At 27.4% G+C, this 243,793-nt stretch overlaps 5 protein-coding genes across 7 annotated transcripts; 2 read left to right on the forward strand and 3 right to left on the reverse strand.

The window, feature by feature from the left end:
• Positions 1–12,594: 12,594 nt before the first annotated feature.
• Positions 12,595–17,975, reverse strand: LOC125385979 (40S ribosomal protein S6-like). The gene is made up of 5 exons (XM_048410266.1): positions 17,834–17,975; positions 14,844–15,048; positions 14,633–14,778; positions 13,018–13,218; positions 12,595–12,916 (listed from the first exon to the last, which is right to left on the reverse strand). Exons 1-5 carry the CDS (start codon positions 17,837–17,839, stop codon positions 12,719–12,721), a joined length of 756 nt encoding a protein of 251 aa, XP_048266223.1. The 5' UTR covers positions 17,840–17,975; the 3' UTR covers positions 12,595–12,718.
• A 508-nt stretch (positions 17,976–18,483) lies between these two features.
• On the forward strand, positions 18,484–56,261 carry LOC125385983. The gene is made up of 28 exons (XM_048410273.1): positions 18,484–18,614; positions 18,706–18,832; positions 19,036–19,136; positions 19,227–19,340; positions 19,422–19,828; positions 19,912–20,175; positions 20,250–20,405; positions 20,524–20,564; positions 20,669–20,851; positions 20,925–21,036; positions 21,109–21,329; positions 21,409–21,573; positions 21,718–21,910; positions 21,984–22,221; positions 52,546–52,672; positions 52,876–52,976; positions 53,067–53,180; positions 53,262–53,668; positions 53,752–54,015; positions 54,090–54,245; positions 54,364–54,404; positions 54,509–54,692; positions 54,782–54,892; positions 54,965–55,185; positions 55,265–55,429; positions 55,574–55,766; positions 55,840–56,077; positions 56,145–56,261. The coding sequence occupies exons 2-28, from the start codon at positions 18,710–18,712 to the stop codon at positions 56,239–56,241; spliced, it is 4,737 nt and encodes a 1,578-aa protein (XP_048266230.1). The 5' UTR covers positions 18,484–18,614; positions 18,706–18,709; the 3' UTR covers positions 56,242–56,261.
• On the reverse strand, positions 46,435–51,815 carry LOC125385980 (40S ribosomal protein S6-like). Of its 2 annotated transcripts, none has more exons than XM_048410267.1 (5): positions 51,674–51,815; positions 48,684–48,888; positions 48,473–48,618; positions 46,858–47,058; positions 46,435–46,756 (listed from the first exon to the last, which is right to left on the reverse strand). In XM_048410267.1, exons 1-5 carry the CDS (start codon positions 51,677–51,679, stop codon positions 46,559–46,561), a joined length of 756 nt encoding a protein of 251 aa, XP_048266224.1. In that variant the 5' UTR covers positions 51,680–51,815; the 3' UTR covers positions 46,435–46,558. The 2 variants fall into 2 exon arrangements, with proteins under 2 accessions (XP_048266224.1, XP_048266225.1); XM_048410268.1 differs by lacking the exon at positions 51,674–51,815 and adding an exon at positions 51,381–51,631.
• A 69,173-nt stretch (positions 56,262–125,434) lies between the features above and the next one.
• Positions 125,435–130,807, reverse strand: LOC125385982 (40S ribosomal protein S6-like). Of its 2 annotated transcripts, none has more exons than XM_048410271.1 (5): positions 130,666–130,807; positions 127,684–127,888; positions 127,473–127,618; positions 125,858–126,058; positions 125,435–125,756 (listed from the first exon to the last, which is right to left on the reverse strand). In XM_048410271.1, the coding sequence occupies exons 1-5, from the start codon at positions 130,669–130,671 to the stop codon at positions 125,559–125,561; spliced, it is 756 nt and encodes a 251-aa protein (XP_048266228.1). In that variant the 5' UTR covers positions 130,672–130,807; the 3' UTR covers positions 125,435–125,558. The 2 variants fall into 2 exon arrangements, with proteins under 2 accessions (XP_048266228.1, XP_048266229.1); XM_048410272.1 differs by lacking the exon at positions 130,666–130,807 and adding an exon at positions 130,373–130,621.
• Positions 130,808–131,245: 438 nt separating this feature from the next.
• On the forward strand, positions 131,246–235,293 carry LOC125385926 (importin-11-like). Its single transcript, XM_048409956.1, has 16 exons — positions 131,246–131,446; positions 131,538–131,664; positions 131,868–131,968; positions 132,059–132,172; positions 132,254–132,660; positions 132,744–133,007; positions 133,082–133,237; positions 133,356–133,396; positions 133,501–133,683; positions 133,757–133,868; positions 133,941–134,161; positions 134,241–134,405; positions 134,550–134,742; positions 134,816–135,053; positions 135,121–135,175; positions 235,264–235,293. The coding sequence occupies exons 2-16, from the start codon at positions 131,542–131,544 to the stop codon at positions 235,291–235,293; spliced, it is 2,403 nt and encodes an 800-aa protein (XP_048265913.1). The 5' UTR covers positions 131,246–131,446; positions 131,538–131,541.
• The last annotated feature ends 8,500 nt before the right edge of the window (positions 235,294–243,793 follow it).

Here is a 243,793-nt window from a genome sequence, read left to right on the forward strand (position 1 = left end):
TTATACGTAGTAACTGCATACTACATAACGTTATACGTTATATCGTAATGTGATATAACGTTATACGTTATATTGTAATACTATATAACGTTATACGTTGTAACTGTATACTACATAACGTTATACGTTATATCATAATATTATATAACGTTATACGTTATATCGTAATACTATGTAACGTTATACGTTGTAACGGTATACTACATAACGTTATACGTTATATCGTAATACTATATAGCTCTATACGTTATATCGTAATACTATATAGCTCTATACGTTATATCGTAATACTATATAACGTTATACGTTATATCGTAATAATATAGAACGTTATGCGTAGTAACTGCATACTACATAACGTTATACGTTATATTGTAATACTATATAACGTTATACGTTGTAACGGTATACTACATAACGTTATACGTTATATCGTAATAGTATATAACGTTATACGTTATATCGTAATAGTATATAACGTTATACGTTCTAACGTAATACTATATAGCATTATAAGTTATATCGTAATAGTATAGCGTTATACGTTATGTCGTAATACTATATAATTTTATACGTTGTAACGGTATACTACATAACGTTTTACGTTTTATTGTAATGGTATATGACGTTATACGTTATATCGCAATGATATATAACGTTCTAAGTTATATCGAAATACTATACAACGTTATACGTTATATCGTAATGTGATATAACGTTATACGTTATATCTTAATACTATGTAATGTTATAAGTTGTAACGGTATACTATATAACGTTATACTTTATATCGTAATACTATACAACGTTATACGTTATATCGTAATACTATATAGCGTTATACGTTATGTGGTAATACTATATAAAGTTATACGTTATATGGTAATACTGTAGAACGTTATACGTTATATCGTAATACTATATACCGTTATACGTTGTAGCGGTATACTGCATAACGTTATACGTTACGTCGTAATACTATATAACGTTATACGTTGTTACGGTATACTACATAACATTATATTTTATATCGTGGTACTATACAACGTTATACGTTATATCGTAATACTATAGAACGTTATAAGTTATATCGTAATATTATATAATGTTATTAGTTATATCGTAATGCTATGCAGCGTTATACAATATATCGTAATACTATATAACGTTATACGTTATATCGTAATATTATATAATGTTTTTAGTTATATCGTAATGCTATGCAGCGTTATACAATGTATCGTAATACTATATAATGTTATACGTTGTAACGGTATACTACATAACGTTATACTTTATATTGTAATACTATATAACGTTATACATTCTATCGTAATACTATATAACGTTATACGTTATATCTAAATACTATACAACGTTATACGTTATATCGTAATACTATGTAACGTTATACGTAGTAACTGCATACTACAAAGCGTTACACGTTATATCGTAATACTATATAACGTTATACATTATATCGTAATACTATATAACGTTATACGTTATATCGAAATACTATACAACGTTATACGTTATATCGTAATACTATGTAACGTTATACGTTATGTCGTAACAGTATATAACGTTATACGTTATATCGTAATATTATATAATGTTATTAGTTATATTGTCATGCTATGCAGCGTCATACAATATATCGTAACAGTATATAATGTTATACGTTCTAACGGTATACTACATAACGTTATACTTTATATTGTAATACTATATAACGTTATACATTCTATCGTAATACTATATAACGTTATACGTTATATCTAAATACTATACAACGTTATACGTTATATCGTAATACTATGTAACGTTATACGTAGTAACTGCATACTACAAAGCGTTACACGTTATATCGTAATACTATATAACGTTATACATTATATCGTAATACTATATAACGTTATACGTTATATCGAAATACTATACAACGTTATACGTTATATCGTAATACTATGTAACGTTATACGTTGTAACGGTATACTACATAACGTTATACGTTATATCGTAATGTTATGTAACGTTATACGTTATATCGTAATACTATATAACGTTATACGTTGTAACTGTATACTACATAACGTTATACGTTATATCGTAATATTATATGACGTTATATGTTATATCGTAATACTATATAGCAGTATACGTTATATCGTAATAGTATAGCGTTATACGTTATATCGTAATACTATATAACGTTAAACGTTATATCGTAATGTTATATAACTTTATACGTTGTAACGGATTACTACATAACGTTATACGTTATATCGTAATGTGATATAACGTTATACGTTATATTGTAATAGTATAGCGTTATACGTTCTATCGTAATACTATACAACGTTATACGTTATATCGTAATACTATGTAACGTTATACGTAGTAACTGCATACTACATAACGTTATACATTATATCGTAATACTATATAACGTTCTAAGTTATATCGAAATACTATACAACGTTATACGTTACATCGTAGTACTATAGAACGTTATACGTTATATCGCAATGATATATAACCTTCTAAGTTATATCGAAATACTTTACACCGTTATACGTTATATCGTAATACTATGTAACGTTATACGTAGTAACTGCATACTACAAAACGTTACACGTTATATCGTAATACTATATAGCATTATACGTTATATCGTAATAGTATAGCGTTATACGTTATATCGTAATACTATATAGCATTATACGTTATATCGTAATAGTATAGCGTTATACGTTATGTCGTAGTACTATATAACATTATACGTTATATCGAAATACTATACAACGTTATACGTTATATCGTAATACTATGTAGCGTTATACGTAGTAACTGCATACTACAAAACGTTACACGTTATATCGTAATGTTATATAACGTTATACGTTATATCGTAATACTATGTAACGTTATACGTTGTAACGGTATACTACATAACGTTATACGTTATATCGTAATGTTATTTAACGTTATACGTTATATCGTAATACTATATAGCGTTATACGTTGTACCGGTATACAACATAACGTTATACTTTATATCGGAATATTATATAACGTTATACGTTATATCGTAATGCTATACAGCGTTATACGTTATATCGTAATACTATGTAACGTTATACGTAGTAACTGCATACTACATATCGTTATACGTTATATCGTAATGTTATATAACGTTATACGTTATATCGTAATGTTATATAACGTTATACGTTATATCGTATTACTATGTAACGTTATACGTTGTAACTGCATACTACATAACGGTATACGTTATATCGTAATGTGATATAACGTTATATGTTATATTGTAATACTATATAACGTTGTACGTTTTAACTGTATACTACATAACGTTATACGTTATATCGTAATATTATTTGACGTTATACGTTATATCGTAATACTATACAACGTTATACGTTATATCGTAATACTATGTAACGTTATACGTAGTAACTGCATACTACAAAACGTTACACGTTATATCGTAATGTTATTTAACGTTATACGTTATATCGTAATACTATATAGCGTTATACGTTGTAACGGTATACAACATAACGTTATACTTTATATCGGAATATTATATAACGTTATACGTTATATCGTAATGCTATAGAGCGTTATACGTTGTAACGGTATACAACATAACGTTATACTTTATATCGGAATATTATATAACGTTATACGTTATATCGTAATGCTATACAGCGTTATACGTTATATCGTAATGCTATATAACGTTATACGTTGTATCGGTATACTACATAACGTTATGCTTTATATAGTAATGCTATACAACGTTATGCGTTATATTCTAATACTATACAACGTTATACGTTACATCGTAATACTATAGAACGTTATACGTTTTATCGTAATATTATATAACATTATACGTTATATCGCAATGATATATAACGTTCTAAGTTATATCGAAATACTATACGTTATACGTTATATCGTAATACTATATAACGTTATACGTTGTGACTGTATACTACATAACGTGATACGTTATATCGTAATATTTTTTAACGTTATACGTTATATCGTAATACTATACAACGTTATACGTTATATCGTAATACTATATAGCATTATACGTTATATCGTAATAATATAGCGTTATACGTTATGTCGTAATACTATAGCGTTATACGTTATGTCGTAATACTATATAACGTTATACATTATATCGTAATACTATATAACGTTATACGTTATATCTTAATACTATGTAACGTTATACGTTGTAACGGTATACTACATAACGTTATACGTTATACCGTAATGTTATATAACGTTATACGTTATATTGTAATGGTATATGACGTTATACGTTATATCGCAAAGATATATAACGTTCTAAGTTATATCGAAATACTATATGACGTTATACGTTATATCGTAATGTGATATAACGTTATACGTTATATTGTAAAACTATATAACGTTATGCGTTGTAACGGTATACTACATAACGTTATACGTTATATCATAATATTATATAACGTTATACGTTATATCGTAATACTATGTAACGTTATACGTTGTAACGGTATACTACATAACGTTATACGTTATATAGTAATAGTAAGTTACGTTATACGTTATATCGTAATACTATATAACGTTATGCGTTGTAACGTTATACTACATAACGTTATACGTTGTAACGGTATACTACCTAACGTTATACGTTATATAGTAATATTATATAACGTTATATCGTGATATTATAATAACATTATATCGTAATAGTATATAACGCTATACGCTATATCGTAATGCTATACAGCGTTATACGTTATATCGTAATTCTATACAGCGTTATACGTTATATCGTAATAGTATATAACGTTATAAGATGTATCCTAATACTATATAACGTTAATCGTTATTACGTAATAGTATACAACTTTATACGTTATATCATAGTACTATATAACGTCATACGTTATTACGTAATAGTATATATCGCGATACGTTATATGGTAATAATATACAACGTTATACGTGATATGGTAATACTACATAACGCTATACGTTATTACGTAATAGTATATAACGTGATATGTTATTACGTAATAGTTTATAATGTGATACGTTATTACGTAATAGTATATACCGTTATACGTTATATGGCAATAATATACAACGTTATACGTAATATAGTGATACTATATAAATTTATAGGTTATTACGTAATAGTATATAACATTATGCGTTATTACGTAGTAGTATATAACGTGATACGTTATTTCGTAATAGTATATAACGTGATACGTTATTACGTAATAGTATATATCGCTATACGTTATATGGTATTAATATACAACGTTATACGTTATATCGTAATACTATATAGCGTTATACGTTGTAACGGTATACAACATAACGTTATACTTTATATCGGTATATTATATAACGTTATACGTTATATCGTAATGCTATAGAGCGTTATACGTTGTAACGGTATACAACATAACGTTATACTTTATATCGGAATATTATATAACGTTATACGTTATATCGTAATGCTATACAGCGTTATACGTTATATCGTAATGCTATATAACGTTATACGTTGTATCGGTATACTACATAACGTTATGCTTTATATAGTAATGCTATACAACGTTATGCGTTATATTCTAATACTATACAACGTTATACGTTACATCGTAATACTATAGAACGTTATACGTTTTATCGTAATATTATATAACATTATACGTTATATCGCAATGATATATAACGTTCTAAGTTATATCGAAATACTATACAACGTTATACGTTATATCGTTATACTATATAACGTTATACGTTGTGACTGTATACTACATAACGTGATACGTTATATCGTAATATTTTTTAACGTTATACGTTATATCGTAATACTATACAACGTTATACGTTATATCGTAATACTATATAGCATTATACGTTATATCGTAATAATATAGCGTTATACGTTATGTCGTAATACTATAGCGTTATACGTTATGTCGTAATACTATATAACGTTATACATTATATCGTAATACTATATAACGTTAAACGTTATATCTTAATACTATGTAACGTTATACGTTGTAACGGTATACTACATAACGTTATACGTTATACCGTAATGTTATATAACGTTATACGTTATATTGTAATGGTATATGACGTTATACGTTATATCGCAAAGATATATAACGTTCTAAGTTATATCGAAATACTATATGACGTTATACGTTATATCGTAATGTGATATAACGTTATACGTTATATTGTAAAACTATATAACGTTATGCGTTGTAACGGTATACTACATAACGTTATACGTTATATCATAATATTATATAACGTTATACGTTATATCGTAATACTATGTAACGTTATACGTTGTAACGGTATACTACATAACGTTATACGTTATATAGTAATAGTAAGTTACGTTATACGTTATATCGTAATACTATATAACGTTATGCGTTGTAACGTTATACTACATAACGTTATACGTTGTAACGGTATACTACCTAACGTTATACGTTATATAGTAATATTATATAACGTTATATCGTGATATTATAATAACATTATATCGTAATAGTATATAACGCTATACGCTATATCGTAATGCTATACAGCGTTATACGTTATATCGTAATTCTATACAGCGTTATACGTTATATCGTAATAGTATATAACGTTATAAGATGTATCCTAATACTATATATCGTTAATCGTTATTACGTAATAGTATACAACTTTATACGTTATATCATAGTACTATATAACGTCATACGTTATTACGTAATAGTATATATCGCGATACGTTATATGGTAATAATATACAACGTTATACGTGATATGGTAATACTACATAACGCTATACGTTATTACGTAATAGTATATAACGTGATATGTTATTACGTAATAGTTTATAATGTGATACGTTATTACGTAATAGTATATACCGTTATACGTTATATGGCAATAATATACAACGTTATACGTAATATAGTGATACTATATAAATTTATAGGTTATTACGTAATAGTATATAACATTATGCGTTATTACGTAGTAATATATAACGTGATACGTTATTTCGTAATAGTATATAACGTGATACGTTATTACGTAATAGTATATATCGCTATACGTTATATGGTATTAATATACAACGTTATACGTTATGTCGTAATACTATATAACGTTATACGTTGTAACCGTATACTACGTAACGTTATACTTTATATAGTAGTACTATATAACGTTATGCGTTATATCCTAATACTATACAACGTTATACGTTATATCGTAATACTATTTAGCATTATACGTTATATCGTAATAGTTTAGCGTTATACGTTATGTCGTAATACTATACAACGTTATACGTTATATCGTAATACTATATAGCATTATACGTTATATCGTAATACTATATAGCATTATACGTTATATCCTAATAGTATAGCGTTATACGTTATGTCGTAATAGTATATAACGTTATACGTTATATCGCAATGATATATAACGTTATACGTTATATCTTAATACTATGTAACGTTATACGTTGTAACGGTATACTACATAACGTTATACGTTATATCGTAATGTTATATAACGTTATACGTTATATCGTAATACTATACAACGTTATACGTTATATCGAAATACTATACAACGTTATACGTTATATCGTAATACTATGTAACGTTATACGTATTAACTGCATACTACATAGCGTTATACGTTATGTCGTAATAGTATATAACGTTATACTTTATATTGTAATAGTATATAACGTTATAAGTTATATCCTAATACTATATAACGTTATACGTTTAATCGTAATATTATATAATGTTATACGTTGTAACGGTATACTACATAACGTTATACGTTATATCGTAATCATATATAACGTTATACGTTATATCGTAATCATATATAACGTTATACGTTATATCGTAATACTATGTAACGTTATAGGTTGTAACGGTATACTACATAACGTTATACGTTATATCGTAATACTATATAGCATTATACGTTATATCGTAATAGTATAGCGTTATACGTTACGCCGTAATACTATATAACGTTATGCGGTGTAACTGTATTCTACATAACGTTATACGTTATATAGTAATGTGATATAACGTTATACGTTATATTGTAATACTATATATCGTTATACGTTGTAACTGTATACTACATAACGTTATACGTTATATCGTAATATTATTTAACGTTATACGTTATATCGTAATACTATATAACGTTATACGTTATATCGTAATACTATATAACGTTATACGTTATATCGTAATACTATACAACGTTATACGTTATATCGTAATACTATGTAACGTTATGCGTTATATCGTAATGTGATATAACGTTATACGTTATATTGTAATACTATATAACGTTATACGTTGTAACTGTATACCACATAACGTTATACTATATATCGTAATACTATACAACGTTCTACGTTATATCTTAATGCTATACAACGTTATACGTTACATCGTAATACTATAGAACGTCATACATAATATTGAAATATTATATAACGGCATACCTTATAACATAATGCTATATAACGTTATATGTTATATCGTAATACTACATAACGTTATACGTTATATCGTAATAGTATATAACGTTATACGTTATATCGTAATACTACATAACGTTATACGTTATACCGTAATGTTATATAACGTTATACGTTATATTGTAATGGTATATGACGTTATACGTTATATCGCAATGATATATAACGTTCTAAGTTGTATCGAAATACTATACAACGTTATACGTTATATCGTAATGTGATATAACGTTATACGTTATATCGTAATACTATGTAACGTTATACGTTGTAACTGTATACTACATAACGTTTTACGTTATATCGTAATACTATGTAACGTTATACGTTGTAACTGTATACTACATAACGTTGTACGTTATATCGTAATGTGATATAACGTTATACGTTATATTGTAATACTATATAACGTTATACGTTGTAACGGTATACTACATAACGTTATACGTTATATAGTAATAGTATATTACGTTATACGTTATATCGTAATACTATATAACGTTATGCGTTGTAACGTTATACTACATAACGTTATACGTTGTAACGGTATACTACATAACGTTATACGTTATATAGTAATATTATATAACGTTATATCGTAATATTATAATAACATTATATCGTAATAGTATATAACGCTATACGCTATATCGTAATGCTATACAGCGTTATACGTTATATCGTAATACTATATAACATTATACGTTGTATCGGTATACTACATAACGTTATACTTTATATAGTAATGCTATACAACGTTATGCGTTATATTCTAATACTATACAACGTTATACGTTACATCGTAATACTATAGAACGTTATACGTTAGATCTTAATATTATATAACGTTACACGTTATATCGTAATTCTATATAGCGTTATACGTTATATCGTAATACTATATAACGTTATACGTTATATCGTAATGCTATACAGCGTTATACTTTATATCGTAATAGTATATAACGTTATAAGATGTATCCTAATACTATATAACGTTAAACGTTATTACGTAATGGTATACAACTTTATACGTTATATGATAGTACTATATAACGTCATACGTTATTACGTACTAGTATATATCGCGATACGTTATATGGTAATAATATACAACGTTATACGTGATATGGTAATACTACATAACGCTATACGTTATTACGTAATAGTATATAACGTTATGTGTTATTACGTAATAGTATATAACGTTATACGTTATTACGTAATAGTATATCGTTATGCGTTATTACGCAATAGTATATAACGTTATACGTTATCACGTAATAGTTTATAACGTGATACGTTATTACGTAATATTATATATCGTTATACGTTATATGGTAGTAATACACAACGTTATACGTTATGTGGCAATACCATATAACGTTATACGTTATTACGTAATATTATATATCGTTATACGTTATATGGTAATGATACACAACGTTATACGTTATGTGGCAATACCGTATAACGTTATACGTTATTACGTAATAGGATATACCGTTATACGTTATATGGTAATAATATACAACGTTATACGTGATATAGTGATACTATATAACGTTATACGTTATTACGTAATAGTATATAACGTGATACGTTATTACGTAACAGTATACAACGTTATACGTGATATGGTAATACTATATAACGTTATACGCTATTACGTAACAGTATACAACGTTATACGTGATATGGTAATACTATATAACGTGATACGTTATTACGTAACAGTATACAACGTTATACGTTATATGATAGTACTATATAACGTCATACGTTATTACGTAATATTATATATCGTTATACGTTATATGGTAATAATACACAACGTTATACGTTATGTGGCAATACCATATAACGTTATACGTTATTACGTAATATTATATATCGTTATACGTTATATGGTAATAATACACAACGTTATACATTATGTGGCAATACCATATAACGTTATACGTTATTACGTAATAGGATATACCGTTTTACGTTATATGGTAATAATATACAACGTTATACGTGATATGGTAATACCATATAACGTTATACGTTATTACGTAATAGTATATAACGTTATACGTTTTTACGTAATAGTATATAACGTGATACGTTATTACGAAACAGTATACAACGTTATACGTGATATGGTAATACTATATAACGTTATACGCTATTACGTAACAGTATACAACGTTATACGTGATATGGTAATACTATATAACGTGATACGTTATTACGTAACAGTATACAACTTTATACGTTATATGATAGTACTATATAACGTCATACGTTATTATTATTACGAAAAAGCTGAAACGAGCACAACGAACGGCCCTGTGCATAACAACGACGGCATACCGTACCGTCTCCCACGCGGCACTTTGCGTGTTGACCGGGAATCTCCCGATTTACGTAAAGATAAAGATGCTCGGAGAGACCTACGAAAGGAACAAGATCCATGAGTCTAGGATTGGCGCTGATGACGGCTGCAAGCTGAAGGAGGAACTGGAGGCGATTCGCAAGAAGGCCCAAGAGGAGTGGCAGAAGGAATGGAACAGCTACAAAATGGAGAATGTCACGAAGAAATTAATACCGAGTGCGCTGCTATTTACCAAAAAGAAGATGGACATCGATCACCACACCATGCAGCTTCTAACCGGGCATGGAAGCTTCGGTGTCTATAGGAAGAGGATTGGCAAGGACAGCGACAGCAACTGTCTCGACTGTGGAGACCCTAACGACGATGCAGAGCACGCCCTCTTCGCGTGCCCGAAGTGAAAGGACAGAAGGATCGAGCTGGAGAACGCTCTTGGCGAGAAGATAGGCGTGGACAATCTGATCGCCACGGTGACCGCCAAGAACGAGAGCTGGAATAAATTCAGGCAATTCTGCAAGACCGTCATGTGTCACAGGAGGGTGACAGCGAGGGCCTGGGAAGAGGCAAGGAGGAGAACGAGTGAAACAACAACTACGCGGAGCAATGAAGGCAAGAATACAAAAGAACGAAAAACCGCAGAAGGAGATCAGCCCAGTATCCTGAACTGGCTGAGAAGATGACATGAGCAGTAACTGCCCGAAGAGGTAGATACAACGGGGCACGAAAGGACAACCCTGATGACTGCCGACAGGTTTTACCGGGGTTGTCTGCCCTCAAAGCGGAGGAAGAAGGAGGAGGGGTTTTTAGTGGGTATGGCAACGACATCCGACCGACTCCCACATAACCCAGTGACGCGGGTTACGGGGCATGCGTAATAGCATTTTCCCCTCCTCACGCAAAAAAAAAAGAGTGATGTAGCCATCGCAAAGTTCATGGGCATCACCACCAGCACGTCATACTAAAGAGAGGAACAGAGTCCTACGACCGTACACGGAACGCCCTGCACCGTACCGAGAGGTATCCATGACCATATCGAAGACATCGCACAACATCTGCAAGGATAGGACAACAATCGGCTGACGCTTTACCACGTTAAGATCTATAATGTTATCTCTGGTAAGGGGGTATTGTAGCGGCACTCGACAACAAATACCGCTACTCGACACTAACTAAGCAACCAACTCTAGGTTTCGAACGTTCGGGACCCGGGTTCGATTCCCGGCGCCCGTGATCCTATTTTTCTTCCACGCATCAAAATGGAAGAATAATTAGCAGTATCCCAGCAGCGACATCTACAGCCGGCAATTACTACTATCACGGACAACATATACCACCTCTACAATACTAATTAAGAATAATATTAAAATAACCATTGATGTTGATGATGAACTCTATAATTCCACCTTAATCATTTCAGAAACTTTAAAAATTACTAATTGCTTAAAATGATAAGCTTCTACCTTACGTATATGCTGTATAAATTTAGACGAGTATAATAGTGTATATATGAACATTACGAATATGGAACATGTAAGTGATATTACAAAAAGACAAGATATTACAAAAAAAATATAAATATTTATTAGGCTTATATACAGCTAATATTTAATAGGTTTATATACAACATATTTGTACACAATTTGTTAGTTTCATATTGTATTGGACGGTATCATTGCAGTCTTTTACTTTTGAATGGCGGGTGCAGACTGACTGCCCGATTTGGAATCTCGTATAGAAGCACTACGTCTTCGCTTTAGTTCTTCTTGATGTCTATTCTTAGCTTCCTTTTGCCGTTGTGCTAACAGCTTCGCATATTCTGCTGCTTGTTGCTTGCGAGCCAAGCAACGCTTCGTCTTTAGAGCCAGTCTATGCCTCTTTCTCTATATAAACATATTTTTATTTTACTATAAACTCCATACTTTTGGAAAATTTTAACTGAAACAAAACAACAATATAAATATAGATACATATATGTACAAACCTGGAGTGTAAGTGGGGTAATAAGACGTTGAATTTTAGGGGCTTTCGACCGCTGTGGTTTGCCCTCTTTTTGAATTGGTCGTTTCACAACGAATCGACGGACATCATCTTCCTTCGATAAGTTAAATAGTTTGCGAATTTTGCTCGCTCTCTTGGGTCCTAAACGGCGTGGGACTTCCCTGTCAGTTAAATCCGGGATATCCTGTAAGAATTTAATCAACTTATACATTAAATGCTTCTTAGCATTAAAAATGTTCTTTAACACGTTCACGTGGGCGTTGCAATTTGTATTTCTCGCCGTGGGGCAGCACTCGTATGGATTATTATTTGAAGGCCACATGCAATTCATAGATAGCTGTTATACGAGTGTGCCCTTGGTTGAAGAAAAAAACTTTGGCAGAAAAAAACATTTATTTGTGGTACTGTAAAAATAAACAAAAAATGTTTACCGCCACAAACGATACAAAAACAAAAACGGGGCCACATTGTGAGTTTTGAAAATCGTAGCAGAGTTAAATTTTTTAAATGGATTGACAAAAGACCAGTTTATATGTTTACTACTTCCAAGAATCACATGTGTACAATTATTCAAGGAAAAAATGATGAAGTAAAGTCTGATATTTTTTTATAACGATGCAAAAAGGGGTGATGACTTATCCTATCAAATGACATCGTACTGTAGTTATTTACGGAAAACCGTTAAATGGTACAAAAAAATTATTATACAATTAATATGAGGGACTTGACTCATAATTCCGTGGTACATATATCAAAGATAATGTAATAAAGATATTAATATTTTGCAATTTAGAGAAAAAATTATTGTTCATCTTTGACCAATAATCACCACATTGCAGAAATGGCTATTGAAAAGCAAATACCTTCACAAAATGTTCACATTTTCTCCATTCACATAAAGGATCTGTAAGAAAGTCAAGAAAAAGAAGTAAGGAACGTTATAAATGCTTATATAAAAAAAATTAGAGATTATGCCATGAAAAAAAACTAAAAAAATTACGATATACTGCAATCATTGTGAGAGCCAGCCAGCACTTTGTTTCAAGTGCGTTTAAAAATTGCAAATAGAAATAAATAAACAATTAAGGTAAGGTAATTATAATATTGAATTGCTGTGTTTACTATCGAATTTTTGTTTTGTATGTTTATAATATTGAGATGAAATAAAATAAATCCTACTTCTTTTTCATTTAATAGACGTCAAATTTCCATTTAAATTTTCAAATATTTCAAATGGCGATTTTTTCTAGTTACTAAACGAACTACATTTTTGATGGTACGCACCATCTGATAGAACATTCAAGTGTGAGTCAAGTGTACGCTGCCTGATGCGAGACTCAAGCGCGAGCCACCGGTGATACGCGCCGGCGTGAACGTGTTAATAACTTAACTCACTGATCATTACATCCACAGATATGTTGACTTTTAGTGTATCGCTTATACACTGAGAAAAAGTGTAAATTACATAACACAGTCTCCCAAATCAAAACACTATAGTTAATCTTCCATGTTTACGATAGTATCATAAGATAATAAGACAATTCTAAGATACACCCTGAAACATGGATAATAGATAGAAAGTACAGTCAAATTAATACCTTTTCTCCTTTTTTGACAATGACGAGAGCGAGTACTGAAAGGTTGGAATCGACTATGCATCCATGGACAGATTTACGTTTACGCTCACCATCACGTCTAGGTCTGTAGCATGAATGTCCTTTTGAGAGCAATAAACGTACGCGCCCTAGTTACAGGAATTTTTAAAAAATTAAAATCAAACGAAATTAGAATAAAAAATGCTTGTGTTACCATTAGTCAGAACGCCCTGTTTCATAGGAAATCCTTGTTTATCATTGCCGCCGGAGATACGAACGACATATCCCTTCCATTCGTTACCGAGAGCATCAGCCTCTACTTCTGCGCCCATACGCTTTTCATAAAAAATTCTCAGCTTATGTTCATCGGAGATTTCAAACAGTTTTTGACATCCTGTTGCAGGATACGATACGTTCAACTAAAAAACACAAATATTATACAGCATATGCAAAGATTTATCAGCTTTTGCCAGTTTATTTAATGTACGTAATCAAACAAAAATGTTATATATACATAGCCATATAAAGCTTTATTAAAAAGTTAAAACAAAAATTCAAAATACAAGGGGACTAGTAAGAAACTCGTTATCACTATGCTATAAAATAACAGTAGATACAGCACCTTGTAATAAGGCTTCAATTGATTTATACTTATGAAGCATTTTTTGCTTGATAATAGCCATAAAATATATTCACAAAGGTCGGCTGTTTATACTTGTAGAGTGAAATATAGGTTAAACGTCTAAGACATTTTAATGAGGTTATGCTTACTTTCGTAGTATAATAATGAAAATTGTAAATCTTAATGCTCTATATGAAGAAAATTTAGCCTCTTGCCTTATGATTTAAGTTCCAATAGTGTGTGCCATAAACAACAAGATCAGTCACATGTCAAACCAATTTATGATTTGGCTGAGTGTTCGTGTCTTTTTGTAAATGCATGTGTACAGGCACAATTAATTTTACTTTGCAGGATGTTTGATAAATAAATACTACCAACTGATCATTGAACAAGTAAGATTTATTATCTTGAAGTCAATAATAAATCTAATAAATCAATAACATTTTTATTACAATTTCTAAAAAAACATATTTTAAATTATGAACGTCTTGAAAAAATTTACAAAAATTTAATAATCTTCAATCGTGTGATATCTTTCAAAGCGTATTGGTACATGTAATGCAACTTTACATCTTTTGCACTCCCACGTTGTTTCACTACGTTTTTTATGTTTTGTGCATGCTTTACAAGCTCTTGGTGGCTTTGATTTCGATGGTGTTGGATCTATATGCTTGGGAAAATGACCCCAATGTTTTCCATGCAGTTTCTTTGGTAAATCTCCATTCGATAATCGTCCTTTTCGTATATATTCTGGTAATGGTACATTTTTTAGTAATGATTGGGCTATTTCAATTCTATATTCAGCATAAGTCTGTTTTTTGTGAGTATTTATTTTGTTGAATAAAATGTACGAGTTAAACAGAGCAATATCAAAGCGGTAAAAGAAAACTTTTCGGTATCCTTTCATACATTTCCTCATCACAGGGAAGCATGCTAGCATTTGGTCTTGCCGGTCAATTCCTATCATTCTGCTATTTTGTGTTTTGAAGAAAGAATATAAATGTCTCGTATATCCTTCCATTTTAATGCCATTATTCCATTGCAGCTTCTCATTATATATTCACCCTTTTTTAATTTTACTTTATAAAAATCTTTTGGCATATTATTTCTGTTCCAGTGCACTGTTCCAACAACATTAGTTTTATTGTTAATTAAAGTTTTAAACAGTTTTGGAGAACAATTGTTTAAATATAAAGTATGTCCTTTATGTAATATTGACTGTGATAGCTCTTTGACAACACTTTCAAATGCACTGTTACCAGAATTTATTTTATCACTACCAGTGTATATTTTAAGGTCATAGCAATAACCTGATTTTGACTCACATAATTTATAAAATTTTATACCAAATCTTACCCCTTCTGATGGATTAAATTGTTTATAGGATAAGCGTCCCTTATATTTCATCAATGATTCATTGATAGTAATGTTCTCTTGCATTGTATATACTTCTTTAAATCTTTGATTCAAAAAGTTTATCACAGGTTTTATTTTACATAATTTATCTGTATTGTTAGCCAAATTGTTATCTGCAAAATGCAAACATTTAGTTATTTGCAGAAATCTTTTGAACGGCATTGTTTTTCAGAAAATTGGAGTTTTTATAACTGCTTTCTTAGACCAATTCATTTGAATTGTTGGTTTTTTAACTTCAGCCATTATTGTACATAGTGCAAAATATATTTTGATTTCACCACAGTCTATAGGAAACCAAGTTTTATCTATTTTTAGTCTTTTATTTTCATTGTTCATTATTTGGTTTGCGTATCGATTCGTCTCCATGACAATATTTTCCCAAAATATATTATCAAATATTATATTAAAAAAGTCTAATTCTTTTTTGTTTTCACCTAACTGACTCAAAATTGCCACTTTTATGCCAGGAATTTCTGTATAATTCCAGATTTTTGGATCATTAGTTTCTTCTTTCCAAATCCACAGCTCTGATTGTTGATGATTACTGTGGTCTTCATCGTCGGTATCATCTTCAATAATCAGTCGCTTACAACGTTTTCGTACAGGAAGTGAAATATCACTACTGTCACTATCATTATTTAAAATATCTATCAAATCACTTTTTGCAATGTTAGCTGAATTTACAATGTTCCCAACAACGCTTAATATTCTTTTTGAAGTCATTTTTGAGAATAAATTTCTAATATTTTTCAAGAAAATATATTTGCATATCCGAATGCGGCCAAGAAAATTGGTAAGTATTTGTCGCGTGTAGCCCCAAGAACGTACCACGTCTCTCACACGTATTATTTACTTTTGGTCCGAATGACTTACCATGTCTCTCACACGTGTTATTTATATTTGGCCCGATCGACGTACCATATCTCTCGCACGATATTGTAGGATAAGGGGTTAAGTATTCTACATTTGGATATGACTTGCTTCATGCTACTTATGCCGAAGATAAATGAAATAAGTCTTATTTTAACATTGGTTAGGTATACAGATAAACGAATGTTTCATAAATTATATATATCTAAAATTACTTATAGCATTTCAATATATAAATTTTTATAGTAACTGTTTGTAATATTTGTTAGATTTTGAAATTATTATTGGATACGTACCTTCATTGTGAGAAGTATCAAGCAATGCAGCGAGCTATAAACAGAAAGACCGTATATCGCACAAGCGGACACTGAATGCGTAGTAGAGTGCGTGCACCGGATATCCGGTTTAAGTCCAATGAAATTTTAAAGCGAAAATAGCAATAAACAAACTCCTTATAAATCTGTAAACAAATCATATTGATACTTATGTTTTCATAGAAATTATAGCTTAAATTTTTAGTAGTAAATTAATTCATCAACGAATTACATTTCTCTGACAAACAGATGTGAAGAAAATTAATAACATTTCTTTCAAATATTTCAAATCACTAATGTATATGTACATATTTTATTATATAGAAAATATATAAATGCAAGAAGAAACATTATTGTTTCTTTATCTTTAAAAGATAAGTAAATATTGAAACATATTCTATCAACAGTATTATTTATACTGTTGTCTATTAGAAAGAACTAGTTTTTAGTTCTGGGATAGCTCTTTGGAAATATTAGAATTTTTGCTTAAATACATGAGTAAATAACATTATCATAATAGGTTGATCATACCTTATACGATATATGAATAATGGATAAATAAATCTAGACTAGAATCGCGTTTTACGAGTAATAAGGTGGTTTACACTATAACAATAACTGTCATTTTGTAGAAAGAGACGAAAGCAGGAGGGGGGCAGCGTTCTGAAATGCCGACTTGCGGGCGTGTGTGACATTTTGATGTAGAGTGTCTTTGATGATTTTCGTCATGTATTGATTTAATACATAGATATTTCCGAAAAAAGTTAAGTTTAGTCGATCTTTTCAGAGGAAAACAAATAACAATGAGCTATTTGAATTTAATGTAAAACATTGAATATATTAATTTTTTGTAGGAAGATGGATGTCGCAGTGATAGAAGTCCTTCAACAAGCGGGTAGTCAGGATCCCACTATTTTGAAACCAGCTGAACAAACTCTAAAACAATGGGAAACTGAAAGGGGATTCTACACTGCGTTATATGTAAGTTGCATGAATAAATGTAAAATAAATTTGATTAGATTGTAAGGAGGTAAAAATTTATTCCTGATCATTTTTATTTTAACTAGCATATATAAGCATATACTATTTGCTTATGTACGTAAGATTATTTTAGGTTATTTATTTTCATTACTAACGAAAGTCTAATTATTATATTGTGAGTAAAATATTAATAATTATTTCAGAATGTGTTTTCTAATCATTCCTTGAGTATCAATATTAGATGGATGGCTATTTTATGTTTCAAAAATGGTGTTGATAAATATTGGAGAAAAAATGCTCCAAAGTAAGTATTCTTTAACGCAATCAAATTTGGCTAATAGTATTAACATCTTAATGTAAATTAATTAATAAATAACATGCATTATTACTACAGTGGAATTGCAGATGACGAAAAGGAATTTCTTAGACAACGTTTAATAGTAAACTTTGAAGAACCTGTAAATCAGTTAGCTATCCAATTGGCAGCTCTCATTGCTAAAATTGCAAGGTAATTGATATTGATTAAATAATTTGCGTTTATTTTTCTCTCTGATTCATAAAATAAGTTAAACGAAATAATGTTGTGCAGATATGATTGGCCTAGAGAATGGCGGTCATTAATTCCAACCTTATTGGATGTTATAAGAGGACAAAATCCTTTGGCCCAGCATCGGGCACTGTTAATATTACATCATGTTGTTAAGTGTTTAGCCTCTAAACGTTTAGTTCCTGACAGACGACTCTTCCAAGAATTAACCAGTAGTGTGTTCAGTTTTATTCTGAATGTGTGGAATACTTACACAGAATCTTTTCTTATAATGGCATCAAATGGGGCAGACACAAATCAGATACAGGAAGCTTTGGAAAAAGCGTTACTTCTATTGAGAATTCTTAGAACACTTATTGTAAATGGGTTTAATAAACCTTCAGAATCCCATGATGCTATGTCATTCTTGGAAATTGTTTTTGAACGTGCAAGAACTTGTCTTGAATGTCGTTAGTATATTTCTCCTCTGATACTACCCTTAATATCAGTTATATATTTGTCTCTCTTAATAATGATTTTTATATAATTCTAGGAAAGACATTAATTTCAAGAGGTATACAGATGGAAGTATGCGATAAATTTATAATTCATTTAACTAAAGTATTAATAGGAGTATTAGAAATGCATCCATTTTGCTATGTAGAACTAATACCAACATCATTAGAATTTTCTGTTTTTTATTGTTTCACTGAAGCTGGTCAAGCCCTAGCTTTTGAAAGATTTGTTATACAGTGTTTAAATTTAATGAAAGGCATTTTATTATCTACATACTATAAACCAGCTAAAGTTCTCAAAGGTATATATGATGGATAATGGTATTTTGTAAATTTATGGGTGTGATTTATTAAGCTTGAAAATTTGTTAATACAGATACGAAAAATCCTTTAACGTTGAGAGCAAATCAATTGAGACAAGAATTTTTCACACCTGAAACATTAGCAGAAATTTGTTCAAGGCTGGTAACACATTATTTTCTTTTAACACCTGCTGAATTGGAATTATGGGATACAGATCCAGAAAGTTTTGGTAAATATTTGTATACATACATACATATATATATATATTATGTATATATATAAACATTGTACGTACATATATATATGTATGTAGAATGTTTTATATTTCTTATTTATACTGTTTTCAGTTGTCGATGATGGCGGTGAATCATGGAAATATAGCTTAAGGGTAAATATTTTATAGCCAACTATTTACAAATATTTATAAATGTATTATAATTGTAAAATTATACATTTTTATTTACTTTATAATTAATATTTTATTTTCTTTAGCCTTGTACGGAGTGTCTGTTTGTAGTAATTTTCCATCATTTTGGAGAAGTTCTTGTACCAGTTTTAGTTGAATTAATGCAAAGACATCATCAACCAGTTGACCCGAATAATTTGCATGCTATTCTAGTAAAAGATGCAGTATATAATGCAGTTGGTTTGGCTGCATTTGATTTATACGATGAGGTAAGAACAAAATATCACAAAAAAATCAGTGTAAATAGTCAGTCATCCAGTTTATCACGCTTCTATTTACTAGGTAAATTTTGATCAATGGTTTTCAACTACCTTAAAAGAAGAGTTGAAAATTCGAAGTAACAATTATAGAATTATTAGAAGACGAGTATGTTGGCTTATTGGGCGCTGGACAAGTAAGTAAAGTGCAGCTTTTTAAACAAGTAAGATTTATTATGTAATAATCTTGTATTGTAATAAAATTGCAGCTGTTAAGTTAAGTACAGAGTTAAGACCAGAATTATACAAACTTATGGTTGAAGTTTTGAGTCCTGAAGAAGATCTGGGTGTTCGCTTAGCAGCAAGCGATGCTTTAAAACTTGCGATAGATGATTTTCAATTTAATCCGGAAGAATTCTCGCCATATTTAGAACCAGCATTCTCTTTATTATTTTCGCTCCTAAAAGAAGTAAAAGAATGTGATACCAAGGTATGTATGTATATACTGTTATATGTTACTTTTAAAATATTGTTGTAGTTCGCAAAAACATATTTTAAATAATTTTCAGATGTATGTGTTATACGTGTTATCATTTATGATTGAACATGCTGGTAGTGAAATAAACCCACTTGTTGGAGCCCTCAGTTCATATTTGCCAGCACTTTGGCAAGAATGTGAAGAACATAATATGCTAAGATGTGCTATAATTTCAACACTTGTACATCTGGAAAAGGTACATATTTTTTATAGTGTTTAATGAATTAAACTATATTAATATAAATCAAATTATTAATTTTGATATTGATAAATCAAATATATAACTCAATGATTTTATTAAAAATTTTAAATAATAGATAATATTTGAATTATTTTTTAGGCTTTAGGTTCTGAAAGCGTCCTTATAGAACCACTAGTAGTATGTGTTATTGCATTAAGTTGTGACGTCAATCAAAATTGTCACGTTTATTTGTTAGAAGATGGCTTGCGATTACGGTTAGCTTTACTGCAAAATGCAGCTGCGCCAACATTGGCTATAACGGAACTGACTAAAAATTTGCCTGCTGTATTAGGTTAGTAAATAATTCTATTTGACTATGATTCTTATAAACATGCGGAAAACTTGATGATCTTTATATTTTTCAGAAAAATCATTTGAACATTTAAAATTATGTTTGTATATAGTTCAAGCATATGTAATATTAAGTCCCCAAGAATTTTTAAGTCAAAGAGGAGCGATTATAATCGAAGCACTTAGGCCACTTTTAGGAGATTTGAACTCGGAAGGAGTTGTAATGATAATGACAGTGTTTGAAATGTGTTTATGTGCTTCACCTCGGCAAAGTGCAAAACTTATTAAACCTGTTTTGATAACTATATTTGAGTGAGTATAGTTGCTTCAGTATGTTATAACAAGTTATGCACATTAATATTTCTTTGAATTTTGATAGAAATATGTATAAGGAAGAAGAAGTTACGATGACGATGACTATGTATTTATCTATCGTGGCAACAGAACGTTATACGTTATGTCGTAACAGTATATAACGTTATACGTTGTATCGTAATACTATATAACATTATACGTTATATCGAAATAGTATAGGGTCATACGTTATGTCTTAATACTATGTAACGTTATACGTTATATCGTAATGTGATATAACGTTATACGTTATATTGTAATACTATATAACGTTACACGTTGTAACTGTATACTACATAACGTTATGCGTTATATCGTAATGTTATATAACGTTATACGTTATATTGTAATACTTCGTAACGTTATACGTTGTAACTGTATACTACATAACGTTATACGTTATATCGTAATGTGATATAACGTTATACGTTATATTGTAATACTATATAACGTTATACGTTGTAACTGTATACTACATAACGTTATACGTTATATCGTAATACTACATAACGTTATATGATATATCGTAATAGTATGTAATGTTATAAGTTGTAACGGTATACTACATAACGTTATACTTTATATCGTAATACTATACAACATTATATGTTATATCGTAATACTATATAGCGTTATACGTTATGTGGTAATACTATATAAAGTTATACGTTATATCGTAATACTGTAGAACGTTATACGTTATATCGTAATACTATATACCGTTATACGTTATGTCGTAACAGTATATAACGTTATACGTTATATCGTAATATTATATAATGTTATTGGTTATATTGTCATGCTATGCAGCGTTATACAATATATCGTAATACTATATAATGTTATACGTTCTAACGGTATACTACATAACGTTATACTTTATATTGTAATACTATATAACGTTATACATTATATCGTAATACTATATAACGTTATACGTTATATCGAAATACTATACAACGTTATACGTTATATCGTAATACTATGTAACGTTATACGTAGTAACTGCATACTACATAACGTTATACGTTATATCGTAATGTTATATAACGTTATACGTTATATCGTAATACTATGTAACGTTATACGTTGTAACGGTATACTACATAACGTTATACGTTATATCGTAATGTTATATAACGTTATACGTTATATCGTAATACTATGTAACGTTATACGTTGTAACTGTATACTACATAACGTTATACGTTATATCGTAATATTATATGACGTTATATCGTAATGTCGTAATGTGTTATATCGTAATACTATATAACGTTATACGTTATGTCGTAATACTATACAACGTTATACGTTATATCGTAATACTATATAGCAGTATACTTTATATCGTAATAGTATAGCGTTATACGTTATATCGTAATACTATATAACGTTAAACGTTATATCGTAACAGTATATAACATTATACGTTGTAACTGTATACTACATAACGTTATGCGTTATATCGTAGTGTTATATAACGTTATACGTTATATTGTAATACTTTGTAACGTTATACGTTATATTGTAATACTTTGTAACGTTATACGTTGTAACTGTATACTACATAACGTTATACGTTATATCGTAATGTGATATAATGTTATACGTTATATTGTAATACTATATAACGTTATACGTTGTAACTGTATACTACATAGCGTTATGCGTTATATCGTAATGTTATATAACGTTATACGTTATATTGTAATACTTTGTAACGTTATACGTTGTAACTGTATACTACACAACGTTACACGTTATATCGTAATGTTATATAACTTTATACGTTGTAACGGAATACTACATAACGTTATACGTTATATCGTAATACTATATAGCATTATACGTTATATCGTAATAGTATAGCGTTATACGTTATGTCGTAATACTATATAGCGTTATACGTTGTAACTGTATACTACATAACGTTATACGATATATCGAAATACTATACAACGTTATACGTTATATCGTAATACTATACAACATTATATGTTATATCGTAATACTATATAGCGTTATACGTTATATGGTAATACTATATAAAGTTATACGTTATATCGTAATACTGTAGAACGTTATACGTTATATCGTAATACTATATACCGTTATACGTTATGTCGTAACAGTATATAACGTTATACGTTATATCGTAATATTATATAATGTTATTGGTTATATTGTCATGCTATGCAGCGTTATACAATATATCGTAATACTATATAATCTTATACGTTCTAACGGTATACTACATAACGTTATACTTTATATTGTAATACTATATAACGTTATACATTATATCGTAATACTATATAACGTTATACGTTATATCGAAATACTATACAACGTTATACGTTATATCGTAATACTATGTAACGTTATACGTAGTAACTGCATACTACATAACGTTATACGTTATATCGTAATGTTATATAACGTTATACGTTATATCGTAATACTATGTAACGTTATACGTTGTAACGGTATACTACATAACGTTATACGTTATATCGTAATGTTATATAACGTTATACGTTATATTGTAATACTTTGTAATGTTATACGTTATATTGTAATACTTTGTAACGTTATACGTTGTAACTGTATACTACATAACGTTATACGTTATATCGTAATGTGATATAATGTTATACGTTATATTGTAATACTATATAACGTTATACGTTGTAACTGTATACTACATAGCGTTATGCGTTATATCGTAATGTTATATAACGTTATACGTTATATTGTAATACTTTGTAACGTTATACGTTGTAACTGTATACTACACAACGTTACACGTTATATCGTAATGTTATATAACTTTATACGTTGTAACGGAATACTACATAACGTTATACGTTATATCGTAATACTATATAGCATTATACGTTATATCGTAATAGTATAGCGTTATACGTTATGTCGTAATACTATATAGCGTTATACGTTGTAACTGTATACTACATAACGTTATACGATATATCGAAATACTATACAACGTTATACGTTATATCGTAATACTATGTAACGTTATACGTTGTAACTGTATACTACATAACGTTATACGTTATATCGTAGTGTTATATAACGTTATACGTTATATTGTAATACTTTGTAACGTTATACGTTGTAACTGTATACTACACAACGTTACACGTTATATCGTAATGTTATATAACTTTATACGTTGTAACGGAATACTACATAACGTTATACGTTATATCGTAATACTATATAGCATTATACGTTATATCGTAATAGTATAGCGTTATACGTTATGTCGTAATACTATATAGCGTTATACGTTGTAACTGTATACTACATAACGTTATACGATATATCGAAATACTATACAACGTTATACGTTATATCGTAATACTATACAACATTATATGTTATATCGTAATACTATATAGCGTTATACGTTATATGGTAATACTATATAAAGTTATACGTTATATCGTAATACTGTAGAACGTTATACGTTATATCGTAATACTATATACCGTTATACGTTATGTCGTAACAGTATATAACGTTATACGTTATATCGTAATATTATATAATGTTATTGGTTATATTGTCATGCTATGCAGCGTTATACAATATATCGTAATACTATATAATGTTATACGTTCTAACGGTATACTACATAACGTTATACTTTATATTGTAATACTATATAACGTTATACATTATATCGTAATACTATATAACGTTATACGTTATATCGAAATACTATACAACGTTATACGTTATATCGTAATACTATGTAACGTTATACGTAGTAACTGCATACTACATAACGTTATACGTTATATCGTAATGTTATATAACGTTATACGTTATATCGTAATACTATGTAACGTTATACGTTGTAACGGTATACTACATAACGTTATACGTTATATCGTAATGTTATATAACGTTATACGTTATATCGTAATACTATATAACGTTATACGTTGTAACTGTATACTACATAACGTTATACGTTATATCGTAATATTATATGACGTTATATCGTAATGTCGTAATCTGTTATATCGTAATACTATATAACGTTATACGTTATGTCGTAATACTATACAACGTTATACGTTATATCGTAATACTATATAGCAGTATACGTTATATCGTAATAGTATAGCGTTATACGTTATATCGTAATACTATATAACGTTAAACGTTATATCGTAACAGTATATAACATTATACGTTGTAACTGTATACTACATAACGTTATGCGTTATATCGTAGTGTTATATAACGTTATACGTTATATTGTAATACTTTGTAACGTTATACGTTATATTGTAATACTTTGTAACGTTATACGTTGTAACTGTATACTACATAACGTTATACGTTATATCGTAATGTGATATAATGTTATACGTTATATTGTAATACTATATAACGTTATACGTTGTAACTGTATACTACATAGCGTTATGCGTTATATCGTAATGTTATATAACGTTATACGTTATATTGTAATACTTTGTAACGTTATACGTTGTAACTGTATACTACACAACGTTACACGTTATATCGTAATGTTATATAACTTTATACGTTGTAACGGAATACTACATAACGTTATACGTTATATCGTAATACTATATAGCATTATACGTTATATCGTAATAGTATAGCGTTATACGTTATGTCGTAATACTATATAGCGTTATACGTTGTAACTGTATACTACATAACGTTATACGATATATCGAAATACTATACAACGTTATACGTTATATCGTAATACTATGTAACGTTATACGTTGTAACTGTATACTACATAACGTTATACGTTATATCGTAATGTGATATAACGTTATACGTTATATTGTAATACTATATAACGTTATACGTTGTAACTGTATACTACATAACATTATACGTTATATCGCAATATTTTTTAACGTTATACGTTATATCGTAATACTATACAACGTTATACGTTATATCGTAATACTATATAGCAATATACGTTATATCGTAATACTATATAGCTCTATACGTTATATCTTAATACTATATAGCTCTATACGTTATATCGTAATACTATATAACGTTATACGTTGTAACTGTATACTACATAACGTTATACGTTATATCGTAATATTATTTAACGTTATACGTTATATCGTAATACTATATAACGTTATACGTTATGTTGTAATACTACAGAACGTTATACGTTATATCGTAATAGTATATAACGTTATACGTTATATAGTAATACTATATAACGTTGAACGTTATATCGTAATATTATATAATGTTATACGTTATATCGCAATACTATATAACGTAATACGTTCTAACGGTATACTACATAACGTTATACTTTATATTGTAATAGTATATAACGCTATACGCTATATCGTAATGCTATACAGCGTTATACGTAATACCGTAATACTATATAACGTTATACGTTATCTCTTAATATTGTATAACGCTATACGTTATAACATAATACTATATAACGTTATACGTTATATCGTAATTCTATACAGCGTTATACGTTCTATCGTAATATTGTCTGACGTTATACGTTATATCTTAATAGTGTATAACGTGGCACGTTGTAACATATTACTATATAAAGTTATACGTTATATCGTATTACTATATAACGTTATGCGTTCTATCCTAATACTATACAACGTTACACGTTACATCGTAATACTATAGGACGTTATACGTTGTATCGTAATATTATATAACGTTATACGTTATAACACAATGCTATATAACGTTATGTGTTATATCGTAATACTACATAACGTTATACGATATATCGTAATAGTATGTAACGTTATACGTTATATCGTAATATTATATAGCGTTATACGTTATATCGTAATACTATATAACGTTATACGTTGTAACCGTCTACTACGTAACGTTATACTTTATATAGTAATACTATATAACGTTATGCGTTATATCCTAATACTATACAACGTTATTCGTTATATCGTAATACTATAGAACGTTATACGTTGTATCGTAATATTATATAACGTTATACGTTGTAACCGTCTACCACGTAACGTTATACTTTATATAGTAATACTATATAACGTTATGCGTTATATCCTAATACTATACAACGTTATACGTTGTAACCGTCTACCACGTAACGTTATACTTTATATAGTAATACTATATAACGTTATGCGTTATATCCTAATACTATACAACGTTATACGTTACATCGTAATACTATAGAACGTTATACGTTATATCGTAATATTATATAGCGTTATGCGTTATATCCTAATACTATACAACGATATACGTTACATCGTAATACTATAGAACGTTATACGTTACATCGTAATATTATATAACGTTATACGTTATATCGTAATACTATATAACGTTATACGTTATATCGTAATACTATATAGCTCTATACGTTATATCGTAATACTATATAGCTCTATACGTTATATCGTAATACTATATAACGTTATACGTTATATCGTAATAATATAGAACGTTATACGTAGTAACTGCATACTGCATAACGTTATACGTTATATCGTAATGTTATATAACGTTATACGTTATATCGTAATACTATATAACGTTATGCGTTGTAACGGTATACTACATAACGTTATACGTTATGTCATAATATTATATAACGTTATACGTTATATCGTAATACTATGTAACGTTATACGTTGTAACGGTATACTACATAACGTTATACGTTATATAGTAATAGTATATTACGTTATACGTTATATCGTAATACTATATAACGTTAGACGTTATATCGTAATACTATATAACGTTATGCGTTGTAACGTTATACTACATAACGTTACACGTTGTAACGGTATACTACATAACGTTATACGTTACATAGTAATATTATATAACGTTATATCGTAATATTATAATAACATTATATCGTAATAGTATATAACGCTATACGCTATATCGTAATACTATATAACGTTATACGTTGTAACGGTATACTACATAACGTTATACGTTATATCGTACTACTATACAACGTTATGCGTTCTATCCTAATACTATACAACGTTATACGTTACATCGTAATACTATAGGACGTTATACGTTGTATCGTAATACTATATAACGTTATACGTTGTAACCGTATACTACGTAACGTTATACTTTATATAGTAATACTATATAACGTTGTGTGTTATATCCTAATACTATACAACGTTATACGTTACATCGTAATAATATAGAACGTTATACGTTATATCCTAATATTATATAACGATATATGTTATATCGTATTGCTATACAGTGTTATACGTTACATCGTAATACTATATAACGTTATACGTTATATCGTAATGCTATACAGCGTTATACGTTATATCGTAATACTATATAACGTTATACTTAACATAGTAATACTATATAACGTTATGTGTTATATCCTAATACTATACAACGTTATACGTTACATCCTAATACTATAGAACGTTATACGTTACATCGTAATATTATATAACGTTATACGTTATATCGTAATGCTATATAGCGTTATACATTATATCGTAATACTATATAACGTTATACGTTATATCGTAATACTATATAACGTTATACCTTGTAACCGTATACTACGTAACGTTATACTTTATATAGTAATACTATATAACGTTATGCGTTATATCCTAATACTATACAATGTTATACGTTATATCGTAATACTATAGAACGTTATACGTTAATTCCTAATATTATATAACGTTATACGTTATATTGTAATGCTATATGACGTTATACGTTATATCATCATACTATGTAGCGTTATACGTTATGTCGTAATACTATACAATGTTATACGTTATATCGTAATACTATAGAACGTTATACGTTATATCGTGATACTATATAACGTTATACGTTATATTGTAATACTATATAACGTTATACGTTGTAACTGTATACTACATAACGTCATACGTTATATCGTAATACTGTATAGCATTATACGTTATATCGTAATAGTATAGCGTTATACGTTATATCGTAATACTATATAACGTTATACGTTATATCGAAATACTATACAACGTTATACGTTATATCGTAATACTATGTAACGTTATACGTAGTAACTGCATACTACATAACGTTATACATTATACCGTAATATTATATACCGTTATACGTTATATCTTAATACTATGTAACGTTATACGTTGTAACGGTATACTACATAACGTTATACGTTATACCGTAATGTTATATAACGTTATACGTTATATTGTAATACTATATAACGTTATACGTTGTAACTGTATACTACATAACGTTATACGTTATATTGTAATGGTATATGACGTTATACGTTATACCGCAGTGATATATAACGTTTTAAGTTATATCGAAATACTATACAACGTTATACGTTATGTCGTAATGTGATATAACGTTATACGTTATATTGTAATACTATATAACGTTATACGTTGCAACTGTATACTACATAACGTTATACGATATATCGTAATAGTATGTAACGTTATACGTTGTAACGGTATACTACATAACGTTATACGTTATATCGTAATATTATTTAACATTATACGTTATATCGCAATACTGTATAATGTTATACTTTATGTCGTAATACTATATAACGTTATAAGTTATATCGTAATATTATTTAACATTATACGTTATATCGCAATACTGTGTAACGTTATACTTTATGTCGTAATACTATATAACGTTATAAGTTATATCCTAATACTATATAACGTTATACGTTATATCGTAATACTATATAACGTTATACGTTGTAACGGTATACTACATAACGTTATACGTTATATCGTAATACTATACAACGTTCTACGTTATATCTTAATGCTATACAACGTTATACGTTACATCGTAATACTATATAACGTTATGCGTTGTAACGGTATACTGCATAACGTTATACGTTATATCATAATATTATATAACGTTATACGTTATATCGTAATACTATGTAACGTTATACGTTGTAACGGTATAGTACATAACGTTATACGTTATATAGTAATAGTATATTACGTTATACGTTATATCGTAATACTATATAACGTTAGACGTTATATCGTAATACTATATAACGTTATACGTTAATTCCTAATATTATATAACGTTATACGTTATATTGTAATGCTATATGACGTTATACGTTATATCATCATACTATGTAGCGTTATACGTTATGTCGTAATACTATACAATGTTATACGTTATATCGTAATACTATAGAACGTTATACGTTATATCGTAATACTATAGAACGTTATACGTTATATTGTAATACTATATAACGTTATACGTTGTAACTGTATACTACATAACGTCATACGTTATATCGTAATACTGTATAGCATTATACGTTATATCGTAATAGTATAGCGTTATACGTTATATCGTAATACTATATAACGTTATACGTTATATCGAAATACTATACAACGTTATACGTTATATCGTAATACTATGTAACGTTATACGTAGTAACTGCATACTACATAACGTTATACATTATACCGTAATGTTATATACCGTTATACGTTATATCTTAATACTATGTAACGTTATACGTTGTAACGGTATACTACATAACATTATACGTTATACCGTAATGTTATATAACGTTATACGTTATATTGTAATACTATATAACGTTATACGTTGTAGCTGTATACTACATAACGTTATACGTTATATTGTAATGGTATATGACGTTATACGTTATACCGCAATGATATATAACGTTCTAAGTTATATCGAAATACTATACAACGTTATACGTTATGTCGTAATGTGATATAACGTTATACGTTATATTGTAATACTATATAACGTTATACGTTGCAACTGTATACTACATAACGTTATACGATATATCGTAATAGTATGTAACGTTATACGTTGTAACGGTATACTACATAACGTTATACGTTATATCGTAATATTATTTAACATTATACGTTATATCGCAATACTGTATAACGTTATACTTTATGTCGTAATACTATATAACGTTATAAGTTATATCGTAATATTATTTAACATTATACGTTATATCGCAATACTGTGTAACGTTATACTTTATGTCGTAATACTATATAACGTTATAAGTTATATCCTAATACTATATAACGTTATACGTTATATCGTAATACTATATAACGTTATACGTTGTAACGGTATACTACATAACGTTATACGTTATATCGTAATACTATACAACGTTCTACGTTATATCTTAATGCTATACAACGTTATACGTTACATCGTAATACTATATAACGTTATGCGTTGTAACGGTATACTGCATAACGTTATACGTTATATCATAATATTATATAACGTTATACGTTATATCGTAATACTATGTAACGTTATACGTTGTAACGGTATAGTACATAACGTTATACGTTATATAGTAATAGTATATTACGTTATACGTTATATCGTAATACTATATAACGTTATACGTTGTATCGAAATACTATACAACGTTATACGTTATATGGTAATACTATGTAACGTTATACGTAGTAACTGCATACTACATAACGTTATACATTATGTCGTAATGTTATACACCGTTATACGTTATATCTTAATACTATGTAACGTTATACGTTGTAACGGTATACTACATAACGTTATACGTTATACGGTAATGTTATATAACGTTATACGTTATATTGTAATACTATATTACGTTATACGTTGTAACTGTATACTACATAACGTTATACGTTATATTGTAATGGTATATGACGTTATACGTTATATCGCAATGATATATAACGTTCTAAGTTATATCGAAATACTATACAACGTTATACGTTATATCGTAATGTGATATAACGTTATACGTTATATTGTAATACTATATAACGTCATACGTTGCAACTGTATACTACATAACGTTATACGATATATCGTAATAGTATGTAACGTTATACGTTGTAACGGTATACTACATAACGTTATACGTTATATAGTAATAGTATATTACGTTATACGTTATATCGTAATACTATATAACGTTAGACGTTATATCGTAATACTATATAACGTTATGCGTTGTAACGTTATACTACATAACGTTATACGTTGTAACGGTATACTACATAACGTTATACGTTACATAGTAATATTATATAACGTTATATCGTAATATTATAATAACATTATATCGTAATAGTATATAACGCTATACGCTATATCGTAATGCTATACAGCGTCATACGTTATATCCTAATACTATATAACGTTATACGTTATATCTTAATATTGTATTACGTTATACGTTATAACATAATACTATATAACGTTATACGTTATATCGTAATACTATATAGCGCTATAAGTTATATCGTAATACTATATAACGTTATACGTTATATCGTAATGCTATACAGCGTTATACGTTCTATCGCAATATTGTCTAACGTTATACGTTATATCGTAATACTACATATCGTTATACGTTATATCGTAATACTATATAGCCCTATACGTTATATCGTAATACTATATAGCTCTATACGTTATATCGTAATACTATATAGCTCTATACGTTATATCGTAATACTATATAACGTTATACGTTATATCGTAATAATATAGAACGTTATACGTAGTAACTGCATACTACATAACGTTATACGTTATATCGTAATGTGATATAACGTTATACGTTATATTGTAATACTATATAACGTTATACGTTGTAACTGTATACTACATAACGTTATACGTTATATCATAATATTATATAACGTTATACGTTATATCGTAATACTATGTAACGTTATACGTTGTAACGGTATACTACATAACGTTATACGTTATATCGTAATACTATATAGCTCTATACGTTATATCGTAATACTATATAGCTCTATACGTTATATCGTAATACTATATAACGTTATACGTTATATCGTAATAATATAGAACGTTATGCGTAGTAACTGCATACTACATAACGTTATACGTTATATTGTAATACTATATAACGTTATACGTTGTAACGGTATACTACATAACGTTATACGTTGTAACGGTATACTACATAACGTTATACGTTATATCGTAATAGTATATAACGTTATACGTTATATCGTAATAGTATATAACGTTATACGTTCTAACGTAATACTATATAGCATTATAAGTTATATCGTAATAGTATAGCGTTATACGTTATGTCGTAATACTATATAATTTTATACGTTGTAACGGTATACTACATAACGTTTTACGTTTTATTGTAATGGTATATGACGTTATACGTTATATCGCAATGATATATAACGTTCTAAGTTATATCGAAATACTATACAACGTTATACGTTATATCGTAATGTGATATAACGTTATACGTTATATCTTAATACTATGTAATGTTATAAGTTGTAACGGTATACTATATAACGTTATACTTTATATCGTAATACTATACAACGTTATACGTTATATCGTAATACTATATAGCGTTATACGTTATGTGGTAATACTATATAAAGTTATACGTTATATGGTAATACTGTAGAACGTTATACGTTATATCGTAATACTATATACCGTTATACGTTGTAGCGGTATACTGCATAACGTTATACGTTACGTCGTAATACTATATAACGTTATACGTTGTTACGGTATACTACATAACATTATATTTTATATCGTGGTACTATACAACGTTATACGTTATATCGTAATACTATAGAACGTTATACGTTATATCGTAATATTATATAATGTTATTAGTTATATCGTAATGCTATGCAGCGTTATACAATATATCGTAATACTATATAACGTTATACGTTATATCGTAATATTATATAATGTTTTTAGTTATATCGTAATGCTATGCAGCGTTATACAATGTATCGTAATACTATATAATGTTATACGTTGTAACGGTATACTACATAACGTTATACTTTATATTGTAATACTATATAACGTTATACATTCTATCGTAATACTATATAACGTTATACGTTATATCTAAATACTATACAACGTTATACGTTATATCGTAATACTATGTAACGTTATACGTAGTAACTGCATACTACAAAGCGTTACACGTTATATCGTAATACTATATAACGTTATACATTATATCGTAATACTATATAACGTTATACGTTATATCGAAATACTATACAACGTTATACGTTATATCGTAATACTATGTAACGTTATACGTTATGTCGTAACAGTATATAACGTTATACGTTATATCGTAATATTATATAATGTTATTAGTTATATTGTCATGCTATGCAGCGTCATACAATATATCGTAACAGTATATAATGTTATACGTTCTAACGGTATACTACATAACGTTATACTTTATATTGTAATACTATATAACGTTATACATTCTATCGTAATACTATATAACGTTATACGTTATATCTAAATACTATACAACGTTATACGTTATATCGTAATACTATGTAACGTTATACGTAGTAACTGCATACTACAAAGCGTTACACGTTATATCGTAATACTATATAACGTTATACATTATATCGTAATACTATATAACGTTATACGTTATATCGAAATACTATACAACGTTATACGTTATATCGTAATACTATGTAACGTTATACGTTGTAACGGTATACTACATAACGTTATACGTTATATCGTAATGTTATGTAACGTTATACGTTATATCGTAATACTATATAACGTTATACGTTGTAACTGTATACTACATAACGTTATACGTTATATCGTAATATTATATGACGTTATATGTTATATCGTAATACTATATAGCAGTATACGTTATATCGTAATAGTATAGCGTTATACGTTATATCGTAATACTATATAACGTTAAACGTTATATCGTAATGTTATATAACTTTATACGTTGTAACGGATTACTACATAACGTTATACGTTATATCGTAATGTGATATAACGTTATACGTTATATTGTAATAGTATAGCGTTATACGTTCTATCGTAATACTATACAACGTTATACGTTATATCGTAATACTATGTAACGTTATACGTAGTAACTGCATACTACATAACGTTATACATTATATCGTAATACTATATAACGTTCTAAGTTATATCGAAATACTATACAACGTTATACGTTACATCGTAGTACTATAGAACGTTATACGTTATATCGCAATGATATATAACCTTCTAAGTTATATCGAAATACTTTACACCGTTATACGTTATATCGTAATACTATGTAACGTTATACGTAGTAACTGCATACTACAAAACGTTACACGTTATATCGTAATACTATATAGCATTATACGTTATATCGTAATAGTATAGCGTTATACGTTATATCGTAATACTATATAGCAATATACGTTATATCGTAATAGTATAGCGTTATACGTTATGTCGTAGTACTATATAACATTATACGTTATATCGAAATACTATACAACGTTATACGTTATATCGTAATACTATGTAGCGTTATACGTAGTAACTGCATACTACAAAACGTTACACGTTATATCGTAATGTTATATAACGTTATACGTTATATCGTAATACTATGTAACGTTATACGTTGTAACGGTATACTACATAACGTTATACGTTATATCGTAATGTTATTTAACGTTATACGTTATATCGTAATACTATATAGCGTTATACGTTGTACCTGTATACAACATAACGTTATACTTTATATCGGAATATTATATAACGTTATACGTTATATCGTAATGCTATACAGCGTTATACGTTATATCGTAATACTATGTAACGTTATACGTAGTAACTGCATACTACATAACGTTATACGTTATATCGTAATGTTATATAACGTTATACGTTATATCGTAATGTTATATAACGTTATACGTTATATCGTATTACTATGTAACGTTATACGTTGTAACTGCATACTACATAACGGTATACGTTATATCGTAATGTGATATAACGTTATATGTTATATTGTAATACTATATAACGTTGTACGTTTTAACTGTATACTACATAACGTTATACGTTATATCGTAATATTATTTGACGTTATACGTTATATCGTAATACTATACAACGTTATACGTTATATCGTAATACTATGTAACGTTATACGTAGTAACTGCATACTACAAAACGTTACACGTTATATCGTAATGTTATTTAACGTTATACGTTATATCGTAATACTATATAGCGTTATACGTTGTAACGGTATACAACATAACGTTATACTTTATATCGGAATATTATATAACGTTATACGTTATATCGTAATGCTATAGAGCGTTATACGTTGTAACGGTATACAACATAACGTTATACTTTATATCGGAATATTATATAACGTTATACGTTATATCGTAATGCTATACAGCGTTATACGTTATATCGTAATGCTATATAACGTTATACGTTGTATCGGTATACTACATAACGTTATGCTTTATATAGTAATGCTATACAACGTTATGCGTTATATTCTAATACTATACAACGTTATACGTTACATCGTAATACTATAGAACGTTATACGTTTTATCGTAATATTATATAACATTATACGTTATATCGCAATGATATATAACGTTCTAAGTTATATCGAAATACTATACAACGTTATACGTTATATCGTAATACTATATAACGTTATACGTTGTGACTGTATACTACATAACGTGATACGTTATATCGTAATATTTTTTAACGTTATACGTTATATCGTAATACTATACAACGTTATACGTTATATCGTAATACTATATAGCATTATACGTTATATCGTAATAATATAGCGTTATACGTTATGTCGTAATACTATAGCGTTATACGTTATGTCGTAATACTATATAACGTTATACATTATATCGTAATACTATATAACGTTATACGTTATATCTTAATACTATGTAACGTTATACGTTGTAACGGTATACTACATAACGTTATACGTTATACCGTAATGTTATATAACGTTATACGTTATATTGTAATGGTATATGACGTTATACGTTATATCGCAAAGATATATAACGTTCTAAGTTATATCGAAATACTATATGACGTTATACGTTATATCGTAATGTGATATAACGTTATACGTTATATTGTAAAACTATATAACGTTATGCGTTGTAACGGTATACTACATAACGTTATACGTTATATCATAATATTATATAACGTTATACGTTATATCGTAATACTATGTAACGTTATACGTTGTAACGGTATACTACATAACGTTATACGTTATATAGTAATAGTAAGTTACGTTATACGTTATATCGTAATACTATATAACGTTATGCGTTGTAACGTTATACTACATAACGTTATACGTTGTAACGGTATACTACCTAACGTTATACGTTATATAGTAATATTATATAACGTTATATCGTGATATTATAATAACATTATATCGTAATAGTATATAACGCTATACGCTATATCGTAATGCTATACAGCGTTATACGTTATATCGTAATTCTATACAGCGTTATACGTTATATCGTAATAGTATATAACGTTATAAGATGTATCCTAATACTATATAACGTTAATCGTTATTACGTAATAGTATACAACTTTATACGTTATATCATAGTACTATATAACGTCATACGTTATTACGTAATAGTATATATCGCGATACGTTATATGGTAATAATATACAACGTTATACGTGATATGGTAATACTACATAACGCTATACGTTATTACGTAATAGTATATAACGTGATATGTTATTACGTAATAGTTTATAATGTGATACGTTATTACGTAATAGTATATACCGTTATACGTTATATGGCAATAATATACAACGTTATACGTAATATAGTGATACTATATAAATTTATAGGTTATTACGTAATAGTATATAACATTATGCGTTATTACGTAGTAGTATATAACGTGATACGTTATTTCGTAATAGTATATAACGTGATACGTTATTACGTAATAGTATATATCGCTATACGTTATATGGTATTAATATACAACGTTATACGTTATATCGTAATACTATATAGCGTTATACGTTGTAACGGTATACAACATAACGTTATACTTTATATCGGAATATTATATAACGTTATACGTTATATCGTAATGCTATAGAGCGTTATACGTTGTAACGGTATACAACATAACGTTATACTTTATATCGGAATATTATATAACGTTATACGTTATATCGTAATGCTATACAGCGTTATACGTTATATCGTAATGCTATATAACGTTATACGTTGTATCGGTATACTACATAACGTTATGCTTTATATAGTAATGCTATACAACGTTATGCGTTATATTCTAATACTATACAACGTTATACGTTACATCGTAATACTATAGAACGTTATACGTTTTATCGTAATATTATATAACATTATACGTTATATCGCAATGATATATAACGTTCTAAGTTATATCGAAATACTATACAACGTTATACGTTATATCGTTATACTATATAACGTTATACGTTGTGACTGTATACTACATAACGTGATACGTTATATCGTAATATTTTTTAACGTTATACGTTATATCGTAATACTATACAACGTTATACGTTATATCGTAATACTATATAGCATTATACGTTATATCGTAATAATATAGCGTTATACGTTATGTCGTAATACTATAGCGTTATACGTTATGTCGTAATACTATATAACGTTATACATTATATCGTAATACTATATAACGTTATACGTTATATCTTAATACTATGTAACGTTATACGTTGTAACGGTATACTACATAACGTTATACGTTATACCGTAATGTTATATAACGTTATACGTTATATTGTAATGGTATATGACGTTATACGTTATATCGCAAAGATATATAACGTTCTAAGTTATATCGAAATACTATATGACGTTATACGTTATATCGTAATGTGATATAACGTTATACGTTATATTGTAAAACTATATAACGTTATGCGTTGTAACGGTATACTACATAACGTTATACGTTATATCATAATATTATATAACGTTATACGTTATATCGTAATACTATGTAACGTTATGCGTTGTAACGTTATACTACATAACGTTATACGTTGTAACGGTATACTACCTAACGTTATACGTTATATAGTAATATTATATAACGTTATATCGTGATATTATAATAACATTATATCGTAATAGTATATAACGCTATACGCTATATCGTAATGCTATACAGCGTTATACGTTATATCGTAATTCTATACAGCGTTATACGTTATATCGTAATAGTATATAACGTTATAAGATGTATCCTAATACTATATATCGTTAATCGTTATTACGTAATAGTATACAACTTTATACGTTATATCATAGTACTATATAACGTCATACGTTATTACGTAATAGTATATATCGCGATACGTTATATGGTAATAATATACAACGTTATACGTGATATGGTAATACTACATAACGCTATACGTTATTACGTAATAGTATATAACGTGATATGTTATTACGTAATAGTTTATAATGTGATACGTTATTACGTAATAGTATATACCGTTATACGTTATATGGCAATAATATACAACGTTATACGTAATATAGTGATACTATATAAATTTATAGGTTATTACGTAATAGTATATAACATTATGCGTTATTACGTAGTAATATATAACGTGATACGTTATTTCGTAATAGTATATAACGTGATACGTTATTACGTAATAGTATATATCGCTATACGTTATATGGTATTAATATACAACGTTATACGTTATGTCGTAATACTATATAACGTTATACGTTGTAACCGTATACTACGTAACGTTATACTTTATATAGTGGTACTATATAACGTTATGCGTTATATCCTAATACTATACAACGTTATACGTTATATCGTAATACTATTTAGCATTATACGTTATATCGTAATAGTTTAGCGTTATACGTTATGTCGTAATACTATACAACGTTATACGTTATATCGTAATACTATATAGCATTATACGTTATATCGTAATACTATATAGCATTATACGTTATATCCTAATAGTATAGCGTTATACGTTATGTCGTAATAGTATATAACGTTATACGTTATATCGCAATGATATATAACGTTATACGTTATATCTTAATACTATGTAACGTTATACGTTGTAACGGTATACTACATAACGTTATACGTTATATCGTAATGTTATATAACGTTATACGTTATATCGTAATACTATGTAACGTTATACGTTATGTCGTAATAGTATATAACGTTATACGTTATATCGTAATACTGTATAACGTTATACTTTATGTCGTAATACTATACAACGTTATACGTTATATCGAAATACTATACAACGTTATACGTTATATCGTAATACTATGTAACGTTATACGTATTAACTGCATACTACATAGCGTTATACGTTATGTCGTAATAGTATATAACGTTATACTTTATATTGTAATAGTATATAACGTTATAAGTTATATCCTAATACTATATAACGTTATACGTTTAATCGTAATATTATATAATGTTATACGTTGTAACGGTATACTACATAACGTTATACGTTATATCGTAATCATATATAACGTTATACGTTATATCGTAATCATATATAACGTTATACGTTATATCGTAATACTATGTAACGTTATAGGTTGTAACGGTATACTACATAACGTTATACGTTATATCGTAATACTATATAGCATTATACGTTATATCGTAATAGTATAGCGTTATACGTTACGCCGTAATACTATATAACGTTATGCGGTGTAACTGTATTCTACATAACGTTATACGTTATATAGTAATGTGATATAACGTTATACGTTATATTGTAATACTATATATCGTTATACGTTGTAACTGTATACTACATAACGTTATACGTTATATCGTAATATTATTTAACGTTATACGTTATATCGTAATACTATATAACGTTATACGTTATATCGTAATACTATATAACGTTATACGTTATATCGTAATAATATAGAACTTTATACGTTATATCGTAATACTATGTAACGTTATGCGTTATATCGTAATGTGATATAACGTTACACGTTATATTGTAATACTATATAACGTTATACGTTGTAACTGTATACCACATAACGTTATACTATATATCGTAATACTATACAACGTTCTACGTTATATCTTAATGCTATACAACGTTATACGTTACATCGTAATACTATAGAACGTTATACATAATATGGAAATATTATATAACGGCATACCTTATAACATAATGCTATATAACGTTATATGTTACGTCGTAATACTATATAGCGTTATACGTTATATCGTAATAGTATATAACGTTATACGTTATATCGTAATACTACAGAACGTTATACGTTATACCGTAATGTTATATAACGTTATACGTTATATTGTAATGGTATATGACGTTATACGTTATATCGCAATGATATATAACGTTCTAAGTTATATCGAAATACTATACAACGTTATACGTTATATCGTAATGTGATATAACGTTATACGTTATATTGTAATACTATATAACGTTATACGTTGTAACGGTATACTACATAACGTTATACGTTATATAGTAATAGTATATTACGTTATACGTTATATCGTAATACTATATAACGTTATGCGTTGTAACGTTATACTACATAACGTTATACGTTGTAACGGTATACTACATAACGTTATACGTTATATAGTAATATTATATAACGTTATATCGTAATATTATAATAACATTATATCGTAATAGTATATAACGCTATACGCTATATCGTAATGCTATACAGCGTTGTACGTTATATCGTAATACTATATAACATTATACGTTATATCGTAATGCTATACAGCGTTATACTTTATATCGTAATAGTATATAACGTTATAAGATGTATCCTAATACTATATAACGTTAAACGTTATTACGTAATAGTATACAACTTTATACGTTATATGATAGTACTATATAACGTCATACGTTATTACGTACTAGTATATATCGCGATACGTTATATGGTAATAATATACAACGTTATACGTGATATGGTAATACTACATAACGCTATACGTTATTACGTAATAGTATATAACGTTATGTGTTATTACGTAATAGTATATAACGTTATACGTTATTACGTAATAGTATATCGTTATGCGTTATTACGCAATAGTATATAACGTTATACGTTATCACGTAATAGTTTATAACGTGATACGTTATTACGTAATATTATATATCGTTATACGTTATATGGTAGTAATACACAACGTTATACGTTATGTGGCAATACCATATAACGTTATACGTTATTACGTAATATTATATATCGTTATACGTTATATGGTAATGATACACAACGTTATACGTTATGTGGCAATACCGTATAACGTTATACGTTATTACGTAATAGGATATACCGTTATACGTTATATGGTAATAATATACAACGTTATACGTGATATAGTGATACTATATAACGTTATACGTTATTACGTAATAGTATATAACGTGATACGTTATTACGTAACAGTATACAACGTTATACGTGATATGGTAATACTATATAACGTTATACGCTATTACGTAACAGTATACAACGTTATACGTTATATGGTAATACTATATAACGTGATACGTTATTACGTAACAGTATACAACGTTATACGTTATATGATAGTACTATATAACGTCATACGTTATTACGTAATATTATATATCGTTATACGTTATATGGTAATAATACACAACGTTATACGTTATGTGGCAATACCATATAACGTTATACGTTATTACGTAATATTATATATCGTTATACGTTATATGGTAATAATACACAACGTTATACGTTATGTGGCAATACCATATAACGTTATACGTTATTACGTAATAGGATATACCGTTTTACGTTATATGGTAATAATATACAACGTTATACGTGATATAGTGATACTATATAACGTTATACGCTATTACGTAACAGTATACAACGTTATACGTTATATGGTAATACTATATAACGTGATACGTTATTACGTAACAGTATACAACGTTATACGTTATATGATAGTACTATATAACGTCATACGTTATTACGTAATATTATATATCGTTATACGTTATATGGTAATAATACACAACGTTATACGTTATGTGGCAATACCATATAACGTTATACGTTATTACGTAATAGTATATAACGTTATACGTTTTTACGTAATAGTATATAACGTGATACGTTATTACGAAACAGTATACAACGTTATACGTGATATGGTAATACTATATAACGTTATACGCTATTACGTAACAGTATACAACGTTATACGTGATATGGTAATACTATATAACGTGATACGTTATTACGTAACAGTATACAACTTTATACGTTATATGATTGTACTATATAACGTCATACGTTATTATTATTACGAAAAAGCTGAAACGAGCACAACGAACGGCCCTGTGCATAACAACGACGGCATACCGTACCGTCTCCCACGCGGCACTTTGCGTGTTGACCGGGAATCTCCCGATTTACGTAAAGATAAAGATGCTCGGAGAGACCTACGAAAGGAACAAGATCCATGAGTCTAGGATTGGCGCTGATGACGGCTGCAAGCTGAAGGAGGAACTGGAGGCGATTCGCAAGAAGGCCCAAGAGGAGTGGCAGAAGGAATGGAACAGCTACAAAAAGGAGAATGTCACGAAGAAATTAATACCGAGTGCGCTGCTATTTACCAAAAAGAAGATGGACATCGATCACCACACCATGCAGCTTCTAACCGGGCATGGAAGCTTCGGTGTCTATAGGAAGAGGATTGGCAAGGACAGCGACAGCAACTGTCTCGACTGTGGAGACCCTAACGACGATGCAGAGCACGCCCTCTTCGCGTGCCCGAAGTGAAAGGACAGAACGATCGAGCTGGAGAACGCTCTTGGCGAGAAGATAGGCGTGGACAATCTGATCGCCACGGTGACCGCCAAGAACGAGAGCTGGAATAAATTCAGGCAATTCTGCAAGACCGTCATGTGTCACAGGAGGGTGACAGCGAGGGCCTGGGAAGAGGCAAGGAGGAGAACGAGTGAAACAACAACTACGCGGAGCAATGAAGGCAAGAATACAAAAGAACGAAAAACCGCAGAAGGAGATCAGCCCAGTATCCTGAACTGGCTGAGAAGATGACATGAGCAGTAACTGCCCGAAGAGGTAGATACAACGGGGCACGAAAGGACAACCCTGATGACTGCCGACAGGTTTTACCGGGGTTGTCTGCCCTCAAAGCGGAGGAAGAAGGAGGAGGGGTTTTTAGTGGGTATGGCAACGACATCCGACCGACTCCCACATAACCCAGTGACGCGGGTTACGGGGCATGCGTAATAGCATTTTCCCCTCCTCACGCAAAAAAAAAAAAGAGTGATGTAGCCATCGCAAAGTTCATGGGCATCACCACTAGCACGTCATACTAAAGAGAGGAACAGAGTCCTACGACCGTACACGGAACGCCCTGCACCGTACCGAGAGGTATCCATGACCATATCGAAGACATCGCACAACATCTGCAAGGATAGGACAACAATCGGCTGACGCTTTACCACGTTAAGATCTATAATGTTATCTCTGGTAAGGGGGTATTGTAGCGGCACTCGACAACAAATACCGCTACTCGACACTAACTAAGCAACCAACTCTAGGTTTCGAACGTTCGGGACCCGGGTTCGATTCCCGGCGCCCGTGATCCTATTTTTCTTCCACGCATCAAAATGGAAGAATAATTAGCAGTATCCCAGCAGCGACATCTACAGCCGGCAATTACTACTATCACGGACAACATATACCACCTCTACAATACTAATTAAGAATAATATTAAAATAACCATTGATGTTGATGATGAACTCTATAATTCCACCTTAATCATTTCAGAAACTTTAAAAATTACTAATTGCTTAAAATGATAAGCTTCTACCTTACGTATATGCTGTATAAATTTAGACGAGTATAATAGTGTATATATGAACATTACGAATATGGAACATGTAAGTGATATTACAAAAAGACAAGATATTACAAAAAAAATATAAATATTTATTAGGCTTATATACAGCTAATATTTAATAGGTTTATATACAACATATTTGTACACAATTTGTTAGTTTCATATTGTATTGGACGGTATCATTGCAGTCTTTTACTTTTGAATGGCGGGTGCAGACTGACTGCCCGATTTGGAATCTCGTATAGAAGCACTACGTCTTCGCTTTAGTTCTTCTTGATGTCTATTCTTAGCTTCCTTTTGCCGTTGTGCTAACAGCTTCGCATATTCTGCTGCTTGTTGCTTGCGAGCCAAGCAACGCTTCGTCTTTAGAGCCAGTCTATGCCTCTTTCTCTATATAAACATATTTTTATTTTACTATAAACTCCATACTTTTGGAAAATTTTAACTGAAACAAAACAACAATATAAATATAGATACATATATGTACAAACCTGGAGTGTAAGTGGGGTAATAAGACGTTGAATTTTAGGGGCTTTCGACCGCTGTGGTTTGCCCTCTTTTTGAATTGGTCGTTTCACAACGAATCGACGGACATCATCTTCCTTCGATAAGTTAAATAGTTTGCGAATTTTGCTCGCTCTCTTGGGTCCTAAACGGCGTGGGACTTCCCTGTCAGTTAAATCCGGGATATCCTGTAAGAATTTAATCAACTTATACATTAAATGCTTCTTAGCATTAAAAATGTTCTTTAACACGTTCACGTGGGCGTTGCTATTTGTATTTCTCGCCGTGGGGCAGCACTCGTATGGATTATTATTTGAAGGCCACATGCAATTCATAGATAGCTATTATACGAGTGTGCCCTTGGTTGAAGAAAAAAACTTTGGCAGAAAAAAACATTTATTTGTGGTACTGTAAAAATAAACAAAAAATGTTTACCGCCACAAACGATACAAAAACAAAAACGGGGCCACATTGTGAGTTTTGAAAATCGTAGCAGAGTTAAATTTTTTAAATGGATTGACAAAAGACCAGTTTATATGTTTACTACTTCCAAGAATCACATGTGTACAATTATTCAAGGAAAAAATGATGAAGTAAAGTCTGATATTTTTTTATAACGATGCAAAAAGGGGTGATGACTTATCCTATCAAATGACATCGTACTGTAGTTATTTACGGAAAACCGTTAAATGGTACAAAAAAATTATTATACAATTAATATGAGGGACTTGACTCATAATTCCGTGGTACATATATCAAAGATAATGTAATAAAGATATTAATATTTTGCAATTTAGAGAAAAAATTATTGTTCATCTTTGACCAATAATCACCACATTGCAGAAATGGCTATTGAAAAGCAAATACCTTCACAAAATGTTCACATTTTCTCCATTCACATAAAGGATCTGTAAGAAAGTCAAGAAAAAGAAGTAAGGAACGTTATAAATGCTTATATAAAAAAAATTAGAGATTATGCCATGAAAAAAAACTAAAAAAATTACGATATACTGCAATCATTGTGAGAGCCAGCCAGCACTTTGTTTCAAGTGCGTTTAAAAATTGCAAATAGAAATAAATAAACAATTAAGGTAAGGTAATTATAATATTGAATTGCTGTGTTTACTATCGAATTTTTGTTTTGTATGTTTATAATATTGAGATGAAATAAAATAAATCCTACTTCTTTTTCATTTAATAGACGTCAAATTTCCATTTAAATTTTCAAATATTTCAAATGGCGATTTTTTCTAGTTACTAAACGAACTACATTTTTGATGGTACGCACCATCTGATAGAACATTCAAGTGTGAGTCAAGTGTACGCTGCCTGATGCGAGACTCAAGCGCGAGCCACCGGTGATACGCGCCGGCGTGAACGTGTTAATAACTTAACTCACTGATCATTACATCCACAGATATGTTGACTTTTAGTGTATCGCTTGTACACTGAGAAAAAGTGTAAATTACATAACACAGTCTCCCAAATCAAAACACTATAGTTAATCTTCCATGTTTACGATAGTATCATAAGATAATAAGACAATTCTAAGATACACCCTGAAACATGGATAATAGATAGAAAGTACAGTCAAATTAATACCTTTTCTCCTTTTTTGACAATGACGAGAGCGAGTACTGAAAGGTTGGAATCGACTATGCATCCATGGACAGATTTACGTTTACGCTCACCATCACGTCTAGGTCTGTAGCATGAATGTCCTTTTGAGAGCAATAAACGTACGCGCCCTAGTTACAGGAATTTTTAAAAAATTAAAATCAAACGAAATTAGAATAAAAAATGCTTGTGTTACCATTAGTCAGAACGCCCTGTTTCATAGGAAATCCTTGTTTATCATTGCCGCCGGAGATACGAACGACATATCCCTTCCATTCGTTACCGAGAGCATCAGCCTCTACTTCTGCGCCCATACGCTTTTCATAAAAAATTCTCAGCTTATGTTCATCGGAGATTTCAAACAGTTTTTGACATCCTGTTGCAGGATACGATACGTTCAACTAAAAAACACAAATATTATACAGCATATGCAAAGATTTATCAGCTTTTGCCAGTTTATTTAATGTACGTAATCAAACAAAAATGTTATATATACATAGCCATATAAAGCTTTATTAAAAAGTTAAAACAAAAATTCAAAATACAAGGGGACTAGTAAGAAACTCGTTATCACTATGCTATAAAATAACAGTAGATACAGCACCTTGTAATAAGGCTTCAATTGATTTATACTTATGAAGCATTTTTTGCTTGATAATAGCCATAAAATATATTCACAAAGGTCGGCTGTTTATACTTGTAGAGTGAAATATAGGTTAAACGTCTAAGACATTTTAATGAGGTTATGCTTACTTTCGTAGTATAATAATGAAAATTGTAAATCTTAATGCTCTATATGAAGAAAATTTAGCCTCTTGCCTTATGATTTAAGTTCCAATAGTGTGTGCCATAAACAACAAGATCAGTCACATGTCAAACCAATTTATGATTTGGCTGAGTGTTCGTGTCTTTTTGTAAATGCATGTGTACAGGCACAATTAATTTTACTTTGCAGGATGTTTGATAAATAAATACTACCAACTGATCATTGAACAAGTAAGATTTATTATCTTGAAGTCAATAATAAATCTAATAAATCAATAACATTTTTATTACAATTTCTAAAAAAACATATTTTAAATTATGAACGTCTTGAAAAAATTTACAAAAATTTAATAATCTTCAATCGTGTGATATCTTTCAAAGCGTATTGGTACATGTAATGCAACTTTACATCTTTTGCACTCCCACGTTGTTTCACTACGTTTTTTATGTTTTGTGCATGCTTTACAAGCTCTTGGTGGCTTTGATTTCGATGGTGTTGGATCTATATGCTTGGGGAAATGACCCCAATGTTTTCCATGCAGTTTCTTTGGTAAATCTCCATTCGATAATCGTCCTTTTCGTATATATTCTGGTAATGGTACATTTTTTAATAATGATTGGGCTATTTCAATTCTATATTCAGCATAAGTCTGTTTTTTGTGAGTATTTATTTTGTTGAATAAAATGTACGAGTTAAACAGAGCAATATCAAAGCGGTAAAAGAAAACTTTTCGGTATCCTTTCATACAATTCCTCGTCACAGGGAAGCATGCTAGCATTCGGTCTTGCCGGTCAATTCCTATCATTCTGCTATTTTGTGTTTTGAAGAAAGAATATAAATGTCTCGTATATCCTTCCATTTTAATGCCATTATTCCATTGCAGCTTCTCATTATATATTCACCCTTTTTTAATTTTACTTTATAAAAATCTTTTGGCATATTATTTCTGTTCCAGTGCACTGTTCCAACAACATTAGTTTTATTGTTAATTAAAGTTTTAAACAGTTTTGGAGAACAATTGTTTAAATATAAAGTATGTCCTTTATGTAATATTGACTGTGATAGCTCTTTGACAACACTTTCAAATGCACTGTTACCAGAATTTATTTTATCACTACCAGTGTATATTTTAAGGTCATAGCAATAACCTGATTTTGACTCACATAATTTATAAAATTTTATACCAAATCTTACCCCTTCTGATGGATTAAATTGTTTATAGGATAAGCGTCCCTTATATTTCATCAATGATTCATTGATAGTAATGTTCTCTTGCATTGTATATACTTCTTTAAATCTTTGATTCAAAAAGTTTATCACAGGTTTTATTTTACATAATTTATCTGTATTGTTAGCCAAATTGTTATCTGCAAAATGCAAACATTTAGTTATTTGCAGAAATCTTTTGAACGGCATTGTTTTTCAGAAAATTGGAGTTTTTATAACTGCTTTCTTAGACCAATTCATTTGAATTGTTGGTTTTTTAACTTCAGCCATTATTGTACATAGTGCAAAATATATTTTGATTTCACCACAGTCTATAGGAAACCAAGTTTTATCTATTTTTAGTCTTTTATTTTCATTGTTCATTATTTGGTTTGCGTATCGATTCGTCTCCATGACAATATTTTCCCAAAATATATTATCAAATATTATATTAAAAAAGTCTAATTCTTTTTTGTTTTCACCTAACTGACTCAAAATTGCCACTTTTATGCCAGGAATTTCTGTATAATTCCAGATTTTTGGATCATTAGTTTCTTCTTTCCAAATCCATAGCTCTGATTGTTGATGATTACTGTGGTCTTCATCGTCGGTATCATCTTCAATAATCAGTCGCTTACAACGTTTTCGTACAGGAAGTGAAATATCACTACTGTCACTATCATTATTTAAAATATCTATCAAATCACTTTTTGCAATGTTAGCTGAATTTACAATGTTCCCAACAACGCTTAATATTCTTTTTGAAGTCATTTTTGAGAATAAATTTCTAATATTTTTCAAGAAAATATATTTGCATATCCGAATGCGGCCAAGAAAATTAGTAAGTATTTGTCGCGTGTAGCCCCAAGAACGTACCACGTCTTTCACACGTATTATTTACTTTTGGTCCGAATGACTTACCATGTCTCTCACACGTGTTATTTATATTTGGCCCGATCGACGTACCATATCTCTCGCACGATATTGTAGGATAAGGGGTTAAGTATTCTACATTTGGATATGACTTGCTTCATGCTACTTATGCCGAAGATAAATGAAATAAGTCTTATTTTAACATTGGTTAGGTATACAGATAAACGAATGTTTCATAAATTATATATATCTAAAATTACTTATAGCATTTCAATATATAAATTTTTATAGTAACTGTTTGTAATATTTGTTAGATTTTGAAATTATTATTGGATACGTACCTTCATTGTGAGAAGTATCAAGCAATGCAGCGAGCTATAAACAGAAAGACCGTATATCGCACAAGCGGACACTGAATGCGTAGTAGAGTGCGTGCACCGGATATCCGGTTTAAGTCCAATGAAATTTTAAAGCGAAAATAGCAATAAACAAACTCCTTATAAATCTGTAAACAAATCATATTGATACTTATGTTTTCATAGAAATTATAGCTTAAATTTTTAGTAGTAAATTAATTCATCAACGAATTACATTTCTCTGACAAACAGATGTGAAGAAAATTAATAACATTTCTTTCAAATATTTCAAATCACTAATGTATATGTACATATTTTATTATATAGAAAATATATAAACGCAAGAAGAAACATTATTGTTTCTTTATCTTTAAAAGATAAGTAAATATTGAAACATATTCTATCAACAGTATTATTTATACTGTTGTCTATTAGAAAGAACTAGTTTTTAGTTCTGGGATAGCTCTTTGGAAATATTAGAATTTTTGCTTAAATACATGAGTAAATAACATTATCATAATAGGTTGATCATACCTTATACGATATATGAATAATGGATAAATAAATCTAGACTAGAATCGCGTTTTACGAGTAATAAGGTGGTTTACACTATAACAATAACTGTCATTTTGTAGAAAGAGACGAAAGCAGGAGGGGGGCAGCGTTCTGAAATGCCGACTTGCGGGCGTGTGTGACATTTTGATGTAGAGTGTCTTTGATGATTTTCGTCATGTATTGATTTAATACATAGATATTTCCGAAAAAAGTTAAGTTTAGTCGATCTTTTCAGAGGAAAACAAATAACAATGAGCTATTTGAATTTAATGTAAAACATTGAATATATTAATTTTTTGTAGGAAGATGGATGTCGCAGTGATAGAAGTCCTTCAACAAGCGGGTAGTCAGGATCCCACTATTTTGAAACCAGCTGAACAAACTCTAAAACAATGGGAAACTGAAAGGGGATTCTACACTGCGTTATATGTAAGTTGCATGAATAAATGTAAAATAAATTTGATTAGATTGTAAGGAGGTAAAAATTTATTCCTGATCATTTTTATTTTAACTAGCATATATAAGCATATACTATTTGCTTATGTACGTAAGATTATTTTAGGTTATTTATTTTCATTACTAACGAAAGTCTAATTATTATATTGTGAGTAAAATATTAATAATTATTTCAGAATGTGTTTTCTAATCATTCCTTGAGTATCAATATTAGATGGATGGCTATTTTATGTTTCAAAAATGGTGTTGATAAATATTGGAGAAAAAATGCTCCAAAGTAAGTATTCTTTAACGCAATCAAATTTGGCTAATAGTATTAACATCTTAATGTAAATTAATTAATAAATAACATGCATTATTACTACAGTGGAATTGCAGATGACGAAAAGGAATTTCTTAGACAACGTTTAATAGTAAACTTTGAAGAACCTGTAAATCAGTTAGCTATCCAATTGGCAGCTCTCATTGCTAAAATTGCAAGGTAATTGATATTGATTAAATAATTTGCGTTTATTTTTCTCTCTGATTCATAAAATAAGTTAAACGAAATAATGTTGTGCAGATATGATTGGCCTAGAGAATGGCGCTCATTAATTCCAACCTTATTGGATGTTATAAGAGGACAAAATCCTTTGGCCCAGCATCGGGCACTGTTAATATTACATCATGTTGTTAAGTGTTTAGCCTCTAAACGTTTAGTTCCTGACAGACGACTCTTCCAAGAATTAACCAGTAGTGTGTTCAGTTTTATTCTGAATGTGTGGAATACTTACACAGAATCTTTTCTTATAATGGCATCAAATGGGGCAGACACAAATCAGATACAGGAAGCTTTGGAAAAAGCGTTACTTCTATTGAGAATTCTTAGAACACTTATTGTAAATGGGTTTAATAAACCTTCAGAATCCCATGATGCTATGTCATTCTTGGAAATTGTTTTTGAACGTGCAAGAACTTGTCTTGAATGTCGTTAGTATATTTCTCCTCTGATACTACCCTTAATATCAGTTATATATTTGTCTCTCTTAATAATGATTTTTATATAATTCTAGGAAAGACATTAATTTCAAGAGGTATACAGATGGAAGTATGCGATAAATTTATAATTCATTTAACTAAAGTATTAATAGGAGTATTAGAAATGCATCCATTTTGCTATGTAGAACTAATACCAACATCATTAGAATTTTCTGTTTTTTATTGTTTCACTGAAGCTGGTCAAGCCCTAGCTTTTGAAAGATTTGTTATACAGTGTTTAAATTTAATGAAAGGCATTTTATTATCTACATACTATAAACCAGCTAAAGTTCTCAAAGGTATATATGATGGATAATGGTATTTTGTAAATTTATGGGTGTGATTTATTAAGCTTGAAAATTTGTTAATACAGATACGAAAAATCCTTTAACGTTGAGAGCAAATCAATTGAGACAAGAATTTTTCACACCTGAAACATTAGCAGAAATTTGTTCAAGGCTGGTAACACATTATTTTCTTTTAACACCTGCTGAATTGGAATTATGGGATACAGATCCAGAAAGTTTTGGTAAATATTTGTATACATACATACATATATATATATATTATGTATATATATAAACATTGTACGTACATATATATATGTATGTAGAATGTTTTATATTTCTTATTTATACTGTTTTCAGTTGTCGATGATGGCGGTGAATCATGGAAATATAGCTTAAGGGTAAATATTTTATAGCCAACTATTTACAAATATTTATAAATGTATTATAATTGTAAAATTATACATTTTTATTTACTTTATAATTAATATTTTATTTTCTTTAGCCTTGTACGGAGTGTCTGTTTGTAGTAATTTTCCATCATTTTGGAGAAGTTCTTGTACCAGTTTTAGTTGAATTAATGCAAAGACATCATCAACCAGTTGACCCGAATAATTTGCATGCTATTCTAGTAAAAGATGCAGTATATAATGCAGTTGGTTTGGCTGCATTTGATTTATACGATGAGGTAAGAACAAAATATCACAAAAAAATCAGTGTAAATAGTCAGTCATCCAGTTTATCACGCTTCTATTTACTATTTACTCTATAAATTTACTAAATTTTGATCAATGGTTTTCAACTACCTTAAAAGAAGAGTTGAAAATTCGAAGTAACAATTATAGAATTATTAGAAGACGAGTATGTTGGCTTATTGGGCGCTGGACAAGTAAGTAAAGTGCAGCTTTTTAAACAAGTAAGATTTATTATGTAATAATCTTGTATTGTAATAAAATTGCAGCTGTTAAGTTAAGTACAGAGTTAAGACCAGAATTATACAAACTTATGGTTGAAGTTTTGAGTCCTGAAGAAGATCTGGGTGTTCGCTTAGCAGCAAGCGATGCTTTAAAACTTGCGATAGATGATTTTCAATTTAATCCGGAAGAATTCTCGCCATATTTAGAACCAGCATTCTCTTTATTATTTTCGCTCCTAAAAGAAGTAAAAGAATGTGATACCAAGGTATGTATGTATATACTGTTATATGTTACTTTTAAAATATTGTTGTAGTTCGCAAAAACATATTTTAAATAATTTTCAGATGTATGTGTTATACGTGTTATCATTTATGATTGAACGTGCTGGTAGTGAAATAAACCCACTTGTTGGAGCCCTCAGTTCATATTTGCCAGCACTTTGGCAAGAATGTGAAGAACATAATATGCTAAGATGTGCTATAATTTCAACACTTGTACATCTGGAAAAGGTACATATTTTTTATATTGTTTAATGAATTAAACTATATTAATATAAATCAAATTATTAATTTTGATATTGATAAATCAAATATATAACTCAATGATTTTATTAAAAATTTTAAATAATAGATAATATTTGAATTATTTTTTAGGCTTTAGGTTCTGAAAGCGTCCTTATAGAACCACTAGTAGTAGGTGTTATTGCATTAAGTTGTGACGTCAATCAAAATTGTCACGTTTATTTGTTAGAAGATGGCTTGCGATTACGGTTAGCTTTACTGCAAAATGCAGCTGCGCCAACATTGGCTATAACGGAACTGACTAAAAATTTGCCTGCTGTATTAGGTTAGTAAATAATTCTATTTGACTATGATTCTTATAAACATGCAGAAAATTTGATGATCTTTATATTTTTCAGAAAAATCATTTGAACATTTAAAATTATGTTTGTATATAGTTCAAGCATATGTAATATTAAGTCCCCAAGAATTTTTAAGTCAAAGAGGAGCGATTATAATCGAAACACTTAGGCCACTTTTAGGAGATTTGAACTCGGAAGGAGTTGTAATGATAATGACAGTGTTTGAAATGTGTTTATGTGCTTCACCTCGGCAAAGTGCAAAACTTATTAAACCTGTTTTGATAACTATATTTGAGTGAGTATTGTTGCTTCAGTATGTTATAACAAGTTATGCACATTAATATTTCTTTGAATTTTGATAGAAATATGTATAAGGAAGAAGAAGTTACGATGACAATGACTATGTATTTATCTATCGTGGCAACAGAACGTTATACGTTATGTCGTAACAGTATATAACGTTATACGTTATATCGTAATACTATATAGCTCTATACGTTATATCTTAATACTATATAGCTCTATACGTTATATCGTAATACTATATAACGTTATACGTTGTAACTGTATACTACATAACGTTATACGTTATATCGTAATATTATTTAACGTTATACGTTATATCGTAATACTATATAACGTTATACGTTATGTTGTAATACTACAGAACGTTATACGTTATATCGTAATAGTATATAACGTTATACGTTATATAGTAATACTATATAACGTTGAACGTTATATCGTAATATTATATAATGTTATACGTTATATCGCAATACTATATAACGTAATACGTTCTAACGGTATACTACATAACGTTATACTTTATATTGTAATAGTATATAACGCTATACGCTATATCGTAATGCTATACAGCGTTATACGTATTACCGTAATACTATATAACGTTATACGTTATCTCTTAATATTGTATAACGCTATACGTTATAACATAATACTATATAACGTTATACGTTATATCGTAATACTATATAGCGCTATACGTTATATCGTAACAGTACATAACGTTATACGTTATATAGAAGTACTATACAACGTTATACGTTATATCGTAATTCTATACAGCGTTATACGTTCTATCGTAATATTGTCTGACGTTATACGTTATATCTTAATAGTGTATAACGTGGCACGTTGTAACATATTACTATATAAAGTTATACGTTATATCGTATTACTATATAACGTTATGCGTTCTATCCTAATACTATACAACGTTACACGTTACATCGTAATACTATAGGACGTTATACGTTGTATCGTAATATTATATAACGTTATACGTTATAACACAATGCTATATAACGTTATGTGTTATATCGTAATACTACATAACGTTATACGATATATCGTAATAGTATGTAACGTTATACGTTATATCGTAATACTATATAGCGTTATACGTTATATCGTAATACTATATAACGTTATACGTTGTAACCGTCTACTACGTAACGTTATACTTTATATAGTAATACTATATAACGTTATGCGTTATATCCTAATACTATACAACGTTATACGTTATATCGTAATACTATAGAACGTTATACGTTGTATCGTAATATTATATAACGTTATACGTTGTAACCGTCTACCACGTAACGTTATACTTTATATAGTAATACTATATAACGTTATGCGTTATATCCTAATACTATACAATGTTATACGTTGTAACCGTCTACCACGTAACGTTATACTTTATATAGTAATACTATATAACGTTATGCGTTATATCCTAATACTATACAACGTTATACGTTACATCGTAATACTATAGAACGTTATACGTTATATCGTAATATTATATAGCGTTATGCGTTATATCCTAATACTATACAACGATATACGTTACATCGTAATACTATAGAACGTTATACGTTACATCGTAATATTATATAACGTTATACGTTATATCGTAATACTATATAACGTTATACGTTATATCGTAATACTATATAGCTCTATACGTTATATCGTAATACTATATAGCTCTATACGTTATATCGTAATACTATATAACGTTATACGTTATATCGTAATAATATAGAACGTTATACGTAGTAACTGCATACTGCATAACGTTATACGTTATATCGTAATGTTATATAACGTTATACGTTATATCGTAATACTATATAACGTTATGCGTTGTAACGGTATACTACATAACGTTATACGTTATATCATAATATTATATAACGTTATACGTTATATCGTAATACTATGTAACGTTATACGTTGTAACGGTATACTACATAACGTTATACGTTATATAGTAATAGTATATTACGTTATACGTTATATCGTAATACTATATAACGTTAGACGTTATATCGTAATACTATATAACGTTATGCGTTGTAACGTTATACTACATAACGTTACACGTTGTAACGGTATACTACATAACGTTATACGTTACATAGTAATATTATATAACGTTATATCGTAATATTATAATAACATTATATCGTAATAGTATATAACGCTATACGCTATATCGTAATACTATATAACGTTATACGTTGTAACGGTATACTACATAACGTTATACGTTATATCGTACTACTATACAACGTTATGCGTTCTATCCTAATACTATACAACGTTATACGTTACATCGTAATACTATAGGACGTTATACGTTGTATCGTAATACTATATAACGTTATACGTTGTAACCGTATACTACGTAACGTTATACTTTATATAGTAATACTATATAACGTTATGTGTTATATCCTAATACTATACAACGTTATACGTTACATCGTAATAATATAGAACGTTATACGTTATATCCTAATATTATATAACGATATATGTTATATCGTATTGCTATACAGTGTTATACGTTACATCGTAATACTATATAACGTTATACGTTATATCGTAATGCTATACAGCGTTATACGTTATATCGTAATACTATATAACGTTATACTTAACATAGTAATACTATATAACGTTATGTGTTATATCCTAATACTATACAACGTTATACGTTACATCCTAATACTATAGAACGTTATACGTTACATCGTAATATTATATAACGTTATACGTTATATCGTAATGCTATATAGCGTTATACATTATATCGTAATACTATATAACGTTATACGTTATATCGTAATACTATATAACGTTATACCTTGTAACCGTATACTACGTAACGTTATACTTTATATAGTAATACTATATAACGTTATGCGTTATATCCTAATACTATACAACGTTATACGTTATATCGTAATACTATAGAACGTTATACGTTAATTCCTAATATTATATAACGTTATACGTTATATTGTAATGCTATATGACGTTATACGTTATATCATCATACTATGTAGCGTTATACGTTATGTCGTAATACTATACAATGTTATACGTTATATCGTAATACTATAGAACGTTATACGTTATATCGTAATACTATATAACGTTATACGTTATATTGTAATACTATATAACGTTATACGTTGTAACTGTATACTACATAACGTCATACGTTATATCGTAATACTGTATAGCATTATACGTTATATCGTAATAGTAGAGCGTTATACGTTATATCGTAATACTATATAACGTTATACGTTATATCGAAATACTATACAACGTTATACGTTATATCGTAATACTATGTAACGTTATACGTAGTAACTGCATACTACATAACGTTATACATTATACCGTAATGTTATATACCGTTATACGTTATATCTTAATACTATGTAACGTTATACGTTGTAACGGTATACTACATAACGTTATACGTTATACCGTAATGTTATATAACGTTATACGTTATATTGTAATACTATATAACGTTATACGTTGTAACTGTATACTACATAACGTTATACGTTATATTGTAATGGTATATGACGTTATACGTTATACCGCAATGATATATAACGTTCTAAGTTATATCGAAATACTATACAACGTTATACGTTATGTCGTAATGTGATATAACGTTATACGTTATATTGTAATACTATATAACGTTATACGTTGCAACTGTATACTACATAACGTTATACGATATATCGTAATAGTATGTAACGTTATACGTTGTAACGGTATACTACATAACGTTATACGTTATATCGTAATATTATTTAACATTATACGTTATATCGCAATACTGTATAACGTTATACTTTATGTCGTAATACTATATAACGTTATAAGTTATATCGTAATATTATTTAACATTATACGTTATATCGCAATACTGTGTAACGTTATACTTTATGTCGTAATACTATATAACGTTATAAGTTATATCCTAATACTATATAACGTTATACGTTATATCGTAATACTATATAACGTTATACGTTGTAACGGTATACTACATAACGTTATACGTTATATCGTAATACTATACAACGTTCTACGTTATATCTTAATGCTATACAACGTTATACGTTACATCGTAATACTATATAACGTTATGCGTTGTAACGGTATACTGCATAACGTTATACGTTATATCATAATATTATATAACGTTATACGTTATATCGTAATACTATGTAACGTTATACGTTGTAACGGTATAGTACATAACGTTATACGTTATATAGTAATAGTATATTACGTTATACGTTATATCGTAATACTATATAACGTTAGACGTTATATCGTAATACTATATAACGTTATACGTTGTAACTGTATACTACATAACGTCATACGTTATATCGTAATACTGTATAGCATTATACGTTATATCGTAATAGTATAGCGTTATACGTTATGTCCTAATAGTATATAACGTTATACGTTATATCGTAATACTATATAACGTTATACGTTATATCGAAATACTATACAACGTTATACGTTATATGGTAATACTATGTAACGTTATACGTAGTAACTGCATACTACATAACGTTATACATTATGTCGTAATGTTATACACCGTTATACGTTATATCTTAATACTATGTAACGTTATACGTTGTAACGGTATACTACATAACGTTATACGTTATACGGTAATGTTATATAACGTTATACGTTATATTGTAATACTATATTACGTTATACGTTGTAACTGTATACTACATAACGTTATACGTTATATTGTAATGGTATATGACGTTATACGTTATATCGCAATGATATATAACGTTCTAATTTATATCGAAATACTATACAACGTTATACGTTATATCGTAATGTGATATAACGTTATACGTTATATTGTAATACTATATAACGTCATACGTTGCAACTGTATACTACATAACGTTATACGATATATCGTAATAGTATGTAACGTTATACGTTGTAACGGTATACTACATAACGTTATACGTTATATAGTAATAGTATATTACGTTATACGTTATATCGTAATACTATATAACGTTATGCGTTGTAACGTTATACTACATAACGTTATACGTTGTAACGGTATACTACATAACGTTATACGTTACATAGTAATATTATATAACGTTATATCGTAATATTATAATAACATTATATCGTAATAGTATATAACGCTATACGCTGTATCGTAATGCTATACAGCGTCATACGTTATATCCTAATACTATATAACGTTATACGTTATATCTTAATATTGTATTACATTATACGTTATAACATAATACTATATAACGTTATACGTTATATCGTAATACTATATAGCGCTATAAGTTATATCGTAATACTATATAACGTTATACGTTATATCGTAATGCTATACAGCGTTATACGTTCTATCGCAATATTGTCTAACGTTATACGTTATATCGTAATACTACATATCGTTATACGTTATATCGTAATACTATATAGCCCTATACGTTATATCGTAATACTATATAGCTCTATACGTTATATCGTAATACTATATAGCTCTATACGTTATATCGTAATACTATATAACGTTATACGTTATATCGTAATAATATAGAACGTTATACGTAGTAACTGCATACTACATAACGTTATACGTTATATCGTAATGTGATATAACGTTATACGTTATATTGTAATACTATATAACGTTATACGTTGTAACTGTATACTACATAACGTTATACGTTATATCATAATATTATATAACGTTATACGTTATATCGTAATACTATGTAACGTTATACGTTGTAACGGTATACTACATAACGTTATACGTTATATCGTAATACTATATAGCTCTATACGTTATATCGTAATACTATATAGCTCTATACGTTATATCGTAATACTATATAACGTTATACGTTATATCGTAATAATATAGAACGTTATGCGTAGTAACTGCATACTACATAACGTTATACGTTATATTGTAATACTATATAACGTTATACGTTGTAACGGTATACTACATAACGTTATACGTTGTAACGGTATACTACATAACGTTATACGTTATATCGTAATAGTATATAACGTTATACGTTATATCGTAATAGTATATAACGTTATACGTTCTAACGTAATACTATATAGCATTATAAGTTATATCGTAATAGTATAGCGTTATACGTTATGTCGTAGTACTATATAATTTTATACGTTATAACGGTATACTACATAACGTTTTACGTTTTATTGTAATGGTATATGACGTTATACGTTATATCGCAATGATATATAACGTTCTAAGTTATATCGAAATACTATACAACGTTATACGTTATATCGTAATGTGATATAACGTTATACGTTATATTGTAATACTATATAACGTTGTACGTTGTAACTGTATACTACAAAACGTTATACGTTATATCGTAATACTATATAGCATTATACGTTATATCGTAATAGTATAGCGTTATACGTTATGTCGTAATACTGTATAACGTTATACGTTTTAAAGGTATACTACATATCGTTATACTTTATATCGCAATACTATACAACGTTATGCGTTATATCGTAATACTATAGAACGTTATACGTTATATCTTAATACTATGTAACGTTATACGTTGTAACCGTATACTACGTAACGTTATACTTTATATAGTACTACTATATAACGCTATGCGTTATATCCTAATACTATACAAACGTTATACGCTACATCGTAATGCTATAGAACGTTATACGTTATATCCTAATATTATATAACGTTATATGTTATATCGTAATGCTATACAGCGTTATACGTTACATCGTAATACTATATAACGTTATACTTTATATCGTAATGCTATACAGCGTTATACGTTCTATCGTAATATTGTCTAACGTTATACGTTATATCTTAATAGTGTATAACGTTATACGTTGTAACATTATACTATATAACGTTATACGTTATATCGTACTACTATACAACGTTATGCGTGCTATCCTAATACTATACAACGTTATACGTTACATCGTAATACTATAGGACGTTATACGTTGTATCGTAATATTATATAACGTTATACGTTATAACATAATGCTATATAACGTTATGTGTTATATCGTAATACTACATAACGTTATACGATATATCATAATCATATGTAACGTTATACGTTATATCGTAATACTATATAACGCTATACGTTATATCGTAATGCTATACAGCGTTATACGTTATATCGTAATACTATATAACGTTATGCGTTGTAACCATATACTACGTAACGTTATACTTTATATAGTAATACTATATAACGTTATGCGTTATATCCTAATACTATACAACGCTATACGTTACATCGTAATACTATGGAACGTTATACGTTATTTCCTAATATTATATAACGTTATACGTTATATCGTAATACTATATAACGTCATACGTTATATTGTAATACTATATAACGTTATACGTTGTAACTGTATACTACATAACGTCATACGTTATATCGTAATACTGTATAGCATTATACGTTATATCGTAATAGTATAGCGTTATACGTTATGTCCTAATAGTATATAACGTTATACGTTATATCGTAATACTATATAACGTTATACGTTATATCGAAATACTATACAACGTTATACGTTATATGGTAATACTATGTAACGTTATACGTAGTAACTGCATACTACATAACGTTATACATTATGTCGTAATGTTATATACCGTTATACGTTATATCTTAATACTATGTAACGTTATACGTTGTATACTACATAACGTTATACGTTATACGGTAATGTTATATAACGTTATACGTTATATTGTAATACTATATTACGTTATACGTTGTAACTGTATACTACATAACGTTATACGTTATATTGTAATGGTATATGACGTTATACGTTATATCGCAATGATATATAACGTTCTAAGTTATATCGAAATACTATACAACGTTATACGTTATATCGTAATGTGATATAACGTTATACGTTATATTGTAATACTATATAACGTCATACGTTGCAACTGTATACTACATAACGTTATACGATATATCGTAATAGTATGTAACGTTATACGTTGTAACGGGATACTACATAACGTTATACGTTATATCGTGATACTATATAGCTCTATACGTTATATCGTAATACTATATAGCTCTATACGTTATATCGTAATACTATATAGCTCTATACGTTATGTCGTAATACTATATAACGTTATACGTTATTTCGTAATAATATAGAACGTTATACGTAGTAACTGCATACTGCATAACGTTATACGTTATATCGTAATGTGATATAACATTATACGTTATATCGTAATGTGATATAACGTTATACGTTATATTGTAATACTATATAACGTTATACGTTGTAACGGTATACTACATAACGTTATACGTTATATCGTAATAGTATATAACGTTATACGTTATATCGTAATAGTATATAACGTTATACGTTATATCGTAATACTATATAACATTAAACGTTATATCGTAATACTATATAAGGTTATGCGTTGTAACTATATACTGCATAACGTTATCCGTTCTATCGTAATACTATATAGCATTATACGTTATATCGTAATAGTATAGCGTTATACGTTATGTCGTAATACTATATAACGTTATACGTTGTAACGGTGTACTACATAACGTTTTACGTTATATTGTAATGGTATATGACGTTATACGTTATATCGTAATAATATAAAACGTTATACGTTATATCGTAATACTATGTAACGTTATACGTTATATCGTAATGTGATATAACGTTATACGTTATATTGTAATACTATATAACGTTATACGTTGTAACTGTATTCTACATAACGTTATACGTTATATCGTAATATTATTTAACGTTATACGTTATATCGTAATACTATATAACGTTATACGTTATATTGTAATACTATATAGCTCTATACGTTATATCGTAATACTATATCTGTATACGTTATATCGTAATACTATATAACGTTATACGTTATATCGTAATAATATAGAACGTTATGCGTAGTAACTGCATACTACATAACGTTATACGTTATATCGTAATGTGATATAACGTTATACGTTATATTGTCATACTATATAACGTTATACGTTATATCGTAATACTATATCTGTATACGTTATATCGTAATAATATAGAACGTTATGCGTAGTAACTGCATACTACATAACGTTATACGTTATATCGTAATGTGATATAACGTTATACGTTATATTGTCATACTATATAACGTTATACGTTGTAACGGTATACTGCATAACGTTATACGTTATATCGTAATAGTATATAACGTTATACGTTATATCGTAATACTATATAACATTAAGCGTTATATCGTTACTACTATATAAGGTTATGCGTTGTAACTGTATACTGCATAACGTTATACGTTATATTGTAATGGTATATGACGTTATACGTTATATCGCAATGATATATAACGTTCGAAGTTATATCGAAATACTATACAACGTTATACGTTATATCGTAATGTGATATAACGTTATACGTTATATTGTAATACTATATAACGTTGTACGTTGTAACTGTATACTACAAAGCGTTATACGTTATATCGTAATATTATTTAACATTATACGTTATATCGTAATATTATTTAACATTATACGTTATATCGTAATACTGTATAACGTTATACGATATGTCGTAATACTATAAAACGTTATACGTTATATCGTAATACTATATAGCATTATACGTTATATCGTAATAGTATGGCGTTATACGTTATGTCGTAATACTGTATAACGTTATACGTCTTAAAGGTATACTACATATCGTTATGCTTTATATCGCAATACTATACAACGTTATGCGTTATATCGTAATACTATAGAACGTTATATGTTATATCTTAATACTATGTAATGTTATACGTTGTAACCGTATACTACGTAACGTTATACTTTATATAGTAATACTATATAACGTTATGCGTTATATCCTAATACTATACATCGTTATACGTTACATCGTAATACTATAGAACGTTATACGTTATATCGTAATATCATATAACGTTATACGTTATATCGTAATACTATATAACGTTATACGTTATATCGTAATACTATATAGCTCTATACGTTATATCGTAATACTATATAGCTCTATACGTTATATCGTAATACTATATAGCTCTATACGTTATATCGTAATACTACATAGCTCTATACGTTATATCGTAATACCATATAACGTTATACGTTATATCGTAATAATATAGAACGTTATACGTTGTAACTGCATACTACATAACGTTATACGTTATATCGTAATGTGATATAACGTTATACGTTATATTGTCATACTATATAACGTTATACGTTGTAACGGTATTCTGCATAACGTTATACGTTATATCGTAATAGTATATAACGTTATACGTTATATCGTAATACTATATAACATTAAACGTTATATCGTTACTACTATATAAGGTTATGCGTTGTAACTGTATACTGCATAACGTTATACGTTATATTGTAATGGTATATGACGTTATACGTTATATCGCAATGATATATAACGTTCGAAGTTATATCGAAATACTATACAACGTTATACGTTATATCGTAATGTGATATAACGTTATACGTTATATTGTAATACTATATAACGTTGTACGTTGTAACTGTATACTACAAAACGTTATACGTTATATCGTAATATTATTTAACATTATACGTTATATCGTAATATTATTTAACATTATACGTTATATCGTAATACTGTATAACGTTATACGATATGTCGTAATACTATAAAACGTTATACGTTATATCGTAATACTATATAGCATTATACGTTATATCGTAATAGTATGGCGTTATACGTTATGTCGTAATACTGTATAACGTTATACGTCTTAAAGGTATACTACATATCGTTATGCTTTATATCGCAATACTAGACAACGTTATGCGTTATATCGTAATACTATAGAACGTTATATGTTATATCTTAATACTATGTAACGTTATACGTTGTAACCGTATACTACGTAACGTTATACTTTATATAGTAATACTATATAACGTTATGCGTTATATCCTAATACTATACAACGTTATACGTTACATCGTAATACTATAGAACGTTATACGTTATATCCTATTATTATATAACGTTATATGTTATATCGTAATGCTATACAGCGTTATACGTTACATCGTAATACTATATAACGTTATACTTTATATCGTAATGCTATACAGCGTTATACGTTCTATCGTAATATTGTCTAACGTTATACGTTATATCTTAATAGTGTATAACGTTATACGTTGTAACATTATACTATATAACGTTATACGTTATATCGTACTACTATACAACGTTATGCGTTCTATCCTAATACTATACAACGTTATACGTTACATCGTAATACTATAGGACGTTATACGTTGTATCGTAATACTATATAACGTTATACGTTGTAACCGTATACTACGTAACGTTATACTTTATATAGTAATACTATATAACGTTATGTGTTATATCCTAATACTATACAACGTTATACGTTACATCGTAATAATATAGAACGTTATACGTTATATCCTAATATTATATAACGTTATATGTTATATCGTATTGCTATACAGTGTTATACGTTACATCGTAATACTATATAACGTTATACGTTATATCGTAATGCTATACAGCGTTATACGTTATATCGTAATACTATATAACGTTATACTTAACATAGTAATACTATATAACGTTATGTGTTATATCCTAATACTATACAACGTTATACGTTATATCGTAATACTATAGAACGTTATACGTTAATTCCTAATATTATATAACGTTATACGTTATATTGTAATACTATATAACGTTATACGTTGTAACTGTATACTACATAACGTCATACGTTATATCGTAATACTGTATAGCACTATACGTTATATCGTAATAGTATAGCGTTATACGTTATATCGTAATACTATATAACGTTATACGTTATATCGAAATACTATAGAACGTTATACGTTATATCGTAATACTATGTAACGTTATACGTAGTAACTGCATACTACATAACGTTATACATTATACCGTAATGTTATATACCGTTATACGTTATATCTTAATACTATGTGACGTTATACGTTGTAACGGTATACTACATAACATTATACGTTATACCGTAATGTTATATAACGTTATACGTTATATTGTAATACTATATAACGTTATACGTTGTAACTGTATACTACATAACGTTATACGTTATATTGTAATGGTATATGACGTTATACGTTATACCGCAATGATATATAACGTTCTAAGTTATATCGAAATACTATACAACGTTATACGTTATGTCGTAATGTGATATAACGTTATACGTTATATTGTAATACTGTATAACGTTATACGTTGCAACTGTATACTACATAACGTTATACGATATATCGTAATAGTATGTAACGTTATACGTTGTAACGGTATACTACATAACGTTATACGTTATATAGTAATATTATATAACGTTATATCGTAATATTATAATAACATTATATCGTAATACTATATAACGTTATACGTTATATCGTAATGCTATACAGCGTTATACGTTCTATCGTAATATTGTCTAACGTTATACGTTATATCTTAATAGTGTATAACGTGGCACGTTGTAACATATTACTATATAAAGTTATACGTTATATCGTATTACTATATAACGTTATGCGTTCTATCCTAATACTATACAACGTTACACGTAACATCGTAATATTATAGGACGTTGTACGTTGTATCGTAATATTATATAACGTTATACGTTATAACATAATGCTATATAACGTTATGTGTTATATCGTAATACTACATAACGTTATACGATATATCGTAATAGTATGTAACGTTATACATTATATCGTAACACTATATAGCGTTATACGTTATATCGTAATACTATATAACGTTATACGTTGTAACGGTATACTACATAACGTTATACGTTATATCGTAATGTGATATAACGTTATACGTTATATTGTAATACTATATAACGTTATACGTTGTAACTGTATTCTACATAACGTTATACGTTATATCGTAATATTATTTAACGTTATACGTTATATCGTAATACTATATAACGTTATACGTTGTAACTGTATTCTACATAACGTTATACGTTATATCGTAATACTATACAACGTTCTACGTTATATCTTAATGCTATACAACGTTATACGTTACATCGTAATACTATATAACGTTATGCGTTGTAACGGTATACTGCATATCGTTATACGTTATATCATAATATTATATAACGTTATACGTTATATCGTAATACTATGTAACGTTATACGTTGTAACGGTATAGTACATAACGTTATACGTTATATAGTAATAGTATATTACGTTATACGTTATATCGTAATACTATATAACGTTAGACGTTATATCGTAATACTATATAACGTTATGCGTTGTAACGTTATACTACATAACGTTATACGTTGTAACGGTATACTACATAACGTTATACGTTATATAGTAATATTATATAACGTTATATCGTAATATTATAATAACATTATATCGTTATAGTATTTAACGCTATACGCTATATCGTAATGCTATACAGCGTTATACGTTATATCCTAATACTATATAACGTTATACGTTATATCTTAATATTGTATTACGGTGTACGTTATAACATAATACTATATAGCGTTATACGTTATATCGTAATACTATATAGCGCTTTAAGTTATATCGTAATACTATATAACGTTATACGTTATATCGTAAAGCTATACAGCGTTATACGTTCTATCGTAATATTGTCTAACGTTATACGTTATATCTTAATAGTGTATAACGTGGCACGTTGTAACATATTACTATATAAAGTTATACGTTATATCGTATTACTATATAACGTTATGCGTTCTATCCTAATACTATACAACGTTACACGTAACATCGTAATATTATAGGACGTTGTACGTTGTATCGTAATATTATATAACGTTATACGTTATATCGTAATACTATATAGCTCTATGCGTTATATCGTAATACTATATAGCTCTATACGTTATATCGTAATGCTATATAACGTTATACGTTATATCGTAATAATATAGAACGTTATACGTTGTGACTGCATACTACATAACGTTATACGTTATATCGTAATACTATATAGCATTATACGTTATATCGTAATAGTATAGCGTTATACGTTGTGTCGTAATACTATATAACGTTATACGTTGTAACGGTGTACTACATAACGTTTTACGTTATATTGTAATGGTATATGACGTTACACGTTATATCGTAATAATATAGAAAGTTATACGTTATATCGTAATACTATGTAACGTTATACGTTATATCGCAATACTATATAGCATTATACGTTATATCGTAATAGTATAGCGTTATACGTTATGTCGTAATACTATATAACGTTATACGTTGTAACGGTGTACTACATAACGTTTTACGTTATATTGTAATGGTATATGACGTTATACGTTATATCGTAATAATATAGAACGTTATACGTTATATCGTAATACTACATAACGTTATACGATATATCGTAATAGTATGTAACGTTATACGTTGTAACGGTATACTACATAACGTTATACGTTATATCGTAATATTATTTAACATTATACGTTATATCGTAATACTGTATAACGTTATACTTTATGTCGTAATACTATATAACGTCATAAGTTATATCTTAATAGTGTATAACGTTATACGTTGTAACATAATACTATATAACGTTACACGTTACATCGTAATACTATAGAACGTTATACGTTATATCGTAATATTATTTAACATTATACGTTATATCGTAATACTGTATAACGTTATACTTTATGTCGTAATACTATATAACGTTATAAGTTATATCCTAATACTATATAACGTTATACGTTATATCGTAATACTATATAACGTTATACGTTGTAACGGTATACTACATAACGTTATACGTTATATCGTAATACTATATAGCTCTATACGTTAAATCGTAATACTATATAGCTCTATACGTTATATCGTAATACTATATAACGTTATACGTTATATCGTAATAATATAGAACGCTATACGTTGTAACTGCATACTACATAACGTTACACGTTACATAGTAATACTACAGAACGTTATACGTTATATCGTAATATTATTTAACATTATACGTTATATCGTAATACTGTATAACGTTATACTTTATGTCGTAATACTATATAACGTTATATGTTATATCCTAATACTATATAACGTTATACGTTATATCGTAATACTATATAGCTCTATACGTTATATCGTAATACTATGTAACGTTATACGTTATATCGTAATAATATAGAACGTTATACGTTGTAACTGCATACTACATAACGTTATACGTTATATCGTAATGTGATATAACGTTATACGTTATATTGTAATACTATATAACGTTATACGTTGTAACGGTATACTACATAACGTTATACGTTATATCGTAATAGTATATAACGTTATAGGTTATATCGTAATAGTATATAACGTTATACGTTATATCGTAATACTATATAACATTAAACGTTATATCGTAATACTATATAAGGTTATGCGTTGTAACTGTATACTGCATAACGTTATACGTTATATCGTAATGTTATATAACGTTATACGATATATCGTAATACTATATAACGTTATGCGTTGTAACGGTATACTACATAACGTTATACGTTATATCATAATATTATATAACGTTATACGTTATATCGTAATACTATGTAACGTTATGAGTTGTAACGTTATACTACATAACGTTATACGTGGTAACGGTATACTACATAACGTTATACGTTATATAGTAATATTATATAACGTTATATCGTAATATTATAATAACATTATATCGTAATAGCATATAACGCTATACGCTATATCGTAATGCTATACAGCGTTATACGTTATATCCTAATACTATATAACGTTATACGTTATATCTTAATATTGTATTACGTTATACGTTATAACATAATACTATATAACGTTATACGTTATATCGTAATACTATATAGCGCTATAAGTTATATCGTAATACTATATAACGTTATACGTTATATCGTAATGCTATACAGCGTTATACGTTCTATCGTAATATTGTCTAACGTTATACGTTATATCTTAATAGTGTATAACGTGGCACGTTGTAACATATTACTATATAAAGTTATACGTTATATCGTATTACTATATAACGTTATGCGTTCTATCCTAATACTATACAACGTTACACGTAACATCGTAATATTATAGGACGTTGTACGTTGTATCGTAATATTATATAACGTTATACGTTATAACATAATGCTATATAACGTTATGTGTTATATCGTAATACTACATAACGTTATACGATATATCGTAATAGTATGTAACGTTATACATTATATCGTAACACTATATAGCGTTATACGTTATATCGTAATACTATATAACGTTATACGTTGTAACGGTATACTACATAACGTTATACGTTATATCGTAATGTGATATAACGTTATACGTTATATTGTAATACTATATAACGTTATACGTTGTAACTGTATTCTACATAACGTTATACGTTATATCGTAATATTATTTAACGTTATACGTTATATCGTAATACTATATAACGTTATACGTTGTAACTGTATTCTACATAACGTTATACGTTATATCGTAATACTATACAACGTTCTACGTTATATCTTAATGCTATACAACGTTATACGTTACATCGTAATACTATATAACGTTATGCGTTGTAACGGTATACTGCATAACGTTATACGTTATATCATAATATTATATAACGTTATACGTTATATCGTAATACTATGTAACGTTATACGTTGTAACGGTATAGTACATAACGTTATACGTTATATAGTAATAGTATATTACGTTATACGTTATATCGTAATACTATATAACGTTAGACGTTATATCGTAATACTATATAACGTTATGCGTTGTAACGTTATACTACATAACGTTATACGTTGTAACGGTATACTACATAACGTTATACGTTGTATAGTAATATTATATAACGTTATATCGTAATATTATAATAACATCATATCGTAATAGTATATAACGCTATACGCTATATCGTAATGCTATACAGCGTTATACGTTATATCCTAATACTATATAACGTTATACGTTATATCGTAATACTATATAGCGTTATACGTTATATCGTAATGCTATACAGCGTTATACGTTATATCGTAATACTATATAACGTTATACGTTGTAACCGTCTACCACGTAACGTTATACTTTATATAGTAATACTATATAACGTTATGCGTTATATCCTAATACTATACAACGTTACACGTTACATCGTAATACTATAGAACGTTATACGTTATATCGTAATATTATATAGCGTTATGCGTTATATCCTAATACTATACAACGATATACGTTACATCGTAATACTATAGAACGTTATACGTTACATCGTAATATTATATAACGTTATACGTTATATCGTAATACTATATAACGTTATACGTTATATCGTAATACTATATAGCTCTATACGTTATATCGTAATACTATATAGCTCTATACGTTATATCGTAATACTGTATAACATTATACGTTATATCGTAATAATATAGAACGTTATAAGTTGTAACTGCATACTACATAACGTTATACGTTATATCGTAATGTGATATTTCGTTATACGTTATATTGTAATACTATATAACGTTATACGTTGTAACGGTATACTACATAACGTTATACGTTATATCGTAATAGTATATAACGTTATACGTTATATCGTAATAGTATATAACGTTATACGTTATATCGTAATACTATATAACATTAAACGTTATATCGTAATACTATATAAGGTTATGTGTTGTAACTGTATACTGCATAACGTTATACGTTATATCGTAATGTTATATAACGTTATACGTTATATCGTAATACTATATAACGTTATGCGTTGTAACGGTATACTACATAACGTTATACGTTATATCATAATATTATATAACGTTATAAGTTATATCGTAACACTATGTAACGTTATGAGTTGTAACGTTATACTACATAACGTTATACGTTGTAACGGTATACTACATAACGTTATACGTTATATAGTAATATTATATAACGTTATATCGTAATATTATAATAACATTATATCGTAATATTATATAACGCTATACGCTATATCGTAATGCTATACAGCGTTATACGTTATATCCTAATACTATATAACGTTATACGTTATATCTTAATATTGTATTACTTTATACGTTATAACATAATACTATATAACGTTATACGTTATATCGTAATACTATATAGCGCTATAAGTTGTATCGTAATACTATATAACGTTATACGTTATATCGTAATGCTATACAGCGTTATACGTTCTATCGTAATATTGTCTAACGTTATACGTTATATCTTAATAGTGTATAACGTGGCACGTTGTAACATATTACTATATAAAGTTATACGTTATATCGTATTACTATATAACGTTATGCGTTCTATCCTAATACTATACAACGTTACACGTAACATCGTAATATTATAGGACGTTGTACGTTGTATCGTAATATTATATAACGTTATACGTTATAACATAATGCTATATAACGTTATGTGTTACATCGTAATACTACATAACGTTATACGATATATCGTAATAGTATGTAACGTTATACATTATATCGTAACACTATATAGCGTTATACGTTATATCGTAATACTATATAACGTTACACGTTGTAACCGTCTACTACGTAACGTTATACTTTATATAGTAATACTATATAACGTTATGCGTTATATCCTAATACTATACATCGTTATGCGTTACATCGTAATACTATAGAACGTTATACGTTATATCGTAATATCATATAACGTTATACGTTATATCGTAATACTATATAACGTTATACGTTATATCGTAATACTATATAGCTCTATACGTTATATCGTAATACTATATAGCTCTATACGTTATATCGTAATACTATATAGCTCTATACGTTATATCGTAATACTACATAGCTCTATACGTTATATCGTAATACTATATAACGTTATACGTTATATCGTAATAATATAGAACGTTATACGTTGTAACTGCATACTACATAACGTTATACGTTATATCGTAATGTGATATAACGTTATACGTTATATTGTAATACTATATAACGTTATACGTTGTAACGGTATACTATATAACGTTATACGTTATATCGTAATAGTATATAACGTTATACGTTGTAACTGTATTCTACATAACGTTATACGTTATATCGTAATATTATTTAACGTTATACGTTATATCGTAATACTATATAACGTTATACGTTATATCGTAATACTATATAACGTTATACGTTATATCGTAATACTATATAGCTCTATACGTTATATCGTAATACCATATAGCTCTATACGTTATATCGTAATACTATATAGCTCTATACGTTATATCGTAATACTATATAACGTTATACGTTATATCGTAATAATATAGAACGTTATACGTTGTAACTGCATACTACATAACGTTATACGTTATATCGTAATGTGATATAACGTTATACGTTATATTGTAATACTATATAACGTTATACGTTGTAACGGTATACTACATAACGTTATACGTTATATCGTAATAGTATATAACGTTATACGTTATATCGTAATAGTATATAACGTTATACGTTATATCGTAATACTATATAACATTAAACGTTATATCGTAATACTATATAAGGTTATGCGTTGTAACTGTATACTGCATAACGTTATACGTTATATCGTAATGTTATATAACGTTATACGTTATATCGTAATACTATATAACGTTATGCGTTGTAACGGTATACTACATAACGTTATACGTTATATAGTAATATTATATAACATTATATCGTAATATTATAATAACATTATATCGTAATAGTATATAACGCTATACGCTATATCGTAATGCTATACAGCGCTATAAGTTATATCGTAATACTATATAACGTTATACGTTATATCGTAATGCTATAAGGCGTTATACGTTCTATCGTAATATTGTCTAACGTTATACGTTATATCTTAATAGTGTATAACGTGGCACGTTGTAACATATTACTATATAAAGTTATACGTTATATCGTATTACTATATAACGTTATGCGTTTTAAAGGTATACTACATATCGTTATACTTTATATCGCAATACTATACAACGTTATGCGTTATATCGTAATACTATAGAACGTTATACGTTATATCTTAATACTATGTAACGTTATACGTTGTAACCGTATACTACGTAACGTTATACTTTATATAGTAATACTATATAACGTTATGTGTTATATCCTAATACTATAGAACGTTATACGCTACATCGTAATACTATAGAACGTTATACGTTATATCCTAATATTATATAACGTTATATGTTATAACGTAATGCTATACAGCGTTATACGTTACATCGTAATACTATATAACGTTATACTTTATATCGTAATGCTATACAGCGTTATACGTTCTATCGTAATATTGTCTAACGTTATACGTTATATCTTAATAGTGTATAACGTTATACGTTGTAACATTATACTATATAACGTTATACGTTATATCGTACTACTATACAACGTTATGCGTGCTATCCTAATACTATACAACGTTATACGTTACATCGTAATACTATAGGACGTTATACGTTGTATCGTAATATTATATAACGTTATACGTTATAACATAATGCTATATAACGTTATGTGTTATATCGTAATACTCCATAACGTTATACGATATATCATAATCATATGTAACGTTATACGTTATATCGTAATACTATATAACGTTATACGTTATATCGTAATACTATATAACGTTATACGTTATATCGTAATGCTATACAGCGTTATACGTTATATTGTAATACTATAGAACGTTATACGTTCTATCCTAATACTATACAACGTTACACGTAACATCGTAATATTATAGGACGTTGTACGTTGTATCGTAATATTATATAACGTTATACGTTATAACATAATGCTATATAACGTTATGTGTTATATCGTAATACTCCATAACGTTATACGATATATCGTAATAGTATGTAACGTTATACATTATATCGTAACACTATATAGCGTTATACGTTATATCGTAATACTATACAACGTTATACGTTGTAACGGTATACTACATAACGTTATACGTTATATCGTAATGTGATATAACGTTATACGTTATATCGTAATACTATATAACGTTATACGTTGTAACTGTATTCTACATAACGTTATACGTTATATCGTAATATTATATAACGTTATATCTTAATATTATAATAACATTATATCGTAATAGTATATAACGTTATACGTTATATCGTAATACTATATAACGTTATACGTTATATCGTAATAATATAGAACGTTATGCGTAGTAACTGCATACTACATAACGTTATACGTTATACCGTAATGTGATATAACGTTATACGTTATATTGTAATACTATATAACGTTATACGTTGTAACTGTATTCTACATAACGTTATACGTTATATCGTAATATTATATAACGTTATATCGTAATATTATAATAACATTATATCGTAATAGTATATAACGTTATACGTTATATCGTAATACTATATAGCTCTATACGTTATATCGTAATACTATATAGCTCTATACGTTATGTCGTAATACTATATAACGTTATACGTTATATCGTAATAATATAGAACGTTATACGTAGTAACTGTATACTGCATAACGTTATACGTTCTATCGTAATACTATATAGCATTATACGTTATATCGTAATAGTATAGCGTTATACGTTATGTCGTAATACTATATAACGTTATACGTTGTAACGGTGTACTACATAACGTTTTACGTTATATTGTAATGGTATATGACGTTATACGTTATATCGTAATAATATAGAACGTTATACGTTATATCGTAATATTATTTAACATTATACGTTATATCGTAATACTGTATAACGTTATACTTTATGTCGTAATACTATATAACGTTATAAGTTATATCTTAATAGTGTATAACGTTATACGTTGTAACATAATACTATATAACGTTACACGTTACATCGTAATACTATAGAACGTTATACGTTATATCGTAATATTATTTAACATTATACGTTATATCGTAATACTGTATAACGTTATACTTTATGTCGTAATACAATATAACGTTATAAGTTATATCCTAATACTATATAACGTTATACGTTATATCGTAATACTACATAACGTTATACGTTGTAACGGTATACTACATAACGTTATACGTTATATCGTAATACTATATAGCTCTATACGTTATATCGTAATACTATATAGCTCTATACGTTATATCGTAATACTATATAACGTTATACGTTATATCGTAATAATATAGAACGTTATACGTTGTAACTGCATACTACATAACGTTACACGTTACATCGTAATACTATAGAACGTTATACGTTATATCGTAATATTATTTAACATTATACGTTATAGCGTAATACTGTATAACGTTATACTTTATGTCGTAATACTATATAACGTTATAAGTTATATCCTAATACTATATAACGTTATACGTTATATCGTAATACTATATAACGTTATACGTTGTAACGGTATACTACATAACGCTATACGTTATATCGTAATACTATATAGCTCTATACGTTATATCGTAATACTATATAGCTCTATACGTTATATCGTAATACTATATAACGTTATACGTTATATCGTAATAATATAGAACGTTATACGTTGTAACTGCATACTACATAACGTTATACGTTATATCGTAATGTGATATAACGTTATACGTTATATTGTAATACTATATAACGTTATACGTTGTAACGGTATACTACATAACGTTATACGTTATATCGTAATACTATATAACATTAAACGTTATATCGTAATACTATATAAGGTTATGCGTTGTAACTGTATACTGCATAACGTTATACGTTATATCGTAATGTTATATAACGTTATACGTTATATCGTAATACTATATAACGTTATGCGTTGTAACGGTATACTACATAACGTTATACGTTATATCATAATATTATATAACGTTATACGTTATATCGTAATACTATGTAACGTTATGAGTTGTAACGTTATACTACATAACGTTATGAGTTGTAACGTTATACTACATAACGTTATACGTTGTAACGGTATACTACATAACGTTATACGTTATATCGTAATGTGATATTTCGTTATACGTTATATTGTAATACTATATAACGTTATACGTTGTAACAGTATACTACATAACGTTATACGTTATATCGTAATAGTGTATAACGTTATACGTTATATCGTAATAGTATATAACGTTATACGTTATATCGTAATACTATATAACATTAAACGTTATATCGTAATACTATATAAGGTTATGCGTTGTAACTGTATACTGCATAACGTTATACGTTATATCGTAATGTTATATAACGTTATACGTTATATCGTAATACTATATAACGTTATGCGTTGTAACGGTATACTACATAACGTTATACGTTATATCATAATATTATATAACGTTATAAGTTATATCGTAACACTATGTAACGTTATGAGTTGTAACGTTATACTACATAACGTTATACGTTGTAACGGTATACTACATAACGTTATACGTTATATAGTAATATTATATAACGTTATATCGTAATATTATAATAACATTATATCGTAATAGTATATAACGCTATACGCTATATCGTAATGCTATACAGCGTTATACGTTATATCCTAATACTATATAACGTTATACGTTATATCTTAATATTGTATTACGTTATACGTTATAACATAATACTATATAACGTTATACGTTATATCGTAATACTATATAGCGCTATAAGTTATATCGTAATACTATATAACGTTATACGTTATATCGTAATGCTATACAGCGTTATACGTTCTATCGTAATATTGTCTAACGTTATACGTTATATCTTAATAGTGTATAACGTGGCACGTTGTAACATATTACTATTTAAAGTTATACGTTATATCGTATTACTATATAACGTAATGCGTTATATCCTAATACTATACATCGTTATGCGTTACATCGTAATACTATAGAACGTTATACGTTATATCGTAATATCATATAACGTTATACGTTATATCGTAATACTATATAACGTTATACGTTATATCGTAATACTATATAGCTCTATACGTTATATCGTAATACTATATAGCTCTATACGTTATATCGTAATACTATATAGCTCTATACGTTATATCGTAATACTACATAGCTCTATACGTTATATCGTAATACTATATAACGTTATACGTTATATCGTAATAATATAGAACGTTATACGTTGTAACTGCATACTACATAACGTTATACGTTATATCGTAATGTGATATAACGTTATACGTTATATTGTAATACTCTATAACGTTATACGTTGTAACGGTATACTATATAGCGTTATACGTTATATCGTAATAGTATATAACGTTATACGTTGTAACTGTATTCTACATAACGTTATACGTTATATCGTAATATTATTTAACGTTATACGTTATACCGTAATACTATATAACGTTATACGTTATATCGTAATACTATATAGCTCTATACGTTATATCGTAATACCATATAGCTCTATACGTTATATCGTAATACTATATAGCTCTATACGTTATATCGTAATACTATATAACGTTATACGTTATATCGTAATAATATAGAACGTTATACGTTGTAACTGCATACTACATAACGTTATACGTTATATCGTAATGTGATATAACGTTATACGTTATATTGTAATACTATATAACGTTATACGTTGTAACGGTATACTACATAACGTTATACGTTATATCGTAATAGTATATAACGTTATACGTTATATCGTAATAGTATATAACGTTATACGTTATATCGTAATACTATATAACATTAAACGTTATATCGTAATACTATATAAGGTTATGCGTTGTAACTGTATACTGCATAACGTTATACGTTATATCGTAATGTTATATAACGTTATACGTTATATCGTAATACTATATAACGTTATGCGTTGTAACGGTATACTACATAACGTTATACGTTATATAGTAATATTATATAACATTATATCGTAATATTATAATAACATTATATCGTAATAGTATATAACGCTATACGCTATATCGTAATGCTATACAGCGTTATACGTTATATCCTAATACTATATAACGTTATACGTTATATCTTAATATTGTATTACGTTATACGTTATAACATAATACTATATAACGTTATACGTTATATCGTAATACTATATAGCGCTATAAGTTATATCGTAATACTATATAACGTTATACGTTATATCGTAATGCTATAAGGCGTTATACGTTCTATCGTAATATTTTCTAACGTTATACGTTATATCTTAATAGTGTATAACGTGGCACGTTGTAACATATTACTATATAAAGTTATACGTTATATCGTATTACTATATAACGTTATGCGTTTTAAAGGTATACTACATATCGTTATACTTTATATCGCAATACTATACAACGTTATGCGTTATATCGTAATACTATAGAACGTTATACGTTATATCTTAATACTATGTAACGTTATACGTTGTAACCGTATACTACGTAACGTTATACTTTATATAGTAATACTATATAACGTTATGCGTTATATCCTAATACTATAGAACGTTATACGCTACATCGTAATACTATAGAACGTTATACGTTATATCCTAATATTATATAACGTTATATGTTATAACGTAATGCTATACAGCGTTATACGTTACATCGTAATACTATATAACGTTATACTTTATATCGTAATGCTATACAGCGTTATACGTTCTATCGTAATATTGTCTAACGTTATACGTTATATCTTAATAGTGTATAACGTTATACGTTGTAACATTATACTATATAACGTTATACGTTATATCGTACTACTATACAACGTTATGCGTGCTATCCTAATACTATACAACGTTATACGTTACATCGTAATACTATAGGACGTTATACGTTGTATCGTAATATTATATAACGTTATACGTTATAACATAATGCTATATAACGTTATGTGTTATATCGTAATACTCCATAACGTTATACGATATATCATAATCATATGTAACGTTATACGTGATATCGTAATACTATATAACGTTATACGTTATATCGTATTACTATATAACGTTATGCGTTTTAAAGGTATACTACATATCGTTATACTTTATATCGCAATACTATACAACGTTATGCGTTATATCGTAATACTATAGAACGTTATACGTTATATCTTAATACTATGTAACGTTATACGTTGTAACCGTATACTACGTAACGTTATACTTTATATAGTAATACTATATAACGTTATGTGTTATATCCTAATACTATAGAACGTTATACGCTACATCGTAATACTATAGAACGTTATACGTTATATCCTAATATTATATAACGTTATATGTTATAACGTAATGCTATACAGCGTTATACGTTACATCGTAATACTATATAACGTTATACTTTATATCGTAATGCTATACAGCGTTATACGTTCTATCGTAATATTGTCTAACGTTATACGTTATATCTTAATAGTGTATAACGTTATACGTTGTAACATTATACTATATAACGTTATACGTTATATCGTACTACTATACAACGTTATGCGTGCTATCCTAATACTATACAACGTTATACGTTACATCGTAATACTATAGGACGTTATACGTTGTATCGTAATATTATATAACGTTATACGTTATAACATAATGCTATATAACGTTATGTGTTATATCGTAATACTCCATAACGTTATACGATATATCATAATCATATGTAACGTTATACGTGATATCGTAATACTATATAACGTTATACGTTATATCGTAATACTATATAACGTTATACGTTATATCGTAATGCTATACAGCGTTATACGTTATATAGTAATACTATAGAACGTTATACGTTCTATCCTAATACTATACAACGTTACACGTAACATCGTAATATTATAGGACGTTGTACGTTGTATCGTAATATTATATAACGTTATACGTTATAACATAATGCTATATAACGTTATGTGTTATATCGTAATACTCCATAACGTTATACGATATATCGTAATAGTATGTAACGTTATACATTATATCGTAACACTATATAGCGTTATACGTTATATCGTAATACTATACAACGTTATACGTTGTAACGGTATACTACATAACGTTATACGTTATATCGTAATGTGATATAACGTTATACGTTATATCGTAATACTATATAACGTTGTACGTTGTAACTGTATTCTACATAACGTTATACGTTATATCGTAATATTATATAACGTTATATCGTAATATTATAATAACATTATATCGTAATAGTATATAACGTTATACGTTATATCGTAATACTATATAACGTTATACGTTATATCGTAATAATATAGAACGTTATGCGTAGTAACTGCATACTACATAACGTTATACGTTATACCGTAATGTGATATAACGTTATACGTTATATTGTAATACTATATAACGTTATACGTTGTAACTGTATTCTACATAACGTTATACGTTATATCGTAATATTATTTAACGTTATACGTTATATCGTAATACTATATAACGTTATACGTTATATCGTAATACTATATAGCTCTATACGTTATATCGTAATACTATATAGCTCTATACGTTATGTCGTAATACTATATAACGTTATACGTTATATCGTAATAATATAGAACGTTATACGTAGTAACTGTATACTGCATAACGTTATACGTTCTATCGTAATACTATATAGCATTATACGTTATATCGTAATAGTATAGCGTTATACGTTATGTCGTAATACTATATAACGTTATACGTTGTAACGGTGTACTACATAACGTTTTACGTTATATTGTAATGGTATATGACGTTATACGTTATATCGTAATAATATAGAACGTTATACGTTATACCGTAATATTATTTAACATTATACGTTATATCGTAATACTGTATAACGTTATACTTTATGTCGTAATACTATATAACGTTATAAGTTATATCTTAATAGTGTATAACGTTATACGTTGTAACATAATACTATATAACGTTACACGTTACATCGTAATACTATAGAACGTTATACGTTATATCGTAATATTATTTAACATTATACGTTATATCGTAATACTGTATAACGTTATACCTTATGTCGTAATACAATATAACGTTATAAGTTATATCCTAATACTATATAACGTTATACGTTATATCGTAATACTACATAACGTTATACGTTGTAACGGTATACTACATAACGTTATACGTTATATCGTAATACTATATAGCTCTATACGTTATATCGTAATACTATATAGCTCTATACTTTATATCGTAATACTATATAACGTTATACGTTATATCGTAATAATATAGAACGTTATACGTTGTAACTGCATACTACATAACGTTACACGTTACATCGTAATACTATAGAACGTTATACGTTATATCGTAATATTATTTAACATTATACGTTATATCGTAAAACTGTATAACGTTATACTTTATGTCGTAATACTATATAACGTTATAAGTTATATCCTAATACTATATAACGTTATACGTTATATCGTAATACTATATAACGTTATACGTTGTAACGGTATACTACATAGCGCTATACGTTATATCGTAATACTATATAGCTCTATACGTTATATCGTAATACTATATAGCTCTATACGTTATATCGTAATACTATATAACGTTATACGTTATATCGTAATACTATATAACGTTATACGTTATATCGTAATAATATGGAACGTTATACGTTGTAACTGCATACTACATAACGTTATACGTTATATCGTAATGTGATATAACGTTATACGTTATATTGTAATACTATATAACGTTATACGTTGTAACGGTATACTACATAACGTTATACGTTATATCGTAATAGTATATAACGTTATAGGTTATATCGTAATAGTATATAACGTTATACGTTATATCGTAATACTATATAACATTAAACGTTATATCGTAATACTATATAAGGTTATGCGTTGTAACTGTATACTGCTTAACGTTATACGTTATATCGTAATGTTATATAACGTTATACGTTATATCGTAATACTATATAACGTTATGCGTTGTAACGGTATACTACATAACGTTATACGTTATATCATAATATTATATAACGTTATACGTTATATCGTAATACTATGTAACGTTATGAGTTGTAACGTTATACTACATAACGTTATACGTTGTAACGGTATACTACATAACGTTATACGTTATATAGTAATATTATATAACGTTATATCGTAATATTATAATAACATTATATCGTAATAGTATATAACGCTATACGCTATATCGTAATGCTATACAGCGTTATACGTTATATCCTAATACTATATAACGTTATACGTTATATCTTAATATTGTATTACGTTATACGTTATAACATAATACTATATAACGATATACGTTATATCGTAATACTATATAACGTTATACGTTATATCGTATTACTATATAACGTTATGCGTTTTAAAGGTATACTACATATCGTTATACTTTATATCGCAATACTATACAACGTTATGCGTTATATCGTAATACTATAGAACGTTATACGTTATATCTTAATACTATGTAACGTTATACGTTGTAACCGTATACTACGTAACGTTATACTTTATATAGTAATACTATATAACGTTATGTGTTATATCCTAATACTATAGAACGTTATACGCTACATCGTAATACTATAGAACGTTATACGTTATATCCTAATATTATATAACGTTATATGTTATAACGTAATGCTATACAGCGTTATACGTTACATCGTAATACTATATAACGTTATACTTTATATCGTAATGCTATACAGCGTTATACGTTCTATCGTAATATTGTCTAACGTTATACGTTATATCTTAATAGTGTATAACGTTATACGTTGTAACATTATACTATATAACGTTATACGTTATATCGTACTACTATACAACGTTATGCGTTATATCGTAATACTATAGAACGTTATACGTTATATCTTAATACTATGTAACGTTATACGTTGTAACCGTATACTACGTAACGTTATACTTTATATAGTAATACTATATAACGTTATGTGTTATATCCTAATACTATAGAACGTTATACGCTACATCGTAATACTATAGAACGTTATACGTTATATCCTAATATTATATAACGTTATATGTTATAACGTAATGCTATACAGCGTTATACGTTACATCGTAATACTATATAACGTTATACTTTATATCGTAATGCTATACAGCGTTATACGTTCTATCGTAATATTGTCTAACGTTATACGTTATATCTTAATAGTGTATAACGTTATACGTTGTAACATTATACTATATAACGTTATACGTTATATCGTACTACTATACAACGTTATGCGTGCTATCCTAATACTATACAACGTTATACGTTACATCGTAATACTATAGGACGTTATACGTTGTATCGTAATATTATATAACGTTATACGTTATAACATAATGCTATATAACGTTATGTGTTATATCGTAATACTCCATAACGTTATACGATATATCATAATCATATGTAACGTTATACGTTATATCGTAATACTATATAACGTTATACGTTATATCGTAATACTATATAACGTTATACGTTATATCGTAATGCTATACAGCGTTATACGTTATATTGTAATACTATAGAACGTTATACGTTCTATCCTAATACTATACAACGTTACACGTAACATCGTAATATTATAGGACGTTGTACGTTGTATCGTAATATTATATAACGTTATACGTTATAACATAATGCTATATAACGTTATGTGTTATATCGTAATACTCCATAACGTTATACGATATATCGTAATAGTATGTAACGTTATACATTATATCGTAACACTATATAGCGTTATACGTTATATCGTAATACTATACAACGTTATACGTTGTAACGGTATACTACATAACGTTATACGTTATATCGTAATGTGATATAACGTTATACGTTATATCGTAATACTATATAACGTTATACGTTGTAACTGTATTCTACATAACGTTATACGTTATATCGTAATATTATATAACGTTATATCTTAATATTATAATAACATTATATCGTAATAGTATATAACGTTATACGTTATATCGTAATACTATATAACGTTATACGTTATATCGTAATAATATAGAACGTTATGCGTAGTAACTGCATACTACATAACGTTATACGTTATACCGTAATGTGATATAACGTTATACGTTATATTGTAATACTATATAACGTTATACGTTGTAACTGTATTCTACATAACGTTATACGTTATATCGTAATATTATATAACGTTATATCGTAATATTATAATAACATTATATCGTAATAGTATATAACGTTATACGTTATATCGTAATACTATATAGCTCTATACGTTATATCGTAATACTATATAGCTCTATACGTTATGTCGTAATACTATATAACGTTATACGTTATATCGTAATAATATAGAACGTTATACGTAGTAACTGTATACTGCATAACGTTATACGTTCTATCGTAATACTATATAGCATTATACGTTATATCGTAATAGTATAGCGTTATACGTTATGTCGTAATACTATATAACGTTATACGTTGTAACGGTGTACTACATAACGTTTTACGTTATATTGTAATGGTATATGACGTTATACGTTATATCGTAATAATATAGAACGTTATACGTTATATCGTAATATTATTTAACATTATACGTTATATCGTAATACTGTATAACGTTATACTTTATGTCGTAATACTATATAACGTTATAAGTTATATCTTAATAGTGTATAACGTTATACGTTGTAACATAATACTATATAACGTTACACGTTACATCGTAATACTATAGAACGTTATACGTTATATCGTAATATTATTTAACATTATACGTTATATCGTAATACTGTATAACGTTATACTTTATGTCGTAATACAATATAACGTTATAAGTTATATCCTAATACTATATAACGTTATACGTTATATCGTAATACTACATAACGTTATACGTTGTAACGGTATACTACATAACGTTATACGTTATATCGTAATACTATATAGCTCTATACGTTATATCGTAATACTATATAGCTCTATACGTTATATCGTAATACTATATAACGTTATACGTTATATCGTAATAATATAGAACGTTATACGTTGTAACTGCATACTACATAACGTTACACGTTACATCGTAATACTATAGAACGTTATACGTTATATCGTAATATTATTTAACATTATACGTTATAGCGTAATACTGTATAACGTTATACTTTATGTCGTAATACTATATAACGTTATAAGTTATATCCTAATACTATATAACGTTATACGTTATATCGTAATACTATATAACGTTATACGTTGTAACGGTATACTACATAACGCTATACGTTATATCGTAATACTATATAGCTCTATACGTTATATCGTAATACTATATAGCTCTATACGTTATATCGTAATACTATATAACGTTATACGTTATATCGTAATAATATAGAACGTTATACGTTGTAACTGCATACTACATAACGTTATACGTTATATCGTAATGTGATATAACGTTATACGTTATATTGTAATACTATATAACGTTATACGTTGTAACGGTATACTACATAACGTTATACGTTATATCGTAATACTATATAACATTAAACGTTATATCGTAATACTATATAAGGTTATGCGTTGTAACTGTATACTGCATAACGTTATACGTTATATCGTAATGTTATATAACGTTATACGTTATATCGTAATACTATATAACGTTATGCGTTGTAACGGTATACTACATAACGTTATACGTTATATCATAATATTATATAACGTTATACGTTATATCGTAATACTATGTAACGTTATGAGTTGTAACGTTATACTACATAACGTTATGAGTTGTAACGTTATACTACATAACGTTATACGTTGTAACGGTATACTACATAACGTTATACGTTATATCGTAATGTGATATTTCGTTATACGTTATATTGTAATACTATATAACGTTATACGTTGTAACAGTATACTACATAACGTTATACGTTATATCGTAATAGTGTATAACGTTATACGTTATATCGTAATAGTATATAACGTTATACGTTATATCGTAATACTATATAACATTAAACGTTATATCGTAATACTATATAAGGTTATGCGTTGTAACTGTATACTGCATAACGTTATACGTTATATCGTAATGTTATATAACGTTATACGTTATATCGTAATACTATATAACGTTATGCGTTGTAACGGTATACTACATAACGTTATACGTTATATCATAATATTATATAACGTTATAAGTTATATCGTAACACTATGTAACGTTATGAGTTGTAACGTTATACTACATAACGTTATACGTTGTAACGGTATACTACATAACGTTATACGTTATATAGTAATATTATATAACGTTATATCGTAATATTATAATAACATTATATCGTAATAGTATATAACGCTATACGCTATATCGTAATGCTATACAGCGTTATACGTTATATCCTAATACTATATAACGTTATACGTTATATCTTAATATTGTATTACGTTATACGTTATAACATAATACTATATAACGTTATACGTTATATCGTAATACTATATAGCGCTATAAGTTATATCGTAATACTATATAACGTTATACGTTATATCGTAATGCTATACAGCGTTATACGTTCTATCGTAATATTGTCTAACGTTATACGTTATATCTTAATAGTGTATAACGTGGCACGTTGTAACATATTACTATTTAAAGTTATACGTTATATCGTATTACTATATAACGTAATGCGTTATATCCTAATACTATACATCGTTATGCGTTACATCGTAATACTATAGAACGTTATACGTTATATCGTAATATCATATAACGTTATACGTTATATCGTAATACTATATAACGTTATACGTTATATCGTAATACTATATAGCTCTATACGTTATATCGTAATACTATATAGCTCTATACGTTATATCGTAATACTATATAGCTCTATACGTTATATCGTAATACTACATAGCTCTATACGTTATATCGTAATACTATATAACGTTATACGTTATATCGTAATAATATAGAACGTTATACGTTGTAACTGCATACTACATAACGTTATACGTTATATCGTAATGTGATATAACGTTATACGTTATATTGTAATACTCTATAACGTTATACGTTGTAACGGTATACTATATAGCGTTATACGTTATATCGTAATAGTATATAACGTTATACGTTGTAACTGTATTCTACATAACGTTATACGTTATATCGTAATATTATTTAACGTTATACGTTATACCGTAATACTATATAACGTTATACGTTATATCGTAATACTATATAGCTCTATACGTTATATCGTAATACTATATAGCTCTATACGTTATATCGTAATACTATATAGCTCTATACGTTATATCGTAATACTATATAACGTTATACGTTATATCGTAATAATATAGAACGTTATACGTTGTAACTGCATACTACATAACGTTATACGTTATATCGTAATGTGATATAACGTTATACGTTATATTGTAATACTATATAACGTTATACGTTGTAACGGTATACTACATAACGTTATACGTTATATCGTAATAGTATATAACGTTATACGTTATATCGTAATAGTATATAACGTTATACGTTATATCGTAATACTATATAACATTAAACGTTATATCGTAATACTATATAAGGTTATGCGTTGTAACTGTATACTGCATAACGTTATACGTTATATCGTAATGTTATATAACGTTATACGTTATATCGTAATACTATATAACGTTATGCGTTGTAACGGTATACTACATAACGTTATACGTTATATAGTAATATTATATAACATTATATCGTAATATTATAATAACATTATATCGTAATAGTATATAACGCTATACGCTATATCGTAATGCTATACAGCGTTATACGTTATATCCTAATACTATATAACGTTATACGTTATATCTTAATATTGTATTACGTTATACGTTATAACATAATACTATATAACGTTATACGTTATATCGTAATACTATATAGCGCTATAAGTTATATCGTAATACTATATAACGTTATACGTTATATCGTAATGCTATAAGGCGTTATACGTTCTATCGTAATATTTTCTAACGTTATACGTTATATCTTAATAGTGTATAACGTGGCACGTTGTAACATATTACTATATAAAGTTATACGTTATATCGTATTACTATATAACGTTATGCGTTTTAAAGGTATACTACATATCGTTATACTTTATATCGCAATACTATACAACGTTATGCGTTATATCGTAATACTATAGAACGTTATACGTTATATCTTAATACTATGTAACGTTATACGTTGTAACCGTATACTACGTAACGTTATACTTTATATAGTAATACTATATAACGTTATGTGTTATATCCTAATACTATAGAACGTTATACGCTACATCGTAATACTATAGAACGTTATACGTTATATCCTAATATTATATAACGTTATATGTTATAACGTAATGCTATACAGCGTTATACGTTACATCGTAATACTATATAACGTTATACTTTATATCGTAATGCTATACAGCGTTATACGTTCTATCGTAATATTGTCTAACGTTATACGTTATATCTTAATAGTGTATAACGTTATACGTTGTAACATTATACTATATAACGTTATACGTTATATCGTACTACTATACAACGTTATGCGTGCTATCCTAATACTATACAACGTTATACGTTACATCGTAATACTATAGGACGTTATACGTTGTATCGTAATATTATATAACGTTATACGTTATAACATAATGCTATATAACGTTATGTGTTATATCGTAATACTCCATAACGTTATACGATATATCATAATCATATGTAACGTTATACGTGATATCGTAATACTATATAACGTTATACGTTATATCGTATTACTATATAACGTTATGCGTTTTAAAGGTATACTACATATCGTTATACTTTATATCGCAATACTATACAACGTTATGCGTTATATCGTAATACTATAGAACGTTATACGTTATATCTTAATACTATGTAACGTTATACGTTGTAACCGTATACTACGTAACGTTATACTTTATATAGTAATACTATATAACGTTATGTGTTATATCCTAATACTATAGAACGTTATACGCTACATCGTAATACTATAGAACGTTATACGTTATATCCTAATATTATATAACGTTATATGTTATAACGTAATGCTATACAGCGTTATACGTTACATCGTAATACTATATAACGTTATACTTTATATCGTAATGCTATACAGCGTTATACGTTCTATCGTAATATTGTCTAACGTTATACGTTATATCTTAATAGTGTATAACGTTATACGTTGTAACATTATACTATATAACGTTATACGTTATATCGTACTACTATACAACGTTATGCGTGCTATCCTAATACTATACAACGTTATACGTTACATCGTAATACTATAGGACGTTATACGTTGTATCGTAATATTATATAACGTTATACGTTATAACATAATGCTATATAACGTTATGTGTTATATCGTAATACTCCATAACGTTATACGATATATCATAATCATATGTAACGTTATACGTTATATCGTAATACTATATAACGTTATACGTTATATCGTAATACTATATAACGTTATACGTTATATCGTAATGCTATACAGCGTTATACGTTATATAGTAATACTATAGAACGTTATACGTTCTATCCTAATACTATACAACGTTACACGTAACATCGTAATATTATAGGACGTTGTACGTTGTATCGTAATATTATATAACGTTATACGTTATAACATAATGCTATATAACGTTATGTGTTATATCGTAATACTCCATAACGTTATACGATATATCGTAATAGTATGTAACGTTATACATTATATCGTAACACTATATAGCGTTATACGTTATATCGTAATACTATACAACGTTATACGTTGTAACGGTATACTACATAACGTTATACGTTATATCGTAATGTGATATAACGTTATACGTTATATCGTAATACTATATAACGTTATACGTTGTAACTGTATTCTACATAACGTTATACGTTATATCGTAATATTATATAACGTTATATCGTAATATTATAATAACATTATATCGTAATAGTATATAACGTTATACGTTATATCGTAATACTATATAACGTTATACGTTATATCGTAATAATATAGAACGTTATGCGTAGTAACTGCATACTACATAACGTTATACGTTATACCGTAATGTGATATAACGTTATACGTTATATTGTAATACTATATAACGTTATACGTTGTAACTGTATTCTACATAACGTTATACGTTATATCGTAATATTATTTAACGTTATACGTTATATCGTAATACTATATAACGTTATACGTTATATCGTAATACTATATAGCTCTATACGTTATATCGTAATACTATATAGCTCTATACGTTATGTCGTAATACTATATAACGTTATACGTTATATCGTAATAATATAGAACGTTATACGTAGTAACTGTATACTGCATAACGTTATACGTTCTATCGTAATACTATATAGCATTATACGTTATATCGTAATAGTATAGCGTTATACGTTATGTCGTAATACTATATAACGTTATACGTTGTAACGGTGTACTACATAACGTTTTACGTTATATTGTAATGGTATATGACGTTATACGTTATATCGTAATAATATAGAACGTTATACGTTATACCGTAATATTATTTAACATTATACGTTATATCGTAATACTGTATAACGTTATACTTTATGTCGTAATACTATATAACGTTATAAGTTATATCTTAATAGTGTATAACGTTATACGTTGTAACATAATACTATATAACGTTACACGTTACATCGTAATACTATAGAACGTTATACGTTATATCGTAATATTATTTAACATTATACGTTATATCGTAATACTGTATAACGTTATACCTTATGTCGTAATACAATATAACGTTATAAGTTATATCCTAATACTATATAACGTTATACGTTATATCGTAATACTACATAACGTTATACGTTGTAACGGTATACTACATAACGTTATACGTTATATCGTAATACTATATAGCTCTATACGTTATATCGTAATACTATATAGCTCTATACTTTATATCGTAATACTATATAACGTTATACGTTATATCGTAATAATATAGAACGTTATACGTTGTAACTGCATACTACATAACGTTACACGTTACATCGTAATACTATAGAACGTTATACGTTATATCGTAATATTATTTAACATTATACGTTATATCGTAAAACTGTATAACGTTATACTTTATGTCGTAATACTATATAACGTTATAAGTTATATCCTAATACTATATAACGTTATACGTTATATCGTAATACTATATAACGTTATACGTTGTAACGGTATACTACATAGCGCTATACGTTATATCGTAATACTATATAGCTCTATACGTTATATCGTAATACTATATAGCTCTATACGTTATATCGTAATACTATATAACGTTATACGTTATATCGTAATACTATATAACGTTATACGTTATATCGTAATAATATGGAACGTTATACGTTGTAACTGCATACTACATAACGTTATACGTTATATCGTAATGTGATATAACGTTATACGTTATATTGTAATACTATATAACGTTATACGTTGTAACGGTATACTACATAACGTTATACGTTATATCGTAATAGTATATAACGTTATAGGTTATATCGTAATAGTATATAACGTTATACGTTATATCGTAATACTATATAACATTAAACGTTATATCGTAATACTATATAAGGTTATGCGTTGTAACTGTATACTGCTTAACGTTATACGTTATATCGTAATGTTATATAACGTTATACGTTATATCGTAATACTATATAACGTTATGCGTTGTAACGGTATACTACATAACGTTATACGTTATATCATAATATTATATAACGTTATACGTTATATCGTAATACTATGTAACGTTATGAGTTGTAACGTTATACTACATAACGTTATACGTTGTAACGGTATACTACATAACGTTATACGTTATATAGTAATATTATATAACGTTATATCGTAATATTATAATAACATTATATCGTAATAGTATATAACGCTATACGCTATATCGTAATGCTATACAGCGTTATACGTTATATCCTAATACTATATAACGTTATACGTTATATCTTAATATTGTATTACGTTATACGTTATAACATAATACTATATAACGATATACGTTATATCGTAATACTATATAACGTTTTACGTTATATCGTAATACTATATAGCGCTATAAGTTATTTCGTAATACTATATAACGTTATACGTTATATCGTAATGCTATACAGCGTTATACGTTCTATCGTAACATTGTCTAACGTTATACGTTATATCTTAATAGTGTATAACGTGGCACGTTGTAACATATTACTATATAAAGTTATACGTTATATCGTATTACTATATAACGTTATGCGTTCTATCCTAATACTATACAACGTTTCACGGAACATCGTAATATTATAGGACGTTGTACGTTGTATCCTAATATTATATAACGTTATACGTTATAACATAATGCTATATAACGTTATGTGTTATATCGTAATACTACATAACGTTATACGATATATCGTAATAGTATGTAACGTTATACATTATATCGTAACACTATATAGCGTTATACGTTATATCGTAATACTATATAACGTTATACGTTGTAACGGTATACTACATAACGTTATACGTTATATCGTAATGTGATATAACGTTATACGTTATATTGTAATACTATATAACGTTATACGTTGTAACTGTATTCTACATAACGTTATACGTTATATCGTAATATTATTTAACGTTATACGTTATATCGTAATACTATATAACGTTATACGTTATATCGTAATAATATAGAACGTTATACGTAGTAACTGCATACTACATAACGTTATACGTTATATCGTAATAATATAGAACGTTATACGTTATATTGTAATACTATGGAACGTTATACGTTATATCGTAATGTGATATAACGTTATATGATATATCGTATTGTGATATAACGTTATACGTTATATCGTAATGTGATATAACGTTATACGTTATATTGTAATACTATATAACGTTATACGTTGTAACTGTATACTACATAACGTTATACGTTACATTTAATACTATAGAACGTTATACTTTATATTGTAATAGTATATAACGTTATAAGTTATATCCTAATACTATATAACGTTATACGTTTAATCGTAATATTATATAACGTTATACGTTGTAACGGTATACTACATAACGTTATACGTTATATCGTAATATTATTTAACATTATACGTTATATCGTAATACTGTATAACGTTATGCTTTATGTCGTAATACTATATAACGTTATAAGTTATATCCTAATACTATATAACGTTATACGTTATATCGTAATACTATATAACGTTATACGTTGTAACGGTATACTACATAACGTTATACTTTATATCGTAATACTATACAACGTTCTACGTTATATCTTAATGCTATACAACGTTATACGTTACATCGTAATACTATAGAACGATATACGCAATAAGGAAATATTATATAACGGCATACGTTATAACAGAATGCTACATAACGTTATATGTTATATCGTAATACTATATAGCGTTATACGTTATATCGTAATGGTATATAACGTTATACGTTATATCGTAATACTACATAACGTTATACGTTATATCGTAATAATATAGAACGTTATACGTTATATCGTAATACTATGTAACGTTATACGTTATATCGTAATAATATAGAACGTTATACGTTATATCGTAATACTCTGTAACGTTATACGTTATATCGTAATACTATATAGCATTATACGTTATATCGTAATAGTATAGCGTTATACGTTATGTCGTAATACTATATAACGTTGTACGTTGTAACGGTGTACTACATAACGTTTTACGTTATATTGTAATGGTATATGACGTTATACGTTATATCGTAATAATATAGAACGTTATACGTTATATCGTAATACTCTGTAACGTTATACGTTATATCGTAATACTATATAGCTCTATACGTTATATCGTAATACTATATAGCTCTATACGTTATATCGTAATAATATAGAACGTTATGCGTAGTAACTGCATACTACATAACGTTATACGTTATATCGTAATGTGGTATAACGTTATACGTTATATTGTAATACTATATAACGTTATACGTTTTAACGATATACTACATAACGTTATACGTTATATCGTAATAGTATATAACGTTATACGTTATATCGTAATAGTATATAACGTTATACGTTCTATCGTAATACTATATAGCATTATACGTTATATCGTAATAGTATAGCGTTATACGTTATGTCGTAATACTATATAACGTTATACGTTGTAACGGTATACTACATAACGTTTTACGTTTTATTGTAATGGTATATGACGTTATACGTTATATCGCAATGATATATAACGTTCTAAGTTATATCGAAATACTATACAACGTTATACGTTATATCGTAATGTGATATAACGTTATACGTTATATTGTAATACTATATAACGTTGTACGTTGTAACTGTATACTACAAAACGTTATGCGTTATATCGTAATATTATTTAACATTATACGTTATATCGTAATACTGTATAACGTTATACGATATGTCGTAATACTATAAAACGTTATACGTTATATCGCAATACTATATAGCATTATACGTTATATCGTAATAGTATAGCGTTATACGTTATGTCGTAATACTGTATAACGTTATACGTTTTAAAGGTATACTACATATCGTTATACTTTATATCGCAATACTATACAACGTTATGCGTTATATCGTAATACTATAGAACATTATACGTTATATCTTAATACTATGTAACGTTATACGTTGTAACCGTATACTACGTAACGTTATACTTTATATAGTAATACTATATAACGTTATGCGTTATATCCTAATACTATACAACGTTATACGTTACATCGTAATACTATAGAACGTTATACGTTATATCGTAATATTATATAACGTTATACGTTATATCGTAATGCTACATAGCGTTATACATTATATCGTAATACTATATGATGTTATACGTTATATCGTAATACTATATAACGTTATACCTTGTAACCGTATACTACGTAACGTTATACTTTATATAGTAATACTATATAACGTTATGCGTTATATCCTAATACTATACATCGTTATACGTTACATCGTAATACTATAGAACGTTATACGTTATATCGTAATATCATATAACGTTATACGTTATATCGTAATACTATATAACGTTATACGTTGTATCGTTATACTATATAGCTCTATACGTTATATCGTAATACTATATAGCTCTATACGTTATATCGTAATACTATATAGCTCTATACGTTATATCGTAATACTATATAGCTCTATACGTTATATCGTAATACTATATAACGTTATACGTTATATCGTAATAATATAGAACGTTATACGTAGTAACTGCATACTACATAACGTTATACGTTATATCGTAATGTGATATAACGTTATACGTTATTTTGTAATACTATATAACGTTATACTTTGTAACGGTATACTACATAACGTTATACGTTATATCGTAATAGTATATAACGTTATACGTTATATCGTAATAGTATATAACGTTATAGGTTATATCGTAATACTGTATAATATTAAACGTTATATCGTAATACTATATAAGGTTATGCGTTGTAACTGTATACTGCACAACGTTATACGTTCTATCGTAATACTATATAGCATTATACGTTATATCGTAATAGTATATAGCATTATACGTAATATCGTAATAGTATAGCGTTATACGTTATGTCGTAATACTATATAACGTTATACGTTGTAACGTTACATAACGTTTTACGTTATATTGTAATGGTATATGACGTTATACGTTATATCGTAATAATATAGAACGTTATACGTTATATCGTAATACTATATAGCTCTATACGTTATATCGTAATACTATATAGCATTATACGTTATATCGTAATAGTATAGCGTTATACGTTATGTCGTAATACTATATAACGTTATACGTTGTAACGGTGTACTACATAACGTTTTACGCTATATTGTAATGGTATATGACGTTATACGTTATATCGTAATAATATAGAACGTTATACGTTATATCATAATATTATTTAACATTATACGTTATATCGTAATACTGTATAACGTTATACTTTATGTCGTAATACTATATAACGTTATAAGTTATATCTTAATAGTGTATAACGTTATACGTTGTAACATAATACTATATAACGTTACACGTTACATCGTAATACTATAGAACGTTATACGTTATATCGTAATATTATTTAACATTATACGTTATATCGTAATACTGTATAACGTTATACTTTATGTCGTCATACAATATAACGTTATAAGTTATATCCTAATACTATATAACGTTATACGTTATATCGTAATACTACATAACGTTATACGTTGTAACGGTATACTACATAACGTTATACGTTATATCGTAATACTATATAGCTCTATACGTTATATCGTAATACTATATAGCTCTATACGTTATATCGTAATATTATATAACGTTATACGTTATATCGTAATAATATAGAACGTTATACGTTGTAACTGCATACTACATAACGTTACACGTTACATCGTAATACTATAGAACGTTATACGTTATATCGTAATATTATTTAACATTATACGTTATATCGTAATACTGTATAACGTTATACGTTGTAACGGTATACTACATAACGCTATACGTTATATCGTAATACTATATAGCTCTATACGTTATATCGTAATACTATATAGCTCTATACGTTATATCGTAATACTATATAACGTTATACGTTATATCGTAATAATATAGAACGTTATACGTTGTAACTGCATACTACATAACGTTATACGTTATATCGTAATGTGATATAACGTTATACGTTATATTGTAATACTATATAACGTTATACGTTGTAACGGTATACTACATAACGTTATACGTTGTATCGTAATAGTATATAACGTTATAGGTTATATCGTAATAGTATATAACGTTATACGTTATATCGTAATACTATATAACATTAAACGTTATATCGTAATACTATATAAGGTTATGCGTTGTAACTGTATACTGCATAACGTTATACGTTATATCGTAATGTTATATAACGTTATACGTTATATCGTAATACTATATAACGTTATGCGTTGTAACGGTATACTACATAACGTTATACGTTATATCATAATATTATATAACGTTATACGTTATATCGTAATACTATGTAACGTTATGAGTTGTAACGTTATACTACATAACGTTATACGTTGTAACGGTATACTACATAACGTTATACGTTATATAGTAATATTATATAACGTTATATCGTAATATTATAATAACATTATATCGTAATAGTATATAACGCTATACGCTATTTCGTAATGCTATACAGCGTTATACGTTATATACTAATACTATATAACGTTATACGTTATATCTTAATATTGTATTACGTTATAGGTTATAACATAATACTATATAACGTTATACGTTATATCGTAATACTATATAGCGCTATAAGTTATATCGTAATACTATATAACGTTATGCGTTATATCGTAATGCTATACAGCGTTATACGTTCTATCGTAATATTGTCTAACGTTATACGTTATATCTTAATAGTGTATAACGTGGCACGTTGTAACATATTACTATATAAAGTTATACGTTATATCGTATTACTATATAACGTTATGCGTTCTATCCTAATACTATACAACGTTACACGTAACATCGTAATATTATAGGACGTTGTACGTTGTATCGTAATATTATATAACGTTATACGTTATAACATAATGCTATATAACGTTATGTGTTATATCGTAATACTCCATAACGTTATACGATATATCGTAATAGTATGTAACGTTATACATTATATCGTAACACTATATAGCGTTATACGTTATATCGTAATACTATATAACGTTATACGTTGTAACGGTATACTACATAACGTTATACGTTATATCGTAATGTGATATAACGTTATACGTTATATTGTAATACTATATAACGTTATACGTTGTAACTGTATTCTACATAACGTTATACGTTATATCGTAATATTATTTAACGTTATACGTTATATCGTAATACTATATAACGTTATACGTTGTAACTGTATTCTACATAACGTTATACGTTATATCGTAATATTATATAACGTTATATCGTAATATTATAATAACATTATATCGTAATAGTATATAACGCTATACGCTATATCGTAATACTATACAGCGTTATACGTTATATCCTAATACTATATAACGTTATACGTTATATCTTAATATTGTATTACGTTCTACGGTATAACATAATACTATATAACGTTATACGTTATATCGTAATACTATATAGCGCTATAAGTTATATCGTAATACTATATAACGTTATACGTTATGTCGTAATGCTATACAGCGTTATACGTTCTATCGTAATATTGTCTAACGTTATACGTTATATCTTAATAGTGTATAACGTGGCACGTTGTAACATATTACTATATAAAGTTATACGTTATATCGTATTACTATATAACGTTATGCGTTTTAAAGGTATACTACATATCGTTATACTTTATATCGCAATACTATACAACGTTATGCGTTATATCGTAATACTATAGAACGTTATACGTTATATCTTAATACTATGTAACGTTATACGTTGTAACCGTATACTACGTAACGTTATACTTTATATAGTAATACTATATAACGTTATGTGTTATATCCTAATACTATAGAACGTTATACGCTACATCGTAATACTATAGAACGTTTTAAGTTATATCCTAATATTATATAACGTTATATGTTATAACGTAATGCTATACAGCGTTATACGTTACATCGTAATACTATATAACGTTATACTTTATATCGTAATGCTATACAGCGTTATACGTTCTATCGTAATATTGTCTAACGTTATACGTTATATCTTAATAGTGTATAACGTTATACGTTGTAACCGTATACTACGTAACGTTATACTATATATAGTAATACTATATAACGTTATGCGTTATATCCTAATACTATACAACGTTATACGTTACATCGTAATACTATAGAACGTTGTACGTTATATCGTAATATTATATAACGTTATACGTTATATCGTAATGCTACATAGCGTTATACATTATATCGTAATACTTTATGATGTTATACGTTATATCGTAATACTATATAACGTTATACGTTATATCGTAATACTATATAACGTTATACGTTATATCGTAATGCTATACAGCGTTATACGTTATATCGTAATACTATATAACGTTATACGTTGTAACCGTATACTACGTAACGTTATACTATATATAGTAATACTATATAACGTTATGCGTTATATCCTAATACTATACAACGTTATACGTTACATCGTAATACTATAGAACGTTGTACGTTATATCGTAATATTATATAACGTTATACGTTATATCGTAATGCTACATAGCGTTATACATTATATCGTAATACTTTATGATGTTATACGTTATATCGTAATACTATATAACGTTATACCTTGTAACCGTATACTACGTAACGTTATACTTTATATAGTAATACTATATAACGTTATGCGTTATATCCTAATACTATACAACGTTATACGTTACATCGTAATACTATAGAACGTTATACGTTATTTCCTAATATTATATAACGTTATGCGTTATATCGTAATACTATAAGACGTTATACGTTATATTGTAATACTATATAACGTTATACGTTGTAACTGTATACTACATAACGTCATACGTTATATCGTAATACTGTATAGCATTATACGTTATATCGTAATAGTATAGCGTTATACGTTATGTCGTAATAGTATATAACGTTATACGTTATATTGTAATGCTATATAACGTTATACGTTAATTCATCATACTATGTAGCGTTATACGTTATGTCCTAATAGTATATAACGTTATACGTTATATCGTAATACTATATAACGTTATACGTTATATTGTAATACTATATAACGTTATACGTTGTAACTGTATACTACATAACGTTATACGTTATATTGTAATGGTATATGACGTTAAACGTTATATCGCAATGTTATATATATCGTTCTAAGTTATATCGAAATACTATACAACGTTATACGTTATATCGTAATGTGATATAACGTTATACGTTATATCGTAATGTGATATAACGTTATACGTTATATCGTAATAGTATATAACATTATACGTTATATCGTAATAGTATATAACGTTATACGTTATATCGTAATACTATATAACATAAAACATTATATCGTAATACTATATAAGGTTATGCGTCGTAACTGTATACTGCATAACGTTATACGTTATATCGTAATGTTATATAACGTTATACGTTATATCGTAATACTATATAACGTTATGCGTTGTAACGGTATACTACATAACGTTATACGTTATATCATAATATTATATAACGTTATACGTTATATCATAATATTATATAACGTTATACGTTATATCGTAATACTATGTAACGTTATGAGTTGTAACGTTATACTACATAACGTTATACGTTGTAACGGTATACTACATAACGTTATACGTTATATAGTAATATTATATAACGTTATATCGTAATATTATAATAACATTATATCGTTATAGTATATAACGCTATACGCTATATCGTAATGCTATACAGCGTTATACGTTATATCCTAATACTATATAACGTTATACGTTATATCTTAATATTGTATTACGTTATACGTTATAACATAATACTATATAACGTTATACGTTATATCGTAATACTATATAGCGCTTTAAGTTATATCGTAATACTATATAACGTTATACGTTATATCGTAATGCTATACAGCGTTATACGTTCTATCGTAATATTGTCTAACGTTATACGTTATATCTTAATAGTGTATAACGTGGCACGTTGTAACATATTACTATATAAAGTTATACGTTATATCGTATTACTATATAACGTTATGCGTTCTATCCTAATACTATACAACGTTACACGTAACATCGTAATATTATAGGACGTTGTACGTTGTATCGTAATATTATATAACGTTATACGTTATAACATAATGCTATATAACGTTATGTGTTATATCGTAATACTACATAACGTTATACGATATATCGTAATAGTATGTAACGTTATACATTATATCGTAACACTATATAGCGTTATACGTTATATCGTAATACTATAAAACGTTATACGTTGTAACCGTCTACTACGTAACGTTATACTTTATATAGTAATACTATATAACGTTATGCGTTATATCCTAATACTATACAACGTTATACGTTACATCGTAATACTATAGAACGTTATACGTTATATCGTAATATCATATAACGTTATACGTTATATCGTAATACTATATAACGTTATACGTTATATCGTTATACTATATAGCTCTATACGTTATATCGTAATACTATATAGCTCTATACGTTATATCGTAATACTATATAGCTCTATACGTTATATCGTAATACTATATAGCTCTATACGTTATATCGTAATACTATATAACGTTATACGTTATATCGTAATAATATAGAACGTTATACGTAGTAACTGCATACTACATAACGTTATACGTCATATCGTAATGTGATATAACGTTATACGTTATATTGTAATACTATATAACGTTATACTTTGTAACGGTATACTACATAACGTTATACGTTATATCGTAATAGTATATAACGTTATACGTTATATCGTAATAGTATATAACGTTATACGTTATATCGTAATACTGTATAACTTTATACTTTATGTCGTAATACTATATAACGTTATAAGTTATATCCTAACACTATATAACGTTATACGTTATATCGTAATACTATATAACGTTATACGTTGTAACGGTATACTACATAACGTTATACGTTATATCGTAATACTATATAGCTCTATACGTTATATCGTAATACTATATAACATTAAACGTTATATCGTAATACTATATAAGGTTATGCGTTGTAACTGTATACTGCATAACGTTATACGTTATATCGTAATGTTATATAACGTTATACGTTATATCGTAATACTATATAACGTTATGCGTTGTAACGGTATACTACATAACGTTATACGTTATATCATAATATTATATAACGTTATACGTTATATCGTAATACTATGTAACGTTATGAGTTGTAACGTTATACTACATAACGTTATACGTTGTAACGGTATACTACATAACGTTATACGTTATATAGTAATATTATATAACGTTATATCGTAATATTATAATAACATTATATCGTAATAGTATATAACGCTATACGCTATATCGTAATGCTATACAGCGTTATACGTTATATCCTAATACTATATAACGTTATACGTTATATCTTAATATTGTATTACGTTATACGTTATAACATAATACTATATAACGTTATACGTTACATCGTAATACTATAGGACGTTATACGTTGTATCGTAATATTATATAACGTTATACGTTATAACATAATGCTATATAGCGTTAAGTGTTATATCGTAATACTCCATAACGTTATACGATATATCATAATCATATGTAACGTTATACGTTATATCGTAATACTATATAACGTTATACGTTATATCGTAATACTATATAACGTTATACGTTACATCGTAATGCTATACAGCGTTATACGTTATATCGTAATACTATATAACGTTATACGTTATATCCTAATACTATACAACGTTATACGTTACATCGTAATACTATAGAACGTTATACGTTATATCGTAATATTATATAACGTTATACGTTATATCGTAATGCTACATAGCGTTATACATTATATCGTAATACTACATAACGTTATACGTTGTAACGGTATACTACATAACGTTATACGTTATATCGTAATACTATATAGCTCTATACGTTATATCGTAATACTATATAGCTCTATACGTTATATCGTAATATTATATAACGTTATACGTTATATCGTAATAATATAGAACGTTATACGTTGTAACTGCATACTACATAACGTTACACGTTACATCGTAATACTATAGAACGTTATACGTTATATCGTAATATTATTTAACATTATACGTTATATCGTAATACTGTATAACGTTATACGTTGTAACGGTATACTACATAACGTTATACGTTATATCGTAATACTATATAGCTCTATACGTTATATCGTAATACTATATAGCTCTATACGTTATATCGTAATATTATATAACGTTATACGTTATATCGTAATAATATAGAACGTTATACGTTGTAACTGCATACTACATAACGTTACACGTTACATCGTAATACTATAGAACGTTATACGTTATATCGTAATATTATTTAACATTATACGTTATATCGTAATACTGTATAACGTTATACGTTGTAACGGTATACTACATAACGCTATACGTTATATCGTAATACTATATAGCTCTATACGTTATATCGTAATACTATATAGCTCTATACGTTATATCGTAATACTATATAACGTTATACGTTATATCGTAATAATATAGAACGTTATACGTTGTAACTGCATACTACATAACGTTATACGTTATATCGTAATGTGATATAACGTTATACGTTATATTGTAATACTATATAACGTTATACGTTGTAACGGTATACTACATAACGTTATACGTTGTATCGTAATAGTATATAACGTTATAGGTTATATCGTAATAGTATATAACGTTATACGTTATATCGTAATACTATATAACATTAAACGTTATATCGTAATACTATATAAGGTTATGCGTTGCAACTGTATACTGCATAACGTTATACGTTATATCGTAATGTTATATAACGTTATACGTTATATCGTAATACTATATAACGTTATGCGTTGTAACGGTATACTACATAACGTTATACGTTATATCATAATATTATATAACGTTATACGTTATATCGTAATACTATGTAACGTTATGAGTTGTAACGTTATACTACATAACGTTATACGTTGTAACGGTATACTACATAACGTTATACGTTATATAGTAATATTATATAACGTTATATCGTAATATTATAATAACATTATATCGTAATAGTATATAACGCTATACGCTATATCGTAATGCTATACAGCGCTATACGTTATATACTAATACTATATAACGTTATACGTTATATCTTAATATTGTATTACGTTATAGGTTATAACATAATACTATATAACGTTATACGTTATATCGTAATACTATATAGCGCTATAAGTTATATCGTAATACTATATAACGTTATGCGTTATATCGTAATGCTATACAGCGTTATACGTTCTATCGTAATATTGTCTAACGTTATACGTTATATCTTAATAGTGTATAACGTGGCACGTTGTAACATATTACTATATAAAGTTATACGTTATATCGTATTACTATATAACGTTATGCGTTCTATCCTAATACTATACAACGTTACACGTAACATCGTAATATTATAGGACGTTGTACGTTGTATCGTAATATTATATAACGTTATACGTTAAAACATAATGCTATATAACGTTATGTGTTATATCGTAATACTCCATAACGTTATACGATATATCGTAATAGTATGTAACGTTATACATTATATCGTAACACTATATAGCGTTATACGTTATATCGTAATACTATATAACGTTATACGTTGTAACGGTATACTACATAACGTTATACGTTATATCGTAATGTGATATAACGTTATACGTTATATTGTAATACTATATAACGTTATACGTTGTAACTGTATTCTACATAACGTTATACGTTATATCGTAATATTATTTAACGTTATACGTTATATCGTAATACTATATAACGTTATACGTTGTAACTGTATTCTACATAACGTTATACGTTATATCGTAATATTATATAACGTTATATCGTAATATTATAATAACATTATATCGTAATAGTATATAACGCTATACGCTATATCGTAATGCTATACAGCGTTATACGTTATATCCTAATACTATATAACGTTATACGTTATATCTTAATATTGTATTACGTTCTACGTTATAACATAATACTATATAACGTTATACGTTATATCGTAATACTATATAGTGCTATAAGTCATATCGTAATACTATATAACGTTATACGTTATGTCGTAATGCTATACAGCGTTATACGTTCTATCGTAATATTGTCTAACGTTATACTTTATATCGTAATGCTATACAGCGTTATACGTTCTATCGTAATATTGTCTAACGTTATACGTTATATCTTAATAGTGTATAACGTTATACGTTGTAACATTATACTATATAACGTTATACGTTATATCGTACTACTATACAACGTTATGCGTGCTATCCTAATACTATACAACGTTATACGTTACATCGTAATACTATAGGACGTTATACGTTGTATCGTAATATTATATAACGTTATACGTTATAACATAATGCTATATAGCGTTAAGTGTTATATCGTAATACTCCATAACGTTATACGATATGTCATAATCATATGTAACGTTATACGTTATATCGTAATACTATATAACGTTATACGTTATATCGTAATACTATATAACGTTATACGTTATATCGTAATGCTATACAGCGTTATACGTTATATCGTAATACTATATAACGTTATACGTTGTAACCGTATACTACGTAACGTTATACTATATATAGTAATACTACATAACGTTATGCGGTATATCCTAATACTATACAACGTTATACGTTACATCGTAATACTATAGAACGTTATACGTTATATCGTAATATTATATAACGTTATACGTTATATCGTAATGCTACATAGCGTTATACATTATATCGTAATACTATATGATGTTATACGTTATATCGTAATACTATATAACGCTATACCTTGTAACCGTATACTACGTAACGTTATACTTTATATAGTAATACTATATAACGATATGCGTTATATCCAAATACTATACAACGTTATACGTTACATCGTAATACTATAGAACGTTATACGTTATTTCCTAATATTATATAACGTTATACGTTATATCGTAATACTATAAGACGTTATACGTTATATTGTAATACTATATAACGTTATACGTTGTAACTGTATACTACATAACGTCATACGTTATATCGTAATACTGTATAGCATTATACGTTATATCGTAATAGTATAGCGTTATAGGTTATGTCGTAATAGTATATAACGTTATACGTTATATTGTAATGCTATATAACGTTATACGTTAATTCATCATACTATGTAGCGTTATACGTTATGTCGTAATACTATACAATGTTATACGTTATATCGTAATACTATATATCATTATACGTTATATCGTAATAGTATAGTGTTATACGTTATGTCCTAATAGTATATAACGTTATACGTTGTATCGTAATACTATATAATGTTATACGTTATATTGTAATACTATATAACGTTATACGTTGTAACTGTATACTACATAACGTTATACGTTATATTGTAATGGTATATGACGTTAAACGTTATATCGCAATGTTATATATATCGTTCTAAGTTATATCGAAATACTATACAACGTTATACGTTATATCGTAATGTGATATAACGTTATACGTTATATCGTAATGTGATATAACGTTATACGTTATATCGTAATAGTATATAACATTATACGTTATATCGTAATAGTATATAACGTTATACGTTATATCGTAATACTATATAACATTAAACGTTATATCGTAATACTATATAAGGTTATGCGTCGTAACTGTATACTGCATAACGTTATACGTTATATCGTAATGTTATATAACGTTATACGTTATATCGTAATACTATATAACGTTATGCGTTGTAACGGTATACTACATAACGTTATACGTTATATCATAATATTATATAACGTTATACGTTATATCGTAATGTTATATAACGTTATACGTTATATCGTAATACTATATAACGTTATACGTTGTAACGGTATACTACATAACGTTATACGTTATATAGTAATATTATATAACGTTATATCGTAATATTATAATAACATTATATCGTAATAGTATATAACGCTATACGCTATATCGTAATGCTATACAGCGTTATACGTTATATCCTAATACTATATAACGTTATACGTTATATCTTAATATTGTATTACGTTATACGTTATAACATAATACTATATAACGTTATACGTTATATCGTAATACTATATAGCGCTTTAAGTTATATCGTAATACTATATAACGTTATACGTTATATCGTAATGCTATACAGCGTTATACGTTCTATCGTAATATTGTCTAACGTTATACGTTATATCTTAATAGTGTATAACGTGGCACGTTGTAACATATTACTATATAAAGTTATACGTTATATCGTATTACTATATAACGTTATGCGTTCTATCCTAATACTATACAACGTTACACGTAACATCGTAATATTATAGGACGTTGTACGTTGTATCGTAATATTATATAACGTTATACGTTATAACATAATGCTATATAACGTTATGTGTTATATCGTAATACTACATAACGTTATACGATATATCGTAATAGTATGCAACGTTATACATTATATCGTAACACTATATAGCGTTATACGTTATATCGTAATACTATATAACGTTATACGCTGTAACCGTCTACTACGTAACGTTATACTTTATATAGTAATACTATATAACGTTATGCGTTATATCCTAATACTATACAACGTTATACGTTCCATCGTAATACTATAGAACGTTATACGTTATATCGTAATATCATATAACGTTATACGTTATATCGTAATACTATATAACGTTATACGTTATATCGTTATACTATATAGCTCTATACGTTATATCGTAATACTATATAGCTCTATACGTTATATCGTAATACTATATAGCTCTATACGTTATATCGTAATACTATATAGCTCTATACGTTATATCGTAATACTATATAACGTTATACGTTATATCGTAATAATATAGAACGTTATACGTAGTAACTGCATACTACATAACGTTATACGTTGTATCGTAATGTGATATAACGTTATACGTTATATTGTAATACTATATAACGTCATACTTTGTAACGGTATACTACATAACGTTATACGTTATATCGTAATAGTATATAACGTTATACGTTATATCGTAATACTATATAGCTCTATACGTTATATCGTAATACTATATATCATTAAACGTTATATCGTAATACTATATAAGGTTATGCGTTGTAACTGTATACTGCATAACGTGATACGTTATATCGTAATGTTATATAACGTTATACGTTATATCGTAATACTATATAACGTTATGCGTTATATCCTAATACTATACAACGTTATACGTTACATCGTAATACTATAGAACGTTATACGTTATATCGTAATATCATATAACGTTATACGTTATATCGTAATACTATATAACGTTATGCGTTGTAACGGTATACTACATAACGTTATACGTTATATCATAATATAATATAACGTTATACGTTATATCGTAATAGTATGTAACGTTATGAGTTGTAAGGTTATACTACATAACGTTATACGTTGTAACGGTATACTACATAACGTTATACGTTATATAGTAATATTATATAACGTTATATCGTAATATTATAATAGCATTATATCGTAATAGTATATAACGCTATACGCTATATCGTAATGCTATACAGCGTCATACGTTATATCCTAATACTATATAACGTTATACGTTATATCTTAATATTGTATTACGTTATACGTTATAACATAATACTATATAACGTTATGCGTTATATCGTAATACTATATAGCGCTATAAGTTATATCGTAATACTATATAACGTTATAGGTTATATCGTAATGCTATACAGCGTTATACGTTCTATCGTAATATTGTCTAACGTTATACGTTATATCTTAATAGTGTATAACGTGGCACGTTGTAACATATTACTATATAAAGTTATACGTTATATCGTATTACTATATAACGTTATGCGTTCTATCCTAATACTATACAACGTTACACGTAACATCGTAATATTATAGGACGTTGTACGTTGTATCGTAATATTATATAACGTTATACGTTATAACATAATGCTATATAACGTTATGTGTTATATCGTAATACTACATAACGTTATACGATATATCGTAATAGTATGTAACGTTATACATTATATCGTAACACTATATAGCGTTATACGTTATATCGTAATACTATATAACGTTATACGTTATATCGTAATGCTATACAGCGTTATACGTTATATCGTAATACTATATAACGTTATACGTTGTAACCGTATACTACGTAACGTTATACTATATATAGTAATACTACATAACGTTATGCGGTATATCCTAATACTATACAACGTTATACGTTACATCGTAATACTATAGAACGTTATACGTTATATCGTAATATTATATAACGTTATACGTTATATCGTAATGCTACATAGCGTTATACATTATATCGTAATACTATATGATGTTATACGTTATATCGTAATACTATATAACGCTATACCTTGTAACCGTATACTACGTAACGTTATACTTTATATAGTAATACTATATAACGTTATGCGTTATATCCAAATACTATACAACGTTATACGTTACATCGTAATACTATAGAACGTTATACGTTATTTCCTAATATTATATAACGTTATACGTTATATCGTAATACTATAAGACGTTATACGTTATATTGTAATACTATATAACGTTATACGTTGTAACTGTATACTACATAACGTCATACGTTATATCGTAATACTGTATAGCATTATACGTTATATCGTAATAGTATAGCGTTATAGGTTATGTCGTAATAGTATATAACGTTATACGTTATATTGTAATGCTATATAACGTTATACGTTAATTCATCATACTATGTAGCGTTATACGTTATGTCGTAATACTATACAATGTTATACGTTATATCGTAATACTATATATCATTATACGTTATATCGTAATAGTATAGTGTTATACGTTATGTCCTAATAGTATATAACGTTATACGTTGTATCGTAATACTATATAATGTTATACGTTATATTGTAATACTATATAACGTTATACGTTGTAACTGTATACTACATAACGTTATACGTTATATTGTAATGGTATATGACGTTAAACGTTATATCGCAATGTTATATATATCGTTCTAAGTTATATCGAAATACTATACAACGTTATACGTTATATCGTAATGTGATATAACGTTATACGTTATATCGTAATGTGATATAACGTTATACGTTATATCGTAATAGTATATAACATTATACGTTATATCGTAATAGTATATAACGTTATACGTTATATCGTAATACTATATAACATTAAACGTTATATCGTAATACTATATAAGGTTATGCGTCGTAACTGTATACTGCATAACGTTATACGTTATATCGTAATGTTATATAACGTTATACGTTATATCGTAATACTATATAACGTTATGCGTTGTAACGGTATACTACATAACGTTATACGTTATATCATAATATTATATAACGTTATACGTTATATCGTAATGTTATATAACGTTATACGTTATATCGTAATACTATATAACGTTATACGTTGTAACGGTATACTACATAACGTTATACGTTATATAGTAATATTATATAACGTTATATCGTAATATTATAATAACATTATATCGTAATAGTATATAACGCTATACGCTATATCGTAATGCTATACAGCGTTATACGTTATATCCTAATACTATATAACGTTATACGTTATATCTTAATATTGTATTACGTTATACGTTATAACATAATACTATATAACGTTATACGTTATATCGTAATACTATATAGCGCTTTAAGTTATATCGTAATACTATATAACGTTATACGTTATATCGTAATGCTATACAGCGTTATACGTTCTATCGTAATATTGTCTAACGTTATACGTTATATCTTAATAGTGTATAACGTGGCACGTTGTAACATATTACTATATAAAGTTATACGTTATATCGTATTACTATATAACGTTATGCGTTCTATCCTAATACTATACAACGTTACACGTAACATCGTAATATTATAGGACGTTGTACGTTGTATCGTAATATTATATAACGTTATACGTTATAACATAATGCTATATAACGTTATGTGTTATATCGTAATACTACATAACGTTATACGATATATCGTAATAGTATGCAACGTTATACATTATATCGTAACACTATATAGCGTTATACGTTATATCGTAATACTATATAACGTTATACGCTGTAACCGTCTACTACGTAACGTTATACTTTATATAGTAATACTATATAACGTTATGCGTTATATCCTAATACTATACAACGTTATACGTTACAGCGTAATACTATAGAACGTTATACGTTATATCGTAATATCATATAACGTTATACGTTATATCGTAATACTATATAACGTTATACGTTATATCGTTATACTATATAGCTCTATACGTTATATCGTAATACTATATAGCTCTATACGTTATATCGTAATACTATATAGCTCTATACGTTATATCGTAATACTATATAGCTCTATACGTTATATCGTAATACTATATAACGTTATACGTTATATCGTAATAATATAGAACGTTATACGTAGTAACTGCATACTACATAACGTTATACGTTGTATCGTAATGTGATATAACGTTATACGTTATATTGTAATACTATATAACGTCATACTTTGTAACGGTATACTACATAACGTTATACGTTATATCGTAATAGTATATAACGTTATACGTTATATCGTAATACTATATAGCTCTATACGTTATATCGTAATACTATATATCATTAAACGTTATATCGTAATACTATATAAGGTTATGCGTTGTAACTGTATACTGCATAACGTTATACGTTATATCGTAATGTTATATAACGTTATACGTTATATCGTAATACTATATAACGTTATGCGTTATATCCTAATACTATACAACGTTATACGTTACATCGTAATACTATAGAACGTTATACGTTATATCGTAATATCATATAACGTTATACGTTATATCGTAATACTATATAACGTTATGCGTTGTAACGGTATACTACATAACGTTATACGTTATATCATAATATAATATAACGTTATACGTTATATCGTAATAGTATGTAACGTTATGAGTTGTAAGGTTATACTACATAACGTTATACGTTGTAACGGTATACTACATAACGTTATACGTTATATAGTAATATTATATAACGTTATATCGTAATATTATAATAGCATTATATCGTAATAGTATATAACGCTATACGCTATATCGTAATGCTATACAGCGTCATACGTTATATCCTAATACTATATAACGTTATACGTTATATCTTAATATTGTATTACGTTATACGTTATAACATAATACTATATAACGTTATGCGTTATATCGTAATACTATATAGCGCTATAAGTTATATCGTAATACTATATAACGTTATAGGTTATATCGTAATGCTATACAGCGTTATACGTTCTATCGTAATATTGTCTAACGTTATACGTTATATCTTAATAGTGTATAACGTGGCATGTTGTAACATATTACTATATAAAGTTATACGTTATATCGTATTACTATATAACGTTATGCGTTCTATCCTAATACTATACAACGTTACACGTAACATCGTAATATTATAGGACGTTGTACGTTGTATCGTAATATTATATAACGTTATACGTTATAACATAATGCTATATAACGTTATGTGTTATATCGTAATACTACATAACGTTATACGATATATCGTAATAGTATGTAACGTTATACATTATATCGTAACACTATATAGCGTTATACGTTATATCGTAATACTATATAACGTTATACGTTGTAACCGTCTACTACGTAACGTTATACTTTATATAGTAATACTATATAACGTTATGCGTTATATCCTAATACTATACAACGTTATACGTTACATCGTAATACTATAGAACGTTATACGTTATATCGTAATATCATATAACGTTATACGTTATATCGTAATACTATATAACGTTATACGTTATATCGTAATACTATATAGCTCTATACGTTATATCGTGATACTATATAGCTCTATACGTTATATCGTAATACGATATAGCTCTATACGTTATATCGTAATACTATATAACGTTATACGTTATATCGTAATAATATAGAACGTTATACGTAGTAACTGCATACTACATAACGTTATACGTTATATCGTAATAATATAGAACGTTATACGTTATATTGTAATACTATGGAACGTTATACGTTATATCGTAATGTGATATAACGTTATATGTTATATCGTAATGTGATATAACGATATACGTTATATCGTAATGTGATATAACGTTATACGTTATATTGTAATACTATATAACGTTATACGTTGTAACTGTATACTACATAACGTTATACGTTACATTTAATACTATAGAACGTTATACTTTATATTGTAATAGTATATAACGTTATAAGTTATATCCTAATACTATATAACGTTATACGTTTAATCGTAATATTATATAACGTTATACGTTGTAACGGTATACTACATAACGTTATACGTTATATCGTAATATTATTTAACATTATACGTTATATCGTAATACTGTATAACGTTATGCTTTATGTCGTAATACTATATAACGTTATAAGTTATATCCTAATACTATATAACGTTATACGTTATATCGTAATACTATATAACGTTATACGTTGTAACGGTATACTACATAACGTTATACTTTATATCGTAATACTATACAACGTTCTACGTTATATCTTAATGCTATACAACGTTATACGTTACATCGTAATACTATAGAACGATATACGCAATATGGAAATATTATATAACGGCATACGTTGTAACAGAATGCTACATAACGTTATATGTTATATCGTAATACTATATAGCGTTATACGTTATATCGTAATGGTATATAACGTTATACGTTATATCGTAATACTACATAACGTTATACGTTATATCGTAATAATATAGAACGTTATACGTTATATCGTAATACTATGTAACGTTATACGTTATATCGTAATGTGATATAACGTTATACGTTATATCGTAATGTGATATAACGTTATACGTTATATTGTAATACTATATAACGTTATACGTTGTAACTGTATACTACATAACGTTATACGCTATATCGTAATATTATTTAACGTTATACGTTATATCGTAATAATATAGAACGTTATACGTTATATGGTAATACTATGTAACGTTATACGTAGTAACTGCATACTACATAACGTAATACGTTTTATCGCAACGTGATATAACGTTATGCGTTATATTGTAATACTATATAACGTTATACGTTGTAACTGTATACTACATAACGTTATACGTTATATCGTAATATTATTTAACGTTATACGTTATATCGTAATACTATATAACGTTATACGTTATATCGTAATACTATATAACGTTATGCGTTGTAACGTTATACTACATAACGTTATACGTTGTAACGGTATACTACATAACGTTATACTTTATATTGTAATAGTATATAACGTTATAAGTTATATCCTAATACTATATAACGTTATACGTTTAATCGTAATATTATATAACGTTATTCGTTTAATCGTAATATTATATAACGTTATACGTTGTAACGGTATACTACATAACGTTATACGTTATATCGTAATCTTATATAACGTTATACGTTATATCGTAATACTATGTAACGTTATAGGTTGTAACGGTATACTACATAACGTTATACGTTATATCGTAATATTATTTAACGTTATACGTTATATCGTAATACTATATAACGTTATACGTTATGTTGTAATACTACAGAATGTTATACGTTATATCGTAATAGTATATAACGTTATGCGTTGTAACGGTATACTACATAACGTTATACGTTATATCATAATATTATATATCGTTATACCTTATATCGTAATAATATGTAACGTTATACGTTGTAACGGTATACTACATAACGTTATACGTTATATAGTAATATTATATAACGTTATATCGTAATATTATAATAACATTATATCGTAATAGTATATAACGCTATACGCTATATCGTAATGCTATACAGCGTTATACGTTATACCGTAATACTATATAACGTTATACGTTATATCTTAATATTGTATAACGTTATACGCTATAACATAATGCTATATAACGTTATACGTTATATCGTAATACTATATAGCGCTATACGTTATATCGTAACAGTACATAACGTTATACGTTATATAGAAGTACTATACAACGTTATACGTTATATCGTAATGCTATACATCGTTATACGTTCTATCGTAATATTGTCTAACGTTATACGTTATATCGTAATAGTGTACAACGTGGCACGTTGGAACATAATACTATATAAAGTTATACCTTATATCGTATTACTATATAACGTTATGCGTTCTATCCTAATGCTATACAACGTTACACGTTACATCGTAATACTATAGGACGTTATACGTTGTATCGTAATATTATATAACGTTATATGTTATATCCTAATACTATACAACGTTATACGTTACATCGTAATACTATAGAACGTTATACGTTATATCCTAATATTATATAACGTTATATGTTATATCGTAATACTATATAACGTTATACGTTATATCGTAATACTATATAGCTCTATACGTTATATCGTAATACTATATAGCTCTATACGTTATATCGTAATACTGTATAACGTTATACGTTATATCGTAATACTATATAACGTTATACGTTATATCGTAATACTATATAGCATTATACGTTATATCGTAATAGTATAGCGTTATACGTTATGTCGTAATACTGTATAACGTTATACGTTGTAAAGGTACACTACATATCGTTATACTTTATATCGCAATACTATACAACGTTATGCGTTATATCGTAATACTATAGAACGTTATACGTAACATCTTAATACTATGTAACGTTATACGTTGTAAGCGTATACTACGCAACGTTATACTTTATATAGTAATACTATATAACGTTATGCGTTATATCCTAATACTATACAACGTTATGCGTTACATCGTAATACTATAGAACGTTATACGTTATATCCTAATATTGTATAACGTTATATGTTATATCGTAATGCTATACAGCGTTATACGTTACATCGTAATACTATATAACGTTATACTTTATATCGTAATGCTATACAGCGTTATACGTTCTATCGTAATATTGTCTAACGTTATACGTTATATCTTAATAGTGTATAACGTTATACTTTGTAACATTATACTATATAACGTTATACGTTATATCGTACTACTATACAACGTTATGCGTTCTATCATAATACTATACAACGTTATACGTTACATCGTAATACAATAGAACGTTATACGTTATATCCTAATATTATATAACGTTATACGTTATATCGTAATACTATATAGCTCTATACGTTATATCGTAATACTATATAGCTCTATACGTTATATCGTAATACTATATAACGTTATACGTTATATTGTAATACTATATAACCTTATACGTTGTAACTGTATACTACATAAAGTTATACGTTATACCGTAATACTATATAACGTTATAAGTTATATCCTAGTACTATATAACGTTATACGTTATATCGTAATACTATATAACGTTATACGTTGTAACGGTATACTAGATAACGTTATACATTATATCGTAATACTATACAACGTTCTACGTTATATCGTAATACTATGTAACGTCATACGTTATGTCGTAATAGTATACAACGTTATACGTTATATCGCATTACTATATAGCATTATACGTTATATCGTAATAGTATAGCGTTATACGTTATGTCGTAATACTACATAACGTTATACGTTATATCGTAATAATATAGAACGTTATACGTTATATTGTAGTACTATGTAACGTTATACGTTATATCGTAATGTGATATAACGTTATACGTTATATCGTAATGTGATATAACGTTATACGTTATATCGTAATGTGATATAACGTTATACGTTATATCGTAATGTGATATAACGTTATACGTTATATTGTAATACTATATAACGTTATACGTTGTAACTGTATACTACATAACGTTATACGTTACATCGTAATACTATAGAACGTTATACGCAATATGGAAATATTATATAACGGCATATGTTATAACATAATGCTATATAACGTTATACGTTTAATCGTAATATTATATAACGTTATACGTTGTAACGGTATACTACATAACGTTATACGTTATATCGTAATAGTATATAACGTTATACGTTATATCGTAATACTATATAACGTTGAACGTTATATCGAAATATTATATAATGTTATACGTTATATCGCAATACTATATAACGTAATACGTTCTAACGGTATACTACATAACGTTATACGTTATATCATAATATTATATAACGTTATACGTTATATCGTAATAATATGTAACGTTATACGTTGTAACGGTATACTACATAACGTTATACGTTATATAGTAATATTATATAACGTTATATCGTAATATTATAATAACATTATATCGTAATAGTATATAACGCTATACGCTATATCGTAATGCTATTCAGCGTTATACGTCATACTATATACTATCGTTGTACTATAGAACGTTATACGTTATGTCGTAATATTATATAACGTTATGCGTTATATCCTAATACTATACAATGTTATACGTTACATCGTAATACTATGGAACGTTATACGTTATATCGTAATATTATATAACGTTATACGTTATAACATAATGCTATATAACGTTATGTGTTATATCGTAATACTACATAACGTTATACGATATATCGTAATAGTATGTAACGTTATACGTTGTAACGGTATACTACATAACGTTATACTTTATATCGTAATTGTATATAACGTTATATGATATATCCTATTACTATATAACGTTAAACGTTATATCGTAACAGTATATAACGTTATACTTTATATCGTAATACTATATAACGTTATACGATATATCCTAATACTATACAACGTTTTACGTTACATCGTAATACTATAGAACGTTATACGTTATATCGTAATGCTATACAGCGTTATACTTTATATCGTGATAGTATATTACGTTATAAGATGTATCCTAATACTATATACTAGTAACGTCATACGTTATTACGTAATAGTATATATCGCTATACGTTATGTGGTAATAATATACAACGTTATACGTGATATGGTAATACTACATAACGCTATACGTTATTACGTAATAGTATATAACGTGATATGTTATTACGTAATAGGATATACCGTTATACCTTATATGGTAATAACATACAACGTTATTCAAGATACAGTGATACTATATAACGTTATACGTTATTACGTATTAGTATATAACGTTATACGTTATTACGTAATAGTATATAAGGTGATACGTTATTACGTAACAGTATACAACGTTCTACGTTATATGATAGTACTATATAACGTCATTCGTTATTACGTAATAGTACATATCGTTGTACGTTATATGGCAATATTACACAACGTTATACGTGATATGGTAATACCATATAACGTTATACGTTATTACGTAATGGTATATAACGTTATGTGTTATTACGTAATAGTATATAACGTTATACGTTATTACGTAATAGTATGTCGTTATGCGTTATTACGTAATGGTATATAACGTTATACGTTATTACGTAATAGTTTATAACGTGATACGTTATTACGTAATAGTATATACCGTTATACGTTATATGGCAATAATATACAACGTTATACGTGATATAGTGATACCATATAACGTTATAGGTTATTACGTAATAGTATATATCGCTATGCGTTATTACGTAATAGCATATAACGTTATACGTTTTTACGTAGTAGTATATAACGTTATACGTTATTACGTAATATTATATACCGTTATACGTTATATGGCAATAATATACAACGTTATACGTGATATAGTGATATTATATAACGTTATAGGTTATTACGTAATGGTATATAACGTTATGCGTTATTACGTAATAATATATACCTTTATGCGTTATTACGTAGTAGTATATAACGTGATACGTTATTACGTAATAGTATATAACGTGATACGTTATTAAATAATAGTCGATATCGCTATACGTTATATGGTAATAATATACAACGTTATACGTGATATGGTAATACTACATAACGCTATACGTTATTACGTAATATTATATAACGTTATACGTGATATGGTAATACCATATAACGTTATACGTTATGACGGAATAATATATAACGTGATACGTTATTACGTAACAGTATGCAACGTTATACGTGATATGGTAATACTATATAACGTTATACGGTATTACGTAACAGTATACAACGTTATACGTGATATGGTAATACTATATAACGTGATACGTTATTACGTAACAGTATACAACGTTATACGTTATATGATAGTACTATATAACGTCATACGTTATTACGTAATAGTATATATCGCTATACGTTATATGGTAATAATATACAACGTTATACGTGATATGGTAATACTACATAACGCTATACGTTATTACGTAATAGTATATACCGTTATACGTTATATGGCAATAATATACAACGTTATACGTAATATAGTGATACTATATAACGTTATAGGTTATTACGTAATAGTATATAACGTTATACGTTTTTACGTAATAGTATATAACCTGATACGTTATTACGTAACAGTATACAACGTTATACGTGATATGGTAATACTATATAACGTTATACGCTATTACGTAACAGTATACAACGTTATACGTGATATGGTAATACTATATAACGTGATACGTTATTACGTAACAGTATACAACTTTATACGTTATATGATAGTGCTATATAACGTCATACGTTATTATTATTACGAAAAAGCTGAAACGAGCACAACGAACGGCCCTGTGCATAACAACGACGGCATACCGTACCGTCTCCCACGCGGCACTTTGCGTGTTGACCGGGAATCTCCCGATTTACGTAAAGATAAAGATGCTCGGAGAGACCTACGAGAGGAACAAGATCCATGAGTCCAGGATTGGCGCTGATGACGGCTGCAAGCTGAAGGAGGAACTGGAGGCGATTCGCAAGAAGGCCCAAGAGGAGTGGCAGAAGGAATGGAACAGCTACAAAAAGGAGAATGTCACGAAGAAATTAATACCGAGTGCGCTGCTATTTACCAAAAAGAAGATGGACATCGATCACCACACCATGCAGCTTCTAACCGGGCATGGGAGCTTCGGTGTCTATAGGAAGAGGATTGGCAAGGACAGCGACAGCAACTGTCTCGACTGTGGAGACCCTAACGACGATGCAGAGCACGCCCTCTTCGCGTGCCCGAAGTGAAAGGACAGAAGGATCGAGCTGGAGAACGCTCTTGGCGAGAAGATAGGCGTGGACAATCTGATCGCCACGGTGACCGCCAAGAACGAGAGCTGGAATAAATCCAGGCAATTCTGCAAGACCGTCACAGGAGGGTGACAGCGAGGGCCTGGGAAGAGGCAAGGAGGAGAACGAGTGAAACAACAACTACGCGGAGCAATGAAGGCAAGAATACAAAAGAACGAAAAACCGCAGAAGGAGATCAGCCCAGTATCCTGAACTGGCTGAGAAGATGACATGAGCAGTAACTGCCCGAAGAGGTAGATACAACGGGGCACGAAAGGACAACCCTGATGACTGCCGACAGGTTTTACCGGGGTTGTCTGCCCTCAAAGCGGAGGAAGAAGGAGGAGGGGTTTTTAGTGGGTATGGCAACGACATCCGACCGACTCCCACATAACCCAGTGACGCGGGTTACGGGGCATGCGTAATAGCATTTTCCCCTCCTCACGCAAAAAAAAAAGAGTGATGTAGCCATCGCAAAGTTCATGGGCATCACCACCAGCACGTCATACTAAAGAGAGGAACAGAATCCTACGACCGTACACGGAACGCCCTGCACCGTACCGAGAGGTATCCATGACCATATCGAAGACATCGCACAACATCTGCAAGGATAGGACAACAATCGGCTGACGCTTTACCACGTTAAGATCTATAATGTTATCTCTGGTAAGGGGGTATTGTAGCGGCACTCGACAACAAATACCGCTACTCGACACTAACTAAGCAACCAACTCTAGGTTTCGAACGTTCGGGACCCGGGTTCGATTCCCGGCGCCCGTGATCCTATTTTTCTTCCACGCATCAAAATGGAAGAATAATTAGCAGTATCCCAGCAGCGACATCTACAGCCGGCAATTACTACTATCACGGACGACATATACCACCTCTACAATACTAATTAAGAATAATATTAAAATAACCATTGATGTTGATGATGACCTCTATAATTCCACCTTAATCATTTCAGAAACTTTAAAAATTACTAATTGCTTAAAATGATAAGCTTCTACCTTACGTATATGCTGTATAAATTTAGACGAGTATAATAGTGTATATATGAACATTACGAATATGGAACATGTAAGTGATATTACAAAAAGACAAGATATTACAAAAAAAATATAAATATTTATTAGGCTTATATACAGCTAATATTTAATAGGTTTATATACAACATATTTGTACACAATTTGTTAGTTTCATATTGTATTGGACGGTATCATTGCAGTCTTTTACTTTTGAATGGCGGGTGCAGACTGACTGCCCGATTTGGAATCTCGTATAGAAGCACTACGTCTTCGCTTTAGTTCTTCTTGATGTCTATTCTTAGCTTCCTTTTGCCGTTGTGCTAACAGCTTCGCATATTCTGCTGCTTGTTGCTTGCGAGCCAAGCAACGCTTCGTCTTTAGAGCCAGTCTATGCCTCTTTCTCTATATAAACATATTTTTATTTTACTATAAACTCCATACTTTTGGAAAATTTTAACTGAAACAAAACAACAATATAAATATAGATACATATATGTACAAACCTGGAGTGTAAGTGGGGTAATAAGACGTTGAATTTTAGGGGCTTTCGACCGCTGTGGTTTGCCCTCTTTTTGAATTGGTCGTTTCACAACGAATCGACGGACATCATCTTCCTTCGATAAGTTAAATAGTTTGCGAATTTTGCTCGCTCTCTTGGGTCCTAAACGGCGTGGGACTTCCCTGTCAGTTAAATCCGGGATATCCTGTAAGAATTTAATCAACTTATACATTAAATGCTTCTTAGCATTAAAAATGTTCTTTAACACGTTCACGTGGGCGTTGCAATTTGTATTTCTCGCCGTGGGGCAGCACTCGTATGGATTATTATTTGAAGGCCACATGCAATTCATAGATAGCTGTTATACGAGTGTGCCCTTGGTTGAAGAAAAAAACTTTGGCAGAAAAAAACATTTATTTGTGGTACTGTAAAAATAAACAAAAAATGTTTACCGCCACAAACGATACAAAAACAAAAACGGGGCCACATTGTGAGTTTTGAAAATCGTAGCAGAGTTAAATTTTTTAAATGGATTGACAAAAGACCAGTTTATATGTTTACTACTTCCAAGAATCACATGTGTACAATTATTCAAGGAAAAAATGATGAAGTAAAGTCTGATATTTTTTTATAACGATGCAAAAAGGGGTGATGACTTATCCTATCAAATGACATCGTACTGTAGTTATTTACGGAAAACCGTTAAATGGTACAAAAAAATTATTATACAATTAATATGAGGGACTTGACTCATAATTCCGTGGTACATATATCAAAGATAATGTAATAAAGATATTAATATTTTGCAATTTAGAGAAAAAATTATTGTTCATCTTTGACCAATAATCACCACATTGCAGAAATGGCTATTGAAAAGCAAATACCTTCACAAAATGTTCACATTTTCTCCATTCACATAAAGGATCTGTAAGAAAGTCAAGAAAAAGAAGTAAGGAACGTTATAAATGCTTATATAAAAAAAATTAGAGATTATGCCATGAAAAAAAACTAAAAAAATTACGATATACTGCAATCATTGTGAGAGCCAGCCAGCACTTTGTTTCAAGTGCGTTTAAAAATTGCAAATAGAAATAAATAAACAATTAAGGTAAGGTAATTATAATATTGAATTGCTGTGTTTACTATCGAATTTTTGTTTTGTATGTTTATAATATTGAGATGAAATAAAATAAATCCTACTTCTTTTTCATTTAATAGACGTCAAATTTCCATTTAAATTTTCAAATATTTCAAATTGCGATTTTTTCTAGTTACTAAACGAACTACATTTTTGATGGTACGCACCATCTGATAGAACATTCAAGTGTGAGTCAAGTGTACGCTGCCTGATGCGAGACTCAAGCGCGAGCCACCGGTGATACGCGCCGGCGTGAACGTGTTAATAACTTAACTCACTGATCATTACATCCACAGATATGTTGACTTTTAGTGTATCGCTTATACACTGAGAAAAAGTATAAATTACATAACACAGTCTCCCAAATCAAAACACTATAGTTAATCTTCCATGTTTACGATAGTATCATAAGATAATAAGACAATTCTAAGATACACCCTGAAACATGGATAATAGATAGAAAGTACAGTCAAATTAATACCTTTTCTCCTTTTTTGACAATGACGAGAGCGAGTACTGAAAGGTTGGAATCGACTATGCATCCACGGACAGATTTACGTTTACGCTCACCATCACGTCTAGGTCTGTAGCATGAATGTCCTTTTGAGAGCAATAAACGTACGCGCCCTAGTTACAGGAATTTTTAAAAAATTAAAATCAAACGAAATTAGAATAAAAAATGCTTGTGTTACCATTAGTCAGAACGCCCTGTTTCATAGGAAATCCTTGTTTATCATTGCCGCCGGAGATACGAACGACATATCCCTTCCATTCGTTACCGAGAGCATCAGCCTCTACTTCTGCGCCCATACGCTTTTCATAAAAAATTCTCAGCTTATGTTCATCGGAGATTTCAAACAGTTTTTGACATCCTGTTGCAGGATACGATACGTTCAACTAAAAAACACAAATATTATACAGCATATGCAAAGATTTATCAGCTTTTGCCAGTTTATTTAATGTACGTAATCAAACAAAAATGTTATATATACATAGCCATATAAAGCTTTATTAAAAAGTTAAAACAAAAATTCAAAATACAAGGGGACTAGTAAGAAACTCGTTATCACTATGCTATAAAATAACAGTAGATACAGCACCTTGTAATAAGGCTTCAATTGATTTATACTTATGAAGCATTTTTTGCTTGATAATAGCCATAAAATATATTCACAAAGGTCGGCTGTTTATACTTGTAGAGTGAAATATAGGTTAAACGTCTAAGACATTTTAATGAGGTACTTTCGTAGTATAATAATGAAAATTGTAAATCTTAATGCTCTATATGAAGAAAATTTAGCCTCTTGCCTTATGATTTAAGTTCCAATAGTGTGTGCCATAAACAACAAGATCAGTCACATGTCAAACCAATTTATGATTTGGCTGAGTGTTCGTGTCTTTTTGTAAATGCATGTGTACAGGCACAATTAATTTTACTTTGCAGGATGTTTGATAAATAAATACTACCAACTGATCATTGAACAAGTAAGATTTATTATCTTGAAGTCAATAATAAATCTAATAAATCAATAACATTTTTATTACAATTTCTAAAAAAACATATTTTAAATTATGAACGTCTTGAAAAAATTTACAAAAATTTAATAATCTTCAATCGTGTGATATCTTTCAAAGCGTATTGGTACATGTAATGCAACTTTACATCTTTTGCACTCCCACGTTGTTTCACTACGTTTTTTATGTTTTGTGCATGCTTTACAAGCTCTTGGTGGCTTTGATTTCGATGGTGTTGGATCTATATGCTTGGGAAAATGACCCCAATGTTTTCCATGCAGTCTCTTTGGTAAATCTCCATTCGATAATCGTCCTTTTCGTATATATTCTGGTAATGGTACATTTTTTTAGTAATGATTGGGCTATTTCAATTCTATATTCAGCATAAGTCTGTTTTTTGTGAGTATTTATTTTGTTGAATAAAATGTACGAGTTAAACAGAGCAATATCAAAGCGGTAAAAGAAAACTTTTCGGTATCCTTTCATACATTTCCTCATCACAGGGAAGCATGCTAGCATTCGGTCTTGCCGGTCAATTCCTATCATTCTGCTATTTTGTGTTTTGAAGAAAGAATATAAATGTCTCGTATATCCTTCCATTTTAATGCCATTATTCCATTGCAGCTTCTCATTATATATTCACCCATTTTTAATTTTACTTTATAAAAATCTTTTGGCATATTATTTCTGTTCCAGTGCACTGTTCCAACAACATTAGTTTTATTGTTAATTAAAGTTTTACACAGTTTTGGAGAACAATTGTTTAAATATAAAGTATGTCCTTTATGTAATATTGACTGTGATAGCTCTTTGACAACACTTTCAAATGCACTGTTACCAGAATTTATTTTATCACTACCAGTGTATATTTTAAGGTCATAGCAATAACCTGATTTTGACTCACATAATTTATAAAATTTTATACCAAATCTTACCCCTTCTGATGGATTAAATTGTTTATAGGATAAGCGTCCCTTATATTTCATCAATGATTCATTGATAGTAATGTTCTCTTGCATTGTATATACTTCTTTAAATCTTTGATTCAAAAAGTTTATCACAGGTTTTATTTTACATAATTTATCTGTATTGTTAGCCAAATTGTTATCTGCAAAATGCAAACATTTAGTTATTTGCAGAAATCTTTTGAACCGCATTGTTTTTCAGAAAATTGGAGTTTTTATAACTGCTTTCTTAGACCAATTCATTTGAATTGTTGGTTTTTTAACTTCAGCCATTATTATACATAGTGCAAAATATATTTTGATTTCACCACAGTCTATAGGAAACCAAGTTTTATCTATTTTTAGTCTTTTATTTTCATTGTTCATTATTTGGTTTGCGTATCGATTCGTCTCCATGACAATATTTTCCCAAAATATATTATCAAATATTATATTAAAAAAGTCTAATTCTTTTTTGTTTTCACCTAACTGACTCAAAATTGCCACTTTTATGCCAGGATTTTCTGTATAATTCCAGATTTTTGGATCATTAGTCTCTTCTTTCCAAATCCATAGCTGATTGTTGATGATTACTGTGGTCTTCATCGTCGGTATCATCTTCAATAATCAGTCGCTTACAACGTTTTCGTACAGGAAGTGAAATATCACTACTGTCACTATCACTATTTAAAATATCTATCAAATCACTTTTTGCAATGTTAGCTGAATTTACAATGTTCCCAACAACGCTTAATATTCTTTTTGAAGTTATTTTTGAGAATAAATTTCTAATATTTTTCAAGAAAATATATTTGCATATCCGAATGCGGCCAAGAAAATTAGTAAGTATTTGTCGCGTGTAGCCCCAAGAACGTACCACGTCTCTCACACGTATTATTTACTTTTGGTCCGAATGACTTACCATGTCTCTCACACGTGTTATTTATATTTGGCCCGATCGACGTACCATATCTCTCGCACGATATTGTAGGATAAGGGGTTAAGTATTCTACATTTGGATATGACTTGCTTCATGCTACTTATGCCGAAGATAAATGAAATAAGTCTTATTTTAACATTGGTTAGGTATACAGATAAACGAATGTTTCATAAATTATATATATCTAAAATTACTTATAGCATTTCAATATATAAATTTTTATAGTAACTGTTTGTAATATTTGTTAGATTTTGAAATTATTATTGGATACGTACCTTCATTGTGAGAAGTATCAAGCAATGCAGCGAGCTATAAACAGAAAGACCGTATATCGCACAAGCGGACACTGAATGCGTAGTAGAGTGCGTGCACCGGATATCCGGTTTAAGTCCAATGAAATTTTAAAGCGAAAATAGCAATAAACAAACTCCTTATAAATCTGTAAACAAATCATATTGATACTTATGTTTTCATAGAAATTATAGCTTAAATTTTTAGTAGTAAATTAATTCATCAACGAATTACATTTCTCTGACAAACAGATGTGAAGAAAATTAATAACATTTCTTTCAAATATTTCAAATCACTAATGTATATGTACATATTTTATTATATAGAAAATATATAAACGCAAGAAGAAACATTATTGTTTCTTTATCTTTAAAAGATAAGTAAATATTGAAACATATTCTATCAACAGTATTATTTATACTGTTGTCTATTAGAAAGAACTAGTTTTTAGTTCTGGGATAGCTCTTTGGAAATATTAGAATTTTTGCTTAAATACATGAGTAAATAACATTATCATAATAGGTTGATCATACCTTATACGATATATGAATAATGGATAAATAAATCTAGACTAGAATCGCGTTTTACGAGTAATAAGGTGGTTTACACTATAACAATAACTGTCATTTTGTAGAAAGAGACGAAAGCAGGAGGGGGGCAGCGTTCTGAAATGCCGACTTGCGGGCGTGTGTGACATTTTGATGTAGAGTGTCTTTGATGATTTTCGTCATGTATTGATTTAATACATAGATATTTCCGAAAAAAGTTAAGTTTAGTCGATCTTTTCAGAGGAAAACAAATAACAATGAGCTATTTGAATTTAATGTAAAACATTGAATATATTAATTTTTTGTAGGAAGATGGATGTCGCAGTGATAGAAGTCCTTCAACAAGCGGGTAGTCAGGATCCCACTATTTTGAAACCAGCTGAACAAACTCTAAAACAATGGGAAACTGAAAGGGGATTCTACACTGCGTTATATGTAAGTTGCATGAATAAATGTAAAATAAATTTGATTAGATTGTAAGGAGGCAAAAATTTATTCCTGATCATTTTTATTTTAACTAGCATATATAAGCATATACTATTTGCTTATGTACGTAAGATTATTTTAGGTTATTTATTTTCATTACTAACGAAAGTCTAATTATTATATTGTGAGTAAAATATTAATAATTATTTCAGAATGTGTTTTCTAATCATTCCTTGAGTATCAATATTAGATGGATGGCTATTTTATGTTTCAAAAATGGTGTTGATAAATATTGGAGAAAAAATGCTCCAAAGTAAGTATTCTTTAACGCAATCAAATTTGGCTAATAGTATTAACATCTTAATGTAAATTAATTAATAAATAACATGCATTATTACTACAGTGGAATTGCAGATGACGAAAAGGAATTTCTTAGACAACGTTTAATAGTAAACTTTGAAGAACCTGTAAATCAGTTAGCTATCCAATTGGCAGCTCTCATTGCTAAAATTGCAAGGTAATTGATATTGATTAAATAATTTGCGTTTATTTTTCTCTCTGATTCATAAAATAAGTTAAACGAAATAATGTTGTGCAGATATGATTGGCCTAGAGAATGGCGGTCATTAATTCCAACCTTATTGGATGTTATAAGAGGACAAAATCCTTTGGCCCAGCATCGGGCACTGTTAATATTACATCATGTTGTTAAGTGTTTAGCCTCTAAACGTTTAGTTCCTGACAGACGACTCTTCCAAGAATTAACCAGTAGTGTGTTCAGTTTTATTCTGAATGTGTGGAATACTTACACAGAATCTTTTCTTATAATGGCATCAAATGGGGCAGACACAAATCAGATACAGGAAGCTTTGGAAAAAGCGTTACTTCTATTGAGAATTCTTAGAACACTTATTGTAAATGGGTTTAATAAACCTTCAGAATCCCATGATGCTATGTCATTCTTGGAAATTGTTTTTGAACGTGCAAGAACTTGTCTTGAATGTCGTTAGTATATTTCTCCTCTGATACTACCCTTAATATCAGTTATATATTTGTCTCTCTTAATAATGATTTTTATATAATTCTAGGAAAGACATTAATTTCAAGAGGTATACAGATGGAAGTATGCGATAAATTTATAATTCATTTAACTAAAGTATTAATAGGAGTATTAGAAATGCATCCATTTTGCTATGTAGAACTAATACCAACATCATTAGAATTTTCTGTTTTTTATTGTTTCACTGAAGCTGGTCAAGCCCTAGCTTTTGAAAGATTTGTTATACAGTGTTTAAATTTAATGAAAGGCATTTTATTATCTACATACTATAAACCAGCTAAAGTTCTCAAAGGTATATATGATGGATAATGGTATTTTGTAAATTTATGGGTGTGATTTATTAAGCTTGAAAATTTGTTAATACAGATACGAAAAATCCTTTAACGTTGAGAGCAAATCAATTGAGACAAGAATTTTTCACACCTGAAACATTAGCAGAAATTTGTTCAAGGCTGGTAACACATTATTTTCTTTTAACACCTGCTGAATTGGAATTATGGGATACAAATCCAGAAAGTTTTGGTAAATATTTGTATACATACATACATATATATATATATTATGTATATATATAAACATTGTACGTACATATATATATGTATGTAGAATGTTTTATATTTCTTATTTATACTGTTTTCAGTTGTCGATGATGGCGGTGAATCATGGAAATATAGCTTAAGGGTAAATATTTTATAGCCAACTATTTACAAATATTTATAAATGTATTATAATTGTAAAATTATACATTTTTATTTACTTTATAATTAATATTTTATTTTCTTTAGCCTTGTACGGAGTGTCTGTTTGTAGTAATTTTCCATCATTTTGGAGAAGTTCTTGTACCAGTTTTAGTTGAATTAATGCAAAGACATCATCAACCAGTTGACCCGAATAATTTGCATGCTATTCTAGTAAAAGATGCAGTATATAATGCAGTTGGTTTGGCTGCATTTGATTTATACGATGAGGTAAGAACAAAATATCACAAAAAAATCAGTGTAAATAGTCAGTCATCCAGTTTATCACGCTTCTATTTACTAGGTAAATTTTGATCAATGGTTTTCAACTACCTTAAAAGAAGAGTTGAAAATTCGAAGTAACAATTATAGAATTATTAGAAGACGAGTATGTTGGCTTATTGGGCGCTGGACAAGTAAGTAAAGTGCAGCTTTTTAAACAAGTAGGATTTATTATGTAATAATCTTGTATTGTAATAAAATTGCAGCTGTTAAGTTAAGTACAGAGTTAAGACCAGAATTATACAAACTTATGGTTGAAGTTTTGAGTCCTGAAGAAGATCTGGGTGTTCGCTTAGCAGCAAGCGATGCTTTAAAACTTGCGATAGATGATTTTCAATTTAATCCGGAAGAATTCTCGCCATATTTAGAACCAGCATTCTCTTTATTATTTTCGCTCCTAAAAGAAGTAAAAGAATGTGATACCAAGGTATGTATGTATATACTGTTATATGTTACTTTTAAAATATTGTTGTAGTTCGCAAAAACATATTTTAAATAATTTTCAGATGTATGTGTTATACGTGTTATCATTTATGATTGAACATGCTGGTAGTGAAATAAACCCACTTGTTGGAGCCCTCAGTTCATATTTGCCAGCACTTTGGCAAGAATGTGAAGAACATAATATGCTAAGATGTGCTATAATTTCAACACTTGTACATCTGGAAAAGGTACATATTTTTTATATTGTTTAATGAATTAAACTATATTAATATAAATCAAATTATTAATTTTGATATTGATAAATCAAATATATAACTCAATGATTTTATTAAAAATTTTAAATAATAGATAATATTTGAATTATTTTTTAGGCTTTAGGTTCTGAAAGCGTCCTTATAGAACCACTAGTAGTATGTGTTATTGCATTAAGTTGTGACGTCAATCAAAATTGTCACGTTTATTTGTTAGAAGATGGCTTGCGATTACGGTTAGCTTTACTGCAAAATGCAGCTGCGCCAACATTGGCTATAACGGAACTGACTAAAAATTTGCCTGCTGTATTAGGTTAGTAAATAATTCTATTTGACTATGATTCTTATAAACATGCGGAAAACTTGATGATCTTTATATTTTTCAGAAAAATCATTTGAACATTTAAAATTATGTTTGTATATAGTTCAAGCATATGTAATATTAAGTCCCCAAGAATTTTTAAGTCAAAGAGGAGCGATTATAATCGAAACACTTAGGCCACTTTTAGGAGATTTGAACTCGGAAGGAGTTGTAATGATAATGACAGTGTTTGAAATGTGTTTATGTGCTTCACCTCGGCAAAGTGCAAAACTTATTAAACCTGTTTTGATAACTATATTTGAGTGAGTATAGTTGCTTCAGTATGTTATAACAAGTTATGCACATTAATATTTCTTTGAATTTTGATAGAAATATGTATAAGGAAGAAGAAGTTACGATGACGATGACTATGTATTTATCTATCGTGGCAACAGAACGTTATACGTTATGTCGTAACAGTATATAACGTTATACGTTGTATCGTAATACTATATAACATTATACGTTATATCGAAATAGTATAGGGTCATACGTTATGTCTTAATACTATGTAACGTTATACGTTATATCGTAATGTGATATAACGTTATACGTTATATCGTAATGTGATATAACGTTATACGTTATATTGTAATACTATATAACGTTATGCGTTATATCGTAATGTTATATAACGTTATACGTTATATTGTAATACTTCGTAAGGTTATACGTTGTAACTGTATACTACATAACGTTATACGTTATATCGAAATGTGATATAACGTTATACGTTATATCGTAATGTGATATAACGTTATACGTTATATTGTAATACTATATAACGTTATACGTTGTAACTGTATACTACATAACGTTATGCGTTATATCGTAATACTATGTAACGTTATACGTTGTAACGGTATACAACATAACGTTATACTTTATATCGGAATATTATATAACGTTATACGTTATATCGTAATGTGATATAACGTTATACGTTATATCGTAATGTGATATAACGTTATACGTTATATTGTAATACTATATAACGTTATACGTTGTAACTGTATACTACATAACGTTATGCGTTATATCGTAATACTATGTAACGTTATACGTTGTAACTGTATACTACATAACGTTATTTGTTATATCGTAATGTGATATAACGTTATACGTTATATCGTAATGTGATATAACGTTATACGTTATATTGTAATACTATATAACGTTATACGTTGTAACTGTATACTACATAACGTTATGCGTTATATCGTAATACTATGTAACGTTATACGTTGTAACGGTATACAACATAACGTTATACTTTATATCGGAATATTATATAACGTTATACGTTATATCGTAATGCTATACAGCGTTATACGTAATATTGTAATACTATATAACGTTATACGTTGTAACTGTATACTACATAACGTTATACGTAATATCGTAATATTATATGACGTAATATGTTATATCGTAATACTATATAACGTTATACGTTATGTCGTAATACTATACAACGTTATACGTTATATCGTAATAGTATAGCGTTATACGTTATATCGTAATACCATATAGCGTTATACGTTATATCGTAATACTATATAACGTTATACGTTGTAACCGTCTACTACGTAACGTTATACTTTATATAGTAATACTATATAACGTTATGCGTTATATCCTAATACTATACAACGTTATACGTTATATCGTAATACTATGGAACGTTATACGTTGTATCGTAATATTATATAACGTTATACGTTGTAACCGTCTACCACGTAACGTTATACTTTATATAGTAATACTATATTACGTTATGCGTTATATCCTAATACTATACAATGTTATACGTTGTAACCGTCTACCACGTAACGTTATACTTTATATAGTAATACTATATAACGTTATGCGTTATATCCTAATACTATACAACGTTATACGTTACATCGTAATACTATAGAACGTTATACGTTATATCGTAATATTATATAGCGTTATGCGTTATATCCTAATACTATACAACGATATACGTTACATCGTAATACTATAGAACGTTATACGTTACATCGTAATATTATATAACGTTATACGTTATATCGTAATACTATATAACGTTATACGTTATATCGTAATACTATATAGCTCTATACGTTATATCGTAATAATATAGAACGTTATACGTAGTAACTGCATACTGCATAACGTTATACGTTATATCGTAATGTTATATAACGTTATACGTTATATCGTAATACTATATAACGTTATGCGTTGTAACGGTATACTACATAACGTTATACGTTATATCATAATATTATATAACGTTATACGTTATATCGTAATACTATGTAACGTTATACGTTGTAACGGTATACTACATAACGTTATACGTTATATAGTAATAGTATATTACGTTATACGTTATATCGTAATACTATATAACGTTAGACGTTATATCGTAATACTATATAACGTTATGCGTTGTAACGTTATACTACATAACGTTACACGTTGTAACGGTATACTACATAACGTTATACGTTACATAGTAATATTATATAACGTTATATCGTAATATTATAATAACATTATATCGTAATAGTATATAACGCTATACGCTATATCGTAATGCTATACAGCGTCATACGTTATATCCTAATACTATATAACGTTATACGTTATATCTTCATATTGTATTACGTTATACGTTATAACATAATACTATATAACGTTATACGTTATATCGTAATACTATATAGCGCTATAAGTTATATCGTAATACTATATAACGTTATACGTTATATCGTAATGCTATACAGCGTTATACGTTCTATCGCAATATTGTCTAACGTTATACGTTATATCGTAATACTACATATCGTTATACGTTATATCGTAATACTATATAGCCCTATACGTTATATCGTAATACTATATAGCTCTATACGTTATATCGTAATACTATATAGCTCTATACGTTATATCGTAATACTATATAACGTTATGCGTTGTAACGGTATACTACATAACGTTATACGTTATATCATAATATTATATAACGTTATACGTTATATCGTAATACTATGTAACGTTATACGTTGTAACCGTATACTACATAACGTTATACGTTATATAGTAATAGTATATTACGTTATACGTTATATCGTAATACTATATAACGTTAGACGTTATATCGTAATACTATATAACGTTATGCGTTGTAACGTTATACTCCATAACGTTACACGTTGTAACGGTATACTACATAACGTTATACGTTACATAGTAATATTATATAACGTTATATCGTAATATTATAATATCATTATATCGTAATAGTATATAACGCTATACGCTATATCGTAATGCTATACAGCGTCATACGTTATATCCTAATACTATATAACGTTATACGTTATATCTTAATATTGTATTACGTTATACGTTATAACATAATACTATATAACGTTATACGTTATATCGTAATACTATATAGCGCTATATATATCTCGTAATACTATATAACGTTATACGTTATATCGTAATGCTATACAGCGTTATACGTTCTATCGCAATATTGTCTAACGTTATACGTTATATCGTAATACTACATATCGTTATACGTTATATCGTAATACTATATAGCCCTATACGTTATATCGTAATACTATATAGCTCTATACGTTATATCGTAATACTATATAGCTCTATACGTTATATCGTAATACTATATAACGTTATACGTTATATCGTAATAATATAGAACGTTATACGTAGTAACTGCATACTACATAACGTTATACGTTATATCGTAATGTGATATAACGTTATACGTTATATTGTAATACTATATAACGTTATACGTTGTAACGGTATACTACATAACGTTATACGTTATATCATAATATTATATAACGTTATACGTTATATCGTAATACTATGTAACGTTATACGTTGTAACGGTATACTACATAACGTTATACGTTATATCGTAATACTATATAGCTCTATACGTTATATCGTAATACTATATAGCTCTATACGTTATATCGTAATACTATATAACGTTATACGTTATATCGTAATAATATAGAACGTTATGCGTAGCAACTGCATACTACATAACGTTATACGTTATATTGTAATACTATATAACGTTATACGTTGTAACGGTATACTACATAACGTTATACGTTATATCGTAATAGTATATAACGTTATACGTTATATCGTAATAGTATATAACGTTATACGTTCTAACGTAATACTATATAGCATTATAAGTTATATCGTAATAGTATAGCGTTATACGTTATGTCGTAATACTATATAATTTTATACGTTGTAACGGTATACTACATAACGTTTTACGTTATATCGTAATACTATATAACGTTATACGTTATATCGTAATAATATAGAACGTTATGCGTAGTAACTGCATACTACATAACGTTATACGTTATATTGTAATACTATATAACGTTATACGTTGTAACGGTATACTACATAACGTTATACGTTATATCGTAATAGTATATAACGTTATACGTTATATCGTAATAGTATATAACGTTATACGTTCTAACGTAATAGTATATAACGTTATACGTTCTAACGTAATACTATATAGCATTATAAGTTATATCGTAATAGTATAGCGTTATACGTTATGTCGTAATACTGTATAACGTTATACGTTTTAAAGGTATACTACATATCGTTATACTTTATATCGCAATACTATACAACGTTATGCGTTATATCGTAATACTATAGAACGTTATACGTTATATCTTAATACTATGTAACGTTATACGTTGTAACCGTATACTACGTAACGTTATACTTTATATAGTACTACTATATAACGTTATGCGTTATATCCTAATACTATACAACGTTATACGCTACATCGTAATGCTATAGAACGTTATACGTTATATCCTAATATTATATAACGTTATATGTTATATCGTAATACTATATAACGTCATACGTTACATTGTAATACTATATAACGTTATACGTTGTAACTGTATACTACATAACGTCATACGTTATATCGTAATACTGTATAGCATTATACGTTATATCGTAATAGTATAGCGTTATACGTTATGTCCTAATAGTATATAACGTTATACGTTATATCGTAATACTATATAACGTTATACGTTATATCGAAATACTATACAACGTTATACGTTATATGGTAATACTATGTAACGTTATACGTAGTAACTGCATACTACATAACGTTATACATTATGTCGTAATGTTATATACCGTTATACGTTATATCTTAATACTATGTAACGTTATACGTTGTAACGGTATACTACATAACGTTATACGTTATACGGTAATGTTATATAACGTTATACGTTATATTGTAATACTATATTACGTTATACGTTGTAACTGTATACTACATAACGTTATACGTTATATTGTAATGGTATATGACGTTATACGTTATATCGCAATGATATATAACGTTCTAAGTTATATCGAAATACTATACAACGTTATACGTTATATCGTAATGTGATATAACGTTATACGTTATATTGTAATACTATATAACGTCATACGTTGCAACTGTATACTACATAACGTTATACGATATATCGTAATAGTATGTAACGTTATACGTTGTAACGGGATACTACATAACGTTATACGTTATATCGTGATACTATATAGCTCTATACGTTATATCGTAATACTATATAGCTCTATACGTTATATCGTAATACTATATAGCTCTATACGTTATGTCGTAATACTATATAACGTTATACGTTATTTCGTAATAATATAGAACGTTATACGTAGTAACTGCATACTGCATAACGTTATACGTTATATCGTAATGTGATATAACGTTATACGTTATATCGTAATGTGATATAACGTTATACGTTATATTGTAATACTATATAACGTTATACGTTGTAACGGTATACTACATAACGTTATACGTTATATCGTAATAGTATATAACGTTATACGTTATATCGTAATAGTATATAACGTTATACGTTATATCGTAATACTATATAACATTAAACGTTATATCGTAATACTATATAAGGTTATGCGTTGTAACTATATACTGCATAACGTTATCCGTTCTATCGTAATACTATATAGCATTATACGTTATATCGTAATAGTATAGCGTTATACGTTATGTCGTAATACTATATAACGTTATACGTTGTAACGGTGTACTACATAACGTTATACGTTATATCGTAATGTGATATAACGTTATACGTTATATTGTCATACTATATAACGTTATACGTTGTAACGGTATACTGCATAACGTTATACGTTATATCGTAATAGTATATAACGTTATACGTTATATCGTAATACTATATAACATTAAACGTTATATCGTTACTACTATATAAGGTTTTGCGTTGTAACTGTATACTGCATAACGTTATACGTTATATTGTAATGGTATATGACGTTATACGTTATATCGCAATGATATATAACGTTCGAAGTTATATCGAAATACTATACAACGTTATACGTTATATCGTAATGTGATATAACGTTATACGTTATATTGTAATACTATATAACGTTGTACGTTGTAACTGTATACTACAAAACGTTATACGTTATATCGTAATATTATTTAACATTATACGTTATATCGTAATATTATTTAACATTATACGTTATATCGTAATACTGTATAACGTTATACGATATGTCGTAATACTATAAAACGTTATACGTTATATCGTAATACTATATAGCATTATACGTTATATCGTAATAGTATGGCGTTATACGTTATGTCGTAATACTGTATAACGTTATACGTCTTAAAGGTATACTACATATCGTTATGCTTTATATCGCAATACTATACAACGTTATGCGTTATATCGTAATACTATAGAACGTTATATGTTATATCTTAATACTATGTAATGTTATACGTTGTAACCGTATACTACGTAACGTTATACTTTATATAGTAATACTATATAACGTTATGCGTTATATCCTAATACTATACAACGTTATACGTTACATCGTAATACTATAGAACGTTATACGTTATATCCTAATATTATATAACGTTATATGTTATATCGTAATGCTATACAGCGTTATACGTTATATCGTAATACTATATAACGTTATACTTAACATAGTAATACTATATAACGTTATGTGTTATATCCTAATACTATACAACGTTATACGTTACATCCTAATACTATAGAACGTTATACGTTACATCGTAATATTATATAACGTTATACGTTATATCGTAATGCTATATAGCGTTATACATTATATCGTAATACTATATAACGTTATACGTTATATCGTAATACTATATAACGTTATACCTTGTAACCGTATACTACGTAACGTTATACTTTATATAGTAATACTATATAACGTTATGCGTTATATCCTAATACTATACAACGTTATACGTTATATCGTAATACTATAGAACGTTATACGTTAATTCCTAATATTATATAACGTTATACGTTATATTGTAATGCTATATGACGTTATACGTTATATCATCATACTATGTAGCGTTATACGTTATGTCGTAATACTATACAATGTTATACGTTATATCGTAATACTATAGAATGTTATACGTTATATCGTAATACTATATAACGTTATACGCTATATTGTAATACTATATAACGTTATACGTTGTAACTGTATACTACATAACGTCATACGTTATATCGTAATACTGTATAGCATTATACGTTATATCGTAATAGTATAGCGTTATACGTTATATCGTAATACTATATAACGTTATACGTTATATCGAAATACTATACAACGTTATACGTTATATCGTAATACTATGTATCGTTATACGTAGTAACTGCCGTTACCGTATACCGTAATGTTATATACCGTTATACGTTATATCTTAATACTATGTAACGTTATACGTTGTAACGGTATACTACATAACGTTATACGTTATACCGTAATGTTATATAACGTTATACGTTATATTGTAATACTATATAACGTTATACGTTGTAACTGTATACTACATAACGTTATACGTTATATTGTAATGGTATATGACGTTATACGTTATACCGCAATGATATATAACGTTCTAAGTTATATCGAAATACTATACAACGTTATACGTTATGTCGTAATGTGATATAACGTTATACGTTATATTGTAATACTATATAACGTTATACGTTGCAACTGTATACTACATAACGTTATACGATATATCGTAATAGTATGTAACGTTATACGTTGTAACGGTATACTACATAACGTTATACGTTATATCGTAATATTATTTAACATTATACGTTATATCGCAATACTGTATAACGTTATACTTTATGTCGTAATACTATATAACGTTATAAGTTATATCGTAATATTATTTAACATTATACGTTATATCGCAATACTGTGTAACGTTATACTTTATGTCGTAATACTATATAACGTTATAAGTTATATCCTAATACTATATAACGTTATACGTTATATCGTAATAATATATAACGTTATACGTTGTAACGGTATACTACATAACGTTATACGTTGTAACGGTATACTACATAACGTTATACGTTATATCGTAATACTATACAACGTTCTACATTATATCTTAATGCTATACAACGTTATACGTACATCGTAATACTATATAACGTTATGCGTTGTAACGGTATACTGCATAACGTTATACGTTATATCATAATATTATATAACGTTATACGTTATATCGTAATACTATGTAACGTTATACGTTGTAACGGTATAGTACATAACGTTATACGTTATATAGTAATAGTATATTACGTTATACGTTATATCGTAATACTATATAACGTTAGACGTTATATCGTAATACTATATAACGTTATGCGTTGTAACGTTATACTACATAATGTTATACGTTGTAACGGTATAGTACATAACGTTATACGTTATATAGTAATAGTATATAACGTTATACGTTATATCTTAATATTGTATTACGTTATACGTTATATCATAATACTATATAACGTTATACGTTATATCGTAATACTATGTAACGTTATACGTAGTAACTGCATACTAGATAACGTTATACATTATATCGTAATATTATATACCGTTATACGTTATATCTTAATACTATATAGCTCTATACGTTATATCGTAATACTATATAGCATTATACGTTATATCGTAATAGTATAGCGTTATACGCTATGTCGTAATACTATATAACGTTATACGTTGTAACGGTGTACTACATAACGTTTTACGTTATATTGTAATGGTATATGACGTTACACGTTATATCGTAATAATATAGAACGTTATACGTTATATCGTAATATTATTTAACATTATACGTTATATCGTAATACTGTATAACGTTATACTTTATGTCGTAATACTATATAACGTTATAAGTTATATCCTAATACTATATAACGTTATACGTTATATCGTAATACTATATAGCTCTATACGTTATATCGTAATACTATATAACGTTATACGTTATATCGTAATAATATAGAACGTTATACGTTGTAACTGCATACTACATAACGTTATACGTTATATCGTAATGTGATATAACGTTATACGTTATATTGTAATACTATATAACGTTATACGTTGTAACGGTATACTACATAACGTTATACGTTATATCGTAATAGTATATAACGTTATAGGTTATATCGTAATAGTATATAACGTTATACGTTATATCGTAATACTATATAACATTAAACGTTATATCGTAATGCTATATAACATTAAACGTTATATCGTAATACTATATAAGGTTATGCGTTGTAACTGTATACTGCATAACGTTATACGTTCTATCGTAATACTATATAGCATTATACGTTATATCGTAATAGTATAGCGTTATACGTTGTGTCGTAATACTATATAACGTTATACGTTGTAACGGTGGACTACATAACGTTTTACGTTATATTGTAATGGTATATGACGTTACACGTTATATCGTAATAATATAGAAAGTTATACGTTATATCGTAATACTATGTAACGTTATACGTTATATCGTAATACTATATATCTCTATACGTTATATCGTAATACTATATAGCATTATACGTTATATCGTAATAGTATAGCGTTATACGTTATGTCGTAATACTATATAACGTTATACGTTGTAACGGTGTACTATATAACGTTTTACGTTATAATGTAATGGTATATGACGTTATACGTTATATCGTAATAATATAGAACGTTATACGTTATATCGTAATACTACATAACGTTATACGATATATCGTAATAGTATGTAACGTTATACGTTGTAACGGTATACTACATAACGTTATACGTTATATCGTAATATTATTTAACATTATACGTTATATCGTAATACTGTATATCGTTATACTTTATGTCGTAATACTATATAACGTCATAAGTTATATCTTAATAGTGTATAACGTTATACGTTGTAACATAATACTATATAACGTTACACGTTACATCGTAATACTATAGAACGTTATACGTTATATCGTAATATTATTTAACATTATACGTTATATCGTAATACTGTATAACGTTATACTTTATGTCGTAATACTATATAACGTTATAAGGTATATCCTAATACTATATAACGTTATACGTTATATCGTAATACTATATAACGTTATACGTTGTAACGGTATACTACATAACGTTATACGTTATATCGTAATACTATATAGCTCTATACGTTATATCGTAATACTATATAGCTCTATACGTTATATCGTAATACTATATAACGTTATACGTTATATCGTAATAATATAGAACGTTATACGTTGTAACTGCATACTACATAACGTTACACGTTACATCGTAATACTACAGAACGTTATACGTTATATCGTAATATTATTTAACATTATACGTTATATCGTAATACTGTATAACGTTATACTTTATGTCGTAATACTATATAACGTTATAAGTTATATCCTAATACTATGTAACGTTATACGTTATATCGTAATACTATATAGCTCTATACGTTATATCGTAATACTATATAGCTCTATACGTTATATCGTAATACTATGTAACGTTATACGTTATATCGTAATAATATAGAACGTTATACGTTGTAACTGCATACTACATAACGTTATACGTTATATCGTAATGTGATATAACGTTATACGTTATATTGTAATACTATATAACGTTATACGTTGTAACGGTATGCTACATAACGTTATACGTTATATCGTAATAGTATATAACGTTATAGGTTATATCGTAATAGTATATAACGTTATACGTTATATCGTAATACTATATAACATTAAACGTTATATCGTAATACTATATAAGGTTATGAGTTGTAACTGTATACTGCATAACGTTATACGTTATATCGTAATGTTATATAACGTTATACGTTGTGTCGTAATACTATATAACGTTATACGTTGTAACGGTGTACTACATAACGTTTTACGTTATATTGTAATGGTATATGACGTTATACGTTATATCGTAATAATATAGAACGTTATACGTTATATCGTAATACTATATAACATTAAACGTTATATCGTAATACTATATAACATTAAACGTTATATCGTAATACTATATAAGGTTATGCGTTGTAACTGTATACTGCATAACGTTATACGTTCTATCGTAATACTATATAGCATTATACGTTATATCGTAATAGTATAGCGTTATACGTTGTGTCGTAATACTATATAACGTTATACGCTGTAACGGTGTACTACATAACGTTTTACGTTATATTGTAATGGTATATGACGTTACACGTTATATCGTAATAATATAGAAAGTAATACGTTATATCGTAATGTTATATAACGTTATACGTTATATCGTAATACTATATAACGTTATGCGTTTTAACGGTATACTACATAACGTTATACGTTATATCATAATATTATATAACGTTATACGTTATATCGTAATACTATGTAACGTTATGAGTTGTAACGTTCTACTACATAACGTTATACGTTGTAACGGTATATTACATAACGTTATACGTTATATAGTAATATTATATAACGTTATATCGTAATATTATAATAACATTATATCGTTATAGTATATAACGCTATACGCTATATCGTAATGCTATACAGCGTTATACGTTATATCCTAATACTATATAACGTTATACGTTATATCTTAATATTGTATTACGGTGTACGTTATAACATAATACCATATAACGTTATACGTTATATCGTAATACTATATAGCGCTTTAAGTTATATCGTAATACTATATAACGTTATACGTTATATCGTAATGCTATACAGCGTTATACGTTCTATCGTAATATTGTCTAACGTTATACGTTATATCTTAATAGTGTATAACGTGGCACGTTGTAACATATTACTATATAAAGTTATACGTTATATCGTATTACTATATAATGTTATGCGTTCTATCCTAATACTATACAACGTTACTCGTAACATCGTAATATTATAGGACGTTGTACGTTGTATCGTAATATTATATAACGTTATACGTTATATCTTAATATTGTATTACGGTGTACGTTATAACATAATACTATATAACGTTATACGTTATATCGTAATACTATATAGCGCTTTAAGTTATATCGTAATACTACATAACGTTATACGATATATCGTAATAGTATGTAACGTTATACATTATATCGTAACACTATATAGCGTTATACGTTATATCGTAATACTATATAACGTTATACGTTGTAACGGTATACTACATAACGTTATACGTTATATCGTAATAGTATATAACGTTATAGGTTATATCGTAATAGTATATAACGTTATACGTTATATCGTAATACTATATAACATTAAACGTTATATCGTAATACTATATAACATTAAACGTTATATCGTAATACTATATAAGGTTATGCGTTGTAACTGTATACTGCATAACGTTATACGTTATATCGTAATAGTATATAACGTTATAAGTTATATCCTAATACTATATAACGTTATACGTTATATCGTAATACTATATAGCTCTATACGTTATATCGTAATACTATATAGCTCTATACGTTATATCGTAATACTATATAACGTTATACGTTATATCGTAATAATATAGAACGTTATACGTTGTAACTGCATACTACATAACGTTATACGTTATATCGTAATGTGATATAACGTTATACGTTATATTGTAATACTATATAACGTTATACGTTGTAACGGTATACTACATAACGTTATACGTTATATCGTAATAGTATATAACGTTATAGGTTATATCGTAATAGTATATAACGTTATACGTTATATCGTAATACTATATAACATTAAACGTTATATCGTAATGCTATGTAACATTAAACGTTATATCGTAATACTATATAAGGTTATGCGTTGTAACTGTATACTGCATAACGTTATACGTTCTATCGTAATACTATATAGCATTATACGTTATATCGTAATAGTATAGCGTTATACGTTGTGTCGTAATACTATATAACGTTATACGTTGTAACGGTGGACTACATAACGTTTTACGTTATATTGTAATGGTATATGACGTTACACGTTATATCGTAATAATATAGAAAGTTATACGTTATATCGTAATACTATGTAACGTTATACGTTATATCGTAATACTATATAGCTCTATACGTTATATCGTAATACTATATAGCATTATACGTTATATCGTAATAGTATAGCGTTATACGTTATGTCGTAATACTATATAACGTTATACGTTGTAACGGTGTACTATATAACGTTTTACGTTATAATGTAATGGTATATGACGTTATACGTTATATCGTAATAATATAGAACGTTATACGTTATATCGTAATACTACATAACGTTATACGATATATCGTAATAGTATGTAACGTTATACGTTGTAACGGTATACTACATAACGTTATACGTTATATCGTAATATTATTTAACATTATACGTTATATCGTAATACTGTATATCGTTATACTTTATGTCGTAATACTATATAACGTCATAAGTTATATCTTAATAGTGTATAACGTTATACGTTGTAACATAATACTATATAACGTTACACGTTACATCGTAATACTATAGAACGTTATACGTTATATCGTAATATTATTTAACATTATACGTTATATCGTAATACTGTATAACGTTATACTTTATGTCGTAATACTATATAACGTTATAAGTTATATCCTAATACTATATAACGTTATACGTTATATCGTAATACTATATAACGTTATACGTTGTAACGGTATACTACATAACGTTATACGTTATATCGTAATACTATATAGCTCTATACGTTATATCGTAATACTATATAGCTCTATACGTTATATCGTAATACTATATAACGTTATACGTTATATCGTAATAATATAGAACGTTATACGTTGTAACTGCATACTACATAACGTTACACGTTACATCGTAATACTACAGAACGTTATACGTTATATCGTAATATTATTTAACATTATACGTTATATCGTAATACTGTATAACGTTATACTTTATGTCGTAATACTATATAACGTTATAAGTTATATCCTAATACTATATAACGTTATACGTTATATCGTAATACTATATAGCTCTATACGTTATATCGTAATACTATATAGCTCTATACGTTATATCGTAATACTATGTAACGTTATACGTTATATCGTAATAATATAGAACGTTATACGTTGTAACTGCATACTACATAACGTTATACGTTATATCGTAATGTGATATAACGTTATACGTTATATTGTAATACTATATAACGTTATACGTTGTAACGGTATACTACATAACGTTATACGTTATATCGTAATAGTATATAACGTTATAGGTTATATCGTAATAGTATATAACGTTATACGTTATATCGTAATACTATATAACATTAAACGTTATATCGTAATACTATATAAGGTTATGCGTTGTAACTGTATACTGCATAACGTTATACGTTATATCGTAATGTTATATAACGTTATACGTTGTGTCGTAATACTATATAACGTTATACGTTGTAACGGTGTACTACATAACGTTTTACGTTATATTGTAATGGTATATGACGTTATACGTTATATCGTAATAATATAGAACGTTATACGTTATATCGTAATACTATATAACATTAAACGTTATATCGTAATACTATATAACATTAAACGTTATATCGTAATACTATATAAGGTTATGCGTTGTAACTGTATACTGCATAACGTTATACGTTCTATCGTAATACTATATAGCATTATACGTTATATCGTAATAGTATAGCGTTATACGTTGTGTCGTAATACTATATAACGTTATACGCTGTAACGGTGTACTACATAACGTTTTACGTTATATTGTAATGGTATATGACGTTACACGTTATATCGTAATAATATAGAAAGTAATACGTTATATCGTAATGTTATATAACGTTATACGTTATATCGTAATACTATATAACGTTATGCGTTTTAACGGTATACTACATAACGTTATACGTTATATCATAATATTATATAACGTTATACGTTATATCGTAATACTATGTAACGTTATGAGTTGTAACGTTCTACTACATAACGTTATACCTTGTAACGGTATATTACATAACGTTATACGTTATATAGTAATATTATATAACGTTATATCGTAATATTATAATAACATTATATCGTTATAGTGTATAACGCTATACGCTATATCGTAATGCTATACAGCGTTATACGTTATATCCTAATACTATATAACGTTATACGTTATATCTTAATATTGTATTACGGTGTACGTTATAACATAATACCATATAACGTTATACGTTATATCGTAATACTATATAGCGCTTTAAGTTATATCGTAATACTATATAACGTTATACGTTATATCGTAATGCTATACAGCGTTATACGTTCTATCGTAATATTGTCTAACGTTATACGTTATATCTTAATAGTGTATAACGTGGCACGTTGTAACATATTACTATATAATGTTATACGTTATATCGTATTACTATATAATGTTATGCGTTCTATCCTAATACTATACAACGTTACTCGTAACATCGTAATATTATAGGACGTTGTACGTTGTATCGTAATATTATATAACGTTATACGTTATATCTTAATATTGTATTACGGTGTACGTTATAACATAATACTATATAACGTTATACGTTATATCGTAATACTATATAGCGCTTTAAGTTATATCGTAATACTACATAACGTTATACGATATATCGTAATAGTATGTAACGTTATACATTATATCGTAACACTATATAGCGTTATACGTTATATCGTAATACTATATAACGTTATACGTTGTAACGGTATACTACATAACGTTATACGTTATATCGTAATAGTATATAACGTTATAGGTTATATCGTAATAGTATATAACGTTATACGTTATATCGTAATACTATATAACATTAAACGTTATATCGTAATACTATATAACATTAAACGTTATATCGTAATACTATATAAGGTTATGCGTTGTAACTGTATACTGCATAACGTTATAGGTTATATCGTAATAGTATATAACGTTATACGTTATATCGTAATACTATATAACATTAAACGTTATATCGTAATACTATATAACATTAAACGTTATATCGTAATACTATATAAGGTTATGCGTTGTAACTGTATACTGCATAACGTTATACGTTCTATCGTAATACTATATAGCATTATACGTTATATCGTAATAGTATAGCGTTATACGTTGTGTCGTAATACTATATAACGTTATACGCTGTAACGGTGTACTACATAACGTTTTACGTTATATTGTAATGGTATATGACGTTACACGTTATATCGTAATAATATAGAAAGTAATACGTTATATCGTAATACTATGTAACGTTATACGTTATATCGTAATACTATATAGCTCTATACGTTATATCGTAATACTATATAGCATTATACGTTATATCGTCATAGTATAGCGTTATACGTTATGTCGTAATACTATATAACGTTATACGTTGTAACGGTGTACTACATAACGTTTTACGTTATATTGTAATGGTATATGACGTTATACGTTATATCGTAATAATATAGAACGTTATACGTTATATCGTAATACTACATAACGTTATTCGATATATCGTATTAGTATGTAACGTTATACGTTGTAACGGTATACTACATAACGTTATACGTTATATCGTAATACTACAGAACGTTATACGTTATATCGTAATATTATTTAACATTATACGTTATATCGTAATACTGTATAACGTTATACTTTATGTCGTAATACTATATAACGTTATAAGTTATATCCTAATACTATATAACGTTATACGTTATATCGTAATACTATATAGCTCTATACGTTATATCGTAATACTATATAGCTCTATACGTTATATCGTAATACTATATAACATTATACGTTATATCGTAATACTGTATAACGTTATACTTTATGTCGTAATACTATATAACGTTATAAGTTATATCTTAATAGTGTATAACGTTATACGTTGTAACATAATACTATATAACGTTACACGTTACATCGTAATACTATAGAACGTTATACGTTATATCGTAATATTATTTAACATTATACGTTATATCGTAATACTGTATAACGTTATACTTTATGTCGTAATACTATATAACGTTATAAGTTATATCCTAATACTATATAACGTTATACGTTATGTCGTAATACTATATAACGTTATACGTTGTAACGGTATACTACATAACGTTATACGTTATATCGTAATACTATATAGCTCTATACGTTATATCGTAATACTATATAGCTCTATACGTTATATCGTAATACTATATAACGTTATACGTTATATCGTAATAATATAGAACGTTATACGTTGTAACTGCATACTACATAACGTTACACGTTACATCGTAATACTACAGAACGTTATACGTTATATCGTAATATTATTTAACATTATACGTTATATCGTAATACTGTATAACGTTATACTTTATGTCGTAATACTATATAACGTTATAAGTTATATCCTAATACTATATAACGTTATACGTTATATCGTAATACTATATAGCTCTATACGTTATATCGTAATACTATATAGCTCTATACGTTATATCGTAATACTATATAACGTTATACGTTATATCGTAATAATATAGAACGTTATACGTTGTAACTGCATACTACATAACGTTATACGTTATATCGTAATGTGATATAACGTTATACGTTATATCGTAATACTATATAACGTTATACGTTGTAACGGTATACTACATAACGTTATACGTTATATCGTAATAGTATATAACGTTATAGGTTATATCGTAATAGTATATAACGTTATACGTTATATCGTAATACTATATAACATTAAACGTTATATCGTAATACTATATAACATTAAACGTTATATCGTAATACTATATAAGGTTATGCGTTGTAACTGTATACTGCATAACGTTATACGTTCTATCGTAATACTATTTAGCATTATACGTTATATCGTAATAGTATAGCGTTATACGTTGTGTCGTAATACTATATAACGTTATACGTTGTAACGGTGTACTACATAACGTTTTACGTTATATTGTAATGGTATATGACGTTACACGTTATATCGTAATAATATAGAAAGTTATACGTTATATCGTAATACTATGTAACGTTATACGTTATATCGTAATACTATATAGCTCTATACGTTATATCGTAATACTATATAGCATTATACGTTATATCGTAATAGTATAGCGTTATACGTTATGTCGTAATACTATATAACGTTATACGTTGTAACGGTATACTACATAACGTTATACGTTATATCGTAATACTATATAGCTCTATACGTTATATCGTAATACTATATAGCTCTATACGTTATATCGTAATACTATATAACGTTATACGTTATATCGTAAGAATATAGAACGTTATACGTTGTAACTGCATACTACATAACGTTACACGTTACATCGTAATACTACAGAACGTTATACGTTATATCGTAATATTATTTAACATTATACGTTATATCGTAATACTGTATAACTTTATACTTTATGTCGTAATACTATATAACGTTATAAGTTATATCCTAATACTATATAACGCTATACGCTATATCGTAATGCTATACAGCGTTATACGTTATATCCTAATACTATATAACGTTATACGTTATATCTTAATATTGTATTACGTTATACGTTATAACATAATACTATATAACGTTATACGTTATATCGTAATACTATATAACGTTATACGTAGTAACTGCATACTAGATAACGTTATACATTATATCGTAATACTATGTAACGTTATACGTTATATCGTAATAATATAGAACGTTATACGTTGTAACTGCATACTACATAACGTTATACGTTATATCGTAATGTGATATAACGTTATACGTTATATTGTAATACTATATAACGTTATACGTTGTAACGGTATACTACATAACGTTATACGTTATATCGTAATAGTATATAACGTTATACGTTATATCGTAATAGTATATAACGTTATACGTTATATCGTAATACTATATAACGTTATACGTTATATCGTAATACTCTATAATATTAAACGTTATATCGTAATACTATATAAGGTTATGCGTTGTAACTGTATACTGCACAACGTTATACGTTCTATCGTAATACCCTATAATATTAAACGTTATATCGTAATACTATATATGGTTATGCGTTGTAACTGTATACTGCACAACGTTATACGTTCTATCGTAATACTATATAGCATTATACGTTATATCGTAATAGTATATAGCATTATACGTTATATCGTAATAGTATAGCGTTATACGTTATGTCGTAATACTATATAACGTTATACGTTGTAACGTTACATAACGTTTTACGTTATATTGTAATGGTATATGACGTTATACGTTATATCGTAATAATATAGAACGTTATACGTTATATCGTAATACTATGTAACGTTATACGTTATATCGTAATACTATATAGCATTATACGTTATATCGTAATAGTATATAGCATTATACGTTATATCGTAATAGTATAGCGTTATACGTTATGTCGTAATACTATATAACGTTATACGTTGTAACGTTACATAACGTTTTACGTTATATTGTAATGGTATATGACGTTATACGTTATATCGTAATAATATAGAACGTTATACTTTATATCGTAATACTATGTAACGTTATACGTTATATCGTAATACTATATAGCTCTATACGTTATATCGTAATACTATATATCATTATACGTTATATCGTAATAGTATAGCGTTATACGCTATGTCGTAATACTATATAACGTTATACGTTGTAACGGTGTACTACATAACGTTTTACGTTATATTGTAATGGTATATGACGTTACACGTTATATCGTAATAATATTGAACGTTATACGTTATATCGTAATATTATTTAACATTATACGTTATATCGTAATACTGTATAACGTTATACTTTATGTCGTAATACTATATAACGTTATAAGTTATATCTTAATAGTGTATAACGTTATACGTTGTAACATAATACTATATAACGTTACACGTTACATCGTAATACTATAGAACGTTATACGTTATATCGTAATATTATTTAACATTATACGTTATATCGTAATACTGTATAACGTTATACTTTATGTCGTAATACTATATAACGTTATAAGTTATATCCTAATACTATATAACGTTATACGTTATGTCGTAATACTATATAACGTTATACGTTGTAACGGTATACTACATAACGTTATACGTTATATCGTAATACTATATAGCTCTATACGTTATATCGTAATACTATATAGCTCTATACGTTATATCGTAATACTATATAACGTTATACGTTATATCGTAATAATATAGAACGTATATATATAATACTATATAACGTTATACGTTGTAACGGTATACTACATAACGTTATACGTTATATCGTAATAGTATATAACGTTATAGGTTATATCGTAATAGTATATAACGTTATACGTTATATCGTAATACTATATAACATTAAACGTTATATCGTAATGCTATGTAACATTAAACGTTATATCGTAATACTATATAAGGTTATGCGTTGTAACTGTATACTGCATAACGTTATACGTTCTATCGTAATACTATATAGCATTATACGTTATATCGTAATAGTATAGCGTTATACGTTGTGTCGTAATACTATATAACGTTATACGTTGTAACGGTGGACTACATAACGTTTTACGTTATATTGTAATGGTATATGACGTTACACGTTATATCGTAATAATATAGAAAGTTATACGTTATATCGTAATACTATGTAACGTTATACGTTATATCGTAATACTATATAGCTCTATACGTTATATCGTAATACTATATAGCATTATACGTTATATCGTAATAGTATAGCGTTATACGTTATGTCGTAATACTATATAACGTTATACGTTGTAACGGTGTACTATATAACGTTTTACGTTATAATGTAATGGTATATGACGTTATACGTTATATCGTAATTATATAGAACGTTATACGTTATATCGTAATACTACATAACGTTATACGATATATCGTAATAGTATGTAACGTTATACGTTGTAACGGTATACTACATAACGTTATACGTTATATCGTAATATTATTTAACATTATACGTTATATCGTAATACTGTATATCGTTATACTTTATGTCGTAATACTATATAACGTCATAAGTTATATCTTAATAGTGTATAACGTTATACGTTGTAACATAATACTATATAACGTTACACGTTACATCGTAATACTATAGAACGTTATACGTTATATCGTAATATTATTTAACATTATACGTTATATCGTAATACTGTATAACGTTATACTTTATGTCGTAATACTATATAACGTTATAAGGTATATCCTAATACTATATAACGTTATACGTTATATCGTAATACTATATAACGTTATACGTTGTAACGGTATACTACATAACGTTATACGTTATATCGTAATACTATATAGCTCTATACGTTATATCGTAATACTATATAGCTCTATACGTTATATCGTAATACTATATAACGTTATACGTTATATCGTAATAATATAGAACGTTATACGTTGTAACTGCATACTACATAACGTTACACGTTACATCGTAATACTATAGAACGTTATACGTTATATCGTAATATTATTTAACATTATACGTTATATCGTAATACTGTATAACGTTATACTTTATGTCGTAATACTATATAACGTTATAAGTTATATCCTAATACTATATAACGTTATACGTTATATCGTAATACTATATAGCTCTATACGTTATATCGTAATACTATATAGCTCTATACGTTATATCGTAATACTATGTAACGTTATACGTTATATCGTAATAATATAGAACGTTATACGTTGTAACTGCATACTACATAACGTTATACGTTATATCGTAATGTGATATAACGTTATACGTTATATCGTAATACTATATAACGTTATACGTTGTAACGGTATACTACATAACGTTATACGTTATATCGTAATAGTATATAACGTTATAGGTTATATCGTAATAGTATATAACGTTATACGTTATATCGTAATACTATATAACATTAAACGTTATATCGTAATACTATATAACATTAAACGTTATATCGTAATACTATATAAGGTTATGCGTTGTAACTGTATACTGCATAACGTTATACGTTCTATCGTAATACTATATAGCATTATACGTTATATCGTAATAGTATAGCGTTATACGTTGTGTCGTAATACTATATAACGTTATACGTTGTAACGGTGTACTACATAACGTTTTACGTTATATTGTAATGGTATATGACGTTACACGTTATATCGTAATAATATAGAACGTTATACGTTATATCGTAATATTATTTAACATTATACGTTATATCGTAATACTGTATAACGTTATACTTTATGTCGTAATACTATATAACGTTATAAGTTATATCTTAATAGTGTATAACGTTATACGTTGTAACATAATACTATATAACGTTACACGTTACATCGTAATACTATAGAACGTTATACGTTATATCGTAATATTATTTAACATTATACGTTATATCGTAATACTGTATAACGTTATACTTTATGTCGTAATACTATATAACGTTATAAGTTATATCCTAATACTATATAACGTTATACGTTATGTCGTAATACTATATAACGTTATACGTTGTAACGGTATACTACATAACGTTATACGTTATATCGTAATACTATATAGCTCTATACGTTATATCGTAATACTATATAGCTCTATACGTTATATCGTAATACTATATAACGTTATACGTTATATCGTAATAATATAGAACGTTATACGTTGTAACTGCATACTACATAACGTTATACGTTATATCGTAATGTGATATAACGTTATACGTTATATTGTAATACTATATAACGTTATACGTTGTAACGGTATACTACATAACGTTATACGTTATATCGTAATAGTATATAACGTTATAGGTTATATCGTAATAGTATATAACGTTATACGTTATATCGTAATACTATATAACATTAAACGTTATATCGTAATACTATATAAGGTTATGCGTTGTAACTGTATACTGCATAACGTTATACGTTATATCGTAATGTTATATAACGTTATACGTTGTGTCGTAATACTATATAACGTTATACGTTGTAACAGTGTACTACATAACGTTTTACGTTATATTGTAATGGTATATGACGTTATACGTTATATCGTAATAATATAGAACGTTATACGTTATATCGTAATACTATATAACATTAAACGTTATATCGTAATACTATATAACATTAAACGTTATATCGTAATACTATATAAGGTTATGCGTTGTAACTGTATACTGCATAACGTTATACGTTCTATCGTAATACTATATAGCATTATACGTTATATCGTAATAGTATAGCGTTATACGTTGTGTCGTAATACTATATAACGTTATACGCTGTAACGGTGTACTACATAACGTTTTACGTTATATTGTAATGGTATATGACGTTACACGTTATATCGTAATAATATAGAAAGTAATACGTTATATCGTAATGTTATATAACGTTATACGTTATATCGTAATACTATATAACGTTATGCGTTTTAACGGTATACTACATAACGTTATACGTTATATCATAATATTATATAACGTTATACGTTATATCGTAATACTATGTAACGTTATGAGTTGTAACGTTCTACTACATAACGTTATACCTTGTAACGGTATATTACATAACGTTATACGTTATATAGTAATATTATATAACGTTATATCGTAATATTATAATAACATTATATCGTTATAGTGTATAACGCTATACGCTATATCGTAATGCTATACAGCGTTATACGTTATATCCTAATACTATATAACGTTATACGTTATATCTTAATATTGTATTACGGTGTACGTTATAACATAATACCATATAACGTTATACGTTATATCGTAATACTATATAGCGCTTTAAGTTATATCGTAATACTATATAACGTTATACGTTATATCGTAATGCTATACAGCGTTATACGTTCTATCGTAATATTGTCTAACGTTATACGTTATATCTTAATAGTGTATAACGTGGCACGTTGTAACATATTACTATATAAAGTTATACGTTATATCGTATTACTATATAATGTTATGCGTTCTATCCTAATACTATACAACGTTACTCGTAACATCGTAATATTATAGGACGTTGTACGTTGTATCGTAATATTATATAACGTTATACGTTATATCTTAATATTGTATTACGGTGTACGTTATAACATAATACTATATAACGTTATACGTTATATCGTAATACTATATAGCGCTTTAAGTTATATCGTAATACTACATAACGTTATACGATATATCGTAATAGTATGTAACGTTATACATTATATCGTAACACTATATAGCGTTATACGTTATATCGTAATACTATATAACGTTATACGTTGTAACGGTATACTACATAACGTTATACGTTATATCGTAATAGTATATAACGTTATAGGTTATATCGTAATAGTATATAACGTTATACGTTATATCGTAATACTATATAACATTAAACGTTATATCGTAATACTATATAACATTAAACGTTATATCGTAATACTATATAAGGTTATGCGTTGTAACTGTATACTGCATAACGTTATACGTTCTATCGTAATACTATTTAGCATTATACGTTATATCGTAATAGTATAGCGTTATACGTTGTGTCGTAATACTATATAACGTTATACGTTGTAACGGTGTACTACATAACGTTTTACGTTATATTGTAATGGTATATGACGTTACACGTTATATCGTAATAATATAGAAAGTTATACGTTATATCGTAATACTATGTAACGTTATACGTTATATCGTAATACTATATAGCTCTATACGTTATATCGTAATACTATATAGCATTATACGTTATATCGTAATAGTATAGCGTTATACGTTATGTCGTAATACTATATAACGTTATACGTTGTAACGGTATACTACATAACGTTATACGTTATATCGTAATACTATATAGCTCTATACGTTATATCGTAATACTATATAGCTCTATACGTTATATCGTAATACTATATAACGTTATACGTTATATCGTAAGAATATAGAACGTTATACTTTATATCGTAATACTATGTAACGTTATACGTTATATCGTAATACTATATAGCTCTATACGTTATATCGTAATACTATATATCATTATACGTTATATCGTAATAGTATAGCGTTATACGCTATGTCGTAATACTATATAACGTTATACGTTGTAACGGTGTACTACATAACGTTTTACGTTATATTGTAATGGTATATGACGTTACACGTTATATCGTAATAATATAGAACGTTATACGTTATATCGTAATATTATTTAACATTATACGTTATATCGTAATACTGTATAACGTTATACTTTATGTCGTAATACTATATAACGTTATAAGTTATATCTTAATAGTGTATAACGTTATACGTTGTAACATAATACTATATAACGTTACACGTTACATCGTAATACTATAGAACGTTATACGTTATATCGTAATATTATTTAACATTATACGTTATATCGTAATACTGTATAACGTTATACTTTATGTCGTAATACTATATAACGTTATAAGTTATATCCTAATACTATATAACGTTATACGTTATGTCGTAATACTATATAACGTTATACGTTGTAACGGTATACTACATAACGTTATACGTTATATCGTAATACTATATAGCTCTATACGTTATATCGTAATACTATATAACATTAAACGTTATATCGTAATACTATATAAGGTTATGCGTTGTAACTGTATACTGCATAACGTTATAGGTTATATCGTAATAGTATATAACGTTATACGTTATATCGTAATACTATATAACATTAAACGTTATATCGTAATACTATATAACATTAAACGTTATATCGTAATACTATATAAGGTTATGCGTTGTAATTGTATACTGCATAACGTTATACGTTCTATCGTAATACTATATAGCATTATACGTTATATCGTAATAGTATAGCGTTATACGTTGTGTCGTAATACTATATAACGTTATACGCTGTAACGGTGTACTACATAACGTTTTACGTTATATTGTAATGGTATATGACGTTACACGTTATATCGTAATAATATAGAAAGTAATACGTTATATCGTAATACTATGTAACGTTATACGTTATATCGTAATACTATATAGCTCTATACGTTATATCGTAATACTATATAGCATTATACGTTATATCGTCATAGTATAGCGTTATACGTTATGTCGTAATACTATATAACGTTATACGTTGTAACGGTGTACTACATAACGTATTACGTTATATTGTAATGGTATATGACGTTATACGTTATATCGTAATAATATAGAACGTTATACGTTATATCGTAATACTACATAACGTTATTCGATATATCGTATTAGTATGTAACGTTATACGTTGTAACGGTATACTACATAACGTTATACGTTATATCGTAATACTACAGAACGTTATACGTTATATCGTAATATTATTTAACATTATACGTTATATCGTAATACTGTATAACGTTATACTTTATGTCGTAATACTATATAACGTTATAAGTTATATCCTAATACTATATAACGTTATACGTTATATCGTAATACTATATAGCTCTATACGTTATATCGTAATACTATATAGCTCTATACGTTATATCGTAATACTATATAACATTATACGTTATATCGTAATACTGTATAACGTTATACTTTATGTCGTAATACTATATAACGTTATAAGTTATATCTTAATAGTGTATAACGTTATACGTTGTAACATAATACTATATAACGTTACACGTTACATCGTAATACTATAGAACGTTATACGTTATATCGTAATATTATTTAACATTATACGTTATATCGTAATACTGTATAACGTTATACTTTATGTCGTAATACTATATAACGTTATAAGTTATATCCTAATACTATATAACGTTATACGTTATGTCGTAATACTATATAACGTTATACGTTGTAACGGTATACTACATAACGTTATACGTTATATCGTAATACTATATAGCTCTATACGTTATATCGTAATACTATATAGCTCTATACGTTATATCGTAATACTATATAACGTTATACGTTATATCGTAATAATATAGAACGTTATACGTTGTAACTGCATACTACATAACGTTACACGTTACATCGTAATACTACAGAACGTTATACGTTATATCGTAATATTATTTAACATTATACGTTATATCGTAATACTGTATAACGTTATACTTTATGTCGTAATACTATATAACGTTATAAGTTATATCCTAATACTATATAACGTTATACGTTATATCGTAATACTATATAGCTCTATACGTTATATCGTAATACTATATAGCTCTATACGTTATATCGTAATACTATATAACGTTATACGTTATATCGTAATAATATAGAACGTTATACGTTGTAACTGCATACTACATAACGTTATACGTTATATCGTAATGTGATATAACGTTATACGTTATATCGTAATACTATATAACGTTATACGTTGTAACGGTATACTACATAACGTTATACGTTATATCGTAATAGTATATAACGTTATAGGTTATATCGTAATAGTATATAACGTTATACGTTATATCGTAATACTATATAACATTAAACGTTATATCGTAATACTATATAACATTAAACGTTATATCGTAATACTATATAAGGTTATGCGTTGTAACTGTATACTGCATAACGTTATACGTTCTATCGTAATACTATTTAGCATTATACGTTATATCGTAATAGTATAGCGTTATACGTTGTGTCGTAATACTATATAACGTTATACGTTGTAACGGTGTACTACATAACGTTTTACGTTATATTGTAATGGTATATGACGTTACACGTTATATCGTAATAATATAGAAAGTTATACGTTATATCGTAATACTATGTAGCGTTATACGTTATATCGTAATACTATATAGCTCTATACGTTATATCGTAATACTATATAGCATTATACGTTATATCGTAATAGTATAGCGTTATACGTTATGTCGTAATACTATATAACGTTATACGTTGTAACGGTATACTACATAACGTTATACGTTATATCGTAATACTATATAGCTCTATACGTTATATCGTAATACTATATAGCTCTATACGTTATATCGTAATACTATATAACGTTATACGTTATATCGTAAGAATATAGAACGTTATACGTTGTAACTGCATACTACATAACGTTACACGTTACATCGTAATACTACAGAACGTTATACGTTATATCGTAATATTATTTAACATTATACGTTATATCGTAATACTGTATAACTTTATACTTTATGTCGTAATACTATATAACGTTATAAGTTATATCCTAATACTATATAACGCTATACGCTATATCGTAATGCTATACAGCGTTATACGTTATATCCTAATACTATATAACGTTATACGTTATATCTTAATATTGTATTACGTTATACGTTATAACATAATACTATATAACGTTATACGTTATATCGTAATACTATGTAACGTTATACGTAGTAACTGCATACTAGATAACGTTATACATTATATCGTAATACTATGTAACGTTATACGTTATATCGTAATAATATAGAACGTTATACGTTGTAACTGCATACTACATAACGTTATACGTTATATCGTAATGTGATATAACGTTATACGTTATATTGTAATACTATATAACGTTATACGTTGTAACGGTATACTACATAACGTTATACGTTATATCGTAATAGTATATAACGTTATACGTTATATCGTAATAGTATATAACGTTATACGTTATATCGTAATACTATATAACGTTATACGTTATATCGTAATACTCTATAATATTAAACGTTATATCGTAATACTATATAAGGTTATGCGTTGTAACTGTATACTGCACAACGTTATACGTTCTATCGTAATACCCTATAATATTAAACGTTATATCGTAATACTATATAAGGTTATGCGTTGTAACTGTATACTGCACAACGTTATACGTTCTATCGTAATACTATATAGCATTATACGTTATATCGTAATAGTATATAGCATTATACGTTATATCGTAATAGTATAGCGTTATACGTTATGTCGTAATACTATATAACGTTATACGTTGTAACGTTACATAACGTTTTACGTTATATTGTAATGGTATATGACGTTATACGTTATATCGTAATAATATAGAACGTTATACGTTATATCGTAATACTATGTAACGTTATACGTTATATCGTAATACTATATAGCATTATACGTTATATCGTAATAGTATATAGCATTATACGTTATATCGTAATAGTATAGCGTTATACGTTATGTCGTAATACTATATAACGTTATACGTTGTAACGTTACATAACGTTTTACGTTATATTGTAATGGTATATGACGTTATACGTTATATCGTAATAATATAGAACGTTATACTTTATATCGTAATACTATGTAACGTTATACGTTATATCGTAATACTATATAGCTCTATACGTTATATCGTAATACTATATATCATTATACGTTATATCGTAATAGTATAGCGTTATACGCTATGTCGTAATACTATATAACGTTATACGTTGTAACGGTGTACTACATAACGTTTTACGTTATATTGTAATGGTATATGACGTTACACGTTATATCGTAATAATATAGAACGTTATACGTTATATCGTAATATTATTTAACATTATACGTTATATCGTAATACTGTATAACGTTATACTTTATGTCGTAATACTATATAACGTTATAAGTTATATCTTAATAGTGTATAACGTTATACGTTGTAACATAATACTATGTAACGTTATACGTTACATCGTAATACTATAGAACGTTATACGTTATATCGTAATATTATTTAACATTATACGTTATATCGTAATACTGTATAACGTTATACTTTATGTCGTAATACTATATAACGTTATAAGTTATATCCTAATACTATATAACGTTATACGTTATGTCGTAATACTATATAACGTTATACGTTGTAACGGTATACTACATAACGTTATACGTTATATCGTAATACTATATAGCTCTATACGTTATATCGTAATACTATATAGCTCTATACGTTATATCGTAATACTATATAACGTTATACGTTATATCGTAATAATATAGAACGTATATATATAATACTATATAACGTTATACGTTGTAACGGTATACTACATAACGTTATACGTTATATCGTAATAGTATATAACGTTATAGGTTATATCGTAATAGTATATAACGTTATACGTTATATCGTAATACTATATAACATTAAACGTTATATCGTGATGCTATGTAACATTAAACGTTATATCGTAATACTATATAAGGTTATGCGTTGTAACTGTATACTGCATAACGTTATACGTTCTATCGTAATACTATATAGCATTATACGTTATATCGTAATAGTATAGCGTTATACGTTGTGTCGTAATACTATATAACGTTATACGTTGTAACGGTGGACTACATAACGTTTTACGTTATATTGTAATGGTATATGACGTTACACGTTATATCGTAATAATATAGAAAGTTATACGTTATATCGTAATACTATGTAACGTTATACGTTATATCGTAATACTATATAGCTCTATACGTTATATCGTAATACTATATAGCATTATACGTTATATCGTAATAGTATAGCGTTATACGTTATGTCGTAATACTATATAACGTTATACGTTGTAACGGTGTACTATATAACGTTTTACGTTATAATGTAATGGTATATGACGTTATACGTTATATCGTAATAATATAGAACGTTATACGTTATATCGTAATACTACATAACGTTATACGATATATCGTAATAGTATGTAACGTTATACGTTGTAACGGTATACTACATAACGTTATACGTTATATCGTAATATTATTTAACATTATACGTTATATCGTAATACTGTATATCGTTATACTTTATGTCGTAATACTATATAACGTCATAAGTTATATCTTAATAGTGTATAACGTTATACGTTGTAACATAATACTATATAACGTTACACGTTACATCGTAATACTATAGAACGTTATACGTTATATCGTAATATTATTTAACATTATACGTTATATCGTAATACTGTATAACGTTATACTTTATGTCGTAATACTATATAACGTTATAAGGTATATCCTAATACTATATAACGTTATACGTTATATCGTAATACTATATAACGTTATACGTTGTAACGGTATACTACATAACGTTATACGTTATATCGTAATACTATATAGCTCTATACGTTATATCGTAATACTATATAGCTCTATACGTTATATCGTAATACTATATAACGTTATACGTTATATCGTAATAATATAGAACGTTATACGTTGTAACTGCATACTACATAACGTTACACGTTACATCGTAATACTACAGAACGTTATACGTTATATCGTAATATTATTTAACATTATACGTTATATCGTAATACTGTATAACGTTATACTTTATGTCGTAATACTATATAACGTTATAAGTTATATCCTAATACTATATAACGTTATACGTTATATCGTAATACTATATAGCTCTATACGTTATATCGTAATACTATATAGCTCTATACGTTATATCGTAATACTATGTAGCGTTATACGTTATATCGTAATAATATAGAACGTTATACGTTGTAACTGCATACTACATAACGTTATACGTTATATCGTAATGTGATATAACGTTATACGTTATATCGTAATACTATATAACGTTATACGTTGTAACGGTATACTACATAACGTTATACGTTATATCGTAATAGTATATAACGTTATAGGTTATATCGTAATAGTATATAACGTTATACGTTATATCGTAATACTATATAACATTAAACGTTATATCGTAATACTATATAACATTAAACGTTATATCGTAATACTATATAAGGTTATGCGTTGTAACTGTATACTGCATAACGTTATACGTTCTATCGTAATACTATATAGCATTATACGTTATATCGTAATAGTATAGCGTTATACGTTGTGTCGTAATACTATATAACGTTATACGTTGTAACGGTGTACTACATAACGTTTTACGTTATATTGTAATGGTATATGACGTTACACGTTATATCGTAATAATATAGAAAGTTATACGTTATATCGTAATACTATGTAACGTTATACGTTATATCGTAATACTATATAGCTCTATACGTTATATCGTAATACTATATAGCATTATACGTTATATCGTAATAGTATAGCGTTATACGTTATGTCGTAATACTATATAACGTTATACGTTGTAACGGTATACTACATAACGTTATACGTTATATCGTAATACTATATAGCTCTATACGTTATATCGTAATACTATATAGCTCTATACGTTATATCGTAATACTATATAACGTTATACGTTATATCGTAAGAATATAGAACGTTATACGTTGTAACTGCATACTACATAACGTTACACGTTACATCGTAATACTACAGAACGTTATACGTTATATCGTAATATTATTTAACATTATACGTTATATCGTAATACTGTATAACTTTATACTTTATGTCGTAATACTATATAACGTTATAAGTTATATCCTAATACTATATAACGCTATACGCTATATCGTAATGCTATACAGCGTTATACGTTATATCCTAATACTATATAACGTTATACGTTATATCTTAATATTGTATTACGTTATACGTTATAACATAATACTATATAACGTTATACGTTATATCGTAATACTATGTAACGTTATACGTAGTAACTGCATACTAGATAACGTTATACATTATATCGTAATACTATGTAACGTTATACGTTATATCGTAATAATATAGAACGTTATACGTTGTAACTGCATACTACATAACGTTATACGTTATATCGTAATGTGATATAACGTTATACGTTATATTGTAATACTATATAACGTTATACGTTGTAACGGTATACTACATAACGTTATACGTTATATCGTAATAGTATATAACGTTATACGTTATATCGTAATAGTATATAACGTTATACGTTATATCGTAATACTATATAACGTTATACGTTATATCGTAATACTCTATAATATTAAACGTTATATCGTAATACTATATAAGGTTATGCGTTGTAACTGTATACTGCACAACGTTATACGTTCTATCGTAATACCCTATAATATTAAACGTTATATCGTAATACTATATAAGGTTATGCGTTGTAACTGTATACTGCACAACGTTATACGTTCTATCGTAATACTATATAGCATTATACGTTATATCGTAATAGTATATAGCATTATACGTTATATCGTAATAGTATAGCGTTATACGTTATGTCGTAATACTATATAACGTTATACGTTGTAACGTTACATAACGTTTTACGTTATATTGTAATGGTATATGACGTTATACGTTATATCGTAATAATATAGAACGTTATACGTTATATCGTAATACTATGTAACGTTATACGTTATATCGTAATACTATATAGCATTATACGTTATATCGTAATAGTATATAGCATTATACGTTATATCGTAATAGTATAGCGTTATACGTTATGTCGTAATACTATATAACGTTATACGTTGTAACGTTACATAACGTTTTACGTTATATTGTAATTGTATATGACGTTATACGTTATATCGTAATAATATAGAACGTTATACTTTATATCGTAATACTATGTAACGTTATACGTTATATCGTAATACTATATAGCTCTATACGTTATATCGTAATACTATATATCATTATACGTTATATCGTAATAGTATAGCGTTATACGCTATGTCGTAATACTATATAACGTTATACGTTGTAACGGTGTACTACATAACGTTTTACGTTATATTGTAATGGTATATGACGTTACACGTTATATCGTAATAATATAGAACGTTATACGTTATATCGTAATATTATTTAACATTATACGTTATATCGTAATACTGTATAACGTTATACTTTATGTCGTAATACTATATAACGTTATAAGTTATATCTTAATAGTGTATAACGTTATACGTTGTAACATAATACTATATAACGTTACACGTTACATCGTAATACTATAGAACGTTATACGTTATATCGTAATATTATTTAACATTATACGTTATATCGTAATACTGTATAACGTTATACTTTATGTCGTAATACTATATAACGTTATAAGTTATATCCTAATACTATATAACGTTATACGTTATGTCGTAATACTATATAACGTTATACGTTGTAACGGTATACTACATAACGTTATACGTTATATCGTAATACTATATAGCTCTATACGTTATATCGTAATACTATATAGCTCTATACGTTATATCGTAATACTATATAACGTTATACGTTATATCGTAATAATATAGGACGTATATATATAATACTATATAACGTTATACGTTGTAACGGTATACTACATAACGTTATACGTTATATCGTAATAGTATATAACGTTATAGGTTATATCGTAATAGTATATAACGTTATACGTTATATCGTAATACTATATAACATTAAACGTTATATCGTAATGCTATGTAACATTAAACGTTATATCGTAATACTATATAAGGTTATGCGTTGTAACTGTATACTGCATAACGTTATACGTTCTATCGTAATACTATATAGCATTATACGTTATATCGTAATAGTATAGCGTTATACGTTGTGTCGTAATACTATATAACGTTATACGTTGTAACGGTGGACTACATAACGTTTTACGTTATATTGTAATGGTATATGACGTTACACGTTATATCGTAATAATATAGAAAGTTATACGTTATATCGTAATACTATGTAACGTTATACGTTATATCGTAATACTATATAGCTCTATACGTTATATCGTAATACTATATAGCATTATACGTTATATCGTAATAGTATAGCGTTATACGTTATGTCGTAATACTATATAACGTTATACGTTGTAACGGTGTACTATATAACGTTTTACGTTATAATGTAATGGTATATGACGTTATACGTTATATCGTAATAATATAGAACGTTATACGTTATATCGTAATACTACATAACGTTATACGATATATCGTAATAGTATGTAACGTTATACGTTGTAACGGTATACTACATAACGTTATACGTTATATCGTAATATTATTTAACATTATACGTTATATCGTAATACTGTATATCGTTATACTTTATGTCGTAATACTATATAACGTCATAAGTTATATCTTAATAGTGTATAACGTTATACGTTGTAACATAATACTATATAACGTTACACGTTACATCGTAATACTATAGAACGTTATACGTTATATCGTAATATTATTTAACATTATACGTTATATCGTAATACTGTATAACGTTATACTTTATGTCGTAATACTATATAACGTTATAAGGTATATCCTAATACTATATAACGTTATACGTTATATCGTAATACTATATAACGTTATACGTTGTAACGGTATACTACATAACGTTATACGTTATATCGTAATACTATATAGCTCTATACGTTATATCGTAATACTATATAGCTCTATACGTTATATCGTAATACTATATAACGTTATACGTTATATCGTAATAATATAGAACGTTATACGTTGTAACTGCATACTACATAACGTTACACGTTACATCGTAATACTACAGAACGTTATACGTTATATCGTAATATTATTTAACATTATACGTTATATCTTAATACTGTATAACGTTATACTTTATGTCGTAATACTATATAACGTTATAAGTTATATCCTAATACTATATAACGTTATACGTTATATCGTAATACTATATAGCTCTATACGTTATATCGTAATACTATATAGCTCTATACGTTATATCGTAATACTATGTAACGTTATACGTTATATCGTAATAGTATAGCGTTATACGTTATGTCGTAATACTATATAACGTTATACGTTGTAACGGTATACTACATAACGTTATACGTTATATCGTAATACTATATAGCTCTATACGTTATATCGTAATACTATATAGCTCTATACGTTATATCGTAATACTATATATCATTATACGTTATATCGTAATAGTATAGCGTTATACGCTATGTCGTAATACTATATAACGTTATACGTTGTAACGGTGTACTACATAACGTTTTACGTTATATTGTAATGGTATATGACGTTACACGTTATATCGTAATAATATAGAACGTTATACGTTATATCGTAATATTATTTAACATTATACGTTATATCGTAATACTGTATAACGTTATACTTTATGTCGTAATACTATATAACGTTATAAGTTATATCTTAATAGTGTATAACGTTATACGTTGTAACATAATACTATATAACGTTACACGTTACATCGTAATACTATAGAACGTTATACGTTATATCGTAATATTATTTAACATTATACGTTATATCGTAATACTGTATAACGTTATACTTTATGTCGTAATACTATATAACGTTATAAGTTATATCCTAATACTATATAACGTTATACGTTATGTCGTAATACTATATAACGTTATACGTTGTAACGGTATACTACATAACGTTATACGTTATATCGTAATACTATATAGCTCTATACGTTATATCGTAATACTATATAGCTCTATACGTTATATCGTAATACTATATAACGTTATACGTTATATCGTAATAATATAGAACGTATATATATAATACTATATAACGTTATACGTTGTAACGGTATACTACATAACGTTATACGTTATATCGTAATAGTATATAACGTTATAGGTTATATCGTAATAGTATATAACGTTATACGTTATATCGTAATACTATATAACATTAAACGTTATATCGTGATGCTATGTAACATTAAACGTTATATCGTAATACTATATAAGGTTATGCGTTGTAACTGTATACTGCATAACGTTATACGTTCTATCGTAATACTATATAGCATTATACGTTATATCGTAATAGTATAGCGTTATACGTTGTGTCGTAATACTATATAACGTTATACGTTGTAACGGTGGACTACATAACGTTTTACGTTATATTGTAATGGTATATGACGTTACACGTTATATCGTAATAATATAGAAAGTTATACGTTATATCGTAATACTATGTAACGTTATACGTTATATCGTAATACTATATAGCTCTATACGTTATATCGTAATACTATATAGCATTATACGTTATATCGTAATAGTATAGCGTTATACGTTATGTCGTAATACTATATAACGTTATACGTTGTAACGGTGTACTATATAACGTTTTACGTTATAATGTAATGGTATATGACGTTATACGTTATATCGTAATAATATAGAACGTTATACGTTATATCGTAATACTACATAACGTTATACGATATATCGTAATAGTATGTAACGTTATACGTTGTAACGGTATACTACATAACGTTATACGTTATATCGTAATATTATTTAACATTATACGTTATATCGTAATACTGTATATCGTTATACTTTATGTCGTAATACTATATAACGTCATAAGTTATATCTTAATAGTGTATAACGTTATACGTTGTAACATAATACTATATAACGTTACACGTTACATCGTAATACTATAGAACGTTATACGTTATATCGTAATATTATTTAACATTATACGTTATATCGTAATACTGTATAACGTTATACTTTATGTCGTAATACTATATAACGTTATAAGGTATATCCTAATACTATATAACGTTATACGTTATATCGTAATACTATATAACGTTATACGTTGTAACGGTATACTACATAACGTTATACGTTATATCGTAATACTATATAGCTCTATACGTTATATCGTAATACTATATAGCTCTATACGTTATATCGTAATACTATATAACGTTATACGTTATATCGTAATAATATAGAACGTTATACGTTGTAACTGCATACTACATAACGTTACACGTTACATCGTAATACTACAGAACGTTATACGTTATATCGTAATATTATTTAACATTATACGTTATATCGTAATACTGTATAACGTTATACTTTATGTCGTAATACTATATAACGTTATAAGTTATATCCTAATACTATATAACGTTATACGTTATATCGTAATACTATATAGCTCTATACGTTATATCGTAATACTATATAGCTCTATACGTTATATCGTAATACTATGTAACGTTATACGTTATATCGTAATAATATAGAACGTTATACGTTGTAACTGCATACTACATAACGTTATACGTTATATCGTAATGTGATATAACGTTATACGTTATATCGTAATACTATATAACGTTATACGTTGTAACGGTATACTACATAACGTTATACGTTATATCGTAATATTATTTAACATTATACGTTATATCGTAATACTGTATAACGTTATACTTTATGTCGTAATACTATATAACGTTATAAGGTATATCCTAATACTATATAACGTTATACGTTATATCGTAATACTATATAACGTTATACGTTGTAACGGTATACTACATAACGTTATACGTTCTATCGTAATACTATATAGCATTATACGTTATATCGTAATAGTATAGCGTTATACGTTGTGTCGTAATACTATATAACGTTATACGTTGTAACGGTGTACTACATAACGTTTTACGTTATATTGTAATGGTATATGACGTTACACGTTATATCGTAATAATATAGAAAGTTATACGTTATATCGTAATACTATGTAACGTTATACGTTATATCGTAATACTATATAGCTCTATACGTTATATCGTAATACTATATAGCATTATACGTTATATCGTAATAGTATAGCGTTATACGTTATGTCGTAATACTATATAACGTTATACGTTGTAACGGTATACTACATAACGTTATACGTTATATCGTAATACTATATAGCTCTATACGTTATATCGTAATACTATATAGCTCTATACGTTATATCGTAATACTATATAACGTTATACGTTATATCGTAAGAATATAGAACGTTATACGTTGTAACTGCATACTACATAACGTTACACGTTACATCGTAATACTACAGAACGTTATACGTTATATCGTAATATTATTTAACATTATACGTTATATCGTAATACTGTATAACTTTATACTTTATGTCGTAATACTATATAACGTTATAAGTTATATCCTAATACTATATAACGCTATACGCTATATCGTAATGCTATACAGCGTTATACGTTATATCCTAATACTATATAACGTTATACGTTATATCTTAATATTGTATTACGTTATACGTTATAACATAATACTATATAACGTTATACGTTATATCGTAATACTATGTAACGTTATACGTAGTAACTGCATACTAGATAACGTTATACATTATATCGTAATACTATGTAACGTTATACGTTATATCGTAATAATATAGAACGTTATACGTTGTAACTGCATACTACATAACGTTATACGTTATATCGTAATGTGATATAACGTTATACGTTATATTGTAATACTATATAACGTTATACGTTGTAACGGTATACTACATAACGTTATACGTTATATCGTAATAGTATATAACGTTATACGTTATATCGTAATAGTATATAACGTTATACGTTATATCGTAATACTGTATAACGTTATACTTTATGTCGTAATACTATATAACGTTATAAGTTATATCCTAATACTATATAACGTTATACGTTATGTCGTAATACTATATAACGTTATACGTTGTAACGGTATACTACATAACGTTATACGTTATATCGTAATACTATATAGCTCTATACGTTATATCGTAATACTATATAGCTCTATACGTTATATCGTAATACTATATAACGTTATACGTTATATCGTAATAATATAGGACGTATATATATAATACTATATAACGTTATACGTTGTAACGGTATACTACATAACGTTATACGTTATATCGTAATAGTATATAACGTTATAGGTTATATCGTAATAGTATATAACGTTATACGTTATATCGTAATACTATATAACATTAAACGTTATATCGTAATGCTATGTAACATTAAACGTTATATCGTAATACTATATAAGGTTATGCGTTGTAACTGTATACTGCATAACGTTATACGTTCTATCGTAATACTATATAGCATTATACGTTATATCGTAATAGTATAGCGTTATACGTTGTGTCGTAATACTATATAACGTTATACGTTGTAACGGTGGACTACATAACGTTTTACGTTATATTGTAATGGTATATGACGTTACACGTTATATCGTAATAATATAGAAAGTTATACGTTATATCGTAATACTATATAACGTTATACGTTATATCGTAATACTATATAGCTCTATACGTTATATCGTAATACTATATAGCATTATACGTTATATCGTAATAGTATAGCGTTATACGTTATGTCGTAATACTATATAACGTTATACGTTGTAACGGTGTACTATATAACGTTTTACGTTATAATGTAATGGTATATGACGTTATACGTTATATCGTAATAATATAGAACGTTATACGTTATATCGTAATACTACATAACGTTATACGATATATCGTAATAGTATGTAACGTTATACGTTGTAACGGTATACTACATAACGTTATACGTTATATCGTAATATTATTTAACATTATACGTTATATCGTAATACTGTATATCGTTATACTTTATGTCGTAATACTATATAACGTCATAAGTTATATCTTAATAGTGTATAACGTTATACGTTGTAACATAATACTATATAACGTTACACGTTACATCGTAATACTATAGAACGTTATACGTTATATCGTAATATTATTTAACATTATACGTTATATCGTAATACTGTATAACGTTATACTTTATGTCGTAATACTATATAACGTTATAAGGTATATCCTAATACTATATAACGTTGTACGTTATATTCTAATACTATATAACTTTATACGTTGTAACTGTATACTACATAAAGTTATACGTTATATCGTAATACTATATAGCTCTATACGTTATATCGTAATACTATATAGCTCTATACGTTATATCGTAATACTATATAACGTTATACGTTATATCGTAATAATATAGAACGTTATACGTTGTAACTGCATACTACATAACGTTACACGTTACATCGTAATACTACAGAACGTTATACGTTATATCGTAATATTATTTAACATTATACGTTATATCTTAATACTGTATAACGTTATACTTTATGTCGTAATACTATATAACGTTATAAGTTATATCCTAATACTATATAACGTTATACGTTATATCGTAATACTATATAGCTCTATACGTTATATCGTAATACTATATAGCTCTATACGTTATATCGTAATACTATGTAACGTTATACGTTATATCGTAATAATATAGAACGTTATACGTTGTAACTGCATACTACATAACGTTATACGTTATATCGTAATGTGATATAACGTTATACGTTATATTGTAATACTATATAACGTTATACGTTGTAACGGTATACTACATAACGTTATACGTTATATCGTAATAGTATATAACGTTATAGGTTATATCGTAATAGTATATAACGTTATACGTTATATCGTAATACTATATAACATTAAACGTTATATCGTAATACTATATAAGGTTATGCGTTGTAACTGTATACTGCATAACGTTATACGTTATATCGTAATGTTATATAACGTTATACGTTGTGTCGTAATACTATATAACGTTATACGTTGTAACGGTGTACTACATAACGTTTTACGTTATATTGTAATGGTATATGACGTTATACGTTATATCGTAATAATATAGAACGTTATATGTTATATCGTAATACTATATAACATTAAACGTTATATCGTAATACTATATAACATTAAACGTTATATCGTAATACTATATAAGGTTATGCGTTGTAACTGTATACTGCATAACGTTATACGTTCTATCGTAATACTATATAGCATTATACGTTATATCGTAATAGTATAGCGTTATACGTTGTGTCGTAATACTATATAACGTTATACGTTGTAACGGTGTACTACATAACGTTTGACGTTATATTGTAATGGTATATGACGTTACACGTTATATCGTAATAATATAGAAAGTTATACGTTATATCGTAATACTATGTAACGTTATACGTTATATCGTAATACTATATAGCTCTATACGTTATATCGTAATACTATATAGCATTATACGTTATATCGTAATAGTATAGCGTTATACGTTATGTCGTAATACTATATAACGTTATACGTTGTAACGGTATACTACATAACGTTATACGTTATATCGTAATACTATATAGCTCTATACGTTATATCGTAATACTATATAGCTCTATACGTTATATCGTAATACTATATAACGTTATACGTTATATCGTAAGAATATAGAACGTTATACGTTGTAACTGCATACTACATAACGTTACACGTTACATCGTAATACTACAGAACGTTATACGTTATGTCGTAATATTATTTAACATTATACGTTATATCGTAATACTGTATAACTTTATACTTTATGTCGTAATACTATATAACGTTATAAGTTATATCCTAATACTATATAACGCTATACGCTATATCGTAATGCTATACAGCGTTATACGTTATATCCTAATACTATATAACGTTATACGTTATATCTTAATATTGTATTACGTTATACGTTATAACATAATACTATATAACGTTATACGTTATATCGTAATACTATGTAACGTTATACGTAGTAACTGCATACTAGATAACGTTATACATTATATCGTAATACTATGTAACGTTATACGTTATATCGTAATAATATAGAACGTTATACGTTGTAACTGCATACTACATAACGTTATACGTTATATCGTAATGTGATATAACGTTATACGTTATATTGTAATACTATATAACGTTATACGTTGTAACGGTATACTACATAACGTTATACGTTATATCGTAATAGTATATAACGTTATAGGTTATATCGTAATAGTATATAACGTTATACGTTATATCGTAATACTATATAACATTAAACGTTATATCGTAATACTATATAAGGTTATGCGTTGTAACTGTATACTGCATAACGTTATACGTTATATCGTAATGTTATATAACGTTATACGTTATATCGTAATACTATACAACGTTATGCGTTGTAACGGTATACCACATAACGTTATACGTTATATCATAATATTATATAACGTTATACGTTATATCGCAATACTATGTAACGTTATGAGTTGTAACGTTATACTACATAACGTTATACGTGGTAACGGTATACTACATAACGTTATACGTTATATAGTAATATTATATAACGTTATATCGTAATATTATAATAACATTATATCGTAATAGTATATAACGCTATGCGCTATATCGTAATGCTATACAGCGTTATACGTTATATCCTAATACTATATAACGTTATACGTTATATCTTAATATTGTATTACGTTATACGTTATAACATAATACTATATAACGTTATACGTTATATCGTAATACTATATAGCGCTATAAGTTATATCGTAATACTATATAACGTTATACGTTATATCGTAATGCTATACAGCGTTATACGTTCTATCGTAATATTGTCTAACGTTATACGTTATATCTTAATAGTGTATAACGTGGCACGTTGTAACATATTACTATATAAAGTTATACGTTATATCGTATTACTATATAACGTTATGCGTTCTATCCTAATACTATACAACGTTACACGTAACATCGTAATATTATAGGACGTTGTACGTTGTATCGTAATATTATATAACTTTATACGTTATAACATAATGCTATATAACGTTATGTGTTATATCGTAATACTACATAACGTTATACGATATATCGTAATAGTATGTAACGTTATACATTATATCGTAACACTATATAGCGTTATACGTTATATCGTAATACTATATAACGTTATACGTTGTAACGGTATACTACATAACGTTATACGTTATATCGTAATGTGATATAACGTTATACGTTATATTGTAATACTATATAACGTTATACGTTGTAACTGTATTCTACATAACGTTATACGTTATATCGTAATACTATACAACGTTCTACGTTATATCTTAATGCTATACAACGTTATACGTTACATCGTAATACTATATAACGTTATGCGTTGTAACGGTATACTGCATAACGTTATACGTTATATCATAATATTATATAACGTTATACGTTATATCGTAATACTATGTAACGTTATACGTTGTAACGGTATAGTACATAACGTTATACGTTATATAGTAATAGTATATTACGTTATACGTTATATCGTAATACTATATAACGTTAGACGTTATATCGTAATACTATATAACGTTATGCGTTGTAACGTTATACTACATAACGTTATACGTTGTAACGGTATACTACATAACGTTATACGTTATATAGTAATATTATATAACGTTATATCGTAATATTATAATAACATCATATCGAAATAGTATATAACGCTATACGCTATATCGTAATGCTATACAGCGTTATACGTTATATCCTAATACTATATAACGTTATACGTTATATCTTAATATTGTATTACGTTATACGTTATAACATTATACTATATAACGTTATACGTTATATCGTAATACTATGTAACGTTATACGTAGTAACTGCATACTAGATAACGTTATACATTATATTGTAATATTATATACCGTTATACGTTATATCTTAATACTATGTAACGTTATACGTTGTAACGGTATACTACATAACGTTATACGTTATATCGTAATGTGGTATAACGTTATACGTTATATTGTAATACTATATAACGTTATACGTTGTAACTGTATTCTACATAACGTTATACGTTATATCGTAATATTATTTAACGTTATACGTTATATCGTAATACTATATAACGTTATACGTTGTAACTGTATTCTACATAACGTTATACGTTATATCGTAATACTATACAACGTTCTACGTTATATCTTAATGCTATACAACGTTATACGTTACATCGTAATACTATATAACGTTATGCGTTGTAACGGTATACTGCATAACGTTATACGTTATATCGTAATACTATATAGCATTATACGTTATATCGTAATAGTATGGCGTTATACGTTATGTCGTAATACTATATAACGTTATACATTATATCGTAATACTATATAACGTTATACGTTATATCGAAATACTATACAACGTTATACGTTATATCGCAATACTACGTAACGTTATACGTAGTAACTGCATACTACAAAACGTCACACGTTATATCGTAATGTTATATAACGTTATACATTATATCGTAATACTATGTAACGTTATACGTTGTAGCGGTATACTACATAACGTTATACGTTATATCGTAATGTTATATAACGTTATACGTTATATCGTAATACTATATAACGTTATACGTTGTAACTGTATACTACATAACGTTATACGTTATATCGTAATATTATATGACGTTATATCGTAATGTCGTAATGTGTTATATCGTAATACTATATAACGTTATACGTTATGTCGTAATACTATACAACGTTATACGTTATATCGTAATACTATATAGCATTATACGTTATATCGTAATAGTATAGCGTTATACGTTATATCGTAATACTATATAACGTTAAACGTTATATCGTAACAGTATATAACGTTATACGTTGTAACTGTATACTACATAACGTTATGCGTTATATCGTAGTGTTATATAACGTTATACGTTATATTGTAATAGTATAGCGTTATACGTTATGTCGTAATACTATATAACGTTATACATTATATCGTAATACTATATAACGTTATACGTTATATCGAAATACTATACAACGTTATACGTTATATCGTAATACTATGTAACGTTATACGTTGTAACGGTATACTACATAACGTTATACGTTATATCGTAATGTGATATAACGTTATACGTTATATTGTAATACTATATAACGTTATACGTTGTAACTGTATACTACATAACGTTATACGTTATATCGTAATATTATATGACGTTATATGTTATATCGTAATACTATATAACGTTATACGTTATATCGTAATACTATATAACGTTATGCGTTGTAACGGTATACTACATAACGTTATACGTTATATCATAATATTATATAACGTTATACGTTATATCGTAATACTATGTAACGTTATGAGTTGTAACGTTATACTACATAACGTTATACGTTGTAACGGTATACTACATAACGTTATACGTTATATAGTAATATTATATAACGTTATATCGTAATATTATAATAAGATTATATCGTAATAGTATATAACGCTATACGCTATATCGTAATGCTATAAAGCGTTATACGTTATATACTAATACTATATAACGTTATACGTTATATCGTAATACTATATAGCTCTATACGTTATATCGTAATACTATATAGCTCTATACGTTATATCGTAATACTATATAGCTCTATACGTTATATCGTAATACTATATAGCTCTATACGTTATGTCGTAATACTATATAGCGTTATACGTTATATCGTAATACTATATAACGTTATACGTTATATCGTAATAATATAGAACGTTATACGTAGTAACTGCATACTACATAACGTTATACGTTATATCGTAATGTGATATAACGTTATACGTTATATTGTAATACTATATAACGTTATACGTTGTAACGGTACACTACATAACGTTATACGTTATATCGTAATAGTATATAACGTTATACGTTATATCGTAATACTATATAACATTAAACGTTATATTGTAATACTATATAAGGTTATGCGTTGTAACTGTATACTGCATAACGTTATACGTTCTATCGTAATACTATATAGCATTATACGTTATATCGTAATAGTATAGCGTTATACGTTATGTCGTAATACTATATAACGTTATACGTTGTAACGGTGTACTACATAACGTTTTACGTTATATTGTAATGGTATATGACGTTATACGTTATATCGTAATAATATAGAACGTTATACGTTATATCGTAATACTATGTAACGTTATACGTTATATCGTAATACTATATAGCTCTATACGTTATATCGTAATACTATATAGCATTATACGTTATATCGTAATACTATATAGCTCTATGCGTTATATCGTAATACTATATAGCTCTATACGTTATATCGTAATACTATATAACGTTATACGTTATATCGTAATAATATAGAACGTTATACGTAGTAACTGCATACTACATAACGTTATACGTTATATCGTAATGTGATATAACGTTATACGTTATATTGTATTACTATATAACGTTATGCGTTCTATCCTAATACTATACAACGTTACACGTAACATCGTAATATTATAGGACGTTATACGTTGTAACTGTATACTACATAACGTTATGCGTTATATCGTAGTGTTATATAACGTTATACGTTATATTGTAATAGTATAGCGTTATACGTTATGTCGTAATACTATATAACATTATACATTATATCGTAATACTATATAACGTTATACGTTATATCGAAATACTATACAACGTTATACGTTATATCGTAATACTATGTAACGTTATACGTAGTAACTGCATACTACAAAACGTCACACGTTATATCGTAATGTTATATAACGTTATACGTTATATCGTAATACTATGTAACGTTATACGTTGTAACGGTATACTACATAACGTTATACGTTATATCGTAATGTGATATAACGTTATACGTTATATTGTAATACTATATAACGTTATACGTTGTAACTGTATACTACATAACGTTATACGTTATATCGTAATATTATATGACGTTATATGTTATATCGTAATACTATATAACGTTATACGTTATATCGTAATACTATATAACGTTATGCGTTGTAACGGTATACTACATAACGTTATACGTTATATCATAATATTATATAACGTTATACGTTATATCGTAATACTATGTAACGTTATGAGTTGTAACGTTATACTACATAACGTTATACGTTGTAACGGTATACTACATAACGTTATACGTTATATAGTAATATTATATAACGTTATATCGTAATATTATAATAAGATTATATCGTAATAGTATATAACGCTATACGCTATATCGTAATGCTATAAAACGTTATACGTTATATACTAATACTATATAACGTTATACGTTATATCGTAATACTATATAGCTCTATACGTTATATCGTAATACTATATAGCTCTATACGTTATATCGTAATACTATATAGCTCTATACGTTATATCGTAATACTATATAGCTCTATACGTTATGTCGTAATACTATATAGCGTTATACGTTATATCGTAATACTATATAACGTTATACGTTATATCGTAATAATATAGAACGTTATACGTAGTACCTGCATACTACATAACGTTATACGTTATATCGTAATGTGATATAACGTTATACGTTATATTGTAATACTATATAACGTTATACGTTGTAACGGTACACTACATAACGTTATACGTTATATCGTAATAGTATATAACGTTATACGTTATATCGTAATACTATATAACATTAAACGTTATATTGTAATACTATATAAGGTTATGCGTTGTAACTGTATACTGCATAACGTTATACGTTCTATCGTAATACTATATAGCATTATACGTTATATCGTAATAGTATAGCGTTATACGTTATGTCGTAATACTATATAACGTTATACGTTGTAACGGTGTACTACATAACGTTTTACGTTATATTGTAATGGTATATGACGTTATACGTTATATCGTAATAATATAGAACGTTATACGTTATATCGTAATACTATGTAACGTTATACGTTATATCGTAATACTATATAGCTCTATACGTTATATCGTAATACTATATAGCATTATACGTTATATCGTAATACTATATAGCTCTATACGTTATATCGTAATACTATATAGCTCTATACGTTATATCGTAATACTATATAACGTTATACGTTATATCGTAATAATATAGAACGTTATACGTAGTAACTGCATACTACATAACGTTATACGATATATCGTAATAGTATGTAACGTTATACATTATATCGTAACACTATATAGCGTTATACGTTATATCGTAATACTATATAACGTTATACGTTGTAACCGTCTACTACGTAACGTTATTCTTTATATAGTAATACTATATAACGTTATGCGTTATATCCTAATACTATACAACGTTATACGTTACATCGTAATACTATAGAACGTTATACGTTATATCGTAATATCATATAACGTTATACGTTATATCGTAATACTATATAACGTTATACGTTATATCGTAATACTATATAGCTCTATACGTTATATCGTAATACTATATAGCTCTATACGTTATATCGTAATACTATATAGCTCTATACGTTATATCGTAATACTATATAGCTCTATACGTTATGTCGTAATACTATATAACGTTATACGTTATATCGTAATAATATAGAACGTTATACGTAGTAACTGCATACTACATAACGTTATACGTTATATCGTAATGTGATATAACGTTATACGTTATATTGTAATACTATATAACGTTATACGTTGTAACGGTACACTACATAACGTTATACGTTATATCGTAATAGTATATAACGTTATACGTTATATCGTAATACTATATAACATTAAACGTTATATCGTAATACTATATAAGGATATGCGTTGTAACTGTATACTGCATAACGTTATACGTTCTATCGTAATACTATATAGCATTATACGTTATATCGTAATAGTATAGCGTTATACGTTATGTCGTAATACTATATAGCGTTATACGTTGTAACGGTGTACTACATAACGTTTTACGTTATATTGTAATGGTATATGACGTTATACGTTATATCGTAATAATATAGAACGTTATACGTTATATCGTAATACTATGTAACGTTATACGTTGTAACGGTATACTACATAACGTTATACGTTATATCGTAATGTTATATAATGTTATACGTTATATCGTAATACTATATAACGTTATACGTTGTAACGGTATACTACATAACGTTATACTTTATATTGTAATACTATATAACGTTATACATTATATCGTAATACTATATGACGTTATACGTTATATCGAAATACTATACAACGTTATACGTTATATCGTAATACTATGTAACGTTATACGTGGTAACTGCATACTACATAACGTTATACGTTATATCGTAATGTTATATAACGTTATACGTTATATCGTAATACTATGTAATGTTATACGTTGTAACGGTATACTACATAACGTTATACGTTATATCGTAATATTATATAACGTTATATCGTAATGTCGTAATATGTTATATCGTAATACTATATAACGTTATACGTTATGTCGTAATACTATACAACGTTATACGTTATATCGTAATACTATATAACGTTATACGTTGTAGCGGCATACTACATAACGTTATACTTTATATAGTAATGCTATACAACGTTATGCGTTATATTCTAACACTATACAACGTTATACGTTACATCGTAGTACTATAGAACGTTATACGTTATATCGTAATTATATATAACGTTCTAAGTTATATCGAAATACTATACAACGTTATACGTTATATCGTAATACTATATAGCATTATACGTTATATCGTAATAGTATGGCGTTATACGTTATGTCGTAATACTATATAACGTTATACATTATATCGTAATACTATATAACGTTATACGTTATATCGAAATACTATACAACGTTATACGTTATATCGCAATACTACGTAACGTTATACGTAGTAACTGCATACTACAAAACGTCACACGTTATATCGTAATGTTATATAACGTTATACATTATATCGTAATACTATGTAACGTTATACGTTGTAGCGGTATACTACATAACGTTATACGTTATATCGTAATATTATATAACGTTATACGTTATATCGTAATGTGATATAACGTTATACGTTATATTGTAATACTATATAACGTTATACGTTGTAACGGTACACTACATAACGTTATACGTTATATCGTAATAGTATATAACGTTATACGTTATATCGTAATACTATATAACATTAAACGTTATATTGTAATACTATATAAGGTTATGCGTTGTAACTGTATACTGCATAACGTTATACGTTCTATCGTAATACTATATAGCATTATACGTTATATCGTAATAGTATAGCGTTATACGTTATGTCGTAATACTATATAACGTTATACGTTGTAACGGTGTACTACATAACGTTTTACGTTATATTGTAATGGTATATGACGTTATACGTTATATCGTAATAATATAGAACGTTATACGTTATATCGTAATACTATGTAACGTTATACGTTATATCGTAATACTATATAGCTCTATACGTTATATCGTAATACTATATAGCATTATACGTTATATCGTAATACTATATAGCTCTATACGTTATATCGTAATACTATATAGCTCTATACGTTATATCGTAATACTATATAACGTTATACGTTATATCGTAATAATATAGAACGTTATACGTAGTAACTGCATACTACATAACGTTATACGATATATCGTAATAGTATGTAACGTTATACATTATATCGTAACACTATATAGCGTTATACGTTATATCGTAATACTATATAACGTTATACGTTGTAACCGTCTACTACGTAACGTTATACTTTATATAGTAATACTATATAACGTTATGCGTTATATCCTAATACTATACAACGTTATACGTTACATCGTAATACTATAGAACGTTATACGTTATATCGTAATATCATATAACGTTATACGTTATATCGTAATACTATATAACGTTATACGTTATATCGTAATACTATATAGCTCTATACGTTATATCGTAATACTATATAGCTCTATACGTTATATCGTAATACTATATAGCTCTATACGTTATATCGTAATACTATATAGCTCTATACGTTATGTCGTAATACTATATAACGTTATACGTTATATCGTAATAATATAGAACGTTATACGTAGTAACTGCATACTACATAACGTTATACGTTATATCGTAATGTGATATAAAGTTATACGTTATATTGTAATACTATATAACGTTATACGTTGTAACGGTACACTACATAACGTTATACGTTATATCGTAATAGTATATAACGTTATACGTTATATCGTAATACTATATAACATTAAACGTTATATCGTAATACTATATAAGGATATGCGTTGTAACTGTATACTGCATAACGTTATACGTTCTATCGTAATACTATATAGCATTATACGTTATATCGTAATAGTATAGCGTTATACGTTATGTCGTAATACTATATAGCGTTATACGTTGTAACGGTGTACTACATAACGTTTTACGTTATATTGTAATGGTATATGACGTTATACGTTATATCGTAATAATATAGAACGTTATACGTTATATCGTAATACTATGTAACGTTATACGTTGTAACGGTATACTACATAACGTTATACGTTATATCGTAATGTTATATAACGTTATACGTTATATCGTAATACTATATAACGTTATACGTTGTAACGGTATACTACATAACGTTATACTTTATATTGTAATACTATATAACGTTATACATTATATCGTAATACTATATAACGTTATACGTTATATCGAAATACTATACAACGTTATACGTTATATCGTAATACTATGTAACGTTATACGTGGTAACTGCATACTACATAACGTTATACGTTATATCGTAATGTTATATAACGTTATACGTTATATCGTAATACTATGTAATGTTATACGTTGTAACGGTATACTACATAACGTTATACGTTATATCGTAATATTATATAACGTTATATCGTAATGTCGTAATGTGTTATATCGTAATACTATATAACGTTATACGTTATGTCGTAATACTATACAACGTTATACGTTATATCGTAATACTATATAACGTTATACGTTGTAGCGGCATACTACATAACGTTATACTTTATATAGTAATGCTATACAACGTTATGCGTTATATTCTAACACTATACAACGTTATACGTTACATCGTAGTACTATAGAACGTTATACGTTATATCGTAATGATATATAACGTTCTAAGTTATATCGAAATACTATACAACGTTATACGTTATATCGTAATACTATATAGCATTATACGTTATATCGTAATAGTATGGCGTTATACGTTATGTCGTAATACTATATAACGTTATACATTATATCGTAATACTATATAACGTTATACGTTATATCGAAATACTATACAACGTTATACGTTATATCGCAATACTACGTAACGTTATACGTAGTAACTGCATACTACAAAACGTCACACGTTATATCGTAATGTTATATAACGTTATACATTATATCGTAATACTATGTAACGTTATACGTTGTAGCGGTATACTACATAACGTTATACGTTATATCGTAATATTATATAACGTTATACGTTATATCGTAATACTATATAACGTTATACGTTGTAACTGTATACTACATAACGTTATACGTTATATCGTAATATTATATGACGTTATATCGTAATGTCGTAATGTGTTATATCGTAATACTATATAACGTTATATGTTATGTCGTAATACTATACAACGTTATACGTTATATCGTAATACTATATAGCATTATACGTTATATCGTAATAGTATAGCGTTATACGTTATATCGTAATACTATATAACGTTAAACGTTATATCGTAACAGTATATAACGTTATACGTTGTAACTGTATACTACATAACGTTATGCGTTATATCGTAGTGTTATATAACGTTATACGTTATATTGTAATAGTATAGCGTTATACGTTATGTCGTAATACTATATAACGTTATACATTATATCGTAATACTATATAACGTTATACGTTATATCGAAATACTATACAACGTTATACGTTATATCGTAATACTATGTAACGTTATACGTAGTAACTGCATACTACAAAACGTCACACGTTATATCGTAATGTTATATAACGTTATACGTTATATCGTAATACTATGTAACGTTATACGTTGTAACGGTATACTACATAACGTTATACGTTATATCGTAATGTGATATAACGTTATACGTTATATTGTAATACTATATAACGTTATACGTTGTAACTGTATACTACATAACGTTATACGTTATATCGTAATATTATATGACGTTATATGTTATATCGTAATACTATATAACGTTATACGTTATGTCGTAATACTATACAGCGTTATGCGTTATATCGTAATACTATATAGCAGTATACGTTATATCGTAATAGTATAGCGTTATACGTTATATCGTAATACTATATAACGTTATACATTATATCGTAATACTATGTAACGTTATACGTTGTAACGGTATACAACATAACGTTATACTTTATATCGGAATATTATATAACGTTATACGTTATATCGTAATGCTATACAGCGTTATACGTAATATTGTAATACTATATAACGTTATACGTTGTAACTGTATACTACATAACGTTATACGTTATATCGTAATATTATATGACGTAATATGTAATATCGTAATACTATATAACGTTATACGTTATGTCGTAATACTATACAACGTTATACGTTATATCGTAATACTATATAGCAGTATACGTTATATCGTAATAGTATAGCGTTATACGTTATATCGTAATACTATATAACGTTATACATTATATTGTAATGCTATATAACGTTATACGTTGTAACTGTAGACTACACAACGTTATACGTTATATCGAAATACTATACAACGTTATACGTTATATCGTAATACTATGTAACGTTATACGTTGTAACTGTATACTACATAATGTTATACGTTATATCGTAATGTGATATAACGTTATACGTTATATCGTAATGTGATATAACGTTATACGTTATATCGTAATGTGATATAACGTTATACGTTATATTGTAATACTATATAACGTTACACGTTGTAACTGTATACTACATAACGTTATGCGTAATATCGTAATGTTATATAACGTTATACGTTATATTGTAATACTTTGTAACGTTATACGTTGTAACTGTATACTACATAACGTTATACGTTATATCGTAATGTGATATAACGTTATACGTTATATTGTAATACTTTGTAACGTTATACGTTGTAACTGTAGACTACATAACGTTATACGTTATATCGAAATACTATACAACGTTATACGTTATATCGTAATACTATGTAACGTTATACGTTGTAACTGTATACTACATAATGTTATACGTTATATCGTAATGTGATATAACGTTATACGTTATATCGTAATGTGATATAACGTTATACGTTATATCGTAATGTGATATAACGTTATACGTTATATCGTAATGTGATATAACGTTATACGTTATATTGTAATACTATATAACGTTACACGTTGTAACTGTATACTACATAACGTTATGCGTAATATCGTAATGTTATATAACGTTATACGTTATATTGTAATACTTTGTAACGTTATACGTTGTAACTGTATACTACATAACGTTATACGTTATATCGTAATGTGATATAACGTTACACGTTATATTGTAATACTATATAACGTTATACGTTGTAACTGTATACTACATAACGTTATACGTTATATCGTAAGGTTATATAACGTTATACGTTATATCGTAATACTTTATAACGTTATACGTTGTAACTGTATACTACATAACGTTATACGTTATATCGTTATATTATATGACGTTATACGTTATATCGTAACAGTATATAACGTTATACGTTGTAACTGTATACTACATAACGTTATGCGTTATATCGTAATGTTATATAACGTTATACGTTATATTGTAATACTTTGTAACGTTATACGTTGTAACTGTATACTACATAACGTTACACGTTATCTCGTAGTGTTATATAACTTTATACGTTCTAACGGAATACTACATAACGTTATACGTTATATCGTAATATTATATGACGTTATATGTTATATCGTAATACTATATAGAAATATACGTTATATCGTAATAATATAGCGTTATTCGTTATGTCGTAATACTATATAACGTTATACATTATATCGTAATACTATATAACGCTATACGTTATATCGAAATACTATACCACGTTATACGTTAGATCGTAATACTATGTAACGTTATACGTAGTAACTGCATACTACATAACGTTATACATTATATCGTAATGTTATATAACGTTATACGTTATATCGTAATGTTATATATAATGTTATATATTATATATATCGTATAATGTTATTATACGTTATATCGTAATACTATGTAACGTTATACGTTGTAACGGTATACAACATAACGTTATACTTTATATCGGAATATTATATAACGTTATACGTTATATCGTAATGCTATACAGTGTTATACGTAATATTGTAATACTATATAACGTTATACGTTGTAACTGTATACTACATAACGTTATACGTTATATCGTAATATTATATGACGTAATATGTAATATCGTAATACTATATAACGTTATACGTTATGTCGTAATACTATACAACGTTATACGTTATATCGTAATACTATATAGCAGTATACGTTATATCGTAATAGTATAGCGTTATACGTTATATCGTAATACTATATAACGTTATACATTATATTGTAATGCTATATAACGTTATACGTTGTAACTGTAGACTACATAACGTTATACGTTATATCGAAATACTATACAACGTTATACGTTATATCGTAATACTATGTAACGTTATACGTTGTAACTGTATACTACATAACGTTATACGTTATATCGTAATGTGATATAACGTTATACGTTATATCGTAATGTGATATAACGTTATACGTTATATTGTAATACTATATAGCGTTACACGTTGTAACTGTATACTACATAACGTTATGCGTCATATCGTAATGTTATATAACGTTATACGTTATATTGTAATACTTTGTAACGTTATACGTTGTAACTGTATACTACATAACGTTATACGTTATATCGTAATGTGATATAACGTTATACGTTATATTGTAATACTATAGAACGTTATACGTTGTACCTGTATACTACATAACGTTATACGTTATATCGTAATGTTATATAACGTTATACGTTATATCGTAATGTTATATAACGTTATACGTTATATCGTAATACTTTATAACGTTATACGTTGTAACTGTATACTACATAACGTTATACGTTATATCGTTATATTATATGACGTTATAGGTTATATCGTAACAGTATATAACGTTATACGTTGTAACTGTATACTACATAACGTTTTGCGTTATATCGTAATGTTATATAACGTTATACGTTATATTGTAATACTTTGTAACGTTATACGTTGTAACTGTATACTACATAACATTACACGTTATATCGTAATGTTATATAACTTTATACGTTCTAACGGAATACTACATAACGTTATACGTTATATCGTAATATTATATGACGTTATATGTTATATCGTAATACTATATAGCAATATACGTTATATCGTAATAATATAGCGTTATTCGTTATGTCGTAATACTATATAACGTTATACATTATATCGTAATACTATATAACGTTATACGTTATATCGAAATACTATACCACGTTATACGTTATATCGTAATACTATGTAACGTTATACGTAGTAACTGCATACTACATAACGTTATACATTATATCGTAATGTTATATAACGTTATACGTTATATCGTAATGTTATATAACGTTATACGTTATATCGTAATACTATGTAACGTTATACGTTGTAACGGTATACAACATAACGTTATACTTTATATCGGAATATTATATAACGTTATACGTTATATCGTAATGCTATACAGCGTTATACGTAATATTGTAATACTATATAACGTTATACGTTGTAACTGTATACTACATAACGTTATACGTTATATCGTAATATTATATGACGTAATATGTAATATCGTAATACTATATAACGTTATACGTTATGTCGTAATACTATACAACGTTATACGTTATATCGTAATACTATATAGCAGTATACGTTATATCGTAATACTATATAACGTTATACATTATATTGTAATGCTATATAACGTTATACGTTGTAACTGTGGACTACATAACGTTATACGTTATATCGAAATACTATACAACGTTATACGTTATATCGTAATACCATGTAACGTTATACGTTGTAACTGTATACTACATAACGTTATACGTTATATCGTAATACTATATAGCATTATACGTTATATCGTAATAGTATAGCGTTATACGTTATGTCGTAATACTATATAACGTTATACATTATATCGTAATACTATATAACGTTATACGTTATATCGAAATACTATACAACGTTATACGTTATATCGTAATACTATGTAACGTTATACGTAGTAACTGCATACTACAAAACGTCACACGTTATATCGTAATGTCATATAACGTTATACGTTATATCGTAATACTATGTAACGTTATACGTTGTAACGGTATTCTACATAACGTTATACGTTATCAGATAATGCTATATAACGTTATGTGTTACATCGTAATACTACATGACGTTATACGATATATCGTAATCATATGTAATGTTATACGTTACATCGTAATACTATAGAACGTTATACGTTATATCGTAATATTATTTAACGTTATACGTTATATCGTAATACTATATAACGTTATACGTTATATCGAAATACTATACAACGTTATACGTTATATCGTAATACTATGTAACGTTATACGTTGTAACGGTATACTACATAACGTTACACGTTGTATCGTAATGTTACATAACGTTATACGTTATATCGTAATACTATGTAACGTTATACGTTGTAACTGTATACTACATAACGTTATACGTTATATCGTAATGTGACATAACGTTATACGTTATATCGTAATGTGATATAACGTTATACGTTATATTGTAATACTATATAACGTTACACGTTGTAACTGTATACTACATAACGTAATGCGTTATATCGTAATGTTATATAACGTTATACGTTATATTGTAATACTTTGTAACGTTATACGTTGTAACTGTATACTACATAACGTAATGCGTTATATCGTAATGTTATATAACGTTATACGTTATATTGTAATACTTTGTAACGTTATACGTTGTAACTGTATACTACATAACGTAATGCGTTATATCGTAATGTTATATAACGTTATACGTTATATTGTAATACTTTGTAACGTTATACGTTGTAACTGTATACTACATAACGTTATACGTTATATCGTAATGTGTTATAACGTTATACGTTATATTGTAATACTATATAACGATATACGTTGTAACTGTATACTACATAACGTTATACGTTATATCGTAATATTATATGACGTTATATGTTATATCGTAATACTATATAACGTTATACGTTATATCGAAATACTATACAACGTTATACGTTATATCGTAATACTATGTAACGTTATACGTTGTAACGGTATACTACATAACGTTACACGTTGTATCGTAATGTTACATAACGTTATACGTTATATCGTAATACTATGTAACGTTATACGTAGTAACTGCATACTACATAACGTTATACATTATATCGTAATGTTATATAACGTTATACGTTATATCGTAATGTGATATATCGTTATACGTTATATCGTAATGCTATGCAGCGTTATACGTAATATTGTAATACTATATAACGTTATACTTTGTAACTATATACTACATAACGTTATACGTTATATCGTAATATTATATGACGTTATATGTTATATCGTAATGCTATACAGCGTTATACGTTATATCGTAATACTATATAGCGTTATACGTTATGTGGTAATACTATATAAAGTTATACGTTATATCGTAATACTGTAGAACGTTATGCGTTATATCGTAATACTATATACCGTTATACGTTATGTCGTTATGCGTAACAGTATATAACGTTATACGTTATATCGTAATATTATATAATGTTATTGGTTACATTGTCATGCTATGCAGCGTTATACAATATATCGTAATACTATATAATGTTATACGTTCTAACGGTATACTACATAACGTTATACTTTATATTGTAATACTATATAACGTTATACATTATATCGTAATACTATATAACGTTATACGTTATGTCGTAATACTGTACAACGTTATACGTTATATCGTAATACTATATAGCAGTATACTTTATATCGTAATAGTATAGCGTTATACGTTATATCGTAACAGTATATAACGTTATACGTTGTAACTGTATACTACATAACGTTACACGTTAATCGTAACGTTATATAACTTTATACGTTGTAACGGAATACTACATAACGTTATACGTTATATCGTAATATTATATGACATTATATGTTATATCGTAATACTATATAGCAGTATACTTTCGTATATCGTAATAGTATAGCGTTATACGTTATATCGTAATACTATATAACGTTAAACGTTATATCGTAACAGTATATAACGTTATACGTTGTAACTGTATACTACATAACGTTATGCGTTATATCGTAATGTTATATAACATTATACGTTATATTTCAATACTTTGTAACGTTATACGTTGTAACTGTATACTACATAACGTTACACGTTAATCGTAATGTTATATAACTTTATACGTTGTTACGGAATACTACATAACGTTATACGTTATATCGTAATGTGATATAACGTTATACGTTCTATTGTAATACTATATAACGTTATACGTTATTTCGTAATACTACATAACGTTATATGATATATCGTAATAGTATGTAATGTTATAAGTTGTAACGGTATACTACATAACGTTATACTTTATATCGTAATACTATACAACATTATACGTTATATCGTAATACTATATAGCGTTATACGTTATGTCGTTATACGTAACAGTATATAACGTTATACGTTATATCGTAATATTATATAATGTTATTGGTTATATTGTCATGCTATGCAGCGTTATACAATATATCGTAATACTATATAATGTTATACGTTCTAACGGTATACTACATAACATTATACTTTATATTGTAATACTATATAACGTTATACATTATATCGTAATACTATATAACGTTATACGTTATATCGAAATACTATACAACGTTATACGTTAAATCGTAATACTATGTAACGTTATACGTTGTAACTGTATACTACATAACGTTATACGTTATATCGTAATGTGATATAACGTTATACGTTATATTGTAATACTATATAACGTTATACGTTGTAACTGTATACTACATAACGTTATACGTTATATCGTAATATTATTTAACGTTATACGTTATATCGTAATACTATATAACGTTATACGTTATATCGAAATACTATACAACGTTATACGTTATATCGTAATACTATGTAACGTTATACGTTGTAACGGTATACTACATAACGTTACACGTTGTATCGTAATGTTACATAACGTTATACGTTATATCGTAATACTATGTAACGTTATACGTTGTAACTGTATACTACATAACGTTATACGTTATATCGTAATGTGATATAACGTTATACGTTATATCGTAATGTGATATAACGTTATACGTTATATCGTAATGTGATATAACGTTATACGTTATATTGTAATACTATATAACGTTACACGTTGTAACTGTATACTAAATAACGTTACACGTTGTAACTGTATACTAAATAACGTAATGCGTTATATCGTAATGTTATATAACGTTATACGTTATATTGTAATACTTTGTAACGTTATACGTTGTAACTGTATACTACATAACGTTATACGTTATATCGTAATGTGATATGACGTTATACGTTATATTGTAATAGTATATAACGTTATACGTTGTAACTGTATACTACATAACGTTATACGTTATATCGTAATATTTTATGACGTTATATGTTATATCGTAATACTATATAACGTTATACGTTATGTCGCAATACTATACAGCGTTATACGTTATATCGTAATACTATATAGCAGTATACGTTATATCGTAATAATATAGCGTTATTCGTTATGTCGTAATACTATATAACGTTATACATTATATCGTAATACTATATAACGTTATACGTTATATCGAAATACTATACAACGTTATACGTTATATCGTAATACTATGTAACGTTATACGTAGTAACTGCATACTACATAACGTTATACATTATATCGTAATGTTATATAACGTTATACGTTATATCGTAATGTGATATATCGTTATACGTTATATCGTAATGCTATACAGCGTTATACGTAATATTGTAATACTATATAACGTTATACGTTATATCGTAATACTACATAACGTTATATGATATATCGTAATAGTATGTAATGTGATACGTTCTAACGGTATACTACATAACGTTATACTTTATATCGGAATATTATATAACGTTATACGTTATATCGTAATGCTATACAGCGTTATACGTAATATTGTAATACTATATAACGTTATACGTTGTAACTGTATACTACATAACGTTTTACGTTATATCGTAATATTATATGACGTAATATGTAATATCGTAATACTATATAACGTTATACGTTATGTCGTAATACTATACAGCGTTATACGTTATATCGTAATACTATATAGCAGTATACGTTATATCGTAATAATATAGCGTTATTCGTTATGTCGTAATACTATATAACGTTATACATTATATCGTAATACTATATAACGCTATACGTTATATCGAAATACTATACCACGTTATACGTTATATCGTAATACTATGTAACGTTATACGTAGTAACTGCATACTACATAACGTTATACATTATATCGTAATGTTATATAACGTTATACGTTATATCGTAATGTTATATATAATGTTATATATTATATATATCGTATAATGTTATTATACGTTATATCGTAATACTATGTAACGTTATACGTTGTAACGGTATACAACATAACGTTATACTTTATATCGGAATATTATATAACGTTATACGTTATATCGTAATGCTATACAGCGTTATACGTAATATTGTAATACTATATAACGTTATACGTTGTAACTGTATACTACATAACGTTATACGTTATATCGTAATATTATATGACGTAATATGTAATATCGTAATACTATATAACGTTATACGTTATGTCGTAATACTATACAACGTTATACGTTATATCGTAATACTATATAGCAGTATACGTTATATCGTAATAGTATAGCGTTATACGTTATATCGTAATACTATATAACGTTATACATTATATTGTAATGCTATATAACGTTATACGTTGTAACTGTAGACTACATAACGTTATACGTTATATCGAAATACTATACAACGTTATACGTTATATCGTAATACTATGTAACGTTATACGTTGTAACTGTATACTACATAACGTTATACGTTATATCGTAATGTGATATAACGTTATACGTTATATCGTAATGTGATATAACGTTATACGTTATATTGTAATACTATATAACGTTACACGTTGTAACTGTATACTACATAACGTTATGCGTTATATCGTAATGTTATATAACGTTATACGTTATATTGTAATACTTTGTAACGTTATACGTTGTAACTGTATACTACATAACGTTATACGTTATATCGTAATGTGATATAACGTTATACGTTATATTGTAATACTATAGAACGTTATACGTTGTAACTGTATACTACATAACGTTATACGTTATATCGTAATGTTATATAACGTTATACGTTATATCGTAATGTTATATAACGTTATACGTTATATCGTAATACTTTATAACGTTATACGTTGTAACTGTATACTACATAACGTTATACGATATATCGTTATATTATATGACGTTATACGTTATATCGTAACAGTATATAACGTTATACGTTGTACCTGTATACTACATAACGTTATGCGTTATATCGTAATGTTATATAACGTTATACGTTATATTGTAATACTTTGTAACGTTATACGTTGTAACTGTATACTACATAACATTACACGTTATATCGTAATGTTATATAACTTTATACGTTCTAACGGAATACTACATAACGTTATACGTTGTATCGTAATATTATATGACGTTATATGTTATATCGTAATACTATATAGCAATATACGTTATATCGTAATAATATAGCGTTATTCGTTATGTCGTAATACTATATAACGTTATACATTATATCGTAATACTATATAACGTTATACGTTATATCGAAATACTATACCACGTTATACGTTATATCGTAATACTATGTAACGTTATACGTAGTAACTGCATACTACATAACGTTATACATTATATCGTAATGTTATATAACGTTATACGTTATAGCGTAATGTTATATAACGTTATACGTTATATCGTAATACTATGTAACGTTATACGTTGTAACGGTATACAACATAACGTTATACTTTATATCGGAATATTATATAACGTTATACGTTATATCGTAATGCTATACAGCGTTATACGTAATATTGTAATACTATAAAACGTTATACGTTGTAACTGTATACTACATAACGTTATACGTTATATCGTAATATTATATGACGTAATATGTAATATCGTAATACTATATAACGTTATACGTTATGTCGTAATACTATACAACGTTATACGTTATATCGTAATACTATATAGCAGTATACGTTATATCGTAATAGTATAGCGTTAAACGTTATATCGTAATACTATATAACGTTATACATTATATTGTAATGCTATATAACGTTATACGTTGTAACTGTAGACTACATAACGTTATACGTTATATCGAAATACTATACAACGTTATACGTTATATCGTAATACCATGTAACGTTATACGTTGTAACTTTATACTACATAACGTTATACGTTATATCGCAATACTATATAGCATTATACGTTATATCGTAATAGTATAGCGTTATACGTTATGTCGTAATACTATATAACGTTATACATTATATCGTAATACTATATAACGTTATACGTTATATCGAAATACTATACAACGTTATACGTTATATCGTAATACTATGTAACGTTATACGTAGTAACTGCATACTACAAAACGTCACACGTTATATCGTAATGTTATATAACGTTATACGTTATATCGTAATACTATGTAACGTTATACGTTGTAACGGTATTCTACATAACGTTATACGTTATAAGATAATGCTATATAACGTTATGTGTTACATCGTAATACTACATGACGTTATACGATATATCGTAATCATATGTAATGTTATACGTTACATCGTAATACTATAGAACGTTATACGTTATATCGTAATATTATTTAACGTTATACGTTATATCGTAATACTATATAACGTTATACGTTATATCGAAATACTATACAACGTTATACGTTATATCGTAATACTATGTAACGTTATACGTTGTAACGGTATACTACATAACGTTACACGTTGTATCGTAATGTTACATAACGTTATACGTTATATCGTAATACTATGTAACGTTATACGTTGTAACTGTATACTACATAACGTAATGCGTTATATCGTAATGTTATATAACGTTATACGTTATATTGTAATACTTTGTAACGTTATACGTTGTAACTGTATACTACATAACGTTATACGTTATATCGTAATGTGATATAACGTTATACGTTATATTGTAATACTATATAACGTTATACGTTGTAACTGTATACTACATAACGTTATACGTTATATCGTAATATTATATGACGTTATATGTTATATCGTAATACTATATAACGTTATACGTTATGTCGTAATACTATACAGCGTTATACGTTATATCGTAATACTATATAGCAGTATACGTTATATCGTAATAATATAGCGTTATTCGTTATGTCGTAATACTATATAACGTTATACATTATATCGTAATACTATATAACGTTATACGTTATATCGAAATACTATACAACGTTATACGTTATATCGTAATACTATGTAACGTTATACGTAGTAACTGCATACTACATAACGTTATACATTATATCGTAATGTTATATAACGTTATACGTTATATCGTAATGTGATATATCGTTATACGTTATATCGTAATGCTATGCAGCGTTATACGTAATATTGTAATACTATATAACGTTATACTTTGTAACTATATACTACATAACGTTATACGTTATATCGTAATATTATATGACGTTATATGTTATATCGTAATGCTATACAGCGTTATACGTTATATCGTAATACTATATAGCGTTATACGTTATGTGGTAATACTATATAAAGTTATACGTTATATCGTAATACTGTAGAACGTTATACGTTATATCGTAATACTATATACCGTTATACGTTATGTCGTTATGCGTAACAGTATATAACGTTATACGTTATATCGTAATATTATATAATGTTATTGGTTACATTGTCATGCTATGCAGCGTTATACAATATATCGTAATACTATATAATGTTATACGTTCTAACGGTATACTACATAACGTTATACTTTATATTGTAATACTATATAACGTTATACATTATATCGTAATACTATATAACGTTATACGTTATGTCGTAATACTGTACAACGTTATACGTTATATCGTAATACTATATAGCAGTATACTTTATATCGTAATAGTATAGCGTTATACGTTATATCGTAACAGTATATAACGTTATACGTTGTAACTGTATACTACATAACGTTACACGTTAATCGTAATGTTATATAACTTTATACGTTGTAACGGAATACTACATAACGTTATACGTTATATCGTAATATTATATGACGTTATATGTTATATCGTAATACTATATAACGTTATACGTTATGTCGTAATACTATACAGCGTTATACGTTATATCGTAATACTATATAGCAGTATACGTTATATCGTAATAACATAGCGTTATTCGTTATGTCGTAATACTATATAACGTTATACATTATATCGTAATACTATATAACGTTATACGTTATATCGAAATACTATACAACGTTATACGTTATATCGTAATACTATGTAACGTTATACGTAGTAACTGCATACTACATAACGTTATACATTATATCGTAATGTTATATAACGTTATACGTTATATCGTAATGTGATATATCGTTATACGTTATATCGTAATGCTATACAGCGATATACGTAATATTGTAATACTATATAACGTTATACGTTATTTCGTAATACTACATAACGTTATATGATATATCGTAATAGTATGTAATGTTATAAGTTGTAACGGTATACTACATAACGTTATACTTTATATCGTAATACTATACAACATTATACGTTATATCGTAATACTATATAGCGTTATACGTTATGTCGTTATACGTAACAGTATATAACGTTATACGTTATATCGTAATATTATATAATGTTATTGGTTATATTGTCATGCTATGCAGCGTTATACAATATATCGTAATACTATATAATGTTATACGTTCTAACGGTATACTACATAACATTATACTTTATATTGTAATACTATATAACGTTATACATTATATCGTAATAATATATAACGTTATACGTTATATCGAAATACTATACAACGTTATACGTTAAATCGTAATACTATATAACGTTATACGTTGTAACCGTATACTACGTAACGTTATACGTTATATCGTAATGTGATATAACGTTATACGTTATATTGTAATACTATATAACGTTATACGTTGTAACTGTATACTACATAACGTTATACGTTATATCGTAATATTATTTAACGTTATACGTTATATCGTAATACTATATAACGTTATACGTTATATCGAAATACTATACAACGTTATACGTTATATCGTAATACTATGTAACGTTATACGTTGTAACGGTATACTACATAACGTTACACGTTGTATCGTAATGTTACATAACGTTATACGTTATATCGTAATACTATGTAACGTTATACATTGTAACTGTATACTACATAACGTTATACGTTATATCGTAATGTGATATAACGTTATACGTTATATCGTAATGTGATATAACGTTATACGTTATATTGTAATACTATATAACGTTACACGTTGTAACTGTATACTAAATAACGTAATGCGTTATATCGTAATGTTATATAACGTTATACGTTATATTGTAATACTTTGTAACGTTATACGTTGTAACTGTATACTACATAACGTTATACGTTATATCGTAATGTGATATAACGTTATACGTTATATTGTAATAGTATATAACGTTATACGTTGTAACTGTATACTACATAACGTTATACGTTATATCGTAATATTTTATGACGTTATATGTTATATCGTAATACTATATAACGTTATACGTTATGTCGTAATACTATACAGCGTTATACGTTATATCGTAATACTATATAGCAGTATACGTTATATCGTAATAATATAGCGTTATTCGTTATGTCGTAATACTATATAACGTTATACATTATATCGTAATACTATATAACGTTACACGTTATATCGAAATACTATACAACGTTATACGTTATATCGTAATACTATGTAACGTTATACGTAGTAACTGCATACTACATAACGTTATACATTATATCGTAATGTTATATAACGTTATACGTTATATCGTAATGTGATATATCGTTATACGTTATATCGTAATGCTATACAGCGTTATACGTAATATCGTAATACTATATAACGTTATACGTTATATCGTAATACTACATAACGCTATATGATATATCGTAATAGTATGTAATGTGATACGTTCTAACGGTATACTACATAACGTTATACTTTATATCGGAATATTATATAACGTTATACGTTATATCGTAATGCTATACAGCGTTATACGTAATATTGTAATACTATATAACGTTATACGTTGTAACTGTACACTACATAACGTTTTACGTTATATCGTAATATTATATGACGTAATATGTAATATCGTAATACTATGTAACGTTATACGTTATGTCGTAATACTATACAACGTTATACGTTATATCGTAATACTATATAGCAGTATACGTTATATCGTAATAGTATAGCGTTATACGTTATATCGTAATACTATATAACGTTAAACGTTATATCGTAACAGTATATAACGTTATACGTTGTAACTGTATACTACATAACGTTATGCGTAATATCGTAATGTTATATAACGTTATACGTTATATTGTAATACTTTGTAACGTTATACGTTGTAACTGTATACTACATAACGTTATACGTTATATCGTAATGTGATATAACGTTATACGTTATATTGTAATACTATATAACGTTATACGTTGTAACTGTATACTACATAACGTTATACGTTATATCGTAATATTATATGACGTTATATGTTATATCGTAATACTATATAACGTTATACGTTATGTCGTAATACTATACAACGATATACGTTATATCGTAATACTATATAGCAGTATACGTTATATCGTAATAATATAGCATTATTCGTTATGTCGTAATACTATATAACGTTATACATTATATCGTAATACTATATAACGTTATACGTTATATCGAAATACTATTCAACGTTATACGCTATATCGTAATACTATGTAACGTTATACGTAGTAACTGCATACTACATAACGTTATACGTTATATCGTAATGTTATATAACGTTATACGTTATATCGTAATGCTATACAGCGTTATACGTAATATCGTAATACTATATAACGTTATACGTTATATCGAAATACTATTCAACGTTATACGTTATATCGTAATACTATGTAACGTTATACGTAGTAACTGCATACTACATAACGTTATACGTTATATCGTAATGTTATATAACGTTATACGTTATATCGTAATACTATGTAACGTTATACGTTGTAACGGTATACTACATAACATTATACGTTATAAGATAATGCTATATAACGTTATGTGTTACATCGTAATACTACATGACGTTATACGATATATCGTAATCATATGTAACGTTATACGTTACATCGCAATACTATAGAACGTTATACGTTATATCGTAATATTATATAACGTTATTCGTTATATCGTAATGCTATATAGCGTTATACATTATATCGTAATACTATATCACGTTATACGTTATGTCGTAATACTATATAACGTTATACGTTGTAACCGTATACTACGTAACGTTATACGTTATATCGTAATGTGATATAACGTTATACGTTATATTGTAATACTATATAACGTTATACGTTGTAACTGTATACTACATAACGTTATACGTTATATCGTAATATTATTTAACGTTATACGTTATATCGTAATACTATATAACGTTATACGTTATATCGAAATACTATACAACGTTATACGTTATATCGTAATACTATGTAACGTTATACGTTGTAACGGTATACTACATAACGTTACACGTTGTATCGTAATGTTACATAACGTTATACGTTATATCGTAATACTATATAACGTTATACGTAATATCGTAATACTATATAACGTTATACGTTATATCGAAATACTATTCAACGTTATACGTTATATCGTAATACTATGTAACGTTATACGTAGTAACTGCATACTACATAACGTTATACGTTATATCGTAATGTTATATAACGTTATACGTTATATCGAAATACTATACAACGTTATACGTTATATCGTAATACTATGTAACGTTATACGTAGTAACTGCATACTACATAACGTTATACGTTATATCGTAATATTATATGACGTTATATCGTAATGTCGTAATGTGTTATATCGTAATACTATATAACGTTATACGTTATGTCGTAATAATATACAACGTTATACGTTATATCGTAATACTATATAGCAGTATACGTTATATCGTAATAGTATAGCGTTATACGTTATATCGTAATACTATATAACGTTAAACGTTATATCGTAATACTATACAACGTTATACGTTATATCGTAATACTATATAGCAGTATACGTTATATCGTAATAGTATAGCGTTATACGTTATATCGTAATACTATATAACGTTAAACGTTATATCGTAACAGTATATAACGTTATACGTTGTAACTGTATACTACATAACGTTATACGTTATATCGTAATGTGATATAACGTTATACGTTATATTGTAATACTATATAACGTTACACGTTGTAACTGTATACTACATAACGTTATACGTTATATCGTAATGTGATATAACGTTATACGTTATATCGTAATACTATGTAACGTTATACGTTGTAACGGTATACTACATAACGTTACACGTTGTATCGTAATGTTACATAACGTTATACGTTATATCGTAATGCTATACAGCGTTATACGTAATATCGTAATACTATATAACGTTATACGTTATATCGAAATACTATTCAACGTTATACGTTATATCGTAATACTATGTAACGTTATACGTAGTAACTGCATACTACATAACGTTATACGTTATATCGTAATGTTATATAACGTTATACGTTATATCGAAATACTATACAACGTTATACGTTATATCGTAATACTATGTAACGTTATACGTAGTAACTGCATACTACATAACGTTATACGTTATATCGTAATATTATATGACGTTATATCGTAATGTCGTAATGTGTTATATCGTAATACTATATAACGTTATACGTTATGTCGTAATACTATACAACGTTATACGTTATATCGTAATACTATATAGCAGTATACGTTATATCGTAATAGTATAGCGTTATACGTTATATCGTAATACTATATAACGTTAAACGTTATATCGTAATACTATACAACGTTATACGTTATATCGTAATACTATATAGCAGTATACTTTATATCGTAATAGTATAGCGTTATACGTTATATCGTAATACTATATAACGTTAAACGTTATATCGTAACAGTATATAACGTTATACGTTGTAACTGTATACTACATAACGTTATACGTTATATCGTAATGTGATATAACGTTATACGTTATATTGTAATACTTTGTAACGTTATACGTTGTAACGGAATACTACATAACGTTATACGTTATATCGTAATACTATATAGCATTATACGTTATATCGCAATAGTATAGCGTTATACGTTATGTCGTAATACTATATAACGTTATACGTTGTAACGGTATACTACATAAGGTTATACGTTATATTGTAATGGTATATAACGTTATACGTTATATCGCAATGATATATAACGTTCTAAGTTATATCGAAATACTATACAACGTTATACGTTATATCGTAATACTATGTAACGTTATACGTTGTAACTGTATACTACATAACGTTATACGTTATATCGTAATGTGATATAACGTTATACGTTATATTGTAATACTATATAACGTTATACGTTGTAACTGTATACTACATAACATTATACGTTATATCGCAATATTTTTTAACGTTATACGTTATATCGTAATACTATACAACGTTATACGTTATATCGTAATACTATATAGCATTATACGTTATATCGTAATAATATAGCGTTATACGTTATGTCGTAATACTATATAACGTTATACATTATAGCGTAATACCATATAACGTTATACGTTATATCGAAATACTATACAACGTTATACGTTATATCGTAATACTATATAGCAGTATACGTTATATCGTAATAATATAGCGTTATTCGTTATGTCGTAATACTATATAACGTTATACATTATATCGTAATACTATATAACGTTATACGTTATATCGAAATACTATACAACGTTATACGTTATATCGTAATACTATATAGCATTATACGTTATATCGTAATAGTATAGCGTTATACGTTATGTCGTAATACTATATAACGTTATACATTATATCGTAATACTATATAACGTTATACGTTATTTCGAAATACTATACAACGTTATACGTTATATCGTAATACTATGTAACGTTATACGTAGTAACTGCATACTACAAAACGTCACACGTTATATCGTAATGTTATATAACGTTATACGTTATATCGTAATACTATGTAACGTTATACGTTGTAACGGTATACTACATAACGTTATACGTTATAAGATAATGCTATATAACGTTATGTGTTACATCGTAATACTACATGACGTTATACGATATATCGTAATCATATGTAACGTTATACGTTACATCGTAATATGAACTTTATACGTTATTTCGTAATATTATATAACGTTATTCGTTATATCGTAATGCTATATAGCGTTATACATTTTATCGTAATACTATATAACGTTATACGTTGTAACCGTATACTACGTAACGTTATACGTTATATCGTAATGTGATATAACGTTATACGTTATATTGTAATACTATATAACGTTATACGTTGTAACTGTATACTACATAACGTTATACGTTATATCGTAATATTATTTAACGTTATACGTTATATCGTAATACTATATAACGTTATACGTTATATCGAAATACTATACAACGTTATACGTTATATCGTAATACTATGTAACGTTATACGTAGTAACTGCATACTACATAACGTTATACATTGTATCGTAATGTTATATAACGTTGTACGTTATATCGTAATGCTATACAGCGTTATACGTTATATCGTAATACTATATAACGTTAAACGTTATATCGTAATACTATATAACGTTATACGTTATATCGTAATACTACATAACGTTATATGATATATCGTAATAGTATGTAATGTGATACGTTCTAACGGTATACTACATAACGTTATACTTTATATCGGAATATTATATAACGTTATACGTTATATCGTAATGTTATACAGCGTTATACGTAATATTGTAATACTATATAACGTTATACGTTGTAACTGTATACTACATAACGTTTTACGTTATATCGTAATATTATATGACGTAATATGTAATATCGTAATACTATGTAACGTTATACGTTATGTCGTAATACTATACAACGTTATACGTTATATCGTAATACTATATAGCAGTATACGTTATATCGTAATAGTATAGCGTTATACGTTATATCGTAATACTATATAACGTTAAACGTTATATCGTAACAGTATATAACGTTATACGTTGTAACTGTATACTACATAACGTTATACGTTATACCGTAATGTGATATAACGTTATACGTTATATTGTAATACTATATAACGTTACGCGTTGTAACTGTATACTACATAACGTTATGCGTAATATCGTAATGTTATATAACGTTATACGTTATATTGTAATACTTTGTAACGTTACACGTTGTAACTGTATACTAAATAACGTAATGCGTTATATCGTAATGTTATATAACGTTATACGTTATATTGTAATACTATATAACGTTATACGTTGTAACTGTATACTACATAACGTTATACGTTATATCGTAATGTGATATGACGTTATACGTTATATTGTAATAGTATATAACGTTATACGTTGTAACTGTATACTACATAACGTTATACGTTATATCGTAATATTTTATGACGTTATATGTTATATCGTAATACTATATAACGTTAAACGTTATATCGTAACAGTATATAACGTTATACGTTGTAACTGTATACTACATAACGTTATGCGTTATATCGTAATGTTATATAACATTATACGTTATATTTCAATACTTTGTAACGTTATACGTTGTAACTGTATACTACATAACGTTACACGTTAATCGTAATGTTATATAACTTTATACGTTGTTACGGAATACTACATAACGTTATACGTTATATCGTAATGTGATATAACGTTATACGTTATATTGTAATACTATATAACGTTATACGTTGTAACTGTATACTACATAACGTTATACGTTATATCGTAATATTATATGACGTTGTATGTTATATCGTAATACTATATAACGTTATACGTTATGTCGTAATACTATACAGCGTTATACGTTATATCGTAATACTATATAGCAGTATACGTTATATCGTAATAACATAACGTTATTCGTTATGTCGTAATACTATATAACGTTATACATTATATCGTAATACTATATAACGTTATACGTTATATCGAAATACTATACAGCGTTATACGTTATATCGTAATACTATGTAACGTTATACGTAGTAACTGCATACTACATAACGTTATACATTATATCGTAATGTTATATAACGTTATACGTTATATCGTAATGTGATATATCGTTATACGTTATATCGTAATGCTATACAGCGTTATACGTAATATTGTAATACTATATAACGTTATACGTTATATCGTAATACTACATAACGTTATATGATATATCGTAATAGTATGTAATGTTATAAGTTGTAACGGTATACTACATAACGTTATACTTTATATCGTAATACTATACAACATTATACGTTATATCGTAATACTATATAGCGTTATACGTTATGTCGTTATACGTAACAGTATATAACGTTATACGTTATATCGTAATATTATATAATGTTATTGGTTATATTGTCATGCTATGCAGCGTTATACAATATATCGTAATACTATATAATGTTATACGTGCTAACGGTATACTACATAACATTATACTTTATATTGTAATACTATATAACGTTATACATTATATCGTAATACTATATAACGTTATACGTTATATCGAAATACTATACAACGTTATACGTTAAATCGTAATACTATATAACGTTATACGTTGTAACCGTATACTACGTAACGTTATACGTTATATCGTAATGTGATATAACGTTATACGTTATATTGTAATACTATATAACGTTATACGTTGTAACTGTATACTACATAACGTTATACGTTATATCGTAATATTATTTAACGTTATACGTTATATCGTAATACTATATAACGTTATACGTTATATCGAAATACTATACAACGTTATACGTTATATCGTAATACTATGTAACGTTATACGTTGTAACGGTATACTACATAACGTTACACGTTGTATCGTAATGTTACATAACGTTATACGTTATATCGTAATACTATGTAACGTTATACGTTGTAACTGTATACTACATAACGTTATACGTTATATCGTAATGTGATATAACGTTATACGTTATATCGTAATGTGATATAACGTTATACGTTATATCGTAATGTGATATAACGTTATACGTTATATCGTAATGTGATATAACGTTATACGTTATATTGTAATACTATATAACGTTACACGTTGTAACTGTATACTAAATAACGTAATGCGTTATATCGTAATGTTATATAACGTTATACGTTATATTGTAATACTTTGTAACGTTATACGTTGTAACTGTATACTACATAACGTTATACGTTATATCGTAATGTGATATAACGTTATACGTTATATTGTAATAGTATATAACGTTATACGTTGTAACTGTATACTACATAACGTTATACGTTATATCGTAATATTTTATGACGTTATATGTTATATCGTAATACTATATAACGTTATACGTTATGTCGTAATACTATACAGCGTTATACGTTATATCGTAATACTATATAGCAGTATACGTTATATCGTAATAATATAGCGTTATTCGTTATGTCGTAATACTATATAACGTTATACATTATATCGTAATACTATATAACGTTACACGTTATATCGAAATACTATACAACGTTATACGTTATATCGTAATACTATGTAACGTTATACGTAGTAACTGCATACTACATAACGTTATACATTATATCGTAATGTTATATAACGTTATACGTTATACCGTAATGTGATATATCGTTATACGTTATATCGTAATGCTATACAGCGTTATACGTAATATCGTAATACTATATAACGTTATACGTTATATCGTAATACTACATAACGTTATATGATATATCGTAATAGTATGTAATGTGATACGTTCTAACGGTATACTACATAACGTTATACTTTATATCGGAATATTATATAACGTTATACGTTATATCGTAATGCTATACAGCGTTATACGTAATATTGTAATACTATATAACGTTATACGTTGTAACTGTATACTACATAACGTTTTACGTTATATCGTAATATTATATGACGTAATATGTAATATCGTAATACTATATAACGTTATACGTTATGTCGTAATACTATACAGCGTTATACGTTATATCGTAATACTATATAGCAGTATACGTTATATCGTAATAATATAGCGTTATTCGTTATGTCGTAATACTATATAACGTTATACATTATATCGTAATACTATATAACGCTATACGTTATATCGAAATACTATACCACGTTATACGTTATATCGTAATACTATGTAACGTTATACGTAGTAACTGCATACTACATAACGTTATACATTATATCGTAATGTTATATAACGTTATACGTTATATCGTAATGTTATATATAATGTTATATATTATATATATCGTATAATGTTATTATACGTTATATCGTAATACTATGTAACGTTATACGTTGTAACGGTATACAACATAACGTTATACTTTATATCGGAATATTATATAACGTTATACGTTATATCGTAATGCTATACAGCGTTATACGTAATATTGTAATACTATATAACGTTATACGTTGTAACTGTATACTACATAACGTTATACGTTATATCGTAATATTATATGACGTAATATGTAATATCGTAATACTATATAACGTTATACGTTATGTCGTAATACTATACAACGTTATACGTTATATCGTAATACTATATAGCAGTATACGTTATATCGTAATAGTATAGCGTTATACGTTATATCGTAATACTATATAACGTTATACATTATATTGTAATGCTATATAACGTTATACGTTGTAACTGTAGACTACATAACGTTATACGTTATATCGAAATACTATACAACGTTATACGTTATATCGTAATACTATGTAACGTTATACGTTGTAACTGTATACTACATAACGTTATACGTTATATCGTAATGTGATATAACGTTATACGTTATATCGTAATGTGATATAACGTTATACGTTATATTGTAATACTATATAACGTTACACGTTGTAACTGTATACTACATAACGTTATGCGTTATATCGTAATGTTATATAACGTTATACGTTATATTGTAATACTTTGTAACGTTATACGTTGTAACTGTATACTACATAACGTTATACGTTATATCGTAATGTGATATAACGTTATACGTTATATTGTAATACTATAGAACGTTATACGTTGTAACTGTATACTACATAACGTTATACGTTATATCGTAATGTTATATAACGTTATACGTTATATCGTAATACTTTATAACGTTATACGTTATATCGTAATACTTTATAACGTTATACGTTGTAACTGTATACTACATAACGTTATACGTTATATCGTTATATTATATGACGTTATACGTTATATCGTAACAGTATATAACGTTATACGTTGTAACTGTATACTACATAACGTTATGCGTTATATCGTAATGTTATATAACGTTATACGTTATATTGTAATACTTTGTAACGTTATACGTTGTAACTGTATACTACATAACATTACACGTTATATCGTAATGTTATATAACTTTATACGTTCTAACGGAATACTACATAACGTTATACGTTATATCGTAATATTATATGACGTTATATGTTATATCGTAATACTATATAGCAATATACGTTATATCGTAATAATATAGCGTTATTCGTTATGTCGTAATACTATATAACGTTATACATTATATCGTAATACTATATAACGTTATACGTTATATCGAAATACTATACCACGTTATACGTTATATCGTAATACTATGTAACGTTATACGTAGTAACTGCATACTACATAACGTTATACATTATATCGTAATGTTATATAACGTTATACGTTATATCGTAATGTTATATAACGTTATACGTTATATCGTAATACTATGTAACGTTATACGTTGTAACGGTATACAACATAACGTTATACTTTATATCGGAATATTATATAACGTTATACGTTATATCGTAATGCTATACAGCGTTATACGTAATATTGTAATACTATATAACGTTATACGTTGTAACTGTATACTACATAACGTTATACGTTATATCGTAATATTATATGACGTAATATGTAATATCGTAATACTATATAACGTTATACGTTATGTCGTAATACTATACAACGTTATACGTTATATCGTAATACTATATAGCAGTATACGTTATATCGTAATAGTATAGCGTTAAACGTTATATCGTAATACTATATAACGTTATACATTATATTGTAATGCTATATAACGTTATACGTTGTAACTGTAGACTACATAACGTTATACGTTATATCGAAATACTATACAACGTTATACGTTATATCGTAATACCATGTAACGTTATACGTTGTAACTGTATACTACATAACGTTATACGTTATATCGCAATACTATATAGCATTATACGTTATATCGTAATAGTATAGCGTTATACGTTATGTCGTAATACTATATAACGTTATACATTATATCGTAATACTATATAACGTTATACGTTATATCGAAATACTATACAACGTTATACGTTATATCGTAATACTATGTAACGTTATACGTAGTAACTGCATACTACAAAACGTCACACGTTATATCGTAATGTTATATAACGTTATACGTTATATCGTAATACTATGTAACGTTATACGTTGTAACGGTATTCTACATAACGTTATACGTTATAAGATAATGCTATATAACGTTATGTGTTACATCGTAATACTACATGACGTTATACGATATATCGTAATCATATGTAACGTTATACGTTACATCGTAATACTATAGAACGTTATACGTTATATCGTAATATTATTTAACGTTATACGTTATATCGTAATACTATATAACGTTATACGTTATATCGAAATACTATACAACGTTATACGTTATATCGTAATACTATGTAACGTTATACGTTGTAACGGTATACTACATAACGTTACACGTTGTATCGTAATGTTACATAACGTTATACGTTATATCGTAATACTATGTAACGTTATACGTTGTAACTGTATACTACATAACGTTATACGTTATATCGTAATGTGACATAACGTTATACGTTATATCGTAATGTGATATAACGTTATACGTTATATTGTAATACTATATAACGTTACACGTTGTAACTGTATACTACATAACGTAATGCGTTATATCGTAATGTTATATAACGTTATACGTTATATTGTAATACTTTGTAACGTTATACGTTGTAACTGTATACTACATAACGTTATACGTTATATCGTAATGTGATATAACGTTATACGTTATATTGTAATACTATATAACGTTATACGTTGTAACTGTATACTACATAACGTTATACGTTATATCGTAATATTATATGACGTTATATGTTATATCGTAATACTATATAACGTTATACGTTATGTCGTAATACTATACAGCGTTATACGTTATATCGTAATACTATATAGCAGTATACGTTATATCGTAATAATATAGCGTTATTCGTTATGTCGTAATACTATATAACGTTATACATTATATCGTAATACTATATAACGTTATACGTTATATCGAAATACTATACAACGTTATACGTTATATCGTAATACTATGTAACGTTATACGTAGTAACTGCATACTACATAACGTTATACATTATATCGTAATGTTATATAACGTTATACGTTATATCGTAATGTGATATATCGTTATACGTTATATCGTAATGTTATGCAGCGTTATACGTAATATCGTAATACTATATAACGTTATACTTTGTAACTATATACTACATAACGTTATACGTTATATCGTAATATTATATGACGTTATATGTTATATCGTAATGCTATACAGCGTTATACGTTATATCGTAATACTATATAGCGTTATACGTTATGTGGTAATACTATATAAAGTTATACGTTATATCGTAATACTGTAGAACGTTATACGTTATATCGTAATACTATATACCGTTATACGTTATGTCGTTATGCGTAACAGTATATAACGTTATACGTTATATCGTAATATTATATAATGTTATTGGTTACATTGTCATGCTATGCAGCGTTATACAATATATCGTAATACTATATAATGTTATACGTTCTAACGGTATACTACATAACGTTATACTTTATATTGTAATACTATATAACGTTATACATTATATCGTAATACTATATAACGTTATACGTTATGTCGTAATACTGTACAACGTTATACGTTATATCGTAATACTATATAGCAGTATACTTTATATCGTAATAGTATAGCGTTATACGTTATATCGTAACAGTATATAACGTTATACGTTGTAACTGTATACTACATAACGTTACACGTTAATCGTAATGTTATATAACTTTATACGTTGTAACGGAATACTACATAACGTTATACGTTATATCGTAATATTATATGACATTATATGTTATATCGTAATACTATATAGCAGTATACTTTATATCGTAATAGTATAGCGTTATACGTTATATCGTAATACTATATAACGTTAAACGTTATATCGTAACAGTATATAACGTTATACGTTGTAACTGTATACTACATAACGTTATGCGTTATATCGTAATGTTATATAACATTATACGTTATATTTCAATACTTTGTAACGTTATACGTTGTAACTGTATACTACATAACGTTACACGTTAATCGTAATGTTATATAACTTTATACGTTGTTACGGAATACTACATAACGTTATACGTTATATCGTAATGTGATATAACGTTATACGTTATATTGTAATACTATATAACGTTATACGTTGTAACTGTATACTACATAACGTTATACGTTACATCGTAATATTATATGACGTTATATGTTATATCGTAATACTATATAACGTTATACGTTATGTCGTAATACTATACAGCGTTATACGTTATATCGTAATACTATATAGCAGTATACGTTATATTGTAATAACATAGCGTTATTCGTTATGTCGTAATACTATATAACGTTATACATTATATCGTAATACTATATAACGTTATACGTTATATCGAAATACTATACAACGTTATACGTTATATCGTAATACTATGTAACGTTATACGTAGTAACTGCATACTACATAACGTTATACATTATATCGTAATGTTATATAACGTTATACGTTATATCGTAATGTGATATATCGTTATACGTTATATCGTAATGCTATACAGCGATATACGTCATATTGTAATACTATATAACGTTATACGTTATTTCGTAATACTACATAACGTTATATGATATATCGTAATAGTATGTAATGTTATAAGTTGTAACGGTATACTACATAACGTTATACTTTATATCGTAATACTATACAACATTATACGTTATATCGTAATACTATATAGCGTTATACGTTATGTCGTTATACGTAACAGTATATAACGTTATACGTTATATCGTAATATTATATAATGTTATTGGTTATATTGTCATGCTATGCAGCGTTATACAATATATCGTAATACTATATAATGTTATACGTTCTAACGGTATACTACATAACATTATACTTTATATTGTAATACTTTATAACGTTATACATTATATCGTAATACTATATAACGTTATACGTTATATCGAAATACTATACAACGTTATACGTTAAATCGTAATACTATATAACGTTATACGTTGTAACCGTATACTTCGTAACGTTATACGTTATATCGTAATGTGATATAACGTTATACGTTATATTGTAATACTATATAACGTTATACGTTGTAACTGTATACTACATAACGTTATACGTTATATCGTAATATTATTTAACGTTATACGTTATATCGTAATACTATATAACGTTATACGTTATATCGAAATACTATACAACGTTATACGTTATATCGTAATACTATGTAACGTTATACGTTGTAACGGTATACTACATAACGTTACACGTTGTATCGTAATGTTACATAACGTTATACGTTATATCGTAATACTATGTAACGTTATACGTTGTAACTGTATACTACATAACGTTATACGTTATATCGTAATGTGATATAACGTTATACGTTATATCGTAATGTGATATAACGTTATACGTTATATTGTAATACTATATAACGTTACACGTTGTAACTGTATACTAAATAACGTAATGCGTTATATCGTAATGTTATATAACGTTATACGTTATATTGTAATACTTTGTAACGTTATACGTTGTAACTGTATACTACATAACGTTATACGTTATATCGTAATGTGATATAACGTTATACGTTATATTGTAATAGTATATAACGTTATACGTTGTAACTGTATACTACATAACGTTATACGTTATATCGTAATATTTTATGACGTTATATGTTATATCGTAATACTATATAACGTTATACGTTATGTCGTAATACTATACAGCGTTATACGTTATATCGTAATACTATATAGCAGTATACGTTATATCGTAATAACATAGCGTTATTCGTTATGTCGTAATACTATATAACGTTATACATTATATCGTAATACTATATAACGTTATACGTTATATCGAAATACTATACAACGTTATACGTTATATCGTAATACTATGTAACGTTATACGTAGTAACTGCATACTACATAACGTTATACATTATATCGTAATGTTATATAACGTTATACGTTATATCGTAATGTGATATATCGTTATACGTTATATCGTAATGCTATACAGCGTTATACGTAATATTGTAATACTATATAACGTTATACGTTATATCGTAATACTACATAACGTTATATGATATATCGTAATAGTATGTAATGTGATACGTTCTAACGGTATACTACATAACGTTATACTTTATATCGGAATATTATATAACGTTATACGTTATATCGTAATGCTATACAGCGTTATACGTAATATTGTAATACTATATAACGTTATACGTTGTAACTGTATACTACATAACGTTTTACGTTATATCGTAATATTATATGACGTAATATGTAATATCGTAATACTATGTAACGTTATACGTTATGTCGTAATACTATACAACGTTATACGTTATATCGTAATACTATATAGCAGTATACGTTATATCGTAATAGTATAGCGTTATACGTTATATCGTAATACTATATAACGTTAAACGTTATATCGTAACAGTATATAACGTTATACGTTGTAACTGTATACTACATAACGTTATACGTTATATCGTAATACTATATAACGTTAAACGTTATATCGTAACAGTATATAACGTTATACGTTGTAACTGTATACTACATAACGTTATACGTTATATCGTAATGTGATATAACGTTATACGTTATATTGTAATACTATATAACGTTATACGTTGTAACCGTATACTACGTAACGTTATACGTTATATCGTAATGTGATATAACGTTATACGTTATATTGTAATACTATATAACGTTATACGTTGTAACTGTATACTACATAACGTTATACGTTATATCGTAATATTATTTAACGTTATACGTTATATCGTAATACTATATAACGTTATACGTTATATCGAAATACTATACAACGTTATACGTTATATCGTAATACTATGTAACGTTATACGTTGTAACGGTATACTACATAACGTTACACGTTGTATCGTAATGTTACATAACGTTATACGTTATATCGTAATACTATGTAACGATATACGTTGTAACTGTATACTACATAACGTTATACGTTATATCGTAATGTGATATAACGTTATACGTTATATTGTAATAGTATATAACGTTATACGTTGTAACGGAATACTACATAACGTTACACGTTGTATCGTAATGTTACATAACGTTATACGTTATATCGTAATACTATATAACGTTATACGTTATGTCGTAATACTATACAGCGTTATACGTTATATCGTAATACTATATAGCAGTATACGTTATATCGTAATAATATAGCGTTATTCGTTATGTCGTAATACTATATAACGTTATACATTATCTCGTAATACTATATAACGTTATACGTTATATCGAAATACTATACAACGTTATACGTTATATCGTAATACTATGTAACGTTATACGTAGTAACTGCATACTACATAACGTTATACATTATATCGTAATGTTATATAACGTTATACGTTATATCGTAATGTGATATATCGTTATACGTTATATCGTAATGCTATACAGCGTTATACGTAATATCGTAATACTATATAACGTTATACGTTGTAACTATATACTACATAACGTTATACGTTATACCGTAATATTATATGACGTTATATGTTATATCGTAATGCTATACAGCGTTATACGATATATCGTAATACTATATAACGTTAAACGTTATATCGTAATACTATATAACGTTATACGTTATATCGTAATACTACATAACGTAATATGATATATCGTAATAGTATGTAATGTGATACGTTCTAACGGTATACTACATAACGTTATACTTTATATCGGAATATTATATAACGTTATACGTTATATCGTAATGCTATACAGCGTTATACGTAATATTGTAATACTATATAACGTTATACGTTGTAACTGTATACTACATAACGTTTTACGTTATATCGTAATATTATATGACGTAATATGTAATATCGTAATACTATGTAACGTTATACGTTATGTCGTAATACTATACAACGTTATACGTTATATCGTAATACTATATAGCAGTATACGTTATATCGTAATAGTATAGCGTTATACGTTATATCGTAATACTATATAACGTTAAACGTTATATCGTAACAGTATATAACGTTATACGTTGTAACTGTATACTACATAACGTTATGCGTAATATCGTAATGTTATATAACGTTATACGTTATATTGTAATACTTTGTAACGTTATACGTTGTAACTGTATACTACATAACGTTATACGTTATATCGTAATGTGATATAACGTTATACGTTATATTGTAATACTATATAACGTTATACGTTGTAACTGTATACTACATAACGTTATACGTTATATCGTAATATTATATGACGTTATATGTTATATCGTAATACTATATAACGTTATACGTTATGTCGTAATACTATACAACGATATACGTTATATCGTAATACTATATAGCAGTATACGTTATATCGTAATAATATAGCATTATTCGTTATGTCGTAATACTATATAACGTTATACATTATATCGTAATACTATATAACGTTATACGTTATATCGAAATACTATTCAACGTTATACGTTATATCGTAATACTATGTAACGTTATACGTTGTAACGGTATACAACATAACGTTATACTTTATATCGGAATATTATATAACGTTATACGTTATATCGTAATGCTATACAGCGTTATACGTAATATCGTAATACTATATAACGTTATACGTTATATCGAAATACTATTCAACGTTATACGTTATATCGTAATACTATGTAACGTTATACGTAGTAACTGCATACTACATAACGTTATACGTTATATCGTAATGTTATATAACGTTATACGTTATATCGTAATACTATGTAACGTTATACGTTGTAACGGTATACTACATAACGTTATACGTTATAAGATAATGCTATATAACGTTATGTGTTACATCGTAATACTACATGACGTTATACGATATATCGTAATCATATGTAACGTTATACGTTACATCGTAATACTATAGAACGTTATACGTTATATCGTAATATTATATAACGTTATTCGTTATATCGTAATGCTATATAGCGTTATACATTATATCGTAATACTATATCACGTTATACGTTATGTCGTAATACTATATAACGTTATACGTTGTAACCGTATACTACGTAACGTTATACGTTATATCGTAATGTGATATAACGTTATACGTTATATTGTAATACTATATAACGTTATACGTTGTAACTGTATACTACATAACGTTATACGTTATATCGTAATATTATTTAACGTTATACGTTATATCGTAATACTATATAACGTTATACGTTATATCGAAATACTATACAACGTTATACGTTATATCGTAATACTATGTAACGTTATACGTTGTAACGGTATACTACATAACGTTACACGTTGTATCGTAATGTTACATAACGTTATACGTTATATCGTAATACTATATAACGTTATACATTATATCGTAATACTATATAACGTTATACGTTATATCGAAATACTATTCAACGTTATACGTTATATCGTAATACTATGTAACGTTATACGTAGTAACTGCATACTACATAACGTTATACGTTATATCGTAATGTTATATAACGTTATACGTTATATCGAAATACTATACAACGTTATACGTTATATCGTAATACTATGTAACGTTATACGTAGTAACTGCATACTACATAACGTTATACGTTATATCGTAATATTATATGACGTTATATCGTAATGTCGTAATGTGTTATATCGTAATACTATATAACGTTATACGTTATGTCGTAATACTATACAACGTTATACGTTATATCGTAATACTATATAGCAGTATACGTTATATCGTAATAGTATAGCGTTATACGTTATATCGTAATACTATATAACGTTAAACGTTATATCGTAATACTATACAACGTTATACGTTATATCGTAATACTATATAGCAGTATACGTTATATCGTAATAGTATAGCGTTATACGTTATATCGTAATACTATATAACGTTAAACGTTATATCGTAACAGTATATAACGTTATACGTTGTAACTGTATACTACATAACGTTATACGTTATATCGTAATGTGATATAACGTTATACGTTATATTGTAATACTTTGTAACGTTATACGTTGTAACGGAATACTACATAACGTTATACGTTATATCGTAATACTATATAGCATTATACGTTATATCGCAATAGTATAGCGTTATACGTTATGTCGTAATACTATATAACTTTATACGTTGTAACGGTATACTACATAAGGTTATACGTTATATTGTAATGGTATATAACGTTATACGTTATATCGCAATGATATATAACGTTCTAAGTTATATCGAAATACTATACAACGTTATACGTTATATCGTAATACTATGTAACGTTATACGTTGTAACTGTATACTACATAACGTTATACGTTATATCGTAATGTGATATAACGTTATACGTTATATTGTAATACTATATAACGTTATACGTTATATCGAAATACTATACAACGTTATACGTTATATCGTAATACTATATAGCAGTATACGTTATATCGTAATAATATAGCGTTATTCGTTATGTCGTAATACTATATAACGTTATACATTATATCGTAATACTATATAACGTTATACGTTATATCGAAATACTATACAACGTTATACGTTATATCGTAATACTATATAGCATTATACGTTATATCGTAATAGTATAGCGTTATACGTTATGTCGTAATACTATATAACGTTATACATTATATCGTAATACTATATAACGTTATACGTTATTTCGAAATACTATACAACGTTATACGTTATATCGTAATACTATGTAACGTTATACGTAGTAACTGCATACTACAAAACGTCACACGTTATATCGTAATGTTATATAACGTTATACGTTATATCGTAATACTATGTAACGTTATACGTTGTAACGGTATACTACATAACGTTATACGTTATAAGATAATGCTATATAACGTTATGTGTTACATCGTAATACTACATGACGTTATACGATATATCGTAATCATATGTAACGTTATACGTTACATCGTAATATGAACTTTATACGTTATTTCGTAATATTATATAACGTTATTCGTTATATCGTAATGCTATATAGCGTTATACATTATATCGTAATACTATATAACGTTATACGTTGTAACCGTATACTACGTAACGTTATACGTTATATCGTAATGTGATATAACGTTATACGTTATATTGTAATACTATATAACGTTATACGTTGTAACTGTATACTACATAACGTTATACGTTATATCGTAATATTATTTAACGTTATACGTTATATCGTAATACTATATAACGTTATACGTTATATCGAAATACTATACAACGTTATACGTTATATCGTAATACTATGTAACGTTATACGTAGTAACTGCATACTACATAACGTTATACATTGTATCGTAATGTTATATAACGTTGTACGTTATATCGTAATGCTATACAGCGTTATACGTTATATCGTAATACTATATAACGTTAAACGTTATATCGTAATACTATATAACGTTATACGTTATATCGTAATACTACATAACGTTATATGATATATCGTAATAGTATGTAATGTGATACGTTCTAACGGTATACTACATAACGTTATACTTTATATCGGAATATTATATAACGTTATACGTTATATCGTAATGTTATACAGCGTTATACGTAATATTGTAATACTATATAACGTTATACGTTGTAACTGTATACTACATAACGTTTTACGTTATATCGTAATATTATATGACGTAATATGTAATATCGTAATACTATGTAACGTTATACGTTATGTCGTAATACTATACAACGTTATACGTTATATCGTAATACTATATAGCAGTATACGTTATATCGTAATAGTATAGCGTTATACGTTATATCGTAATACTATATAACGTTAAACGTTATATCGTAACAGTATATAACGTTATACGTTGTAACTGTATACTACATAACGTTATACGTTATACCGTAATGTGATATAACGTTATACGTTATATTGTAATACTATATAACGTTACGCGTTGTAACTGTATACTACATAACGTTATGCGTAATATCGTAATGTTATATAACGTTATACGTTATATTGTAATACTTTGTAACGTTATACGTTGTAACTGTATACTACATAACGTTATACGTTGTATCGTAATGTGATATAACGTTATACGTTATATTGTAATACTATATAACGTTATACGTTGTAACTGTATACTACATAACGTTATACGTTATATCGTAATATTATATGACGCTATATGTTATATCGTAATACTATATAACGTTATTCGTTATGTCGTAATACTATACAACGATATACGTTATATCGTAATACTATATAGCAGTATACGTTATATCGTAATAATATAGCATTATTCGTTATGTCGTAATACTATATAACGTTATACATTATATCGTAATACTATATAACGTGATACGTTATATCGAAATACTATTCAACGTTATACGTTATATCGTAATACTATGTAACGTTATACGTAGTAACTGCATACTACATAAAGTTATACGTTATATCGTAATACTATGTAACGTTATACGTTGTAACGGTATACAACATATCGTTATACTTTATATCGGAATATTATATAACGTTATACGTTATATCGTAATGCTATACAGCGTTATACGTAATATCGTAATACTATATAACGTTATACGTTATATCGAAATACTATACCACGTTATACGTTATATCGTAATACTATGTAACGTTAGACGTATTAACTGCATACTACATAACGTTATACATTATATCGTAATGTTATATAACGTTATACGTTATATCGTAATGTTACATAACGTTATACGTTATATCGTAATACTATGTAACGTTATACGTTGTAACTGTATACTACATAACGTTATACGTTATATCGTAATGTGATATAACGTTATACGTTATATCGTAATGTGATATAACGTTATACGTTATATCGTAATGTGATATAACGTTATACGTTATATTGTAATACTATATAACGTTACACGTTGTAACTGTATACTACATAACGTAATGCGTTATATCGTAATGTTATATAACGTTATACGTTATATTGTAATACTATGTAACGTTATACGTTATGTCGTAATACTATACAACGTTATACGTTATATCGTAATACTACATAACGTAATATGATATATCGTAATAGTATGTAATGTGATACGTTCTAACGGTATACTACATAACGTTATACTTTATATCGGAATATTATATAACGTTATACGTTATATCGTAATGCTATACAGCGTTATACGTAATATTGTAATACTATATAACGTTATACGTTGTAACTGTATACTACATAACGTTTTACGTTATATCGTAATATTATATGACGTAATATGTAATATCGTAATACTATGTAACGTTATACGTTATGTCGTAATACTATACAACGTTATACGTTATATCGTAATACTATATAGCAGTATACGTTATATCGTAATAGTATAGCGTTATACGTTATATCGTAATACTATATAACGTTAAACGTTATATCGTAACAGTATATAACGTTATACGTTGTAACTGTATACTACATAACGTTATGCGTTATATCGTAATGTTATATAACGTTATACGTTATATTGTAATACTTTGTAACGTTATACGTTGTAACTGTATACTACATAACGTTATACGTTATATCGTAATGTGATATAACGTTATACGTTATATTGTAATACTATATAACGTTATACGTTGTAACTGTATACTACATAACGTTATACGTTATATCGTAATATTATATGACGTTATATGTTATATCGTAATACTATATAACGTTATACGTTATGTCGTAATACTATACAACGATATACGTTATATCGTAATACTATATAGCAGTATACGTTATATCGTAATAATATAGCATTATTCGTTATGTCGTAATACTATATAACGTTATACATTATATCGTAATACTATATAACGTTATACGTTATATCGAAATACTATTCAACGTTATACGTTATATCGTAATACTATGTAACGTTATACGTTGTAACGGTATACAACATAACGTTATACTTTATATCGGAATATTATATAACGTTATACGTTATATCGTAATGCTATACAGCGTTATACGTAATATCGTAATACTATATAACGTTATACGTTATATCGAAATACTATTCAACGTTATACGTTATATCGTAATACTATGTAACGTTATACGTAGTAACTGCATACTACATAACGTTATACGTTATATCGTAATGTTATATAACGTTATACGTTATATCGTAATACTATGTAACGTTATACGTTGTAACGGTATACTACATAACGTTATACGTTATAAGATAATGCTATATAACGTTATGTGTTACATCGTAATACTACATGACGTTATACGATATATCGTAATCATATGTAACGTTATACGTTACATCGTAATACTATAGAACGTTATACGTTATATCGTAATATTATATAACGTTATTCGTTATATCGTAATGCTATATAGCGTTATACATTATATCGTAATACTATATCACGTTATACGTTATGTCGTAATACTATATAACGTTATACGTTGTAACCGTATACTACGTAACGTTATACGTTATATCGTAATGTGATATAACGTTATACGTTATATTGTAATACTATATAACGTTATACGTTGTAACTGTATACTACATAACGTTATACGTTATATCGTAATATTATTTAACGTTATACGTTATATCGTAATACTATATAACGTTATACGTTATATCGAAATACTATACAACGTTATACGTTATATCGTAATACTATGTAACGTTATACGTAGTAACTGCATACTACATAACGTTATACGTTATATCGTAATGCTATACAGCGTTATACGTAATATCGTAATACTATATAACGTTATACGTTATATCGAAATACTATTCAACGTTATACGTTATATCGTAATACTATGTAACGTTATACGTAGTAACTGCATACTACATAACGTTATACGTTATATCGTAATGTTATATAACGTTATACGTTATATCGAAATACTATACAACGTTATACGTTATATCGTAATACTATGTAACGTTATACGTAGTAACTGCATACTACATAACGTTATACGTTATATCGTAATATTATATGACGTTATATCGTAATGTCGTAATGTGTTATATCGTAATACTATATAACGTTATACGTTATGTCGTAATACTATACAACGTTATACGTTATATCGTAATACTATATAGCAGTATACGTTATATCGTAATAGTATAGCGTTATACGTTATATCGTAATACTATATAACGTTAAACGTTATATCGTAATACTATACAACGTTATACGTTATATCGTAATACTATATAGCAGTATACTTTATATCGTAATAGTATAGCGTTATACGTTATATCGTAATACTATATAACGTTAAACGTTATATCGTAACAGTATATAACGTTATACGTTGTAACTGTATACTACATAACGTTATACGTTATATCGTAATGTGATATAACGTTATACGTTATATTGTAATACTTTGTAACGTTATACGTTGTAACGGAATACTACATAACGTTATACGTTATATCGTAATACTATATAGCATTATACGTTATATCGCAATAGTATAGCGTTATACGTTATGTCGTAATACTATATAACGTTATACGTTGTAACGGTATACTACATAAGGTTATACGTTATATTGTAATGGTATATAACGTTATACGTTATATCGCAATGATATATAACGTTCTAAGTTATATCGAAATACTATACAACGTTATACGTTATATCGTAATACTATGTAACGTTATACGTTGTAACTGTATACTACATAACGTTATACGTTATATCGTAATGTGATATAACGTTATACGTTATATTGTAATACTATATAACGTTATACGTTGTAACTGTATACTACATAACATTATACGTTATATCGCAATATTTTTTAACGTTATACGTTATATCGTAATACTATACAACGTTATACGTTATATCGTAATACTATATAGCATTATACGTTATATCGTAATAATATAGCGTTATACGTTATGTCGTAATACTATATAACGTTATACATTATAGCGTAATACCATATAACGTTATACGTTATATCGAAATACTATACAACGTTATACGTTATATCGTAATACTATATAGCAGTATACGTTATATCGTAATAATATAGCGTTATTCGTTATGTCGTAATACTATATAACGTTATACATTATATCGTAATACTATATAACGTTATACGTTATATCGAAATACTATACAACGTTATACGTTATATCGTAATACTATATAGCATTATACGTTATATCGTAATAGTATAGCGTTATACGTTATGTCGTAATACTATATAACGTTATACATTATATCGTAATACTATATAACGTTATACGTTATTTCGAAATACTATACAACGTTATACGTTATATCGTAATACTATGTAACGTTATACGTAGTAACTGCATACTACAAAACGTCACACGTTATATCGTAATGTTATATAACGTTATACGTTATATCGTAATACTATGTAACGTTATACGTTGTAACGGTATACTACATAACGTTATACGTTATAAGATAATGCTATATAACGTTATGTGTTACATCGTAATACTACATGACGTTATACGATATATCGTAATCATATGTAACGTTATACGTTACATCGTAATATGAACTTTATACGTTATTTCGTAATATTATATAACGTTATTCGTTATATCGTAATGCTATATAGCGTTATACATTATATCGTAATACTATATAACGTTATACGTTGTAACCGTATACTACGTAACGTTATACGTTATATCGTAATGTGATATAACGTTATACGTTATATTGTAATACTATATAACGTTATACGTTGTAACTGTATACTACATAACGTTATACGTTATATCGTAATATTATTTAACGTTATACGTTATATCGTAATACTATATAACGTTATACGTTATATCGAAATACTATACAACGTTATACGTTATATCGTAATACTATGTAACGTTATACGTAGTAACTGCATACTACATAACGTTATACATTATATCGTAATATTATATGACGTTATATGTTATATCGTAATGCTATACAGCGTTATACGTTATATCGTAATACTATATAACGTTAAACGTTATATCGTAATACTATATAACGTTATACGTTATATCGTAATACTACATAACGTTATATGATATATCGTAATAGTATGTAATGTGATACGTTCTAACGGTATACTACATAACGTTATACTTTATATCGGAATATTATATAACGTTATACGTTATATCGTAATGTTATACAGCGTTATACGTAATATTGTAATACTATATAACGTTATACGTTGTAACTGTATACTACATAACGTTTTACGTTATATCGTAATATTATATGACGTAATATGTAATATCGTAATACTATGTAACGTTATACGTTATGTCGTAATACTATACAACGTTATACGTTATATCGTAATACTATATAGCAGTATACGTTATATCGTAATAGTATAGCGTTATACGTTATATCGTAATACTATATAACGTTAAACGTTATATCGTAACAGTATATAACGTTATACGTTGTAACTGTATACTACATAACGTTATACGTTATATCGTAATGTGATATAACGTTATACGTTATATTGTAATACTATATAACGTTACACGTTGTAACTGTATACTACATAACGTTATGCGTAATATCGTAATGTTATATAACGTTATACGTTATATTGTAATACTTTGTAACGTTATACGTTGTAACTGTATACTACATAACGTTATACGTTGTATCGTAATGTGATATAACGTTATACGTTATATTGTAATACTATATAACGTTATACGTTGTAACTGTATACTACATAACGTTATACGTTATATCGTAATATTATATGACGCTATATGTTATATCGTAATACTATATAACGTTATACGTTATGTCGTAATACTATACAACGATATACGTTATATCGTAATACTATATAGCAGTATACGTTATATCGTAATAATATAGCATTATTCGTTATGTCGTAATACTATATAACGTTATACATTATATCGTAATACTATATAACGTGATACGTTATATCGAAATACTATTCAACGTTATACGTTATATCGTAATACTATGTAACGTTATACGTAGTAACTGCATACTACATAACGTTATACGTTATATCGTAATGTTATATAACGTTATACGTTATATCGTAATACTATGTAACGTTATACGTTGTAACGGTATACAACATATCGTTATACTTTATATCGGAATATTATATAACGTTATACGTTATATCGTAATGCTATACAGCGTTATACGTAATATCGTAATACTATATAACGTTATACGTTATATCGAAATACTATACCACGTTATACGTTATATCGTAATACTATGTAACGTTATACGTATTAACTGCATACTACATAACGTTATACATTATATCGTAATGTTATATAACGTTATACGTTATATCGTAATGTTATATAACGTTATACGTTATATCGTAATACTATGTAACGTTATACGTTGTAACTGTATACTACATAACGTTATACGTTATATCGTAATGTGATATAACGTTATACGTTATATCGTAATGTGATATAACGTTATACGTTATATCGTAATGTGATATAACGTTATACGTTATATTGTAATACTATATAACGTTACACGTTGTAACTGTATACTACATAACGTAATGCGTTATATCGTAATGTTATATAACGTTATACGTTATATTGTAATACTATGTAACGTTATACGTGGTAACGGTATAGTACATAACGTTATACGTTATAAGATAATGCTATATAACGTTATGTGTTACATCGTAATACTACATGACGTTATACGATATATCGTAATCATATGTAACGTTATACGTTACATCGTAATACTATAGAACGTTATACGTTATATCGTAATATTATATAACGTTATTCGTTATATCGTAATGCTATATAGCGTTATACATTATATCGTAATACTATATAACGTTATACGTTATGTCGTAATACTATACAGCGTTATACGTTATATCGTAATACTATATAGCAGTATACGTTATATCGTAATAATATAGCGTTATTCGTTATGTCGTAATACTATATAACGTTATACATTATATCGTAATACTATATAACGTTATACGTTATATCGAAATACTATACAACGTTATACGTTATATCGTAATACTATGTAACGTTATACGTAGTAACTGCATACTACATAACGTTATACATTATATCGTAATGTTATATAACGTTATACGTTATATCGTAATGTGATATATCGTTATACGTTATATCGTAATGCTATACAGCGTTATACGTAATATTGTAATACTATATAACGTTATACGTTGTAACTATATACTACATAACGTTATACGTTATATCGTAATATTATATGACGTTATATGTTATATCGCAATGCTATACAGCGTTTTACGTTATATCGTAATACTATACAACATTATACGTTATATCGTAATACTATATAGCGTTATACGTTATGTGGTAATACTATATACCGTTATACGTTATGTCGTTATACGTAACCGTATATATCGTTATACGTTATATCGTAATATTATATAATGTTATTGGTTATATTGTCATGCTATGCAGCGTTATAGAATATATCGTAATACTATATAATGTTATACGTTCTAACGGTATACTACATAACGTTATACTTTATATTGTAATACTATATAACGTTATACATTATATCGTAATACTATATAGCAGTATACGTTATATCGTAATAATATAGCTTTATTCGTTATGTCGTAATACTATACAACGTTATACGTTATATCGTAATACTATATAGCATTATACGTTATATCGTAATAGTATAGCGTTATACGTTATGTCGTAATACTATATAACGTTATACATTATATCGTAATACTATATAACGTTATACGTTATTTCGAAATACTATACAACGTTATACGTTATATCGTAATACTATGTAACGTTATACGTAGTAACTGCATACTACAAAACGTCACACGTTATATCGTAATGTTATATAACGTTATACGTTATATCGTAATACTATGTAACGTTATACGTTGTAACTGTATACTACATAACGTTATACGTTATATCGTAATATTATTTAACGTTATACGTTATATCGTAATACTATATAACGTTATACGTTATATCGAAATACTATACAACGTTATACGTTATATCGTAATACTATGTAACGTTATACGTTGTAACGGTATACTACATAACGTTACACGTTGTATCGTAATGTTACATAACGTTATACGTTATATCGTAATACTATGTAACGTTATACGTTGTAAGTGTATACTACATAACGTTATACGTTATATCGTAATGTGATATAACGTTATACGTTATATCGTAATGTGATATAACGTTATACGTTATATTGTAATACTATATAACGTTACACGTTGTAACTGTATACTAAATAACGTAATGCGTTATATCGTAATGTTATATAACGTTATACGTTATATTGTAATACTTTGTAACGTTATACGTTGTAACTGTATACTACATAACGTTATACGTTATATCGTAATGTGATATAACGTTATACGTTATATTGTAATAGTATATAACGTTATACGTTGTAACTGTATACTACATAACGTTATACGTTATATCGTAATACTATATAACGTTAAACGTTATATCGTAATACTATATAACGTTATACGTTATATCGTAATACTACATAACGTTATATGATATATCGTAATAGTATGTAATGTTATAAGTTGTAACGGTATACTACATAACGTTATACTTTATATCGTAATACTATACAACATTATACGTTATATCGTAATACTATATAGCGTTATACGTTATGTGGTAATACTATATAAAGTTATACGTTATATCGTAATACTGTAGAACGTTATACGTTATATCGTAATACTATATACCGTTATACGTTATGTCGTTATGCGTAACAGTATATAACGTTATACGTTATATCGTAATATTATATAATGTTATTGGTTACATTGTCATGCTATGCAGCGTTATACAATATATCGTAATACTATATAATGTTATACGTTCTAACGGTATACTACATAACGTTATACTTTATATTGTAATACTATATAACGTTATACATTATATCGTAATACTATATAACGTTATACGTTATATCGAAATACTATACAACGTTATACGTTATATCGTAATACTATGTAACGTTATACGTTATATCGTAATATTATATGACGTTATATCGTAATGTCGTAATGTGTTATATCGTAATACTATATAACGTTATACGTTATGTCGTAATACTGTACAACGTTATACGTTATATCGTAATACTATATAGCAGTATACTTTATATCGTAATAGTATAGCGTTATACGTTATATCGTAACAGTATATAACGTTATACGTTGTAACTGTATACTACATAACGTTATGCGTTATATCGTAATGTTATATAACATTATACGTTATATTGTAATACTTTGTAACGTTATACGTTGTAACTGTATACTACATAACGTTACACGTTAATCGTAATGTTATATAACTTTATACGTTGTAACGGAATACTACATAACGTTATACGTTATATCGTAATATTATATGACATTATATGTTATATCGTAATACTATATAGCAGTATACTTTATATCGTAATAGTATAGCGTTATACGTTATATCGTAATACTATATAACGTTAAACGTTATATCGTAACAGTATATAACGTTATACGTTGTAACTGTATACTACATAACGTTATGCGTTATATCGTAATGTTATATAACATTATACGTTATATTTCAATACTTTGTAACGTTATACGTTGTAACTGTATACTACATAACGTTATACGTTATATCGTAATATTATATGACGTTATATGTTATATCGTAATACTATATAACGTTATACGTTATGTCGTAATACTATACAGCGTTATACGTTATATCGTAATACTATATAGCAGTATACGTTATATCGTAATAACATAGCGTTATTCTTTATGTCGTAATACTATATAACGTTATACATTATATCGTAATACTATATAACGTTATACGTTATATCGAAATACTATACAACGTTATACGTTATATCGTAATACTATGTAACGTTATACGTAGTAACTGCATACTACATAACGTTATACATTATATCGTAATGTTATATAACGTTATACGTTATATCGTAATGTGATATATCGTTATACGTTATATCGTAATGCTATACAGCGTTATACGTAATATTGTAATACTATATAACGTTATACGTTGTAACTATATACTACATAACGTTATACGTTATACCGTAATATTATATGACGTTATATGTTATATCGTAATGCTATACAGCGTTATACGTTATATCGTAATACTATATAACGTTAAACGTTATATCGTAATACTATATAACGTTAAACGTTATATCGTAATACTATATAACGATATACGTTATATCGTAATACTACATAACGTAATATGATATATCGTAATAGTATGTAATGTGATACGTTCTAACGGTATACTACATAACGTTATACTTTATATCGGAATATTATATAACGTTATACGTTATATCGTAATGCTATACAGCGTTATACGTAATATTGTAATACTATATAACGTTATACGTTGTAACTGTATACTACATAACGTTTTACGTTATATCGTAATATTATATGACGTAATATGTAATATCGTAATACTATGTAACGTTATACGTTATGTCGTAATACTATACAACGTTATACGTTATATCGTAATACTATATAGCAGTATACGTTATATCGTAATAGTATAGCGTTATACGTTATATCGTAATACTATATAACGTTAAACGTTATATCGTAACAGTATATAACGTTATACGTTGTAACTGTATACTACATAACGTTATGCGTAATATCGTAATGTTATATAACGTTATACGTTATATTGTAATACTTTGTAACGTTATACGTTGTAACTGTATACTACATAACGTTATACGTTATATCGTAATGTGATATAACGTTATACGTTATATTGTAATACTACATAACGTTATACATTGTAACTGTATACTACATAACGTTATACGTTATATCGTAATGTGATATAACGTTATACGTTATATTGTAATACTATATAACGTTATACGTTGTAACTGTATACTACATAACGTTATACGTTATATCGTAATATTATATGACGTTATATGTTATATCGTAATACTGTATAACGTTATACGTTATGTCGTAATACTATACAGCGTTATACGTTATATCGTAATACTATATAGCAGTATACGTTATATCGTAATAATATAGCGTTATTCGTTATGTCGTAATACTATATAACGTTATACATTATATCGTAATACTATATAACGTTATACGTTGTAACTGTATACTACATAACGTTATACGTTATATCGTAATATTATATGACGTTATATGTTATATCGTAATACTATATAACGTTATACGTTATGTCGTAATACTATACAACGATATACGTTATATCGTAATACTATATAGCAGTATACGTTATATCGTAATAATATAGCATTATTCGTTATGTCGTAATACTATATAACGTTATACATTATATAGTAATACTATATAACGTTATACGTTATATCGAAATACTATTCAACGTTATACGTTATATCGTAATACTATGTAACGTTATACGTAGTAACTGCATACTACATAACGTTATACGTTATATCGTAATGTTATATAACGTTATACGTTATATCGTAATACTATGTAACGTTATACGTTGTAACGGTATACAACATAACGTTATACTTTATATCGGAATACTATATAGCATTATACGTTATATCGTAATAGTATAGCGTTATACGTTATGTCGTAATACTATGTAACGTTATACGTATTAACTGCATACTACATAACGTTATACATTATATCGTAATGTTATATAACGTTATACGTTATATCGTAATGTTACATAACGTTATACGTTATATCGTAATACTATGTAACGTTATACGTTGTAACTGTATACTACATAACGTTATACGTTATATCGTAATGTGATATAACGTTATACGTTATATCGTAATGTGATATAACGTTATACGTTATATCGTAATGTGATATAACGTTATACGTTATATTGTAATACTATATAACGTTACACGTTGTAACTGTATACTACATAACGTAATGCGTTATATCGTAATGTTATATAACGTTATACGTTATATTGTAATACTATGTAACGTTATACGTGGTAACGGTATAGTACATAACGTTATACGTTATAAGATAATGCTATATAACGTTATGTGTTACATCGTAATACTACATGACGTTATACGATATATCGTAATCATATGTAACGTTATACGTTACATCGTAATACTATAGAACGTTATACGTTATATCGTAATATTATATAACGTTATTCGTTATATCGTAATGCTATATAGCGTTATACATTATATCGTAATACTATATAACGTTATACGTTATGTCGTAATACTATACAGCGTTATACGTTATATCGTTATACTATATAGCAGTATACGTTATATCGTAATAATATAGCGTTATTCGTTATGTCGTAATACTATATAACGTTATACATTATATCGTAATACTATATAACGTTATACGTTATATCGAAATACTATACAACGTTATACGTTATATCGTAATACTATGTAACGTTATACGTAGTAACTGCATACTACATAACGTTATACATTATATCGTAATGTTATATAACGTTATACGTTATATCGTAATGTGATATATCGTTATACGTTATATCGTAATGCTATGCAGCGTTATACGTAATATTGTAATACTATATAACGTTATACGTTGTAACTATATACTACATAACGTTATACGTTATACCGTAATATTATATGACGTTATATGTTATATCGTAATGCTATACAGCGTTTTACGTTATATCGTAATACTATACAACATTATACGTTATATCGTAATACTATATAGCGTTATACGTTATGTGGTAATACTATATACCGTTATACGTTATGTCGTTATACGTAACCGTATATATCGTTATACGTTATATCGTAATATTATATAATGTTATTGGTTATATTGTCATGCTATGCAGCGTTATACAATATATCGTAATACTATATAATGTTATACGTTCTAACGGTATACTACATAACGTTATACTTTATATTGTAATACTATATAACGTTATACATTATATCGTAATACTATATAGCAGTATACGTTATATCGTAATAATATAGCTTTATTCGTTATGTCGTAATACTATACAACGTTATACGTTATATCGTAATACTATATAGCATTATACGTTATATCGTAATAGTATAGCGTTATACGTTATGTCGTAATACTATATAACGTTATACATTATATCGTAATACTATATAACGTTATACGTTATTTCGAAATACTATACAACGTTATACGTTATATCGTAATACTATGTAACGTTATACGTAGTAACTGCATACTACAAAACGTCACACGTTATATCGTAATGTTATATAACGTTATACGTTATATCGTAATACTATGTAACGTTATACGTTGTAACTGTATACTACATAACGTTATACGTTATATCGTAATATTATTTAACGTTATACGTTATATCGTAATACTATATAACGTTATACGTTATATCGAAATACTATACAACGTTATACGTTATATCGTAATACTATGTAACGTTATACGTTGTAACGGTATACTACATAACGTTACACGTTGTATCGTAATGTTACATAACGTTATACGTTATATCGTAATACTATGTAACGTTATACGTTGTAAGTGTATACTACATAACGTTATACGTTATATCGTAATGTGATATAACGTTATACGTTATATCGTAATGTGATATAACGTTATACGTTATATTGTAATACTATATAACGTTACACGTTGTAACTGTATACTAAATAACGTAATGCGTTATATCGTAATGTTATATAACGTTATACGTTATATTGTAATACTTTGTAACGTTATACGTTGTAACTGTATACTACATAACGTTATACGTTATATCGTAATGTGATATAACGTTATACGTTATATTGTAATAGTATATAACGTTATACGTTGTAACTGTATACTACATAACGTTATACGTTATATCGTAATACTATATAACGTTAAACGTTATATCGTAATACTATATAACGTTATACGTTATATCGTAATACTACATAACGTTATATGATATATCGTAATAGTATGTAATGTTATAAGTTGTAACGGTATACTACATAACGTTATACTTTATATCGTAATACTATACAACATTATACGTTATATCGTAATACTATATAGCGTTATACGTTATGTGGTAATACTATATAAAGTTATACGTTATATCGTAATACTGTAGAACGTTATACGTTATATCGTAATACTATATACCGTTATACGTTATGTCGTTATGCGTAACAGTATATAACGTTATACGTTATATCGTAATATTATATAATGTTATTGGTTACATTGTCATGCTATGCAGCGTTATACAATATATCGTAATACTATATAATGTTATACGTTCTAACGGTATACTACATAACGTTATACTTTATATTGTAATACTATATAACGTTATACATTATATCGTAATACTATATAACGTTATACGTTATATCGAAATACTATACAACGTTATACGTTATATCGTAATACTATGTAACGTTATACGTTATATCGTAATATTATATGACGTTATATCGTAATGTCGTAATGTGTTATATCGTAATACTATATAACGTTATACGTTATGTCGTAATACTGTACAACGTTATACGTTATATCGTAATACTATATAGCAGTATACTTTATATCGTAATAGTATAGCGTTATACGTTATATCGTAACAGTATATAACGTTATACGTTGTAACTGTATACTACATAACGTTATGCGTTATATCGTAATGTTATATAACATTATACGTTATATTGTAATACTTTGTAACGTTATACGTTGTAACTGTATACTACATAACGTTACACGTTAATCGTAATGTTATATAACTTTATACGTTGTAACGGAATACTACATAACGTTATACGTTATATCGTAATATTATATGACATTATATGTTATATCGTAATACTATATAGCAGTATACTTTATATCGTAATAGTATAGCGTTATACGTTATATCGTAATACTATATAACGTTAAACGTTATATCGTAACAGTATATAACGTTATACGTTGTAACTGTATACTACATAACGTTATGCGTTATATCGTAATGTTATATAACATTATACGTTATATTTCAATACTTTGTAACGTTATACGTTGTAACTGTATACTACATAACGTTATACGTTATATCGTAATATTATATGACGTTATATGTTATATCGTAATACTATATAACGTTATACGTTATGTCGTAATACTATACAGCGTTATACGTTATATCGTAATACTATATAGCAGTATACGTTATATCGTAATAACATAGCGTTATTCTTTATGTCGTAATACTATATAACGTTATACATTATATCGTAATACTATATAACGTTATACGTTATATCGAAATACTATACAACGTTATACGTTATATCGTAATACTATGTAACGTTATACGTAGTAACTGCATACTACATAACGTTATACATTATATCGTAATGTTATATAACGTTATACGTTATATCGTAATGTGATATATCGTTATACGTTATATCGTAATGCTATACAGCGTTATACGTAATATTGTAATACTATATAACGTTATACGTTGTAACTATATACTACATAACGTTATACGTTATACCGTAATATTATATGACGTTATATGTTATATCGTAATGCTATACAGCGTTATACGTTATATCGTAATACTATATAACGTTAAACGTTATATCGTAATACTATATAACGTTAAACGTTATATCGTAATACTATATAACGATATACGTTATATCGTAATACTACATAACGTAATATGATATATCGTAATAGTATGTAATGTGATACGTTCTAACGGTATACTACATAACGTTATACTTTATATCGGAATATTATATAACGTTATACGTTATATCGTAATGCTATACAGCGTTATACGTAATATTGTAATACTATATAACGTTATACGTTGTAACTGTATACTACATAACGTTTTACGTTATATCGTAATATTATATGACGTAATATGTAATATCGTAATACTATGTAACGTTATACGTTATGTCGTAATACTATACAGCGTTATACGTTATATCGTAATACTATATAGCAGTATACTTTATATCGTAATAGTATAGCGTTATACGTTATATCGTAATACTATATAACGTTAAACGTTATATCGTAACAGTATATAACGTTATACGTTGTAACTGTATACTACATAACGTAATGCGTTATATCGTAATGTTATATAACGTTATACGTTATATTGTAATACTTTGTAACGTTATACGTTGTAACTGTATACTACATAACGTTATACGTTATATCGTAATGTGATATAACGTTATACGTTATATTGTAATACTATATAACGTTATACGTTGTAACTGTATACTACATAACGTTATACGTTATATCGTAATGTGATATAACGTTATACGTTATATTGTAATACTATATAACGTTATACGTTGTAACTGTATACTACATAACGTTATACGTTATATCGTAATATTATATGACGTTATATGTTATATCGTAATACTATATAACGTTATACGTTATGTCGTAATACTATACAGCGTTATACGTTATATCGTAATACTATATAGCAGTATACGTTATATCGTAATAATATAGCGTTATTCGTTATGTCGTAATACTATATAACGTTATACATTATATCGTAATACTATATAACGTTATACGTTGTAACTGTATACTACATAACGTTATACGTTATATCGTAATATTATATGACGTTATATGTTATATCGTAATACTATATAACGTTATACGTTATGTCGTAATACTATACAACGTTATACGTTATATCGTAATACTATATAGCAGTATACGTTATATCGTAATAATATAGCATTATTCGTTATGTCGTAATACTATATAACGTTATACATTATATAGTAATACTATATAACGTTATACGTTATATCGAAATACTATTCAACGTTATACGTTATATCGTAATACTATGTAACGTTATACGTAGTAACTGCATACTACATAACGTTATACGTTATATCGTAATGTTATATAACGTTATACGTTATATCGTAATACTATGTAACGTTATACGTTGTAACGGTATACAACATAACGTTATACTTTATATCGGAATACTATATAGCATTATACGTTATATCGTAATAGTATAGCGTTATACGTTATGTCGTAATACTATGTAACGTTATACGTATTAACTGCATACTACATAACGTTATACATTATATCGTAATGTTATATAACGTTATACGTTATATCGTAATGTTATATAACGTTATACGTTATATCGTAATACTATGTAACGTTATACGTTGTAACTGTATACTACATAACGTTATACGTTATATCGTAATGTGATATAACGTTATACGTTATATCGTAATGTGATATAACGTTATACGTTATATCGTAATGTGATATAACGTTATACGTTATATTGTAATACTATATAACGTTACACGTTGTAACTGTATACTACATAACGTAATGCGTTATATCGTAATGTTATATAACGTTATACGTTATATTGTAATACTATGTAACGTTATACGTTGTAACGGTATACTACATAACGTTATACGTTATAAGATAATGCTATATAACGTTATGTGTTACATCGTAATACTACATGACGTTATACGATATATCGTAATCATATGTAACGTTATACGTTACATCGTAATACTATAGAACGTTATACGTTATATCGTAATATTATATAACGTTATTCGTTATATCGTAATGCTATATAGCGTTATACATTATATCGTAATACTATATAACGTTATACGTTATGTCGTAATACTATACAGCGTTATACGTTATATCGTTATACTATATAGCAGTATACGTTATATCGTAATAATATAGCGTTATTCGTTATGTCGTAATACTATATAACGTTATACATTATATCGTAATACTATATAACGTTATACGTTATATCGAAATACTATACAACGTTATACGTTATATCGTAATACTATGTAACGTTATACGTAGTAACTGCATACTACATAACGTTATACATTATATCGTAATGTTATATAACGTTATACGTTATATCGTAATGTGATATATCGTTATACGTTATATCGTAATGCTATACAGCGTTATACGTAATATTGTAATACTATATAACGTTATACGTTGTAACTATATACTACATAACGTTATACGTTATACCGTAATATTATATGACGTTATATGTTATATCGCAATGCTATACAGCGTTTTACGTTATATCGTAATACTATACAACATTATACGTTATATCGTAATACTATATAGCGTTATACGTTATGTGGTAATACTATATACCGTTATACGTT

Source organism: Bombus terrestris, chromosome 11, assembly GCF_910591885.1.
Source record: "Bombus terrestris chromosome 11, iyBomTerr1.2, whole genome shotgun sequence".
Lineage (NCBI taxonomy): Eukaryota > Metazoa > Arthropoda > Insecta > Hymenoptera > Apidae > Bombus > Bombus terrestris.

Excerpts from the sequence above, each read along its gene's own strand:
- LOC125385983 (XM_048410273.1), top strand. The coding sequence starts at position 18,710 with ATGGATGTCGCAGTGATAGAAGTCCTTCAACAAGCGGGTAGTCAGGAT. Across the intron at positions 20,406-20,523 it reads TACAGATCCAGAAAGTTTTG|TTGTCGATGATGGCGGTGAA; the intron begins GTAAATATTTGT and ends TACTGTTTTCAG. Across the intron at positions 56,078-56,144 it reads GTTTTGATAACTATATTTGA|AAATATGTATAAGGAAGAAG; the intron begins GTGAGTATTGTT and ends GAATTTTGATAG.
- LOC125385980 (XM_048410267.1), bottom strand. Across the intron at positions 47,059-48,472 it reads TTGTCAAAAAAGGAGAAAAG|GATATCCCGGATTTAACTGA; the intron begins GTATTAATTTGA and ends AAATTCTTACAG. Across the intron at positions 46,757-46,857 it reads TTACCCCACTTACACTCCAG|AGAAAGAGGCATAGACTGGC; the intron begins GTTTGTACATAT and ends ATGTTTATATAG.
- LOC125385979 (XM_048410266.1), bottom strand. Across the intron at positions 13,219-14,632 it reads TTGTCAAAAAAGGAGAAAAG|GATATCCCGGATTTAACTGA; the intron begins GTATTAATTTGA and ends AAATTCTTACAG. Across the intron at positions 12,917-13,017 it reads TTACCCCACTTACACTCCAG|AGAAAGAGGCATAGACTGGC; the intron begins GTTTGTACATAT and ends ATGTTTATATAG.
- LOC125385926 (XM_048409956.1), top strand. The coding sequence starts at position 131,542 with ATGGATGTCGCAGTGATAGAAGTCCTTCAACAAGCGGGTAGTCAGGAT. Across the intron at positions 133,684-133,756 it reads CATTTGATTTATACGATGAG|GTAAATTTTGATCAATGGTT; the intron begins GTAAGAACAAAA and ends TCTATTTACTAG. Across the intron at positions 134,406-134,549 it reads CACTTGTACATCTGGAAAAG|GCTTTAGGTTCTGAAAGCGT; the intron begins GTACATATTTTT and ends ATTATTTTTTAG.
- LOC125385982 (XM_048410271.1), bottom strand. Across the intron at positions 127,619-127,683 it reads ACAGGGCGTTCTGACTAATG|GGCGCGTACGTTTATTGCTC; the intron begins GTAACACAAGCA and ends TCCTGTAACTAG. Across the intron at positions 126,059-127,472 it reads TTGTCAAAAAAGGAGAAAAG|GATATCCCGGATTTAACTGA; the intron begins GTATTAATTTGA and ends AAATTCTTACAG.